Raw genomic sequence first — 285,296 nt, forward strand, 5'->3', positions numbered from 1 at the left:
GAAAACAGTGACCAAGCGAAGTGCCTTTGAATTCTGTGTTGATTTGACCATGTTAGGAAGATACGAAGGTCTCACTGTGCATGCTCAGACGTATAGTTATGATTTAACAGCATTTAATCCATGTTCTAAGCAAAAGAATATTGCAGTGTGCAAGCGCAGCTATCTTAGCAATATAGGGAACATGCACACCAAAGAAGGCAATGCTCCTATGCAAAAACCCTAACTCTTACCTTGATTATCTAGTGTGTGCAAGAGTCATGGCTCATTCAGTGCACATTGACTGGAACAATAGAGTCAGAGTTTAAGGTCAAAAATGAGATCATGTAGTTTGACCTTTATAATTTCATCCCATTATTATATTAAGCCTAATAACTTGCTTGACTAAAGCAAAAGTTGAAATTTATATGCACAGAATATATAGTTTACAAGGTTGTAAAAACTTGCAATAGGACAGGATGGCCATGTAAAGGAAAACCAGGCGGAGGTTGGATTCTTAAATACCCAAGTCAAGAAATGCCAGTATATTAAATCTTCACTCCACTCCCCCTGTGGTTCTGAACATGCTTTTTCGAAGAAATACTCTAGTTATTTTTCTACCACCTTTATGGTGCTCAGTAAGGCAGAGCTCTAAAGGAACTATTTTTTCATTCACATCTTTTGTTTCATGGATCTGGTTGACATACAAGCAGATGGCATACACAGAGTTGCAGAAAATGGAGAGGTGTCACTGATGAAGTAAGCGGATAGGCATTAAGATTGTGTGAAAAACCTTGGCAATTCTTGACTCGAATGCTTGAGAAAAATCAAGGTTGCACAGCTAAGTGTTTTTTAAACAGAATTTATTAATTTTAACCTTTTTGGAGGTGCATAGATCTTATCTTCAATGGCAGAGACACTCGCTGGCGTTTGAGTGAAACGTCAGTGTTCCTCCATTCGGTCGACCAGGCTACGGTCTTGTCATATGCTTTCACCACTACTTGTCCGAAGGTTCCCTTGTTTGATACAATACATGGGAAAGGCGTTGGAAGGCAATGGTTCTATTTTTGATTTTGTTACATCAACTATTGGCCGACTTAACAACTAAGTTTGCCAAAGTTTGCCTTACACTATACTGATTCCTGCTCGCTAATAGAAAGATTTTAGTCCTTGTATACATCAAGTTGAGATGGTGGTTTCCCCTTTGGTTAGTTTAACACATGACCCTTTTATTTAATAATTTACTCTAACCAGATACAGTTATTAGATTAGCTTGCATTATACTAATGGAGGTTTTTAGATCAGTATTTCCTCTCTCAAAGACTAACAAGAGGGCAGTCAGTATAGTTCAAAGATAAATTGGTACATAGTGGGGTTTATCATGAAGATAACAAGGCAATGCTGTTCAGATAATTGAGGAGTTTCAACTGCTAACAGCAGAAGGTATATAAAGTTTGTAAAAACCAGGATATATTTCCACTTTTCGTATGTTTCTAAAAGTGGAGTAACTAAGCTGCAATATATCTTAGAACACATCGAATTTTAGCAAACTTTTTCTTTACTAAAGTCTCTTGTTATAAATTACACAAATAACTTTATAAACAAATCCCCCCAGCTTGCATTTTGTTTAAAGTAATAACTTTATATCATACAAATAAAGAAATTTCAAGTATGAAAAGTGCATTATTGCAATAATACCTCTTTGCAAGTCCAAAAATCTTGGTATAGAATAAAACTGTAAAGTGTAAAAAGGAGTAAAACAATCAGTGCCATCTATTCATTCAAGAAGTCCACACAATTAAATGTTGCTGTGGTGTGTTGCAGAGGCAGATTTACATCTGGAAGCAACATGTATTTGAAAAGAAGCTCTGGGTGTGTTCATCGTTTGTGTTAATTTATCTTTTCTAGTTTTCTTCACTTCCATGTGCAGGTTTTCACAATCTCTAGGAATAGTGGTGCCCTACGTCACCCATTCTGTGCTGCTGCCACTTGCATATTTCCAAATTCTTCCTCATCTTCATGTGTTCGCTTCAAACTTCCTAAAAAAAATATATTAGAGAAGTACGCTTTAAGAAGTCAGTTATTATAGCACCTACTATCATTAAGATCACAAGACAGTTGCATTAGAAAACTCAAATCTGCACATACTCAACCTTCCAAAACTTTCACCTTGTGGGTGTGAAGCTTTCCTTCTTGTCTCTGGACTAGTCTTCCTCCATTCGGGTTATAGGAGATTTAACAAAGGCAACACTTTTGCCCACCGTTGAAACGTTCAAGTGCACTTTGTTACGGACATGGCTACTGCAAACAGCTCAAATTCAGTCTTTTTTGAAGTTAAAGAATTAAGCAACTGAAAAATCATATCTGAATACGTGCAGTGGGTGTGGGCTATTAAAGCCTCATTCTTTTGTCATCACGGCATGTGCTCCCTGCCTGGCCTGATCAGAGGCCACTGTTGGGACAATGTGAGGGAGGGAGGCTAAAGGTAACATTTTAAAAGTGCCCAGTTCTCTCAATTGAAACACAGCAATATCCTCCTCCAAGCAAGCTGCCTTAGCTTTAGGCATGGAATATGCTCCGATTATTGGCTTCCCCCCCATCTGGATCTCCACATAGCTCAGGGCTTACAGCAGGTTCTGGGGATGCATGCCACAAAGGTACCCTTTCTCCAGTATATCAGGGAAGTGGAGCATTTTCAGTACTCCATCCTAAACACAAGATTGCAAGTAACTCCTATATACCAGTTGAAGTCATTTTTCACCCAGAGAAACAGATGCACTGCACAAGTAAGCCTGACCATTGCTGCCAATGGAAATCACTTCACAAAACCAAGCCACATAACTGTCCTTAGGAGAGAAGAGAGTAGTTACAAAGAACAGAAGAGACTTCTTACCTGTAGTACCAGGTGGAACAGAGAGTGATCTCTCCAGCTGCAGTGGTGACATCATCTGGATAGTTAATTTTGCTAGATAGATGGCTTCATATTCCTAAAAAAATAAGGACATATTGCTACGAGGTATGCATGGACCTTTGTAAAATAAGGAGACACTGAACTGTAAGTTAGAGAGAAAGCTGCTTAGGACAAAGGTTAGAGGAGGGCTTATGGGAATGAAAACATTTAGTAAATGAGTTATGCTTACTGGAACACATCCATCTTGTTAGCCCCATTTTTCTTTCTTGTGGCAATTAGTGTTCAAACTGAGAGAGTCGGTGCAGGAAAGAGATGGCATCCACCTAACAGTAGCTGCACGAAGTGGGTATTCACCCATGAAAGCTCATGCTCCAATATGTCTGTTAGTCTATAAGGAGTCACAGGACTCTTTGCCACTTTTACAGATCCAGACTAACAAGGCTACCCCTCTGATGCTTGCACTCAAGGAGGAGAAAAAGGTTGCATGAACACAGGTTCTCAAGGAAGGATGTTTAAGGAAAAGGAGGCAGTGTTGCTCCAGGAAGGGGACTGGACTATAAAGCAACTGAACTGTCAATATAGGACAATTGCTGCGATTTTAGACAGGGACACAATTGCATAGGGCTGTGAAGATGAAGACAAGGTCTTATTTTACTGCAAACAAATGCCACAGATTTAGAAATAAGATGACTGCACAAGGAGAGGCTTCCTACAAATAAGATACTGTAAAAATAAAACTAAATAAATTGTCTCACCACCAGGCAGCCACGTGGATGACTGACAACTATTACAAGCCCATTTCAGCAGATCACCCCAGGCTTCCCAGCCATTTACGCAAAAGACCTATTTAAATCTGGCGGTAAATCTATTTAAGCCTGGTGGTATAGGGATGTTAAACCTTACTACTGAGCTATTTTCTGTTCTCTGATATGATGCCAATAAATGTAGTGATTGTGGACCACGATATCTGCTTTGAAGTTCTCCCCTGTCTGCCGACTAACCAGTAGCTAAGAAGCCCTAAGATGATGTATGAAATAACAGATTTTTATTTCTTACTGATGTCTGAAGCTGCTTTTTTCAAAGTTTGATTCTGGTAACTGATTAAAGTGACAGCTCTCTTCTCCCCCACCCTCCATAATTCCAGATAAACAAGTGTCAGAGTATGCTAACAAACATTCCAGTTAGATTAATTTTAAACCACTTGAGAAACATTGATTTTTAGTTGCATAAGTATATACATAACTGGCTGAAAAGGAAGCCATGTGATTTAAGTTATAACCAGGAAAAAGTGTTACCTGAAGTTGATGGACAAATCCAGCATTAGGATTAATACAGAATCTTCTTTCTTGAACGTAAGTAAATGCATCCCTTAATGAGAAAAAAGATCTCTGCACTCATCTCTTGACTGACAAAATAAATACAGCTAGACCAGTCTATTGCTACTGGCTCTAACTTCTTGGGGGGAAACACTTTTCTTTAAAAGACCATTATAACTAGCCCTTCTGTACCTGGACTAGCTTGGGGGTGTAGGAGAAGGTGGCTTTAGGCTCCCCCTTGCCTAGGGGCCACAAGGTTGGTCTCAAGGCACAGTGTTAGGACATCTCTAAACTGCACTGTGTGGCAGAGGCCCCAAGGGACTATTACAGCTGGCAAGAACATGGGCATTGCCATACTGGATCAGACTAGTGATCCATCTAGTCCAGTATCCTGTCTCCACCCGCTTCAGAAAAAGCTGAAAGCAACCCTGCAGCAGGCAATCAGGGGATAATCTGCCGAAAGGGAAAAGACTCCTCTCAACCCCCAAGAGTTAAAGGCTGGCTTCAGCCCTAAAGCCACAGAGTGTACATCTCTTTGAAAATTCTTTATAATACTACTAAGTTAAATCATTACTTTACATTTACAATTAAGTACTTGGTTGGGAAGGCAGCAGTTATCTTAAACAGCAAATGGACCAATGTCCCATAAGTATTTTTTAAATTAAACTTATTTTAATTTCTACAGATAACTTAGGACAACTAAATTCCAAATCAGTTTAAATGTACTTTTCTTACCTGTACTTCACCCCAAATGTTTCCATAATGTATGCAATAACTAAGGCAGCACTGAAAAGAAACAAACTATTTAGAAAAAAAAACATACTGCATATTAAAAAAAAAGAAAGGGAAAGATTCCTACCTTCTAGAAATCCCTGCATTTCCATGGACAAGAACTTTTCCTGAGAGGAGAGAGAATTACTTGTATAGATGGGTAAAAATTATTCTCTCCCAAGTTTACCAGCTTTTCACCTTAAACACATCCATGCAACCGCAAGTATTTTCTAAAGAATAATAGGTTAGTGTCTTACAAATTTTGTTTTACTTCACTCTAGATCACTAATCAGGATCCTGTTAGCGCAGATCCTAGTATAGGAGCAAGGCCCTACATTTAAAAACAAAAACCCAAGCACATGAATTTATATTAATTTCCAGAACACAATCAAATCTGCAGTGTACAGACTGCTCTAGGAATAGATTGGTTATCCAAGTTTGGGTGGAAGGGAAGGAGAATAGTTTGTATTGGGCCTATATTAAAATGCAGTGTTAAGACTAATTCCACTACCAGGTTCATGAGCACGCAAAATGACAAGTGCCAGTCAGTCAAAAAACCCAAACATTTGGGAAATCTGCACTTCGGTACTTGACAGTTACAAGAATTTATGCCCAGATACACACAACTAAACAAGTGGATTTTTAAAGCTTTGTAACAAACTATTAGGATATTAGGTAAATCAAAGAAAAAGTGAATCTAAGCTTACCTCCAGTTTGTAAACTTCCATCAATAAATTCTTTAGTCTATAGGGAAGAGTGAGTTGGTTATATGAAGACATGCAGTTCCAACTAGAGCTGTAAATACTAACACCATTTTTACCTTTAAAAACTGAAGAGTTTTCACACCAAACATCATTAGTCAATATGTAAAAATTCAAGATTTTACATGGTAAATATGTCACTTAACTGTTCTACATACAAATTAGGGGTTTTTTTTTTTAAAGAGAATTTTGAAATACAAAGAAAACTTTTAGTGGACAGTTATTTGAGAGCTACCTGAAGAGATTTAATTAATTATCAGAAATTAAACACATTTTAGTTAAGCATTACCATGAACAAAGTTTGTTATTTATAATCCCACCATGATCCCAAGATACTTCATGACAATTCAATGCAAACAGCCTATGCTATCTGGAAGTGAACAGATGAAAGGCAAAATACCCAACAGAAATATAATCTGGGTCACAATAAAGTACTTACGAAGAATTACATTGATGTTGGTATATCTACTGTAAAAAAGCCACCTTTTTTAAATCTCTTGTGTAGGTTTCTATTCATCAACCTACAACATGGGATTTGTGGTCTAGAGAGCTCTCTAGACCAACACCAATATGAGATGGTCAAATAGTGCTGGCTCTTCCCTGTTTCCAGCTGCTGCTCAAGCCCCCAGTCTCTTCACTGCATAGAAGAGCCAAGTAACCTTCAAAAGCAGCTGGAAATGAGATCTCTTTTTTGGGTCATAGCTATATAGGAGAGCAAACAAGAGCCATCCTGAATGTCTACAGCCATATCCAGGGTAAAACAGTTACAAGGAACAGGGCAGAAAAGAGGACCAGGCAGCAGGGCAGCACGTGCAGGGGAATGGGGAGAAGGCAAGTAGCTGCAAAGTAGTACACTGGATTAATGATTAGGAAGGGGGTGGCTACTATGTGGTCCACACTATGAAAACACTGGGACTACTGTAAGTTGCAAGGCCAGATGTGATTTCCCTCCCCCACAATTTAATTGGGGGGGACTTTCCATACAATGCTTCAATTCTCTCAAAAACAAACAATCCAAAATGTACAAATTGAGGTTCAGCATTTCTTTAACCACTTTTTCTGTTTAATGTTCCAGAGTGTAACTAGGTATTTAAATGAATTTTTTTTATTATGAATATTGCCTTTTAAGTCCTTTCAAGTAGATTAAGATATGCTTCCAGAAAATGAATTTACATTTTGCACCATTCAGTTTCCTTTCATTTTTTAAAAACTGACCTGTACTAAAATTTGCTGTAAGGAAAAAATTATAGGGTTGATTCTTAGAAACCAAGGTTTTCCAAAATATCTAGTAATTCTGGGTACACATCTTGGGATACTTTAAATGGGCCTGCTTTTCTGAAACAGATGAGCACCCACTGAAAATCAAGCGCTAAAAATAAAATAATAATAATACCACCACCACCTATCTCTTATATAGTACTATTCATCAGCAGATCTTAAAGGTCAGTATCATTGTCCCAGTTCCGCAGATGGGGAAACTGAGGCACGGAGAGGTGAACTGACCTGATCATGGTCAATAAGCAGGACAGTGGCAGAGCCAGGAACAGAATCCATTATAAGATGTTTCAAGTTAAGCACTGAAAAACTGCAACACCCAAAATTACTAGTCACTTTGGAAAATCTGACTATGAACTGCTCCATCCACACTCCACTCAAACTGACAGACCAAGATACTTACCGTAGGGAAAAATCGTATTATATTTTCAACTGGATTATCTGCAATATCCAAGACTAAATACCTGAAATTAAAACAGTTACTGTGAGCATACAAGTGTCTTACATATTGCCTTTTCTTTAATGGGTACAGTAAATCTGGAAGATAGCTTTGCTGCAATGTCATTCAGAAAACTGCATAAGATGTTGTACAATGCCATATAAAAGACCTAGCGTCATTTTCCCATCTCAATTCCAGGACTACGGGGAATGTAGCACCCTTGTAGGCTGTTAAAAGGTTCTGACTGAATCTGAAGGATACTATCCAGTTCTCAGCTGGAAGGATGAGATCCAAAATGCAGTGCAAAACTGCTAAGGAATCAAAGATGCAGAGGACCACGCTGGGTATGAATTTATATATAATGTAGCTGAACCACTATTCCATATTTCCAATATTATCAAGATGTTAAATTGTACTGAACTCTCTTCTCCGGGCCTGTGTGCCACAAGAAGGCTGCATATATTGTCTTTGAATCAGTTATTGCAACAGTGTTTCAACTTACTAAAACAAACTATAACCAGAACGGACAGATCAGTAATTGGAAGACAGTTGGAGACTATTTGTGTATTTGTTTGGCATACCACAAAGTATTTTGTGGCATGGTGAGATAAATACACATTCTAGAGATTATCTGACACACCCTTGTATATTTTAGTGTGACATTTTTCAAACAATTAATATAAACATAACACGATTACTTGAGAGGACAATGCTAGCAATAAGGAAAACACCTTTAAAAATCCCATTAAATATAATTAAAGCATAGCTTTTCAAAATAAGATCTTCAATATTGTTGGGTTTTTTTTGTTTATGCTGTTATGTTAATTTCTTACCTAAATAATTGTTGGAAGTTTGGTTTAATAAAATTTGCTTCAATATTTTGCCGTATGCATATCACATGGGTTATTCCATGTTTTTGAAGTATAGGTAGCTGCAAAAGATAAGAATTTAGGTAAACTTTTTAAAGAAGATGTATGTTTTTTATTGTAGCATATTAAGAGTTATAATGAAAAATGACATGCTATCCTTAAAATATGATCTATGTGAAATGTTAGATTGGGGTTATCAGGCAAGCATATAAAAAGTTACTACATTTAAGACTAGACCTCCAATAGTCAGATAAAGAGAAGAACTGTTTTATCAAATGTAGGGTTATATGGAGAATGCTCCTGGCTGCAGGGATAAAAAAGCATCAAGCAGAGAGGGGACTTAAAAAATGGTTTCCCCACCACCAACACACCCTTCAACTTCCCTGAAATCTCTCTCAAGTTCATGTGCCATGTGGTAATGTTATTGCTAACACTGAATCTTGATGGAACCATTCCATAACAGGTGAGAAATTATATTTCTAAACTATATGATGTAATTTTGCAAACTTTTTTCCTGCCTCTGGGACATGTTAAAACTGAACCGCTTAGTTCACACTACATAAATATTAAATTGACTGATCTGATTTATGGTTTAACACTAACAGAGAAATAACTGTCAATGGCCCAATATCCATTGTCTGAACAAAGTACAGTGGAGCATTCACAGAGATATTTGCTTGCCACAATCTATGTAAAGTTCTTTTAAAAGAAATCAATCTATAAACTCAGATTTTGTTAATTATGGTGAAATCACTAATAAATAAATGACCTTCAGGGGAAGTCACCGAAAAATTGTTTATACAATCTAGTATTACAGATTCTTTTGTCTGGAGTGAGTAGCATAGTCGTATACGGCAGAGGCAAGAGAATAAATCACTGTAGCCGAGTTCAGGGTCTGACTTCAGGAGTTAACATGCAGGCATGTGATTACATGAGACTCAGCTTTCATTTGTTTAAAAATAAGTTTTGTGCTCTCCTGATTGTCAAGGAAAGCTCAAAAATATTAATTGGATGCAACAGATACAAAGGTGTCTACCTGAGTGTGCAGACAGCTTGAAATAACAGCTGAGAGGTGTGAACTGAGCTGCCCCACGTCTCAGAATGGGGTGCCCATTCCAAGACTCACTGCTCTGGGAGGAGTGGGGCCACGGCACAGGGGCACAGGCCAAGGAACCTCATGTCATAATGTGCCTATAACCCCAGATTACCTTCATCCTGCCCGAGTTAACACATTTTTTGAGTTTGCAAATCTGACAAACCATAGCAGGTAATATAAGAAACTCCTTGCCTGAGGAGGTTGTGAAGGCTAAGACTATAACAGGGTTTAAAAAAAGAACTGGATAAATTCATGGAGGTTAAGTCCATTAATGGCTATTAGCAGGATGGGTAAGCAATGGTGACCCTAGCCTCTGTTTGTCAGGAGAGAGATCACTAGGTCATTACCAGTTAGGTTCGCTCCTTCTGGAGCACCTGGCATTGGCCACTGTTGGTAGACAGAATACTGGACTGGATGGACCTTTGGTCTGACCCAGTATGGCCTTTCTTATGTTCTTATGACAATATGTTATTCATGCTGAGTTGTTGTAGTTGTGTTGGTCCCAGGGTATTAGAAAGACAAGGTGGGTGAAGTAATATCTTATTGGACAAACTTCTCTTGGTGAGAGAGACAAGCTTTCAAACTACACAGGCTCTTCCTTGGGTCTGGGAAAGGTACTCAGTGTCAGCTAAATACAAGGTGGAACAGACAGTTTATTGTAAGTAGTTAGCACATATTCTAAAAGGGATGGTTAACGGTCCACTCCACCTTGAATGGTCCCTTGGAATATATGCTAACTTCTTATGCTACACTATGTGTTTGACCGTGTATTTAGCTGTGAGACAGGGTATACCTACACAGCAAAGAAACACCTGCAGCTGGCCCGTGAGGGGCTGTTTCATTGCTGTGTAGACTTCTGGGCTCAGGCTGGATTGTGTGGTGAGAGGGTTCCAGAGCTCAAGCTTCAGCCTGAGCCCAGAAGTCTACACAGCAGTGAAGCAGCCAGAGCCCCGCAAGCCTGAGTCAGATGGCATGGGCTAGCCGCAGCTTTTTCTTTGCTGCATAGGAGTATCCCCTGAGTACTTTCACCAGACCTGAGGAAGAGCTCTGTGTAGCTCGAAAGTAGAAGATGGTCAAATAAAAGATAAATTACCTCATTTACCTTGTCTAATTCACAATGAGCTCATATATGAAAGACTTGAGAGTTGTGTAAACATTAACTGTGAAAAAGTAAATTGCATACAATAACTATGTTAAAGTGCAAAGAGTAATTTTGCTAGAACTTTACTTAGAGGAGAATATTCTGAAAAACGTACCTTGCTTTTCATAGCTGAAGAATATGGGCCTAAAAATAAACCAGGTAAAATTTCCTACGGGGGGGGGGGAAAAAAAACCATTAAACATCAACTCAAAAAACTTAGTTAAAAATGCATTGGGCTCTCAACTCCAACTGTGGCCATGGAAACAAGTAATTTATCATGTTGTGAGGGACATGTTATCAAGTGTCATTTATAACAGGACTAGGAAAAAAAGTTTTGTAAAGTAAAAGAAATGTGATAAGAAGAGACTCTTATTTTTGAAAGAGAAATCAAATCCTTTATATAGACAAAGTTCAAGTTAGATTGCCACACTTTATCTAGCCCTAGTTTAATTAGTGGGTTTCAGTGGAATTGTGAGCTGGCATGAAGGCAAGTCATTTTAGGTATCCTAAAAGCTCACTTATGTTCAGTTTACATACGCAATAAATTATTTCACTTTGTATGATAGTTAGGAACAAATGATTAATTTGTATCCAGTTATCCTCCCTCCATTCAATCTCACTTTCAGGCACGTCCGAAGATCTTTATTTTATGCAAGGATTTGGCTGAAAGGTCATGGTACTAACACTTAAGTTCCCCAAATGCTGCTATTTGAGAACACCTGCTTCTGAATTAATTTAAGCCAGAAGCAAAGTTCTAGTCTATTTGTAGTTCCCGTGCTCTAACATACATGAAGGCAGAAAACTGTATATTTCAGGCGTTGGGAGAGAGGACAAGATTCCCAATTAATAGTGTTTTTTAACTTTATGTTTGCAATACTGATCCCAGTTACCCTTCATTCTAGACTGTCCACTCTTCTCTCCTCATTCCTCTTCCCCCATTAAAAAAAATCCCTAGCTTCATACTTAAACCTCCAATAGAACACAGCACATGTCCAGCAAGAGATTGCTAGCATCCTCCTGCTATATACTGTAACTACTCTATGCTAGCCACTAGGGGTGGGGAATTCAAGAACAATGTAGCATGCACCCTCCCCCAGGAGGCATATCTGCTGCAATACTGCCAGCCTGCTATCTAAGAGCCTGAGGTTAGTTTTGAACTCAAGTCTTTCATTTGGCAACTCCACGTACTTACTGAATGAGCCACTGGGCTTTGGCTCAAATGAACAAATTAGAGTGTCATACCTGCATCTCTCTTCTCATGGGATAGGTCCAATCCTTTAAAAAATAAAATAAATATATATATACATACACACACACACACAATAGGGAATGTGCAAAAAAAGCTAGCAACCAAAACAAACAAGCACATTGTGAAATAGTCTGATTGCTGGAAAATGGATTTTCTAAATTAAGCCAGTTGCCTGCCATTTCATAATCTGCTACTAAATGCATCTTGGGTCAAAATGAACTGCCTGAGCAAAGAAAGTTGGACTAACTAGCAGAATTCCAACCAAAAGGAACGGTGAAATTAAAACTTTTCATGATGAGTGGATCAAGCCTAACCTGTGTCTAAACAGTTTTCTGCATTAGCCCTGGGTGATACAAAATTCTGGTAAAGGCGATGTTTCTATGGCTATAACATAGGCAAAGGTACACATCAACAGGAATCTTGCAGGTAACACCATATACTCATCACTTGATATTAGCTTTGCCAATTCCAGAAACTTATTCTATATTAACACAGTTTACCAATTCCACTGCAGAGTAAGTCACAAAAAAGTCATTTCCATTTTTCTTTATCCTAGACAATTGTATGGGTTTATATGCACACCTCCGTGCATCAAGCCAGAAGGACCTGAATATTCCTATTAGTTAGCGTATCAGATTCCTGCACCATCACAACCCCTCCAAGTTTTGTTGTGGGGATGCATCTCTGCCAGTGCAAGGTCACTACAGCCTGCCTTGGCTCCTTTTGTACCATCTCCTCAATCCACCAGCATTCCAATTTCCTCCTCCCTCCCGCATTTTTTTTTGTGCCTTACAGAACAAGTGCCAGAGCTGAGTTTTAAAACCTATCAACACAGTCTGTCCAACTCCTATTCTTTTCCTTCCTGACAATCCACTATCGCTTCCTGCTGTTCACTCATTCATTCCCTATCCCATGTGAATTATCTCCAATATTTTAGGGGTTAATCAGGATCAGCGCGTGCCCCCCCCCCACGGTAGGTATTCTACCAACACAAAGAATTTACAATCTAAAAAGGCAATGGGGGGGAGGGCAAAGGAATATAACATATATGCAAAGAACAAGGTGACAAGCACACCTGTTTAGTTTGCCACAGTGTGTGTATATTTACATAAGCCTTCCTTGGAGGCTTTAATAGTTCCTTTGTTCAAATTTATATAAACTGTTCCCATTTGCCCTTCCAGGGCTCTGCTAATATCCCTTTTTTCCTTTCCCACCACCCCTTTGGAAAATTAATAGGTTATATAAAAAACAAAAAGAAAAGGAGTACTTGTGGCACCTTAGAGACTAACAAATTTATTAGAGCATAAGCTTTCGTGAGCTACAGCTCACTTCATCGGATGCATTTGGTGGAAAAAAACAGACCGATGAAGTGAGCTGTAGCTCACGAAAGCTTATGCTCTAATAAATTTGTTAGTCTCTAAGGTGCCACAAGTACTCCTTTTCTTTTTGCAAATACAGACTAACACGGCTGCTACTCTGAAACCTGTCATAAAAAACATACTTATTGGACAATTGCTGACCATGACTTTAACATGTCAGGGTTACAGTAGCAGTTTATACTGCAAGAAAAGAATTACGGAATGTAACCCCTAGATTTCAGAAGTGGGAGCAGTAGCTTCAGGTCCCAAAATCGCAGTATGGCCAATTCTAGGAATTTGGGGGAGCCATAAATACTGTTAACAACGTAATATATCGCTTCCCTCATTTAGATACATGTCTTAAAACAAAAATAGGTACTCAGTGAGGCTTTACAGACTAAATGATATTTAGTAAGATTATATGGGATTTGGGTATCAGAGTAAAAATTTTTCCCTAAGACCCTGGATTGCAGAATTGAATCTGGGACAGCATTTGAGGAAAGTTCAATTCAAATTAAAATATGGAACCACATTTTAAGAAAAATTCTCCCTACTACTGTGTGAAAAGACTACACAAACAAGGAAAATGGATTGCAGTGAAACTGATTACACAGAAAACACTGCCAAATGCACAAGTAAATACATTAGTCAACTTTTAAAAAGTTATCTTCCATTTACACTTATGTGTTACTTGTAATAGAAGGTAAATTCTATGAGATAAATGATTTTTAGTTGATTGTGTCCTTTGTTTTGAATGTCTGATGATCAGCTTAAGGATTTCTTTTTATTTACACAAAAAGGTGGGTTTTGTCCATAGGAAAAGAAAGTAAGTCCTACTGCTTTGCAAGTCTGCCTGAATATAACTAATTGTACTAGTCTTATAATTGTTTGGAAATAAAATTTGAAGAGAGTTTATTATAGTACTTTGGATAGTTAAAAGCGTGTGACAAAGTGTGGATATATTGATAGCCAGTATCTTTCCTTTGATACCTAGGCAGATTGAAAAGAACCTCCCTTTTTAAAATTTGTCTACACACAAATTGGCACTAGTTTTATTAAACCAGTGAAAGCCCTGTGTGTACTCTTATCTCAGTTTAATTTAAACGTGGTTGTAATCAATTTAAACTAATCTGAAATAAACCTGATTGAAACCAAAATGAGAACATCTACAAAGGCTTTCACTTTGATCTAATTATCCATATAGACAAGGCCTATGATTTATGTATGCTTTTGGTGTTCTGTACCTGTTGTACAAACGCACTTGTGTGTTTTGATAAACACTGTTTGTTTAGTTGCTTTGTATTGTTAAGTTTAGAAGACACAGTCTTAATCTAAAATATGGTGAAAATGCACACTGAGAGTGCATAATCTTGTTAGAAGTTGGTTTGAAGGCTTACAGCATTAAATATACGGTCAATTATATTCAGGCAAGACTGAGTCCTACTGCTTTCTAATTTTCTTTTCCTAGGGACAAAACACACCTTTTTGTGTAAATATTTAAACAGAGCATAAACAAGAAAGCTGGCACAAATCATAATAGGGGCCAAATCCTGCAGCAGAAAATGTAGTTGTGCAAGAAAAGCAGGCAGCAATTAGCAATACACAGTCCAGGGAAAGAAAATTAGGGATGACCTGAAGGTATTCCGAATGAAGAAAAATGTCACAGTGTGCTCTCCAGACATCAGTCTCCAATGTCTCTGGGAAGTCTTAAGGGTACAAAAGCCATTCGCCACTAGGATCTCTTTTGGACAGTAGGTATCAGAAAGATGGTCTCTCAGATTAAGTACTTCCTTTACCCGAAAGCACATGATTAGTTACTAAAAGATTCTAAGTGCAAGAATTATTCTGGTGGTTTCATGATAGCTCTCCAGCGCTTTTGCACTCAACAACACAAGATTATTCAGTTACTGTACAGAAAGTATATGAAAAAAATCTTTGTCTGTAGATTAAGCCCCGGCAGATGTCTCACACCAAGGAATTCATCCCATCATCACTATTTTCTCCAGAGTGACAATGCTCTGTGCATACTGCCTGAGATACCCAGCAGACAAACAATAGTAAGCAACTCCTTTCAGATCAGACAGAATGTGGGAATTTTGTTATGAAAACAAACTCTACTAAAAGAAAAGGAGTACTTGTGGCACCTTAGAGACTAACAAATTTATTAGAGCATAAGCTTTCGTGAGCTACAGCTCACTTCACGAAAGCTTATGCTCTAATAAATTTGTTAGTCTCTAAGGTGCCACAAGTACTCCTTTTCTTTTTGCGAATACAGACTAACACGGCTGCTACTCTGAAACTCTAAGACATGCCAACTGGATACAGTAATACGGCTAAACTTCGTTAACCATTTGGTAGATTATACCCAAGCCATGAATGTAACTCAGCAGCAGATGAAACATTTCCTATGGTTTGTAAACTACCAAGCTGAAGAGTGCCATGTAAAAAGTGATCAAGAAAAGCCTTACAAAGTGGTATTGTTCATCTATAACCAGCTATCCCAAACTGGATTGTGGCTCAGAGGCACAGCTGTTCAGAGAGAATGTAGGGGGACTGCAGGAGTTGTGAAAGAACTAAAATGAATACACAGCATAAATCCTGCATGTTTGTCCCCAAGAACCCCAGCTAATGGCTCAGTGTAGAGTGCAGAATGTGAGGGAGTTTTAAACAGTGTATGGGTTTGCCTGCATTTACCTTCTATCAAACAGCACATACTCCATTAAAAAACATCACGTATGACAAAGTGCAAATACTCACATGCGCGCATGCACCATGACAATACGTCACTGAAATGGTACATGTTTGCTTTGATAGCCAAGGCCTATGAGTGCATACAACCACAGTGCAAGTGATTCAGTCTTTACAGGAGCTCGGCTCTGGCTGAAGAGCAAGCAATCCATGAAGATTAATCTTTTCTAGTCCTGTTGCAGTCAAAAAATTGTGCCTGCTCATGATTATGGTCAGTAGCATTGGTGGCCTATGAAACACTTTGTATTCTGGATGAGAGGCACAAGCTCCAAAAAGTGGTGGAAAACCTGGTGTTTCATGTAATAAGCCAACCTTATATTTAAGCATTAACTAGGAGAGAGAATGTGTGTTCTGAAGCAAGGGATGGCTATTAACAAACAAGCTGGGACACTGACTTCTGTATTTAATATTAATAACCGGAGAACTGTTGGACAAACTCTCTTTGCCTGTGTGAGGAAGAAGTTTGGCCAAGTTGTAGAATTATGAATTCTAGTTTAATACAATTTATGACCTTGTGGATATGTGTAAATGTATCAAATTATCAAGCGTTAGCAGAAAATGTCATTTTGTATCTCTCTTTTCTGAAGAAAAACACCCATTAGATTCCCCCTTTGAACTTCAATTGTTGCCTCAAGCCCCTACCTTTCCCCCTTGTATCTCTGCCATCAATCACTCCCACCTGCAATGGCGCTTTCCCTGCCACACAGAATTGAGAAGCCTTTACTGCTCTGGGTAATGGTTATTTTACAACAACTAAGTGAAGTCTCCTTGACCCCTTCTAGACTTTCAAGCCTACCATACTAAGATAGGTCTTCTCCAGGTGGTTAATGACACCCCTCACCTCTCAACACAGATCCGTCTACTTATCCTACTGGGATCTCAGTGTGGCTTCCTTAATATTGATTGCTCCCCAAGCACCTAAAACAAGAATCCATCTTCAGCATCCTCTTATCTAAACCTTTTTCATTTCTTGTAAGAAGTCCAGAAGTACTCCAAGGCTTTTCTCTTACCCTTGTTCATCTTTCTCCTTCAGCTGTGTCATTGTTAGCTTAAGTCTCACTTTTATGCAGAAAGTACACCATCATACATTCTGCTGAATTTACTTTGATCCTTCTATCCCCTGGCTATACAGCAGAGGTGGGCAAACTACGGCCTACGTGACCCTCCTGCCTGGTCCCATAGCTCCTGGCCTGGGAGGCTAGCCCCGGCCCCTCCCCTGCAGCCTAAGCTCACTGCGTCACCAGCACAATGCTCTGGGCAGCAGTGCAGCTGCAGAGCTGCGGCCTGACCCGGTGCTCTGTGCTACGCAGGTGGCACGGCTGGCTCCATCGGCTGCCTGTCCTGGTGCTCTGGGCAGTGTGGCTGTAGCGCCGCCAGCCACCGGTGCTCCAGGCAGCATGGTGAGGGGGCAGTGGGGGGTTGGATAGAGGGCAGGGGAGTTCCAGGTGGTGGTCAGGGAGCGGGTGTGTGGATAGGGGTTGGGGCGGTCAGAGGGCAGGGTTCCCGGAGGGCAGTCAGGAAGGAGAGGGGGGGTAGTCAGGGGCAAGGGTTCAGGGGGCTGTCAGGGGACAGGGAGAAGGGGTGGTTGGATGGGGCAAGGGTTCCAGGGGGGCAGTCAGGAATGAGAGGAAGGGTTGGATGGGGCGAGGGGCAGTCAGGGACAGGGAACGGGTGGATAGGGAAGGAGTCCCGGGAAGGGGCCATCAGGGGGCAAGAAGCAGGGGGGGATCGGATAGGGGTCAGGCCACACCTGGCTGTTTGGGGAGGCACAGCCTCCCCTAACAGGCCCTCCATACCATTTCAGAAACCCGATGTGACCCTCAGGCCAAAAAGTTTGCCCACCCCTGCTATACAGTAACCTCCTACTACTGAATCAATGGAAACTAAATAAGTGTCCTGAGGTCCATCTAGCACTATAACTACAACCAAGTCAGAAAATCTGGTTATATTACAGTTGTCCCCCTGACTAGGGTACAGTTTGCAGTGTGGATGGGTCTGTTACTCACAACCAGATGGGAGCCTTGGGCATGTCCAAGGCTTTAGTCCAATTATAGTAGAGAGTTAAGTCGTAGCCTGTCCACATTCAAAAATGTAACCAAGTCTTATTTTGACTATATTTATTGTGTATATGGGCTATTAAGGGAAAGTCCCCCTGCTCCACAACAATCTGACTCCATTGCTACTATCTCAATTTATCCTTGATATCATGGTCTAGGGATCCACAAAGGTACACAAGTCATTGCAATGCTCCCTATACAACACATGGGGAAAACAGATGCCTAAGAAAGGGATCCACACAAGCCAGGATGCTAGGCAGTTGCCTACCTAAGCTAGCCAATAAGAGATGCCAATGAGACAGGGATATGTCCTAAGCCTCACTTCTCTCTCAGACTTAGGTGCCAGAGTAGCAGCCGTGTTAGTCTGTATTCGCAAGCAAGGCACCTCTCTCTTCTTGCAATTCACAGCGAGGAAACCGCTCCTGCAGTCAGGTGCCTGCACCATTTCTTTCCAGAGCCGCTGCGACACAACCCTAACTCCACACAAAATGGTTGGGGGAAGGAGGTGGCAGGCTCCCTTTTAACCTTTAGCTCACTGATTAGGGTACTCACCCAATATATGGGAGATGCCAGTTCCTCTCTCTACCTGATGAGTGGGGTTTGAACTTTCAGGGACATGCCCTACCTACTGGACTGTGGAGTCATTTTCACTCTCTCTCTTTGGCCCTATAAACAATTATTTAATATAAAATGGACAGCTTCAAGAAGAGAGATAGAGAGCCACATCAGAATATCCCACAATCCAGTGGTTAGGGAACAGTTCTCAATTTCCTATCTCCCTCCAAATTCAATGAATTTGAATGGCAGGAGGGAAACGTGATTTACTTTGCCCTAATTCCCTCATTTCATTTTCTACTATTCGTCTGTTCTGACAGTTTTAGCATCTTGTCCTCACACCACAACTCTCCATGGTTGTGGATTTGTTCTTTCACTTGCATCCTAATTCTTTCCCCCTGTACTTATCTTGAAATCTTCCTTCTCTCATTAGCTAATCACTTTTTCCATAAAACATTGTGATATCGTGCATTAAGGGCCATATATAAAACTTAAATTGGTTGTACTGATGGCACTTCAATAGGAGTGCAAAATACAACTACCAAAAGGCCATAAAACGCATTAATAAAGTGATGATTGAATATCCAATTATATGAATTTCATCTAGTCTGATTTTTAGTTTTGCCATTAATCAGATATACACAGTTAGGCTGCTGAAAATGTATTCAAGAGAAAGGTCTGAATATTACTGACAACCACCTTTTCTGTCACTGTAAAACATGCTACTTTAATCTCCATTTCCTACCAGGGATTTAGAGTAGCAGCCGTGTTAGTCTGTATTCGCAAAAAGAAAAGGAGTACTTGTGGCACCTTAGAGACTAACAAATTTATTAGAGCATAAGCTTTCGTGAGCTACAGCTCACTTCATCGGATGCATTTGGTGGAAAAAACAGAGGAGAGATTTATATATACACACACATATATAAATCTCTCCTCTGTTTTTTCCACCAAATGCATCCGATGAAGTGAGCTGTAGCTCACGAAAGCTTATGCTCTAATAAATTTGTTAGTCTCTAAGGTGCCACAAGTACTCCTTTTCTTTCTACCAGGGATTGAAATTCTTAGTAGCCACAAAAAGGAGCTGCCTTAGGCTAGTACCAAGCAGGTACAAATAGGCTGTCTATCAGGAATGGAGCTGGGCAAGAGAAGGTGTCGAACAACTCCCACACAGATCTTTCTAAGGAGTGGTTAAACAGGATTTGACACTATTGCATCCATGCGGTGCTCAGAGGCACATCCACAGAAGCTGCATTTGATAATAAGCTTCTAACAGTTTGTTTTCTGTAGATATATCAACTATTTTTGCAGAGTACTTCTCCAGTGCAGCATATAAACTGCCATATAAATATTTTAACCTTTGAAAATATAGAGTGAATGCCAAAGCAGAGGTGGGAAGCAAGTTAATAGACTATGAAGACAATGGGGAATGGATAGGAAAACAAGGCTAAACAACAGGGAAATTCATGGTGCAGGAAGCAGACAGAACAGAAACAGGTGAAGATAACTGAAGAGAAAGAGGGAACACACACAGGAAAGAGAGTGTGCTAGAGGGCTAGCATGTTCTTTCAAGAAACTAAGAAAATTAAGACAAGGGAAACTAGAAAGAAAATGGAGAAATGTACATAAGGGAAGGAGAGATGGCAAGAACAAAATATTTTGTTTTGTGTGCTATTTTCTCCACCTTGTTGTATTAGTCTGGAAGAAATCCCATAACAATTTACAAACACTAACTTGGAACCACTAGATTACATCAATGCAATATTCTATTAACAGATGGAGGGTGAAGGCAGAGTGCTGCCTCTCACTGTTAGGCACAATTGGAGTAGAATTTGTTTTTTTCAACAGGATGAAAATAGGGATCTTGCCTACTCTATTGTCTGGATGACTCTGAGAACCCATGAACATCTAATAGGATAACACCACAAATATTAAGGAAGTGAACACATTTGCAAGTGGCACTGGGGAAGGGATTTTTTACTAAGATTGCTTAAAACTGTTTTTATTTACATCTAATTAGGAAAAAGGTTGAGTTTTTGCTGGACTGTAGTTAGAAAATGCACCTCTTGTAAACGGAGCATATTGATTCGGACAGTGATGAGACAATAAACATGGAGCCTCACAATGTCATTTTCAGATTAGGCCATGCTCCTGGAAGCTGCTGCATGCAAGTAAACCTCTGTGGCTGTTGGGATTCCCACTGACTTCAATAGAGCTCCACAGAGGTGCAGGGTCTAAACCAGTGGTCACCAATTGGTCGATCGCAATCTCTGGTTGCGCAGTGTGGCTGCCACTAAGGCAGGCTCACTGCCTATCCCAGCTCCACGCCGTTCCCGGAAGTGGCCAGCATGGCCCCGCGGGCAGGGGTCTCCCTTCGTGCTCTGCTCCTGCCTGCAAGCACTGCCCCCACAGCTTCTATTGGCTGGGGGAGCTGCAGGGGCGGTGCTTGCAGAGAGGGGCAGTGCACAGAGCCACATGCCCCCCCGGCCTTTCCCCCAGGGGCGGCAGCAGCAAACTGGCCCCTTCCAGGACCGGTGTGGGGCCGGTGTAGGCAGGGAGCCTGCCTTAGTCTTGCTGCGCCAGCTGCCGACTGGGAGCTGCTGGAGGTCAGTGCTACCCAGCAGGAGGCCGCACCCCAAACCCCACCCTGAGCCCCCTCCCAGAGCCAACACCCCAAACCCCACCTGCACCCCAACCCCAGCCCTGAGCCCCCTCCTGAAGCCAGCATCCCATACCTCCTCCTGCACCCCATCTCTGACCCCCTGTCCCAGAGCCACTCTGCCCCAGCCCTGACCCCCCTCCCAGAGCCAGCACCCCAACCCTGACCTCCCCTCCCAGAGCCAGCACCCTGTACCCCAACACTTCCCCAGCCCAGAGCCCCCTCCTGCACCCAAACTCCTTCCTAGAGCTTGCAACCCTCACTATCTCCTGCACCCCAAACCCCTGCCCCAGGCTCAGCCCAGAGCCCCCTCCCACACTGCGAACTGCTCGGCCCCGGCCCCAACCCCCTACCCCAGCCTGGTGAAAGTGAGTGAGGGTGGGGGAGAGCAAGTGATGGGGGGGGAGATGAGTGAGCAGGGTGGGGCTTTGGAGCAGGGTAGATCCTGGGTTGCCTGAGATTAAAAAAGTATGAGAGGATTATCAGCTTCTGCAGCTGTGAAATGCTCCCCCTTTGACATATGTATTTTGGCAAAATTAGGCTCAAGATTTGTTTTCTTTTTAATTTGAATCATTTGCTAGCATCGTGTAGCATTTCTTTTAAGCCTTTGCTCTGTCTGATTTTTATTTGGGTATGCTGATCATACATTTTAACAGAAAAAAACCTTTTTAAGTGCCCACAGACCAGGAGGTATTAAAAGTTTGTATTGAGAGGTTTTGTTGGGTTTCATTTACAGTAATCTACAGCTCATGTAAAAGTGAAAGTTTAAGAAAATGTTCCCAGTTTTTCTTATATTTTTAAATGTTTACACAGAATAGTTGGAATCCATCTGGGCAAAACAGACTGATTACAAAGTTTTAAACCACAGACAACTAACACAAAATTAGTGTTGCTATGAATATTTACCACTGTCAAATACTTGTTTGCCAAACAAAATGAGTCCTCCCAATTATTTTTATATGGAATAATATAATAGACGAAAGCAATAACTAGTATGCAAAATACACCAAGACAGTGGTTCTCACCCAGGGTACATGGGGGTATGCACAGGTTTTCCATGGGGTACATCAACTCATCTAGATATTTGCCTAGTTTTACAACAGGCTATATAAAAAGCACTAACAAAGTCAGTACAAACTAAAATTTCATACAGACAATGACTTGTTTATATTGCTCTATAGACTACACACTGAAATGTAAGTACAATATTTATATTCCAATTGATTTATTTTATAATTATACGGTAAAAATGAGAAAGTAAGCAATTTTTCAGTACTAGTGTGCTGTGACACTTTTGTATTTTTATGTCTGATTTTGTAAGCAAGTAGCTTTTAAGTCAGGTGAAACTTGGGGATACACAAGACAAATCAGACTCCTGAAATGGGTATAGTAGTCTGGAAAGGTTGAGAGCCACTGCACCAAGAGACTGAACTCCACATTAAGAATGTTTACTTTAGGCACCTGCATCCAAATACTGAACTATAATCCAAATTTTAAAAATTACGACTACAAAATGGAAATTTTAAATCCTTAGCTCTTTTTTCTTCAAACTAAAATATTTTAGCAGTGATTACCACTGCAAGTATGTTTAAGGGTCTGCATTGTTTCAATTACATAAATCCTTTTTTCTACATTTCTGGCAAACACCAATTATCTTTGTCCCTCGAAAGTACGATTTTTCTTTATTCCTTCCTTTATTCACCAACATCAGTTATTACACCAGGATTCTAGGGAACAGTGTATTAACTACTGCTGTAGAACCAGCAGAGGAAACACGAGTACAAAACATAGCTCCTAAATGGGTGTTTTTTATTTGAATTTCTCAGCATTTGAGCAGAGGGTTTTCTCCAAAAAGTTTTAAAAATTTAAAGCAGTAATAATCAAATTGTTAAAGCAGGCTGAACTTTGGATCAAGGGTACTTGACAATGTGCCTTTAAGGTACAGGAATGTAGAAACAGTTATACCAATTTTTCCCCTTGTGTAGCTTCTGCAGTTTTTCATGGAATTTGGCAAGCAATAATTAGAAGATGTAGGCTAATTACTTGAGGTTTTGGGGGGTGGGGTTTGAAAGGGCATGAGAATTTAAGGTTTAAAATTATTTTGGAGCATGTAAAATCATTATTCAGAAGGCTTTGACATGTTCAGTATTACTGATCCATAATAAAACAAATGCTTACAATTGTTACCACAGATTCACAGCATCTACCAGATGCGCTTTGCCAGAACTGTGATATATTTCAAGTATGTATCAAGACGCACAAAATAGAGATAAAGACATTCTCCATAGGAATCTCGATGGCACCGTGAGCTGGAAATATGGGTTCAATTTCTAATCAGATTACAAATGGAAAACAGTAAAGAAGTGGTCTCATACAGACCTTATTGGCTCATGTCACAAAATTGCACAATTTAGCATTATTGCAGTCTGTGCATCAGCATGGAACAGTGGAGATAATGCAAGTCAGGACTGATGTATGCTGGCAGAGGTGTGTGGCAGAAGCTTGATGACAGCACCTGCCTGCCTACATTATGTCTACCTGGAGACGTGATTGAGCTCCTCCTTTGCATGAGCACTAAATTCATTCAATTAAAGTAAATACAAAGAAAAATTAGAAAACGTGAGCCACCCCAGTAATGGCTCTGTGTGTTCATATGGGAGAGCCAATAATGATTTCCAGTCCCTGAGAAGGTAGCAGACTACAAATGCTGCTGAGGCATGATGAACTTAACCTCACCCCAGCAGGTATGGGTAAATGCTGCCTTGGGTTTCTTAATGCAAGCCTTCAAGCTCAGTGGTTCTCAACCAAGGGTCCAGAGCTCCTGGGGGAGCAGCGAGCAGATTTCAGGGAGTCCGCCAAGCAGGGCGAGCATTAGACTCACTGGGCCCAGGGCAGAAAGCCGAAGCCCCATCACATGGGACCGAAACCCCTGGGGCTGCAGCTGAAGCCTGAGCAAATCTTTACGGGGCCCCCTTGGCATGGGGCCCCAGGCAATTGCCCTGCTAGCTACACCTGAACGCTGGCCCTGGCTTTTATATGCAGAAAACCAGTTCTTGGGCACACTTGGGCTATGGAGTTTTTATAGCATGTTGGGGGGAGGCCTCAGAAAGAAAAAGGTTGAGAACCCCTGTTCTAGCTGATTGAAGGGTGGCACTAATGAGCTCTGAAAGGCATCTTTATCCAAGACTAGTGGCTGCAATATGCAGCCTGAAAAGGTCATCCCAAATAAATTGTTTACCAGAAAACTGGCCTGTTGATTTTTACTCTTGGATATTATGCAGAGAGAAATGAACTTGAATAGGAAATTTTACATTACAGAAAGTAGTACCCACTGTGACTCAGGGTGAAGATACTGATGCTCCTATCAGATGACATTCCCAACATTCTTGATCATTTTTAAACTGTGATGTTTTACGGTTACTTAATCTACCACACTAGTCTTAGGTATTACAGGAGTCTCAACAGTTATGTATTGTTATAGTACTTGTACTAATCTACCTTCTTGTGGCAGTATATAAGAGATGAAGTTTCAGCTTTCACTGATTTTATTTTTGTGGATTGGACAATTTTAATTTACTTCATTTGCTTTTCCAAAGCACATTTTAAGCACTGGACTTTATAGCATCATAAGTGATTTTAGGTTTCTCCTTGTTAGTTTGCTTTAGCTTTATAAAAATATTTTCTAACGTCAGTGGTATTATAGTCTTTAGCCTCCCCACAAATAGGGATTGAAGGGATGCAAGTTAGACACAACTTACATTTTGTAAAAACTTTTACAAGACCTGTGATCAATAGAAGTGTTTTCACAGTTTAAAAAAATATTTCCAACTTTTTTCCTGTCAAATTTACAGCCCTAACATTATGGCATTATGTTAATGTATGAGAACTATGAGGGATTATTCTGTTTTCATTATCTATACTGAAAAATGCAAACAGTGAGAAGTAAAATAGATTTATAATTTCAGTTTTAATGAACTAAAATCATTGTAACATTAACAACGATATTTATTTTCAAAACAGGTTTACCCAGTGTCCTTTCAAACTATGCTAGCTAAAATTGAAGTTTAAAATGTCATCAAACACAATTCTGGTTAACTACTTCTGGACACAGCTGTAGGTAGCATGCATGAGTGCTCCAAAGTGGGCAGATATTTTGTTTAAACAAACAGATATACTACTGACTACCCTGCAGGGTTGTGAACACAACTTTTATCTTGAGTTCAGATGCAAACCATATTATAATTGTGTTTGAGAATGTGTCTAAAATTTTAGAGAGTTACCAGACGTAGTAGGGAAAGGACATTAAAGAAAACAAGTACCAAAACAAGAAAACAGATATAGTAAATCAGGTACTGCAAATAGCTCACCATAATACAAAACAAGCAAGCAACAATAATTCCCATCAATAGGGATGTAATAATTGCGAGCATCTGTGAAGTATGCAGCAATTTATAAAACTGTCTAGATTTCAGACACTATCAACATCCAACCATAAATGTAGTGGCATTTTATGTTCCCCATATGTCGGGCCCTAAAAATTTCATGGCATGAAAAATGCATCACGACAGTGAAATCTGGTCTTTTGTGTGCTTTTACCCTGTACTATACAGATTTCACAGGGGAGACCAGTGTTTCTCAAACTGGGGGTCCTGATCCAAGAGAGGGTTGTGGGGGGAGGGGTCGCAAGGTTATTGTAGGGGGGGTGTGGTATTGCCACCCTTACTTCTGCTCTGCCTTCAGAGCTGGATGGCCAGAGAGTGGTAGCTGCTAACCTGGCGACCATGCAGCACCCTGCCATCCTGACTTTCATGCTGCGACTGGTGGTGATGGTGCTGCCTTCAGTGCTAGGCTCCTGGCCAGCAGGCGCCACTCTCCTGTTACCCAGATTTGAAATCAACTTCACCACCAGCAGCAGCACAGAAGTAATAGTGACAATATCACATCAACCCCCTTTTGGGTCAGGACTCCTACAGTTGCAACACCAGAACATTTCAGATTTAAATATCTGAAATCATGAAATTTATGATTTTTAAAATCCCATGACTGTAAAAATGGCCAAAATGGACTGTGAATTTGGTAGGGCCCTACCCATATGACATTATCAAAAGGGGCACACTTGTGCCTGTTTGCAACATATGAAAACACATTACCTGTACCCAAGACTGGCACTACAGATTTAAGCCAAGTTCAGAAATCAAACACCAAACTGACCTCGCTCTTTTGACACCACACTGGGAGTAGTTTTGTCTTAGCCGATATTGCCACCTGTCTTAAATTGCAGGGCAGACACAGCTCTTGAACGCTAAAAGTATTTCCGCAACAAAGGAGCGCCCAGTGCTCCAAATGGTTTCTACTGTAGCTCAGTTAGTCACCACCACATATCTGGAGAGGGAATTTCCCAGTGACCCGGCCCCCTCCAATTTCTTAGAAGTGAGGTGGCCCTCAATTGTCCTGCAGAGCGCTACCAAATGAGGGGCAACCTCACAGGCAGGTGGAGATGGCAGCAGGTGGGAAGTCCCTCGTGATCCCACACAGGAGGGAGGGTGTTAGAGGCCGTGGCGGGCTGGGGTGCCAGGCGGGTGCCTGGGGGGGATGGGGTGCCAGGTTCACCTGTGGGCAGGACTAGTCAGGAGCAAGCAGCAGAGGGCTCAGCAGTTACCCTCACAGAAGTTACTCATGAGGGGGGACCTGGGGGCTGCCCCACCCGCTGGCTTGAAGGGGGCTCAATGGTCCAGCGCCCCCGTACGGGGAAGGGGGGCCTCAGCAGAGATCCCGGGGGAGGCAGAGGGTGGGGGGGACGGGGCCCCCCGGGGAGGGAGGGAGGCAGGAGGCCCCCGTGAGGAAGCGGGGGGGGGGAGGCGGTAGGGCCGCACGGGACCCTGGCGGGGGCACACAAGGCCTATACCGGGGGGCGCCGATCCGGCGGCGCTCGGGCCCCTCAGGGGGCGCGGGAGGGGGAGGGGACGCCCCGTCCCCCCAGGCCCGAGCGCGCGCGGCCGGGCCGCTCACCTCGGAGTCCTCCTTGGCCTGCGGCAGCGCCGGGAAGGCCGGCCGGGCGAGCTCCATGGCCGGGCGCACGGCGGGCGGGCGGGCGGGCGGCGCGGCTACTCGGGCAGCGGGCCCGCGGGCCCCGCCACGGCAGGAGGGGAAGGCGGCGGCGGCGGCGCGCTCAGCGGCTCGCACCCGGCCGCCATGCTGCTTCCCTCCCGCGGCCGCCGCTCCCCGCCCGCCCCCCCGGGCGCCGCTCCAGCGGCGCCTTCGCCCCGCCCCCGCGCGAGCCTGAGGGGCGGGGTCCCGGCTCGTCAGAGCCTGGGGGCGGGGCCCAGCCTGGTCAGAACCCGGGGGCGGGGGCTCGCTAGGTAAAGGCTAGGGGGCGGGGCCTTGGCCGGAGAGGGCGGGGCCGCACTTGGTCAGAACTCGGGGGCGGGGCCTCTCTCGCAAGAAGAGGTTGGGGGCGGGGCCTTGGCCGGAGCCTGGGGGCGGGCCCAGCGAAGCCTGGTTCCGCGGCGCGCGCCGCGCTCTCCCCTGGGTCGGTCCAGCCCCTTGCGCTTCGCAGGGCTCAGGCGGGCGCCGGCCGCGCCCCGGGAAGAGGCTGGGCTGGGCGGGGCGGTCCCTGGTTGTGCCCAGCGCCCGGGGATGGGAGAGAAGCGCTTACGCCGGGACCAGGCTGGGCTTGGCCTCTCCTCCCGCCCCTGGGCGCTGCAGCCTCCTGGGGCACCGGGACCGGGCTCTGTCGCTCCACCCTGCAGCCCCTGCGAGGACCAGCTCCGGTCCAGCCTTGCTTGCTGAGAGCTAGGGTGCTGCACAGATGCAGCTGATCCTCCTTCCGCCCCGACGCCCGCCCCTACACTCCCCCCTCGGGCCAGCTTTCACCTCCGCTCCTGTCCTGCAGCTCTCTGCTTCTCCCGGCTGCAGAAGCGGCTCAGCTGCTCTAACCTGCCTCTTGCTGCAATGACTTTCTCTCTTGATCTCCCTCCTGCCCCCTCATCCCCTCCCTTATCCCACGCTCTCCCAATACAAATGTGCGTTAGGCTCTTCCAGCTTAAAGAGCCCACTTGCCTCTCCAAGTCCTGTCCCTCCTGCCTTTCATCTTTAACCTCATTGAACAAACTGTCTATGTGGCTGGCTGGCCTTTCTCCACTCCAAGCTGGCTTCCACCCCCAGCAGTCCATTGAAACTTGAATGACTTCTTTCCCAGGCTAAAGCTCAGAGCCAGCCCTCTATCATTATTTATGTTTCAGTAGCACCTAGGAGCCCGAGTCATGGACCATAACACCATAGGGCCAGGTGCTGTAGAAGCAGAACAAAAAGTTAGATTGTAAACTTTTTGGAGCAGGGACCAAATACAAGACAAAAGATGGATACAAGCAGGTGGGGAGGGGGGGATTCAAGGAAACCAGGCAGTATCTGCCCCCATCCTTATCCTGCCAGCTGCCTTCAATGCTCTTGACCAGTAGTTCTCAACCTGTGCGACACTGGGGGTCAGGGTCCAGAGTCAGGGCTTGCCCCCTGGCCCCACCCAGCAAGGTATGGGTCAGGGCTGCTGCACAGCTGGATGTAGGGTCAAGGCTGCCACATGTCCGGGTCTAGGCTGATGGCCAGCCCTGCACAACAGGATCTGGGGTTAGGGCTGCCCCATGGTAGGGTCTGGGCTGCCTCATGGCCCCACACAGCAGGGTCCAGGGTCAAGGCTGCCCTGGCACCTGGCCCCACTCTGTGGAGCTGTCTCTGGTCAGGGGGTGCTAGGTATAAAGATCTGCAGGGGTTGGGCACTATGGTTCCCAACCTGCGGCCTAGGTAACACATTAAGGACTGGGTATGCAGTCCACATGATTAATAGGTTGAGAACTACTGCACTTGACTATGCTCTTCTAGATATCTCAACCTACCTTGGCTTCAGTGACTTCTCTCACTCTGATCACTCCTTCAACAGATCTTCCTCATCCCCCTCCAACTTTCTGATGGTTCCCCAGGGCTCCTGTCTCTTCTCCCTCCACACCGTGTCTTTGGATAATCTCACTTCAACTATCACATCTGGGGAAGATAACTCACAGATTATCCACACCTCTACTCCAACCTGTCTCCTTCTGCCCATATTAAAATCTGACATCTCTGATCTCTAGCCATCATCTTCAACTCAACATGCCAAAAACAGAACTCCTAATGTTCCCCTGCCAGCCTACCTCAATCACTGTGGACAATACCATCATCCTATCCCTCAGGCCTGTAAACTGGATGTCATCTTTGACTTGGTCCTCTCTCTAATTCCTCACATCCAGGCTGTCTAAATCTCACCAGTTCCTTCTGCATAGTGTCTCTAAGACACAGCCTTACCTATCCATCCACACAGCTAAAACTCACATTCAGGCTCCCAATATCTCATATCTTGATTACTGTCCTCTGACCTTGCCAAATGTAATCGTGCCTCACAAATCTGTTCAAAATGTTGCTGAAAAGACCTAGCTGATTGCTTTTTACCATTACCCCTCTCTGGGTACTACCACTGGCTCTCCTTTCTCCAATGTATCATTCATACACCTATTTGTCTTCACTTTCACAGCTTATCACTACCTACCTGTCATTTCATATGCTATAAAGATATCAACTCCTGCTCTAATCAGCCAATGATACCTGCCTGAATAACCCATTTGTTAATTTTTCCCCTTTGTGCTTTCCGCAGTGCTGCCTCATCTGTGAGAGGAGCTCCCTTTAAATATCCACAAAGCTATCTCTTTGTCCTCCTTCAAACTTCTACTAGTATGCCTACAAATAAGTAAATAGGCAAATGGTGGGCTGTGATCCCTGCCTATCATGCTGACCAACATGGGTTCAATGTTTTCTTGTCCATCCCAGCTGTCCGTGTCAACCTATTTTCTCATCTTTTACTTAGATTGCAAGCTCTTTGGGACAGGAATTGTTTCTTTATTCACTGCATGTACAGCACTAGCCCAGGAGCGTCCTGGTCCCTGACTAGACTTCTTGGGGTATGTCTACATTGCAACTAACTTGACTCAGGCTGGTGGGGCTCAGACTGCAGGGCTGTGAAACTGCCATGTAGGCATTTGGGCATGAGTGGGGAGGTTCCCAGAGCCTGGGCTCCAGCTCCAGCCCCAGCCCAACCATCTACATAGCAGTTTTACAGCTCTGCAGTCTGAGCCCCACAAGCCACAGTCAGCTGACACAGGTCAGCAGCGAGTGTTTAGTTGCAGCAAAGACACACCCTTTGGCATTACCCCTCAAAAGAAAATAACTACAGCAGAACCCATTTATCCAATCTAATTGGGACCCGGGCCAGATCAGAATAAAAAAATCCAGATAAACCAGAGAATGGGAAAGTGCAATGCTGCAGTACCCTCTAGCAGCCACAGGAGAGATCACCCACTCTGGCCCTGAAGTCCTGGTTGTTTGGTTAGTGCGGAGAGCTAGAATATGGAGGGTCAGATAAATGGGGTTTTACTGTATTCTGCTCTTGCCCCCTCACTTGAACAAATCTTGCCTATTTTCTCTCCTTCACAGCTAGGAACCAAATATGTCTACTGACCTCAATGCTGAAGAGTGGGTTTGCTCTCAGTGAAGTGACCAAAACAACTTAGATATTAGCAAAGCAGCAGTTAGACATTCAATTGTATGCACCACAGATATATGGATCTTTGTAACACGCTATGTTTTAGCTTGAGCTTAATAAGATGGTTTTAGTTAGATTCTTGTATCACTACAATCTGTTTCTCTACCTATCCTATTTATCCTTTCCAAACTCATGTATCAAATTTGTATATATTATAAGATGGCTGTAGATCTATTCAATTTTTATTAAACTTTTGTCTAATTGTTTCTGAATACATTTAGATTTTCTGTAACAGCAGCATTTAACCATGCAGATGGACATCTAGCCCTATTTGGAGTGGTTTCATGATGGAAATAAACGGACACAGATTTTATACCACTGACACTATAGACAAGGTAACGTTATACAAGCCTGTTTTACTATTACATTGAGATAAACATGCATGCTCTTTCATATGTAATGATAATCATTAGCTTGTTGTATCCACTTATCAAAATACTGTTGCCTGTGCATTGTAGTAGTTTCAGTTCTGTATTTTAAACTAGTTTATTAAAAGCTCTTTCATGGTTTTAACAGTTCATTCTGTACTAGCACATAAGGCAAACTGAAATGGCATGGCTTTAGAAAATTTGTAGAACTAATCTAATAGTTGTTTGAGTTGGATAGGCCCAGAATAATCCAGTTGGGGTTGTCAGAAGTGGCCAAAAAAATGGAGTCTTAATACATACAGAAGCATCACTCTTGGGAGGTTTGTAAAATTTACCTAAAAGTTGAAGTAAAATGCAAGCACTATGGAAAACATTTCCCTACACAGATCAAAAGTGGAATGAAAAAAATCCACATTGATGCAACGTGCTGGACTGCATGAACAAAGCACTCCTTGACTTCTGAGCTAAAGCCATTTTATCATGCTTGAATGATTACTCAAATTAGCAGCTGCAGTAGTCAGTTCCCAGTATATGTGGAGGTATTAGGCAGTAGGCCAAATTCTGGCCCATTACACCTGTACAATCCACAGCAGAACAATACTTAGCTCTCTGTATATTCCCTACATTTCCCTGCCCCTCCCAAAACAGTGTAGTTTAGATGCTACACTTTTACTAGTTTATGGAGGATAGTCTCAGTTGCTATATGACAGAAATGACAGCTAGAAAGGTGGAGTGGGGGGTGAGATGTATTTTAAAAAGTGACTTGGATCACCTAGTGGGAGGAGAGCTGTTTTTACAAACCAAATAAATGAAGCCTCACCTGCTTGACAGTTTCAGTTGTTCTAGATTGAGGCCATGATACGGTTATTCTTTAAACACTAAGTTAAGTGGTTTTTATAAAATCCAAATGCCATTTGACTGTTTAGGTTACCTACAAACATTTAGGAGTGTGGCACTTTCAGAGAAGTATATATGATCCTTTTTGAAAAGAACTGTGCTAACCGAAATCAGGCTGTAACAAATATTATTTAGTTAATGCATTTTGAGCAATGATCATTTAAGTTTTAGTTCCAATTGAATCCCTTCCCAAGGTTTCAACAGTGGAATCTTGAAACAAAAATAGTACCCTATCCTCTTCCACATGGACAGGCAACATGAAATTGTTACACACTATTAAGAGCTCATTAGATTACATTTCTTAATGTGTGTGTTAGGTATATTGTATCTGACACCAGTTTTACCAGTAGAGAATTTTGTATAGATTGTTTATCAAAACACATGCCTAAATAGAACATGATCATTAATATCAGAGATAAGTAGCACTTTAAGTACCTAAAGAACTATAATGAATGCTCTTATCTAAAGAGGTAGAGAGGAGGTACATATGAAAGACTTAAACAGGTTTTATTCAACTGTTTAAAGGAAAATGATATAAAATGCCAGGAAATGCACTGACTTTCTTAAAATTTGCTAAATTCAACCATTTGGGTATGTTTATAAATTCACACAGTAATTGTTATGAGACCATACCTCACTCCTTAACTTGGGCTGCAATGAATGCCACATTTTCAGAACTGTACAGAACACACTTCTGTATCCGACTTGTAACTAGCATCAATTACTTGCTTATGGTGTTATACATACACTTGTAATAAAGATCATAGCCAAGAGGTACATTATTTCTGTTCTTCTATACATTAATTCAATATCTCCTGTGCAGTCGATTAACTATATGGTTAATTTAAACAGGTTTATAATCCAGTTTAGACTCCAGCTTCTTAGAATCAGCTACTTTTCTAACAGCTTTCATGAAGTCTTCTTGAACTACGAAGTCATGATCAGCACGAATTGCAAACATACCTGTGAAGAACAATTTGAGAAACCGCTAGATATTTACAAAATTAGTGATACTAGCAGCAATAATATAGATCTGAGACATTCCATTAAGTCTATCACTTTGTAATTAAAACAACATTGAAAGGATTAAAATTAAAGTTACATACTCCATATGGTGACAGCTTTCAGAGTGGTAGCAGTGTTAGTCTATATCAGCAAAAACAACGAGGGGTCCTTGAGGCACCTTAGAGACTAACAAATTTATTTGGGCATAAGCTTTCATGGGCTAAATCCCACTTCATCTGATGAAGTGGGTTTTAGCCCACAAAAGCTTATTCCCAAATAAATTTATTAGTCTGTAAGGTGCCTCAAGGACCCCTCGTTGTTTATACTCCATATGGAGATTCAGTGAGTAACTTTAATCAGTTTTCTATTTTTCTTTTCATGCACCTCAGACATGTTTGGAAGCAGAGTAATTATTCTGGAATAAAGTCACTTTTATTCAGGCAAGGAGCATCCACACAGGGTTGTTGTATCAGTTTAACTATAGAGGTATAATTATTCCATTACAGCAATACCAGTTATCCTCCCAGTGTAGACAAGCCCTGAGTTGGACAATATTTTCTCAAGTAGAATAAGGCAGGAACATATAAAAAGAGAAATCCCAAAAACTCATTTTCTGTACTACTTATATAATAGTATAAGCCATAAAGAAATTTTAAAAGAAAGCAGATTTTTGTCCAAGTTGGGTAGACATGTTTCACCCAGTTTCAGGGAACTTCATTTTTACTATTTCTCCCCACACTTAAGGTGTACAGGCATATACACAGATCCTTTCTGGTGTGCATTTGACCACAATGCCAGTGTTTCAAGTGCTTCATTTTTATAGCGCTTTGAAACTTACCAGTGAAACTCACTATTATGTAAAAAACGTAAATGCTAGCTGACCCTCAAGAATGGGTTCCTCATTCTAGGGTATTTAAAACAATGAAATGTTTATGAGCCTCATGTTCATCTATTATACTCAGAACAGATCAGAGAAACCAGTAGTGAATATTTAATGTTTATAGCAAGATTCAGCTCATCAAAATTTAGAACTGAGCAAACAAATACGAGTGAGTGAGGAGCCTCTTACCTGCTTCAGTACAGACATTTCTCAAATCTGCTCCATTAAAGCCATCTGAAAGCTTCACAATTGCTTCATAATCTATTAACAAAACAAGAATGCCAATTAACTAGAAGTACAAAGTAGTTTGTGTTCCATTGCAGTGCAGCATCAGCTATAAAAAAAACCCCCCTGAACATTCTACTTTCATTCTCAGTGCAAGTGAAAACGTTAGCTACCTTGATGATTGTATTTACCAGCTGTTATTCCCCCATTAACATATAAATCTAGATAAAGAAACCCAGAATAATTATATTTAAAAATTACTAATTTGAACATACATACACCAGAATTAAATAAAAAATTATGTTAAATCAATGTTATAGTTGAGATTTAGATGCATCTGAATAAAAACAATTTCAACATTTATTATTCCCACAATAACCATAACTTGGCCCCCTAGCACAATGGGCTTTAAAAAAAAAAAGTAGTGTTAAAAGCACTATCATTACACATCCACAAAGTGTGTAGCTGGGTTACAGTTTCTAGGGTACAAGTTCACAAGCTCTGTGCATTTCAGATTCAAATTTGACGGCATATTTAATTTTGAGTTGGGGGTATAAAATACTGCGTGTCTGAATTAGCAAATCCACTTTTTCCTTAACTTTTAAATTCAAATATCTTAAACCAAAAATCTGTTTTTTACCAAAAAACTTTTCAAAATAGTTTCCCTTTTCATTATGAACACCACAAGACATTAACTGAAAGGTTATTTTTATTTTATGTTAAGAATTTGAAAACTTGGAACTAATATTGTCACCTGAGCCTTAGCTATCATTACTGTAATTAAGTGGCATTCTAGTCTAACACATCTACAGACATTTGTAAGATCACAAAAATGGAAACAGTTTGCAGATTACTTATCTTCACAAAGAATTTTAAAAGTTACAGCCAAGGCTTGAGAAGTCTGACACTTACTGACCAGACACTGAAACAAAAAACAGGTGTCCCTCACAGAGGGTCCAAGAACTAGACAGTACACTGCTAAAGAGCTTAGTACTGCTCAGGCACCTATCTGGTTTCTTGAAAAGGGTATGCTGGGGTTCCTTTCAGGGTGCTATCTGGATTCAACTTCACAGTTCTCTCTTATATCAGCTTTTGGTAGTATCTGTCAAACTGAGCACCTCTCTCTTCTTCCTGTGAGGGGGAGACTCTTCCTCTTCCCATCTCACATCTCTTGGAAACAACAGGCAGGGAAAACGCCCTCCATCATAGATACTAAGGTCAGAAGGGACCATTCTGATCATCTAGTCTGACCTCCTGCACAGCGCAGGCCACAGAATCTCATCCACCCACTCCTATGAAAAACCTCACCCATGTCTGAGCTATTGAAGTCCTTAAATCATGGTTTAAAGACTTCAAGGAGCAGAGAAGCCTCCCTCAAGTCAACCATGCCCCATGCTACAGAGGAAGGCGAAAAGCCTCCAGGGCCTCTCCAATCTGCCCTGGAGGAAAATTCCTTCCCAACCCCAAATATGGCGATCAGCTAAACCCTGAGCATATGGGCAAGATTCACCAGCCAGATACTACAGAAAATTCTTTCCTGGGTAACTCAGATCCCATCCATCTAATATCCCATCTCAGGGGATTTGGCCTATTTACCCTGAATATTTAAAGATCAATTACTTACCAAAATCCCATTATCCCATCATACCATCTCCTCCATAAACATATCAAGTAGAATCTTAAAACCAGACAGATCTTTTGCCCCCACTGCTTCCCTTGGAAGGCTATTCCAAAACTTCACTCCTCTGATGGTTAAAAACCTTCATCTGATTTCAAGTCTAAACTTCCTGGTGGCCAGTTTATACCCATTTGTTCTTGTGTCCACATTGATGCTGAGCTGAAATAATTCCTCTCCCTCTCCTGTATTTATCCCTCTGATATATTTATAGAGAGCAATCATATCTCCCCTCAACCTTCTTTTAGTTAGGCTAAACAAGCCAAGCTCCTTAAGTCTCCTTTCATAAGACAAGTTTTCCATTCCTCGGATCATCCTAGTAGCCCTTCTCTGTACCTGCTCCAGTTTGAATTCATCCTTTTTAAACATGGGAGACCAGAACTGCACACAGTATTTAGGTGAGGTCTCACCAGTGCCTTGTATAATGGTACTAAAACCTCCTTATCCCTACTGGAAATGCCTCTCCTGATGCATCCCAAAACCGCATTAGCTTTTTTCACAGCCATATCACATTGGCAGCTCATAGTCATCCTATGATCAACCAATACTCCAAGATCCTTCTCCTCTTCTGTTACTTCTAATTGATGCGTCCCCAACTTATAGCTAAAATTCTTGTTATTAATCCCTAAATGCATAATCTTACACTTCTCACTATTAAATTTCATCCTATTACTATTACTCCAGTTTACAAGGTCATCCAGATCCTCCTGTATAATATCCCGATCCTTCTCCGAATTGGCAATACCTCCCAGCTTTGTATCATCTGCAAACTTTATTAGCACACTCCCACTTTTTGTGCCAAGGTCAGTAATAAAAAGATTAAATAAGATTGGTCCCAAAACTGATCCCTGAGGAACTCCACTGGTAACCTCCCTCCAACCTGACAGTTTGCCTTTCAGTAGGACCCGTTGTAGTCTCCCCTTTAACCAATTCCTTATCCACCTTTTGATGTTCATATTGATCCCCATCTTCTCCAATTTAACTAATAATTCCCCATGTGGCACAGTATCAAATGCCTTATTGAAATCTAGGTAAATTAGATCCACTGCATTTCCTTTATCTAAAAAATCTTACCTTTTCAAAAAAGGAGATTAGGTTGGTTTGGCACGATCTACCTTTTGTAAAACCATGTTGTATTTTGTCCCCTTTACCATTGACTTCAATGTCCTTAACTAATTTCTCCTTCAAAATTTTTTCCAGGACCTTGCATACTACAGATGTCAAACTAACTGGCCTGTAGTTACCCGGATCACTTTTTTTTCCTTTCTTAAAAATAGGAACTATATTAGCAATTCTCCAATCATTCGGTACTACTCCTGAGTTTACAGATTCATTAAAAATTCTTGCTAATGGGCTTGCAATTTCAGGTGCCAATTCCTTTAATATTCTTGGATGAAGATTATCTAGGCCCCCCGATTTAGTCCCATTAAGCTGTTTCAGTTTCGCTTCTACCTCAGATATGGTAATATCTGCCTCTATATCCTCATTCCCATTTGTCATGCTACCATTATCCCTAAGATCCTCTTTAGCCTTATTAAAGACTGAGGCAAAGTATTTGTTTAGATATTGGGCCATGCCTAGATTATCTTTAACCTCCACTCCATCCTCAGTGTTAAGCGGCCCCACTTCTTCTTTCTTAGTTTTCTTCTTATTTATATGGCTATAGAACCTTTTACTATTGGTTTTAATTCCCTTTGCAAGGTCCAACTCTACTCGACTTTTAGCCTGTCTCACTTTATCCCTACATGTTCTGACTTCAATTAGGTAGCTTTCCTTGCTGATCCCTCCCATCTTCCACTCCCTGTATGCTTTCTGCTTCTTAATCACCTCTCTAAGATGCTTGCTCATCCAGGTTGGTCTACAACTCCTTCCTATGAATTTTTTCCCCTTTCTTGGGATACAGGCTTCCGATAGCTTCTGCAGCTTTGATTTAAAGTAATCCCAGGCCTCCTCTACCTTTAGATCCATAAGTTCTTCAGTCCAATCCACTTCCCTAACTAATTTCCTTAATTTTTGAAAGTCAGCCCTTTTGAAATCAAAAACCCTAGTTGCAGATTTATTTTTGTTAATCCTTTCATTTAGTTTGAACTGAATTAGCTCATGATCACTTGAGCCAAGATTGTCCCCTACAACCATTTCGTCTATGAGGTCCTCGCTACTCACCAAAATTAAATCTAAAATGGCATCCCCTCTAGTCGGTTCAGCAACTACTTGATGAAGGAATCCATCAGCTCTCGCATCTAGGAAAATCTGACCCTATTATTATTACTAGCACTGGTCCTCCAGTCTATATCTGGGAAGTTAAAGTCTCCCATGATCACACAGTTTCCATTAGTATTTACTTTATTAAAGACATTAAAAAGGGCTCTATCCATATCCAAATTAGATCCCGGAGGTCTATAGCACACCCCAAGCACTATCGTAGGAGAGGCTTTACTAGTTTTCTTCCCCAATGTAATTTTTGCCCAGATGGACTCTGTCTTATCCATTGCATCGCTTCTTATTTCTTTACATTCTACCTCATCATTGATATACAATGCTACTCCACCACCTTTACCTTTGTTTCTGTCTTTCCTAAACAGCACATACCCTTCAATACCAGCAGTGAAAAGGTGTGCTATTCTCAGTCTCTCTTCTTTCCTGTTTTCATTTCCTCTTCTCTACCTCACCCCCAAGTTCCTGATAACTTCACAGTGTCTCAGCTGCTTCTCACAGATTTCCTCAAGACAATCTCAGGGGGAAGCCAACAAGATTCTGGTCAGCCTGCAGTAACATAACTGACTAGAATCTTGTCAGTTTCACTGTACAGCTGCCTCTCCCACCCATGTCCCAGGTAAAATTTGCCCTGCTCCTTAATGGCAAGTGCATTCTTTTCCAAGCCACAGTTACAGCACAATCTAACAGCAATATTACTGCAATTAAAAAAGAAGATTTCCATGTAAAACCAACTTTTCAGTTGCTCATAACTTTCAGAGTTTTCCTTTTGGACAGAAGTACTCTTGTTTGTTCTCAGACCCATATATGGTTCTAAGATTTAAATTTTTTTGACAAATGGGAATGTTTGCTTACAGCAAAGTGTTCCATTATACAATGGAAAGAGTCCAACCTGATGTAAATCAGACAGTTTCTCTGATTTGTAGCCAAATTTATGAGGGTTACCTATATCCCTAACCCACAGATTTTTACAAAGTAAGGGTCAGCAATAGTTCAATATGGATCAATTTAAAAAATACTGAGGAACATTTTTGGGAAGGTGGGTGTTAGGGTAACCAGTAACCAATTCACCTTCCCCTCACTTTTGCACTTGGGAGAAATATTTAAGCAGCTCACGTACTTACCTATTTCACCATGTTTAGTGATAGGACCTGCATGAATCTTCAATATATCTAATCTGGCTTGTTCATTTGGTAAATCAATATCTAAAAAGAGAGGGTTGGGTTTGTTTGTTTTTTTGATTAAAATGGGTGAACAAGGATAATGTACAGAATTATACACACGCTTAAGAATGAAGATGTCAACTCACGGATTTTTCTATCCAGTCTTCCAGGACGCAGCAATGCAGGATCTAAAGTGTCTGGTCTATTTGTAGCCATGATCATTTTAACTCTGTGCAGAGTGTCAAATCCATCCATTTGATTCAATAACTAGAGGAAATGGACAATTTTTTTAAAACAAGGAATTTTTTTTTAAACTTAACGTGCTCATAAATCTAATAGCTCACACCATATTCCACACAATTCAGTTTCACTAGTGATCATTACAGAAAAAGGATCGGTGGAAACAATAATCCTAAAACAATGCTACCCGATTCTTAACTGTAATGATTCAAGAATACCACAGCTCCCCATATATTCCATAAAGGAAAGTTTAAAAAAAAAAAAAAAGACAAAACGTCAGAACAAAACAGCTCAAAGATGAAAGATTGCAACATTCTAGTCACCTTGCATTCTCTCTTTTTCCCCCCAAATACTAAAAGCCAGTGATTGGCAGTTATACTTTCAATATATTGCACTAAGGATGATTCACACAAACTGTGTTTGCAGAACAGCCCCTAGAATATTCAATCACCCCTGAAGACATTTCATTAGATATATCCAGTTCTGCTATGGGAAAACTCAAAACTTCTATTCTTTGTGATTATTTTATACTAAAAGTGAGGTAGATATCTTTGCTTAATATGCATTCTTTTTAGGCTGGGAAAACTGATAAACCAGACCAGTGGGATCACACACACCCATCAGACCTAGAATTCTTACAGAAAATTGTGTTGCTGATTGAGGTTTTTTTTAAAAAATTCTCTTAACATGATTGATTGTTCCGTTTCCAATTACCTTAGTTCACCATTGTATTTAATATCCCAAATTGATGACAATGTGTTTTTAACTTTAGATATTAGATTTTTTTTTGAACAGAAAGGTTCTGCAGGGAGGTTTTTCCCTTGAAAGAATTGATGCCCTCCAACATCTAAACAAGGTGTGTTAAGTGTCAGTGTAGTCAGTTCTTGTGGACGAAGCACAGAAGCCTGAGCTCAAATCTTGGCAGATAAAGGCTCTCAAATCACTTTTGAAGTTAATTACATACAAATATGTGGCCTATGCATTTTGGATCTCAAACAGTTTTAACTGCATTTTTTTTTTAAAGTGAAGTATCTCAGTTCACTTTTAACACAACCCAAGTGCAGCAACAGTTCTAACAATCTGAATATATGGATTTGCACATCTATTTTTTGCTTTACTATAAAAGATTACATATTAGCCATTTACCTCCATTAGGGTTCTCTGAATTTCTCTATCAGCTGAAGTTCCCTCAGAGAAACGACGGCCACCTGTAATATATATGAAATTTGAAAGTTACCTGTACGTTTTTTTGTTTTTTTTTTTTTTTTTAAGGATCAAAATGGTTTCTGAGCTAAATAAATGTTAAAGTACTAAATATCAAATTAAGTATTAGGTAAAGTTAAATGCATGTTTAGGAGTGTATCTTGATCCAGGCCAAATGCAAACAGATCTCATTTTAAGTTAGCTGTAATGGGCTCCAGAAGCAAGTTGAAAGGAGAGGTATCCTCTACCCTGTTCATTCCACACAAAAAGGTTCCTTGACAATCAACTTTATATTAATCTTTTTAAGAAAAGAGAGACTATTTCTTCAGAGCTGGCTTAAATAATCACAAGAGACTTTAGCCATCTTATAGTCCATTAGCCTTACCAATAGCATCTATTTCATCCATGAAAATGATACATGGCTGATGATCTCTGGCATAGTTGAACATTTCTCTGATCAACCGAGCGCTTTCACCAATGTACTTGTCTACGATAGAACTAGACACGACCTGTTGAAAATGAACAGGTAACATGAGCAAACAGACTGAAGTACAACCAGAGGGACTGTCGCTATTTGAAAAGAATGCTGTTATTTTACCTTTAAGAAATTGCAGTCCAGTTGGCTTGCAACAGCTCTGGCTAGTAGTGTTTTCCCAGTACCTGGACAGACAGAGAATGAAGTTGTTCAAATTGTAGACCAATCGCTAAAGTTACAGACTGAAATATATTTCAAGGGTACAGAAGTATAATAGGATACAGCAACAGGTTTCCAAGGGGGCAGCTCAGCACTAATTATATTGTAAGGCAGAGGCCCCCCAAACTGTGGGACGGAGGAACGTTTGGCGGTGCGCAGCTGGAGCCCAGGCCAGCCCCACAGGGAGGGAGCGCCACCCAGCTCTGTCCTTGTTCCCCAGGTGCTGGCCACACCCCCAGCTGTGGCCACCTTGTCCCTGTCCACATCTCCCACTCTCAGAGCTGCATCCCCGTTCCTGGCCCCGGGGGAGCACGGACGTGGTAAGAGGGGATGCAAGGAAAAAAGTTTTGAGACCACTGTTGTAAGGAGAACTGAAATTCAGATGCCTAGATTATAGGTTTGTGGACACGAAGTCTCATTCTGCCTTAATTATGGACAGAACTCAAAACTGGAAATGAAAGGCATCTACAGACGTGTACTCACCTGGTGGGCCATACAGCAAGCAGCCTTTTGGAGGTATAATTCCCACACGCTGAAATAATTCTGGATTTGTAAGTGGTAACTCTATTACCTGAGAAAAGAGGCAGGTAAGTAGTGTTTTTATTTAAAGAGATCCTTGACTATATTACTCTATGCTTAGATGCTATGGTATACACATTTATGGTACAATATATAGGTATGGATTTCCCCATAACTTCTTCATTCTTTTCACTACTAATCCCAGCAAGCACAATCAGAGGCTCGTTCACCTCTATACCAATGTGATATATGCCATCATGTGCCAGCAATGCCCCTCTGCCATGTACATTGGCCAAACTGGACAGTCTCTACGTAAAAGAATGAATGGACACAAATCAGACGTCAAGAATTATAACATTCAAAAACCAGTTGGAGAACACTTCAATCTCTCTGGTCACTCGATCACAGATCTTAGAGTGGCTATACTTCAACAAAAAAGCTTCAAAAACAGACTCCAAGGAGAGACTGCTGAATTGGAATTAATTTGCAAACTGGATACAATTAACTTAGGCTTGAATAGAGACTGGGAATGGATGAGTCATTACACAAAGTAAAACTATTTCCCCATGGTATTTCTCCCTCCCACCCCACCCCCCACTGTTCCTCTGATATTCTTGTTAACTGCTGGAATTAGCCTACCTTGCTTGTCACCATGAAAGGTTTTCCTCCTTTCCCCCCCCTGCTGCTGGTGATGGCTTATCTTAAGTGATCACTCTCCTTACAGTGTGTATGATAAACCCATTGTTTCATGTTCTCTGTGTGTGTGTATATAAATCTCTCCTCTGTTTTTTCCACCAAATGCATCCGATGAAGTGAGCTGTAGCTCACGAAAGCTTATGCTCTAATAAATTTGTTAGTCTCTAAGGTGCCACCAGTACTCCTTTTCTCTTTATACAGGATCAGAAAGAGTTAGCTATAGAAATGCTGTCAGGGAGATTTTCTTCACCTGTTTTATGGATTAAATCTGAGGATCTGTACAACTCTGCTCTTATTCCAATCTCTCCAACCTCTCGTCTAAACCTTCTTTTAAATTGCTCCTTTGGACAAAGTTCTGCCCCCAGTCATAAACATGAATATCCAGAGTAACACATTTCAATAGTTACTCCAGTGCAAAGACTAGAATTTGGCCCTTTGTCATTCTCTTCCACTGTGCTTTGCACTTTTACTTCATGACACCCCCTCAACTCGGAAGCATCCTTCAAACCCATCTATTTTAGTATAGCCTCCCAACGTTAATCTCATTTGCATCTCCACACCATCTTGTACCTGAATTGTTGACATGCACATTATATTCCTCTGAGCCAGATTACCTGCAACCTGGTATAGGCCCCTGTTCTTTCAGAGGCTATGTTGCGCACTATGTACATTTACGGAGATCAAAAAGTATTTTTAAATTGTGTCCTAAAAGCTCTCCTTCCTACATTAAGTTAATAAGGTGCAAACAATGCTATTCTTTAATACCCGGTCTCATGATTGTTCAAGATAAAAAACATGATATAACAAGGTTATCTACATGCTTATGACACAGAAAGGAAAACCTTCCCCTATCAGTATATAAACCTTTCCTGAACATCTTTAAATAGCATGTATTAGACTTTTTAGACCTTTCAACCCACCCAGCACAACATGAACTACAATTTTTCCTCAGAGTAGATACAGGAATACATACTGAATAGAGGTAATTAAACATTCAGTACCTCTCTTAGCTCCCTGATTTGTTCCGATAACCCTCCAATCTCAGAATAAGAAACATTCCCAGGATCTTCATGAGACATATTGTAAACTAATGGATCCACTTCCCTTGGCAAGTATCTGTAGCATTTGAGTATTAATAAAACATGTTATCTTTTCATTGTGCACACACTGTATACTCAGTCATATAATAAATCTTAGTGCTGGTTGGCAAATGCTTGTTTCCCTTGTGAAAAATTGACAAAAAAAATTTCCCTCAAAATTTTGTAACAAACATTTTTTCATCTTTGCAGTAAAACTTTTCAAAGATGAAACATTTTTGGGGAGGGAGGGATTCACCAAAATGCCCCAAACTCACAAAAAACAGACATATCCCGCAGAAGTTTGTTTTGATTAAAAAGTAATTTCAAACAAAAAACATTTTATCTGCTCTAATAAATCTGTAAGACCACCCTGAAAGTATTTGCCCATATAATGTATATATGTATTTGGAAGAATTTGTAAAGCACTACAAAAGATTTATTATTCATACCCAATATCTGCTACATAGTTAGATCAACTCTATCCTTCACATAAAGGAAAAAAAAAATTTGGTGGCAAAAGCTTACCTCATAATAGTTAGTGTGGTCATGTCCAGAGCAACTCTTGTCCCAGGCTTCAGCTTACTTTTGTCAAGCTAGTTTCACAAGAGATTTTTCTATTAGAAATTGACTCAAACAGCAAAGTGATGGAATTCAATATTTCTACAGTAATTGTTCTTGTTTGGTATGACAGAAAAAGTGTTTAGTCTCAACAAGGATTCAGATGGTGACCTTTCCTTTCTTCCTCAGAAGTGAAGAGAGCTGATCTAGTGATTTCACTACCCCTGCAATTCGGACAGGCAGTTTTGCTGAACCATGTCTTCCTACACCAGAGGTGGGCAAACTTTTTGGCCGAAAGGCCACATCAGGGAATATAAAATTGTATGGTAGGCCATGAATGCTCACAAAATTGGAGTAGGGCTGGGAATGAGGAGTTTGCGGTGTAGGAGGGTGCTCTGGGCTGGGACTGAGGGGTTTGGAGGGCGGGAGGGGGATCATGGCTGGGGCAGGGGGAAGAGGCTCAGGGATGCAGGCTCTGAGCGGTGCTTACCTCAAGCGGCTCCCAGAAGCAGCGGGCATGTCCCTTCTCCGGCTCCTACATGGAGGCGCAGACAGGTAGTTCTGCACGCTGCCCCATCCACAGGCAACGCCTCTGCAGAGGAGCACAGAGGAGCTGGCAGGGCCATGCCGCAGCTTCTGGGAGCTAACGTGGTGGCCCCCGACCCAGTGCCCTGGCCAAAGTGGGAACGAGCTGTGTGGTGCAGCCTGCGACCCAGCACCCTGGCTGGAGTACCGAAGCAGTCCCTGAACCAGCGCTCCGGTCAGAGTGCCGGTATGGGGCCGAGCCGCGTGGTGCGGCCCCGACCCCATGCTCCAGTGGGAGCTTGTGGGCCATAATTTGCCCACCCCGTCCTACACTCTGCTTCCTGTTGCTAGACCATTCCCGACCGATGATGGTCCTTTACCCCTCACACAAGATCAACTTGCAACGTAATTACAAATTTTACAAAAAAAAAAAAAAAAAAAAAGGACAAATTAAAGCATTATATCCTGCCTTAATCAGAACCCTGCCACTCCCCATACCTGGCAGATCCACTTGCACCAAGTGAATTAGCGCTCAGCTGCACCTGTACCTGTATCTTACACAGGAAATTATTTCCCTTAATATTTCACCATTTTAGGAACAGTGATGGATAAATATATGTTGATTGTTTGGCATCATGCTTAGGCTCTGGGCATTTTACAAGAAGTTTTTTATTCAAGAGTTACAGCTTTATTATCCAGACAATAGCTAGCACATCAACCCCTCCATGCCCAAAAATAAGGTATATTTATTGTGATAGGCCCTTAGAAAATGAATTGTTCATCAAGCAGCACCATTTACAAGAAGCGGGCCTGTGCTGTATAGACTGTATAGGGAATGATAGTTAAAAATTATGCAGTTACTTTAGTGTTTGGATCACTGCAATAAAAATAAAAAAAAATAAAATCAAAACAGGCCATTCCCAGATGCATTTTTGTACAAATCTAGCCACAGTGTTTGTCAAGATATATGAAAATCAATCATGAACACTTGTGTCTACCTGCACAGATGATGATAAGTGTACGTGATTGTAGTTTTGAAGTTTTCCAGAACTGAGAAGCCAAAGCATATCTACGCAGCAACATTTACAGAGTTATGGGACTATGTCTATTGCACTGTTGACACTCGTGACACTTATACCACAACCCTGAGTTTTGCCAGGTAGATGGACCCTTAGAGAAATTCCACAAGGATGATAGGCAGACTTTTTGATCTATTCTTTACTCTCTGTAATTAGGTGTTTTCCAACAAATGTTCCAATACCTTTTCATTCCCCAAAAACACCATTAGAAGCCCAGCACTTATATGCATCACATGACAAACAGCGTGAGCATATAGCAGAGATTAAAAAAAATTGGTAAAGCAGCACTTGAATGTCAAGGTCTAGGAGGTCTTTTTAAACAATTCTGTAAGTTTGTAAATCTGTCTAGGTAAAAAGAATTTACATCATCCAAATGGATACTTCAATGTACTTTACCATTTATATATTTGTTAATGTTTTTATTAAACCATAGTCTACAAGACTGTTCATCTTAAACTTTGTACATGACAAGTTGAAGAACCCAGAGAATATATCGGTATTGTAGAATACTTGCAACTTTAAACAGTCTATCAAATAGTTTGTACTTAAAAAAAAAAAGTTAATATCTATAATGAGATTTGGTTTCTTTCCTTTCTAGTGGAGATCAATTCAGATACTAATATTAAAGTCACATTGTTTCCTTTATAGAAAAAGTGTCTTCCTTCTGGTTTAGATTTTTCTAAATATGGGAGAATATGTTCTTAAGATAGAAGTCTCAATAATGGCTGCCTCCTTCCAAGAATATTAAAAACATTAGACAGAATATTTTATATATTCAGAAGTTATTGGCAGACTTGATTTAAAAAGTCCAAAGTGTAATATTTTTTATACCTTCTTGAAAACGTGACTTTTCACCTCTACCAATTTTGTCACTCTATTTAGAAGATACATTTGAAACTAGAAATTTAAGGGTATTTCTCTTCACTTGCTGTTTTCTACATAGTATGTACCATCACCACCGACTAGGGATTAATTTGTGCTCCTTCTGCTCATTCTACAATTGCAGAACATTTTCAATGAACAGGCCCTACATAAAAAATGGCTTAAAAGACATCTTGGAAAGAAGATTTAAAACAAAAAATGCAACATTGGATGGCTATTCCCTGGTAAACATAAAAAATGGACTACATTTTCAATCCATGTGGCTGGGTAGTCGCAGCAACAGCACTGCTGTAAAAAAATCAACCCCCATGAGGATAGTAGCTCCCAGCATTGGTGCACTGTGTACACAGCCACTTTACAGCACTGAAACTTGCAGCGCTCAGGGGTGGTGTTTTTTTCACACCCCGAGTGAGAAAGTTGCAGGGCTGTAAAGTGGCAGTGTAAACAAGACCTTACTGTTTTCTTTCCAATGTCAGCTGCCTAAAATGTTGCATCATTGGTTATGGCAACAGCACCATCCCTCATTCATTTTCATTTCGATAGAAGTAGATGAGGTAGCAGGAAAAAGGTGGAGAATGACACTAAAGACAACCATTTCCTGCAATAACCCTCTGAAATCAGCATCTCACACTTTTATACAAAAATCCCAAGAGTAACTTGAAGTTTATTCCTGCTGGCAAGGCTGGTAGAGGGATTATTTTGTGTGAAATATACTGGGATCTCATGAGCAATGAACCACCTTATAAAATCTAGGCAGACAGACACCAGATCCTTGGACAGAAAGCACAAAGGTTCTGCAAGGTCATTTAGAGAGAAAACTAGTCGTGTCCTGTAGTAGAGTTGTAGCTGATTTTTAACAGTCACAAAAAGTACTCAGTGGGGTAGATTATGAGGATATCAAGGAGAAAAACAGTTTCATGAAGTTAGGCCTAATGCACCAGACTATGAATTCAGTTTTCAACTAGGATGGAGATGGGAAAGTCACAGAGGAAGCCAAAGGGAGGTTGTGCAGACCCTGTGGTTAACAATGGAGTTGAAACCTTTCCAAACACTCCAAGTTTCTAAGACCTTATCTGGAATACTGTGGACAGTTCTGCTCATTCACATTCAAGAAAGATGAATTCAAACTGGAACAAGTACAAAGAAGTCCTACAAGGAGGATAAGGGGATTGGAGAGTCTGTTTTACGGATGGAGACTAAAAGAACTTGGCTAGTAGAATTGGCAAAACAAAGGCGGAGAGGGACAAGGATTGCTCTTTCTAAACACAGCAAGTGGGTAAACACCAGGGAGGGAGAAGAGTTATTTAAGCTCAAGGACAACTTTGGCAGAAGAACAAATGGGGATAAACTGGCCATGAGTAGATTTAAGATAGAAATTAGAAAGTTTCTAAACATTTAAGGAATGAGGTTCTGGAAAAGACTTAATAGCTTATACTTAACTTTACAAAAAAAGGATCAAGCTGAAAAACTAAAATAACCCAAAAAACACGTAACATCTTGGACTGTGGGCACTTTGCTTTATTATTCCCAAGAATCCATTCCAGCATTCCTGGCATATCACCACCTATCACCAGGGGGCAGAGAGCAACATATCTATATGTTGTTAGCCAAGCTCAGCTGAAAAAGTGAAGTATGAACTTGCTAACTTTAAAAGTGAAACAAGAAAAATGACTATAATACTTAATATTAGACAAGCTATTTAAAAATATCCAAGCAAAGCAGAGTTACCTGACGACGACAGCCAACCACATATCTTGGTCCATTTGTAGCTTTCACAATGACTAGAGAGAGAAAAAATGAAAGAGAAAATACGATCACACTCTTTTTAACCCCCCAATTGCTAATGTGAAATAAGTAGCAATTATACAGTATTTTCACAGTGATGTCTAATTAGTAATGCTCTATTTCATTCTTTTTAAAAAATCATAAATTAATTGGCTTATTTAAAAAACAGAGGTTTCAAAAAAGTAAAAAAAAAAAATCACCTAGGGAACTTACATTTCTCTTCTGTTAACTGTTTAAGAACCTCACCAACAATCTATGAAAAAAATGGAAACAAGTATTAGCTACATCTATGAAATTATATTAGTATATAGAATAGTTAACATAAATTCACAGCTCCATCCCTGCTCCTTTTCCTGCTCCATAGGAGAAGCTTACTATTCTATTTCTTTCTCACTGCCCCATACACCAGGAACCGTTAAAAATACACCTACTGTGTGTACCTATCACCTGCAAAGACCACCCCTTGGCACACCTTTGCTCTGATGGTATCATATCCCATTTATATCCTTCAATTTTAAATCCATCTGTGGTAATAACTTGCTACGCACCGCTCATCTACCCCATGGTGCCACACACAGTTGTGACATTATGTATATTGCATACCTGTCCAACACTTTGCAAAGCCTTGAGATCATTTTCAGATTTTTCATACTGCTTGGTAAGCTCTTTCAGTTGTTCCCTTACTAAAAAAAAGAAAAGAAAGGGATTTGCTACGCCTTTAAGCCAACAGAAACCAAGTGCAAGGGCTGGCCAATTTGCAAAGCAGATATAACCGCATTTAACAGTTTCTGAGTAAAGCCAATACAGGAGAATCAGCAATTAACTATCCTTGCTAGTAACAGTAAGTATCCCAGAACAGGTTTCAGAGTAGCAGCCGTGTTAGTCTGTATTCGCAAAAAGAAAAGGAGTACTTGTGGCACCTTAGAGACTAACAAATTTATTTGAGTCATAAGCTTTGCATCCGATGAAGTGAGCTGTAGCTCACGAAAGCTTATGCTCTAATAAATTTGTTAGCCTCTAAGGTGCCACAAGCCCTCTTTTTCTTTTATCCCAGAACAGATACCCAGCCATTAACTCTGGCTTGGAGACCAGGAATCCTGGGCTAAGCCCGGCACAAAATCTAGGAAAATGCTACTGGCAAAAGCAAGGGTCTTTAATCGCTTGTCAATAGGCATATATCCCTGCCCCCGGGTGAATAGTGTTAGCTCAGCTGGGCCTACCCACTCCCTGCCTAATAACCAGTTTGTGTGTGTGTGTGGGGGGGGGAGCGAGAACACTTGGACCCGGGCATTTCCCCCCAGGATGGGGGGGGAGGGGAAATCAACCCTCCCCTGACTGGATCAGGGCCAGAGCCCCCAGCCTCTCCGGACACCCAGGGGCAGCAACACAGGAGCCCCCTCCCCACCCCCACGGGGAAAGAGCTTCCCCCTCCAGTGGGCGCGGGCTGCTCCCCTCCCTTTCCCCTCGCCCGCTCCGCTTCCCTCCCACAGGGGGGCCCCGGGCCCGGGCCGCTCCCCTTCCCTCGCGTCCCCCCCGCCCCAGGCCGCTCGGCCCACGACCCAGCGCCGGGGCCGGGGCCGGGCAGCGGCTCCCGGCTCCCGGCTCCGCCCTCCGGCGGCGCGCGGCGCTCACACTCCTTGAGGCGCCCGTCGATCTCCTTGTGCTCCAGCAGCTTCTTGCGGTAATCCTGCAGCGCCTTGTCTCTCGGGTCCGCCATGATGAGCAGGCGCCGCTCATAGGGAATGCCGGGAAGGGCCATGGCCGCCGGGGGCAGGCCCGCGCGCCGCCACCTCCCCCCGCCCCGCGCCCGGGCGGGCAGCGCCCCCTGCCGCCGCGGAGGGCAACGGCGTCTCCAGCGCGGCGCCGCGCGGACCCCCCTCCCGCCCTCCGGGTCCTAGCGCCCTCTCCGCCAAGGCAGGAAAAGGAGGCAAAGTGCAGGGCTTCTGCCGGGAGGAGCGCAGGGCATGGGGGCCGGGGGCGTGAGTGTGTGACCAGATGTCCTGATTTTATAGAGACAGTCCCGGTATTTGGGGCTTTGTCTGATATAGGCTCCTATTACCCCCCACCCTCTGTCCTGATTTTTCACACTTGTTGTCTAGTCACCCGAGTGTGTGTGTGTGTTAGGGTGACCAGATGTCCCAATTTTATAGGGACAGTCCTGATATTTGGGGCTTTTTCTTATATAGGCTCCTATGACGCCCCCCATCCTCTGTCTCAATTTTTCACACTTGTTATCTGGTCGTGGGTGTGGGTGTGTGTGTGGGTGTGTGTGCAAAAAAACATTACCTTGAAACACTGTAAAAATGATTCAAAGTAAAAGTTGTACAAATATATCTAAATTTAAAAGAGCCACACATCAGCAGTACTCACTCCAGTAGCTCCGATCCTGCAACCATCTATGCAAACTGCACATGAGATGCTTGCAGGCATAAAGTTAAGCCTTGATCCTGCGAAGGTTTACACATGTGCCTAATTGTAGAAGGAAAACTCTGCAAAGATCAGGAGTACTTGTGGCACCTTAGAGACTAACAAATTTATTAGAGCATAAGCTTTCGTGAGCTACAGCTCACTTCATCGGATGCAGCCTCCTCTTTGCTTGCTTGCCTGGTGCACCCAGCATCAGTCAGCTTCCTACCGGGAGGGCAGAGGGTGCGTCCTGGCAGGAAGCAGGACATTCTCCCAACATGCCGCAGTTTGTAGTCCACAACTTGTAGTTCCCACTACTACTGCTGAAACACACTGAAGCTTAGGTTATATAAGCAAGCCTATTTTATACTTACGGTAAAAGCACTTACAGAAAAAACATATTAAAAACAAACAAGAACCTACACACAATCTAAGGAGAAATTGTCTCCTCCTCATCGGTGTTAGTCCTTCCAACCCTTCCGTAAGGATTGGGGCCCTCTGTGGAACAGAGGTCCTGTCCGTTTGCTGGATCAGAACAAAAAACCCAGAGCCAGTTTAAAACCAGGCTATTTCTCCAAAACTCCTTTCTGTTTCTGGTCCCAGGAGAATTCTGTCTGAACTAGTATTTGCCATCCTCTCTAGGGGGTGGCTTCAAAGGGCTGAGAACCAGAGGAATTACATCAGCATATCCACTCCTCCGAGAGAAGCTACATACAAACTCACAATAACACATAAACAATTGCATTTTAACACAATGGACCCCAAAGGTATTAAACTCAATTCAGTAAGGTTTGTCCAGGATATTGTTATATCCATCACAGGTGGGAGGGAGGACCCAGCCAGCTATAGGAACTATGGAAGGATAAATGCTGAGAAAGGATCTTTGCAGATTTCAGAGTAGCAGCCGTGTTAGTCTGTATTCGCAAAAAGAAAAGGAGTACTTGTGGCACCTTAGAGACTAACAAATTTATTAGAGAATAAGCTTTTATAGCTGGCTGGGTCCTCCCTCCCACCTGTGATGGATAAAATCACAAGTATAAAAGTATAAAATAGGCTTGCTTATATAACCCAAGCTTCAGTGTGTTTCAGCAGTAGTAGTGGGAACTACAAGTTGTGGACTACAAACTGTGGCATGTTGGGAGAATGTCCTGCTTCCTGCCAGGACGCACCCTCTGCCCTCCCGGTAGGAAGCTGACTGATGCTGGGTGCACCAGGCAAGCAAGCAAAGAGGAGGCTGCATCCGATGAAGTGAGCTGTAGCTCACGAAAGCTTATGCTCTAATAAATTTGTTAGTCTCTAAGGTGCCACAAGTACTCCTGATCTCTGCAGAGTTTTCCTTCTACAATTAGGCACATGTGTAAACCTTCGCAGGATCAAGGCTTAACTTTATGCCTGCAAGCATCTCATGTGCAGTTTGCATAGGTAGGAAGCTGACTGATGCTGGGTGCACCAGGCAAGCAAGCAAAGAGGAGGCTGCTGGATTGTCATCCTGTTCTATGTTTCTTTAAAGACTACAACCTTGTTCCTGGTGGTTTGTCTGAGTGGGTCTGGTCTGAGGTGAATGCACATTGACACACAACGCAGAGCACACAGAGAAGCTGCAGGGCCAGTTTCCCAAAGTGATGTAAAAAGCCCCAAAGCCGACTTACAGACTAACACGGCTGCTACTCTGAAATTTACCCTAGCTTGGACAACCTCATACTGGGCCAGTGAACAGGGGCAGGGTTAGACTTAGAAAGAGTTGTGTGGTAACTTATAACTGTGGGCAGTTACATTATTAGTCTCTGAAGAGCAAGCAAGTCAGCCCACTTCTGCAGATTATCTTTTGCCAGGAATAACACAATGAAGGCAGGGAACTGTTCAGTCTGGAAATACCCCGGGCAGGACGGAGAGAGACATAGTGTCCTTCCAAGAGAGGTGATGACTGAGGGCTGGAAGCCTGAGCGTGGGTGCCTTTGCCAGACCAGTAAGGGTTAAATATAGGTGCAAGTACCCTGAACTGTGACAACATCACCAAACCCTGTGGATCCCCTAGGATCTATAGACATGGGCCATCTGGTTGGAGACTCCTCTCCTGGCCAGTGGCTACAGTCCTTTCCCTGCTTCCTGGCACTGAAGGCCATGATTCCCACTGGCCACAGCTGCTTCAGAAGCCATTAAAATGGCAGAGGGAGCGCTGTGGACATGGTCATAAAGTCACAAGTAACTTCCACTGCATTTGGTGGTAGGGCCATCCAGTTGTCATGCCATCCCACTGTGTTGGTACCAACCTAAAGGAGCACCTTTCCATTGGAGGTGGACTAGGAGGACAATGCAAAATAGGAGGCTGATTTCCATCCCTTTTCCTCGTGGGATGGTGAAATCCAGGCATGGAGGGTCTGATTTGTGCACTGATCTTGCAAGCACAGTCTGGACCACAGACACCAGTTTATGCAAATAATATAACTTTCCAGAGTAGGGCCTGGGATGCCAGGGTCAAACCTCCAGCTAGAATTCCCAGAGACACAGGAAGACAATGAGGAGACTTCAAATACAAGAAATGTGAGCAGCAAAATGGTGAGAAAATGGACCTGTGGATCAAGCACAGGACGGTGAGTCAGAAGACCTGAGTTCTATGGCTACAGATTGTTTGTCTAACCCTTGACAAGTTACACGGGCAAAAATGATCATACATGGGTTCCTAACTTTAGGCATCTAACTCCATATTTAGGCATTTAGACCCAGATCCTCAAAGGTATATGGGCACTTCAGGCACCTGAATACCTCGGAGGATCTGGGCCTTAGGTCCCGATCTTCCACTGCTGTCCATGTGGCCAGACTGCTGCACTCACTACAGAGCCCCAGTGAAGTCACTGGGGTTCTGTATGGGCACAGCAGTCCATCCATCTGCTGTCAGTTACAGGAATGTGGCCTTAAATAGAAGTGGTTTGATTTTCAGATGTGCGGCACTGCACTGGAGGATGTCAATGGGAGCTGTGAGGGATCAGACCACTTTTATCCGGGTATCTAAACATCGAGCTAGGTGACTAACTTTAGGCGCCTACGGTTGAAAATGCTGGCCTTAATCTTCAGTGCCTTAACTTCCCTTTTCGTAATGCAAAGGCTATTTTTATTTCCCAATTTTACTGGGAAGTTGTGAGGTGCTTTGAGTCCTCAGATGGTGGATGTGGTAAGAGTACATAGTATAGTTTTATAATATAACAAACAATTAAATGAATAATCAAATGACTTAGATGTTGTAATTTGCATAGTGAAGAGTCAACTGCAGGTAAACCAACAAAGACATTCTTTAACTACAGTGCAGTCAGGTAGCATCAGAGTTGCACTAAGGTTTCAGTTGCAACAGCTGAGTGACCTTTGCAGAATTACTCATTTTGTACATTATCATATTGTACCTGCGGCTCTCCAGAGAATGATTGATGTCAGGGTTCTGCCTGTTGATGATGCGCACAGGGAGAAATCTAGGTCATCAGAAAGAAAGAATGTATTGCTTTACTTAGTAGTTTATAGATAAACATAAACATTTTTGACTCCTATTGGATCATTCCACACAAAGACATGTAACAATTTTTTAAACTAGTTTCAAACAGTGAGGTGCCCACACTTGGGTTGTATCCATTCTCACCATGTTTACAATATAAACCATTGGTCCAATCCTGCAAATTCTTTATCCATGAGTTCAATAGGATGTGAGTAAACTTACACATATGTGTAAGTATTTGCAGGATCAGGGTCTAGGTTAAGCCATGATCAGAAGCCATAATGTAACCTTGCTGGGTAGAAGTTGTCTTGAGCATGTTTTGTGAAGCATGGTTGTTTTCAACAGCATGGTTGAAGTCTTTCAGTCATGGTTGTAATGTATACAGGGCCCAATCCTCAGAGATGCTGAGTGCCATCAGCTGAAGTCAGTCACATGGTTCTTGTGTGGTACGGTTGTACACTTGCATGGTTTTGCGTGTGACTGGGCTTTGTATAGTTCAGTGCATGGTGCTGCTGTACATTGGCATAATTTGTGTGCGGTTGGTAGTTCAGTGCATAGTACTACTGTAGTCTGGCACAGTTTGGTGCGTGGTGTGGCTGTTCTGTAGCAAAGTTGGATGTGTGGTTGAATCACTGGCACAAGATGATGACAGAAGCGGTCTACATGACATGGTTTGGTGTATGGCTATATGCTGGTACAGTTTGGAGCACTGTTGCATATCAGATTCCTGTGTTATTTGATGGATAGCACAGTAGTTAACCACAGTTTGGTGGATTGACATTGTCTGGTGCATGGCAGATTCTGGTGCCATTTAGTGCATTGGCTTGGCTTGGTGATGGTTTGGTTTTGGATGCCTGCCCATCCTGGCTAATAGCCATTGATGGACCTATCTTCCATGAACTTATCTAGTTCTTTTTTGAACCCTGTTATAGTCTTGACCTTCACAACATCCTCTGGCAAAAAGTTCCACAGGTTGGCTGTGTGTTGTATGAAGAAATACTTCCTTTTGTATGTTTTAAACTTGCTGCCAATTAATTTCATTTGGTTACCCCTAGATCTTGTGTTATGAGGAGTAAATAACACTTCCTTATTTACTTTCTCCACACCAGTCATGATTTTATAGACCTCTTTCATATCCCCCCTTAGTCGTCTCTTTTCCAGTTTTATTAATCTCTCCTCATATGGAAGCTGTTCCATACCCCTAATAATTTTGGTTGTCCTTCTCTGTACCTTTTCTAATTCCAATATATCTTTTTTTAGATGGGCCGACCACATCTGCACGCAGTATTCAAGCTGTGGGTGTACCATGGATTTATATAGAGGCAATATGATATTTTCTATCTTATTATCTATCCCTTTCCTAATGATTCCAAACATTCTGTTCGCTTTTCAGACTGCTGCTGTACATTGAGTGAATGTTTTCTGAGAATTATCCACAATGACTCCAAGAACTCTTTCTTGAGAGGCAACAGCTAATGTAGACTCCACCATTTTATAGTTGGGATTATGTTTTCCAATGTGCATTACTTTGCAATTGTCAACATGGAATTTCATCTGCTACTTTGTTGCCCAGTCCCCCAGTTTTGAGAGATCCTTTTGTAACTCTTTGCAGCCTGCCTGGGACTTAACAATCTTGAGTAGTTTTGTATCATCTGCAAATTTTGCCACCTCACTGTTTACCCCTTTTCCCAGATCATGTCTGAATATGTTGAATAGGACTGGTCCCAGTACAGGCCTCTGGAGCATACCACTATTTACCTCTCTCCACGCTGAGAACCGACCATTTATTCCTACCCTTTGTTTCCTATCTTTTAACCAGTTACTAATCCATGAGCAGAGCTTCCCTCTTCTCCCATAACAGCTTATGGTGTTGCCATGGCCTGGTGCATGGCACACTTTGGTGCACTGGCATGGCTGGGTGTTGCCATGGTTGGGTGCACGGCACACTTTGGCGCACGGGCACGGCTGGGTGTTGCCAGGGCCTGGTGCATGGCACACTTTGGTGCACTGGCATGGCTGGGTGTTGCCATGGTTGGGTGCATGGCACACTTTGGCGCACGGGCACGGCTGGGTGTCATGGTTGGGTGCACAGCACACTTTGGCGCACGGGCATGGCTGGGTCTTGCCAGGGCCTGGTGCATGGCACACTTTGGTGCACGGGCACGGCTGGGTGTTGCCATGGTTGGGTGCATGGCACACTTTGGCGCACGGGCACAGCTGGGTGTTGCCAGGGCCTGGTGCATGGCACACTTTGGCGCACGGGCACAGCTGGGTGTTGCCATGGTTGGGTGCATGGCACACTTTGGCGCACGGGCACAGCTGGGTGTTGCCATGGTTGGGTGCATGGCACACTTTGGCGCACGGGCACGGCTGGGTGTTGCCAGGGCCTGGTGCATGGCACACTTTGGCGCACGGGCACGGCTGGGTGTCGCCAGGGCCTGGTGCATGGCACACTTTGGCGCACGGGCACGGCTGGGTGTTGCCAGGGCCTGGTGCATGGCACACTTTGGCGCACGGGCACAGCTGGGTGTTGCCATGGTTGGGTGCATGGCACACTTAGGCACACGGGCACAGCTGGGTGTTGCCATGGTTGGGTGCATGGCACACTTTGGCGCACGGGCACAGCTGGGTGTTGCCATGGTTGGGTGCACGGCACACTTTGGCGCACGGGCACGGCTGGGTGTCGCCAGGGCCTGGTGCATGGCACACTTTGGCGCACGGGCACGGCTGGGTGTTGCCATGGTTGGGTGCACAGCACACTTTGGCGCACGGGCATTGCTGGGTGTTGCCAGGGCCTGGTGCATGGCACACTTTGGTGCACGGGCACGGCTGGGTGTTGCCATGGTTGGGTGCATGGCACACTTTGGCGCACGGGCACAGCTGGGTGTTGCCAGGGCCTGGTGCATGGCACACTTTGGCGCACGGGCACAGCTGGGTGTTGCCATGGTTGGGTGCATGGCACACTTTGGCGCACGGGCACAGCTGGGTGTTGCCATGGTTGGGTGCATGGCACACTTTGGCGCACGGGCACGGCTGGGTGTCGCCAGGGCCTGGTGCATGGCACACTTTGGCGCACGAGCACGGCTGGGTGTCACCAGGGCCTGGTGCATGGCACACTTTGGCGCACGGGCATGGCTGGGTGTTGCCAGGGCCTGGTGCATGGCACACTTTGGCGCACGGGCACAGCTGGGTGTTGCCATGGTTGGGTGCATGGCATACTTTGGCGCACGGGCACAGCTGGGTTTTGCCATGGTTGGGTGCATGGCACACTTTGGCGCACGGGCACGGCTGGGTGTCGCCAGGGCCTGGTGCATGGCACACTTTGGCGCACGGGCACGGCTGGGTGTCACCATGGTTGGGTGCATGGCACACTTTGGCGCACGGGCACAGCTGGGTGTTGCCATGGTTGGGTGCACGGCACACTTTGGCGCACGGGCACGGCTGGGTGTTGCCAGGGCCTGGTGCATGGCACACTTTGGCGCACTGGCATGGCTGGGTGTTGCCATGGTTGGGTGCACGGCACACTTTGGCGCACGGGCACGGCTGGGTGTTGCCATGATTGGGTGCACAGCACACTTTGGCGCACGGGCATTGCTGGGTGTTGCCAGGGCCTGGTGCATGGCACACTTTGGTGCACGGCACGGCTGGGTGTTGCCATGGTTGGGTGCATGGCACACTTTGGCGCACGGGCACAGCTGGGTGTTGCCAGGGCCTGGTGCATGGCACACTTTGGCGCACGGGCACAGCTGGATGTTGCCATGGTTGGGTGCATGGCACACTTTGGCGCACGGGCACAGCTGGGTGTTGCCATGGTTGGGTGCATGGCACACTTTGGCGCACGGGCACGGCTGGGTGTTGCCAGGGCCTGGTGCATGGCACACTTTGGCGCACGGGCACGGCTGGGTGTCGCCAGGGCCTGGTGCATGGCACACTTTGGCGCACGGGCACAGCTGGGTGTTGCCATGGTTGGGTGCATGGCACACTTTGGCGCACGGGCACAGCTGGGTGTTGCCATGGTTGGGTGCACGGCACACTTTGGCGCACGGGCACAGCTGGGTGTTGCCATGGTTGGGTGCACGGCCCACTTTGGCGCACGGGCACGGCTGGGTGTCGCCATGGTTGGGTGCATGGCACACTTTGGCGCACGGGCACAGCTGGGTGTTGCCATGGTTGGGTGCATGGCACACTTTGGCGCACGGGCACGGCTGGGTGTTGCCATGGTTGGGTGCACGGCACACTTTGGCGCACGGGCACGGCTGGGTGTCGCCAGGGCCTGGTGCATGGCACACTTTGGCGCACGGGCACAGCTGGGTGTTGCCATGGTTGGGTGCATGGCACACTTTGGCGCACGGGCACAGCTGGGTGTTGCCATGGTTGGGTGCACGGCACACTTTGGCGCACGGGCACAGCTGGGTGTCGCCATGGTTGGGTGCACGGCCCACTTTGGCGCACGGGCACGGCTGGGTGTCGCCATGGTTGGGTGCATGGCACACTTTGGCGCACGGGCACAGCTGGGTGTCGCCATGGTTGGGTGCATGGCACACTTTGGCGCACGGGCACGGCTGGGTGTCGCCATGGTTGGGTGCACGGCACACTTTGGCGCACGGGCACAGCTGGGTGTTGCCATGGTTGGGTGCATGGCACACTTTGGCGCACGGGCACGGCTGGGTGTTGCCATGGTTGGGTGCATGGCACACTTTGGCGCACGGGCACGGCTGGGTGTCGCCAGGGCCTGGTGCATGGCACACTTTGGCGCACGGGCACGGCTGGGTGTTGCCATGGTTGGGTGCACGGCACACTTTGGCGCACGGGCACGGCTGGGTGTCGCCAGGGCCTGGTGCATGGCACACTTTGGCGCACGGGCACAGCTGGGTGTTGCCATGGTTGGGTGCATGGCACACTTTGGCGCACGGGCACGGCTGGGTGTTGCCATGGTTGGGTGCACGGCACACTTTGGCGCACGGGCACAGCTGGGTGTCGCCATGGTTGGGTGCACGGCCCACTTTGGTGCACGGGCACGGCTGGGTGTCGCCATGGTTGGGTGCATGGCACACTTTGGCGCACGGGCACAGCTGGGTGTTGCCATGGTTGGGTGCATGGCACACTTTGGCGCACGGGCACGGCTGGGTGTTGCCATGGTTGGGTGCATGGCACACTTTGGCGCACGGGCACGGCTGGGTGTCGCCAGGGCCTGGTGCATTGGCAGATCCGCGTGTCGCCAGGTGCGCTGGCCCGGCTCGGCCCACGGGCTGTTTCCGGGCACGGCTGGGCGCACCGGCAGCATTCGGGGCGTGCCGGGTGCGCAGCCCTGGGGATGCGTCACGCCTGCCCGCGCGCAGCCGGCTCGTCCAATGGGGCAGGGCCAGCACAGCCCGGGGCCCGGGCGCGGGGCGCCTCGCACGTCCGCAGCTCCCCGGCCGGGAAATCCCAAGCCGCGCTGCGCCTCGCGGGGCGGGGCCGCCGGCCAGGTCTAGTCCCGCGCGCGCTCGCCGGCCCCGCACAGACACGCGCCATGAGCCGCTGCCACCTGCGCTGGCTGCTGCTGGGGCTGCTCGGGGCGGCCGCCGGGCAGCCGCTGCCGGGCTCCGCGGAGCAGAGGTGCTTCTGCCAGGTGAGAGCCTCCGGCCCGTGCGCCCCGCGGCGTCCGTCCGTCCGTCCTCTCCCCCCTCCGCCCCTCCCCGCGGCGTCCGTCCGTCCGTCCTCCCCGCCTCCCCCTCTCTACTCCTCCCCACAATGTCTGTCCCTCTGTCCTCTCTCCCCATCTGCGCCTTCCCGCGGTGTGTGTCTGTTTGTCCTCTCCCGTGCTGTCTGCGCCACCCCCAGGTGTCCCTCTGTCCATCCTCTTCCCCCCATCTGGGCCTCCCCTTGGTGTCTGTTCTGTTCCCCATCCCATCTGCATGTTTCTCTATCCTGTGGGCTCCCCACACCTGCCACACCCTCCCCTACCTGTCTCCTCTCTGTGGCACCTTAGAGACTAACAAATGTAGTCTCTAAGGTGCCACAAGTCCTCCTTTTCTTTTTGCGAATACAGACGAACACCGCTGCTACTCTGAAACCTGTCTCCTCTCTGTATCTGGGGTGACCAGATGTCCCAGTTTCATAGGGACTGTCCTGATATTTGGGGCTTTGTTTTATATAGGCACCTGTTACCCCCTACTGATTTTTCACACTTGCTATCTGGTTACTTTACCTGCATCCCCCTGCCCTGCCTCAACACTCACTAATCATCTCCTTAATCCAGGTTTCAGAGTAGCAGCCGTGTTAGTCTGTATTCGCAAAAAGAAAAGGAGTACTTGTGGCACCTTAGAGACTAACAAATTTATTAGAGCATAAGCTTTCGTGAGCTACAGAATGCATCCGATGAAGTGAGCTGTAGCTCACGAAAGCTTATGCTCTAATAAATTTGTTAGTCTCTAAGGTGCCACAAGTACTCCTTTTCTTAATCCAGGTTGTGAAGGGTGGGTCTCCAGACCTGTGTGAGGGTTAGGGCTGGTTTGGCAGTGCTGGAGTTTGAAGGTCTCTGCTAACCGTTCAAACAATTGACCAAGGGTCATGGTGGAGTCTCCATCACAGAGAATTTTTCAGTCAAGGGGGGATTGGGTTTCTAAAAGCTCTGTTCTAGGAATTATTTTGGGGCATTCTCTGGCCTGAACTATGTAGGAGGTCAGACTAGGTCAGGGGTTCTCAAACTTTATTGCACTGCAACCCCTTTCTGACAACAAAAATTACTACAGGACCCCAGAAGCCTGAGCCCACCCAAGGAGGGAGGCCAACCCAAAGCCCCACTTCCCCAGGCTGAGGGGCTGCCCGGGGGCCAAAGCCGAAGCCCAAAGGCTTCAGCCCCAGGCAGGGGGCCTGTAACCTGAGCCCTGCTGCCCAGAGCTGAAGCCCTTGGGCTTGGGCTTTGGCCCCGGGTCCCAGCAAGTCTCAACCAGCCCTGGGGACCCCATTAAAATGGGGTCGTGACCCACTTTGGGGTCCCAACCCACAGTCTGAGAACTGCTGGATTAGGTGATCACAATGGTCCCTTCTAGCCTTGGAATCTATGAAACCATAGGCACAGCACAGACAGCAGCAGTCCATGCTGTCCCATACAGCCCTGCTGCCAGTGCCAGCGTGTCTGCTCCCTGAGCTGGAGGGACCCATCGTCAAGGGGTGAGAGACAGTATACTTTGCAGGCTTATTTATAGTCCTTAGGCCAAGGGGAGTCAATAGGGGGACTGCGGGCCAAATCTTGACCACCAGATGCTTTTGAACAGACCCCAACATCTTTTTATTTACTTCTTATTATTGTTGTTTTTTAACTATTTTCTCTGAAGTCTGGATCTTGACTATACCTTGACCAAGAAATTTGGACCTTCGCAAAAAAATAGACTATCCCTGGTCTAAGGTATTTCAAGGATGTGCATCACTATAGCATCTGAGGGTGAAATCTTCCTATCTGTCCTATTTCTCACTTGTCACATACCCAGGAGTCAGGACTATTCCTTATGCTTCTGACATTCAGGAGAGAGAGGAGAGCAAGAGAGAGATTTTTGACAGGTATTGAGATTTGTCCTGTGTACAAACCTCTCTTGTAGAAGAGATTAAAATATAAAATCCAGTGCTAAGACTGTAATGTATAATAAAGTTTTTGTTGCAATGTTAACTCTGCCATATTGCATATGCTGGGTCTTATTCTCAGCCGGTGTTAAGCAGCACAGCTCCATTAACTTGCACCAGCTGAGGATCTGTCCTGCTATGTTTAAGTGATACATTTAACAGCCTAAACAACAACCATATATGTACAAGGTAAGGACCAGATCTTGCAATTATATGAACGAACCCCATGCAGAATCCCCGACTTCGGGCCTAGATGAGTTAAAATCCCCCAATCTAGGGCCTAGATGAGTTAAAATTGCAATGAAGTATTTAACACTTTCATTTTCTGACCCATGTTTAAACCTTGTAACCTCAATGTGACAATAATAGATTTTGCATTAACTTCCTCTTTCTTTTCCATCTATAAAAAAGGAAGTGGGAAATGGGAACTATGGAGTTGCACAACTGGCTTGGGTTAACGATCATTTTCATGTACATAGCCTCTTCCAGTTGTGGATCTCAATGCCCACAGATTTGATATTCAGATGTCAGACATAAACTGCTGATAAAGAATAAAAAATGTTGTTCAGTTCTTTAAAGGTATTTTGACTATATATAACCATAGAGACTGAATAGAAATTGGGAGAAAGAGGCATTAATTAACACAAGTACAAGTCTAATGAAAAGCAAGTACCACTGTATAAAGCAGTATGGGACAGACATAGAATAGTGCTTTGCATATGCACACTGAAAAGCTTGTTCTTTTTTCTTTTTCCTTTGGGTGGGAATGGTTGGCACTATAACTTGTGCATCTGAGCTCTCTAAAGCCAGATTTTTTTTCTGCTGCCTTTTCTTTTAGAATATAATTTGTTTTATTAATAGCATTTTTCATAATCGAGATATCCCAAACTTTATCACCTTTACAAAATGGGTTTGGGTATGTGCTGACAGTGTAAGGAATGAGAATAGTTTGTATGTCCTCATTAGCTCAGACATGGCATAGGACAACACTGGGAACGTTGGTACAGACTTAAGATAAAACTAGCACTCACAACATTTCAGATGCTGGACCAAATAGGTCCTGATTCTGCAATGAACTCCACATGGGCTGGTTTCACTGAGGCTCCCCATGGGGGAGATTGGGGCCTAAGTTTTTTGACAGCTACGTTACAGTTCCTTTACATTAAGGCCACTACCCAGTTCTGAAACTTTATCAGAAACGGCCCTGTGTAACTAAAAACAACTTAACAATTTCACATAATGTTGCTGCTTTACCATCTGTCTCATTGGCACTAAATATCATTTCAACATCCCCGTTCCAATAACTTTACAAACAGCTCATCCTCCACTCAGATATTCTTGTTTATGATGCATTATATGCTTTAATCAATCATTAATCAAGTCTTCCTGTGGACTCCCCGCAACTTATTGCACATATGTTGTTTACAGACCTGTGTAGTTGCATTGTGGAAACACTGCAGCTGTTTGGTGATGGGCAATCTGGATTTTGGTCAAACATTGTGCAGTTAGGCAAATGAAGGTTATTCAAATAACACAAGGGTGTTTTTGTTTTTTGTTTTTTGGTCAGTTTGGTCAGTTTGGTACCTGGCCATAATAGAAAATGTGAAAAGTTAGACCTCAAAATATCTGATCCTTTGCTCCTTGAACAGATTTTTAACTCATGTTCCTTTTCTTTTTATTATTTATTTGTATTACGATAGTGCCTAGGACCCCTCGTCACTGTCACCCTTCTGACCAACAACTCCGCATGTGTTAGGTGCTGTACAGAGACAGAACAAAAAGATGGACCCCAGAGAGCTTACAATCTAAATATAAAACAAGAGACAACAGATAGATACAGACAGAAAGGGGAAGTCAAGGAAACAGTAAGACAATATTGATCAGTGTGATCGGGCATGGTATCAGCACACTAATGGCTGTCAAATTTTTGGTAGGCAACATGGAAAAGGAGAGGTTTTTTTGGAAGGATTTGAAGGGGAGAATGACAGGGCTTCGCGGATGTCTTTGGGGAGCTCCTCCCAAGCAGTAGGGGCAAGAAATTTTGAAAAGTTTGAAAATTTAATGAGTGGTTGGTGGAGGCTGACATCATGGCCTAACTGAAGGTGTGAACAGATGTTTCGATAGCGAGTAAGAGATGATGGGTAGGGTGGGAATAGGCTGTGAAGGACCTTGCAAGTGAAGGCAAGTAGCTTGTGTTTTAAAGAGACAGAGAAGGGGGAACGAGTGGAGGAAGGCAAAGAAGGGGTGGCATGGTCAAAGCAACAGGCTAGGAGAATGATCTCCTTAAGTTTGTGTTTTCAAGCCCTGCCCTGCCCTGCCCTGACCACTGAGGCAGGAATTCATACCTGCCGACACTCAAAATGTCTCCATAGCACCATCTGGGGAGCAAAACTGGGATGCATCTTCTAATTCAGGGGTTCCCAAACTAGGTTGATGACTTTTTCTGGATAAGCCCCTGGCGGACTGCAAGACGCTTTGTTTAGCTGAGCATCCGCAGGTACGGCCGCTCGCAGCTCCCATTGGCTGGGAACAGCAAACCGCGGCCACTAGGAGCTGTGAGCGGCTGTACCTGCGGACCCTCAGGTAAACAAAGCGTCTCGCGGCCCACCAGGGGCTTACCCCGAATAAGTCGCAAACCAAGTTTGGGAACCCCTCTTCTAACTCTATTGGCAGCTGCAACTCCCTGCTGCAAACACACACTCTGAAATGTCACCTGATGCAATTTCAGTCTCCATAGTGTGAGATGAGGCCAGGGAACTCAATTGGTGAGATGCTGATGAACACACATCTCTGCACCTTGCTCCTGGAGCTACCAGTGAGGCTAACGTGAGAGCCCTGGAAGCCCAGTCTTGGCCCTCATGTCATACAGGAATCACCTGGATGAGGTGCAGGAGGGGAAGGACTAACTGGATCCCAGTGTACAGCCACTGTGGCAGAAACTGGGCTTAGGAGCCTCCTTAACTGAAGATCCCCCTCTGGCCATGAGCTGCCAATTCACAAAAAATTAATGAGTTGATCCCGAATTTGAGTGGAGTACCACAAGCAGGGAGAGCTGGGAACTAGGGTGGCTGCTGATACAGGCTAAAAGATGCTTTTCGTTCCATCCACAGAGATGATCCCACTTCCTGTTCTGACTGCGGGTGGGGATGGCAGGGTAATGTGTCATAATCTTCCGCACTCTCCACACTTGGGCTGGGGACAGGTGGCAGCGGGGGGAGGAAGACGCACACACCATGGTAGTAAAATAAGGGAAGCTTGTGGGAGTCTTTGCACTGACTTAAATGGGAGCTGGACTGGGCAATGAAAAGGAAGGGGGCGACCGAGAGAAAATGAGGGAGGAGGGAGCAAACCAGACATGGGGGAAGAAAGTAGAGGGGATAGAGTGGAGAGGACAACTGCAGAACAGAGTGGAGAACTAGACGAGGGAACGACCCCAAGATATGCTGCAGAGGGGAAGGAGGGAGATGAAGTGAAGGAGGAAGAACCAAAGCAAGGGAAATAGTCAGATTTTTATCTGATGGGGTTTAGTACCAAAATATTGCAGTGATCTAATGGTTGTGTTAGGTACACACGCCATGCTGATACATTAGTATTAGAGAGTTAATTAGACATACATACTGAGTACCAGTTGCATTCCTTCACGAGAAAACCCAAAACTCCCTCAAGAATCTGGGCCACTCATATTCTCTGGGATGTTTGTATCTGCCACCTGCAACTGCATGATAGCTTTAGTGTTGCTATCTTTTGTTTGGGCAAAACCAGCCCTGCCCTCTTGCCTCATGTCATGCTAACACACCCCTTCCATCTCTGGCTCCACCACAGCTTTAGTGTTGCCTCCTTTCGCTTGAGCAAAACCAGCCCTAGCTCCTGGGCTCAGGGAAATCCAACTGTTCAGGTCAGCGCGTCCTATGAACAATGAAGCACATGTTTGTGAGTATATCAGCTTGTGTGTTTCATCTTAAACAGCTGTTCCAGATAAATATTTATTTTTTTAAAGATGTCATGTAGTGTGTGGCATATCATAGAATCATAGACATAGAATCATAGAATATCAGGGTTGGAAGGGACCTCAGGAGATCATCTAGTCCAACCCCCTGCTCAAAGCAGGACCAATCCCCAATTTTTGCCCCAAATGGCCCCCTCAGGGATTGAACTCACAACCCTGGGTTTAGCAAGCTAATGCTCAAACCACCTGCATATGTTGTAAGCATATTTATAATTAAATGTCGCTGCCATGACAGTAGGCGCTGTAGATATCCAAATAAATAACATTTCGGCTTCAGCTAAGGGGCCTAAAGCAGCAGGGAAAGACACTGATACAGTGATGTATGTCCATATAAGAACCTATAAGGAACTCTGGAATTACACTAGACCAGAGGTGGATTCTTGTGTTTCCTGGATGGACTTTGTATTTTGATCTTGGCTATTTCTAGACTTTCTAGGGCAGGTCAGCTTAGCCAGGGCAAAAGTGAAATGGAAGCCTTATTAGTCTTATTGGGACCTTTCTCGTTGCACCAGTAGCATTGCTTCAGTCCTCTAGGAGACTTGGATCACACAAACTGACTTTCAGTGCCTGGTAGCTCTTTTCTATGGGACCTCTGGTGTCTCAGGCTTCAGCATCTTGGAGGCTTCCTGGCTTCACTGGCTCCTGGTCCATCTCCCTTTACATTGTCTCCAGCCTTTGGCTCTTCAGGAAGGGAGGCAGTGGTAGGTAAGCCTGCCAGTGGTGCCTGTTAGACCATGTGTCTGCTTGAGAACTGAACCATTCCTAACTGGTAGGCTAGAACTGGGTGGAGCACAAAGGATGAATTCCTGAGTGTATTAAGTCAGTGGGAATTGTCAATGGGTAGAGGAGTTCCATGTGCCTACACTAGTCATGCTGAATTGTTCTGAACCCTCCGTGTGGCCTGTCTTTTCCCTTTTGCTATTCTAAACCCAGTTGCAAGTCTTGCTGGCTCCCTATACTGTAGCTCCCAGAAGCAGCGGAATCTGGGCTGTTTCAAAAGACAGTCCGTGCCCAGGGGAACTGTCTGCACATGCCATCGATCCATGCTGGTATTATTGGCATCCACGCTGCAGGCCAAAACAGCTCAGGCTGAATCAGTGAAAGCAAATCTAATCCTGGCAGTGTTTGGCCTGGATGCCACTTGAAGCACTTCTGTGTGCAGGTGTTCCATGTTTTTCAAGGGTGCCAGCAGGACCGTGTTCTCAGAATGGAACATTTTTCTAATGTAGATGAATCAATAGCTGCCCAGATTTGCACCACAGTAGCTCTGAACAGCCAGCTGGATTACAGTCAGTGCGTTCCTTGGCTTAACTGAAGAATGCAATATTTCCAGAAAGTAGCAATGAGAATTTTGAAACAGAAATGAGTGTAGACTAGGGATTAGTCAGTTAATTTTTTTTAATTGGGTGGTTTAGCCTGGTGATAAATGTAATTGCTGAGCTCTTAATTTTACAGCCATTGCAATACAAAACCCCTTCAGTTTCCCAGTTACGGAATTGTAGAAATGTAGGGCTGGTAATGTCAATGTTTATACTGAAAACATGAGGTCAGGTGTAGGAAATAGTACTAGGTTTGCTTTGTAAAACAGGATGCTCCAAAACCAAACATAGAACCATAGTTTTGTAATAAAAATATATTGTTTATGGGGAAGTAGGAGTGCTAGCATGGTAATGTAGACTTTCTTTCCATTGGGTTCAGCAAGCCTTGATTGTGGTCCAGGTTGCCCAAATGATTTCTTTAAGGGAGTCGATTCCACAGTACTGACGCACAATACAAGTGATTCAAGTTTGGAGACGGGGCTCCTTATTCCTCAGCCAGCAGACTAGGCCATTGCAAAGGCAGTCATCTGGAGCTTTTTGCGAAGGGTGCTAATTGTTCCATCCATCCATTCTTTCCTCCATGATAGTGGTTAAATAAGGAAAGAAAGTGTTCCATTGCCGTTGCCCCCTGCCCCCTTTGGGGGTGGGGGAAGGGAGCAAGAAGGTGTTTAATTGCCCCAGTGGTGATTAGCACTATTCTGTTCAGATTTGTATATGGCCTTCTCCACTGTAGTTATCAGAGTGCCTTACAGAAGTCTTCAAGTGAGGTGACTAGCATCTCTTGCCTGGTTCATTCTTTCATTCTTCCCTTTCCCAACAATAATTTTTAAATGTATATTTTTAAAAATAATTTAATAGGTGTCCATGCTGCTCTGTGTTTGTCCCAGAGAAGGCAGGTCAAAGAAGTGTGCCTTCCCTGGGAGTGGAATATAGGAAGGTTTGTGGTGGTACTTTGGTCCTGTGGGATTTAATTCTGCAGTCTGGGACCGGTGCCTGAGAAAGCTCGGTCCCCCAAACAGATGAGATTTACCCTACTTTGCACAGTTGTTTTGGGCCTGAGGAGCAGACCTATTTCTGTGGCCCTTATCCCAGATCTTTAGGTATACTGGGCCCAAACTGATGAGTGCCTTAAAAATAAGGACCAAGACTGTGAATTACGTGCAAGTGAGAGAAGAGATTTAACAAGAAGTCCTTGAAAACAACAACAACAACAAAATTCTGCTGTCTATATATCTCCATATTTACTTTGCTCCTTGCTTCTCTTTGAGTATTATTCCTGTCACCCCCTGGCAATCACTAGAACAGCACCATTAGAAGTTTACGCTTAGCTGTCACTGACCATGATGCCTGTAAGGAGCCTCTGTTTTCCATTATCCTCTCTTTCTGCCCCTGTGTGTAGCTTTGTTTCCAGTGCAATGAAGAGGGAGCTGAGATTTGACATGATCAGAAATTTTGGAGACTGAACTAATATTTTGTCTGTGTGTAAATGGTTATGTGCTATAGATTTCTACTATTTTTGATAGGTGTTGAAGGATGGGGTCAAGGAACCTATTATAATAAACTGTAACAAAATTTCTGTGGATGTTCACTTCCTAAACTAATGACAGGTTTCAGAGTAGCAGCCGTGTTAGTCTGTATTCGCAAAAAGAAAAGGAGTACTTGTGGCACCTTAGAGACTAACAAATTGATTTGAGCATAAGCTTTTGTGAGCTACAGCTCACTTCATCGGATGCATTTGGTGGTGGAAAATACAGTGGGGAGATTTATATACGCACACAGAGAACATGATCTCTATATAAATCTCCCCACTGTATTATCCACCGAATGCATCCAATGAAGTGAGCTGTAGCTCACGAAAGCTTATGCTCAAATAAATTTGTTAGTCTCTAAGGTGCCACAAGTACTCCTTTTCTTTTTACTTCCTAAACTAATATATATATTTAAATAAAGTCCTTCTTGATCTTAAGTCCTTGAATTTCTAAAACTGTAATATTACTCGACACTGGATAATGTCACATTGCTGTATGTTGGACTGATGTGTCAAAATCCAGTATAAGTCACCAACATAATGTAAAGGGTTGAGTGCTGAGAATACTTCTGGACCAGGTGTTTGAACACTGAATTGGTCACTTCCTACTCTATCTACTTATTTGACATTGTGCAACTTCCTCTTTGAGCCAGCAATCTCATGCAGTAAGACCACAAATGAATCTGTCTTCTCATGCGGTCTTAAAAAAGCACTGAACAACAACGCAGACCACTGAGTTGCTTTCGAATGATGCAAGAAATATTGGCTTTTTAAACTAGATTTAACATGAATGCTTTCTTGGATCTCTGTAACTGATGGCTGAAAAGATTCCATCATATTTTGTCCAGTTCTGATTAAATCAACTAAATGGTATCAACACAATTGCCTAAAAACAGTTTAATAAAGTGGTTTAATAGGACTTTATTTTGGCGGTTGTGAGTTCTGTTGGTGGTATTGTTATTGCTTAATTGGTCTTGATGCAGGGGACTGACAGTTCTTACAACCCTGAGATGCTACAGGAATTGTTGTCCTATAAGAACCTAGGTAGGCAATTGCCATTGGTATAGTTCTGTTAAATTTCAGGGCATTCAGCTGGATCAGGCCCTAAAATTGTACATATACACTTATGTAGCCAAAGGAGTGTATTTATGGGTGCTTTGTAGACAGGACAAGAGTGTATGTGTAATAATACAACTTAGTCAAATGTTTCAATCAGAATCTAATATTTTTTAAAAAGAGTGAAGTATTCATGAAATATCAGCTCTTCAGCAATATGCCAACTATGAATAAGTTTTGGAGAAAGGACATTCCTCCACAGAGATTTACAGATACCAAGATATATTGCAAAAGGCACAAGACAGTTCTCAAAGCTGTATCCAAAAAACAAACAAACCCCCAACACCCCCCCCCCCAAGCCAGTACAGCAGGATTGAATGCTTGTTAATTCTAATTAACCTCCTTATCTGGTAGCCTCTTAAGAAACGTCTGGGAAGACATTTTGTATTAAATACTCACTGTGCACTGTACTTAAAAATAGATCCTACATTTTGTTCATATTAACTGTCATATTTTATTTTTTATTCAACAGGTCACTGGTTACTTAGATGATTGCACCTGTGATGTTGAAACCATAGATACATTTAACAACAACAAACTTTTTCCTAGATTAAATAAGCTTCTGGAAAGTGACTACTTTAGACATTACAAGGTATTTTCATATTCAAAAATTATATTCATTGCCAAAAATACGTCGGGACTAGATAAGTAGTGTGTTTTTTTTTTTTTTTAAATCTCCATACAAGTTATCAATTATCTTTTAATTCATGTATTCTTGTTTTAGGCGCATGATCATAGCAATTCAGGCTTTCATACTATCCAGAGAATCTTAATTTGAGGCAACATATTCTTCAAATAAATTATATAAAGTTTTTTAAGAATTGCTTCTGAAGCTTTTTTTTTTTTTTTTTTCCCCTTAAAGGTGTTAGTGGTAGAGCAAGGAAGTGGTTTTTATGCCAGGTGAAGTATGGAAAACATTTACTGGAACAAAAACTGTGCAGTGAGAACAGTGTTTTGTTTCCTGTACTGCATTTTGTATGCATGAAGAGGCATTTAACAAGACCAAGCGAATTGATCATAAAAACTGGATAGAAGTTATAATTAAACTGGTCCTTTACAGGCCAAATTCTGCCCGCAGTTACATCCATAATAACGTCTCTGGAGTTGCATGAATATAAGCAGTGTTTAATTTGTGCCAGGGCAGAGCCCCGGCACTTCTAGGCTTGTCAGCTCATAGCCCCAGCACCTCTGGGCTTGCTACATCAGTTATGAATGTAAAAAAATTGCTTGAGCCCTGGCACCTCTTTCATTACAAATTAAGCACTGTATATAAGTGAGTTTAGAATTTGGCCATTTGTGCTTTAAAAAAGCTTTCTATCTGGGGAGTCAAACATGAGGCTGTGTTTGAGTATTTGGCTGTAGTTTTGTCTATTACTGTTTAAAAAAAATCATTACATGTTAGGGTTGTTTAGAAGAGCACTACTTGGATGTTGATATTTTGAGGCAGATAAGGGGGTAATTGAGAATCTGCTCTAGGCCCAGGAGCACCTAAGAAATGCCGTACCAAACGTCTGAAATCTTTAATATCCCCATATTTAATGTCATCTGTAAGGTCACCGCAACTGAAAACACTTTTCGTGTGAGAGAGAAATACAAAAGTTTATCCCGAGTCTTTTCACCAATGGTGAAGTTCACTCTTGTGTAGAAAGCCAGAGCATGAGCCCTGCGTCACTTAAGCCCTTTATAAAAGGGTGGATTGCTGTGTGCTGAGTTACACCCTAAATGAGAATTATTACAAAAGTTATGGCTTAGGTAACAAGTGTTATTACATTAGGCTGTGGTTCATGTAATTTGGCTTGGTTATGTCGATTTGTATAATATGTAATTATTTTTTATGTATAATTCTTTACAGGTAAACCTAAAGAAACCTTGCCCTTTTTGGAATGACAGCAGTCACTGTGGGATAAGAGACTGCGCAGTAAAGCCTTGTGCATCTGTAAGTACACAAATCTATTCAGGTCCAGATTTATAAAAGTGTTTAGGCATCATTGCTGGGCCCAGCACCTCAACACCTAAGTCTCATTTTCAAAAGGGATTCAGGCATTTAGGAGCCAAAAGCCCGTTGATAGTCAATGAAAATGAGATTTAGCTCCTAAATAGGTTAAGTGTTGCAAGGCTGTGCACAGCAATACCTAAATACCTTTACAAATCTGGGCTACAGTAACTTATTTCTTCTCTAGCCAATCTTTATAGAGGATGAGCAGAGGACAGCAATCACGTTTTTGCTTACTGTAGCTAACACAGTTGTAGCTCTCTGATCAGGCTTATATAGATAAAAAATGAGAGGAAACTACTAAAGGAGCTAAAATATTAAATATTTAAGGTATTGTTTGAAAAAATAGTTTGTATTATACCAGATTTGATTAGAGAATCATTTGCTGACAGTACAAAAAAGCTTTGCAGTCATACAATCCTATATTTCCCACAAGTCTTAATTTTTCCCATTTTAAAAGGGACATTATGTCTGAAAATTGTTCATTTACTAGTGTTACAAGAAACACCTAAAATCACTATAAATATAGTGTGTGCGTGCAAAATTTTATATATACGATCATAAACCACATGATCACAGCAGAAGACTCGGAGAATGTTTCCAATTTTAAACCTGTTTTTTTAAATACCATAGCATTTTTTATGTTAATGGTCCATTTCTGTGTGTTGTGCTGATGAAAGCAGTCAAAAGAATATAGTACTCTAAAGGTAGAAGGATGCCTGGTATGAGCTGATCCTATTTAGATTATATTTTCTGGGTCACTATAGTTAATTTTCATGTATCCTTAAAAAGCATGGTGCGCATTTCAGTAATCTTGCCTAGGAAGAGAATTGGCTTTTCTTCCCTGGATAGCCATGTTGTAACATCTCAAATATAGAGGTGGGGAGGCCTGATTAACAGGAAATATACCAGCTGATGTAACACTTTAAAACAGTCTAGTTCAGGAAGAATTACCACTCACTCAAACGTACTGTATATTCTGTTACATTTGACTAGTTTTATCTTCCTTCTTCCCACTCCTCCCAAAAAGTCAACATGAATATGAATTATTTATTGGCTTTTCGGTGGAACTCTCCTCCATAATATCTGAGTGCCTCACAAATGTTAATGAATTAGCCCCCCAGTACCCCATGGGATAAGAAAGCGAGCATTATTATTCCCTTTTGGGGAAATAGGGAAACTGAGGTACAAGGAGACTTAGGGCCTGATTCTGATGTATGCTAAGCCCCCTTACACCACTATGGCAGTATAGAAGAGCCTAAATCTAAATGAGAATAAAGCCCTAAAGGAAATGCCTAAGATTAAAAAGGATGTTGATAAATTGGAGAGGGTCCAGAGAAGAGCCATGAGAATGATTTAAAGGAATCGAAAACATGACTTACAGTGATAGACTCAAAGAGCTCAATATATTTAGCTTAACAAAGAGAAGGTTAAGAGGTGACTTGATTACAGTCTATACCTACCTACATGGGGAACAAATATTTAATAATGAGCACTTCAGTGTAGCAGAAAAACCTATAACACAACCCAAAGGCTGGAAGTTGAAGCTAGATAAATTGAGACTGGAAATCAGATGTATATTTTTAACCTTGAGAGTAATTAACCTTTGGAACAATCGACCCAGGGATCCTCTGTCCCTGACAGTTTTTCAATCAAGATGGGATGTTTTTCTAAGAGCTCTGCTCTAGGAATTATTTAGGGAAGGTTCTATGGCCTCGTCTACAGGCGGTCAGACTGGATGATCACAATGGTCCTTTCTGGCTGTGGAATCTATGAATCACACAGGAAGTCTAGGGAGGGGCAGGAATTGAACCCAGTTCTCCTGAATCCCAGTCCAGTGTCTTAATCCCAAGACCTCATTGCCCCTCTAACTAATTTTATTGAAAGCTTTTTGGTCAATTTCTTAATGTTTCCTGAAATTAGCTTAGAAGACCACATCAGCATGATGGATAAAACGTGTCTGTTTTCTATCTTGCATTTCAGAATGAAGTCCCTGGTGTAACTGAATCTGCAAGCTTTAAGGTATGTGTGTCTGTATGAATGGTTTGACTTGTGACTGTTATATTTCACTACAGCTGTTAAAAACCTCTCTAATCAGATTAACATCAAGTGTACCACAAATAACTTCTGTTCCTCCTGACAATTGCTGTTTAGAATATTGCCTCTTTTTAATGTCATAATGCTCATAAAGCTACTTCGCATTCAAAACAACTAAGCTCTTGGAGTTTCAGAAGTTGCCAGTGGGGACTTCTGAGGTGAAATCCAAAATGATCACCACAATCGCATGGGCCTCTAAACATCTTCATATACCCAGCTCCTTTTGTAGAAATACGTGTTAAGATTAAATATTGACAGACAATTGTGAGCTTTAGGTGCTCATTGCCTTTTGAAAATCAGACCAAATACTTTAATGGATTTGGGGAAGGATTTTACATGCAGTAAATCAGCTATTTCCTCTTTGCCTTCTAGTATTCAGAAGAAGCCAGTAAACATGCTGGAGAATGTGAGGAGGCTAAGAGACTTGGAGCTGTTAATCAATCTTTGAGGTATAATTTCCTTCAATAAATCATTATGTTTGTCATAAAGAAAAATTAATACTGACTCTCAAACTGTCTCTTTATTCTCTGTAGCGAGGAAACCCAACGATCCATGCTTCAGTGGACCCAGCATGAAGATTCTTCAGACAACTTTTGTGAAGCTGACGGTATGAGGCTTTGTCTAGTGTGAATGATTTTGAGACAATATTTAAACAAAGGCTGATTGCACAGTCTGAAATCTTTGTAAAAATTTAAGCTCTGAAATAATATACTAGTAAGTCTGAATTCTTTGTGTTTAATCTTTATTTGTACTTTTTTGAAGAGATGCAAGAACGATCCCTCATAAAATTTGCTGCAGTGGTAAACGTGACTTTCCATATTCCTTAACTATGTAATAGTTCAGACAAAGGTTTCAGAGAAGCAGCCGTGTTACTCTGTATTCGCAAAAAGAAAAGGAGTACTTGTGGCACCTTAGAGACTAACAAATTTATTAGAGCATAAGCTTTCGTGAGCTACAGCTCACTGCATCCGATGAAGTGAGCTGTAGCTCACGAAAGCTTATGCTCTAATAAATTTGTTAGTCTCTAAGGTGCCACAAGTACTCCTTTTCTTAGTTCAGACAAAGGCCACGTTTACACTGTGGGTGTTTCAACGGCACAGCAATGGTACCGTGGCTATGCTGCTGTAGTGCCGTTGTATAGATATTTCCCATAGCCATGGAAGGGTTTTTTTTCCGTTACCGCAGGAACTCAACCTCCATAGGTGACGGTAGCTAGAGTGATAGAAGCATTCTACACCAGTGGTTCTCAAACTAGGGCCGCTGCTTGTTCAGGGAAAGCCACTGGCGGGCCAGGCTGGTTTGTTTACCGGTCGCGTCCACAGGTTCGGCCAATTGCGGCTCCCACTGGCTGCGGTTCGCCGCTCCAGGCCAATGGGGGCTGCGGGAAGTGACGCGGGCTGAGGGATGTGCTGGCAGCCCTTCCTGCAGCTTCCGTTGGCCTGGAGCAGCGAACCACAGCCAGTGGGAACCGCGATCGGCCCAACCTGCGGACACGGCCGATAAACAAACCAGCCTGGCCCGCCCGGGGCTTTCCCTGAACAAGTGGCGACCCTAGTTTGAGAACCACTGTTCTACACTGTCTACACTGGGGGTTAGATTTTCTTAGCTATGGTTCTCAAGGGTGCGGATTTTTCACCCCTCTGAGTCCCATGCTATGTTAGCCTAACTTTTAAGCGTAGACCAGACCAAAGAGAAATACTCTGTCTGGCATTCCAGCTGGCAATACTGAGTGCTGGAAAACTGTCCCCCTGTAACAGGGTGTGTGCATGTACACGTGCTGTGTAATGCAGGCTCCTTTCTGGAAAAAAAACACGTCAGCTGATCTTTGCAGTTTCATTAAAGTGGCAACTAACTATCTTTGGACCAAAAATTGTTTCACATTTCCGAGCAGGCATACAGGTTTTAACTTTCATTTTTCAGGGTTTTCAGTGGATTCAGTGTGGCTCAAACTTGAAACTAGAAGACAGGTAAGGGTGTGTCTATGCTGCAAATGAAGGTGTGATTGTAACACAGGTAGACGCACCTGTGCTAGCCCGTGTCACAATAGTAGTGAAGTTGCAGCAGCACAGGTTAATATTCCCCAGCGGGCTTGGGCCCTGGTTCTGGGCACATGCTCTGGTGGCTAGTGTGTGCTGAAGACCATGCTTGCCTCAGCTATGCTGCTATTGTTACCTGTACTAGCTCGATGAAAACTATCATGGGTGTACCTAACTATTTTACAGTCACAGCTTCCCTTGGGTGTAGATATAGCCTATACACTGGTTGTTAAGGGCCAGATTCTGAAACCCGTACTCATTTAATACTCCTCTTTCGATATATTCCCATTGCTTTCGGTGGGGTTACTAGGGTGACCAGACATCTTGATATTAGGGGCTTTGTCTTATATATGCAACTATACCCCACCTTCCCCGAAAAAAAAAGTGTCCTCATTTTTCACACTTGCTCTCTGGTTACCATAGGGGCTATTCAAAGAAGATGGTATTACTCAGTGTGAGTCAAGGTGGCAGAATCTGGCCCTGAGTGTAGTTTTTCTTCACTTCCTTTTATCCTCAACTAAAGCCTTCCTTTCACAGATGTAGAGTCTCCTGATGCAGAGTATGTGGATTTACTTCTGAATCCGGAATGCTACACGGGTTACAAAGGACCAGAGGCTTGGAAGATCTGGAACAGCATTTATGAGGAGAACTGTTTCAAGTATGTGGTTTGACAGTCTCTCTCTCTATGAGCTTTGGTTACTACTCATTGCGCACAAATACATCTGATCAGATGAAAACTTCCCCCACAAATTCTAAAACAATTGTTTACGTCGGGGGGGGGGTTCTGTGAAGGTTGTTGGAAAATGTCCATAGACAGGCAGTTGTCTTCAGGATTTGTGTATACTATTTTTAGCTTTCTTTTTGCTGGTCACAACAATCAATATTGTTGCTGATTAAAGGCATGGCAGCTGCTACAATGCCATATGGTAGGATCTGAGCATCACCCCTTGGTCCCAGGCTGGCTAAGAACCCTGCACAGACAGGATCTTCAGCTGCAGAAGAACAGGATTTCTTCGATTGCTCTCCACTAATCCTGGTTGACTCACTGGGTGGTACTGATGGGTCTTAAAGGAGCCTTGCCCAAGCTGCATCTGCTGGAAGATGGATTGCTACAGAGTAGGGAATATCTGGGGATCATTGAAACTCTGATAAGATTTGGGGCAATCTTTTCAGTGGTGTTGCATCACTATTAACTACAGCGGTGACTCATCCCCAGAGTAATTAAATCTGTGTTTATTGGACTTGTTCAGTGGGGAGGTAATGACTTTTATTGAAGATTAGTCACCCCTCCCTTCTAGTGGAAGGCTGAGAGAGCCCTGTAGGCATGTCTGAGTCCTCCAGCAAACATTCCTGGTTTTTCAAAGGTGTGTTTGTGTGTGCATGTTTATGTTGCCATCCTGCTTATTGCATGCTGTTCCTGTTAGCTTCCTGTGTTCTGAAGTCAGTATTCCAGTTTTAGTGTGAGTGTGTGCGCACGCACACACATAGCATTGGATATGTGAAGTTACTCAGGGCTTGCTGCTACATACCTTCCATTTGGATTGTTACGTTTTGTTCAGAATGTTGCTCATTTAACTGATCCATGGTTATTACATGTCCTGATTTACCACCTACCTGTGTATCTTGCTTAGATTTCCCTGTGATTTGGGATTGCTGCTCTGTGGTATATAGGAGTGTAACTTTATGGCCACAAGTGCTTCTATTCTGCAGCCCATACTGCCTACACATTCTTCACCTGTTAACTGGTGATACTCTGTTTGGAAGTTTTGGAACTATGTGCAGACCCTGCAACACTCCGATGTGGCTAGATTGCCCGTGCTGCAGAACTGCTTAGTGCCGTGATGGCATTGATATTTATGATGTACTCCTGGAGCCCAAGTCCTTTTTTGATGTGGCTGTGCAGCACCTCAGTGAGTATATTGGGACTGGGGATTCTGTTCTGCTAAAGAGGAAAATGTTTTTTCAAGCTCTTTGCCAGCAGCCCAATGAAACCATACGTGAGTGTGTATGTTGTTTGCAGCAGGTGGCCCGGGATTGTGAATTTGGGGATGTTATGATTGATGTAGCCAATGATCTCCTGGGTGAATGGTTTTTGGCCAAAGATGCTAGAACTCTTAGCTTTTGATGCTACAGTTGCAGTCTCCGACTGCTGCTACCCTTGAGTCTACACTTTCACAGTAACCCTTGAGTCTACACTTAAACTGTCAGCTGTACCTTCTATTTCCGTCGCTCAGAGTCCTACACGCTACCTACTCCCACACCCAGGTCTCGGCCATGAAAGTTTCCGGCTCCTCACTGTTTCTGCTGTGGTAGTGCGGGTCTCTTGGCCAGTTTCCCTGCTTGCTTGGCTAGAACTGCTAAGTGCTGGGCTTGTGGGAAGGAAGGACACTTTCAGTTAGTGTGCCATGGTACACTGGTTCACAATGACGGGAGGCCTGTGGTACATACTGTACATGTGGAGCTGCAGGAGACCGCCTTTACCAGGGATCTTGATGTTTCCTTTGATATAGTCTTCTCCTGTGGCAAGGTGCTGGAGCGGGTATCCCTTATTGTAGACATTAATGGTTCACTGCTGAAGTGCATGGTGAAGATGGTAATGTTTTCTTCTCTCTGGCTTAGTTCATAATCTGGCCATTTGTCGGACTACAGTGGTGATAAAAGCTTGGAATTTGTATGCTTAACAGACAGTGGGTGGAGCTGTGTGTTCTACAAAGGCATAGCCTGTCCTGCAAAGTTTTATATTGATAAAAGCACTGCTGCGAATGCCGTTCCATTGTTGTCCTGTGATCTGTATTTACAGCTTGGTATTCTGCATGAAATTTGCACAGGACACCTTGGTGGTGTTATATTGGCTAGAATAGAAGGGGATACCCAATGTACCATTCAGAGACAACATGATTTATTTAATGGTGGTGATGTTCTCTCAATGGGATATGTGTACTCTCTGCAGCTGGATTCAAATGCCAAGCCCTTTGCATCATTTCCATGTCATGTACCTCCTGCATTTGTGGACAAGATCCAAGCAGAACGGCAGCGCATAGAAGATAACGGTATCATGCGGGAGGTGGAAGGGCCTATGGAAATAGAGCCCCCCCTCCCAAGGTGATCGTATACAAAAAGAATGGTGACATTTGACTGTGCACAGATTTTAGGGCACTTAATAAGTATGTGAAACTTGTTAAAGAAGGAGGAGTGCTAGGCAGAGACGGGCTCCACCTAATGAAGAGTGGGAAGAGCATCTTCGCAAGCAAGCTGGCTAACCTAGTGAGGAGGGCTTTAAACTAGGTTCACCGGGGGAAGGAGGCCAAAGCCCTGAGGGAAGTGGGATATACTGGGAGGAAGCAGGAGCGCGTGAGAGGGCAGAGCTCTTGCCTCATACTGAGAAAGAGGGACGATCAGCAAGTTATCTCAAGTGCCTATACACAAATGCAAGAAGCCTGGGAAACAAGCAGGGAGAACTGGAAGTCCTGGCACAGTCAAGGAATTATGATGTGATTGAAATAACAGAGACTTGGTGGGATAACTCACATGACTGGAGTACTGTCATGGATGGATATAAACTGTTCAGGAAAGACAAGCAGGGCAGAAAAGGTGGGGGAGTTGCATTGTATGTAAGGGAGCAGTATGACTGCTCAGAGCTCAAGTATGAAACTGCAGAAAAACCTGAGAGTCTGGATTAAGTTTAGAAGTGTGAGCAACAAGGGTGATGTCGTGCTGGGAGTCTGCTATAGACCACTGGACCAGGGGGATGAGGTGGACGAGGCTTTCTTCCGGCAACTCACGGAAGTTACTAGATCGCAGGCCCTGGTTCTCATGGGAGACTTCAATCACCCTGATACCTGCTGGAAGAGCAATACAGCAGTGCACAGACAATCCAGGAAGTTTTTGGAAAGTGTAGGGGACAATTTCCTGGTGCAAGTGCTGGAGGAACCAACTAGGGGCAGAGCTCTTCTTGACCTGCTGCTCACAAACTCGGAAGAATTAGTAGGGGGAGCAAAAGTGGATGGGAACCTGGGAGGCAGTGATCATGAGATGGTTGAGTTCAGGATCCTGACACAGGGAAGAAAGGAGAGGAGCAGAATACGGACCCTGGACTTCAGAAAAGCAGACTTTGACTCCCTCAGGGAACTGATGGGCAGGATCCCCTGGGAGAATAACATGAGGGGGAAAGGAGTCCAGGAGAGTTGGCTGTATTTTAAAGAATCCTTATTGCGGTTACAGGGATAAGCCATCCCGATGTGTAGAAAGAATAGTAAATATGGCAGGCGACCAGCTTGGCTTAACAGTGAAATCCTTGCTGATCTTAAACACAAAAAAGAAGCTTACAAGAAGTGGAGGATTGGACAAATGACCAGGGAAGAGTATAAAAATATTGCTGGGGCATGCAGGAGTGAAATCAGGAAGGCCAAATCACACCTGGAGTTGCAGCTAGCACGAGATGTTAAGAGTAACAAGAAGAGTTTCTTCAGGTACGTTAGCAACAAGAAGAAAGTAACGGAAAATGTGGGCCCCTTACTGAATGAGGGAGGCAACCTAGTGACAGAGGATGTGGAAAAAGCTAATGTACTCAATGCTTTTTTTGCCTCTGTCTTCATGAACAAGGTCAGCTCCCAGACTGCTGCACTGGGCAGCACAGCATGGGGAGGAGGTGACCAGCCCTCTGTGGAGAAAGAAGTGGTTCAGGACTATTTAGAAAAGCTGGACGAGCACAAGTCCATGGGGCTGGATGCGCTGCATCCGAGAGTGCTAAAGGAGTTGGCGGATGTGATTGCAGAGCTATTGGCCATTATCTTTGAAAACTCATGGCGATCGGGGGAAGTCCCGGATGACTGGAAAAAGGCTAATGTCATGCCCATCTTTTTAAAAAAAAAAAAAAAAAAAAAGGGAAGGAGGAGGATCCTGGGACCTACAGGCCAGTCAGCCTCACTTCAGTCCCTGGAAAAATCATGGAGCAGGTCCTCAAGGAATCAATTCTGAAGCACTTAGAGGAGACGAAAGTGATCAGGAACAGTCAGCATGGATTCACCAAGGGCAAGTCATGCCTGACTAATCTGATTGCCTTCTATGATGAGATGACTGGCTCTGTGGATGAGGGGAAAGCAGTGGACGTGTTGTTCCTTGACTTTCGCAAAGCTTTTTGACACGGTCTCCCACAGTATTCTTGCCAGCAAGTTAAAGAAGTATGGGCTGGATGAATGGACTATAAGGTGGATAGAAAGTTGGCTAGATTGTCGGGCTCAACGGGTAGTGATTAATGTCTCCATGTCTAGTTGGCAGCCAGTATCAAGTGGAGTGCCCCAAGGGTCGGTCCTGGGGCCGGTTTTGTTCAATATCTTCATAAATGATCTGGAGGATGGTGTGGATTGCACCCTCAGCAAGTTTGCAGATGACCACTAAACTGGGAGGAGAGGTAGATACGCTGGAGGATAGGGATAGATTACAGAGGGCCCTAGACAAATTAGAGGATTGGGCCAAAAGAAATCTGATGAGGTTCAACAACGACAAGTGCAGAGTCCTGCACTTAGGACGGAAGAATCCCATGCACCGCTACAGACTAGGAACCGAATGGCTCGGCAGCAGTTCTGCAGAAAAGGACCTAGGGATTACAGTGGACGAGAAGCTGGATATGAGTCAACAGTGTGCTGTTGTTGCCAAGAAGGCCAATGGCATTTTGGGATGTATAAGTAGGGGCATTGCCAGCAGATCAAGGGACGTGATCGTTCCCCTCTATTCAACATTGGTGAGGCCTCATCTGGAGTAGTGTGTCCCGTTTTGGGCCCCACACTACAAGAAGGATTTGGAAAAATTGGAAAGAGTCCAGCGGAGGGCAACAAAAATGATTAGGGGACTGGAACACATGACTTTTATGAGGAGTGGCTGAGGGAACTGGGATTGTTTAGTCTGTGGAAGAGAAGAATGAGGGGGGATTTGATAGCTGCTTTCAACTACCTGAAAGGGGGTTCCAAAGAGGATGGATCTAGACTGTTCTCAGTGGTAGGAGATGACAGAACAAGGAGTAATGGTCTCAAGTTGCGGTGGGGGAGGTTTAGGTTGGATATTAGGAAAAACTTTTTCACTAGGAGGGTGGTGAAGCACTGGAATGTGTTACCTAGGGAGGTGGTGGAATCTCCTTCCTTACAAGTTTTTAAAGTCAGGCTTGACAAAGCCCTGGCTGGGATGATTTAGTTGGGGATTGGTCCTGCTCTGAGCAGGGGGTTGGACTAGATGACCTCCTGAGCTCCCTTCCAACCCTGATATTCTATGATTCTAAGAAACATGAGCAGTTTCAATTGCCAACCTTCAAAGAGGTGACCTACTGAGTAAATCCTGGATTTTCTCTGTGTTGGATAACTGATCTGGTTATTAGCAAATACCTGTGGCTGAAAGTTTGCAGTTGCTACTAACTTTCAGCATGTCATTTGGGAGGTACAGCTATCAACAACTCCCTTTTGGGTAAGTCTCTGCTCCTGAGGTATTTCAGAGACTGGTCTCTCACCTCCTTGCTAATATCTAGATTGCCATCCAAATATCAACATGCATTCTCATAGTTGCTAAGAGTCCTCCTGAGTGTAATGCTGTTCTGGACCAGGGCTGAAGCAACTCCAACAAGTTGGCATAAAGTTGAATGCGGCCAAGTGCAGTTTTGCAAAAGATGGTGTAGATTTTCTAGGGCGATCGCTGTTGGCCAATGGTGTGAAACTGGCACCTGAATGGCTACAAGCTGTTGCTTTGCTACCATTACTCACAGATGGTAGCAGTTTAAGTTTGATCCTTGGCCTATCTTGAAACATAGGTGGTCATGTTCTGTCCCGTTTTTAGTACCTTTGTCAAGACACTGTGGGGTTTAACCCAGATCCAGTTGGTTTGGACTGAAGAGGCATAACAGGCTTTTGAAACTCTGAGTCAAGCCCTCTGTCACATCCAATCATATGCATGTTTTGATCCAAAGAAGTCGGTAGTGATTCAGTCTGATGCATGCAATTGGGGACTGGGCCTAGTTCTGCTCCACGAGGGATGGCTGGTTATATTTGCCTCCCATATCCTCATCCCAATGGAAACAAAATATTCCTAGATGGGAGCGAGAATTCTTGGCATGGTTTTTGCTATTGTACACTTCAAAGTCCACTTAGTAGGGAGACAGTTTACATTAGAAACTGATCATTTGCCTCTTTGGGCCTCTATCATAAAGTCATTGACCTGCTGCAGCTTCACATTCAGCAATGGTTTCTTCAGTTGCAGCAGTATGGCTTGAATTTGGTGCATATCAAAGGAAGACGTCATTTGCTTGCTGATGCTTATTTGAGAAATTCTGCTGTGATGGTGCCCTTGTGTGCAGAAACAGCAAAGTACACCAGATGCTTTTTATTGAAAGATCTACCCATTGACTTAGGGCAGACTGATGCTAAACTGTGCAAGATGGTACATGTTGTACAGGCGGATTGGATGGACCGGGTCCTTAAAAGAACTTTGTCTGCATTCTACAAAATTTGTTCCGAGCTCATGGTGAATACATGCTACTCAACATATCTTATGCAGAGAAGCCCGGGTGATTGTCCTAGCAGCGTTGCGACAAATAATCCTAGATGTGGCCTCTGAAGGACATTTGGGAGTTACAAATGAAGGAACAAATGCATATTGATGCTGGGGGGTCAGGGCTGCACTCTTACATAGAGCATCAGATGAAGGCAGGCTCAGCATGCACAATGCATAGAATGGCTGCTCCTCCAGCCCCTCTGAAACAAACAGTCATAGACAGACCATGGCAGAGAATTGCAGTGGATATTATTGGCCCCTCAGTTGCACTGTGAGGCTACACGGTGTTGACGGTTATGGAATATTACTGACATTATCCCTTTGCATTCATAAATTCATAAGGCACCTCAAAGGAGCTCATTTCTTGCCTACGCACTTAATTTGCAATGTTTGGCTTATCAGGGAGCCTTGTTTCAGATCATGGGACACTGTCTCGAGAGTTTGAAGGCTTTCTGGCGAGGATTGGTACAGTACATTATAAATTTGCTGTCTACCATCCCCAAGGAAATGGGATAGTGGAGAGACTGCATTGGACTCTGAAGAAGCGTGTAGCTCGCATACTTTTGAGTCATGGTTTATAGGATATTTGGAGTATACCTCATGCATGTACTGTACAAACCCCTTTCTATCATCTCTTCAGCTGACTTATGAGGACCAACTTGTCTATGCTGACAGAAAAGGTTCATCCCACCTCTTTGCCATCCTCGAAGCCGATGTGACTAGGAAATATGTGAGTTTCAGAAAGTGTATCTATGCACTAATCCATGCATTCTATCCTGGACACGTGGTGTATGTTAGGCAAGGGTCTGGAAGCGTTTTTGATACTCGTGGCATGATCTTGTGGGTTGCAGGGTACGGACTGTGGCGAGTGCATTTATCACATGGAGAATGTGTCGTTAACCAGCGAGATACATCCTGCCTACTGACAGGGGAACAGAGAGGGAGGAGGACACTCCTTTCTGTTTGTGACGATGTCATGTGGCCAGTTGGGGAAGTTGAGCTGAAGCTGAGGTATAACCTACAGAATCACCTGGTGCTTCTGGCAAGGTACTGCTGACCTTCTGGGGAGAAGAGAAAGAAACTGTGTGGGGGAGGGAGGGATTTTGCCTTCCTGCTTATTGCTTCCTGAATTCAGTGTTCTAGTTCCTGCTCCTGGATGTGAGTAGCGTTGGGTGTGTGTGGGGTTACTCAAAGCCTGCTGCTACATACCTTGTTCTTTGGACTGTTTTTTTGTTTTGTTCAGACTGTTGCTGACTTAACCGGTTCATGGTTATTATATGTGCCGATTGACAGCTGGCCTGTGTGTCTTGCTTTGATTTCTTTGTGTTCTGGGATTGCTGGTGTGGGGCACATCAGAATGTAACAAAAGGACTTTTTTTTTTTTGGTAATGCATAAAGAAAATCCAAATGGGGCACAATTTTGTGTGTGTGTGCGCGTGTGTGTAGCCACCACCTTTGAAATCTGTACGGGCAGAGGAAACAGTTCAACGCCAGTCTGTGTTGTTTGACTTTCATGAACTTGTAAAACGTTTTTGCAGAGCCAAGTGACTGTTCCATACATAGTGATATTACATATTTAAATTATTTTGTCTTTTAGGCCTCGGACCATAAAAAGACCTTTAACTCCCTTGGCTTCTGGCAAAGGTGAGTCATTTATTCATCCCACTAAGCTATTTGGCAGCCCATGAGTTTTGGTGGTCTTAATGATAAAAGCTATTTATGCTGGATCTCTGAATTAAAAAGAAAAATGGTTTAGATCAAGCCTAGAACTGCGTATGTACCGTAAAGGAAATTGCGGAGGGATGATGTTTTGTTGTGTAACAGCCCAGGAAAAACAGTCTGAGTCAGCACCATTGAAATCAACGTGAGCTTTAACGTTGACTGGGAACAGGATTGGTGTATGGGCACTCACTTTTTATACTTGAAGATGCTAAGGGCATTTAAGAATGTCCCTATGAAAGTAGGCCTCCGTTGTATTAGCCTCTTTACAAACATCTAGTAAGAGATGGACCCTGCCCTAGGGGTTATGATCTAAATAGTCAAGATGGACAAGGGTGGTAAGGAGAAGAGAGTCCGAGAGAGGTGAAGTGACCCAGGAGACACAGCCACTCAGTTGCAGAGTTGGGAATAGAACCAGGGTTCTGACACCCAGTCTAATACCCTATTCACTAGACCACGCTGCCTCTCTCCTCTTCATTTGAAATCTAACGCCGTTGTTCATGCTAGCTCTTATGTATGAAAGCCTGAAAAAACATTTGTCCAATTGCAGCAGTCCAGGCATCTGTGTTGACAGCTAATTTTAACCATAGGAGTTAGCAAAAGAAAAGTCTGTGGACTGGGTTTTCCACTTGTCACTTGATTTAAAAGAATCTGAATTCTGTCCGCGAAGGCTCCTGCAATTCATTCTTTGATTAACACATGAAGAAAATGAGAGTATGCTCAAAGAGCAATGTAGCTGGACAAAATAGACAAAGGAAAATAAAATAAGAGTGCTGCCTTCTGATGATCTCATTGTACAGTATGTAACTTGAGCTTTGTCTTGTCCACGTGAGAAAGTAAGTGGGAAAAATCCCCATTTTGCAGTGAGGTACACAAAGATTGACCCGTTAAGGTCAATGTGAGTTTTCCCTTAGCCGTGAATGAGCTTTGGATAGGTCCCTAAATAATTTACCCAAGTCATGTGGGAAGTCTGTGGCAGAGTTGGAAAGAGGAAAGCAGATCACCTACCTTCCAGTCCTGTGTTTACTAATCCCTTGATGATTTTTCTTTCCCCAAAGCCCTGGGGAGTGATCTTAATACCTTGTAGCAGTTACTTCCATGCTAGTCAGAGTCTTTCAAAGCACTCTGCTCATCTCGTACCTTTACTGCACCAGCTTGAGATAATCTAACGTGTACGTATACAATGCTTTTAAAAACACTGCGAACACTATTTATTCTCTTGTCTGAGCCGATTTAACAACCATATCCGGATAGTCTTTGCACTTTGGAATTAATTCTAGTGATGTAATTTTTGTGTTTTTGTTTTTTTCCCCCCAGGAGATGATGATGGTGAGTGACTTGTGTTGATTTCTGTTGTGGTCAGGAAAAAAAAAAAATAGATACAGAACTTTTGCCTCTGCCTCTTCCACAATCTGAAGAGTTAGCATAGTCAGCAAGGCAAGCAAAAGTGGGAATAGTTTTGAAATCTTCCTATGTTCAGCTTCTCTTGCGTGGATCTATTTAGCTTTACAGCTACAATCTGCTTAGGTTAACAAAGAGAAAGTTAAGGGGTGACTGGACCACTCTAAGTTCCTACATGGGGAACAAAGCTATAATAACAGGCTCTTCAACCTAGCAGAAAAAAGGTATAACACAATCCAATGGAAGTTGAAGCTACACAAAATCAGACTGGAAATAAGGTGTAAACTTTTAACTCTGAGAATAATTAACCATGGGAACAACTAATTTAAGAGTCCTGGTGGATTCTGCACTACTGACCATTTTTAAATTAAGATTGGATTTTTTTCTAAAAGATTTGCTGTAGGAATTATTGGCGGCGGGGGGAGTTCTCTGACTTGTGGTTATACAGGAGATCAGACTAGATGTTTTCAATGGTCCTTTCTGGCCTTGGAATCTAGGAATCTCTGCGACTCCTAAAGAGAACATGCCCCATACTTGAGGCTAACAGCCTTTGGGTGGGGTTTTCAAAAGAGCCAAAGGGTTTTAGGTGCACAGGTTTCTGGATCAGCTGAGGGCTTGCACTGTGGGGCTAAAAATAGCAGGTTAGCTGCTCGGGCTGGAGCCCAGACTCTGGGACTCTTCCCCCTTGCCGGATTTCAGAGCCTGGGCTCCAGCGAGAGCCTGGACGTAGGCATAGGTATTCTTCACTCCGCAGCCTGAGCCCGAGGGAGTTGACCCAGGCTCAGAGACTTGCTGCCTTGGGTCTGGTTTGTTTGTTTTTTGGCTGTGTAGACAAGCCCCCCGGTGCTTTTCAAAACCCCATCCCATAAGACCTGGACGGGGCTTGTTTGTTTTGGTGTGGCGGTGGTGTGTTTTGTAACTCTGTTAATGCTAGTTCATTTGTGGCAGAGGGAGCTGTGTTTACGTGAAGCAATGCCATAAGACTGGGGCTTTTTACAGGAACCTAAACACCCAGCATCACTGAAAGTCAAAAGCAGCTGGCACCTATCTCACGCTGTCAAGGGCTCACTCCTGTGAGATGCCAAAATGTCCTCTATTCTTATTACCTTCAAAGCTGAGGGCGCTGTATACATCGTAGGAGTATTTAGTGCCTTTCAGGACTGAGCCCTGTGCACGTGCTCTGCCTGTTCTCCGTCCTTTGTTCCCTGTGGCTTGTTTCTCTCTGCTTGGGTTCTTTCTCTGCATTTTCTTCCATCACGCAGCAGTGAGCAAATACAAAGTCCCGGTTTATGAGATGGCTGTAGATCACACTGACCTTTGTATTGGTTTTTATTTCTGTTATAATGTTGTGTCTTCTATCAACAATAAAAACCGTTTGTTCCCTCTTCCCCTCCCAAAAAGGGATGCAAGCTGTTGTCCACCACTTCCCCTGGGGTTGCATATTCTGCAGTGCAGTGCTCCCAGCTCCTGCTGATATGGGTGGAAAAGACTCTAGACTTTGCTTTGCTACAGTGTCAGTATTCTGTCTTTAGCTGTTAGCAAATGTCGAGTCTGACATTGGTGCCAGTCAGCTGGGAGGCTCTTTCAGTGGGGTTTTCTGTGTTCTCTCTTGGAAAAACCTGCAAAACACAGCTAGGCCCCAATCCTGCAATCAAATTGGTGTGGGCAAATTTTTCTGCCTGTGCAATCTCAAAGTCTTTGCAGCTCTGCATGGATTGGTTCAGAAGTCTGGCTGTGATGTTCTGATTGGCAGATCATCATCTTAACCTGTACACCAATCCTACTGTGACACCAAAACCGACTGATGTTATGACAAGAATTACCTAATAGGAATGGAGATACAGGCTAAGAGAATCCATGTAACTTTTTCCTAATTGTTTTGTGTGCTCTGAGAACAGCATTGAACAAATTTGTACTGTGTTTTAGGCGATTTATTTTGGTGAATATGCAAAATTTTCCTTGTCAAAGCTCTCATGACTGTTTGTTTCTTCATTTCCAGGGAATTCCTTTTACACTTGGCTGGAAGGTAATGGTTTGTTTTGTTTTTTGTGAGTAATACAAAATGGACTTTCTGTGGTGGTGGGGGGAGCAGGGCATTAATTGCCAAAGCAAACTGTGGTTAAATTAAATCTCTGGTAACACCAAGGGAAGGAAATTCAAACATCCACTTTATTATTTTACATTTTGACTCGTTTTCCTTTCAGGCCTCTGTGTAGAGAAGAGAGCTTTCTACAAACTCATTTCTGGCCTACATGCAAGCATCAACATCCATTTGAGCGCCAGGTACCTCTTGCAAGGTGAGTGTGACTTTCTGCCTTATTTCGCTAAGAGCCATGCTGCTTCTGCAGTCTGCTCAGATGGGAATTGACTTCCACTGCTTAGTAAAATGCTAGCTGGTAGCCCATTTTAGCAGGGTTTGGGTCCAGCTTTGCTCTCCTTCTCTTCTCCCTTCGTTCTTCTCATTCTTCTCTTATACCCGGATGACAGCTGGGTGTGGAAGAAAGATGCACGAGGTTGGCTATACAATTATCCAAATGCCTTTAGAAGTCTTAATTTTTTAAAAATTTAATTGGAAACCAAAGCCAAAAATTCCAACCATAAATTTAGGCTCCTGAATCCAAATTTGGGCACCTGAATCAAAACCGGCACATGCTCAGAAGTGCTGAGCATCCACATATCTCATTGCTACTGAATGGAGCTGCCAGCATTCCTCACCTTGTACTGAACTGCTGGAATGTGGCTCACTTTAGGCACTCTGGTTTGAAAATGGCTGGCCTTTGCCCCTTGTGCTCCTCCAGATTCTTCTCACAGCTCATTTTGGAGTAACTTTCCACCTCTGATCCAGCATTACCCGGCAATCTGGTTAACCCTTTGTGCTTTGCTCAATTACAGTAAGTTTAGCAGCAATTTCTCAGACATTCTGATCTCTTCAGTTAAGCTTTTCCAAGACTCTAACTTTTCCCAGGACATGTACACTGTTTCTCTTGAGGTACCTAAATAGAGACTAGATTCCTGAATCTAGACACCCAACTTTGAAAATTTTGGTCCAGTAGCATGATTCAAATGACCTCTCACTCCTCAGAATTGGCCAAGAATTGTAACACACTGCTTGTACAGACAGACAACTGCACACATTACCGGAATCTTTAAGACTTCTTAGTACAGCAGTTCTTGTTTAACAGACTCTCTGGTTAAGTCTCTGTAACTTGCACCAACAGTGTGTCTTTATCCCACACTGTGCGTCAGTTAGCCACCAGATAGTGGTTACATCTCTTAAGTGTGTATGTAGTTTCTCTCTTGTTTACAAACTTTGTTTTTTTAGGAGCTTGAACACTAAAAATATTTTCACTAATCCTCATTTGGACAAATCACTTTTTATTTGCTGCACGTCTAGTTAAAAAGGCAGCACAACACCACTCAGTGCACTGACACTACTTATTTCATCCGGGGGTGCCTGCAGCTAGGTCCAGCATTAATTCTTGAAGCTGTTTTCCCCGTCTGTCTTCCTGCACAGGAAATCATCCTGTAACAAAGATGCCTCTCTGAATTTTGCAATGAATTAATGGTTTTTGAGGGTAGGAATGAAGAGACAAAGGAAATTGGGGCATCAATCAATGTATGCTGAACTAAGATCAGTGGATTGAATACTGCTAAGGGCTCATGTTCATGCAAGTTACACCAGCCTTAACTAAAGTTTGTTTTTAAAACAGATTTAATTACCAAGGGGGTTGCATTGGTTTAGACGTGCATAGATCAGTTTAAAACTGGTTAACTTAGATTTAGGTTGTACCTGTAAATTTACCAATATAAGCCAGTAAGATGATTTAAGAATGTCCACACAGGGTTTTATAGCAAGTTAGGTTTTAAATCCGTATAGAAAGCTAGTGCAACTTTGTGTGTGGACCAGGCCTGAGTGTTGTAAACATTAAATTCTAAACATTAACTTTAACCACATGCATGGCATAGTGGGAAAGAAGTTTACTGCCCAATTTTTAAAGCTGCCCTTTCCATTTTTCTCCTTTCTCAGATAAGTGGTTGGGGACAACATGGGGACACAACATTACTGAGTTTCAGCACAGATTTGATGAAGTCCTTACTCAAGGAGAAGGTTCCAAGAGGCTCAAGAACATGTATTTCCTCTACCTAATTGAATTACGGGCAGTGTCGAAAGTTCTGCCATTCTTTGAGCGCCCAGGATTACAGTTGTTCACGGGGAATAAAAACAGAGACACAGAAACTAAAAACCAACTGCTGGAAATCCTTCACCTAACCAAGTAAATAATGGTGGAAAGGGAATAGTGCACAGCTATCAATCTTATATTCTCCTTCTTAAAACGTTTTAGAAAATAAGATTTTTTCTGTAGTGGGATGGTATGAATCAGCTAATTATCTTAATTATTATTATTATTCCAGTGTACTCTGAGTAGTGATAATACATAGCTCTCACATAGAGCTTTTCATCAGATCTCAAAGCGCTTCACATTCTTGTAATGTATTTAACTTCACAACACCCTGGTGGGACAGGCAGTGTGTTATCCCCATTGTACATGGAGAACTGGGGCACAGAGAGGCTAAGTGGCTTTCCCCCAGTATCTGAATTCAAACGGTCAAACCAGGTACTAACCCTACTGTTTAATTGTTTAGGTTGTCTTTAAGCTCTCGCAGAACTGAGTTTAATAATGACAGGTTTCAGAGCAGCAGCTGTGTTAGTCTGTATCCGCAAAAAGAACAGGAATACTTGTGGCACTTGAGACTAAAAAATTTATTAGAGCATAAGCTTTCATGGGCTACAGCCCACTTCGTCAGATGCATAGAATGGAACACACACACACACACACACACACACACACACACACACACACGAATAAGTTGGAATATGAACATCTTCATCATCTGGACCCATGGAAAAGAAGCCCTTGAGGAATTCCACCATGATTTCAACAATTTCCATCCCACCATCAACCTCAGCCTGGACCAATCCACACAAGTGGTCCATTTCCTGGACACTACTGTGCTAATAAGTGATGGCCACATAAACACCACCCTATACTGGAAACCTGTTGACTGCTATGCTTACCTACATGCCTCCAGCTTTCATCCAGACTACACCACACAATCCATTGTCTACAGCCAGGCTCTGAGATACAGCTGCGTTTGCTCCAGTCCCTCAGACAGAGACAGAGACCCCTCAGGTGTCCATCAAAGATTCTTAAAACTACACTACCCACCTGCTGAAGTGAAAAAACAGATTGGTAGAGCCCAAGGAGTACCCAGAGGTCACCTACTGCAGGACAGGCCCAACAAAGAAAATAACAGAACGCCACTAGCCATCACCTTCAGCCCACAACTAAAACCTCTCCAACGCATCATCAGAGATTTACAACCTATCCTGAAAAATGGTCCCTCACTCTCACAGATCTTGGGAGACAGACCGGTCCTCGCTTACAGACAGCCCCACAGCCTGAAGCAAAAACTCACCAGCAACTACACAACAAAAACGCTGGCCCAGGAACCTATCCTTGCAACAGGGCCCAATGCCAACTCTGTCCACATATTTATTCAGATGGCACTATCGTGGGACCTAGTCGCATTGGTCACACAGTCAGGGGCTCGTTCACCTGCACATCGACCAATGTGATATATATCATGTGCCAGCAATGCTCCTCTGCCATGTACATTGGCCAAACCGGACAGTCTCTACGCAAAAGAGTGGACACAGGTCTGACATTGGGAATCATAACATTCGAGGACCGGTGGGAGGGCACTTCAGCTTCTCTGGCCACTCAGCAAAAGATTTGTGGGTGGCAATTTTGCAGCAGAGGAGCTTTAAACACAGACTCCAGCGAGAAACTGCTGAGCTTGAATTGGTGTGCAGGCTGGATGCCATTGACTTGGGTTTGGGTGGAGACTGGGGGTGGCTGGGTCATTGCACATATTGAATCTATTTCCTTAAGTATCCCCACACCACCTTGTCAACTGTCTAAATGGGCCATCTTGATTATCACTACAAAAGTTTTTTTCTCCTGTTGATATTAGCCTCTGAGTTTCTGTGGTAACTTCCAACTTTTGTGTGTGTGTGAGAGAGAGAGATGTATATCTATGGATAGATATATCTATCTCTTACTATATGTTCCATTCTGTGCATCCAATGAAGTGGGCTGTAGCCCACAAAAGCTTATGCTCTAATAAATTTGTTAGTCTCTAAGGTGCCACAGGTACTCCTGTTCTTTTTGAGTTTAATAACTGTTTGTTTAGTTGTCACTTCTAAAACTTACTTTCTATCTGACTGATCTGCGGAACTCTAGTACTAGCTTTACACTGCAGTCCAAAATAACTTTAAACATCTAAAAAGCGATGGTCTTGGATATAGGGCAAGACTCTAACTTTGGATGTATGGGGCATGTCAGTTAACTAAAATTAGAATCTGGCCCTCGGCCTCAGAGGGAGATGCTATAGTTCGTCAGTTTCCCATGCCCGGTCACCTATTGTTTGTGACTGAGACATGGATAACTCATTTTTTATTATAAAAATTAGAGAATTTTTATGTGCATGCAATAGATTTAAATGATACTGTAAAGTAGAGATTCGGAGCCCAAATGACTTTTGAAAATGGAATTTGGGCTCCTAAGTGACTTAGCTGTCTAATTGCCTTTGACTTTCAATGAGACTTAGGAGCCAAAGTGCCTAAATCACTTAAACAGGATGTAAGCTCCTGTCACTTAAGGATTTTTGGAAATTTCACTGTTTGTTCTTGCTTCAGGTCTTTCCCTTTGCACTTCGATGAAAACTCATTTTTTGCTGGAAATAAAAAGGAAGCTGCTAAATTAAAGGTAATTGTTCACCTTGTGTCCCCCTTCCTGAAACTACTTGCTGACAGAATAAAGTACTTCTCACATTGGGTTATCAGACTGAATATGATATTGTAAGACATTGATGTGCTTAAGTTATTAGACCAGAAATATCCAATTGGAGTAAACATTCACTAGTTTTCTTAGCATGTCTGATAATGTAGAAAGCTAAGATGCACCATAACACGTGTCTGGTAAATGTAGGGTACAGCCTGCCTGATAGAGCCCCCAATATCTGAAAGCATTTCTTTAGGCACTAACTAAACATGTGATTTTTAAATCTCTTAATAACCATGTAACAATGATGTTCTGTATTTAAAAGTCCTACTTTTTTTTTTTAAAGGAGGAATTTAAACTCCATTTTAGGAATATTTCTAGAATTATGGACTGCGTTGGGTGTTTAAAATGTCGCCTTTGGGGAAAGTTGCAAGTAAGTCCAATAAGCAATTTGTTCCATTTTTAGTGTCTAGCACAGGGGTGGGCAAACTTTTTTTGGCCTGAGAGCCACATTGGGGTGGGGAAATTGCATGCAGGCCCATGAATGTAGGGCTTGGGGTGTGGGAGGGGGGTGCAGTGTGGGAGGAGGCTCAGGGCAGGGGGTTGGGGTGCAGGCTCTGGCCTGGTGCTGCTTACCTTGAGTGGCTCTGGGGTGGCAGCGGCACACAGTGGGGCTAAGGCGGGCTCCCTGCCTGCCCTGGCCAGTCCCGGAAGCGGCCGACACCATGTTCCTGCAGCCCCTAGGGGAGGGTGAGATGGCCAGAGGACTCTGCATGCTTCCCTCGCCACCTTCCCTTCCCTTCCCTCTGAAGTTCCTGTTGGCTGTAGTTCCCCGTTCCTGGCCAATGAGAGCTATGGGGGGGGGTGCCTGCAGGTGAGGGCAGCGTGCAGAGCCCTCCACCCCTTCCCCCGGGGCGACAGGGACGTGGTGCCAGCTGCTTCTGGGAGTGACATGGGGCTGCAGAGAGCCTGCCTTAGTCCCTGTGTCACAGGGTTGGTAATCCCACAGACCGGATCCAAAGCCCTGACGGGCCGAATCAAGCCCATAGTTTTGCCTACCTCTGGCCTAGCGCAAAGGGTCCTGGTCCATGACTGGGGCTCCTAGGTACTACTGCAGTATACATACCTAATAAATGAACCCACTCAATCATGGCTCAGAAATGACTTTGTTGTTTGTATTAATCTGTGCAAATAAAGTGATGGGAAATGAAGTTAATTTGCTAATCAAATGGCACACTTACTGTTTTATTTATACTACACAGATTGAGGGCTTGGGTACAGCTTTGAAGATCCTCTTTTCACAAAAATTGATAGAAAACATGCCAGAAAGTGGCCCCTCTTATGGATTCCAGCTAACGAGACAAGAAGTAGTCTCCTTCTTTAATGCCTTTGGAAGGTTAGTTTAAAATTCTGTGTTTTTGCTTTTTTCCAATCTAAATAAAATGTAAGGTGGTGCATACAAATAAAGTATACTGTGATTAGTAACTGCAGCGTTAACTCTTTAAAATATGAGCAGACTTCCTGATAATGACAGTTCTAAATTTCAGTTGATTGTTTTTATATAATTTAAAGTAGGAATAAGCAATGTTTTGTTTCATTTTCTGTGATTTAAAAGTTAATGCTTAAGGCTCTCATATGAAGAATTCAGAAGTCTGTAAGAAATTGCATGCATCTGTTTTAGGAACACATTGTCCAACAAAAGTGCCCATTTTTAGGCCTGTTTAGTGTGGAGGTTGACCTTTAAAGCTTCGAAGTTGTATCAGTTTACTTCTAAAACATCTATTTGCAAGAGTTCTATTTAACAGGCATCCATCAATCAGGCTCTTTGGGAGCTGGGGAGGTTTGTTTGGCAGTAACTGTGGGGAAAAAAAAAACCTTTCAAAGAAAGAAGTTATCGAAAGCCGTTTTGGTTACATGCTGTACCTTTGTTCTGTTAACAGGTCTGGAGTTCTTAGTTGGCTCACAAGGGTTTTCTGTGAGATTCTTTGCACCAAGTTGCTGGCTTTTAAAGTTTTGTAGTCCTGGTTTATAGCTAAATTAATTTCAGACCAAGCCTCTGAGTTTTATCCTCTGTAACGGCAGTTGGTAGCACATGGCAGCGGGAAAACTCCAGGGTAGATAAGTTGGTCTGGAAAACATTAAGCACTTTCTTTAGCAGGTTGACATTTTTCAGCTTGTGCAGAGAGGCAAAAAATAAACCAATGAGTGCTGCCACCATCCTTTTTATAAAAAAAAAAAAAAAAAAAAAAAAAAAAAAAAATTCTGGCTACTGTGATTTAATGTGCTGATTTAGTGGTACTTTAGAAAACAGCTTGTATAAAATTGGGAGCATGCCACAGGTGAATATTTCCAAAGGAAGCTGATTAGTGACACAGATTTCCCCCCCCAAGTCCTTTTATGTGCTAAAATACCGTGCAGGAGTCAACTCCAATCTGAAGCTCTATCCAGCAATCGGGGCTTTCATTCCACTTTATCCTCCCATCTATATGGGCTGGAAGTGCTTTGTAAAACAAACATTTAACTACATAAAGACAAACTGAAATGTTGTTTTCTCCATCATATGTTTGTAAATGACTTTCAAATCAGCTAGTCAGTATCCTCTATTAAGGAAAAAAGAGAATACAATGAAGGAGCATAATTGCTGTAAAAATATGGGAAGTTAAGCAAGGGACTTGCCCTGGTGGTTCTCTCACTGATGCCAAACTTCCCATAGCAAAGTGCATTTTGCAATAAAATTACTTGGGGTGTGCAATTCAGAAACTTTTAAAAAACAAACCAGTTTATCTGTAAGTTGTTTAGACAGCCCTTCTGAATGGCTGTTTTAATTTTATAGTTGGCTTCAACTGTATTTGACCACACCTTCGCTAACGTTCTATTTATGAAGGGTCTACTTCTGTTACCATGATTATGTATAATTTACATATGGCTTTAAAATAGTCAGCAAAACTTGTTTGTTCCATAATTCCTTTTAAACATGCAAAAATCCTTAGCTGCAAGAACAGCTTTCTAATGTTGTTTGCGTTTATATAAAAACATTTAAAATAAGTCCTTTTGTGTATTAGATTTCTTACTTTTTTCCTCCTTTCTCTTGCATACAGGATTGCAACTAGTGTTAAAGAGCTGGAAAACTTCAGGAACTTGTTACGAAATATGTAGTGAATGTCTCAGAAAAAGACTTAAATTATTGTTTATTCTGTTTTCTATAAAACAGAGGAAAATCGGGTTTCCTTCACACTTCAGGCTACCAAAAGGGAAAAGACACTGGAAGAACTCTTCACTTTACAGAATGATTGCATCAATAACCTGCTGAGACCAAATCTTTTGTACAAAGCAGCTGCTTTTTGTAAAAGGGTGGGGGAAGAATTTGATTGTGTAAAGTAAAATCAGTTTTTATTTTTTGAAGATAATTTTGAATGATTAGTGATCAAATATATGTGCTGCACTCCTTCCTTTGATAAAACTTCTGTTTTTGTTTACCTTCAGAAATTGACAGTGTTGGTGAAAATGTGACCCTGGACAAATGCAGAAATACAAAATACAAGTACAGTAACTCACTATGGGTTGTCTGTGTTCAATAGTTTCTTCCAGACACCACCATTTAAGTTGTTTTAAAGGCAACATTTTGAGAGAGTGTAAAATAGAAAAAAAAAATTCACTTGGTACAGTCCTGGGGCATACTACAGTGTAGCTTGGAGGAGCCACCTAAACTTCATGGTTGATGCTATAAAGGACAACTGCTCTCTGTTCCTCTAAGTTTGTCTACAGGAGAAAGCTGCACCAATTGCACTAAAGGTGTGATTCTGAACCAGTGCAAATCCCTGTATGGATGCACTTTATTTCTGTTTTAAACCAGGCTTGTTTCAGTTTAGCTTAAGTCAGTCAGGAATCAGTTTGAGCTATACTGCTATAAGTGATCACACAAAGGTTTGCATCAATTTAAATCCATTTAAAAAACCCAGTTAAGTGAAACTGGTGAAACCTTAGGTTTCAGAGTAGCAGCCGTGTTAGTCTGTATTCGCAAAAAGAAAAGGAGTACTTGTGGCACCTTAGAGACTAACAAATTTATTAGAGCATAAGCTTTCGTGAGCTACAGCTCACTTCATCGGATGCATTTGGTGGAAAAAACAGAGGAGAGATTTATATACACACACACACAGAGAACATGAAACAATGGGTTTATCATACACACTGTAAGGAGAGTGATCACTTAAGATAAGCCATCACCAACAGCAGGGGGGGGAAGGAGGAAAACCTTTCATGGTGACAAGCAGGTAGGCTAATTCCAGCAGTTAACAAGAATATCAGAGGAACAGTGGGGGGTGGGGTGGGAGGGAGAAATACCATGGGGAAATAGTTTTACTTTGTGTAATGACTCATCCATTCCCAGTCTCTATTCAAGCCTAAGTTAATTGTATCCAGTTTGCAAATTAATTCCAATTCAGCAGTCTCTCGTTGGAGTCTGTTTTTGAAGCTTTTTTGTTGAAGTATAGCCACTCTTAGGTCTGTGATCGAGTGACCAGAGAGATTGAAGTGTTCTCCAACTGGTTTTTGGATGTTATAATTCTGGACGTCTGATTTGTGTCCATTCATTCTTTTACGTAGAGACTGTCCAGTTTGGCCAATGTACATGGCAGAGGGGCATTGCTGGCACATGATGGCATATATCACATTGGTAGATGCACAGGTGAACGAGCCTCTGATGGTGTGGCTGATGTGATTAGGCCCTATGATGGTATCCCCTGAATAGATATGTGGACAGAGTTGGCAACGGGCTTTGTTGCAAGGATAGGTTCCTGGGTTAGTGGTTCTGTTGTGTGGTGTGTGGTTGCTGGTGAGTATTTGCTTCAGATTGGGGGGCTGTCTGTAAGCAAGGACTGGTCTGTCTCCCAAGATCTGAGAGAGCGATGGCTCGTCCTTCAGGATAGGTTGTAGATCCTTGATGATGCGTTGGAGGGGTTTTAGTTGGGGGCTGAAGGTGATGGCTAGTGGCGTTCTGTTGTTTTCTTTGTTGGGCCTGTCCTGTAGTAGGTGACTTCTGGGTACTCTTCTGGCTCTGTCAATCTGTTTCTTCACTTCAGCAGGTGGGTACTGTAGTTGTAGGAATGCATGATAGAGATCTTGTAGGTGTTTGTCTCTGTCTGAGGGGTTGGAGCAAATGCAGTTATATCGTAGCGCTTGGCTGTAGACAATGGATCGAGTGGTATGATCTGGATGAAAGCTAGAGGCATGTAGGTAGGAATAGCGGTCAGTAGGTTTCCGATATAGGGTGGTGTTTATGTGACCATCGCTTATTAGCACCGTAGTGTCCAGGAAGTGGATCTCTTGTGTGGACTGGTCCAGGCTGAGGTTGATGGTGGGATGGAAATTGTTGAAATCATGGTGGAATTCCTCAAGAGCTTCTTTTCCATGGGTCCAGATGATGAAGATGTCATCAATGTAGCGCAAGTAGAGTAGGGGCATTAGGGAACGAGAGCTGAGGAAGCGTTGTTCTAAGTCAGCCATAAAAATGTTGGCATACTGTGGGGCCATGCGGGTACCCATCGCAGTGCCGCTGATTTGAAGGTATACATTGTCACCAAATGTGAAATAGTTATGGGTCAGGACAAAGTCACAAAGTTCTGCCACCAGGTTAGCCGTGACAGTATCGGGGATACTGTTCCTGACGGCTTGTAGTCCATCTTTGTGTGGAATGTTGGTGTAGAGGGCTTCTACATCCATAGTGGCTAGGATGGTGTTTTTAGGAAGATCACCAATGGACTGTAGTTTCCTCAGGAAATCGGTGGTGTCTCGAAGATAGCTGGGAGTGCTGGTAACGAAGGGCCTGAGGAGGGAGTCTACATAGCCAGACAATCCTGCTGTCAGGGTGCCAATGCCTGAGATGATGGGGCGTCCAGGATTTCCAGGTTAAGATCCATAAACCTGGAAATCCTGGACGCCCCATCATCTCAGGCATTGGCACCCTGACAGCAGGATTGTCTGGCTATGTAGACTCCCTCCTCAGGCCCTTCGTTACCAGCACTCCCAGCTATCTTCGAGACACCACCGATTTCCTGAGGAAACTACAGTCCATTGGTGATCTTCCTAAAAACACCATCCTAGCCACTATGGATGTAGAAGCCCTCTACACCAACATTCCACACAAAGATGGACTACAAGCCGTCAGGAACAGTATCCCCGATACTGTCACGGCTAACCTGGTGGCAGAACTTTGTGACTTTGTCCTGACCCATAACTATTTCACATTTGGTGACAATGTATACCTTCAAATCAGCGGCACTGCGATGGGTACCCGCATGGCCCCACAGTATGCCAACATTTTTATGGCTGACTTAGAACAACGCTTCCTCAGCTCTCGTTCCCTAATGCCCCTACTCTACTTGCGCTACATTGATGACATCTTCATCATCTGGACCCATGGAAAAGAAGCTCTTGAGGAATTCCACCATGATTTCAACAATTTCCATCCCACCATCAACCTCAGCCTGGACCAGTCCACACAAGAGATCCACTTCCTGGACACTACGGTGCTAATAAGCGATGGTCACATAAACACCACCCTATATCGGAAACCTACTGACCGCTATTCCTACCTACATGCCTATAGCTTTCATCCAGATCATACCACTCGATCCATTGTCTACAGCCAAGCGCTACGATATAACCGCATTTGCTCCAACCCCTCAGACAGAGACAAACACCTACAAGATCTCTATCATGCATTCCTACAACTACAGTACCCACCTGCTGAAGTGAAGAAACAGATTGACAGAGCCAGAAGAGTACCCAGAAGTCACCTACTACAGGACAGGCCCAACAAAGAAAACAACAGAACGCCACTAGCCATCACCTTCAGCCCCCAACTAAAACCCCTCCAACGCATCATCAAGGATCTACAACCTATCCTGAAGGACGAGCCATCGCTCTCTCAGATCTTGGGAGACAGACCAGTCCTTGCTTACAGACAGCCCCCCAATCTGAAGCAAATACTCACCAGCAACCACACACCACACAACAGAACCACTAACCCAGGAACCTATCCTTGCAACAAAGCCCGTTGCCAACTCTGTCCACATATCTATTCAGGGGATACCATCATAGGGCCTAATCACATCAGCCACACCATCAGAGGCTCGTTCACCTGTGCATCTACCAATGTGATATATGCCATCATGTGCCAGCAATGCCCCTCTGCCATGTACATTGGCCAAACTGGACAGTCTCTACGTAAAAGAATGAATGGACACAAATCAGACGTCAAGAATTATAACATTCAAAAACCAGTTGGAGAACACTTCAATCTCTCCGGTCACTCGATCACAGATCTTAGAGTGGCTATACTTCAACAAAAAAGCTTCAAAAACAGACTCCAACGAGAGACTGCTGAATTGGAATTAATTTGCAAACTGGATACAATTAACTTAGGCTTGAATAGAGACTGGGAATGGATGAGTCATTACACAAAGTAAAACTATTTCCCCATGGTATTTCTCCCTCCCACCCCACCCCCCACTGTTCCTCTGATATTCTTGTTAACTGCTGGAATTAGCCTACCTGCTTGTCACCATGAAAGGTTTTCCTCCTTCCCCCCCCCCTGCTGTTGGTGATGGCTTATCTTAAGTGATCACTCTCCTTACAGTGTGTATGATAAACCCATTGTTTCATGTTCTCTGTGTGTGTGTATATAAATCTCTCCTCTGTTTTTTCCACCAAATGCATCCGATGAAGTGAGCTGTAGCTCACGAAAGCTTATGCTCTAATAAATTTGTTAGTCTCTAAGGTGCCACAAGTACTCCTTTTCTTTTGGTGAAACCTTGTGTAGACAAAGCCTAAAACAGTATATTGCTCTGACTACACTTTTCCTTTAACCCTATTTTAGAAGAAAGGTGGTTAGAGTACAATATACCAAGTTGGATACTTCTAGTCAAATCAAGAATGGTTCTATACAAATGAATCTCAGTGCATCAGCAATCACAGCAGGTCTTAAAGGTTGCCAGATGCTTCTTCCCCAGAGGCCGAGATGAGACTGGCACATCTCCCTCAGCAGGTGAGAAACTTCTGTAATTCCTGGGGAATTACAGACCAGTCAGCCTAACTTCTGCACCTGAAAAGATAATCAAGTAAATAAGTAATCAGTTTGCAAATATCTAGAAGATAAGGTGATAAGTAACAGTTAGTATGGATTTGTCAAGAACAAAGTCAAACCAGCCTTTGACAGGGTAACAAGCCTTGTGGATAGGGGGGAAAGCAGTAGATTGATACATCTTGACTTTGGTAAAGCTTTTGATATTGTCTCACATGACCTTCTCAAACAAACTAGGGAAATGCAACCTAAATGGAGCTACTATAAGGTTGGTGCAGAACTGGTTGGAAAACTGTTCCCAGAGAGTAGTTCTCAGTGGTTGTCATGCTGGAAGGGTATAACATGTGGAATCCCACAGGGATCAGTTCTGGGGCTGGTTCTGTTCAATATATTCATCAGTGATTTAGATAATGCCAGAGGACTTATGTTTATGGACGATACCAAGTTGGGAGGGGTTGCAAGTGCTTTGGAGGATAGGATTATAATTCAAAATGATCTGGACAAACTGGAGAAATGGTCTGAAGTAAATATTGAATTTCATCCTAAGGACAAATACAAAGTACTCCACTTAGAAAGGAACAATCAGTTGCATACATACAAAATGGGAAATGACTGCTGAGGAAGGAGTACTGTGGAAAGGGATCTGGGGGGTATAGGGGACCATAAGCTAAATGAGTCAGTGTAAGACTGTTGCAAGCAAAAAAAAAAACAAAAACACCCACACACAAGACAAAAAAACAACAAAACAAACACCTCTCACAAATTCTGGTATGTAGTGGCAGGAGTATTGTAAGTAAGACTAATAATTATTCTGTTCTACTCCATGCTGATTAGGCCTCAACTGGAGTATTGTGTCCAGTTCTGAGTGCCACATTTCAGGAAAGATGTGGACAAATTAGAGAAAGTCCAGAGAACCAAAAAAGATCTAGAAAACAGAACCTATAAGGGAAGATTGAAAAAACTGGGTTTGTTTAGTCTGGAAAAGAGATGACAGAGGGACATAGTTTAAGTACATAAAAGGTTGCAAAGAGGAGGAAGAAAAGTTGTTCTTAATCTGAGTATAGGACAAGAATCAAGGGTCTTAAATTGCAGCAAGGGAGGTTTAAGTTAGCCATTAGGAAAAACTTCCTGTCAGGGTGGTTAAACACAGGAATAAATTGGTTAGGGAGGTTGTGGAATCTATCATTGGGGATTTTTAAGAGCAGGTTAGACAAACACCTGTCAGGAATGATCTAGATAATACTTAGTCCTGCCATGAGTGCAGGGGACTGGACCTCTTGAGGTCCCTTCCAATCCCATGATTCTACACATGTACAAGGTGCTGGGAAAATGAATGCCAGGGTCCCCCCCCAAAGAGTGCTATTTCTGGGCCCTGGTCCTGGGTTTCATTCTCAATATACCTTACCTTGGCTAGTATGGATTTCCCACCAGTTGCTCTCAGGATGGGGGGGGGAACACATTCTTCCCTGCTCCACCACCCTGGCATGTACAGGGAAGAAGTGTGTATGAGCACATGCCTCTTCTCTTCCTCATAGCCTGAACAACAGCTTTGTGTCATTCAAGATCCTTTTGTATTAGTTCCTAGCTCTCCAATAACTATCCCAGCTGCAACAAGTCAGGCACTGTTTCACTCTGGCAAAGTGTGCAACAAATGTAGGGACTCAGTCCTCCATCATTGTTAGTTGGAAAGAGCAATTCCTTCCCCCAAGCAGCAGCACACAGAGAAGATCTTGGCCAAGCACAGAGCCCCTGCTCTTGGCCACACTTTTTCTGAGCAGCAGCAGCAAAATTGGGGAGAACCTGTTGGTTCCCCTCCTCTGCTGCCAGCCCTCAGTTTCCTGCTCATGCCAGCCACATGTATTATTTCCCTGCCCCAAGCCCTGGCTTTCAACTAACCTCCATCACATCTGGCAACATCCACCCTGGGGTTTCATTGTCCCATGCAACCCCACCCTGGTTAAACAGTTTCTGGAAGAAAATCATCTCAGTCTTTTGCTGTTTGATAAAAACTGATGGCAGCAGTGGCTAGGGTCATGTGCTCCCTTAGGAAAACAGGTGGATTTTTTAAGTTGACAGCAGAAAACTTGATGGTAAGCTAGTGGTAGAGCAGAACTTGTATGCTCAGTCACTGAGTGGGTGTGTGTTGTGAGTAGGGGAGGCTGCTTCTATGCAACAGCCACAAACCATTTTGTTTTCTGTCACTGGGCACTGCAGAAGAGGATGGACATAGAATGCCCTTTGAGCCAAGAGCTAGGCCCAGCCTGCATTATATTGACCATGTTTAGCAGGGTAGTGCCATGGTGGCAGGTGCTGTACAGGCACAAAGTAGTGACAGGCCCTGCTCTGAAGAGCATAGGATCTAAATAGGACAATGGGTGGGGTAGGGAAAGGGTGGCCACTGGCAAGGCCTGGTCCATTACTCCACCTCCCTCAGCACTATGCCATGCAAAGGTGGGGGGGCAGGCAGTAAACAGGCCTAGCACTGGCAGGGGTTGAGGTTTCCTGGTACAGAGGAGATGGGCAAGCCAGGGTACTGGGGAAGTGGAGGAAATAATGGCCCATGTGATCATGCCCTCTACCTTGGCCAGCAGCTCCTGGGGAAGAACCAGGAAGCGTCACAGCTGCAGGCCTGGAACCAGGTGAAGTCAGGCCCAGAGGGAAGTGATGTGATGTGGGGGGCTAGGCCCACAGCCTCTCATCACTGTAATAGCCTTCTCTCCCCACACCACCTCACACACACACACACACACACACACAGTAGACAAGGCACCCTAGGTGTTACTGGCTGGGTAGGTGCTGCCCCCATAGCCTTTACTGGCTGTGTGTGTGTGTGCGCACGCATGTGCCTAGTGTGTTGTTTGCCCCCCATTCCCCCCCTCCAAGAAAGTTTAAGTACATCCTCCTCCAGGACCCAGAGCCTCAACCCACTCAGCTGCCTTGTTACAGCAGAGGGTGGGGCATGTGGCAAGCTCAGAGCCCTGGGGGCACTTGGTTAGAATCAAGGCTGGGTGCACAGGCCAGAAGTAGATCCCCCCCATAAGGGACACTGTTCAAGCATGGCAGCTGCTCCAATGCCACAGCTTGTGTTTACAAAATTAGAGAGAGGAGTGCCAGAACCCTTTCCTTCTACATTCCCAGGAAGAGAGATGGAGGGTTGCAGGACAGAATGAAGAGGTGTGGGCAGGAGGGGTGAGAGGCTATGCCAAGGGTAACTTGTGCCTCCTTGAGAAAGGCTAGGCCCTCACTCCTGCATCTTCATTCTGCTTTGAGCTGTAGACACCCCCTCCCCCCCTGCTCATTACACATATGGAGTCACCAAGATGCCCAAGTCACCTCATGGATTGGAAAGTTGTAGACTGGGCTATGCAGAGCTCTTATGCTTGTGGTTTTCCTGCATCCAAAAAAAAAAAAAAAAAGGCACTGGACCTTTCCAGCTGATCCACATTTGGACAGTTATCCTACAAGATGTGGGGGGGGGGGTGCCATGGGGAATGCTTGTTGAGGGGGAAGAGACCCAGACAGTAGTATCACTTTCCCCAATTTGTTCAAGACAGATGATTCCTCTTAGACTTACACACTCAGTCTCTTTAGATATGTCCCTTTAGCAAGTGAGTGGAAGCTGGATCTCTGTGCAGGAATGCAGCAATTGTGGGGGAGTGGAAGGAGAAGAGAAACAACATGGCTTTAAATATTTTAAACTTGGGTAGAGTCCACTGACCAGTGGACAAGTAATGCAGAGACCCTAGCTGCCTAACTGAAGGCAGCACCAGGAACAGAACTCAGCCCAGATGCCCATAAATAGCACAGAAGAATTTATTCAACATAGTAGTGCTTAGTTACAGTTTAGTGAACAACAACAACAGATAGGTACATTCATTGGCCACAGCTTCTTGTTGCAACCAGCTCTCAACTGGTTGTGAAGCTGAGAAAAACCATTACAAAAAAATATGGAATGAAAGGCAACTATGCATATAAAAGTCATTGTACATGTCAGCTATAAATTACTTCAGTAAAACACAAGACCGGCCCCAATCTGAGCTGTCAGTTCTGAAATTGATGACCATCCATACAAAGTAATAAAAACCAAAACGTTTGCTAGTCACTCACTAGTACACACTTAAGCAACAAGACTCACTGCCCTGATCTGTGATCCTAATGAGAGGAAGATCATATTGTCATTCTGTGCATCAGTGCAATATGAACAATGAGTCTGTAGCCCTTTTTTTTGCGCAACACTCCCTTCCCTCCAAAGGAAACTTAAAGTGCTCCTAGTGCTTTGGACTGTTTTTAAGCAAAAACAGGGGCCAGTGGCTGAACTTCATGTCTTTGGTGACTTATGGGAGGGAGGGGAAGAGAAGGGCTGCAGCTGGAGTTCAGGGTCTCTAACTAGTTTCACCATAAGTCAAGCGGCAATCGAGACAGAGCAACCGGTTTCTGAATCCCAACCTAGGAAATGAGACGTTTACAATGGTAGCTAAAATAAAAGTAGCTGGGAGAACGGTTCTCTTAAGTCCTTTCTGGCTCAAGTATTTGAGTGAGAAGGATCCAGTGATCTGCCAAAAATAGTCTCCGAGCCTTTAGAGGAAGGAGTACAGGTTGCCTTTGTTTTGGACCAGTGAGCAAAAGAGTGAGGACATTAGAGTACCCCTATACCTCAAGCCAGCTGCTCAGTTTCTGGGTGGGGGTTATACAGAGAAAGGGGGTCCCTGGTCTGCCAGCTAACCGGTTCAGAACTAGCTCAGTAACAGCAAGGATTTAGATCTGCTCACTGTACTCACTCAAATGTTCTTTCCCACACAGATCCTAGGCCTGTCCCCAAGTCTCCACCATCTTCGAGAGCCAAGAGTTTACTCTTGAAAACCTGTGCATCACACCCACCATATAGCTGCAAGTCAGGGAATCAGCATTTTAAGGCTAGACAGTCACTTCAGTCATGTTCCATGTGCCAGCGGTATCCCCGCTTGTCCAGTTGGGCCATTTCCCCACTGTCCTACAGACTATGTGGTCCTGTTCAGTCCCTCAGTAAAGTTCTACTTAACATCAAGTCTTAATTCAAGTTTAAAAACTAAGCATGCCCTTGGAAAGTGCATGCAGTTGATTGGCAGGACCAGCCCCTGCCATCAGCAACATATGCTAACTGTTTAAGCTTCTAAAGGAATGCAAGGTGGAGAGATCCTAAGGGAAGTCTACTACAGGCTGGAGAGAGCAGCTGCCCTACACAGGCCATAGCAGCTTTGCCACAGAAGCATGCTTTTCCTTGTAGGAGCTACTAATCTGTGTAGACCAACAGTGTATTTAACAGTCTCTTTAGAGCCTAATCTAAACCCCTGTGCATCCTGATAGCCATGTCTTGCTTTCTTATTTTAAATAGGGTGCTTCTGAACACAGTTAAAAAAGTGATTTAAAGACCAACTTCCCGCCAGAATATAATCCTGGACGTTAAAAACCTACACATTCCATTAAACGCTACTCACTCATTAGACCCACCCACCCTCCAGTGCACATGCTGCAACAAGATGCCAAAATTTATTCAATACTTCAATGGGGGGGGTCCCCCTTGTTCAGGTCATGTTGCACTACTTTTACATTACATTAAGTGGAATGTCACGGGACACTTATTCCTCAGACACAGTATGAAGAGACAGGAGAACTAGAAGTTGAGGCAGTCCCAAATAGTGGCATGCGGGTACCACACTGTAGGCTTCCTGATTTCTGTCAGAGAAAGCTGCCATGAAAGTGAAGAGAAGTTTTCATGTTCTAAGAAGGACCTCTAGTTTACATTCAGCCAGGTTAAATATAAAATTGCTATTATCACCAAGGCAGATTAAGCACGGATTCCACTTGGGAATGCAGTGAACAGATCCTAGTATGAAAGAAGCCATGTTATTAATTGGTTTCGGCCAAAATAAAATGCTCACACCACTTATCCAGACTCACTGCTAGCTTTGCTTGAAGCAGCCACCTGGCAAGGAGCATGCCTCACTGCCACATGCTCTCTCCACATGCTTAACAGTAACTACTCATTCTGCTTGCTCTAGGTGGCATTTTTCTATTTAAAAGAGCAGAGATGGTTACTGTTCAGTGACCTTTGTGCTAGAAACAGCCATTGAGCTCAGGCTTTTAAAGACCTTCACATCCCCATGCTTTAAGGTTTGCTTTAACTCACAGTCCAGCTAAGAGTATTTTAGTAGTCTGCTGACGTGAGGACCGAGTTATAGTAAGACCACATCCCCAGCAAAGACTAAATTTGTATTGCGAATATGGCACATTATACATAGGTAACTTTCTTCATTAGTGTAAATCCCACAGTCTCTCTGAAGAGAGAGTTTGTCCTTGGAGCAGCAGGACACAGAGCCCAGCATGGTCTACATATATCGACATGCCTGTCTTCATGGGACGACTGCACCTCTCCCAGATCTGGATGTGCAATTAAAAGTAACACAGAACAGATGCAGGCTGTTCCAAAGGGAAGTCGGAGGGTGACGTGTTCCTTCAGAACATGCAGATTAAAAAAAAGTGCAAATATGCATTTGATGTTGGTCTAGTGAGTCAGCTCTGGGGCTTCTAGCTGCCAACGAGCATCTTGAGATGACTTGACCCCCCCCTCCCAAAAAGCTCCCAGAGACTTTTCACTTTCCCTTTGCTACACGGTACCACGAGTAACAGTTTTACATACCACACACAGCCTAAGTCTCCAGGTCCTGGTTTACAGCTGCAAGAGAGAATGAAATGTTTGTGCAGATGGAGTTAGATGTTTGGAAAATGATCGGACTCCCACGAAAGCTGCCCCAAGAGAAGCGAATCTTGGTGGGGTTCTTCAGTTCTGTGGTGTGGAGTATAAGCTGTGGTGATTGTTAGTTTCCAAATCACTACACGTGAACAGCAGTGGGGCGGTGTCTGGCTTAGGTCCACTCGGTTCGGGAATAACCGCACAGCTATCACTCCCAGTCAGAGTGCCATACCAGCTGGAGCACTGAGGGGTAGCCAAGCTTTGGAGAGAAGAAATGGGAAATATTGGTTAGAGATGGGAGTCTAGAGTTATTCCAGGATTGTGCTGTCTAGTGCTGGAGTTTTAATGCAAACAGAAGTTGAAAGTGGCTTCAGGTAGGAATCTTTGTCCAATGCTTCAACTTTAGAGGTGACCAGTGATTTTGGGTGCTTAAACTTGACATCCTTAGGTTTTCAGAGAGTGGGTGTCCAGCACCTAAAAGAGGCCAGGCCCTTTCTGATGGGCATCCTAAGCTGAGCATCCAAATAAATAAAATAAAAGTACAGCTGTCAAGCAATTTAAAAAAAAAAAAAAAGTCACATGACTAATCACGCTGTTAAAGAGAATACCATTTTAAAATATTTTTGGATGTTTGTAATTTCAATTACACAGAATACAAAGTGTACAGTGCTCACTTATATTAATTTTGATTACAAATATTTGCACGGTAAAAAATTATGTTTCAACTCACCTCATACAAGTACTGTAGTGCAATCTCTATCATGAAAGTTGATCTTACAAGTGTAGAATTACGTAAAAAACTTTAAGAGCCTACCAGTCCACTCAGTCCTACTTCTTGGCCAGCCAATCACTCAAGGCTGGTTACAATTTTCAGGCGATAATGCTGCCTGCTTCTTGTTTATGTCACCTGAAAGAGACAACTGGTGTTTGTATAGCACTGTTGTAGCTGGCATTGCAAGGTACTTACATGCCAGATGGGGCATATGAATGTTTAGCATATCTGGCATGTAAATGCATCTCCTGTCAATGTAAACAAACCTATTGGTCTTAGTGATTGGCAGAAGGAGGACCGAATGGACTTGTAGGCTCTAAAGTTTTAGACCATTTTGTTGAGTGCAGTTATATAACCAAAATGCAGATTTTCACTTTCATGATAAAAAGAGATTGAACTTCAGTATTTGTAGGAGGTGAACTAAAAAAATACTCAAGAAATTTGAGTATAAACTTGTGAGCTACAGCTCACGAAAGCTTATGCTCAAATAAATTGGTTAGTCTAAGGTGCCACAAGTCCTCCTTTTCTTTTTGCAGATACAGAGTAGCAGCTGTGTTAGTCTGAAACCTATTTTTACAGTACATATATTTGTAATCAAAAAGAGTGATCACTGCACTTTGTATTCTGTGTTGTAATTAAAATATTGAAAGTGTAGAAATTAAATATTTTTGGATTTTTTCAATTGGTATTCTAGAGTTATAAGTGTGATTAATTTTTGAGTTAACCCCGTGAGTTAGCTGCAATCAGCGCTTAAAGACAAAAATATACACAAGTTCACTCATCACTTCTAGGAGCTGGTATTTCTAGAGCACCCGTCACACCAAGATGCACTCAGAAAAGCCTGGATCTCAGTCCCAGGAGAACATTACAGCTCCGCTAAGTTTTCATACATCTTTTGGCTCAAGATCGTTATACAGCAATAATTGTTACTCCAGAACAAAAAAACCCAACACACACATACACCCCCCATACTTTACCCAGGACTTTCTGCAGCTTGCAGGTCTTCACCAGGAATTCAGCAGTTTTTAGTTTAGAGGTACACCTGCCTGTAAACCTCTATGCATTTTAACAAAAAAGACTCTCTCCGACTTTAAGCACCCAAGAGTGGCCCGATTTTCAACAGTGGTTAGCACCTGTGGCCAAAGTCCATAATGTAACTGAAATATGCTTCATGCAAAAGGTCTCTTGTAAGGTATTACAAAGTTTATAATCCGAGTGTGATCATCCTATTTGTATAAAATGTATCACTTGTATCTGTAACTAGAAATATAAAATATAACTGAGGGCCTATTGTAATTATGCAAAATGGGGGCCATTAATGGTGGTTTGGAATCTTGATGGCTCCCATTAACCAGGACAATTGTCTGTAGATGGCTCTGTTTCACTTGTTAGTCTTCCTGTATAGGTGTGTGCTGGCAAGTGGGTAATGAAGTCTTACAGTGACATGCGATCATGTCATCTGAACTGGAATCCATCTTTAACCTGGTGCTTTTCCATTGAGAAGGAGGGATGGGAACCCAGAGCAGGACAAAGGTTTTCAGCCTTATGCAAAAAAGGCATAAGTGGGTGGAACAGAACAAAGGGAGGCAGTCATCCTGAGAAAGCCCCTAGCTATCACCTGAGCTGTAACGAGGGCTGTACAAGGGGAAAGGATTGTGCCCAGACTAGGGAGGTGTCCAGTCTGAAAAACCCCTAAGGGTGAGATTTTATCTATATCAGTTATTACTGTACTAGACTTAGACTTGCATGTTTTATTCTATTTTGCTTGGTAATTCACCTTGTTCTGTCTTACTACTTGGAGCCACTTAAATCCTACTTTCTATATTTAATAAAATCATTTTACTTATTAACCAAATACATACATATGGGGGGGAACAGCTGTGCATCTCTCTATCAGCATTAGAGAGGGCGAACAGCTTTATAAAGGGTAAAATGGATTTATTTAGGGTTTGGATCCCATTGGGAGTTGGGCATTTGAGTGTCAAGGACAGGAACACTTCTTAAGTTGCTTACAAACAAGCCTGCAGCTTTGGGGCACGTGGTTCAGACCCTGGCTCAGTGTTGGAGCAGAGTGGTGTCTGGCTCAGTAAGACAGGGTGCTGGAGTCCCAAGCTGGCAGGGAAATCAGGGCCAGAAGTAGTCTTGGTACATCAGGTGGCAGCTCCCAGGGGGTTTCTGTGATCCAACCTGTCACACTCAGGTCCTTAGTGTAAGCCAAAGCTTATGTTATGAACTGCCTCCTCATTTATTTGGTTTACTGGTTCAAGGCCCCTTTGCTAGGAAAGATTCTTTGGCTTAAAAGAAGAGCAGGAGTTGGCTGCTCTGTAGACACTGTTTGCTGCTCACAGGCGAGAGTCAAATGGCGATTCTGAATATCTGAACAGCTCTCCACCTACCTGCCTCCTTCTCTCGCACCAAGTCTTGGCAAGTCATCGTCACTGTCATATCGCCTTGGATTGTCAAAGAAGTACGCTCTGGAGCTATAACTGTGACTGTTGATCATGCCAGCTGGTGTCTGTTGATAAAGGTAAAAAAAGCACCCAATTGCTTCTAGAGATTACATAGTGAAAAAGAGCTATTTAGCTTGAGTAAGTCAGAGAAGTTTCATGTGCAACTAGCAACATGAAAGATCTTAATCCCAGAGCATTAGTTCATAGCCTACCAAGTTCTGAGTGAGCCTCTGAGCCCGGAAGAACAGCACCACAAAACTGGTTGGCACAAGCTCCCAGAGGAAGAGGACCACTCCAAACACCACATATTCTTCACCACCGACTTCCTCCGCATGCATCTGGAAACAGAGAGGTTATGGTTAAGCCTGGAGGGTTGGGTCTTTAAAAGAGCACTCAGGGGGGAGGGGGGACATGACGACATGCATGCACACAGAGATTTTCCCCAAAGTAATGGGATTCCAAGAAACAGATTAGGATGCAGTGCACAGAAGCTCTTCTGGATTTCAAATCTGGAAAGAGTTTGAATTAGCATTGCACACTGCAATTGCCAGACTGGCTCAGATCAGTGGTCCCGCTAGGGCAGTATCCTGTCACTAAGTGGCCAGCATCAGCTGCGACAGATTTCAGCTGAGAGCTTCCACATCAAACCTACTCAGTTTTCTGGGGAGGGGAGGGTGGGTTGGGCTAGTTCCTTAGTGTAGAAAGTGGACCCCTCACCAATAAGAGCAAGTGTTTCATGTCAACTCAGACATCTTATAGAATGTTTCTAGATTATAGGGTGGTACATTGGAGGCTTGCACACCCTTATATACACAGTGATGTGGCAGCTAGTATCCCATTACCACCACCTCTAGGGCAAAGGGAAGACAGACAGATGTGATCTCTACATCTCCACCATGGTTTCAGACAATCCTGGCTGGTTACAGATGCTCAGGACCTAGACTGACCTACCGAACGGTCTATATTGCAGCACAGTATATAGTGCCATTACACCAGCTCTACAGGTGTGCACTTGCCATTAAGAGGGTGCAATTTGGTGTCCAATTAAGTTCTTGATGTTTAATCTTGTGCACCTGGTGAGTATTTAGATACTTGGCAAGCAAATCCCATTCACTGCATCTTACTGTTATGGCTAGTAACAGGTTAGTGGCAGTGACCTGGAGTAGAAAGGTATGGTAGTTGTCACCTCAGAGATCTAACATTTGGAAGTACTTGTGACAAGTAACCCCATAAATTAAAAGAGGCGCCTAAGAAAGTAGCGGTCGGGTGACAGTCATATTTCCCCTTAGACTCAAATAGCTTGGAAGGCAGCTCTTTTAATGGATTAGCATCAGGTGCTAGTTGCCTGGCCTGCTCTTGGAATCTTCAGGGTCAAGCTTCTCTAGAGACATGTCTACTTGTAGACAGCAGATTCTCATTAAGCATTACATTCCTATTAGGACCGACCGTTTACAAGGAGTCTCAGGAACTGGAATTCGAGAGCTTTTTAAGAACACTACTACAGCATCCTTAGTGAGAGCCCATGCACCCAGAACATTGATTTTTTTTTTTCCCTCCTCATTAGCCATTTTTCTGGCTTAGAGTCACCCCCCATACCACCCTCCAACACCCACTTGTTAATATTACTAGTTACCTTATCCGAAAAGTTGTCCCAGCCATAATTAAATGGACTAGGAATGTTCTCTGGAGATATGGTCACTGCTACCAGATTATAGCAAGCCCTTGAAGAGTATAGAAGAACAACTACTGAACCAACGAGGATAGCCTGGCAGACGGATGTGCCCTAAGAACCAGGGGAGGAAGCAAAATACATTAAAAGTCTAATAGGTTGTTACACAAATCCTCCCATAAAATTGTAATTTTATGCACAGCAAGTCATGCATGCATGATTGGACCCAGAACATCACACTAGCTTTAAATATTTTAGTGACAGCATTGTTAAGAACCTTCTTCTGAGCTAGCGGTAAGTTGACTGCAATTGTCCAGTTCCACATGACTGTTTCTTACCGACCTTTAGGAAGAGAAGTGGAACCTTGCAAACCAAATGGAACCACTGGGAGGATTATTCTAGTATTAGGTCCCAGTTGCATAGTGGTTATTTTTGCAAGCAAAAAGTTACAGACTACCTGGCTAGACAGCTATAACTTAGTTATACCAAAATGCAGGTTGGGTTTGGTCTTCATTTATGGTGCTACATTGCCACTAACTTGAGGTGGCAAGCCCAGTGATTAGTCAACAGCAATCAGTGTGAAAGTCCCATTACATTGGTTGGTGAGTACAGCACACATTGCAGAGAGGGCTGGAGCATTGATGTAGCAACAGCCTTTTATGAAGTTTGTCAAATAAGAGAAGCCTTGGTGTATTACTGATTAGGAACAATCCCCACAGCACGGCTGCTGCTGGGGAGAGGAGGCAAGAGGAGAGAATATGAAGGTCAGTGGAGGACACTGAAATTCTACTTCCAGAAGCAGTGACTTCTCAGATTTCAGAACATGCTCACAGATCTTGTCTCAGGGCAAAGGAAACCAGTTCTGAGCAGAGGAAGTCAGTACCTCTCTGAAGGCTATTTAAATTCGAGTTCATGCAACTGTGACTCCTGCCTGATCATGTTGCAGAGCCACAACCAGCAGCACAGAGCCCTTATGGTCAGATGTTGCAACTTGCTGAAGCCCCTCTGTGTCCGTTTCCCTCACATACAAAAGTGACTTGCCAAATGGGTCATTGAGACCCAGAACGTTCAACCAGAAGAGAGTTTAGTTCCACTTTTTCCTTGTTTTTCAGCACAAGGCCATGTTTGTGAACTGGAGCAACTGCTGGCAGTTTAACTGACCCCAAATAAACTTGGGCTCTTTAGCTCCTGCCTCCTTGACAGTTCATTCATCTCAAGAAAATACACAAGGGAAGTTTTTGGGGAGCAGATGTAGTTCCTGATGGCTTCCCAAGATAAACTATGCCTGGCTAGACCACCCAGTTTATGTAGTGCCTTCAGTACACACTAATGAGTCCATCAGACAAATATGGGGCAAGGTCCTCTGAATCATTGACTCTGCAGGTGGGAGGGCTAGGGGGTGGGGAAGAAGGAATCTTACTTGCTGACCCCCTTCTCCTATGCAAGTTCAGATCAGGCAGCAGAAACGCCCAAGGCAGAGGAGACAGGCTGGCATTTCATAGGGGTAGTAGTTTAAAGCCTGTTAGCTCACTGGCTGCCACACCAGGCTGCTACACAGCAGACCATGTGCAAGAAAGAGCTTAAGTGGTCGCTGTCCATAGTTCCAAGGAGGGGGGAAGCGTCGCCTACCAGCAGACGATGTAGGCATGGGTCTAGCGAAGCGACTCAGACATAAGAGTCATTGCCTTGGGCAAAGTAGCCTTGTTGAGCTACAGGAGCCCAGGCTCCCAATTTGGCCACACAGGAGCTGCCAATTCCTGACCACCAGTATTCAGGCCCAGCAACAACTTCATCCCTTTGATGAGGAGGTGAATGCTGCCCAGCCTTGTTTGAGTCAGTCTCCACTGATAGGGGCTTTGCAGACCCTGGACAGAGCATGGTCACCATGGGAGAAAGTCATCTAGCCCCATCTCCAGCAGAGGCAATGCTGCCTTTCATCAGGCCATCAGCCCGGGTTTAGAATTCTGGCTCCAAGAGTCCAGGGCTCCTGCAATGGAGAGAGACCATGTGATGGTGCACCCCATAAAGGTCTATGGAAATATGCACGCGTGTGTGTACGCACATGACATAACTGGAATATGTTTTATGCTACATATGCCATATAACATCTCTCTGTAAAGGTTATGATCTACTGAATCTATTCCTCCTATTTGTATGCCTGTATCATTTTTGTAGTTGAAGTTATGAATATTGGCCACGTACTGGCTTGATTTCTAGATAACCTTAGTAGAGCATTTGGTCAGTTTCTGGAGAAAGGAATTCGCAAAGTTAAGTGCCCAATTAAGAAGCACTTAAGGAACAATGTATCTTGGAAAGCTCCAATCCACATAAGAAGTCTTCCTGGAGACATTCAAGATACCACGTGGAGCTGGACTTTGAATAGGAGAGAGGAAGGGGTCTCCACCCACAAGAGAAAGTCTATTTAAGCCTGTGGGAGACCCCTCCATTTTGTCTTCAGCTGGCTAAGAAGATGTATCCTTGGGGGTGGAGAGGTGCTCTCTCATTAGCCAGCTGAAGACAAAATGGAGGGGTCTCCTATGGGCTTAAACAGACTCTCTCCTATGCAAAGTCCAGCTCCAAGATGGAGTTCTAGAGTCACATGGGCAAGTCACATGTCCATGTGTGACTCCCAGTTTTTACAGGCAGAAGCCATTTCCCACATGGTACCTTGAATGTCTCCAGGAAGACTTGTGTGGATTGGTGCTCAGTGCTCCCAGCTGATGGCTTGTGGGTGTGTCTATACATCCTTTGGTCAAGTCTGGAAACCTGGGGAGAGAGGGGAAGGCATAGAGAGGGGGAACCCCAAACCAGGTGCAGTTAGCCCATAAGGAGATGCTAGATGTAATGGAGTGGGATACTGCTTCTGACAACTGATGTAAGCTGGCTCTCTCCTACAAGCCACCAGAGTTATTACTAGACTGGGTTGCTAGTGGATCTGGTTTATGGGTGTCACATTAGCAGAGGATTGCAGTCATCAAATGCCTCGACATTAAGCATCAGATAGCAACACACTATCAGTGCCAGATCTGGGCTCTGTACTGAAACAAGTGATTTAAGAATCTCAAGAAAAAAAAAAAGTCCAGTATTGTGAGTTATAATGATCTTCTGTTGCACCAATAGATCTCCTGCAAGCACAAAACATAAATTGAAGAACCCAAACTGAAAAGAGTTTGACTAGTTCCAGCCCGGAACTATCTTTTTGGTTCTGTGTTTGCAGAGTATCTAGCATGATGGGGTCATGGTCTTGGACTTGCACCCCTATGGGTTGAAGTAAATAATTCAGTACAGTTTAGACAGCATTTACTTACCTTTGACTCGAGGTAGACGTTTGCCGATGACATCTTCGCAAGTTTGCACATACAACAAGCTAATGAAATAGCACAAAGAATGAAGAGACTGTCATTGACTAGTGCCCGAACAAATACTGTCCATCTCAGCCGACTCTCTGGGACATCTTCATGGATAAGCATTGCACAGGTTAAATTCACAACGAGAAAGAGAAGGCTGGTAAATATGGAGCCCAGATACAACAGGACCCTGGAAAAGGAAAGAAACTGATTGAGCAAAAAACAGTCTGAAGAAGTCTCTACTGCCACATCATCTCCCTTGCTCTCTATTAGATCATTTTACTCCCAGCATTGTTCTTCATCTGCTATAACTCAGCAAGCTAGCAAGTGTGAAAGGTCAGTTATGTAGACAAGGAATTAAGGAAGCCATTTAGAAGTCAGTTTAAATTGTTTAGTCGGCATAGTGTGCAGAGCACTGGCATTTAAAAATCACTCAGTTGGTAGAAGCTTGCAAGGAATCAGGAGTTACAAGATTCCTGTCTTTCTATCTTAAGATTAGAAGATAAGAACTTAACTACCGGTTTAACTTCCATTCATGAAAGTTGAGAGGCTCCGAGAGTCAGCCCAACCACCACCAGCCTTGGTGAAAATAAGTGGCTGCAAACACACTTTCCATTGACACAGGTCCATTAGACCCATAGGCCAAGAACTAATGGACACAATCTGAAGTCCTGCCTTCCATACAGAAGGATGTCCTACTAGAATGACTTAACACAGGCTTGAGCCACAGGAGTGGCTGGTGTGTTGTGAAGCCACAGCATGGGTTCATAAGCTAGGGATCACAAAGGTCCACAGAAGTAAGACTCCCTCACTGGCTTATGGCTAGATAGGATGGGGTGAATCCCAGAAGTGTTCTACCACAGTTTCAGCCTTTTCATGTGTGACCCTAACATGCTAGCGCACCAATACCTTCCCATGAATTACAGAAACATGTGCTGTCTAATGCAATGCTCATTCTAGAGCCTTAGGCTATGTCTACACAGTAGCTAAGACACCTGCTGCTGGCCCATGCCAGCTGACTCTGGCTTGTGGGGCTGTTTCACTGCTGGAGCCCAGGCTCTAGGATTCTGTGAGGTGGGAGGGTCTCAGCTTTGGCTCCAGCCTGAGCCTGGAAGCCCACACAGCAATGAAGCAGGGTTCAGGTTGTGGGGCTGAGCTGGCTGGCACTGGCCAGACATGGTTTTTTTCATTGCTGGGTAGATGTACCCTTAGAGTTGCAGGGAGGTGGTCATTGGTGCTGTGTATTAGTAAAGAGGGGCAAACCAGGAACTATAGCACCTTGCTTTTGGGTACAATTGAGTCCTTCACTCCCAGACCCACGTAGGCACCAAATCTGATGGTCAGGCTGCCCAGTGACTAGCCCACAACTTCTTCAGGGCTTTGCTTTCTGCCCTGTGCTCTGAGGTAACTGAATTAATCTTTGTTAAACATCTGGGTAAGAGACAAAACAAAGCTATTGCTATGAAGTTTGAATGTAGCGTTTGGTAGATTTCAGATGCTATCTTTCAGATACGCTGTACTGTTAATACACCCAACGAGAACATATTTGGGGTAGGCAAGAAGAGGAGTCACTTACTTGTACTTATTGAATTCTGCTGCACATTTGACTTTGAATATAACCTACAAAGGAAGAGTGTGGAAAGTTATTCTAACATGCCCATAGTATGTTACATGCCCATAGTGTTACAGTTCATGTTTAGTTACATAAGGGATTCTGCTCAGCAAAAGGGCAGAACAGGGTGGGGTTTCTAGTTCTCCACACTTTTAATACTGTTTATAGCCTGCAACCATTTGCCACATAGAAAATTAACCTGTTCTGCTAGATAGCCTGAGTAGGTCAAAAGAGTTTAGTCTAAACAACTGTTTTAGTAGCTAAGCAAGTAAATTTATGAATCCCGTTATTTGTTGGGCAATAACTGAATCTTGTCTTGCTCCTAAGGGACTTTACAAGGAGAGTGGGATTTGGTCTTCAGTAGCTGAATGCGAGCTACATTGTTCAGCAAAATAAAGTTGTGACAAGCTTTTCGTATTGAATTTTGTAAGATCTCAGTCATGTTTAATTTCTTTATTAAAGAAAGGGCTTTAGCTGCTCTTCTTAAATTAGACATTAGGGGCTATTTCTGGTTAGCCTTTTATATTTGATTACGTTAGAACTCATGGAGAACTATATTGCAATAGAGTACGTGCACATTCGCTTCTGGGTTACTTCACCCTGGCAGAAGCTCAGCTGGCTATATTTGCTTAATGATTCACCATATATTTGAAGAAATTCTTCAGAGGGCTGAAGTCCCAGATGTGCTGAATTCTACAGAGTAGGATAGATTTACAATTTCATACAACATGTGAAAAGTTAGCAGCTCATGTGATGTGTCAATCTTTAGAGCAGCTCTTCAGTTGGGAAGGGATCAGTATGGGCAAGTTGAGGCTATAAGCACCTCTCCTTCTTAAAAAGGGAGTTGGGTACATGTGACATAAAAGGGTACAATCCAGACTAATGAGCAGGTGTCACCCCTGCCCTGTAACCTTAGTACCTTACAATGTCTTGCTGAAGTAGCTCCCATCTGGATTGCTCACAAGTGGCCTTCCAGCATGCAAGCCACACCCTGACTGTCTATAGCTGCAACCTGCCAGTTACATCCTGCAGGAGGACCCCAGCATACCCCACATTCATGCATGTCCTGTATTGCCCAGCCCCCTTTGACAGTACAAAATGTTTCAAGTTTGTTATTCCTTTGAGTAACTAGGCACATGTCTGGGTAACCCTGTTTGGGTAACAAGTTACTTCAACTTAAACACTCTGGATTAGATAAAACAGTAACACAAGATTAGCTACAAACATTGAGTAAAAGTAATGATGCACAAAACAAAAAGTCAGGTATTTGTATTTCTTGTAACTGTTTCTAACGAACTAGATCAGAGTCAAGCAAAGTTTCTTACCACATGCTTTCAGAAGTCTTACTGAAGAACCCGTATCAGAGTGTGGGGGAGTCAGGGCCCTGCATGCCCCCCCTGTGATTCACCAGGACTCTCAGCCAGACAGTAAAACAGAAGGTTTATTAGAAAACAGGAATAGTCCAAAACAGAGCTTGAAGGTACAGAAAACAGGACCCTTCAGTGAGATCCATCTTGGGGCTGACCCCAATGCTGGGCCTCCCTCCGTTTTCCCAAGCCAGCTTCAAACTGAAACCCCCTCTCCAGCAGTCTCACCCAGCCACACCCCCTGCTTCTCATAGATACTAAGGTCAGAAGGGACCATTCTGATCATCTAGTCCGACCTCCTGCACAGTGCAGGCCACAGAATCTCGCCCACCCACTCCTACGAAAAACCTCACCTATGTTTGAGCTATTGAAGTCCTCAAATCATGGTTTAAAGACTTCAAGGAGCAGAGAAGCCTCCCTCAAGTCACCCATACCCCATGCTACAGAGGAAGGCAAAAAACCTCTAGGGCCTCTCCAATCTGCCCTGGAGGAAAATTCCTTCCCGACCCCAAATATGGCAATCAGCTAAATCCTGAGCATATGGGCAAGATTCACCAGCCAGATACTACAGAAAATGCTTTCCTGGGTAACTCTGATCCCATCCATCTAATATCCCATCTCAGGGGATTTGGCCTATTTACCCTGAATATTTAAAGATCAATTACTTACCAAAATCCCATTATCCCATCATACCATCTCCTCCATAAACTTATTGAGTAGAATCTTAAAACCAGATAGATCTTTTGCCCCCACTGCTTCCCTTGGAAGGCTATTCCAAAACTTCACTCCTCTGATGGTTAGAAACCTTCGTCTAATTTCAAGTCTGAACTTCCTGGTGGCCAGTTTATACCCATTTGTTCTCGTGTACACATTGGTGCTGAGCTGAAATAATTCCTCTCCCTCTCCTGTATTTATCCCTCTGATATATTTATAGAGAGCAATCATAGCTCCCCTCAACCTTCTTTTAGTTAGGCTAAACAAGCCAAGCTCCTTAAGTCTCCTTTCATAAGACAAGTTTTCCATTCCTTGGATCATCCTAATAGCCTCTCTCTTTACCTGCTCCAGTTTGAATTCATCCTTTTTAAACGTGGGAGACCAGAACTGCACACAGTATTCTAGGTGAGGTCTCACCAGTGCCTTGTATAATGGTACTAAAACCTCCTTAACCCTACTGGAAATGCCTCTCCTGATGCATCCCAAAACCACATTAGCTTTTTTCACAGCCATATCACATTGGCAGCTCAGTCATCCTATGATCAACCAATACTCCAAGGTCCTTCTCTTCCGTTACTTCTAATTGATGCGTCCCCAACTTATAACTAAAATTCTTGTTATTAATGCCTAAATGCATAACCTTACAGCCTCCTCCAGCCTTTGTCCAGTTTTCTGGGCGGAAGGTGTCACCTAGCCCCAACCCCCTCCTGGGCTCAGGTTTGTGCTCATGTATCATCCCTCTAGTGAAGTCCCACCCTAATATCCCACCACCATTCCGCATCAATGCGGACTACCAGTAAATACTCCCCACTCTGTCACACCCTGTCAGAGTTCAAGGCTTGCTTTGTCTGTCACTTCAGGTGCACCGAATGTGATGGGCAGGGAGAAGAGAGATGGTGCCTTGAGGTGTTTCCAATCCCTCTCTAGAAAATAAAAACAAACGTTTCCAGCTGGGAAGTACGAGACAAAAGTCTATGTGGAAGGATGTTCCCTACTGGATTTCTTGCTCCTGTTTAAGCTTTCTTTGTTTCCCTCCAGGTTTGAGTATTCCGTTTACTGCTTAAAATGCAAATTAAGCAGAGTACACATTGCTTTGTTTAGGACAAAGCAATTTCCCAACCTCAGTTTCGGCAGGGTTGTGGGATTTGGAACATGTGTCAATATCGTACATGCATAATTTTATAATTTCACATACAATGTTGCCATATTTTATCAGGATGATCCTGACCAGCAGGTGAGTTTTCAGAGGATACCTTACAAGACATACTATTGTAGTACCTTTTGGACAAGATGTGTAGGATGACCATCTGTCCTAATTGGGTGGGACAATCCTGAAATGCAGTGTTCAAGTCCCAGTCAGAATCACTCCAGGACAGCATTTGACCTGGATTCCCTGCGGCACTGCTTCATACCTGTCTGAGGTTCAGGGGTGGCACCAGCTTCTTCCCAAGGGGTGAGGTGGGCGGTGAGAAAAAGGGGTAAGGTGGGCCTCCACCCCCTGGCCAGGCTGGAAGCTGAGCCATGGTAAAAACCTTCACAGGCAGCCTGCTGTGGGGAGCCCTGGACCCTCCTCCTGCCCTGGGCAGAGGGCCAGTGTGCCCAAGAGCAGCCCCTGACAATGTTCTAAAACAGGCTAACGAGGCTCTCATATTTTGAGACCAATCAGAGCAATAAGACTTTGTCCTTTAGAACATGCCTGCACACCTCTGGAGAAGGCAGATTCCTAACCTCTTTGCTGAGCAAGTGGTAGCAAGGGAGGAGGGAATCACTCCATCTAGATCAAGTGTCTATTGTGCTTTGAACTGCAGTGAGTAATTATATGGTGCTGACTAATGCTTCCAGTGTCTATTGAGGACTTAGGCAGGGTTTGAACTTCCGTGAAGCTGGCACCTAGACCCTGTAGGCTCCTTTGAAAGATTCTAAGGGTACAGAAACCAGACAGACAAGTCTCTGGCTACTGAGACGCACGAGACAAGAATATTGTGACCTTCCTATCTCCTAATCCTTAATTCAGTAAAGAGCCCTATTTCTGAATGGAAGTTAGCTGGTAACAGCCTCAACACAGCTAGCAAGTAGAATGGCTGCTACTTGCATTCAGGCTGTGAGGGTTTGTAACACAACATCACTATTTCAGTGTATGAAATATGAAAGTACTTACACAGGAGAAGGAGGAGAAGAAGAAACAGAATTTTAACCTTTGGAGAGCATTGGCTGTTGCTTACAAGGATAGGCGTATTTACTGGGCTAGTCTGGCAAGAAAGTTTTGAAAGAGCGAGTCACACTCATATGATCAAGATTTCTGGTGGCATGGTGGCAAGTTTGATGGGGTAGCACAGCTTTGAAGAAAGCTTGGCATGGTTTTGCTGAAGGATTGGGAGCAAGAGACTACACCAGTTCTAGCAGACACTTGCCCTTGGATCTCAAAGCAGTTGTACGGTCATTGCTCAAGAGCACCCACTGCTGCAGGAAGCTATACTGAATGGCTAAGCTCCTACAGCTTCCACATCATGGGTGTTTCGTGGCTGATGAACTGCAGTTTGCTGCTGACTAACTGGGCAACATTCTGACCTGACATCTCCCTCTGCCTTCACGTCTGAGCCATCAAAGCTGCCAATTCACATTATGAGAGGCTTCAGAATACAAAGTTTCACTATTCAGCTATTTCAAAGCTGCCAATTCACATTATGAGAGGCTTCAGAATACAAAGTTTCAGCAACTATAGATGGCAAAAGGCTTCTAGGAAACCTTTGCCACAATGAAATGGCCACTAGCACTCATGACTGAACATGTCTGTGTGTTTGCGTCAGGGAAGCCTGGCTGTTTAAAAATAGCCGGAGCTTCGCGAACCAGCTGAGCGGCAGCGGAGCAGCGGGGACAGCAGAGCAGCTCACAGCAGGAGTTTGCCTGGGACTGGTAAGTATCCGAGTGTGTGTGTTTGCTTGCTGAGGAAGTATCCGAGCGTGTGTTTGCTGGGAGGGAGCCTGAGTGAGTGTCTGATTGGCTGCTAGCCTGCAGGGGGCGGGCATTAGGGTGTCTGTGTGTTTGCGTCAGGGAAGCCTGGCTGTTTAAAAATAGCCGGAGCCTCGCGAACCAGCTGAGCGGCAGCGGAGCAGCGGGGACAGCAGAGCAGCTCACAGCAGGAGTTTGCCTGGGAGTTCGCCTGGAGTGAGCCCAGTGAGGCTTACATCTTGCCAACGTCTCTGAGGAAGCTCATAGTAGGTAGGTGATATGGAAGGGGGGGGTTCAGCTATTGTGACCTGCACTGGATGTGCCATGTTTGTCTTTCTTCCACAGGACAGAAGCGACTTTGTCTGTACAAAGTGCAAGCTGGTCTCCATATTGGAAGAGAAGATTGAAGGTCTGGAGCAACAGGTAACGACCCTGCGTTGTATACGAGAGACTGAGGATTTTCTGGACCAAACTCAGGATAGCCTTCTAGGGGCACAAAGCTCTAAAGATGTAGAGCAGGTTACACAGAGGAGCCAAGAGGCCAGTGAAGAAGCTTGGCAACATGTGACCTCCAGAAGAGGTAAGCGGAATGTCCGGGTTCCAGTAACAGACACAGGTAACTAACCGCTTTCATGTTCTCTCCACAGGTACCAATGCGGAGAGTGGACCAGATGATATGTCTGGGGGGAGAAAGCAGAAGGAGACTCCGCTGGTTGGGAGGCATGAGATGCGATGTCCTGAGGTTGGAGGTTCCACGACCACCACTCCCAAGAGGAGAAGGCGGGTGGTGGTGGTCGGGGACTCTCTCCTCCGGGGGACTGAGTCATCTATCTGCCGCCCTGACCGGGAAAACCGAGAAGTCTGCTGCTTGCCAGGGGCTAAGATTCGTGATGTGACGGAGAGACTGCCGAGACTCATCAAGCCCTCGGATCGCTACCCCTTCCTGCTTCTCCACGTGGGCACCAATGATACTGCCAAGAATGACCTTGAGCGGATCACTGCGGACTATGTGGCTCTGGGAAGAAGGATAAAGGAGTTGGAGGCGCAAGTGGTGTTCTCGTCCATCCTCCCCGTGGAAGGAAAAGGCCTGGGTAGGGACCGTCGAATCGTGGAGGTCAACGAATGGCTACGCAGGTGGTGTCGGAGAGAAGGCTTTGGATTCTTTGACCATGGGATGGTGTTCCATGAAGGAGGAGTGCTGGGCAGAGACGGGCTCCATCTTACGAAGAGAGGGAAGAACATCTTTGCCAGCAGGCTGGCTAACCTAGTGAGGAGGGCTTTAAACTAGGTTCACCGGGGGAAGGAGACCAAAGCCCTGAGGTAAGTGGGAAAGCGGGATACCGGGAGGAAGCACAGGCAGGAAGGTCTGTGAGGGGAGGGCTCCTGCCTCATACTGGGAATGAGGGGCGATCAACAGGTTATCTCAAGTGCTTATATACAAATGCACAAAGCCTTGGAAACAAGCAGGGAGAACTGGAGGTCCTGGTGATGTCAAGGAATTATGACGTGATTGGAATAACAGAGACTTGGTGGGATAACTCACATGACTGGAGTACAGTCATGGATGGTTATAAACTGTTCAGGAAGGACAGGCAGGGCAGAAAAGGTGGGGGAGTAGCACTGTATGTAAGGGAGCAGTATGACTGCTCAGAGCTCCGGTACGAAACTGTGGAAAAACCTGAGTGTCTCTGGATTAAGTTTAGAAGTGTGTGCAACAAGAGTGATGTCATGGTGGGAGTCTGCTATAGACCACCGGACCAGGGGGATGAGGTGGATGAGGCTTTCTTCCGGCAACTCACGGAAGCTACTAGATCGCATGCCCTGATTCTCATGGGTGACTTTAATTTTCCTGATATCTGCTGGGAGAGCAATACAGCGGTGCATAGACAATCCAGGAAGTTTTTGGAAAGCGTAGGGGACAATTTCCTGGTGCAAGTGCTAGGGGAGCCAACTAGGGGGAGCGCTTTTCTTGACCTGCTGCTCACAAACCGGGTAGAATTAGTGGGGGAAGCAAAAGTGGATGGGAATCTGGGAGGCAGTGACCATGAGTTGGTTGAGTTCAGGATCCTGACGCAGGGAAGAAAGGTAAGCAGCAGGATACGGACCCTGGACTTCAGGAAAGCAGACTTTGACTCCCTCAGGGAACAGATGGCCAGGATCCCCTGGGGGACTAACATGAAAGGGAAGGGAGTCCAGGAGAGCTGGCTGTATTTCAAGGAATCCCTGTTGAGGTTACAGGGACAAACCATCCCGATGAGTCGAAAGAATAGTAAATATGGCAGGCGACCAGCTTGGCTTAATGGTGAAATCCTAGCGGATCTTAAACATAAAAAAGAAGCTTACAAGAAGTGGAAGGTTGGACATATGACCAGGGAAGAGTATAAAAATATTGCTCGGGCATGTAGGAAAGATATCAGGAGGGCCAAATCGCACCTGGAGCTGCAGCTAGCAAGAGATGTCAAGAGTAACAAGAAGGGTTTCTTCAGGTATGTTGGCAACAAGAAGAAAGCCAAGGAAAGTGTGGGCCCCTTACTGAATGAGGGAGGCAAGCTAGTGACAGAGGATGTGGAAAAAGCTAATGTACTCAATGCTTTTTTTGCCTCTGTTTTCACTAACAAGGTCAGCTCCCAGACTGCTGTGCTGGGCAACACAAAATGGGGAAGAGATGGCCAGCCCTCTGTAGAGATAGAGGTGGTTAGGGACTATTTAGAAAAGCTGGACGTGCACAAGTCCATGGGGCCGGACGAATTGCATCCGAGAGTGCTGAAGGAATTGGCGGCTGTGATTGCAGAGCCCTTGGCCATTATCTTTGAAAACTCGTGGCGAACGGGGGAAGTCCCGGATGACTGGAAAAAGGCTAATGTAGTGCCCATCTTTAAAAAAGGGAAGAAGGAGGATCCTGGGAACTACAGGCCGGTCAGCCTCACCTCAGTCCCTGGAAAAATCATGGAGCAGGTCCTCAAAGAATCAATCCTGAAGCACTTAGAGGAGAGGAAAGTGATCAGGAACAGTCAGCATGGATTCACCAAGGGAAGGTCATGCCTGACTAATCTAATCGCCTTTTATGATGAGATTACTGGTTCTGTGGATGAAGGGAAAGCAGTGGATGTATTGTTTCTTGACTTTAGCAAAGCTTTTGACACGGTCTCCCACAGCATTCTTGTCAGCAAGTTAAGGAAGTATGGGCTGGATGAATGCACTATAAGGTGGGTAGAAAGCTGGCTAGATTGTCGGGCTCAACGGGTAGTGATCAATGGCTCCATGTCTAGTTGGCAGCCGGTGTCAAGTGGAGTGCCCCAGGGGTCGGTCCTGGGGCCCGTTTTGTTCAATATCTTCATAAATGATCTGGAGGATGGTGTGGATTGCACTCTCAGCAAATTTGCGGATGATACCAAACTGGGAGGAGTGGTAGATACGCTGGAGGGGAGGGATAGGATACAGAAGGACCTAGACAAATTGGAGGATTGGGCCAAAAGAAATCTAATGAGGTTCAATAAGGATAAATGCAGGGTCCTGCACTTAGGATGGAAGAATCCAATGCACCGCTACAGACTAGGGACCGAATGGCTCGGCAGCAGTTCTGCGGAAAAGGACCTAGGGGTGACAGTGGACGAGAAGCTGGATATGAGTCAGCAGTGTGCCCTTGTTGCCAAGAAGGCCAATGGCATTTTGGGTTGTATAAGTAGGGGCATAGCGAGCAGATCGAGGGACGTGATCGTTCCCCTCTATTCGACACTGGTGAGGCCTCATCTGGAGTACTGTGTCCAGTTTTGGGCCCCACACTACAGGAAGGATGTGGATAAATTGGAAAGAGTACAACGAAGGGCAACGAAAATGATTAGGGGTCTAGAGCACATGACTTATGAGGAGAGGCTGAGGGAGCTGGGATTGTTTAGTCTGCAGAAGAGAAGAATGAGGGGGGATTTGATAGCTGCTTTCAACTACCTGAAAGGGGGTTTCAAAGAGGATGGCTCTAGACTGTTCTCAATGGTAGCAGATGACAGAACGAGGAGTAATGGTCTCAAGTTGCAATGGGGGAGGTTTAGATTGGATATTAGGAAAAACTTTTTCACTAAGAGGGTGGTGAAACACTGGAATGCGTTACCTAGGGAGGTGGTAGAATCTCCTTCCTTAGAGGTTTTTAAGGTCAGGCTTGACAAAGCCCTAGCTGGGATGATTTAACTGGGACTTGGTCCTGCTTTGAGCAGGGGGTTGGACTAGATGACCTTCTGGGGTCCCTTCCAACCCTGATATTCTATGATTCTATGATTCTATGTCCAATCCAATATATGGCAATTCCCGAGATCTGTCTAGTACAGTATCCCATCTGACAGTGGCCAATACCAGACTCTTCAGAGGTGAAGAATGCCACATAGTAGGCAGATGTAGGATAATCTGACTCCAAGCCTGTTAAGTCAGTCTCTAGCTACTCGACCTAAGACCACCACCAAACAAAAAAAACCCAAACTTATTTTTGAGACTAGATATTTTGCCTCCCAATCCATCCTGAAGAGCTATTTCTCCACCATGGTACTGACAGTGCAAAGGCTTTTTCCATATTCCTCCAAGCTTTGACTATTGCTGGCAGATCAGCAGGACATGGGCTGGCTTTAAGAATGAGGCCAACTATGCTGGGGATTTTCTGGTTTTGAAACCAGTAAGAGGGACATCAAGAGGAGTCAACTGGAGAAGTCCGTGGTTAGTGAGTGTTTGTGTATCCTGGACATCTGTGTGTCAACTAAGATGTTTGTATCATCCTGAAAGGCACAAGTTAGAGCTCAGACCTGGCTTTTAAGAGATTAAAGTAGAACAGAGTGTTTCGCTTGTGCTTTCTTCCCCCAGCACTTGCTACACTAAAATTCCCTGCACTCCCAGTGGGACTGAGCCATTGATGGGAGGTCAAAGAGAAAGTCTTGTTTATCTTGATCTAAAGAGTCTATTTCTTAGTACTTAATTGGCTGTACTAACAGCAGGTTCCCTGTCCATGACAGACACTGATGCAAGCATTGAAGCTGTCTTGTAAAGAGTTTCCAGGGCATCCCATAGCTCTGGGATCCTTGTTCAGCTGCTGCCATGAAAAGTTGAGGATGAGCATGCAGGACCAGTATTTCAAATTTTGGTCACCCTAAAATATTTGTAATGATCAATAAGCTTTGGCAGGAGATAAGACTTTAATAAAAGCCATCATGTCTCACCTCCTCGATGCCAATTTTAACAGTTTAGGCAGACCATAGCTGACTGCTACTAAAGGCTTTATACTATTTGCAAACCCATGACAAGTTATCCAATAGGTTGCCATCTAGAAGAGGGTCTTATTTGTTAAGAGGGCTCATAGGGATTAGGATGGGCAGAAGAAAGAATAGTTGTAGCTCCCAGAATTATGAGCTTTACCCCTCAAGATTAAAGGGTGGAATTCCAGACCTCTCAACACTGGCCTAACTACTGCCCTTGTAAAAATTCCATCAATTTGGATGGGAGCAAAGTCAGGCCAGTGTCAAGAGCTTTTGGGGGTGCAGGGGGAGAACAAACTCTAGCAGGCCAAGACAGAATGATCAGCCTCTTGAGATGAATGGGGAATCCCACCTCATGGTGCAAATTCACTGCACAGCAAGTCAGGGACTGAGGAATTCATGGGTTCCTTGATGCTGCTATGCAATAGTGATAGATCTGGTGGATCTGCTGCTAATTTGATTCACTGGTCAGATGCCCAATGTTTCTACCCCATCCAGTGGCACAAGCAATGCAGCAGCTACTCATTGTATTTGGAGCAGCAGACCTATGGGAGAGGAACAGGAACATTTTTACAACCTCCCCTAAGTGCTAGCAGAATCCTTCAGAGCAGATAGGCTGTGAACCAGTTGTGCTTTAGGGGCTGGGGAAGGAACACATGAGATTTGGGCCTTAGACAGTTCACACCTGTCCTTCGAGACTGCAGGCTCAGGAAGAAAGCCACACATTTGGAAGGGTCTTGGGGTTGCAGAGGACTCCAGTTATATAATGAAAGCAGCCAAAAACTGACAGGTGAACTTCCCAAGGGAAAGTGGGGAAACGTTCTCTGGCAAATTGGAAGTGGATTTGTCAAGCCTTCGACAGGTGGATGCTTGTAGACTTTAGATGATCACGATGGTCCCTTCTGACCTCCTGTATATTGCAGGCCATAGAACCTCACCCATCTAGTCCTGTAATAGTGCCCTAAACCCAGGCTGAGTTACTGAAGTCCTCAAATCATGGTTTAAAGACTTTGAGTTACAGAGAATCCATTTACACTACATTAAACTTGTAAGTGGCCCATGCCCCAGGCTGCAGAGGCAGGTTAAAAAAAAACCCCAGGGTCTCTGCCAATCTAACCCAGAGGAAGAGTCCTTCTCAACCTCAAACATGGTGATCAGTTAGACCCTGAGCCTGTGGGCAAGACCGACCATCCAGACACCTGGGAATGAGTTACTATGGAGAATTCTATGTCCTGTCTCCAGCAGTTGGGGTTTTTGCTACTGGCAGTCACCAGCGGGCGACAGCCAATCATAGGCAGTCCTATCATACCATCCCCTCCATAAATCCATCAAGCTCAGTCTTGAAGCCAGTTAGATTTTCTGCCCCGTTGCTCCCCTTGAGAGGCTGTTCCAGAACTTCAGTCCTCTGATGGTTAAAACCGTCGCCTAATTTTGAGTCTAAACTTGTTTACCAGTTTATATCCATTTGTTCTGAGATCCACATTGGTGTATAACTTAAATAACTCCTCTCTCCCTGTTTTTTATCTCCGACGTATTTATAGGGAGAGGTCATCTCCCCTCACCCTTCTCTTGGTTAGGCCAAACAAGCCAAGCTCTTCTGAGTCTCCTCTCATAAGGTAGGTTTTCTGTTTCTCAGATCATGTGAGTAGCCCTTCTCTGCACCAGTTCCAGTTTGAATTCATCTTTCTTAAAGATGAGACCAGAACTTCACACACTACTCCAGATGAGGTCTCACCAGCACCTTGTATAATGGTACTAACACTTCCTTGTCTCTACTGGAAATACCTCACCTGATCCATCCTAGGACCACATTAGTCTTTCACGACTGCATCACATTGACAGCTCAGTCATCCTGTGATCAACCACTACACCCAGGTCTATTCCTCTGTCACTTCCAACTGAAAAGTCTCCAGTGTATAGGAAAAATTCTTGTTAGTTCCTAAATGCATGGCCTGGCACTTTGCATTATTAAATTTCATTTTATTTCTATTGCTCCCAGTTCTTGTATGATATTCTGATCCTTCTCCATAGTGGCAAACACTCAACTTTGGGTAATCTGCAAATTTTATTAGCACACACCCACTTTTGTGCCAAGATCAGTAATAAAAATAAGTTAAATAAGACTGGTCCCAAGACTAATCCCTGAGGAACTCCACTAGTAGCCTCCCTCTAGCCCGAGTTCACTTTTCAGTATGACCTGTTGTAGCCTCCCCTTTAACCAGTTCAGTATCCACCTTTCAATTCCCACATGAAGCCTCATCTTCAATTTAACTAATAATTTCTCATGTGGAACTGTCTCAAATGCCTTACTGACATTCAGGTTGACTAGACCTACTACGTTTCCCTTTAAAACGAACACAATTTTCCTCACAGAAGATGATCAGGTTGGTCTGACACAATCTACCTTTTATAAAAGCATGTTGTATTTAATCCCAATTACCATTCACCTCTATGCCTGTAACTATTTCCCTTTCAAAATTTGTTTTAAGGCCTTCCATACAATTGAGGTCAAACAGGCCTGTAGCTTCTTAAAAATAGGAACTAGATTAGCAATTGCAGTCAGTCAGTGTACAACCCCCCTAAGTTCACAGATTCATTAAAAATCCTTGCAATTGGGTTTGCGATTCCATGTGCCAGTTCTTTTAATGTTCTTGGATGGAGATTATCCAGGCCCCCCAATTTAGTCCCATTAAACTGTTGGAGTTTGACTCCAACTTTGGATCGGGTAATTTCTACCTCCATATCCTCATTGCCATTAGCCACCGTGCCACTATCCCTAAAATCTTCATTGCCTCAGTTTTTAAATGAGGCATAAAGTATTTGTTGAGGTGTTGGAGTGGAGATTAAAGATTTAATCATGGCCCATCCTCTGTGCTTAGCAGTCCTACATCTTTTCCAATTTTTTTTTCCCCCCTTATTTATAGGACTACAGAACCTTTTACTATTAGTGTTCATTCCCTTTGCAAAGTCCAACTCTGCTAGGCTTTGGGCAATTCTCACTTCATCCTCACACTTTGACCTCCAAGCAGTTGCTTTCCTTGCTGATCCATCCCATCTTCCATTTCTTATATGCTTTCTCTTAATCTCTTGTTTGAGATGCTTGCTCATCCAGCTTGGTCTGCAACCTTTCCTTATGAATTTTTTCCCCTCTTGCTCAGGATGCAGGCTTCAGATTGCTTCTGCAACGTTGACAAAGTAATTCCAAGCCTCCTCCACATTCAGATCCTTGAGTTCTTTGGTCCAGTCCACTTCCCTAACTAAATTCCCTAAATTTTTTTAAACTTGCTCTTTTGAAATCAAGGACCCTCATTGCAGACCTATTTTTGTTTATCCTCCCATTTAGTTTAATTGGAATTGGGTCATGATTACTAGAACCAAGGTTGTCCTCTACATCCAGTTCTACTAGTCCTCACTACTACCAAATCTAAAATGGCATCACTTCTTGTTGGTTCACCACCAACTGTTTGGTGAAGAAATTGGTCAGCTATCACATACAGGAGAATCTGGGCCCTTCTATTAGTAGTAGAACTTGTCCTTCAATCTATATCTGGGAAGTTAAAGTCTCCCATAATCACACAATTCCCAGTAGTATTGATTTCTTTAAAACCATTAAAGAAGTCTCTATCCATATCCAAATTGGATCCCAGTGATTTGTAGCACACCCCAAACACTATCAGGGAACATCTAGTAGCTTTCTTCCCCAACGTGATTTTGGCCTAAAACAGACTTTATCCATTCCATCACTTATAATTTCTTTAGAGTCTACCTCATCATTAATATACAATGCTACTCCACCACCCAAGCAGTTAGTATGTATAAGAGCATGGATTTCTAGCTACAAAGTTTTAATATGGCCACATGTCCTGGAATCAAGTTGGAAACTAACAGGAAGGGACAAGAAAGCCTTGAGACTGATTGTGATCTCAGCCAGCCAGGGTTGGGGTGGGGAGGGGGGCAGAGAGGGGAGAAGGAAAAAATAAAAAAATGTTTTAAGCCTCACGTTCTGTAGATACAAAACCATTTGTTCCCAGCCCTAGCAGGCTGAGCCATATTGGCCTGGTGGACCTATACAGGTCCCTTGGTCAAGTAGAGCTTCTTTGTGCAAGCCTGACATACAGAGGGACTGTTCAGTGCTGTACTAGTACCGCCATCCAGTCTTTGAGTTGTAAATGAGAAGTCTCTCTAGGAAGGAAGGAAGGAATGAGCTAAGAGCTGCAAGTACTCCACATAAACGCTCACAGGCAGTTACCTGCAAAGTCCCCCGTTCAAACAGTCAGAACACAGGGATGTACCTCTAGCCACTTTTCAGTTGGCCGGAAGGGATTCTATATTACTCCTTAGAACTATCTTGGTTCACCTGAAGTTCTTGGAAGTCCCTCTCTCCAAGCATAAAGATAAGAAACAGAACATGGTTGCCTAATTTAATGAGAGATTATGGAGACATCTGGGTATGTCACCACCATGAAGCAGTCACATTTGGATATGCTCATGTCATTAAGAGCCATCTACACTCAAAAGTTAGGTCGACATTGTCACACCCTGACAAAACTCAGAACTGTAGATGCAGCAATGTCATGGAAGAACGCTTTTATTTATGTAGCTACTATTGCTTGAGGTGGTGGTATTCCTACAGGAATGGGAAGGCTGCTTCTGCTGACACAAGCTGCCTCTACACTACAGAATTATGCTAGCTATAGCTATGCTGCTATATGGTCTCTGTATAAGGTACATCTTTGCTACAATCACATACAGTTCAAGCCCCTGCAGTGTAATAGTACAGGCTCTTCTAGGACCATGTCCCAGAAGCACCCAAAAACAAAAACAAGAAATCTCTCAGTCTAACAGAGGAAACCAAGAACAGATACTGTGGAAGGTTAGGAATACTTGTGGCACCTTAGAGACTAACAAATTTGTTGAGCATAAGCTTTCGTGAACTACAGCTCACTTCATCGGATGCATTTGGTGAAAAATACAGAGGGCAGATTGGTATATACATACACAGAGAACATGAAACAATGGGTTTATCATACACATTGTAAGGACAGTGATCACTTAAGGTAAGCCATCACCAGCAGCGGGGGGGGGGGGGGAGAAGGAGGAAAACCTTTCATGGTGACAAGCAAGGTAGGCTATTTCCAGCAGTTAACAAGAATATCTGAGGAACAGTGGGGGGAGAAACATGGGGAAATAGTTTTACTTTGTGTAATGACTCATCCATTCCCAGTCTCTATTCAAGCCTAAGTTAATTGTATCCAGTTTGCAAATTAATTCCAATTCAGCAGTCTCTCGTTGGAGTCTGTTTTTGAAGCTTTTTTGTTGAAGTATAGCCACTCTTAGGTCTGTGATCGAGTGACCAGAGAGATTGAAGTGTTCTCCAACTGGTTTTTGGATGTTATAATTCTGGACGTCTGATTTGTGTCCATTCATTCTTTTACGTAGAGACTGTCCAGTTTGGCCAATGTACATGGCAGAGGGGCATTGCTGGCACATGATGGCATATATCACATTGGTAGATGCACAGGTGAACGAGCCTCTGATAGCGTGGCTGATGCGATTAGGCCCTATGATGGTGTCCCCTGAATAGATATGTGGACAGAGTTGGCAACGGGCTTTGTTGCAAGGATAGGTTCCTGGGTTAGTGGTTCTGTTGTGTGGTGTGTGGTTGCTGGTGAGTATTTGCTTCAGATTGGGGGGCTGTCTGTAAGCAAGGACTGGCCTGTCTCCCAAGATCTGTGAGAGTGATGGGTCGTCCTTCAGGATAGGTTGTAGATCCTTGATGATGCGTTGGAGAGGTTTTAGTTGGGGGCTGAAGGTGATGGCTAGTGGCGTTCTGTTCTTTTCTTTGTTGGGCCTGTCCTGTAGTAGGTGACTTCTGGGTACTCTTCTGGCTCTGTCAATCTGTTTCTTCACTTCAGCAGGTGGGTATTGTAGTTGTAGGAATGCATGATAGACAGAGACAAACACCTACAAGATCTCTGAGGGGTTGGAGCAAATGCGGTTATATCGTAGAGCTTGGCTGTAGACAATGGATCGTGTGATATGATCTGGATGAAAGCTAGAGGCATGTAGGTAGGAAGAGCGGTCAGTAGGTTTCCGATATAGGGTGGTGTTTATGTGACCATCGCTTATTAGCGCCGTAGTGTCCAGGAAGTGGATCTCTTGTGTGGACTGGTCCAGGCTGAGGTTGATGGTGGGATGGAAATTGTTGAAATCATGGTGGAATTCCTCAAGGGCTTCTTTTCCATGGGTCCAGATGATGAAGATGTCATCAATGTAGCACAAGTAGAGTAGGGGCATTAGGAGACAAGAGCTGAGGAAGCGTTGTTCTAAGTCAGCCATAAAAGTGTTGGCATACTGTGGGGCCATGCGGGTACCCATCGCAGTGCTGCTGATTTGAAGGTATGCATTATTTCACATGTGGGAACAGTTATCGGTGAGGACAAAGTCACAAAGTTCAGCCACCAGGTTAGCCGTGACATTATCGGGGATACTGTTCCTGACGGCTTGTAGTCCATCTTTGTGTGGAATGTTGGTGTAGAGGCTTCACATCTATAGTGGCTAGGATGGTGTTTTTAGGAAGATCACCAATGGACTGTAGTTTCCTCAGGAAATCAGTGGTGTCTCAAAGATAGCTGGGAGTGCTGGTAATGTAGGGCCTGAGGAGGGAGTCTACATAGCCAGACAATCCTGCTGTCAGGGTGCCAATGCCTGAGATGATGGGGCGTCCAGGATTTCCAGGTTTATGGATCTTGGGTAGCAGATAGAATACCCCAGGTCAGGGTTCTAGGGGTGTGTCTGTGCGGATTTGTTCTTGTGCTTGTGCTTTTTCAGGGAGTTTCTTGAGCAAATGCTGTAGTTTCTTTTCGTAACTCTCAGTGGGATCAGAGGGTAATGGCTTGTAGAAAGTGGCGTTGGAGAGCTGCCTAGTAGCCTCTTGTTCATACTCCGACCTAGTGTGTATGATAAACCCATTGTTTCATGTGTGTGTGTGTGTGTGTGTGTACACACACACACAATCTCCCCTCTGTGTTTTCCACCAAATGCATCTGAAGAAGTGAGCTGTAGCTCACGAAAGCTTATGCTCTAATAAATTTGTTAGTCTCTAAGGTGCCATGAGTACTCCTTTTCTTTTTGTGAATACAGACCAACATGGCTGCTATTCTGAAACCTGTGGAAGGTTAGTTTCTTCCCTCCCAGAATGTTAGTGCCCTGATCATAAGGTCACTGACAAATCACAAGGGCTTGCAGGGATGCACCCTGCATTTCACAGCACAGAAAGATGGTAACATGTCTACTATGTCACATAGTGGTGGGCACTTCCAATTTCTGGAGACTCCTTAGCTGGTGAACCAGGCAGTTTTAACACTGTCCAAGATTCCCACTACCCAGTGAACCCATCCTGAGAGTCATACTGTTGAAGAAATATAGGAGAACCATATAAAGCTAATGAGGAAAGGTTTAAGGGTACAAGAATGAATGTGGAGCACCTCAGGAGCTCACCGATTAGTGACAGAACCATTCAGTTTCATTACCTAGCTTGGATATTTTGGGGATACAAGTACTCCCAGGCTGGGTATGATTTAATTACACTGGAGCAGATGTGCATGTAAAGAAGGGGAAGCGGTCGAGTCAGTTGCAGAATTACAAAGAGAAACCCAGACAGGTTGGAGGTCATGGATAAGCCAACCTTAGGGATGCAGCCTGCCAGAAGACCTCTTCATCTCCTTCAAGGCAGAGCCCCGAGTCATATTGCTATACGTGATAGGGAGAGATGAGGAGGCAACACATTCAAGCAGGCTTTTTTAGAAGGGGAAGCAAGTGGTTGCTGTGGCTGAAGTTACTTATAAGGGGCCTCTCCAGATGATCAAGGCAGGGGGTGACTGGCAGTAGAGGGAGAAGACTTCTTTCAGAACTAGCCTACTAGGAAGATGCCAAGATAACTTCTTCTCCACCCCCCACCCCACTGCCAGTGGCTATTTTAGGTTTCATCTGGAGTATCATTGACAGTTCAGTCTCCAAGCTAACTCTTAGATTTATAATTTGGAGATGCACCTCTTTGGAAGTATGATGGGGGAAAAAGTGCCCCATTTGAGACAAATTGCTGACTTGGACATATCCAAGGAAGCTAGAGCTCAGAATAAGCCTGATGAAGTGAAGATGAAAGCAAAACCTCTTTTAATGAGTTGAGATGGAGTAAGGAGAGATGTGGGTTATGTATCAAATTGCTTTTTCATTAGCAGCATTATAGTACATAACTAGCTAGCAATAGAAGGAAAACCACAACTGCTACTGCAAAAAGCAGCAGGTCTCTGGCGACCAAGAATAAGACTCAAAATGAGCGTTGACAAGTTGAACAAGAAAATTACATAGTGGGGCTGGAAGCCCAGAGAGAATCTTAGTCTGTTTTTATTCTGCACTTTGGGGGGAGAGAAGAGAAAGGGGCACAGAACTGTGTTTTTCAAAACAGGCAATACATACAGAAATAATGTGATTTGTCACTAGGGGTTTCTGAATTAGAAGCCTAATGCAGTTTACCCTCACACCCCAGCACCACTTTCATCTTTTAGCTCACAAAAGAATTCAAGCACGAATTTGATACACCCAGGCCAGCTGGGAGCCACAGTGACATGAGATATAAAAGCATTGAGAAGGGAGAGAAAAAAAAAAGAGACACTTTTCTACATGGTCCTAAAGGCCTTGATTATTCAGTCTTCTCCAAGAAAGCCAATGGGTAGCCAGCCTAATCTTCTGCTTTAAAAGAGGTGCTTACCACCAGCTTGCAAATCAGGTATTTGAATCATGGTGTACTACATCTACAGCTCCAAAGATGTTACTAGGTGGACAAGGAGTACTTGTGGCACCTTATAGATTAACACATTTATTTGGGCATAAGCTTTCGTGGGCTAAAACCCACTTCACTGGATTCATGAGTGTAAGATACAGTAGTAAGATATATAGTTCCATACCACTCATTCACAGATCATCATCAAGAACTGGAGGACAGTGTCACCTAGTTTGTTTTAAGTGTCACCATTTAGCAAGTTGCAATTCTATACTAAAGGCCTTGTCAATGCAAGAGTTGCACCCACTTCCTAATTCCATTTAGGAACAGTTTTTAGATTGGAGTGGCCCCCTTGTGGCGGCACCTCTTGTTTCAGATTAAGAGTGCCCTGTATGTATTTAGCTGCGTCATCAGGAGCTAAATCAAGGCAGTTTCTTACTGATTAGTTAACAATCTAGGACAATCTTAGAGCCGAAGTGTAAGCACAAGGGGGTTGTTCCAGTCTAACCTTGCCAGTTTGATCTGTAGAGCTCTTGGGTCTCAGCTCAGTTCTTCTGGAGGGCAGCTGAACAAAATGGTTTAGACCAGGGGTTCCCAAATATGGGGTAGGAGCGTCAAAAGGTATGACCAGGGTCACAAGCTGTCAGCCTCCACCCCAAACCCCATTTCACCTCCAGCATTTAGAATAGTGTTTATATACAGGTTTCAGAGTAGCAGCCCCGTTAGTCTGTATTCACAAAAAGAAAAGGAGGACTTGTGGCACCGTAGAGACTAACAAATTTATTTGAGCATAAGCTTTCATGAGCTACAGCTCACTTCATCGGATGCATTTGGTGGAAAATACAGTGGGGAGATTTATATACACACACAGAGAACATGAAACAATGGGCTTATCATACACACTGGAAGGAGAGTGATCACTTAAGATGAGCTATCACCAGCAGCAGGGGGGAGGGAGGAAAACCTTTCATGGTGACAAGCAAGGTAGGCTATTTCCAGTTTATACAAGTGTTTTTAATTGATAAGAGGGGTCCACACTCAGAGGCTTGCTGCGTGAAACGGATCACCACCACCAAAATTTGAGCACCACTGGTTTAGACATTGCAGGCACTTTCTACCCCTGCCTTCTTAGAAATACCCTTGGCCCAGGTGTCCACCACCTTGCACGAGTGCAGTTGTTCACACTTGTGCAAGCAAATGCTGCTATTCTGACCCACAAGGATTTTACACTCACTTTGAACTACTTTCGGCCTGTGGTCCATGGACCAATGGGGATCTGCAGACGAGGCCTAAAATTTCCAAAGGGATCCACACCTCCACATGAATTTTTTTTAAAAAGGGTCCACAAATGAATGGAGGGAAAAAAAAAAAAAAAAAGGTTGCAAACCAGTGCTCTAGTGTACGTGACTCCAGAAGCTAGTTGAGGCTCTAGTCCCCCAACCAAGTGTGTGAACATAATTTTTAGCAAAGAGATAAGCTATTCTAGATTCCCCCTCCCCAATTCAAATTACATAGCTATTGACATTTAGATTAATATTTGTCTTGATGCTAGAACTAGGCAAGGAAAAAAATAAACACCCCTCCCCAAACCCATTTCCCCCTCCCCATCAGTTCTCCTTGCAAAATAAAGTTTGTCCTTCCGTTTACCTCACCCATTTGAATTTAGTTTTCAATTTCATAAACAGAATTAGCTTTGAAGAAAGCCCGATGCACATAAACATACTGCAGCATTTAAGTAATTTACACGTGTAACAAAATCTAGGCACATTGTTACCAATACAAGCCCAATTATCCCCTCTTCCCTTTGCCTTTTGGGGACATATTGAATATCTATTTGTAGGCAAATCCGAATTTGGCAGAGAAGACAGCTGTCCAACAACAAATGTTGCATAACCACCTATTGTGTTTATAGCTTTGACAGTTTTTAAAAAATTGACAGCTTCACCAGTGTTCAGGTGGTTTTTTTGGGGGGGGGGGGGAGAGAAAAGGGAAGAAATGTAGAAGCAATTGTACTGCTCATCTTGTGTGTTATCATGTGAATGCCAATGTCCTAGGCAAAATGAAATCAATCCCCCTGTGACTGAAGAATTTCAGTGGGTTGGAGAGTCCTTTGTGAGGGTGTTAAACAGCTGAGAGCTGCAGAGTAAGGCAATCTCAACAATAATAATACAGCTAGCCGGAAAGTATTGCCAGATTAGTTTGTGACTTGCTTCATCAGAGTCCATGCAAAGGGGGAGCCGTTCACCAGAGGCCCGGGCTAAGGATAAATATCGGGGGGGGGGGGATGGATTAGACACACACAAATAAGCTCTGGAGGGAGAGATACGAAAGCCAAGTGACAAACAACAACAAAAGCCACCCGAATGGCCTCGCAGATGTCCCAGTAAATAGTGGCCCATTGTGTTAGGGGCTGAGCAGTGACTCTAGCCCTGAGCCCCGGGTTTGAGGGGTGAGCGAGGGATCCCTGGAACCTCAGCACAACAACAACAAAAAGGGGGTGTCGGGGGGGGAAGAAGACGCAGCAACAATAGCAGAAAAGGCTCTAGCGGGTGACGTAATGGTTGGCAGCCGTCCAGCGCCTGCTATCACCACTTTATCTAGTCCCCCCTTAAAACCTCCCCCCCCCACCCACCGCAACACACCACACACCAGCAACACAGCCCAGATGAGCAACACAGAGGTTATTTATCTTCCTAAGTGACACTATGGGGGGGGGCGCGTGTGGGGGGGAAGCAAGGAAATCGAGGCAAACCCCCGGAGCCTCTCCCCTCCCCAGCCCCAAGTTTGCAGAATGTGGTAAACACACACACACACACACACACACGCGCCACCACCCCCACCCCCAGGGGAGCAACGCGGTGATTATTGGTCTTCCCAAGTGACACCGGGTGCGTGTCTCTCTCTCTCTGTGGGCAAGGAAATCAAGGCACATCCCCGCAGCCTCTCCCCAAATTTGCAGAATTTGGGGTCTCTCTCCCCCCCCCCCTCCTCCCACAGCGCCGCAAGCGGGCCACACACCCACGCCTACCTCCGCGAAGTAGAGGTTGAGGAGGCATTGGCTGGCGAAGAGCAGGCAGCCCGGCGAGCAGTGGAGCAGCCAGCGGGCGAAGGGCTGGCGCGGCAGCGGGGCGGCCCGCAGGGCGTTGGGCAGGTAGCAGGCGAAGAGCACGGTGCGGAGCGCTGCCCACAGCAGGCAGAGGAAGAGGCAGAGCGTGCGGTAGCTCAGCCGCTTCGCCCCGGAGCAGAGGAGCAGCCAGAGCTGCAGGTAGGCGAAGAGGAAGAGGGAGGCGCACAGGGCGGTGTGCAGCACCGTCAGCCCCAGCTCCACCGGGTAGGGGATGGCGGGCATCGCCCCGGCTGGGGGGGCAGAGACGGTCCCACTCATGGGGTGCGGGGGGGGGGGGTGCGGGAGCTGCAATGGGATAAAAACGGGGGGGTAAAAACCGGGGGGGCGGGGAAAATCCCCCCACCCCACTCACAACCACGGCTAAAAACCCATGCAACAAAAGAGAGCCCGCACCCGCCCGCCCGGCTGCAGCGCTCCCTCGCTTCGAAAACAACTCTCGGCTGGGGCCGATCAGCTGAGCCAGATTATTTGAGGCGCTCGCTCCGGACGGCAGACTTTTCTCATTGGCTCCCGCCGGGCCCGCCCGCGCCGCTCCCTTCTGCCCTTGCCGGTGGCGGCTGGGCCTGTCACTCAGAGCCGGCCCGCCCTCCGCGGGCTCTCCGGGCTCGGTTTTGTTCTTGGGCTGCCGCCGCCGCCCGACTCGGTTTCCGCCCTCCCTCACTTTGTTCGCCTCCCGCCGCCTGTGTTGTTCTCCCAGCTCAGCGAGCCGCCGCGGTGCGGTGCGCCCTCCCGAGCCGCAGCCCAGCGCTGCCTGGGACTGGGATCAGCTGCGCGGAGAGAGGCCTGTGCGGGCGGGCGGGTCTGTCTGTGGGGGACAGGAGCGGCGCAGATCAGTGGGGAGGCAGCGCAGAGATCCCCGGCGCTGTAGGGTTAGCGCAGAGATCCCCATTGCGATGGCGGACCCCACAGATCCCCATTATTATAGAGCGTTGGCTGGTGAGATCTCTATAGGGGTAGCTCAGAGATCCCCACTGCTATAGGGGTAGCTCAGAGATCCCCACAGCTATAGGGGAGGTCAGTGATCCCCACAGCTATACGGGTAGCTCAGAGATCCCCATTGCTATAGGGAAACTCAGAGATCCCCACTGCTATAGGGGTAGCTCAGAGATCCCCATTACTATAGGGAAACTCAGAGATCCCCACTGCTGTAGGGGTAGCTCAGAGATCCCCACAGCTATAGGGGAGCTTAGAGATCCCCACAGCTATAGGGGAGGTCAGTGATCCCCACAGCTATAGGGAAACTCAGAGATCCCCACAGCTATAGGGGTAGCTCAGTGATCCCCACAGCTATAGGGGAGGTCAGTGATCCCCACTGCTATAGGGGTAGCTCAGAGATCCCCACTGCTATAGGGGTGGCTCAGAGATCCCCATTGTTATAGGTAATACCTAGATCTCCAGCACGGTAAGGTTTAGCTTGGCCTGGGTCTTTCAGCGCTAACTGTGGAGCAGCACCTGTGTCCTCCTGCTATCAAGGGTGAGCCCTGTTACCTGCCCACTGGAGGCATCCAGTGCCACCACTCTTGGCAAGAAAGGCCTAGAGACACACAGGAGAGGAGGTAACGCGGGGCTGATGTGATCCCATCCCACCAGTGCCAGAGGAGGGGCCGATGGAGAACTTCATGCCACTGTCCCAGGGGCAAAAAATGGTGTCTGAAACACGCGGTAGCGCCTGCCAGGTGAGTGAGGACCCAAAGCCATCCTGGGGTGTGCTCCATTTGATCTATTCACAGTGCAGGGCTTTCCACAGACTCCAGTGGGAGGGTCTCTAAGACCAGGCCAGACAAGCAGACAGAGGGCAGGAGGCAATGTGTAGACAAGCCAGCTTCAGTCCCTGACCAGGAGCAGAAATTGTTTCCGTCCAAAAACATGCATCAGTGAACAGGGGCTTTGCACTTGACTGTAACCAGATGGGACAACATTGGCTCCTGCAGCCTTTGCAACCCAAACCATGCTGCAGGGAGTTGACTTGAGAAGTGAGAACCTGAAAGTGAAAGTGAAACCTAAGTGAAAGTGTCCTGAGGGCTATTTCCTTTGTCCCAGCTGCCAGGGAGATGCAAACAGCACTGGGGGTGAGAAGTAAATTAGATTTTAAACAATTCTAGTCATTTAAAGTGGAGTTGGTAACAGAGGAGAGGGGAGAGGATACCCCCTAGAGATTCCCCTACGCAAAGGGACAAGTTCAGGTGGCTTTAGGGCTTATGTGCACCCTGGAAATGATCAAAGCTGCTGGAGCGCCTTTATATCTTCTAATTCCCTGTGTGTGTATTTTTGCTTTTCCATTGATTTAAAACCAGTAAGAGGTTAAACAGGAGATCGCATGGGACACACATTCCTGGAAAGAGTTGATGTAGAACGCTAGTGTAAATGTCTAACAGTAATAATATTGTGTAGCCCTTATAGAGTGCTTTATGGGCCTGATTCTCCAGCTCCTTAGGTGTAAAGCACATCCATGCAAAGTGTCAGCCTTCTGATGGGGTAGCATTTCACACCCATTCCTACTGAGCTGTATATTCAAAGGGCTGTATAGGCATAATCTCACAACACTCCCGTGAAGGAGACAAATGAGTATTTTACAAATAGGGAAACTGAGGCAGTGAAATGAAGGGACATGCGTAAGGCTGTGCAGGGGGTCAGTGACAGATCCAAGATTAAAACTTGGAGCTTCCTCACTCTCACTCAATGCGCTTTCCACTAAATCCTGCAATGTTAGGACACAACCAGTTAACTGAGTGATGCAAACAATAAACTGACAAGGACTTTGATATATTTGTATTTATATTCAACAAAGAAAAACAATTCTGCACCAGCTCTTGAGTAACTGCATAAATCTCAATAAAGTGGCTGATGTCTTTCCTCCTTTAACTCCTCCTCCCTGTTGATGAATCCCTCCCCCATCCTCTAAGAATGGGCAGCTCTTTGGGGCTTGGTTTTTGGATCTGAACTGGGAGGTGCCTAGCTCAGTGGTGGGAGCTCAGTCATAGTGAATGCGTGTACCCTGTCTACCTTTCTGTTACCAGACTTAATTTACTGTGAGAACATTGTCTTATTACTCCCGCTCCTTGAATGGGCAGCATGCAAGTTCAGTTGCTGGCCAAAGCATCAATGATTTATTCCTTCAGATATAGTTTAGGTAAGACTACACTACCTTCAGCTCTGTTTTCAGCATGGACTGTAAAGGGACTGCTCGCCCTGAGCAGGAGTTGAATATCTGTAAAGGTTGAATAGAATAATTACAGATGCCACAATGAAACTACACGGCCAATCCACTTACCAGAGTGCTTGCATTCCCTGTTTCAAAGTGGATGAAACATTAATAAACGCTATGTACAAATAGTCTTCTTTAGCCAGAGCATTTAAAGAAATAAACATTGTAACCAAAAACCAGCCAGTGAAGAGCTCGGACGGCAGTGTGTTCTAATGGATAGAGCATTGGACTATACATTAGAGACCTGGGTTCTAATCCTGACCATAGAGAAATTATTTCAACTTTGTGCGCTACTTTTCCCACCCTTTGTTTTGGGAGCTCTGTGGAGGTGGGGGCAGGGGCTGTTTTACTATGTACAGCACCTTGTGCAGTGGGGCCCTCATCTTAGTTGGAGCATGGGGGATCTACTGTAATACAAATAATAAAGTAACAAATCAGCAGGTTGCAGACAGCATACGTAGGCCCCATTTTCCAGTATGGCTAGTGATCACTGGTTTTGGGTGTCCAACTGGAGACACCTTCGGGGCCTGATTTTCAGGGGGTAGGTGTCTTAAGCCGAGCATAGAAAAAAAATCAACCCGTCCCAAACCACTAATCGCTTTTGGAAATCAATCAATCACAGCCAAAGCTGGAGCTGGGACTGGAACCCGCTTGGAAAACATGGTCGTTCCAGTCTGAGCAAAAGGAAAATTGTAAATTGCATTTCTAGTGGAGGCACAACCCATTGGCTCTTGTTTATCTTTGGAATAAATACTATGGGCCAGATTCCACCCTTAGCTGTACACGCACAAGCCCCACTGAAATCAGCAATGTACAAGTGTTGGTACCAGAACATAACAATGGCCAGACTGGGTGTAACCATGCTGGTTCTGGTGGCACCCAACTGAGCATGCCAGTTCAGAACAAATTGCTTCAAGCAGGGCAGTTACAGCTCCAGGCTGGGGTTTTTCCACCTCTAAGGTGGAGTTACCATATCTGAACATTCAAAAAAGAGGACACTCCACGAGGGGGGGTTTGCTCATGCCCCCCACCCCAACTCTATCCCTTCCCTGCCCCCATTCCAACCCCTTCCCCGAAGTCTCCTCCCCAATTCTGCCCCCTCCCTGCCCCATTGGACCCCTTTCCCAAATCCCCGCCATGGCCCTGCCTCCTCCCCATAGCGCGCCGTGTTCCCCCTCCTTCCCCCTCCCCCCCAGCCGTGCAAAACAGCTGTTTCGCGTCGCAAGCGCTGGGAGCTAGGGGGAAAAAGCAGGCACTCTCTCTAATGGTCAACATTCACTCTCTTGAATGATCAGCTCTTCTTTGGGGAAAAATAATAATGGCAAAATCCCGGATGTTTTTAGATATTTAAAAATTCCTCCCGGATGGCGATTTAAGAACCAAAAAGCCGGACATGTCCGGGAAAATACAGACGTATGGTAACCCTATTCTAAGGCAAATCAAACCAGCCAGACAGAGAGGATTTTGGTTTTACCCCCCTGGCTAACCACAAGTCACACAAGCAATTCCCTTAGATACTTCAGTTTCCCAGTATCACCATCAGTGCCACTCGTTATGGGGATGAGTGGTTATGAAAACCAATACCCCAATAAAAGAAAAAAAGGTTCTCTTGATCCCAAAGGGTCCAAGCCCCAGACTCAGGTCAGTATATAAATCAGATCTTACCCACAAATCACGCTGTTGCCGATCCTTTAGAATCTAAAATGTAAAGGTTTATCATGAAAGGAAAAAGATACAAATGAGAGCTAGAATGGGTTAAATGGAATCAATTACATACAGTAATGGCACAGTTCTTGGTTCAGGCTTGTAGCAATGATGGAATAAACTGCTGGTTCAAATCAAGTCTCTGGAGAACATCCACAGCTGGGATGGGTCATCAGTCCTTTGTTCAGAGCTTCAGCATAGCAAAGTTCCTCCAGAGGTATGAAGCAGGATTGAAGACAAAATGGAGATGAGGCATCAGCCTTTTATAGGCTTTTCTAAGTGTAAGAACCCCTCTTTGTTCTTACTGTGGAAAATTACAGCAAAATGGGGTTTGGAGTCACATGGGCAAGTCCCTGCATACTTTGCTGAGTCACAAGGCCTATCTGCCTTCTCTCAAGGGTCAGTTGTATAGCTGATGGTTCTTAATGGGCCATCAAGCAGGCTAGGCAGAGCTGACACCGACTTGTCTGGGGTGTCACGCAGAAACATAGTATACATTTGAAATACAGACAGTATAGAGCCAATATTCATAACTTTAACTACAAAAATTATACACACACAGACAGCTTAATCATAACCAACAAACCATAACCTTGTCCTAGACACCTTATTTGACTCCCTTTATAAAAGATTTGGTGCCACTACAGGACCTTGGTTGAAACAATGATCTATACAGTCCCAGATTATGTCAATTATGTCACACTGGGTCAAACCAAAGGTCCGCCTAGCCCAGTATCCTGTCTCCGACAGTGGCCAATGCCAGGTGCCCCAGAGGGAATGAACAGAACAGGTAATCAAGTGATCCATCCCATCGCCCATTCTCAGCTTCTAGCAAACAGAGGCTAGGGACACCATTCCTGCCCATCCTGGCTAATAGTCATTGATGGACCTATCCTCCATGAATTTATCTAGTTCTTTTTTGAATCCTGTTATAGTCTTGGCCTTCACAACATCCCCGGGCAAGGAGTTCCACAGGTTGACTGTGCATAGTGTGAAAAAAATACTTCCTTTTATCTGTTTTAAATCTGCTGCCTATTAATTTCATTTGGTGACCCCTAGTTCTTGTGTTATGAGAAGGAGTAAATAACACATCCTTATTTACTTTCTCCACACCAGTCATGATTTTATAGACCTCTGTCATATCCCCCCTTAGTCGTCTCTTTTTCAAGCTGAAAAGTCCCAGTCTTACTATCTCTCCTTATATGGAAGCTGTTCCATACCCTAATCATTTTTGTTGCCCTTTTCTGAATCTTTTCCAATTCCTATATATCTTTTTTTGAGATGGGGCAACCACATCTGCACGTAGCCCCAAGGTCAAAACACAATATATAGTATCTGGACCGGTTCTGCAGGACAGGTGATGGAGAGGAACAGATTCATACTCGTAACTGTGCCCTCCAAATATATAATTAATTACCCCTTTGGACTCAAGTGAATAATCAATATTCTGGGTCTTGTGGGTTATTTCTGTTAGGAGGAGAAATTGATGTAGTCAGGTATGTCCATGATGCAATCCTGTTTATTTACAAGAATGTACAAAGTCCTATTTTCCTGAACACACTGGGAATCAAACAGCTGGAGACAGTTTCTTTGCGTATAGTCCCAAGCCTCTTTCCAGCCAGTACTGTGCCCACAAAGCTCTCTTGCTCTTTGCTTTTTCCCAGGTTCACACTACAAAGTGCATCTCTGAGGCTTCCTTTCTGTCATCTGTGTGCATCTGTGGTGTTTCTGCTCCTTCTCTCACACACAGATCTCCCTCCAAGAATACCTCGCCCCCTGCATTTGCATTCAAACTCCTCCCTCACATAGCTCAGATTCCTGACCAGCTTTGCGCGTGGCCTGTCTTTTGAGTGGCGGCTTTTATTGCTTCAGCTATCTATTGTAGAAAGAAGCTTGATTGTTTTTACACTTATCCTCAATGAAGAGGCAGCTCTTCTACCTTCAATGAGGTTTCACTCAGCCCCCAAAAAAACAACAAACATTACTCTCTCTCTCACACACACACAATATTAAAGGAATATTATTAAGGTTGCAAGTACTCAAAAGTTAGGAAATGCCAGAACTAAGGCTGCCTGAGCAATCTCAATTTGACCTGCTTGTGCATATGCATTATGATACAGTCTTTAGTTACAGGATCACATTCTGTTTTTTCCACAGGACCTCTGCCTCATTCAGTGCACAGGATGGATGGTGCTCAGTTAATCAGTAGCTATTCAGTACTTTGTTTTCTTCTTGCTGCTCAATGTGTGGCTCTTAGTCTTTAACTGACCACAGTTCAATCCCTGCTTTTTGAAGGCAGAATTATATATTTCGTCATGGGATTTTCTACAATATCACTACTCTACGAGCATTTCACAAACTTTAATTAATCTATTTTCACAAAACCCTGTGAGGTGCGGGGGTATTAAACCCATTTTACAAGTGGAGAACAGAGATATTAAGGTCAAAAGTGTTTGCTAATTTTGGGTGCTCAGTTTGAGACTTCTAGGACCTGATTTTTCAGAGTTCTTAGCATTACAGAGCTAATGTTCTAATTAGGGCTGTCAAGCAATTAAAATCAATCACACGATTAAAAAAATTAATTGCGATTAATAGCACTGTTAAGCAATAGAATACCATGTATTTACATATTTTTGGATGTTTTCTACATTTTCAAATATATTGATTTCAATTACAAAACAAAATAAAAATTGTGCAGTGTTCCTTTTATATTTATTTTTGATTACAAGTATTTGCATTGTAAAAAACAAAATAAATAGTATTTTTCAGTTCACCTAATACAAGTACTGTAGTGAAATCTCTTTATCCTGAAAGTTGAATTTAAATGTAGGTTTACGTACAAAAAAACTGCATTCAAAAATAAAACAGTGTAAAATTTTAGAGCCTGCAAGTCCACTCAGTCCTACTTCTTGTTCAGCCAATCAAGTTTTACATTTGCAGGAAATAATGTTGCCCCCTTCTTGTTTACAATATCCCCTGAAAGTGAGAACAGGTGTTCGCATGGCACTGTTGTAGCCAGCATCGCAAGATATTTATGTGCCAGATGTGCTAAAGATTCATATATCCCTTCATGCTTCAACCACCATTCCAGAGGACGTGCGTCCAAACTGATGACGGGTTCTGCTTGATAACAATCCAAAGCAGTGCAGACTGATGCATGTTCATTTTCATCATCTGAGTCAGATGCCACCAGCAGAAGGTTGATTTTCTTTTTTTGGTGGTTCGGGTTCTGTAATTTCCGCATCAGTGTTGCTCTTTTAAGACCTGAAAGCACGTTTCACACCTCATCCCTCTCAGATTTTGGAAGGCACTTCAGATTCTTAAACCTTTGGTCGAGTGCTGTAGCTATCTTTAGAAATCTCACATTGGTACCCTCTTTGCATTTTGTCAAATCTGTAGTGAAAGTGTTCTTAAAATGAACGTGTGCTGGGTCATCATCCAAGACTGCTAGAACATGAAGTATATGGCAGAATGTGGGTAAAACAGAGCAGGGGACATGCAATTATCCCCCAAGGGGTTCAGTCACAAATTCAATTAACGCATTATTTTTTTAACAACCATCATCGGCATGGAAGCATGTCCTGTGGAATGGTGGTAAAGCATGAAGGAGCATACGAATATTTAGCATATCTTGAATGTAAATACCTTGCAATGCCAGCTACAAAAGTGCCAGGCAAATGTCTGTTCTCACTTTCTAGTAACAAAGAAGTAGGCAGCATTAGCTCCTGCAAATGTAAACAAACTTGTTTGACTGAGCGACTGGCTGAACAAGAACTAGGACTGAATGGACTTGTGGGATCTAAAGTTTTACATTGTTTTGTTTCTGAGTGTAGTTGTGTAACAAAAAAAAAAAATCCACATTTGTAAGTTCAACTTTCATGACAAAGATTGCACGACAGTACTTGTATGAGGTGAATTGAAAAATACAATTTCTTCTGTCTATCATTTTTACAGTGCAAATATTTGTAATAAAAAAATACACACTTTATATTGTGTTGTAATTGAAATCAATATATATGAAAATGTAGAAAAACATCCAAAATATTTAATAAATTTCATTTGGTATTCTGTTTAACAGTGCGATTAAAACTGCAATTAATCACAATTAATTTTTTGGAGTTAATTGCGTGAGTTAACTGCGATTAATCAACAGCCCTAATTCAAAGCACATCTTCCATTGACTTGAGTTCTAGCTGGGTGCTCAGCACTTCTGCAAATCATACCCCAGGGCCTCAAGTCAAGCACTCAGAAAATGAGGAACACAGTGAGGGAGGGTCCTTCAGACAACAGCCTCCTTCACTGCAGAGCCTGATTCATCCCCAGAGCAGGTCCAGCCTGTGCACTGAGTGAGGCGAGGGTCCTGTGGAAACAAATAGTATGTGGTCATGTCATTAAAGATTGTATCAAAATGCATGGGAGGAGGAGATTAAGGTTGCCCTGGCAACCTAAATTCTGGCATATTCTTACTTTTGCACGCACAACTCTGCAACCGTACTAATGTTTTTAACAAGTTTTGTGTGTGTCATCTCAGGTTTTTCTAAAAAACTAAAAATCCCAGAAATTCCATCATGTATCATCACATTGAAATGTGCATGGTCGGAATCTTCAGCTCTACCGTACAGATCCATGCCACTTGAGCTAAAGTAGGTTTCAGAGTAGCAGCCGTGTTAGTCTGTATTCGCAAAAAGAAAAGGAGTACTTGTGGCACCTTAGAGACTAACAAATTTATTTGAGCATAAGCTTTCGTGAGCTACAGCTCACTTCATCGGATGCATTCATCAGATGCATCGGATGAAGTGAGCTGTAGCTCACGAAAGCTTATGCTCAAATAAATTTGTTAGTCTCTAAGGTGCCACAAGTACTCCTTTTCTTTTTTTGAGCTAAAGTAGTAAGTGACAGCAGTAGTAGGTTGTCATCCTCTGTGTGGACCAGCCCTCGCTGGGAGTGGAACACTTTGCCAGTGAGGTTCACAGATATTTGCTGTCAGCAGAGGAATGGCGAGACTCAGGAATTTTCCATTCCAGGCTCTGGAAAGGTGTGTTCTTTAGTGGGCACGGACTCTTCTGCCCATTCCCCTCAAGCTTGGCCCCTTCTGCCTGGTCCCGGTCCTAGAGTCACCCTTCTGGACTCCCCATCCCATTCTCAGTCCCCCTCTGCCTTCCACTCTTACTTCCACTCCTTGCCCAACTAGCCCCAGTTCCACTCTTCCCCCACTCACAACATTGTGCAGCCCAAAGGCTCCCTCAGTCGCCTTTCCCGGGCTCCTCATCCAATCTCAGTACCTCCCCCCTCCCCTTCCAGCTCCTTGTCCTAATCTCCTCCTCCCCCTCACCTCCTTCCCTTGTCCTACTGGTTCCCAGACCCACTCTCCATGTTCAGCTAGGTCCAGTCTCCTTCCCAGCTTCTTGTCTGGTCTCAGTCTCCACACACCCACTGGCTCCCAGTTCCCACTCTTTTCCTCCTTGGCTCCCAGTTCCAGTCTCTCCCTTGCTCCCATTCCCGGTCTCCTTACCCAGCCATTCCCAGTCTTCCTGCCCTCTTGTCCCTGCTCTCCTTCCCCAACCAGTCCCAGTTCAACCCCCTGATTTGTCTCTGTCCCCATCCTAGCGCCCAGTTGTCCTCCTGTGACAGTGTGCGACTCACCACTGCAGCACCTCCTACTGGCTTGTCCTGGAGATTAGCTCTGCTAGCCAGTGTGCCTTCTTCTGGTGAGGTCTCACCGCCACCACTTCTGCTCCTGGACCCGTGTCGTTCCAAGGACCACGATGCCCTCTCCAGGGCACAGCCCTTCAGCTGTGCCACACTCAGTGCTCCCCTCTTCCAGGGGAACTGCAGTCCACTGTCCAGCCACTTCCCCAAGTGGCAACTGCAGCCCAATGTTTGGCCACTTCCTCAGTGGCACCCCAGTACTCCAGGCCCCAGCCTACTGATCCTGTAGATAGCCATCACTTGCTGCATCCCCTCTAACTCCTCAGTAGATTTCCCTGGGCCACTTCCCCATGGCCCCAGCACCCTCTTTGCCCCAGCCTCAGGGCCTCAGCCTGCAGATCCCTGCAGCCTGCCAGGAGCTGCCTTTAGCTCCCCGAGTCTCTGCCTGCAGCACTGGTCGGTCCAGGGTGCTTTCTGCCTTCAGCCTGCAAGGCAGCCAGTTCTCCCTCCTCAAGTTCCAGGGAGTGACTGAAGCTGCTCGTTCATCTGCAGCCCTTCTTATATGGGCCAGCCCAGCCCTGATAGGCTGCTCCTCACAGCCCCTCTCTGATTGGCCGCCTCCTGCGCAACCTCCCTAGGTCTCTATTAAACCCTTATGGGCCAGTGTGGGGCAGATGCCCCATCACACCTCCCTACACACATTTTACACCCCCCTGGCTCCCAGTCCCGCCTTTCTCTCTGGACTCATCCAATCTCAGTGCCCCCCTCACTTTTATGTCCCAGTCCCTTTGCCTGCCAGTCCCAATTCTCCTCCCACATCCCAGCTCCTCCTCAGACCTGTCTCCCTTCTCCCTCCTTCCCACGGGTTCCAGTCTCCCCCCAGCTCCTCATCGTATCTCAGTCTCCCTGCCCACCCACGGCTCCCAGCCATCACCCTCCATTTCCCTCCCTGGTTCCCAGTCCTGGTCTTCTTGCCCAGCTTGTCTCTGGCTCCCATTTGGCTCCCAGTCCCATCCTTAGCCAGGCCCAGTCTCCCCCCCGACTCAACTCCCAGTATCAGTTTCTCCCTCCCTCCCCTTGCCGCCTTTGGAGCGCCGCTGGCGGAAGCTCCTGAGAAGTGGGGGGGCCACCGGCTCCTGGACCGTGGCCCCGCCCATGCTCTGCGCTGAGGCCCTGCTCCCCTCGGCTTCTTCCCCCGGGGTTCTGGCCATGCTGCACCTCGTCTGGCCCCCGCTCCGCCGCTTTCCCTGAGGCCCCCCTGCCTGCCGCTCCTTTCCACCTCAGGGGAGAGACACAAGCGGCAGCTGGGGGGGGCTTGGGGGAGGGAATGAAGAGGTGCAGGCAACAGGCAGGGGGCCTCTGGGGAGGGGGTGGCAAGGAGCGAGTGGCAGGGGGCCATGGGGAAAGAGGCCAAATGGGGCCTTGGGGCACAGTGGGGTTGGGGTGCCGGGGGGGGGCCTTGTGGGGAGGAGGCTGAGCTGGGACTGACATGGCGATATAAGAACTTGAGCCCTTTCTATACCAGCTCTTCCACTCTTGCTGCACCATGTTCTCCCCCTGATGCAAGTCCCAAATTAGCCTTCAGGTAAAATCTCCCATCCAAAGCCCATCCCCTGCCAGGGCAATATCCAAGTGCTGTCATACGCAGGGGCTTCCCATGTTTGCTCTTATCTCGCCTTGCTGTGGGTGACTGCTCTCTGCTCACATTTACAGGAAACCATTGCTGCCACATCTCAGGGCCTGTTCTGTCTTTGTCACTTCGGATTTGCACCCATGTAAATGGGGGGAGAACTGATTCCAGCAACTTTACAGAAGTAACCCGGCTCCCTCTCTACATCTTCTGTACAAAGTCCTGTTCTTATTTACCTAACTACAGTGTTAGATCTGCCTCACATCTAAGCATTTCTCCACTCTCCATTTGTATCTGGCTGTCCAGTTTATCTACCTGCATTTCGAAAGTGCCTGTCACTGAAGGCTCTGGCTCCATTTGGGAATAGCTCTGATTCATCTATCTGTGCAGCCAAACTGGTGCTGACCCCTCAGGCTGGACAAAGGCAAACTATAGAGACAAGGTGGGCGAAGTAATATCTTTTCTTGGACCAACTTTTGTTTTAGAACACTGGATTTATGGCTTGTTACAGTCATCTGTAACCCACTAACCCCCTTTTGTCCTATGACTGAAGAGGTGTTAATGGGCCACTCTACGCTGAATGGTCCCTGACAATATGTGCTAACTACTTACCCTAAACAATCTGTTCCACTTTGCGTTCTGCTGTGAGGCTGGGAATTCCTTTCCCAGACCTGACAAAGAGCTCTGTGTGGCTGGAAAGCTTGTCTCTCTCTCACCAGCTGAAGCTGGTCCAATAAAAGATATTACCTCATCCACCTCGTCTCTAATATCCTGCCACCAACAGGGCTACAACTACACTGCATAAAGGCAAACTGTGTTAATTAAAAGCAGCAAAGAGTCCTGTGGCACCTTATAGACTAACAGACATATTGGAGCATAAGCTTTCATGGGTGAATACCCACTTGTGCCACTACCTTGATTGCCAGGCACTAATGGCTGAGTTGGGGCTCTTGCTGAATGTGGACAAGGCTTGGAATCCAGCTAGCTCTTGCTTTGGCCATGTGGGTTGATTCTCCAGTGCCTTGCCCCCGATTGATGATTAATACTACGGCTGAGGGGATGTGAAATGCTATCCGATTACAAAGGAACACGATATAATTGTTTGTTCCTAGCACAATGGCGTTCAGGTCCGTGAATGGGGCTCCTGGGAGCTGCAGGAATTAAATAATAATAATACACTCATCTTGCACAGGTGTAAATGATGACGCAAGGTGCAAGACTGTGGAGAATAAGGCCTGGTGTCCATTTCCCTATTCATTCCCACTCTTATTTACTTCTAGGCCTCCTTTCAGGATACTTCATTACGAAGCAGCAGGAACTGACCCACAGGTAAAGTTGAACTTAGATTTCCGCCCTGTAAATCTGACTTTTTAAAATATTCCCCTCCACGCCCCAGCTTTCTCAAAAAAGACACAGAGCCCCCCAAAATTCCACCTGCCACATCTCATCCCTGGGATGGGAATTTTTGGGAAGTTTGGTGAAATTCAGAGAGAGATTTGAAAGTTACGGTGTCTCTGTCACTGGAAAATGCCCTAGTTCTTTCTTTTTTGACAGGGGATGGGGGGAGGCAAACTCATCCTTTCTCCAGAAGGGTTTGGTGTCCAGCCTCCCTGTTTGTTTTATTGGCCTTGCTGGGGGAGAGGTGCCTTTGAGTTGATTTTGGGGTGGGGCAGTATTTGGGGAATTCCTAAGTTATAAAGAGGTGGTTTGATGTGCACAGAGAGCACTATTTACAGTAGAAATAACGTAAACATTTATAATTTAAACTGACCTTCTGCTGACTCCAGCCTTTGCTGCAGTCACTGTTGGAGTGAGCCAGTGATGGGGGTCATGGACAGGGGGAAGGTAAGCAGGGGCGGATCCAGGGGGCAGGAGTTCAGAAGGAGGGCATGGGGGGAGAGGGAGGGGATTGGAAGGGCGGTGGACTTGGGGTAAGGGGCACATCGACATTAGCATGGAGTTGCGCTCTCTGATCTTGGACTGTGGGGCTCTGCAGAAGGGGAAAGTGGAGGGGGACGCAGGACACTGGTGGGCCATGGAGGGCGTCGCAGGAGACCCTGTAGGCATAGGGTTGCCAGGTGCCCGGTTTTCGACTGGAAAGTCTGGTCGAAAAGAGAACCTGGAAGTGTCCAGTCAGATCTACTGACCGGACCCCAAAAGTCCGGTTCGCCGGGTTATTAACCAACACCAGCCCCTGCTCAGCCGGGGCTATCTCCTCCCTGCAAGTAGGCTCCTTGTCAGGCTGCAGTAGCTCCTGTCCCAGCCTCAAAGCAGAGGGAGCCCAGTTGGGGGGTGGAGGTGGGAGAGGGAGGTGGAGATGATCCAGAGAGCGACAGGGATGGGGCGGAGAGGAGTGAGTGATGGGAGCGGGGCCTTGGGGGAAGAGACGGAGCGGGGGCAGGGTCTCGGGGTCCGGTTACCAACAAATTGAAAGGGGGTAGGGAGTGTGAAATGTGGGCAAATGAGAGTGGGCATGGGGGACATGTAATGGGATGAAGGGGTCTGGGGAGCCATAGAGGGAATGTGTGTGTGTGTGTGTGTGTGTGTGTGTGTGTAGGGACTAGAAGAGATGTGGGTGGGATCAAGCAGACGGCTAGAGGAGCAGATAGAGAGGAGGGAAGAATAATGGGGGGAGATGGAGGGATGCTTGGAAGAAGGCCAAGGGCCTGAACGAGATGGCAGCTACTGGGGAACATGAGGAGAGGCAGAGAACAGGTGATAGGGAGATCATGCCGGGCCACAGGAAAGCCTGGAAAGGCTGGTCATTGCTGAGGGCAGGTAGGGTCCCAGTGTGGGGTGTGCAGGATCACAGTAGACGTGGCCAAGCAGTGTGTGGGACGATGGGACTGGACATAACAGGGAAGGAGCACTGGGGGGTTGAGAGAGGGTGGGGTCTTGTAAACATCTTTAAAACATCAAACACTTAAAATCTTCTAGGTATAAAACTTTAAGCATGTAATGTCTCCCCTCGGCGGCTCCCATAGTGCCCTGGCTGGTGGAGCCCCTGATCTGTCACACTCTGCTTCCTCCAAAGCATGGAGAGAAGGACACTGCTCTCTTTTCCCCCCAGCCAAACAATGATGCTGCTTTGCAAATGCTCTTCCTGATCAACAAGCCATCCCTGATGCAGGGGAACAAACGAGACAGTAGAGCAAAGTTAACTCCAATTACTTTACAAACAGGGAGGAGATCATCAGAGTCTCTCAAATGAGAATGAAATTCCTCTGCTCTGTCTAAGGGGTTTCCAGAGCCGTCGTCTCTGAACTTTGTTAGGGCCTGATTCAAAGCCCATGGAGGCCAGTAGAAATCCTTCTGTTAATTGCACTGAGTTTTGGGTCAGATTCTGTGTGCTTCCTAGCTGCTTCTCTAGGCACCACAGTGACAGAAATAATAATAAAGTAGTATACTAATTTGAAAAAAATGTTGGAACGTGTTTAAAACTGCAGCCTGTGTTTTTCAGGCAGTATTAAAAACAATGTCTGTTTTTAGGAGACAAGTTTAAGTAGCTGGTGGAGAGTGCATTCTTTTTTACTCTTATGGGAATTGTGCACCACTGCGCAATGCGCAAATTCTGCAGAATTTGTGCAGAAATTAATGTTGTGCGTGCAGAATTTCCTTTTCCGCCCTTCAGAAATGGGCTGCAGAGCTGCTGACTGCTACTAGGGGCCGCTGGACCCAGCACAGTCCAGCTCGCAAATAGAAGACGCTGCCGGGGGCGGGAGAGGGAAGGAGCTGGAGGGTTCCCAGCAGCAGCAGTTCCCTGGGGGCGGGAGAGGGAAGACGCTGGAGGGTTCCTGGCAGCAGCAGTTCCCTGCAGGCCGGGAAGGAAGGAAGGGGTGTACAGGGAACTCCCCACAAGCCCAGGAGCCAGCATCAGGTTGTTTCTCCCTCTGGATCCTTGGGCTCTTGGGAGTCCATGGCAGGTTTCTGGGGCAGAGGGGTGAGAAACAGTAACTGGTTGTCATAGTGGTTTTTTAACTCTCTACTCCTGGAGGAATTTTTTTGTCTGTACCGTTACAGACATACTTACTGACAGGTATTTTGAAATAAATTACCAAAATAATTGAAACTGGCATGATTATATAGTGTTATTTTGACAAAAAATATGCAGAATTTTAAAATATTATGCACAGAATTTCACATTTTTTGGCACAGAATTTGAATTTTTTTGGTGCAGAATTCTCCCAGGAGTACTTCTCCTGCCCCTGGATGTTAAGCATCACTCAACAAGGAGCGGACAGACACAATGGCATGTGCTGATGGTGTTGCTTATTATTCAGCTTGGTTGAATTAGATTTTTATAATTTTGATGGATAATATCAACATATTTTTAAGCATTTTTTCTCTTTGTATCAGTTTACATTTTCACAGTTGCATGAAATGCTGGGGAGGGGTCAGACAATTATTTAGACATTGAGATTCAAACAGTTAAGGCTTTATAAACCATGTACATAAATTGTCAATATCAGATATCGAACTATACAAAGGAAATAACCTTAATTCAACAAATCATACCTGTTTTTACTGTTCATTTGCTAGTTTCTTTGTAACAAGCCTAATTCAAAAGTCTAAATCACTCAGTTTTGACTCTTAAGTTCTCAAACAGCATTTTGCTTACTTCCCCTACCTGTACATATAGATTATTATAGAAGGAAATATATTTTCATGGGTTAGTGTGTGAACGGTGCAATCAATGTTTATTGACGTTTACCAATAAAATTCTAATCCTTCCAAGCCTACTTACTATAAAGTGGAATTTGTGTGTACTTGTATTTTAAAGTGTCCTGTTTTCCATGCAGAGATCAGGAAAGGCAGAGCACTTGAACACAGAGCGAGAACCTGAAGATTAGCTGGCTCTGTCTCTTTGCTAACTATCTGGCCCCACAGTATGCCAACATTTTTATGGCTGACTTAGAACAACACTTCCTCAGCTCTCGTCTCCTAATGCCCCTACTCTACTTGCGCTACATTGATGACATCTTCATCATCTGGACCCATGGAAAAGAAGCCCTTAAGGAATTCCACCATGATTTCAACAATTTCCATCCCACCATCAACCTCAGCCTGGACCAGTCCACACAAGAGATCCACTTCCTGGACACTACGGTGCTAATAAGCGATGGTCACATAAACACCACCCTATATCGGAAACCTACTGACCGCTATTCCTACCTACATGCCTATAGCTTTTATCCAGATCATACCACACGATCCATTGTCTACAGCCAAGCTCTACGATATAACTGCATTTGCTCCAACCCCTCAGACAGAGACAAACACCTACAAGATCTCTCTCATGCATTCCTGCAACTACAATACCCACCTGCTGAAGTGAAGAAACAGATTGACAGAGCTAGAAGAGTACCCAGAAGTCACCTACTACAGGACAGGCCCAACAAAGAAAATAACAGAACGCCAGTAGCCATCACCTTCAGCCCCCAACTAAAACCTCTCCAACGCATCATCAAGGATCTACAACCTATCCTGAAAGACGACCCATCACTCTCACAGATCTTGGGAGACAGGCCAGTCCTTGCTTACAGACAGCCCCCCAATCTGAAGCAAATACTCACCAGCAACCACACACCAGACAACAGAACCACTAACCCAGGAACCTAGCCTTGCAACAAAGCCCATTGCCAATTCTGTCCACATATCTATTCACGGGACACCATCATAGGGCCTAATCACATCAGCCACACTATCAGAGGCTCGTTCACCTGCGCATCTACCAATGTGATATATGCCATCATGTGCCAGCAATGCCCCTCTGCCATGTACACTGGTCAAACTGGACAGTCTCTACGTAAAAGAATGAATGGACACAAATCAGACGTCAAGAATTATAACATTCAAAAACCAGTTGGAGAACACTTCAATCTCTCTGGTCACTCGATTACAGACCTAAGAGTGGCTGTCCTTCAACAAAAAAGCTTCAAAAACAGACTCCAACGAGAGACTGCTGAATTGGAATTAATTTGCAAACTGGATACAATTAACTTAGGCTTGAATAGAGACTGGGAATGGATGAGTCATTATACAAAGTAAAACTATTTCCCCATGTTATTTCTCCCCCCCCCACCCCCCACTGTTCAGATATTCTTGTTAACTGCTGGAAATAGCCTACCTTGCTTGTCACCATGAAAGGTTTTCTCCTTTCCCCCCCTGCTGCTGGTGATGGCTTATCTTAAGTGATCACTCTCCTTACAGTGTGTATGATAAACCCATTGTTTCATGTCCTCTGTGTGTGTATATCAATCTCCCCTCTGTATTTTCCACCAAATGCATCCGATGAAGTGAGTTGTAGCTCACGGAAGCTTATGCTCAAATAAATTTGTTAGTCTCTAAGGTGCCACAAGTACTCCTTTTCTTTTTGCTGTTGGAGGGTGGCTAGATTTTTTTTTGTTTTTGAGCACTCCTGCTATAACAGCCTCAGTTTGTTGAGGTTGCCAACCTTCCAGGATTATTCTCGAGTCTCCGGGATTCAAAGATTAATCTTTAATTAAAGATTATGTCACGTGATGAAACCTCCAGGAATGCGTCCAACCAAAATTGGCAGCCCTAATACCTGGGAGCACAAGATGTCACAATATACGGTCTCATGGTCTGTCTTAAACAGGAGGTGTTGAGTAAAGAAATCATCTGTAGCTATAGTGCAAAACAAAGGGGCTTCTATGCAGCTTGAATCCCAGCTTTGTCTCCCTTGTTTGCCAGGGGACCACAGCTTGCTTGGAACTCTATACAGCGAGCAGTGACATCTAGTGGCTGAGTCATATATTGCAAACAAACATTACAAACCCTAGGACAAAATACAACATGGTTTTACAAAAGGTAGATCATGCCAAACCAACCTGATCTCCTTCTTTGAGAAAGTAACAGATTTTTTAGACAAAAGAAACGCAGTGGATCTAATTTACCTAGATTTCACTAAGGCGTTTGATACGGTGCCACATGGGGAATTGTTAGTTAAATTGGAAAAGATGGGGATCAATATGAAAATTGAAAGGTGGATAAGGAATTGGTTAAAAGAGAGACTACAGGGGGTCATACTGAAAGGTGAACTGTCAGACTGGAGGGAGGTTACCAGTGGAGTTCCTCAGGGATCGGTTTTGGGACCAATCTTATTTAATCTTTTTATTACTGACCTCGGCACAAAAAGTGGGAGTGTGCTAATAAAGTTTGCGGATGATACAAAGCTCGGAGGTATTGCCAATTTAGAGAAGGACTGGGATATCATACAGGAGGATCTGGATGACTTTGTAAACTGGAGTAATAGTAATAGGATGAAATTTAATAGTGAGAAGTGCAAGGTCATGCATTTATGGATTAATAACAAGAATTTTAGTTGTAAGCTTGGGACGCATCAATTAGAAGTAAAGGAGGAGGAGAAGGACCTTGAAGTATTGGTTGATCACAGGATGACTATGAGCCGCCAATGTGATATGGCCGTGAAAAAAGCTAATGTGGTCTTGGGATGCATTAGGTGAAGTATTTCCAGTAGAGATAAGGAGGTGTTAGTACCGTTATACAAGGCACTGGTGAGACCTCACCTGGAATACTGTGTGCAGTTCTGGTTTCCCATGTTTAAGAAGGATGAATTCAAACTGGAACAGGTATGGAGAAGGGCTACTAGAATGATCCAAGGAATGGAAAACCTGTTCTTTGAAAGGAGACTTAAGGAGCTTGGCTTGTTTAGCCGAACTAAAAGAAGGTTGAGGGGAGATATGATTGCTCTCTATAAATATATCAGAGGGATAAATACAGAAGAGGGAGAGGAATTATTTAAGCTCAGTACCAATGTGGACACAAGAACAAATGGATATAAACTGGCCATTGGGAAGTTTAGACTTGAAATTGGACGAAGGTTTCTAACCATCAGAGGAGTGAAGTTCTGAAATAGCCTTCCAAGGGAAGCAGTGGGGGCAAAAGACCTATCTGGCTTCAAGATTAAACTCGATAAGTTTATGGAGGAGATGGTATGATGGGATAACATGATTTTGGCAATTAATTGATCTTTAATTATTCATGGTAAATAGGCCCAATGGCCTGTGATGGGATGTTAGATGGGGTGAGATCTGAGTTACTACAGAGAATTCTTTCCTGGATATCTGGCTGGTGAGTCTTGCCCATATGCTCAGGGTTTAGCTGATTGCCATATTTGGGGTCGGGAAGGAATTTTCCTCCAGGGCAGATTGGAAGAGGCCCTAGGGTTTTTTCGCCTTCCTCTGTAGCATAGGGCACGGGTCACTTGCTGGAGGATTCTCTGCACCTTGACGTCTTTAAATCATGATTTGAAGACTTCAATAGCTCAGACATAGGTGAGAGGTTTATTGCAGGAGTGGATGGGTGAGATTCTGTGGCTTGCATTGTGCAGGAGATCAGACTAAATGATCATAATGGTCCCTTCTGTCCTTAATATCTATGAATCTATTACACAGGAGAATCAAATATGGGTGACGTTTTCTAATCCTGCAATGTTCTTGCAAAGGTTCCTTATTATTTGTGTTGGTTTTGGATAGAAGAACAGCATTCCTTAGCTTTGGGAGGTTTAATGAACTGGATGCATGATTTTTGCTGGGTTGAGCTCACCCAAAGGCTAAGGGTCTGAGGAAGGCTCCCCAACAGAGCCAAGTTGCAGTGTTGCTAGTGTGGGGGGGTTGGGCAGCCATGGAGAGAGCACCCATTAGGATTCAGGGGCTTCTGTGCCAGCGTCCTCACCAAGCAGTATGGAGGGGCGGAGAGGGAGAGCTGCTATTGGTTACACAGATCCTGCTGCAGGAGCTCTGGCCCCTGTGCCAGTCCAGGGATGGCAATTGCAACTGCAGGGCTGCCCTACATCCTTTGCAAAAAAGTTGGAGGCTAGATCCAACTCCGAAAGTTTCATAGAGGTCCCCACTCCAGCTTTGCCTCAAGGAGAAGAGGGTGTGAATTTCACCTTCTGTACATGGATGGGGGAAATGCAATAAACATCTCATGTGTCTGTTCTCTTCTTAAATAATTTGTGCACAGTAAAAAGGCTTGGCTGGCCCTTGTGTTGCCCTGATCTCACTCTAATGGAACTGGTGTAAAACTGGAGTAAAGAAGTGGCTAATCAGGCCTTTTGGGAAGCTTTTTGTTCATGCAAGTCATGATCAGTAGAGTGTGTGAAGCTAGTTTGATCCTAATCAGTTACTAACAAGAACCTGGGGAGGGAGGGAGTTGTGCATTAAAATATCTATGTGTAGGTGGGCACTGTTTTCATTGCTGGACACTTGACTTTCTCTAACCGTCTCAAAAAAAACAAAACCAAACCAAACAAACAAAAATCCCCAGCCCCAAACCACAACCACAGAGGGTTTTGCAGTTGCAAATGTAATTAATAAGAAACAGGAATGGCCTGCAATTGTAATCAACATTAGTTTTGCTGTAACTGAATTCATCTGCTATTTTTACAGTTAGATAAACTCGCATTTTAATCATTGGTGTTTATTGGCCTCATCACATTTGTAAATTACAGTCACAGATCTGGAAATCTATGTAAACAGCAGACTTTTTTTTTTTTTCAGACGTGGCTTCTGCAGTGACTTTAACTGATGAAATCATGCTCCCCCAAATGAATGGATGGCTTTCTTGCTTCTCTTTCCTCCTATTATGTACTTATTACATGTCTGCGGCAAGAAATGCAAATACACTGCTAGAGCTGAGCCCCCAGGAGTATTTCAGTAGCTTGCAGCCGGGAAGAGCATCCCTTGTTTATTTTAGTCGAGACGGTATGTATTTTAAATGTGTGGGGTTTTCATTCTCCTGGCTTCGCAGGAGAAATAAGCAATTCAAGGGGAATGTCTCACGTGCTTGTGAGAGGGAATAACGTAGCTGTGGAAAAGGTCTCTTTGGTAATGGTGAAAATCAGATGATCACAGTTCTTGGAAAACTTGAAACCCTAAATAGTTTGACAGAACATCTCTTAGAGCAGGAATTTACCAAACCCCCTGCATATTCTCGATGACCACAGAAATGTGAGGAGGTGAAGCACTTTCCTATCGTTGTTCCTGTTGGAGGCACCCAACCTGTAAGTTGAGCTGCCTGGGCAGATCCCTGTGTCTTGTCAGACCCCTGTTGCCTTCATCGGAGCTCTGTGTGTGCATAAGGAACTCCTCTTGTGGACTAGCTTGCTGAAAGGGGGTTGTATTTCTTTCCAAAAGTGCCTCCTTAGGGGGAGAGGAAGTAACACTGCCCCTCTCTGTAAAATGGGAAGCTGAGGCAAATAAGGCCAGCTTGTCATATCTGTATCTGTGTTGACTGTAGCTTATGCCACGAGTAGCCCTGCTGAAATCAGTGGGGAGACTTGTGGAGCAAGCTACTACTCAGTGCGAGTAAGGGTAACTCAGTCTGGTCCAGAGAGATTAGGTGACATTAGGTTTTGTTCTAGCTACTCTACCTGATAATCAAGAGGACCAGAGATATAGAGAAACCAGCTCTTATTGCCTTGCATAATGACAGGTTTCAGAGTAGCAGCTGTGTTAGTCTGTATCCATAAAAAGAAAAGGAGGACTTGTGGCACCTTAGAGACTAACAAATTTATTTGAGCATAAGCTTTTGTGAGCTACAGTTCACTTCATCGGATGCATACAGTGGAAAAAGAGACTGCTGAATTGGAATTAATTTGCAAACTGGATACAATTAACTTGGGCTGGAATAAAGACTGGGAGTGGATGTGTCATTACACAAAGTAAAACTATTTCCCCTTGTTTATTTCCCCTCCTACTGTTCTTGTAAAGTGCTGGAAATGGCTCACCTTGATTATCACTACAAAAGGTCTCCCCCCTACCCCCACTCTCCTGCTGGTAATAGCTCACCTTTCCTGGTCACTCTTGTTACAGTGTGTATGGTAACACCCATTGTTTCAGGTTCTCTGTGTATATAAAATCTCCCCACTATATTTTCCACTGTATGAATCCAATGAAGTGAGCTGTAGCTCACGAAAGCTTGTGCTCTAATAAATTTGTTAGTCTCTAAGGTGCCACAAGTACTCCTTTTCTTTTTACAGCTCTTATTGGTGTTTCAGTTTCTCCAGGTGCCCGTCTGTTTCTGGAACAGCTAGAGAACTCAGTTGGAGCTCTTCAGGACTATGGGATTTCAGTGGTGAAGGTAAATAAACATGTAATTTATTTTCCTAGCTGAGAAATGTAGACGTCTGTTATCTGGTGGGGCCGTAATTCTGATCACATGGGCACATGGGACAGTTCTCCATACAGGTTGTTATGCTGTCACTGTCTGCGTAATAGATGTATTAATGTGTTCACAGCAGATAATTCTCTCTAAACTGCAGCACTAGCAATGCTAGGCTGCTAGCTGGGAAGGTGCTGCTGTCATCTGTCCGATCCTGCAGTTGGCTCTCTGCTGGCAAACCCCCGGCTTGCATGGAACTCCATTAAACTCAGTTGGGTTCCAAGTGAGTGCAGGAGTCTCCCTGCATGGATCATGGCCAGGGACTCCCATGATACATCCCCTCCCATCTCCAGTAGGGGAGGTCATGGTGCATCATGGGCGATGTAGTCCGAGCCCTGCCTACAGAGGACAATGGAAGGCACTATGGCAGCATTTCTAAATGGTTATATTTTCAATATTCAAATTTTGGCTGAAAAAAAATCTAAATTTACTGGGGGGGGGGGTGGCATTTTTCAACGAGCTGAACTTTTAATCCTTATTCTGAGGCAGGTTCAGAGATGACCTTTTGGCTGAAACTTCACATGCTTGCTTTCAGTTTGAGGAGAAGTGTAAAGAAATTTTCTTCAGCCTTTTCTATTAAAACATAAATGTTATCCTACGCAAATTAATACATTGCTATCCAAACATAGTTTGGGCTTCCTCTAGGAGTAACTGGGTGAAACTGAATGAAGGCAGCTAAATTATGTTTGTTTGAGAACCATGACTTGGAATTTCCTGACTTCTGTGCTTGTAAAATCTTATCTGTAATACTGGATCCCATTCACATTATCACTTAATTACATTTTTGCATATACAGTAGATTTTAAAAGTTCTCTTTCATACAGTTGGACCATAAAATGCTTCCAACTTTATATATTTGTAGGTATCTGTGTGTCGAGATTTATAATGACTTGTTTTACGTACCAGGTTAATTGTCTCAAAGAAGATATACCAAGATATTGTGGGAAAGAAAATGCCTTAATGAAAGCATACCTGTTCAGGTGAATGGAGTTTTATTGCATGCTAGTGACTAAATAAAATACGGTGGATTGTTTTTTGAAAGCTTCTCTGTTGGAAGATTTTAAGGAAACCACGTCAGCAAGCTAACATGTCAGGCACTGGAAGGATGTAGCAATGAAGGAGATTCTTTCTACCATGATCTTTTGAAACTAGTGGAAAGACCTCCATTTTTAGATCAGGCCCGTAAGTAGTAGACAAGCTGTCTGCCAGTCCTAGAAGCCTCTCAGATTATCCAGGAAGTACAGGGAGGAACCTTTATCTTTCAGTGATGAATCAGCATGGAAGATTCAATTTAAACTCATGACTTAGGTGAATAGATGGAATGGATACAACAAGTCGCTCTTATAGAGTCCTGGAAATGTTGGGCTGGAAGGGACCTTAAGAGGTCATCTTGTCCGCCTCCCCGCCTCCCCCCATGCCCAGGTAGGATTAGGTATCCCTAAATAGATCATTGCCCTGTAATAGTACTGGATGGGAATGGGAGGAATTGGTTAGATCTTACAAGAGGTGCCTGGGTGAATTTAGTGTGATTTTCTTGACTTTGTTGGAGATAAGTTGCTTGGTGTTATTTTAGAGGAAACAAATATTTATACAAGGCAACTGCAGTCATTTTACACCAAGAACTGGTGTATAAGCGAACACTTTTTTGGTTTCTTTTTAACAAACCAGGAGGCTGAAGTTACAAGGAACAGAGACGAGAGTCTGCTAGACTGCAGGATTTCATTTTGGGGAAAAAAACTGGACTGCATCTCCCATGGTTATATGACTCCTTTGATGCACTGTAGAGGTTCAGCCAGAGTGCAGACCATGATGTATCATGGGAAATGTAGTCCAGGCAGGAAGCCTGGCCCATGGAGGAGAATGGGGGCATGAGGCACCCAAATTACAACTCGCACGAGGCACTGCATGGCTCAGGAGCTATTGACCTGATCAAAAATGAAATATTTCATTTAGATTTTCCTGGTGGAAAACTGAAAATATTTGGCAAAAATATTTTGTGAAAATTGGATTTTCAGTTGAAAAACACTTTGATGAAAAATTCCCAGTCAGCTGTACCCTGTGTGGCCCAGGCACCATTAGAGGGGGACAGAGCACCTCTTGGAGTAAGCATGGGTTACATTTGCTCACCACTGATCAGACTCCATACCTGACAAAGGATCTGATCCAAAGCGCACTGAAGTTAATGCAAAGTGGGCTAATACACGATTCGTTCTGGATCTCTTGCAGGCTTGTTATATTGAAGACACCACCAAAAGCACCTAAGTGAGTTAGGTGCCCAACTCCCATTGACGTTCACATCCCTTGTACAAACGCTTTCCTTTTAACTGACCTGCCCCATTTAAGAGGATTCTCTTGTCTCCTCTCAGATGAGCATTTTGGGTGATGTCTGTCTAAAAGATAAATGCACTAGTTCAGCCAAAGGCATTGAGCTCAGTGCAGGAATTATATGGCCTGTTACGTTAGAGGTCAGACTGCATGATCAGAATGGTCCCTTCTGGGCTTAGAATCTGCAAAAAGAATCAGGAAATCATCTACAAGGACAAATAGCCTCTATCTTGATTTATGACCTCGTGGTTTGTTCTCTTTCCCAGAGGTAACGTGTTGCTCAGAGAATTCCCCACAGATGCCCTGTTTGACGTGAATGCCATTGTAGCCAATATCCTGTTGTAAGTAGAAAGAACATTCATCTGTGTGAAATCATTTGCTTTGTCTTTTCACTTGTTGCCTGAAGCTTTGCGTAAACATGAACTCAGTACATCCTGGGGGACTATTTTCAACTGAGCTGAAGCTGGCCTCTTTGTTGGTGTAATTTAGCCCTGCAAAATGAATTACGGGGCAAATCAGAGTAGTTGCATCTGCTGCTTCCTGAGGCAGGTAGCCAGAGGTGCACCTGTTCTGGTTTTTGCCTGCAGTTGTGGGTGAAAATTCTCTTGTTTCTTTAGAAGAATGCTGTAAATGAAATTTTTATGTCTTCTCAGTGCCCTCCTCTTTAACGAAGTTAAATATATTACAACGTTGGTGGAGCTTCAGGATCTAGAAGATTCTCTGAAGCGAAGATCAAATGTCGTCTTTGCCTATGTGCCAGCAATTGGAACACCAGGTACTAAAATCAACCTTCCATCTTAATATCCCTTCAAGAGCTTTTTCTGTTTTTTGATAAGATAGTGCAGAACTGAGTTTCTGACCTAATCTCCAAACATCTTGGTTTCTTTTAAAAAAAGATCCATTTCACCATGCAGACTCTACTGAAATGCATGCAAATTAGTCAGGCATATATTTTTCTTGATGCCGATTCCTAAAATCTGGCCCATAATATTTAGCATGGGGGAGGGAGTGGACTAAAAATGTATTAACTGGAGCACTTTTTTTTTTTTTTTTTTTTAGAGCACAGAGCAGTAATGGAAGCTGCTTTTGTATATGGTACTGCTCACCAGTTTGTTTTAACCACAGAAGTGGCATTGTTGAAGAACACTGTGTGAGTATAACTGTCTGAAAAAGGGACTCATCTGAACTGCTTATGCTGTTGGTTTGGTTTGGTCACAGCCCCCCAGTGGGAAGAAGTGCAGACCCAGCTTTTGAGCACTCCATAAGTAGCCCCGTTGAAACGAATGAGACTACTAGCGGAGGAGAGAACTCTTTGCTGTAAATGTAGCAGAATCTGGTTGTTTGTGGTTGGAGGAGCAGACGCGGGTGAACCAGGTTAGTTTCAGTAGAGCTAGCACAAGCTTTTGCCCTTTTGTTGAAACGAAAATGCAGCTGTGCTCCAAAGACTGAAAAAACCATCTGGGATGGCACATTGGCAGCTTCTCACTGATTTCCCTAGCAAATGAAGTTACTTTACCAGTGAAGAGCTGGTTTTTCTGACTGCCAGTCCTGCAGCTATCCCGGTGTCTGAGAGCCAAGCTTTGTTCTTCAGGACTTATGTCTTTTCCTCCTCAACTGGCTGTGGTGCCCATCTCTCAACCTGGATGTTTTAAACCCCCAAATTTACAACATTAAACAACCCCTGAAAGTCAGACCTGGGAGAGCTGGTGGCTCTGTCAGTCACACACGGAACCAGAGGACAGGATTCTGGGGCGGAGGCGGGAGGGACAGATCTCTAATGTGAGGAAGCTGATGTTTTTGGGTGGAAGATCAGACCAATCTGTGCACCCGATTCTGTGAAGCATTGAGTCTCCTCGGCTTCTGCTGAGGTCAGTGGGATCAGAACCTATTTTCCCAGCACTCGATAGACTGGCATACTTTCTGTCTATGTGCTGACATGTCTCCTATTACTGGAGAGTTGGAGCGCTTCATGTACATCCATGAATTCAGCCTCACCATGAGGTGGGGAAGTACTGTCCCGAGAGATGATGTGACTGGCCCAAGGTTATACAGGCAGTCTGAGTTCCAGGCCAGAGCCTTAGACACAAGACCATCTTTTACTCAGCAGCCCCAGGGAGAGCTGAGATGGTTTAACACGGAAAGTTGGCAACTGGGGCTGCCCTGCACCACTGAAGCTCGGTGTCCCTCTGACACGTGGACTGTAGTGAGCTTTCCAGCTGTAAAAACCATGGGGCAAGATCCTGAAGTCAGTGGGAGTTTTCCATTGATTTTGGTGGGGCCCAGGTGTCACCTCTGGTCCTTTGTCAATGTTTTGTAGTGATATGCTATAGACATCACTGCTCCATGGGACTCTCTCAAAGCAGGGCTAATGCCACCCCATTCCTTTGCGTCACATGGAAACTTGCAAAGGTTTCCAGAAGTGACTTGTGCCGTCGATCCTGGATCAGCAATGAAATACACGGGCCCCCTGACAAAACGGAGTCTGGAATGATGCCTGTCTTCCTCCCCGTCGGGCCCTGGAGCCTGAGGAGCTGCTGTCAATCTCAGCTGGTGCAATGTCAGTGGGTTTCCCTTAGTTTTGCTTCTTCCAAAGGGAATCCAGCTAGAGCTTGGCTGGACTGTGTGATGCAAACATTCTGCAGTCAAGGCTAGTTTGGGGAGTTGGGAGATATTCTCCTCCAGGCCAGGTCCCCGCTCAGTGACCCCCCCCCCCACCCTCCTGCTTATTGTTTGAAACATTCAAGCTGCAAATGGAGAGAGATTAATTTTCAGGACAATTCACAAGACTTTTCAGTCACACACTGATGGGAGCTCCTGGTTTTGGCTGCAAGTTCATGCAGTTACAAGAACGGCACTCAACCAATCGTCCCCCTCTGCTTTTGAGAGCACAGACTTGCAGATCTAGTGGGGAAAGGAGGGAGGGACAGCCCTGGGGCACCTCCCCCCAGGAGGGCTCGGACAAAGAGTGCTGTTGTCACCTTTTGGAGTAAAGCTGCACTGTTAGTCCACCAGCTACAGCATAAAGAGACAGAGTGTAGGTGCTCATGACACCAACAGCTCTTTGGGAGCACTCCCGGCTCAGCAGGGCCCTCAGCAATCGCAGAGGGATGTACGGAGCTCAGTCCTCTGCTGGTGTGAATTAGTGCAGCTCTCTTGATTTTGCCAGAGCTGAACCAGTTTACACCCACTGAGGATCTGGCTCAAAGTTTTACGACAGTATAGTACGTCTGTGGGTGCTGGAAAACACAGAGAATCAGTGCCTGGCTCACTCTGGAAAAACCTCACCCAGGTTAGACTGGATGGGAATATCACACAGGTTGGTTTATGTTTTTTAGGCATTTCTGTTACCTTGGGGGTCATAGGGTCTGAGCACCTCACAACAACGCTAGGTTTTGTGTAGAGTAGCAGCCATGTTAGTCTGTATTCGCAAAAAGAAAAGGAGTACTTGTGGCACCTTAGAGACTAACAAATTTATTTGAGCATAAGCTTTCGTGAGCTACAGCTCACTTCATCGGATGCATTTGGTGGAAAATACAGTGGGGAGATTTATATACACACACACAGAGAAAATGAAACAATGGGTTTATCATACACACTGTAAGGAGAGTGATCACTTAAGATGAGCCATCACCAGCAGCGGGGGGGGGGGGGGGAGGAAAACCTTTCATGGTGACAAGCAAGGTAGGCTATTTCCAGCAGTTAACAAGAACATCTGAGGAACAGTGGGGGGTGGGGTGGGGGGGAAAAATAACATGGGGAAATAGTTTTACTTTGTGTAATGACTCATCCATTCCCAGTTTCTATTCAAGCCTAAGTTAATTGTATCCAGTTTGCAAATTAATTCCAATTCAGCAGTCTCTCCTTGGAGTCTGTTTTTGAAGTTTTTTTGTTGAAGTATAGCCACCCTCAGGTCTGTAATCGAGTGACCGGAGAGATTGAAGTGTTCTCCAACTGATTTTTGAATGTTATAATTCTTGACGTCTGATTTGTGTCCATTTATTCTTTTACGTAGAGACTGTCCAGTTTGGCCAATGTACATGGCAGAGGGGCATTGCTGGCACACGATGGCATATATCACATTGGTAGATGCGCAGGTGAACGAGCCTCTGATAGTGTGGCTGATGTGATTAGGCCCTATGATGATGTCCCCTGAATAAATATGTGGACACAGTCGTCAATAGGCTTTGTTGCAAGGATAGGTTCCTAGGTTAGTGTTTTTGTTGTGTGGTGTGTGGTTGCTGGTGAGTATTTTTGCTTCAGGTTGGGGGGCTGTCTGTAAGCAAGGAATCTAGTTAGCTAACAAAGAGAAAGTTAAGAGGTGACTTTATTACAGTCTATAAGTTCCTACATGAGGAAGAAATGTTCAATAATGGGCTCTTTAGTCTAGCAGACAAAGGTTTAACACGATCCAATGGCTGGAAATTGAAGCTAGACAAATTCAGACTAGAAATAAGGTGTATATTAATGGTGAGAGTAATTAACTACTGGAACAATTTACCAAGGGTCGTAGTAGATTTTTCCATCAGTGACAATTTTTAAATCAAGATTAGATGTTTTTTCTAAAAGTTCCGTTCTAGGAATTAGTTTGGGAAGTTCTCTGGCCTGTGTGGTACAGAAGATCAGACCACATGGTCACAATGGTCCCAGTCTGGCCTTGGAATCTATGAATCTATGAGCCTTTATCAGACATGTCTGCCAAAGGACCTTTATGTTTACCCTTTCACCAACTAATATCTCACAAAGAAAATCATTCTCGTCAGATCCTACAGTGAGAATTGACTTTGCTAAATAGGGTAACTTTTGTTTTCCACATTGCAATAGTGTAAACCAGGAGTTCTCAAACTGGGGGTCGGGACCCTTCAGGGAGTCACGAGGTTTTTACATGGGGGGTCATGAGCTGTCAGCCTCCACCTAAACCCCGCTTTGCCTCCAGCATTTATAATGGTGTTAAATATATAAAAAGGTGTTTTTAATCTATAAGGGGGGGTCACACTCAGAGGTTTGCTATGTGAAAGGGGTCACCAGTACAGAAGTTTGAGAACCACTGAAAAACATGACATGGTAATGAGGAAACTTGATCAAAGATAAAGTTATCTGGCTGTCCACTAAGTGGCGTGGTTGCAGTTTTTTTAGAACATTGATGGAGGCTTGAAGTAGTTAAAGAAGAACATCTATTATCAGAACAGGATCCGCAGCTGGTGTAAACCAGAGTAGCCCCATTGATCTCAGAGGCACTTCACCAATTATTACCAAGTAAACATCCAGCCCACTGAGTCCATCCTGCTGCAAGAGCAGGAACTATCATGTATTAATAGAATAATACTTATTTAGCTGTCCTATAGCACTTGTCATCAGTAGATCTCAAAGTGCTTTGCAAAGGAGATCAATGTCATTAGCCCAATTTTACAGATGGGGAAACTGAGGAACAGAGTAGGGAAGTGACTTGCCCAAAGTCACCCAGCAGGCCAGTGGCAGAGACAGGAAAGAACCCAGGTCTCCTGAGTCCTAGTCTAATGCTCTATCTGCTAGGCAATGCTACCTTTCTTAAACTGAAGCTACTCTTGATTTTAGTTTAAAGGCCAAGAAATTGTTCATACAGGGTTGCAAATGTAAATAATGAATCCCAAGTTGTCAGATATAAACACATGAGCCCAGCCCTATAAACCCTTACTCCTGTGAGTAATCTTTTCTCACATGAGGATTCCCACTGTAGCCAATAACAGAGTAGATCCCATGGCATTTTTCATTATGAGAAAGATTGAAATAGCCTTGAAGTCTGACTTCCACCACCATTGAAATCAATGGGGCCAGCTACCCAGCTCAGGCTTCAATAGAGCAAGGCCATTTGGCTCTGGTAGAGGGTAATTTGGTAATATGCATATGTTTTTAAGACTATTTTGGCACAAAACTGCATCTTAATGCTAGGATTGGTTGAACAGACCCTAGAGTCTTGAACACCCACCCGGGTTAGCTTTGGATTTGAGGGTTGTCTGTTCTTGCTAACTTTAAAATCTTGGTGCAGATTTTGGTTCTCCTTTCTCTGTTGCATCAAACACAAGCTTGTCTTCACTTTCAGGGCCCTTAATGGTCTCCGCCCACCCCAGCCCTCATCTCTCATTCTCTATCAAGCTGTTGATGCTCATCTCTGCTCAGCCCGTCATGCCAGCCTCACTCTCCACTTGTCAAATTTTCAAACAACCTCTTTTGTGTTTTCTGCCACGCTGCCCCACACGCTTGGGAGAAGCTCCCCGTCATAATCCACAAAGCCATCTTCTTAGCCTCCAGATCCCTTCTCAGAACTCTCCTTTGCCATGACGCCTACAAAAACCCTGACCACCGTTAGGTTCTTGGTCTGTGTGTTGACCGGTATTTCTCATCATTGTTTCCCGGTACTCCTGTATCCATCAGTTGTCTCTTGTCTTACACTTAATGTCCTTGGGAAGGGACTGTGTTTGTTCTGTGTATGTACAGCGTCTAGCCCAATGGGGTCCTGGTCCATGACGGGGACTTGTAGGCACTACAGTAATTCCCACAATAATAATAATTTTGGGATGTCTTAAATACAGTAATGAACTCTGTGACAGACAGACAATGTCCTACCATATCCTGGACAGACCTCATGGAATTAAGATAAACTTTAATGAGTTACGGCAAACCTTATTGAATTAGGGTTAATATCTTTGGACGCCAGTGTATTAACAACGCCACTGTGTGTGTGTTATGGTGGAGTTGTATGTACCTTTTCTAGTATAAGGTGGAGGCTAATGTAATTCCTCCGGTTATCAGCCCTGTGAAGCCACCCCCTGAAGAGGTGTGCCTATACTAGTTCAAAGTGGATTCTCCAGGGATTAATAGACAAAGAGGATTTCTGAATAAATATTCTGGTTTTAAACTGGCTCAGGGCCTTCTTCCTGGTCTGGCAAAGGAACAGAATGCTGGTCCCCGGAGGGCCCCAATCCTTAGGGAAGGGAAGGATTAGGCCTGTAAACCTGGGTGCTTGTTCTGAGCAGAAGCTGCGATGAACTTGAAACCACAAGGAATTGCCCTGGGGTCGGGAGCTGACGGACTGCTCCTGACGGAGCCCAGGTTAGGCTTGGGGTGAGCCCCGATAAGCTTATTAGCAGGCATGTAGACTCTTTTATTGATTTTAACGTGGTTTCTCTAGAACGCTTTGTACCTTGCGAATACAGCAAGCTTGGATTGGCAGTGCTGTGTGGGACCTTGTCACCGTAGCAATGACACCTCTTACCTGTCTCTGAAGGGAAAGCCAGCATGTGTGCTTGGGCATCCCGTCTCTGCTGGGAAATACACAGGGAAGGCAGGGGACTGTGCAGCCTGGACATACCCTGGTCAGAAGGGAGAGGACCACTTGTCTCCACCCAGAAAGGCTGTGGTTGGGGAGCCGGAAGCCAAGAGTGGCTGCCCTGGCTGGATCACTGAGCGGAGCCTTAGGGGCATGTACCCGTGACTAACACAGTCTCCGTGGGTTGTTTTTCTCCTCTAGCTGTGAAGATTCTGATGCACTGTCTGCTCGACTCTTCTTCTGCCATTGTCAGCGGGTCCTGGATCTGACCCAGCCGTGTAGGAGGACTCCCATGGTGCAATCACTGACCACGCTGAACATCCACACATATCTCAAACTGATGGCAGCACCCATTGTGGTATGGGTTGAAATGATACTCGCCAGAACTTGCACTGCATTAAAGCACTCGAGGCTTGCCTGTAGCCCAGAGCAACTCCATGCGCAAGACCTGGGGTGAAATCTTGACCCCACTGAAGTCAATGGCAAAACTCCCATTGATTTCAGTGTGGCCTGGGTCGGATCCCTGGGTGTTAGTATGTTGGTTGGGAGCACTGCAGAGGGTATTGTACCCTCCAGAGGGACAGGGGAGAGAGAGAACTCCAGAGCCTGCCTCAGAGCTCTGCAGATTGTGTTTGTGTCCCTGCAGACATTTCAGGGTGGATGCTCTGGCTGTGTAAATTGACTTCCATGAGTTCACACCAGCAGAGACTGCCTCCAACCTCTGTGGCTGCAAGGTGCCTGGGGCAGTATCCCCTCCGCTGAGCTAGACGTGGAGAAATGGGTCAGAACGAGACCCCCAGGGTGCATGGGACACCCTTCATTGGGGCGTACTGTGCCCTGGCACAGTCATGTAGAAGATCAGTCATGCCTGGGTCTGTCATGCAGAAGATCAGTGGTCATGTGTTAGCTGCAGCAGCTTGATGAAAAGGGGGAGGGAAAAAGAATCCAGGTCGTACTGCTCATTCCTGGTGGGATTTCTAAGCCATCATAGGGATTAGGGTGCTGGGGGTCAATGGTCACAGATAATAAGGTGCAGATTTTTAATAGTGAAGGTAATTAACCATTGAAGCAACTGACCTTGGGGTGTGGTGGCAATTTTAAAATCCGGATTGGATGTTTTCCCCCAAAAGATCTGCTCCAGTTTAACCACACCATTTGGACTTGAAGCAGGAAGCAACTGAGGGAAGACCCATGGCCTGGGTTATGCAGGAGGTCGGACTAGATGATCCCAATGGTCTCTTCTGATCTTAAAATCTATGAACATTTCAGCCTAAATTGTCAGCATTTCACTGCACAAGATGCTTCTCCATTTAAATGTCAACCCTAATGGGCGTATTCAGATGACAATGATCCAGATTTTGGTTTTGGGGGTGATTGGATCCTATTTATTTAGGATAAACTAAGATATTATCTCATTACCTACTTTGGCATAATTATCTAAATCTAAGCTTGTTGATCACCTATGTGTGATCACTAGCATAGACTGTGAAGATATTTAACCATTTAATTGTATCTCTTCTCAGACTGAAGTTGCTGAAGATCCAGAAAAGGTTTCAACTGTCCATCTACAGCTCGGCCTGCCACTGGTATTTATTCTCAGTCAGAAGGAGACCTATGAAGTTGATAAGAGAACTGCTGAGTTTGTTGCATGGCAGCTGCTGGGGAAAGCAGGAGTTGCCCTCTTATCAAGGTATTTAAGCTCAGTAATATTAACATCTCGTATAAGCAATCCTTCTTTTGAAGGTGACTTATATCTTTGTGTTGTATTCAGGCCAACTAACAAGTGCTACACGTTCTGTTCTGTTACACCGATATACATTCAAAATAACTTCAGTGAAATCAGTGGAATTACACTGGACTTATACAAGAGTAAATCAGAACAGAACAGGGCCCTTGACAAGTTGTCAAGTTATTGGTCCCTGCATGCAGAACTGTTTTGCTGACTCATCTTGGCAGTCAGACTAGGCTGGCCTCATTAGCTTCAGTCCAGGAGTGTAAAAGAGTTTATGCCTCTCTCCGAGTCAGAGGGGCAGTGTGGTAACACAGGAAAGAGAAATGGCCAATTTGTGAAGAAGCTCAGACAAAGGATTGTGTTTTGCTCTTAAATTATGAGTAAAGGAAAACCCAGGAAGGGACAGGAGTTGTGGATGCTAACCCAGAGTGTGTGCTGGACTGAACTGGGCTCTCCGCATGACAGAACTCCAAGTAGGGTCTGATTGCTGTACGTGATACTATTATCAGTGAGCAGGCCACTTGGAAGACCCTGTCCTTTTGCTGCCTGGTAACTGACCTCTAAGGCATCTCATGGCAATGTGCTTGCACTCTGTGAGGAGGGGGAACAGGGTGATGGCCGCACACTTTGCAAAAGCCGTGTCTGCTGACCTCTCAGAAGTTGCACTGTGGCAGCTTGAGCAGAGCCTTTCCATCTGGGTTGGCTTTGGTCATCCATCAGATTCCTCTCTGATGCCTGCTGGAACTACCTCCGGGACTCCTGGCAGCCTCAGTAGTCACTAGTCTAACTGCTCTCCCTGCAGCCAGTGGTAAAACTCCTTCTGACTTCAGTGGGAGCAGAGTCAGGCCAATGCCACTTAAGAAACCCATGCCCTTCAAAACTGCACCGCAACAATTCACATGCTTCTCTGCTTTCCTTTGAAAGAAATATACAAGACACACTGACCTAGATCCAAGGCTATGGCTGAGCAGCTCGCAGCACAACTGAGGAGGGGGTGGGCAAAGGTAGCCTGGTATCTCCCCCTGATTAGGGGGTCAGATGCTGACAGCATCCCTGTGCTTCTAGAGAAGCACCAGTGCCCATGAGTTAGGCAGTGGCCAGGGCAGACTGTTACTTTATCCATGACACGGTTTAACATCTGATTTGTATTTTGAAAGGGACTCAGTAGATCTGAATGTTCTTCTCCGGTCTAACGTGGCCCTCAAGACAGCAGAAGAGGTTAGTATTTATTCATGTATTGTATTTATTCATGACATGATTGGTTCACGTTTAATCTGATTGCTTGAACATAGTACAGTTCCCGGTAGAAGTTCGAGGTGTTATTTTTCACAATTGTTTTCCTCGCTATTCTTTAACAAATCCCCTTGGATGTGTAAAACTGACATTTCTTCTCTTATCGATGCGTAACAGCACGGGTTCGTTAGCGTAGGGCTGCTCATGGCTGCTGACACTGAGCTACTGGCCAGGTCTACACTATAAATGTACATCGGTATAAGTATGTCACTCAGGGTTGTGAAAAATCCACCACCCTGAGCGACACGGTTCTATCGACCTAACACCCCTGTGCAGACAGCACTATGTCGATGGGAGAGCGCCTCCTGCCCACATAGCTACCGCCTCTTGCAGAGGTGGATTCATTATGCCGAAGGGAGATGCTGTCCCGTCACTGTAGGAGCGTCTTCACGAAAGTGCTGCAGCATTGTAAGCATAGACTTGCCCTCTGTGAGTTAAGAGAAAGCAAGTGTTATAACAAGGCTGTAACAAGGTGGCTCACCCCTTAAGGGCCAACCTTAGTCACAGACCAAGTCACACCTGGGCAAGACCAGGCCTTATAAGGAGGATGCAGTGAAGGGGGTGAGAGGAGCTCAGGAGAGGGTGAAGACTCTGAGACACCGAGAGAGCTGCAACAGAGGAACCCAGGGGAGCAGGAGGATCGTATGGGGAAACCCCAATGGAATTTGGGCCTAGAAGTTTGGGGTGAGAAGTTTGAGCTCCAGCAAGGGACAGCTTGAAGGATGGGCTGGGAGAGGAGCCTGGAGCAGAAGCAGAGCTCTGGCTGTGAGAGGAAACCCTAGAGCTAAGTGTGGCCTGCTGGGTGGTGATGGACTTTCTTCTGGCGCCCTGAGGATTGCGAAGAAGGGCTTTCGTTATTAAAGCAGCCCCAGGCAGGGGGCGTTACCCACTTGAGAGCCTGCATGTGTATGGGGCTAAACAGGACAGGGTTCCTGCAGAGCGACCCCTGGCCATGAGGGGGTGCTCAATAAACAGCCTCCCCACTACAGAGTCCCTGGCTTTAAGATGGAGCTTGATAAATGCATGAACAGGATGGTATGCCGAGGTCACCTGTGATAGCTGGGACTGGAAGTCGATAATTCAGCTGGGCCCTTCCATTCCTATGTTCATGTGTGTTTTGGGGGCAAAACAAATACGGTGAAATTCACCCTGTGCAGAAAGCCAGTATGAGGCCTATGAACCATTTAAGACTCCTGAAGCCTCCAAGGATTTGGACTTTACAAAGGCCTTTGACAATGTGCCTCCCAAAAGCCTAGTAAGGAAACTATGTTGGGGTGGCGTGAGAGGTAAAGTACCTTCAGAGGGACCTGCCCATGCTAGGGAACGGGGGCAGGTGGGATGCTGGATGAAGTTCAGTGTTGATAAATGCCAGGTAATGCACGTTGGAATGAATACACTGAACTTCTCACATGTGTGTGCGAAGCACTCAGGATGGGACCTGAATCTAACTTCATCTTTGGGTTTTCCACTTGTCAGGTGAGCGACACACACATTCCAGCTCTGCTGTCTGAGACAATAGGACGAGCCCCTAGCTTGTTCACTATATTTCTGCTGTAATGAATTTCCTTTTAAATCCATTTTGTTGAAATTACACCGGATAAGCCTTTGCCTGTACTGGTAGGTCTTTTACATACAGAAGGTCAAAGCAGCCATCTAGCCTTATGAGCCAGTAGCCACAGAAACAAGGGAATGGAAAGGTAACAAGGACAGAATGAGAATACATGTCAATTCAGTTTGTTCTTCTGGTTTCATGTAAACACAATCCAGTTACACCCAGGATTCTGTTCTTCATCAAGGACCTGTTTTCCTCAGAACGATAATTTGTGAGAGGTTCCCAGACAGAGATGAAATGGTCAGGTTTGAGTGACAGAGCACACAGGAACCAAGGGTACGGCTGTACTGCAATAAAAGACCTGTCTCTGGCTTGGGTCAGCTGACTCGGCCTTGCAGGGCTTGGCTTACGGGGCTATAAAATTGCAGTGTAGACGTGCAGGCTCAGGCTGGAGCCCGAACTCTGAGACCCTGCGAGGCGGGAGGGTCTCAGAGTCCGGGCTCCACCAATGGCTAAATGTCTACACTGCAATTTTTAGCCCCACAGCCCGAGCCCTGTGAGCCGGCATCGACTGACCAGGCTCTCAGACTAGGTGCTGCAGGTGTTTAATCACAGTGTAGACAGATCCTTAATCTGCCCTTTGCCTCAGTCTCCCATCTGTACAATGGGGAGGATGTTTCCCTATCTCTCAGGGCTGTTGTGAGGATAAAATCCTTAATGATCCTGAGCTGCTCAGATGCTCTGGGCATCAAGGCCAGATAAGTACCTAGTTAGACAGCTGGGAAATAGTGGCAGACCATGTAGAATCCAGTCCAGTAAGAGACATTTTCTGATAACAAATAGTGGTATGGAGTGAAATCTTTTGGTATAAAAGTAAAACCCATCAATGGGAGCTCATCCCAAAAGCCAACAGCAGCTTCTTGCTCAGAAAGGGCCTGATCCTCCAGTCGGACCCCTTGCCAGCGTGGGAACCCTGCTGGAACTGAAGGGGCAGGAGCAGGGCCTAGATTTGTTCAAAAGTTTATCACCGAAGAAGGATCATCCAGTGGTGAGGGCACTAATCTGGAGCTCTGGGTCCAAGTCCCTGCCCTGCCACAGATTTCCTCTCTGACCATGGGCAAGTCACGTAGCCGCTCGGCGCCTGAGTTCCCCACCTGTAAAATGCGGGTAATAGCACTGCCCTGCCTCACAGGGGTGTTTTGAAGAAAAAGTAGGTTACAAGATTGTGAGGTGCCCAGGTGGTCTCTAGGTGGGGACTGTTTGATTGCCTTAGGTATGTAAAACAGAAAGCTGTCAAGATTGTAGTCGTGGTTCCAATTCCTCTCAAATAGATTTCAGTCTTACTTTGATTGCAAGTTGCGACTGCAGGGGCTGTCTATTGTTTGTCTTGTACAGCACAAACTCATCAATAAAAATGAATAAGGGTATTTCGTGATGCTGCACAAAATAACCTCTTGGCGGCAGCGTAGATGTTCATAAAGCAAAGGCCTGCTTTGTGTAACATGGTTTGTAACAGAGGAAGAAGGTGGAATCCAGGCACGAATCTAAGTTTCGGAAAGGAAAGGTTCTGTGCTAGAATCCTTCTCTGTGTCAGGATTGTGGTTACTCCACTGCAAACGTTAGTTAGAATTCTTATTTTCTGGGAAGACCAATAATGCATCAGCATTTCATTAACGTTCTTGATCGTCTCAGGGGACCCGCTCGTGGCCCCAGTAGCTTGTCTGAAATGGACGGGCGACGGTATCCACTTGAAGAGCAGAGTTTTGAGTGAACGTGTTGCCTAATTTGTAGACATCTGCAAAAGCAGGTGTTAGCCGCTAGACAGCTTTTGGCGGCTCACGTGACGCTAATGTAGCCTCCTGATTGAGGCCGGCAGCCAAGCGCACACAGTTCCATCACTGGAGGGAAACCAGACGCTCTTTCCTGAGAGGTACGGCAACAATCAGGCATGTTTTGAGTAAGTTCCACATGAAAAAGACGCTTGCTCCTGTTCTCCTTTTTCACCAGTGCCGGTGGCTGGACCACATTAATGGCAAAACACAGGGCTGGGAACCCGCTAGATTAGTATAAATATGGGGTTTTAAAGCTACAGTCCAGAGACAGTAGGAACTGCCTGGTCCCAATACAGAACCCTGCAGGGTAACTCCCACTGGGGAAAGGGTGTTGGCAGGGTAGTTCTTCTGGCAGCATTATCTCCCCAGTTTGTTGCTGCTGCTCCCAGTTCTTGCCAGCTGCTCTGTGCTGACTGTAAGTTTGCCAGGGAATAGGAGAGGGGAAGAGAGGAGAGTCACCCAGCAGACACCACAGCGACCCTCTGGGCAGGAGAAGGAACTACAAAGTCGTCTCGACTTGGATGCCTGATGTTCCAGCTGCCGAATGTGAGAGTATGGAGCCATAGAAGCCCTAGAAGTCTATTGACATGTCCAAAACCAAACAAAAAGTGGCCACATGGTGCCATTGAGTGCCCTCTTGACTCCATTTTATATTGCAGCGACTCCAGCCATTGCAGGGCACAGGTGCACATAAATGCCCTCGTGTCCCAGCTGGTGTTTTTCTCTTCCCCAGGGTGTGCCGATCAAATACCTGGTTTTGGAAGATACTGATGAAATAATAGCCCTGGTGGAAGACAAGATAAAGGCCGAACAGATCCAGGAAGATGAGGATGAAAGTGACAATAATGATCAGGGTAACGCTGGTGTTTGGTATTCTCCTTTTCACGCTTAGTCACGTGCTAGTTAATTACTAAGGAGAGTTACTCATACAAGTAGGGCCTCCTTGCTGGAGACATTCTGAAATATATAGAAGTACTGTAGTCGCACTGGCCTATGTGATCCAAAATGGCTTGGGTGCCTTAATTTTTAAGGGTCCAACTTGAGACACCTGGTTTTCAGAGGGAGAGTGTTCGTCACTGTCAGAAAACTAGGCCCTTTTGAGGTATTTCAGGTCAGGCCCACAAAATCCAGAGCCACTTTTGAAAATCTAGGCTGCCCTCTTTTGAGTGCCCATGTGTGCTGTGCTCAAATTACATTTGTGTTAGAGAGCACGTGCCCGTGTAAGTCTTCCTTTAAAATACATTCCTAGAAAGTTGTTCATGTTTTCCAGTAATTTCACAGAAGATCTGAAGGAAACTGCCAAAATGAAGAAAGAAACAGCCAGTCTGAGTCTGAGGAAAACAAAAATGTGAATGGGATTCCTAGCTAAAAGTGTTCTGTACTCCAGGGGTCACATCCTCAGCTGGCATAACTCTGCATCGTTCAGTCACTTCAGTGAAGCTCAGAGTTCCTAGCAGAACCGTGCTAAAGAGTATATCAGTAGCAAGCCCTGACTGCTGCTTATTACACTGATCAGAACAGTCTCTCTCTTGTTCCCCATCTGCCTGTCCTATCCACTTCTTGTCTCTCATCTCGTAGTTAGACTGTTAACTCTTTGAACTATGGACTGTCTTTGTTGTATGTATGTACAGCATCTAGTGGAATGGTGCCCTGATCTTGACTGATGCCTCCAGGTGCTACTGGAATATATATCTGCATCCTAATAAATTGCTTGGTTTCTTCGGTCTTTTCAAACCCTCGCAAATGCTGAGTTCCTGCTGCATCTGTGTACTCATGTTTATGTGTACGTTGATTTGCTGTAGAAATTCAAGATGACCAGGTGATGGAAGCGGTTTACAGAGACAGGAAGCGAGAACTCCCTTTGGAACTCATCCGTACCCTGACAGAAGAAACTTTTAATGCTGCTCTGATGGAGACCGCCCACATGGTGGTGCTATTCTACGCCAGTTGTGAGTACAATACACATATCCATAGCACCAAGGGTGCACATTTCTTGTATAGTTTAGTATATTGTTACAGTCCCTGTATTTGTTTAGTTATTTCTATTTAAATAATAGCTGAAAAGATGCCAGTGTGAGGCTCCAGGTGTCCTCACGCACCCTGAACAATATAATTAAATTGACTTCTGTAATAGATTAATACTGAACATAGACAAGCTTTTTATTTTTGAAGGTCTCTATATCAAATACTTAGGTATTTCTTTTGTAGTGACATATAAATTCAGTGTAATTTTACCTTCCGCATAGCAGGCCTAATGCCAGAACAATTCACCGTGTTAAATTGGAAAGCTACCATCGCTGTCCATAGTGATGGCAAAGCTTGAGACTCTGAAGACACATGATATATAGAGAGTAACCCATTCTGTTGACCATGAGTGACCCCTCTGCCGACAGACAGGCCGTGTGTGATGTACCGCTATTGACAGTGTCTCTTGTATGTTGCAGGGGAAGCGGTGTCCCTGGTGATGTTGCAATCATATGTAGAGGTGGCCATTGCATTAAAAGGTACAGTGCCAAAGCTCCATTGCATGGTTAAAAAGCAGGCGGTGTTCATACCCTGTACCATGTCCTCCTTTTACAAGAGAGGAAGTTTAACTGATGTGTGTATATATATATATAGGCACCGATTCCGTGGGTGCTCCAGGGCTGGAGCACCCATGGGGAAAAAAAAAGGGTGGGTGCTGAGCACCCACCAGCAGCCCCCCATATCAGCTCCTCCCCCTCCCCACAGCACCTCCCACCTGCTAGTGGGCCCCGCCGATCAGCACCTCCCCCTCCATCCCAGCGCGTCCCACCCACTGCAATCAGCAGTTCTGCAGCGTGCAGGATGCGCTGGGAGGGAGGAGGAGGAGCGAGAATGGGGCGTGCTCAGGGGAGGGGGTGGAATGGGGTGGGAAGTGGTGGGAAGAGGCAGGGTGGGGGTGGGGCCTTGGGGGAAGGGGTGGAGTGGGGGCAGGGCCTGGGGCAGAATGGGGGTCGAGCACTCCCTGGAACATTAGAATGTTGGCACCTCTGTGTATATATACAGTGGGTGAATCCTGGCCAAACTTGCATTGAGTGCTATGGGGAGAGGATTTCATCCAATATATATACACGCACATACAGACAACCGAGGGCTGCTCTAATTTCTGCAGGCTTGTAATAGCCCCTTAGAGTACATCTACACTGCAATAAAAGACCTGGCCCGGGTCAGCTGACTCAGGCTTGCAGGTCTCAGGCTATGGTGGTATAAAATTGCAGTGTAGACATTTAGGCTTGGTCTGGAGCCTGGGCTCAGAGACTCCGTGACGGGGGAGGATCTCAGAGCCTGGGCTCTCCCCTGAACCTGAACGTGTCTACACTGCAATTTTATAGTCCCACGTGCCTAATTCAGCGGACCCGGGCTCTGAGACTCGGTGCCGTAGGTTTTTTATTGCCGTGTGGATAAAAATCCATAGGGGCCATTCTATTGCGAGGATTACTGGAGCTCAGTATTATCCAGCCCTGACCCCAGAATGCCCCCTCCTGTTCCTGACACGCCCTCCCTGTACTGGGAGAGCATCCCCGGAGGGACTAGCATAGAGCCACTCTGGAGGGAATCCCCTGCTGCTGACCCAGGGAGGTGTTAAGTCCTTTTGTGCCACTCTGACCACGTATTAAAAGGGACCTTCACAGGACTGAGGATCTGGCCCATAGAGTCAAATTCTGTTTTTCGTTACATTGGGTGTAAATCCATTGACTGCACTGGGGTTATTCCGGACCAATGTAAATGAGATCAGAAATGGGTTGCAAGTGGGCATGAATGTGGACAAGTCCAATCTGAAATATAAATAGCAGCAGGTGTCAAAATACGGTCTTAAGAGCAAGGAACGTGCTAACATCAGGGACAACTCTTATTTGGTATTTGCATTATAGACGCTCCTCTGAGCCCCACCCAGGGATCAGGGCTAAGTGTGGTACAGACGTAAAACAAAATGACAGTTCCTGGGCCAGGGAGCACGAGGCTTGTGTGTGAGTTGCTTGTAGTGTGAGGGGTAAACGAATAACACCTTGGAAACAAGAACGAGAGCCGTTTACCTACTCCACTACATGGGGAAAGTCACCCTTAGGCACTAACAGTCGGTAGCTACAGTAAAGGAGCAGTTACAGCAAACATGAGGACAGTGGCAGAAGGTGAAATAACTCTTGGACACAAAGAGGCAAGAATCTGCCATAGCAGGATGCCCGTGTGACACTCCCAGGGGTACCCAGGGTTGGGAGTTATCTCACCACTACCTGCCCTTAGTTTGAAGCAATCTTGTCTTCACTTGCTGTGGGTCAGCTCCTTGAAAACACCAGCCTCTGGCACAAGCACTGCCTTCCAGGCCTCTGCAAGTTTCACTCTCCCTGGACAGGAAGCAATAGGTACATCCCTACAGCCGAGTCTTCAGAGCCTCCCCTGCAGTGTCCAGCCCCTTCTCCATGGGACACTCACAGAATCACCAGGCCTGCTGTTGCCAAAGGAACAGTACACACCAGCTTGTCAGATTCACCTCTTGCCCAGCACTTTGTTCAACACCACAGCACTGAGATATATTTCCAGTGAAAACAAGAACGGGTTTCCTGTCAAAGATTAGAGATTAAAATAATAGTGGGTCTGAATATTGGAAACCAGTGGTTACATACAAAACAAAATCATAACACGCTTTCTAGAGACTAAACTTAACGAACAAGTCACTCTCTTGTCTAAAGAAGTTTCTCGCATCCAAAGTTCTCCCCAGTGGTTTCATCCAAGCCTGAACTTGTGATGTACAGCTCCAGATAGGGTACACTCCCCTTAATTCTTCCTGTTAGATTTTGTTTTCCCTCTTATGTCCTCACAGTCCTTCATTTGCTTTCAGCTCAGACTCGTGATAGGTGACCCGTGAAGAAGAGAGTGCTCAATTGACATGTAAACAATAGATGATACAGACTTTAAGGTCTTATTTTCAGTGTCTAGACACATAACTCCATACGCATTATCTGTACATACATTTCATGATACTAATGACCAGCGTGACACTGGCTCTTGTTTGAGAACTCATGCAACATTCTTTGGCGAACCCAAATGTACATACCAGAATCAGGAGATTCCTGTAAGCCCCTTGACAGTTGGCAGTAAGAGATTCTTGGGTCATAGTCCCCAAATCAAGGAATGTAAAGTGATGGTACTCTTGGGGGATGGACACTGTCCTAATTACCTATAAAGCCTCATAGAATCATAGCAATGTAGAGCTGGAAGGGACCTCAAGAAGTCATCAGGTCCAGCCTCCTGCACTGTGGCAGGGCGAAGTAAACCGAGACCATGCCTGACAACTGTTTGTCCAACTTGTTTTTAAAATCTGCCAATGATGGGGATTCCATGACCTCCCTTGGAAGCCTATTCCAGAGTTTAGCAACCCTGACAGAAATTTTTTCCTAATATCTAACCTAGATCTCCTTTGCTGCAGATTAAGCCCATGATTTCTTGTCCTACCTTCAGTGGACAAGAAGAACAGTTGATCACCTCTTATAACAGCCTTTAACATATTGGAAGATTGTTATCAGGTTCCCCCTCAGTCGTCTTTTCTTAAAAAACAGGGCCTGTTTAGTCTTAGCCTTTCATAGATTCATAGATTCATAGATACTAAGGTCAGAAGGGACCATTCTGATCATCTAGTCCGACCTCCTGCACAGCGCAGGCCACAGAATCTCACCCACCCACTCCTATGAAAAACCTCACCCATGTCTGAGCTATTGAAGTCCTTAAATCATGGTTCAAAGACTTCAAGGAGCAGAGAAGCCTCCCTCAAGTCAACCATGCCCCATGCTACAGAGGAAGGCGAAAAACCTCCAGGGCCTCTCCAATCTGCCCTGGAGGAAAATTCCTTCCCGACCCCAAATATGGCAATCAGCTAAACCCTGAGCATATGGGCAAGATTCACCAGCCAGATACCCAGGAAAGAATTTTCTATAGTAACTCAGATCCCATCCATCTAATATCCCATCTCAGGGGATTTGGCCTATTTACCCTGAATATTTAAAGATCAATTACTTACCAAAATCCCATTATCCCATCATACCATCTCCTCCATAAACTTATCGAGTAGAATCTTAAAGCCAGATAGATCTTTTGCCCCCACTGCTTCCCTTGGAAGGCTATTCCAAAACTTCACTCCTCTGATGGTTAAAAACCTCGTCTGATTTCAAGTCTAAACTTCCTGGTGGCCAGTTTATACCCATTTGTTCTTGTGTCCACATTGGTGCTGAGCTGAAATAATTCCTCTCCCTCTCCTTTTTTCAGAGTAGCAGCCGTGTTAGTCTGTATTCGCAAAAGAAAAGGAGTACTTGTGGCACCTTAGAGACTAACAAATTTATTAGAGCATAAGCTTTCGTGAGCTACAGCTCACTTCATCGGATGCATTTGGTGGAAAAAACAGAGGAGAGATTTATATACACACACACAGAGAACATGAAACAATGGGTTTATCATACACACTGTAAGGAGAGTGATCACTTAAGATAAGCCATCACCAACAGCAGGGGGGGGAAGGAGGAAAACCTTTCATGGTGACAAGCAGGTAGGCTAATTCCAGCAGTTAACAAGAATATCAGAGGAACAGTGGGGGGTGGGGTGGGAGGGAGAAATACCATGGGGAAATAGTTTTACTTTGTGTAATGACTCATCCATTCCCAGTCTCTATTCAAGCCTAAGTTAATTGTATCCAGTTTGCAAATTAATTCCAATTCAGCAGTCTCTCGTTGGAGTCTGTTTTTGAAGCTTTTTTGTTGAAGTATAGCCACTCTTAGGTCTGTGATCGAGTGACCAGAGAGATTGAAGTGTTCTCCAACTGGTTTTTGAATGTTATAATTCTTGACGTCTGATTTGTGTCCATTCATTCTTTTACGTAGAGACTCCTGTATTTATCCCTCTGGTATATTTATAGAGAGCAATCATATCTCCCCTCAACCTTCTTTTAGTTAGGCTAAACAAGCCAAGCTCCTTAAGTCTCCTTTCATAAGACAAGTTTTCCATTCCTCGGATCATCCTAGTAGCCCTTCTCTGTACCTGCTCCAGTTTGAATTCATCCTTTTTAAACATGGGAGACCAGAACTGCACACAGTATTCTAGGTGAGGTCTCACCAGTGCCTTGTATAACGGTACTAAAACCTCCTTATCCCTACTGGAAATGCCTCTCCTGATGCATCCCAATCCGCATTAGCTTTTTTCACAGCCATATCACATTGGCAGCTCATAGTCATCCTATGATCAACCAATACTCCAAGGTCCTTCTCCTCTTCCGTTACTTCTAATTGATGCGTCCCCAACTTATAGCTAAAATTCTTGTTATTAATCCCTAAATGCATAATCTTACACTTCTCACTATTAAATTTCATCCTATTACTATTACTCCAGTTTACAAGGTCATCCAGATCCTCCTGTATAATATCCCGATCCTTCTCCGAATTGGCAATACCTCCCAGCTTTGTATCATCTGCAAACTTTATTAGCACACTCCCACTTTTTGTGCCAAGGTCAGTAATAAAAAGATTAAATAAGATTGGTCCCAAAACCGATCCCTGAGGAACTCCACTGGTAACCTCCCTCCAACCGGACAGTTCGCCTTTCAGTAGGACCCGTTGCAGTCTCCCCTTTAACCAATTCCTTATCCACCTGTTGATGTTCATATTGATCCCCATCTTCTCCAATTTAACTAATAATTCCCCATGTGGCACGGTATCAAATGCCTTACTGAAATCTAGGTAAATTAGATCCACTGCATTTCCTTTGTCTAAAAAATCTGTTACTTTTTCAAAAAAGGAGATTAGGTTGGTTTGGCACGATCTACCTTTTGTAAAACCATGTTGTATTTTGTCCCATTTACCATTGACTTCAATGTCCTTAACTAATTTCTCCTTCAAAATTTTTTCCAGGACCTTGCATACTGCAGATGTCAAACTAACTGGCCTGTAGTTACCCGGATCACTTTTTTTCCTTTCTTAAAAATAGGAACTATATTAGCAATTCTCCAATCATTCGGTACTATTCCTGAGTTTACAGATTCATTAAAAATTCTTGCTAATGGGCTTGCAATTTCAGGTGCCAATTCCTTTAATATTCTTGGATGAAGATTATCTGGGCCCCCCCGATTTAGTCCCATTAAGCTGTTTCAGTTTCGCTTCTACCTCTGATATGGTAATATCTACCTCCATATCCTAATTCCCATTTGTCATGCTCCCATTATCCCTAAGATCCTCTTTAGCCTTATTAAAGACTGAGGCAAAGTATTTAGATATTGGGCCATGCCTAGATTATCTTTAACCTCCACTCCATCCTCCGTGTTAAGCGGCCCCACTTCTTCCTTCTTAGTTTTCTTCTTATTTATATGGCTATAGAACCTTTTACTATTGGTTTTAATTCCCTTTGCAAGGTCCAACTCTACTCGACTTTTAGCCTGTCTCACTTGATCCCTACATGTTCTGACCTCAATTAGGTATCTTTCCTTGCTGATCCCTCCCATCTTCCACTCCCTGTATGCTTTCTGCTTCTTCTTAATCACCTCTCTAAGATGCTTGCTCATCCAGCTTGGTCTACAACTCCTTCCTATGAATTTTTTCCCCTTTCTTGGGATACAGGCTTCCGATAGCTTCTGCAGTTTTGATTTAAAGTAATCCCAGGCCTCCTCTACCTTTAGATCCATAAGTTCTTCAGTCCAATCCACTTCCCTAACTAATTTCCTTAATTTTTGAAAGTCAGCCCTTTTGAAATCAAAAACCCTAGTTGCAGATTTATTTTTGTTAATCCTTCCATTTAGTTTGAACTGAATTAGCTCATGATCACTTGAGCCAAGATTGTCCCCTACAACCATTTCTTCTATGAGGTCCTCGCTACTCACCAAAATTAAATCTAAAATGGCATCCCCTCTAGTCGGTTCAGCAACTACTTGATGAAGGAATCCATCAGCTATCGCATCTAGGAAAATTTGAGCCCTATTATTATTACTAGCACTGGTCCTCCAGTCTATATCTGGGAAGTTAAAGTCTCCCATGATCACGCAGTTTCCATTAGTATTTACTTTATTAAAGACATTAAAAAGGGCTCTATCCATATCCAAATTAGATCCTGGAGGTCTATAGCACACCCCAAGCACTATCGTAGGAGAGGCTTTACTAGTTTTCTTCCCCAATGTAATTTTTGCCCAGACAGACTCTGTCTTATCCATTGCATCGCTTCTTATTTCTTTACATTCTACCTCATCATTGATATACAATGCTACTCCACCCCCTTTACCTTTGTTTCTGTCTTTCCTAAACAGCACATACCCTTCAATACCTGTAGTCCAGTCATGACTACTATTCCACCATGTTTCTGTTATCCCTATGATATCTGGTTTCACTTCCTGCACCAGTAGCTCTAGTTCCTCCATTTTGTTACCTAGACTCCTCGCATTGGTGTACAAACAACTTAATTTTTGCTGTTTGGCCTCGCTCACATTTTGTACCCTATTAGGCACAGTCATTCTACATCCAGTATAACCTATTAGACTAGTATCCACACCGCCCTCACTCCTTATATACATTCTCCTACCCACGGCTGTATCCATTCTTACTTCATCTTCTTCCCTCTCAATGCTAAAATCTGGCGTGGAGATTTTCTGGACATCTCTGGATCTTCTGGACAGTTGTGCCAGCCTCGATCCTAGAAGTCTATTTCCTTCCCTACTGAGATGAAGTCCATCCCGAGAGAACTGACCTCTGTCCGTGAATGCCTCCCAGTGGTCATACATCCCAAAGCCCTCCTTATAGCACCACTGCCTAAGCCATCTGTTGACAGTCATAATCTTGTCAGACCTTTGTTGCCCTTCTCTAGGAACAGGAAGGATCCCGCTAAAGATCACCTGAGCCTCAATTTCCTTAAGCGTCTTCCCCAGCCTAGCATAGTCTCCCTTAATACTTTCCAGCGAGAATCTAGCCGTATCATTTGTTCCCACATGAAGGATAATTAGGGGATTCTTTCCCGCTCCCTTTAGGATCCTTTTCAACCTCAGGTCTACATCCCGTATCTTAGCACCCGGAAGACAGCACACCCTTCTATTCTCTGGATCAGCTCTAGTTACAGGCCTATCTATTCTTCTCAATAAAGAGTCCCCGATCACATAGACCTGCCTTTTCCTGGTGACAGTGCTATTCTCCAGTGTCTCCCCTGTTCTCTCTGGCTGCAAGTTCTTTCCATTCCTATTTTCCCTTACAATCTTCTTCAACCCATCCTGTATCCTCCTGGGGCTCATATTTGGTATAGTCTCCCTTGACTCTTCCCCTTTTTCTATAGGGCTAGCCTCTCTTCTCTTCTTCCTTACCCTTCCACCTTCAACAAGTACCTGCTGAGCCCCTTCTTCATTTTCCAACTCTGCAAACCTGTTCCTAAACTCTATTTCTCCTTCACTAGCCCGTCTTTTTCTCTGCCTGGTTCTTTGAGTCACATGTTTCCACTGACCACTTTCTTCATCCAGTCTCTCCTCAAAATTCCCCAGCCCTGGTTCCATCTGTGAGTCTGAGCTTTTCCCTTCAGATACCTCATATCTTTGCTCCATCATCTGCTCAAACCCCTTCCTAAACTCAACCAGACTTTCCACCTGCATCTCCAAACCTCGGATCTTTTCCTCCATCAGCTCTATCAGACGGCATTTCATGCAGAAAAAACTCTTACCGGTTCCCCCCTCCAGGATCATGTACATACCACAGCTTCCACATCCAGTCATCCTCAATGTGTCTTTCACTGCAGGAGTCACTCCCACAGCTGCCTCTGTATCTGTCATCTCCTTCCCACCTAAATCCTGTTAATCTGGGAAACACAAGCCACACCAAAAAGACCACCCCCCCCCAGCAAAAGCAAACCCCAAACAAGCACCACAATCCAAACTCCCTTTTCAAACTCCCACTCAAACTCCCCTGTTTAGAGCTCTGTTTGCTAGCTCCTGTGCCGCTGCAGCTGTCTTGACAGGTCTTTTGACCATTTTTGTTGCTCTCCTCTGGGCTCTTTCCAATTATTCAACATCTCTCCTAAATTGTGGTAACCAAAACTGGACACAGTCCTCCAGCTGAGCCCTCACCAATTCTGAGTAGAATGGGCAATTACCTCCTGTGTCTTACAAACAATAATCCTGTTATTACACCCCCAGAATCATATTAGCCTTTTTTGTAGCTGCATCCTGCATATTCAGTTTGTGATCCACTGTAATCCCCAGATCCTTTTCAGCAGTACTTCTGCCTAGCCAGTTATTTCCCATTTTGTAGCTGTGCATTTGATTTTTCCTTCCTAAGTGAAGTACTTTGCACTTGTCGTTATTGAATTTCATCTTGTTGAATTTAGGCCAATTCTCCAATTGTCAAGGTCATTTTGAATTTTAAATCTGTCCTCCAAAGTGCTTGCAACCCCTCCCAGCTTGGTGTCATCTGCAGATTTCATAAGCAGATTCTCTACTCCATTATCCAAGTCATTAATGAAAATATTGAATAATACCAGACCCAGGACAGACCTGTGGAAGGGCTTATCTAATGGGGTCCTGTAATTTGACAGCAAGCCATTGATAACTACTCTTTGAGTATGGTCTTTCCACCGCTTGTGCACCCACCGTATAAAAATTTCATTTAGACCACATTTCCCTAGTTTGCTTATGAGAATGTCATGCAGAACTGTGTCAAAAGCCTTACTAAAATCAAGGTCTATCACATCTACTGCTTCCCCCCTTTCCACTAGGTCAGTAATCCTATCAAAGAAGGAAATAAGGCTGGTTTGGCATGATTTGTTCTTGATAAACTCATGCTGTCTATTCCGTATAACCCTATTATCCTCCAGGTGCTTACAAATTGATTGTTTAATAATTACTATCTTTCCAGGTATTGAAATTAGGCTCACTGGTCTATAATTTCCCAGGTCCTTCTTGTTCCCCTTTTTAAAGATAGGTACTATGTTTGCCCTTTTCCAGTCTTCAGGGCTTTCTCCCATCTTCAGGAGTTCTCAAAGATAATTGCTAATGGTTCTGAGATAGTTCCCCAAGTATCCTAGGATGAATTTCATCAAGCCCTGCTGACTTGTATACATCTAACTTATCTAAATATTCTTTAACCTGTTCTTCCCTGTTTTGGCTTGCATGCCTTCCCCAGTTGTTAATATTAATTGTGTTGAGTATCTGGTCATAAATCTTTTTAGTGAAGACTGAAGCAAAATCGACATTAAGTACCTCAGCTTTCTTGATGTCCTCAGTTGTTATCTCTTCTTCCCTGCTAAGTAGAGGACTTACACTTTCCTTTGTCTTTCTCTTGCTCCTAATGTATGTCAATCACCTCTTCTTACTGCTTTTTATGTCTCTTGCCAGTTGTAACTCATGTACATCTATGGCACTGCATAAATTATACACAGCAATAACAATGATGAAGGTTATCTTAAAAGACAATACACGCATATCATCAGGTGATCTGTGAGTAAAGAAGGATGGGTGGAATTGATCCTTAGAGGAAGTCTGCACTACTTTCTGAGTCACATGGGCTCAGTGTCCCTCATTCCCCTTTGGAAAATAACCTGCCACTGCTGTTGCTGGTGATTATCCTGGCTCACACCTGCTACTGGCAGCAGTGCTCTGACATGACTGGGGTTTCTTGCTTTGGTCACCTTCTGCCCAGAGTGTCCAACGTACAGTAAGCAGATGTCCTAGCAAACTTGAACCACAGTAGTTCTGTGCAGAGCCTTGACAAGGAACAGAGTGTGGGGCTTGTGAACAAGAACCCAGGAGAGAGAGCTCTGGAGATATAATTTGTGATTTGCTTTGGTTTGATACTGTTCAACATTTCTGGCCTTTTAAACCCCATGAAGGGAATCTGGCCGGAAGCTTTTCTAACTGCTGTTGTTTGGTTAAATAAAGTCCTGAAAATAAACAGGAAATCTCAGAGAGGGCTGCTGCTGTTGTTATTATAACAGTATTTTTTTACTTAACCAGTGAACTTCCCTCCAGCTGTTCAGACCCTGCTGCTGTCATGCTTATTACATGGGTTTGCAACAGCAATCCTTGCTCCGGGGGAAAGTGGGTGAAGTCCTGGCCCCTCTAAAGTCAATGGCAAAACTCCCATTGACTTCAGTGGGGCCGAGATTTCATCACATGTGTGGTAACACATCTCCACTGGGAGTCATTACATCTTCTGCCTCCTCACCAGTGGCACCATATTGAGCGAGGAAGGAAACTGTCCATGCCATAGCATGATCTGGTCTGGTCTGAGAGGGCAACTCCATTATCCTGCAGCTAGTGTGGGCATGTCAGAAAGAGCCTGCGAGATCCTTAGGTAGAAATAAAAAAAAGGAAGGGAAAGCAGCAGGCGTCTGTGAGTGTGGCTGTTATGAAACGAGGCTCCAACCAAGCATCTGCCTAATCCTCTTAATGGGAGCCAACAGAGTCCCTGATGGGAAACCTAATTAAAATGAAAATGAGAGCTGAGCTCGAGCGTTCAGGTATGTCACGAGTGTCAGATCAAGGCTGTCCTTTGCTCCCCCTTTACTCCCCTGTCCCCATGCCTCAGGCCTGTCCAAATACACGTCTGTTCCATTGGAACCTTGCTGACCAGAGTGAAGGAAGGTTGCGGCTGTGCTGAGAAAGGAAGATAATGAGTAGAGCTGCTCGGACATTTTTCGTTGAAAAGGTTTTTTGATGAAAAATGCCCTTTTTACGCAAATCGAACACTTAACTCTTTCTTCTGCCCCTGCCCCCTTGAAACAAAGTGTTTCAATAGTGCTGAAACTTCCTTTTTTGACACTTTCAGAACAGGACATTTTGATTTTTTTTTCCCTTTTGAAATGAAATTCATTGTTTTTCAGTACATTAAAAAAGTTTTAAAAGTTCAAAATTGGAATGAAATCCTTCAGTTTTATCAAAATGTTTATCAACCCCAAAACCACTTTTTCCCTTGGAATTTCATTTCCTGGAAAATTTTGACACTTTTTGGTTATGTCCCATTTCGGAACAGAAAACATTTCAAGATCATGGAATTTCCCCATGAAACACAAAAACCAGTTCCCGTAGAGATCTGATAATTAGCAACACGAAACGGAGCTGTCTGTGAATGATCTTGTAACCACTAGGTGGCACCAGACAATTGAAGATCAATAACAGCATCTCATGCCATTAAACCAGTGGGAAATGGACGAAACAGGATGCCACAGGTGGATTTCTCTTCCTGGGGTGGGAGTTTGCCTGATAAGTTACCTAGAATCACAACACTGGGAGGGTAAAGTGTGGCTTAAATCTGCCATCTCTGGGTATTGGGTCTAGCTGAGGCAATGCCCCCATGCAGGGAGATAGTGGGACAAAAGGGAGCAGGGTGCTCTGGCTTTCCAAAAGAGAACTGGTGTGTGTCACGTCTCTGGGCAAAGCAGCCACAGGGGCAGGTTGTGTCAGGTGTGGTGTGAGATCCTTCCTCTTCCCTGAAGGATCGGTGATCTTGAGCTAAGGAGGAGACTGGAGGCCAGTGTCTTCAGGCTGGGATTTTCTGATGAGCCAATATGTTATCCAGGAAAAGTATGCAGGGCACTGAAATGATGTGTGCATGCTCCCCGGCAGGTGACCTTACAATGAGCAGTACAGCAATCCAAAAGGCTGGCATTGCCCTGTGCGTGAAGGACCCTATGGCAACCTCAGACCAGGCAAGAGAGCAAGGAAAAGTGTGAGATAAGTTCTTCCCCCTCCAAACAGTGGTGGCGGATCCTTCCTAAAAGTTGGCGCCTTCCTTTGCCCCCCTTATGGCCCCACCCCACCCCTTCCACCTGTGGCCTCTTCCACCTGAGGCCCCACCATGGCCAAGCCAGAGTGAGCAGGGAGCCGTGGACCCTTCACCTGGCCTGGGGGGTGAGGGAGGGAAGGACAAGAGCAGTCCCCACTCCTTGTCCCTGCCCCACAATCTCTCCGCCCAGGGCAGGTGGAGGGTTTGTGGCTCCCTACAGCTGCCCACGTGGCTCTCCCTGACCCAGCTCTGACCAAGGGATGGGGCCTCAGAGCTGTGTAGCCCGGCCATGGTAAGAGCCGCGTGGCCGGGCAGCAGTGGGGATCCGCGAACCCTCCAGCTGCCCTGGGTGGGGAGGGGGCCTGGGGGGCGGGGACATGGGCTGGGAGTTGCTCTTGCCCCCCACCCCAGGCAGGTGGAGGGTCTGCGGCATGGTGCCCCACGCTGCCTGGCCTTCCCTGCTGGGCTCCAGCTGCTGGCCTGTCCTGGGGGGGGCAGGGCCTCGGGAGGAAGAGGAGGAGCGGGGCGGGGAGACCCGTGGCAGAAAGTGGGAGGGCCATGTCCCCCTGACTCTCCCAGTTCCGGCACCCTTGCCTCCAAAGCTGGCCATGTTCTCTGCTCTGGCTCCTTCCTCTCTACGGCCTGTTACAAAAACCAGATGATACTATTGCGTGGTTTATCCCGGGCAGGGAGTGACACTGACTGTCTCCAGTGTGGTCTAGGGCTTGGAGAGGGATTCTCCCTGAGTTGCTGGCTAAGGATATGTGAATCAGGTTACTCCTCTGTGGATGGCGGCTCTGCCAGCCACGGCTGGCTTTGAAGGTTGTCAGTTTGGATCCGGTCCCAAGTCTTGAGGCTGTGCCCTGGGCCGTATTCTCTGTGGAGTTTTCACACAGGGAAATTCTTCCTTCCTCTCTGGAGACCTCGGCCATTATGGTTTTATGGACGCGAGCTCTCCCCTTAACAATCTGACCTTGTTCCTAACTACCTGGAGTGGGGGGAGGGGAGGTCATATTCTAATCACTCCTCACCTCTGGCCCTGGTCTCTTTCACCCTTTGTCTGTTTGGTTCAGGGGTTTTGTGGCCATTTGGATAATTAGCTGTCTGTCGGCTCAGTAGGTTGTTTTTTCCACCTCCATTTTGGAGCATTACAAAATTAGGTTTGAGGATGATGGGGATTCAAGCCCATTGCTGCTTAATTATCGCGTGACTTCATCTTTTGATGCCAAAATCCAGATAACTGCATTCAAAGGTCTTTTTAACGTTCCTTTTGTTCTGCATCCAGGAAGAGCAGCCATCCATCCCATTGCTAAAATTCTCTCTGGGTGAAAACTGCCTGAGAATTAATGGAAACAGTGATATAGGATCGCAGCTGGCTTTGCCAGAGGCTTGAATGTCCATTTGAGAAGACATCAGCCAAAGGCCACACACGGGTTGCACAGAGGAGCTAAGAAAAATGGCAGTTCGGACTAAGTGGAGGATCTCAATAACCAACTTAAGCAAGAATTGAATTGAGTTCTTGAGATTCCCCAAAAAGAATGGTTTCAGAGTAGCAGCCGTGTTAGTCTGTATTCGCAAAAAGAAAAGGAGTACTTGTGGCACCTTAGAGACTAACAAATTTATTAGAGCATAAGCTTTCGTGAGCTACAGCTCACTTCATCGGATGCATCCGATGAAGTGAGCTGTAGCTCACGAAAGCTTATGCTCTAATAAATTTGTTAGTCTCTAAGGTGCCACAAGTACTCCTTTTCTTTTTCCCAAAAAGAATGGAGTCTGGTGACTGGGGGAATGTCTTTGGCTGCGAGAATAGGAGAGGTTTTAGGAATGACAGCGGTATCAGGGCCTCAGTTCCCCGATCCAGCTGAGTTTCGATTGGCATGATGTCTACCCTCTGTGAAACAAGATGGAGTTCTGCTGTGAGAATACACACGGGTGGACGCAATGGGCTATACAAACCTTACACGGGCCAGGAAAGGGTTAATGAGTAGCGTTGGGCTCAGCCAGCCCCGCTCTGCTACCCCTGCAGTAGGTGTCAGGCATGGAGGGGAGAGCTGAGCTCAGTTGGGGGCTGACTGGAAAGGACAGCAGGCTTCCAGCTCTCACTTTGTGAGGGAGAGGCCAGGCTAGGGCCAGGAACTGACTGGAGCCTGCAGCCTGCCAGAGCCTCCCTGAAAGAAGGTAGCTCTGATGCGGGAATACCGCTGTGATGTGCTACCAGTAACTGGCTGAGTGAGACTGCTGGAGGCAGTGCTTCACCTGGATGGGGGGACAGCCAAATAAACTTTCATGCACCCAGCCAGGGAGCCAGCAGTGCTTTGTCAAGAGCCCGGGAGTAACCCGGCCACGCAGGAATTCAGGTGATACACAGCATTATCTGCTTCCCCTTACAGGGCATCACCTGCCCTTTTGCAAAGGAGGAGAAAAATTGGTGTGGCTAAAATAAGAAGCGTACTCTGCTGGCAACTTACACAGCTTTCCCCCTGGGCAGGGAGGCTGGTCACAGAGGTGGGTCCAAATTTTCAAACACCAGAGTCTAATGAGGCTCCGAAACATGGGATTTCAAAAAAACCTAAATGACTTAGGAGCACAAGTCCTTTGGCTCAGCTCCTCAAAGGTATTGAGATGCCTAACTCCTACTGAAATCCAGTGAGATTTAGGAGCCTAAATGCCATGGAGGATCTGGGCCATTGTGCATTTATGCGAGTTAGAAGCCAAAAATTAGGCTCCTGTTTTTGAAAACTTTGGCCGTGGGGAATTTAATCTTTGGAAAGACGGAACACGATGAGAGTGGAGAGTGAATTCCTGGGATCCAGAGCTTTGAGGGAGATGGGTATCTCTGATAGTTGGCAGTTGGACACCAGGGGAAGGGTCCGTAATAGTTTGGAATTGGTGTATTGTGTGTGTGACTGCTGTGGGTTGCCAATGAGGAATCTAAAATTCCCGGCAGCTTGACTAACCCAGGTGTCCCTGCACTGGCTCTGTGACATAGCACATGTGCAGCTGAACCCTGGATATTGTTTGACTCAAAAGCTTTGTTTATTTTATTTTTTTTATATAAGAGTTCAGCCAGAAGTTCTGCCAGTGGATATGATAGTACGTCAGAGCGGTTGAATGCTTATTACTTGTTTGTGCTCTGGGCCCAATCCTGGAGGGAGCTGAGCACCTGCTGAGAAGTGCTGAATCTGAATATGACGACTGTATTATTAAAGGTTGCCAGGAGCTGCCTTACAGCAGCGGCTCTCAACCTTTCCAGATGACAGTACCCCTTTCAGGAGTCTGATTTGTCTTTTGTGTACCCCCTAGTTTCACCTCGCTTAAAAATCTACCCGCTTACAAAATCAGACATAAAAATACAAACGTGTCCCAGCACACTAGTACTGAACAATGGCTGACTTCCTCATTTTTTACCACATAATTCTTAAATAATTCAGCTGGAATAGAAATAATGTACTTACATAGAGCAGTATAAACAAGTCATTGTCTATATGAAATTTTAGTTTGTACTGACTTTGCTAGTGCTTTTTATGTAGCCTGTTGTAAAAGCAGGCAAATCTCTAGATGAGTTGATGTACCCCCTGGAAGACCTCTGCGTACCCCTACTGCCACTGCCTTGAAGAACATGCTGGCAGCTGGTAAATAAACATGGACTGTAATATCTGTAGCTGCTGCATGAATGTTTCTCTTCACGTTACAGATTGCTGAGCAATATGGCCCATTGCAATCCAGGAGTCCAGTTCTAATCTGACGTCACGTCCTCCCTTTTCTTTTAGCACTGAAATGATTTTGGGGTGGGAGAGGAGTACCAGAAGATATCCAAGATTAGAACTATTAAATAAGACAACTGGCCAGTTCTGACATTCAGGGGACGTACTTGCATCTTGCGGCTCCAATAGCTACACAAGCCATTTGTCCTTTGCCGTAATGTTTTGACATCACCTTACTGTCTTAATGGCATTATAACCCCACGGTTCAGAGCTGACTGTCATGTCTTCTGTACGTACAGTCTACACGGTGCAGAAAAAGCCGCAAGTTAACACTCCATTGAACGTGAAACTGCTACCGGCGTTTCACTGAGTGGCACACAGAGGCACACAGAGGAGCCAAAAATGAACCAAACATGCTGTGATAATTAATACATTAGCAGACAGGGAAACAATAGTTAAACTGAATTTTAATAAGTTCCATAGCAATTAATTTATAATTAGGATGGTGGGTGGGGTTCATTTAGGGCCAGATTCTGATACACTTGCTCACACAGACTGGTATCTTACTATGCGAGGAGTCCCACTGATTTCAATGGCAGTACTCCAGGACTAAGGCACTGCTCTACATGAGGAAGTATATCAGAATCTAGTCCTCAACACTGCAGTTATGGTAGGTCCAAAGCCAAAGGGATTTCTAACAGTTAAATACTGACAAATGTGGTAATATCCAAGGGCTCATTTGGAAAGCGCTCTGCCTAAATAATTCATCTTTGACTTCTTGAACTTTATTGTAAATATTTTTGTTTTCTGCTACAGGAATCCAAGGAATTTCGCTTGCCAAAGTAAATTGCTGGGACTGGCCTGATGTCTGCATGAAGCAGAATGTCACCCAATTTCCCATTACCAAGATGTATGAGAAGGGAGCAAGACCACTGACTTATACTGGCATGCTCGGAACAGCAGAGCTGCTCAGATTCCTCAGGCTGTGAGTGTCCTGTTGATGCCAGTGTCATTAGTATTTCAGCTTGACATTTCTGAAGGCTCTTTACTGTTGCAGAACTGTAATCCATTTACATAATAATAGTTTGGAACCTAATTTTAGTTTCAACACCAGGCTTAGAGTTTAGCTGGTAGGTCTGGAATGAGCTTAACAACCTTCCACACCTTTTCAGTATCAGGAAACAACTTTTCTTAAAGGTTACGTCCATCCACTGGTTTGACTCTCCCTGTCACAATAGAGACACACCTTATGTTTGTTTATTGTTTGGAGAGTCATGACCTATGGGCCTCCAAACCCAGGTCCACAGGAGCAGTCATGCTCCAACCCTCCACTTGGCAACCTGCTGACAGCTCCTTACCCAGGACCCGTGAAGCCTATGTCCAGTTTGAGGCTCCGACCCTGAGGTCCTATTGGCAGAGTTCCAGAGCAGCTGATTGGTCTGCTGGCCCTACTTAAGCCAACAGCAGTAACAGGAAGCTGTCCAAACAACTGGGATCCATCCCGCTCCCCCAGTTTGACTTCCTGGCATCTGACTTGTGGTTCTGATATCCATTTTGTCTTGTGCCTCTGACCCCATGGTATCCTGATCCAGCCTGATCTGACTTGTGGTTCTGATCTAAAGTTTGTTTCCTGCTTCTGATCTACTGGTGTCCTTGACTCTTGTCTCATGACTGTGGACTCCTGGTCTGACCACTAGGTCTGGCTGTCCACAACCCAGCCATGACCACTTGTTCAGACCACAGTAACTTCAGGGCCAAGCCCAGTCCCCACGACTCAGCCGCACTGCCAAAGCCACCGGAAGCATAGGACTCCCCTGAATGGGACCTCCTCTTCCAGGTGGATAATCAAGCACTGCATGTGCAAGTTCCTCAGATGATCAGGGACAACCAGAAGCTGGAGGAGCAATTAAGGCAGCTCAGCACTGCCAGTGCCACCTGCCATACCCTGGCATGAATGGTTCAACGGGAACCACATGCAGTTCCAGGGTTTCATGAACCGATGCCGCCTTCTGTTTCTGATGTGTCCCAGAATCTATTCCTTTGACCAGGCCAAGGTGGCCCTGCTAATCAGCCAGCTGATATGAGATGTGTTAGACTGGGCCTCCCCCGTGCTTGAAGATCATAGGCTGGTGCTGTCGAACTGGGATGCCTTTCTCCAGCTAATATCAATCATCTTCAATGACCCACTGTGAGCTCAAATGGCCGAGGCCACCCTGAGGAGACTTCGGCAGGGGCACAAAGCACAGCAGCCTCCTATGTGGCACACGTCTGGATACAGAGTGCAACTAAACAGCGAAGCTGTACCAGTTCCAGTGGGGGCTTGCAGGGAAGAAATCAAAGAAAAACTGGCCTGGGTAGAGATGCCTGCGGGCCTAAACACCCTTGTGGACCTTGCCATCTGCATAGATGAGCAGCTGTGAGAATGAAGAAAGAAGAAAAGATGTTCCCTGCAGTTCCTCTACAGGCCTACTGGGACGTCACCTTCTGTATCGCCCACCAAACCTATGCAAGCCAACCTGCCTCATCAGCGCCTCACTCCTGAAGAAAAAGAATAGCGCCGTCAGTACCACCTGTGCTTTGACTGCAGCGAACCTGGCCATGTCATCTTGACCTGCCCGGTATGAATGCCAAGCAGCTTGGGGAAACAAGTCAGTCCAGACACAGTAAGGATAACTGGCCTGGTCCTTGAGGGAAGAGAATTTCCCTGTACCCTAGTCCTCACTGAGACCCACCCTGAGCCCCATCCAGGGACTTCCAGTTTGTAGGTACCTATCCAGCTGCGCATCCTGGGAGATCTCCAGCAGATCCCCCTTCAAGAGACCCTCATCGATTCGAGAGCAGCAGACAATTTTGTGGATCCAGCTACAGCTCAGGCTCTAGAGATTCCCCTGTGACACGAGGCCACTCCGGAGATGATTGGAACTATTGATGGCTCTCCACTGTCTTTGGGTCTTGATGTGGAGGAGACTGTCCCCCTGGTGGCCATTATTCAGGGACACAGAGATAATTCGATCTGGAATGATCCATTCTGCACATTTTCCCCTGATCGTTGGTGTCTCCTGGCTAACCCTTCATGACCCCTTCATTCAATGGTGAGAACAGAAGGTCACTTTCCCATCAGAATTCTGCTGACAGTGCGGCCAGGGACCAGGAAGGGTTGCATCCAGGCCCAAGAAGATTCAAATAGGTATAGTTGCCCATATCGAAACACCTACTGGGGGAACTATGGAATTCCACTGCCCCCCAGTACTGCAGCTATGCTGATGTCTTTAAAAATAGAATGCAGAAAGCCTCCCCCCACATTGGGACTATGATTGTCCCATAGAACTCCAGCCAGTAGTGAAAATATCGTTTGGGCGGATCTACGTAATGTCAGAGCCTGGACTGGCAGTGTTACGAGGACACCTCCAAGAGAACCTGGCCTGGGGGTTCATCTGCAAGTCAACCTCACCAGCCAGTCGTTTAATAAAAAAGGACTGCAGCCTCCGCCTCTGTGTTGATTACCGAGCCCTAAATCAAATAACAGTCCAGAACCACTAAGCACTATCCTTTATCTCTGAGTTGTTGGACCACGTGGAAGCTGCCCACATATATACTAAACTGGATCTCCAATGAGCTTACAGTCTCATCCATATCCAAGAAGGGGACTGTCTTTCAGACCTGCTATGGACAGTTTGAATATTTGGTCATGCCATTTGGATTGACTAATGCCCCAGCAACATTCCAGCACTTCATTAATGGTGTGCAACAAGACCTCCTGGGCCAGTTTGTAGTTGTATACTCAGATGATATATTGGTCTTCTCAGATGAACTGGACCAACACAGCATTCACATCTGTACAGTCTTGGAGAGAATCTGATAACACCGTCTCTATGGTAAACTCGTAAAGTGCTCATTTGATCAGACCTCAACCAAGTTCCTAGGTTTCATCCTGTCCCCAGAAGGAATCAAGATGGATCCACTGAAGGTCCAGGCTTTCTGCTACTCGGCAGCCCCCCCACAACATGTACAGCCTATAATGTTTTCTAGGCTTTGCAAACTTTTACTGGAGGTTCATCTCAAATTTTTCTAAACAAGCCAAGCCCCTCACTCCCCTGCTCTGGAAGAATGCCCAGTTTCACTGGTTGCCTGAGTGCCAGCACACATTCAAATAGCTAAAGCTTGCATTCACCACTGCTCCAGTATTGGCCCACTCAGACATGGCGCAAGTTTTCATTGTGGAAGCCTGTCTCTAGCACACCGATTGGGGCAATCCTCTCCCAGAGGCACAGACCCAAACAAATATGGCACCCTATTGCCTACTACTAGACAAAGCTTACCCCATGCTGGGCAAAACTATGAGATCTTGGACAAAGAGTTCGTGGCAACTAAGGCTGCCTTTGAAGAGTGACACTACTTGGAAGGGGCCCGTTGTCTAGTTCAAGTATTTACTGATCACAGGAACCTGGAGCACCTGTGCAGGGCTAATGCCCTAAACCATTAACAGCTCTGGTGGGCCCTATTCTTCCCCTGGTTCAACTTTACCTTGATCTACCATCCAGGAAGTAGAAATGGCAAGGCTGAAGCTTTGTCCCAAAGGTATGGCTCTGACCCATGATGCTCCTGTCCACAGCCAGCCAATGTTCTCAGTCCCATAATGTCCTTAATGCAACCCACTGCCAGGACTTGCTGATTCTCAACCACCCTGCCTCTGTCTCTGGAATTCCACCTGATGATGTGGCCATTATTGACCAAGAACCACACGACACCCAGGAGGGGATCATGTTCATAAGGGGCTGCATCTATTTTTCCCTTCCTCTCCCCTCCCTCCAGACTGGCGAGAGTGGCAGTTCTTCAACTGTGCCCACAACTCCACCCTGCCAGAATACTTGGGGTGATATAAAACCCAACGATTAACATCCTAGTACTTCTGGTAGCCCCTTATGGGCTCCACAATAGAGACTTTTGTTGCTTCCTGCCAGGTTTGTACCTGCACCAAAGTACCACATCAGAAACCCTATGGTCACCTCCAACCTCTGAACACCCCATTTCAGCCCTGGGAGACAATTTCCTTGAACTTTGTGGTAGAACTACCAGAATCCAGTGGTTTCACAACCATTCTCACAGGAGTGGATCAGTTTTCAAAAATGGCCCACATCATTCCCTTCACGGGTTAAGCCTCTGCAGGGGAAAACGCCTGGCTCTGGATAAACAATGTAGTCATCTTCACGGCCTCCTGGATCACATCACCTCCGACTGGGGGCCCCAGTTCACAGCCTGCTTCTGGTACAAGGCCCTACATCTATTAGGGGTCTACGTGCACCTGTCCTCTGCCTACCATCCTCAGTCGAATGGCCAGATGGAAAGAATCAACCATATCCTAGAGCAATACCTATGATGCTACACTAATCACCACCAGAATGACTGGTTTACACTATCCCATATGCCAGATTATCATATAATAATACAGAATATGCATGCATAGGCCACAGCCCTTTCCTTGTCAACTATGGGTACCACCCCTGATTTCACCCACAACTATCAACATCCTGCCCCAATCTCTCGGCCTTTGACCTATTTCAGAGTAGCAGCTGTGTTAGTCTGTATTCGCAAAAAGAAAAGGAGTACTTGTGGCACCTTAGAGATTAACAAATTTATTTGAGCATAAGCTTCCGTGAGCTACAGCTCACTTCATCGGATGCATTTGGTGGAAAATACAGTGGGGAGATTTATATACACACACAGAGAACATGAAACAATGGGTTTTATCATACACACTGTAAGGAGAGTGATCACTTAAGATGAGCCATCACCAGCTCCTAGTACAACATGTCCATTACATCCAAGAAGAGGTGAAGGGACACCTTGAGAAGGCAAAGGAGGACTACAAAAAGTATGTAGATAAGCGTAGGCAACAAGGACCCACCTACTCTGTAGGACAAAAGGTATGGCTTTCTACAGAACATACAGGTTTCAGAGTAGCAGCCGTGTTAGTCTGTATTCGCAAAAAGAAAAGGAGTACTTGTGGCACCTTAGAGACTAACAAATTTATTTGAGCATAAGCTTCGTTGAGCTGTAGCTCACGAAAGCTTATGCTCAAATAAATTTGTTAATCTCTAAGATGCCACAAATACTCCTTTTCTTTTTACAGAACGTACAGACCCTCTCGGAAGCTATATCACCAGTTTCTTGGCCTGTACCAGATTCAACAACAAATCAACCCATCACCTGTGAGTTCCAGCTCCCTAAGTCCCTTAAAGACCACCCCATATTCCATGTCTCACCTCTAAAACCCTACACTGAGAACACATTTCCCCCACAGATCCCAATCACTGCCTCTATCAGTGCAAGTACAAGGTCAGGAGGAATACATGGTCCATGAAGTCTTTAATTTCAAGGTCAAGTGGAGTAAGTTATGGTACCTGACTGACTGGGAAGGTTGCGGGCCCAGAGAAATGCATTTGGAAGCCAGCTGAGAATGTTAATGCTCCCAGCCTGGTTTGAGCCTTCCATAGGAGTCAGCCTGAGAAACCTGAACCCATGTTGCCTAGAGAGCGCCCCTAGGGGTGGGGGCAATGTCATGACCCACTGGCCTCAAATCCAGGTCTGTAGGAGCAGCCATACTCCAACCCGTCACTTGGCAGCCTGCTGACAGCTCCTTACCCAGGACCGACAAAGCCCAGCCCCAGTGTGAGACTCCACCCCTGAGGTCCTATTGGCGCAGTCCCAGAACAGTGGATTGGCCTGCTGTCCCTACTTAACCCAGCAGCAGGAACGAAGCTATCTGACGAACTGGGATCCACCCTGCTGTGAACTGTGTGCCTTGTGCTCCTGCTCCTCCTTCCCTGGCTTGGCTTCCTGGCATCCCATCCTGGCTTGACTCCTGGCGTCTGACTTGTAGTTCTGATCTCCATTTTCTCTCCTGCCTCTGACCCCCTGGTATCCCGACCCAGCTGACTCTTGACTTCAGTCTCGTGACTGTGGACTCTGGGTCTGACCACTACTGGATGTGACAACAAACCACACTCTTCTGCTGTTAGTTACCTGGGCCATGATCCAGGAGGGCACTTTGAGTGAAATCCTGTCTCCACTGATGTCAGTGGCAAACTCCCATTGATTTCCATGGAGCCTGTAGGTCACCCAGTGTTTACAAACACAAACATGCACATGCCTGTGGGCTGTTCTAAATTTTGCAGGCTCAGGGTCCACTGTGCTGTAAGGATCACTGGTGTGCAGCATTATCCAGCCCTGCCCCCAGAATACCCCTCCTGCTCCTAGAGCAGACTCAGAGGACAGGCATAGAGCCATGCTGCAGGAATCCCATTGTCTTCACTGGGGCCAGGTTTTCACCTGTTACTTTAACCAGGGAGCAGCTCCATGGACTTCAGTGGGCACTGGATGAAGTCCCTGGTGCAGAGTGGAAGCTTCCAGGATCCTGACTCTCAGAACAGACGATGCAGTGTGAATCTGACCCAGGCCCTTCCTGGCTTGTGGAACAGAGTCATGAACAACTGGTGCCACTCCTGAAATAGCTGACACCTCATTCAGAGCAGAAATTTATCCTTCCTCCTCCAAACACAAGAGTCCGCCCAGCACTAGAGAATCCCAACCTGGATATTTCAATCCTAGCCAGCTACCGCCCAGGATCAAATCTGGTGGGCAGAGGAAATGATTTTGGGGCGTTTTCAGCCATGGTGCTGTCTGCTTTGATTTGAAGGTTCACACCCACAATTGGTCGATCAGTCCGTAGTCTAGGAATACTCTTGGATTCCTCGCTGACACTGAGCTCTGACATCATGATGGCCGTGATTAACCCTTTCTACCATCTCCGGTTGGCTTGGAGACTCCATCCCATCCTGGTGGATGAAGACCTGGCCTCCCTTATTCATGCCTTCATCACCTCTTGGCTGGACTACAGCAATGTGCTGTACCTGGGCATGAAACCTTCAGCTCTTAGGAAACTCCAGTTAGTACAAAACACTGCAGCGCATCTTCTGAGCAACACAGGCTGCCGTGAGCCCATCAGACCTGTTCTCTGCTCTCTATGCTAGCTTCTTGCAGAATTTCAAATCCAGTTCATGGTTTCAGTCCTTATCTTTAAAGCGCTTCATGGCCTGGGCCCAGGTTACCTAAAAGACTGTTTAAAGCTCTGGGATGAAGAGCAGAGTTGCCAACCACGGTCTTATGGCCCAGTGGTGCTCTCAGCAATCAAAGTCAAGCTCATCTGTGCAAGAGACAGAACTTTCTCTGGGGCAGGTCTGAGCCTGTGGAATGAACTCCCATGAGAACTAAGGACCATCACAAGCCTCCCCACTTTCTGCTCCAAGTGCAAGGTGCATTTCTTGACCTTGCCATCTCTAATATAAACACAGAGCAACAGGTATGTTTAACAAACAAAAACCCACCCTAATGAAACAAGATGCTCCACTCCACATGCTTCTCCCTCTGGGGAGAGGATGAGAGAGCAAATCCATGACATAAGTAGTCATGATACAGATCAACTGTCCCTTCCCAGAAGCCAGTTGGGATTTTCCCTGGTGTCTCTGTCTTCCATTGCGCTCTCTCTGTTGTGGTATTTGCTTCTTTAACAAAGCTGCATGTTTTGGTTTTTTTAAATCATGTTGAACAAAGCATCCCCCCATGGCTTTCATTCATTTCTCTAGAAGCAGCATTTCCTGCCCTGTGAAGCTGACCACGATCGAAGAAGTGGACGAATATTTAAGTGGGGAAGTTTATGCTGACTCATCATCATACCACAGCACATCAGTTCTGGGAATATTTCACCCTAGCATGAAAGAAGGTAAACATGGCACTTTGCGAGAGAGAATACAAGGTTAGCAGGATTAGGAGCTCCTATCTGGTACCTAAAGATGAGGATTTCTGCCATTTGAGAGGAACTCATTGGTTCCTTGTTTGCTAAATGATGTAACTGGGCATATGTGTTCACATTGATTATTTGCAGTACGGTAGTGTCTAAATGAGAGCACAGACCCATTGTACTATTGCCTGTACAACTAGTGGGAGACAGTCCCTGTCCTGGAGAGCTTACAGTCTAAATAGACAAGATGCACAAAGGGTGAGAGAACAAACAGAGGTGAAAGTGACTCATCCAAGAAGCTGAGAACAGACCCCAGATATCCCGAGTCCTAGTTTAGTGCTTTGTCTACTGGACCAGTTTAGCTCTCTGTTGGTGTGCTCCTTCAGTTGATCTCCAGTCCCAACAAAGGCTGTTCCAGAGAATGATGTCCTGCACCCCAGTTCTGCAAGCAGGTACATGTCGGATGACTCTTGTGCCCTGGCATTGACTTCAGTGGCTCTCCACACTGGGACACAGGTCCATTCACGTGGCTCCCCTCGGCAGGATCGGGGCCCTCCCTTTAGAAATTTTGTAGTGATCTTTTTCCTGTAAGTTCTGGAGCGAACCTGTTAATGATGGTCTGTTGATTGTCCTCCAAAGGAAGCAATTTCCACACGCAAGCAATGACTCATTTCCTCTCTCAGAGCAAAGATGTTGAACTAAATTACGGCCCTTCAGAGAGAGAGAGAGCATGGCTGCAGAGGTGGAAGATGTGCATGCAATGGACCACATGTATTCCTCACGTAGCAGCACTCTGTGAGAAAGGATATCCAGCCAGAAAGGAGTAGCCAAAGTAGCACCGCAGTGGGGGCATTGTAGGTAAAATGGAGATGGCACTTTCCTTATCAGCCCTGTGTCCCACAGCTCTTAATATCCCCAAGACATGCACCTTCTGGGATTGAATATTCTCTTGCTTAATGTTTTTTTTCAGCCTGCTTCAGAATAAAGGCTGTATGTGCTGAATAGGGTTAAACCACACTTGTTTCTTGGGGGTTGGCTTGATTGAAAGTCATTCACTATAATCCCCCCTGTATTCCAGCCCATGCCTCCTCTCCTAGCTTGGCTATCCCTAGGGCTTCTTTAACTTGGTACCTGGCACACTCTTTCAGGCTTTCACACTCTCTTTAGCACTGTGTAGGCTAGTGGCTAGAGCACGGGCCTGGGACTCAAAAGATCTGGGTTCAATTCCTAGCTTAGCCACTGCCCTAATGGGTGAGTCTGGGTAAGTCACTTCCCCTCTCTGTATCTACATTTACCCATCTATCTAATGATGCAGTCCTCCTTTGTGAAGTGCTTTTAGTTCTACTGATGAGAAGCGCGATGTAAGAGCTAGGTGTTTTATTATTATTATTACCTGGAGGGCCTCTCTTTGTATGCAGGGTGGCGTTACATGGGATTGGAAGGGATGTCCTGGCTCATTGGGTCCAGGCCCCAGCTGTCACAGGCAGCCCCAGCAAATAATAAATAAGTTCCGCCTTGAAACCTGTTAGATTGTTTGTTTGCTCCCACTACTCCTGTTGGGAGGCTGTTCCAGAACCTCCCTCCTCTGTCGGTTTGAACCCTTCTGATTTCCAGCCTAAATTTACTCACAGACAGTCTATACCTCTTTGTTCTTGTGACCCCTTATGCATTAGCTTAACTAGCTCCTCTCCCTCCCTGGGTTTCCTCCTGCTGATGTATTTATAGAGAGCAATCAGATCCCCTTGCAGCCTTCGTTTTACCAAGGTAAACAAGCCCAGCTCTTTTGTTAACCAGCTACATTAAGTCTGCAGGGTTCCAACCCATGCCAGCCGGGGATGGAGCAACAGAAGAACCCAAGTGCCCAGTCACACAAAGGGTTTGTCTGTGTCGTGGGGGGGGGTCTCCAGATAATCTCTTGGTGGGTCGGAGTTACCCGAGGGTGAGAGAGATGTTTGCACTGTTAACACAGTGTTGTTTGGATTCTTGTTCTTATTTGCATGTGGATAACTCAAGATCAGCCTTAGGGGTTTGTGGTTTTTTTAACTCTGCCCTTTGTCTGTCCACTGTCCTGAGAGGAGAATGCATGATTTCCTTGTGAACTCAAGTATCGGTGGTTTAAAAATAACAGAGTGCTCAGTTACTATGGCCACAAGTAACCACCTAAGTTATTTTCCTTCCCTTCCAAACATCATACTGAGCTATGATACACCCACTGGGTACGCGAGAGAAGGAAGTTGGGTTTGATTGGGTGATAAGTAAGAAGGAGCCTTGGAGATCAAACACAACTGTAGATGTGAGGATTGTGCGTGTCAAGTTTTGGTGTGAACTCTGCATCATGCTCAGCTTTACAAACAACCATCCTCCTTATCTTTCCAAGCCCTGCAGCAAGCGGTAGATCGTTAATGCTCATGGCAGAACAATCTCTCAGTATGCGGCTGCAGTTGGGTACGTGCCTTGTGGAATGAATAAGCTATGAGAGATGCAGTAACCTGCAGCTGTAGGGCTAGCAGAAAGAAGTGAGCATATGAGTGCATATCAGGCCCATCTTCCTGTCCTGCCACCGGCTCCCGATCAGCTTTTGGTGCCAGTTTAAAGCCTTGTCCTAATCTTCAGGTCAATTAATGGGTAAAGCCCCAGCTAGATTGAAGAGTTCCTCTGGGACAATGCAGATCACGAATATCATGACAATGTGCGTGAGAGCCAAGGACAAAGCATTCTCCGTTGAGGGGATCTAGCTATGGAACAAACTTCCAGGGACAATCGAGGTCTGGCCAATCCAAAGACTGATGATCTCAAGGAAACGCTACACACCCTTCCTCTCCAAAAAGGCCTTCCAACTGTGAGAATGCCATTCCCCGCTTCTGCCCAGCAAATCTCAACCAACCCACAATCCACCCTACTCCTGGAACAAATGAATCCAACAGTACATTAATAAATTTTTAAAAAATCAAAACCAAAACCTACCCCAATCAGAGCTTCTACCCCATAAAGGGAGAAGTGCCAGTGGCTCTGTGAAATCCATAGGGACTTCACTGTTGCTATTAACTTTACATGGAAGGTGTCCAGACACTGTAATTATGGACAGTGGTATTAAACCTTAAGCTAAATAGATAGGACAACTGAAAATTCTTGGTGGTCATCTTATTTTACAAGCTAAGCAGGCTTGGAAGTGGTTAATGCTTGGACCCACTGAAAATCTTTGGTGAGGTGTCAGTGGTTACTCTTAATAATTGTATATGCTGAGGGCTCAGGGTCAAGAGGAGGGGTAGTGAATTCGATTGCTATGACTGCACACGCAAATGAGTTGGATCCACTGGCTAGTTAGGCATCTTACAAGCCATTGGCACCCCAGTCCCCCGATTTGTATGTGCAGGCGGTGGATGCACAATTGTATGTGCATTCTTTTGCATCGACCTCCAGCATCTGCCTTAAAACATGTGATCCTCTCTCCCGACTGATGGGAAATAATACTCTGTGCTGACATTTCCACAGGTTGAGTTCTGCTTCCGTTTTCTCACTTGGTTCCCATGAACCCCTTCCCTTCCTCCATAACCTGATCTCTGCAGAGGAGTTTCCAGGAAGTCTGAAGGAAGGATGGGTCTGCTGGCACAAGTGGTACCCTCCTCCCACACCTTCCCAAGCCTCGCGGCAGGATCCATTGGGTTTCCATCCTCTCTGTCTGCTGATGGAGAGGAGGCAATCTGGTCCATGGTGTTTCTAAATGGAACCAGCCCTGACTTTAATGTCAGAGAGTAAAATGACTATAAATCAACCCAGAGAGGGGAAATGGGCAGGCATAGTTCCCCCCAAAAACAGCTCAAGAAGTAGCCGGGCTCACCATGCCCTAGTCAAAGCCAAGCTGAACATCAGTGGCCTTTTGACCCCATGTCCTGTCAGTTACCTTCACCCAGCTTGGAAACCTGCGAGCCTCTGCCCATGCTTGGAAAGCAGAAAGAGGGAAGCTTTGCGGCTGGGAAGGGAATCCGCCTGCCGGAGGCCGAGTGGTTACATCTTGCTCCATAGCACTAGTTTCTGTACTGCACCTCTGGCTGGCTTCAGTTACACACCCACACAAGCCACGCTCTGACAGAAGGGGGAGAAAATGTGTCGAGGGCACAACGTGAGTGTAACAGAATTAAAGGGATAGGACTGATCAGCAATAGTTAAGGCACATTACAATCCTCAAACAGTAGGGTAAATAATAATCATATTTAGCACCTCTATGGAGCCTGATCCAAAGCCCATTAAAGTTAATGGAAAGGCACCTATTGACTCCCAGGGGTTCTGGATCATTTTCATCAGTAGAACCTAAAGCGTTTTTTATAATGGTGGTGGGCACTGCCATCTCCATGTTAGAAACGGAGCACAAGGCCCAACTTTCCAAAAGCAGCTTTGAGGGCATCAGGGGTGGGGCCCACAAATCGAGGCCTTCAAAATGAATGGCTGCCTCCCAAAAATGTGGGATGGGCCCGACATTGTGGAGAAAGTCAGAAATAGAGCAGGGGACAGATCCCAGGTCTCCTGACTCTTGGGGAAAGCTCGTCTCTTTGCTTACCAGAAGGAGGATGTCTCTGGATGTTTTTCTCATGACACTTTTACTCCAGAACAGCGTATGATGTCATATGCTTGGCTTTTCCAGGACCCGAAGTTAGACTAACAGGATGTCCAGCTATAAACAAAAGAACAATCATTGCACTTTCAATGAAATTGTATTATTAGATTACCATTCAAGCGACCAATATGTGTTTTCCTAAGGGCTTGTCTACGGGGGGAAATGTACCAAAATAGTTATAGTTATTTTGCTCTAAATTCCTGTGTGAATGGTCTTATTCCAGAATAATTATTCCAGTTTAACTATTTTGGCAAATTTCCCCATGCAGACAAGCCCATCGGGACATCTTTAAAGAACAGGGACAGAGAAGTTTCCTGGAAAAATTGGGGGTGATCACATAGAAGATTTGATTTAGGACCAAATTTCCCCATGCAGACAAGCCCATCGGGACATCTTTAAAGAACAGGGACAGAGAAGTTTCCTGGAAAAATTGGGGGTGATCACATAGAAGATTTGATTTAGGACCAAAAGTTGGTTGATTCTTTAAAGATACTGGAAATAAAATGCTTTCTTAAATACTGGCTTAATTGTGTAATTAGGAAGCACCTATAAGACTCCTAGCAGTGTTTGACAAAGTTCCTGGCTCACTGACTGCTAGTTAAAACACTGCCTGACTGCAGAGTTTCCAATGGGTCTATGGGAAGGGGATGAAGGGCTTATTGGCCTGCATGCAGCATTGAATCTGAGGCAAGTTAATGGGAGTCTTTCCATTGACTTCATTGGGCTTAGGATCAGGCCACTTGTGAGGACTGAAGTCTGAAGGGAGCTAGAATAGAGGCTGAGAATGCACCTCAACACATGTGCTTACGGGTTGGGTCTACACTGCACTACACTACACTACACTAAAACACTGTGGCTGGCTCGTGTCAGCTGACTGAGGCTCACGGGGCTCAGACTACGGGGCTATAACATTACAGTGTAGACGTTCAGGCTAGGGCTGGAGCCGGAGCTCTGGAACCTCCCGCCTTGCAGGGTGTCAGAGCTCAGGCTCCAGTCTAAATCTGGATGTCTACACTGCAATTTTAGAGCGCTGGAGCCCGAGTCCCATAAGCCTGAGTCATCTGACACAAGTCAGTCGCGGGTGTTTTATTGCAGTGTAGACATACCGAAAGGGGTCTGTGGACACTGGAGTCCTGGCTCGCACAAATGCCATCGCTGGAGTCCAGCATAGTGTTGTCAGGCCCAGAAGTTCAAAAAGCATCAGTCAGGTCCCCAAAATCACAAGGTTGGCTTAAAAAAAATCAAGAGCTTTTTAAAAAACCCAATACATGTTGAGTTCTGTTGATTTCTGTCTGGTGTTTGAGCTTGGAGGGGCGGGGGTGTCACCTTTTCAGCTTTTCTCTGTACCCCGGCGGACTAGGGTTTTTATTAAAAAGTCAGTGCTTTGCTGAATTAAATGATACTTCTCTTGTCGCAGCCTTGGTCTGTCTTGTCTGTTTAGCGACTGTAGGCTCTTTGGAGCAGGAGCTCTCTTGCTATGTCTTTGCACAGCATGGAGCCCCAATCTCCGTAATTCTACTACCACTGTTGTTATTATTTATGGGTATTGTGGGAGAGCCCAGGAGCCCCAGACATAGGCCACAACCTCATTGCACTAGGGCACAGACCAAATGCAGAACACAATGATGGTTCCTGCCCCATTGATTCTGGGCTGCAGCCATAGGCATAGAGGGGATTTCTGGGTGAGGTCCTATGAATTTTAGTTGCAATCCTGCAGCCCTGATCTTGGTTGGAACCTCTAGGTGTTACTGTAATACAAATAATGTGGAGTTATCTGTTGCTTTGGATATCACCTGTCACCTTGGAAATGACTGCTGCGTCTGATGCCGTGTTTTAATCGCATTGCGTGATCACAGAGTAGGCGTTGGTTGGGCAGTGATAAAATGTTTGTTTAAGCTGAAACCTCGTGAATCGCAAAACCAGTAAGGAGAGTTACAAACAAAATCTGAGGGTTGCACAGATTTGAAAGAGGAGCCTGGCACGTGTCCTGATTGGCGCAGAGCCATGAAGGGAGGTATAGAACAAAACACTTGTTACAGCTACAACTCGTCTTTGTTTCTCAGGATAATGTTTTAAACTAGGTTTGATATTTAAGCCAACAGCAAATAACAAACACCTATCTGCAATGGGGCATAATTTGTGCCACGGCAGTTTATTATGCCATGTCTCTCTTACAATACGTTCACCTCCCGTTTATGATCTTTCAGGAGACTTAAAAATATAGCACCCGTAAAACCTACAGGAGTTGGTCGTGGAACTTTTCCATTGCTGTAGTGAAGAGTCATGACAGTATTTTGAATTTACAAACAGCTGACTGATGTCTAGAGGTCACTGTAACCCTCATCGAGAAGCTAGACATACTGCGTTCTGAGTTACTGCTGGATAGAGTATGATTTCATAAGACACGGCTGATATTTGGGAACTTTCACTACTGGATCATGCTCAAGGTTTCTTTTTCCAGTGAAACTGTGTAGGACACAGAGCTCTCTCTCTTGGCAGTTGCCGGTACTCTCCCTGTTGTTCCAATGTACTTTTATTCTAGGCAAGCATCAAAGCATTATTGAGGGCCATAGGTGTGAAGAGTTGATCAGATTCTGGGGGAATTAAAGTAAAACCCAGTTTAACGTTTGCTGAAACTAGACAACAATTTTTTGGGTAGGGTTCATTATCTCATGAGGAGCCACGTTAATTTCAAGGCTTCAGGTTCCTACAGAAAACTCAACGGTTGCCACAGTGATCACTTCAAAAACAGCCCCCAAAAGGCTGAGGGTCAACAGAGGCACACGAAAGAGGGGGACGATCCAGGCCACAAGCAACCTGAGGAATTCATTGAAATCTGGTTCAGCTGAGCACAGTCCCAATTCAAGAAAGCATCCTCATTGTCCCTGTCGATATAGGACAGCACTTAAGCACATGCTCAAGTCCCAAGCACCTGCTTAAATGCTGTCCTGAATAGGGTTAGATTTAAGCACCTGCCTAGGTACTTTCCTGAATTGGACTATATGTTGTGACAAAGTTCCTCCTCTACCTTGGTGGGTCTGGCACTTATTGGTGGATTTGCTCGCCTCAGAGATTCACGGTAGCCCTCAGTTTGGCTGTTTTCGTGAACCCACAGTTCAGGTCAACTTCTCCTGTGTCTGACCAGAAGTTGGGAGGTTTGGGGGGAACCCGGGCCTGCCCTCTACTCCAGGTTCCAGAGTGCCTCCTGGAACAGCTGTGTGACAGCTACAACTCCCTGGGCTACTTCCCCATGGCCTCCTCACAGCACCTTCTTTATCCTCACCTTAGGATCTTCTTCCTGATGTCTGATAATGCTTGTACTCCTCGGTCCTCAACAGTCCATGTTCTCACTCTCAGCTCCTAGCACCTCTTGCTCCCAGCTCCTTACACGCACACCACAAACTGAAGTGAGCTCCTTTTTAAACCCAGGTGCCCTGATTAGCCTGCCTTAGCTGATTCTAGCAGTTTCTTGATTGGCTGCAGGTGTTCTAATCAGCCTGTCTTAATTGTTTCCAGAAGGTTCCTGATCTGGAACCTTCCCTGTTACCTTACCCAGGGAAAAGAGACCTACTTAACCTGGGGCTAATATATCTGCCTTCTATCACTCTCCTGTAGCCATCTGGCCCAACCCTGTTACAATGTCTTATGTCCGCCTGGACACTTCCTAGAAAATCTTCCTTACACATCCATCCCACTAACATGTCTCTGTTGGTTTATGCACTGTTGTGGTAGCTATGCTTGTCCCAGGATATTAGAGAGACAAGGTGGATGAAGGATATCACCTCACCCACCTAGTCCCTGTATTTCATTTATATTATTTGACACACACACAAAAAAGGGAGGGGGCAGTTCAGCTCCGTTTGCTGCTGATCTTTTTTGTCCTCCTCTTTTTAAGCAGCTCTTTCTTTGGGGCTTATTTTGATTTTGCCCCACCACCAGTGTTTTGGTAAAGTTGTTCGATCAAGCTGCCAAAGATGAGGAAATTCCAAAAATCGAAGGTAGCACCTATCACTTTCATTCATCCATGTTGTGCATGCTATCTATTTTACAGCACAACCAGATCTCACAATTTTATCATGAGGCTTGTGATATCTGGTGGCTTTTTACTTTAAGCCCCAACTCCTGGAGTTATGTGATTTATGTGAGCATCTCCGCTTTCCTTTAAAGAAAAATAAGAGCATTTCTAGCTCTTGTGATTAAAGAGAAGAGCATGACAATGTGACTTGAGTGTTCCCTAAAAGCTCATAAACAGAAGGCAAAGAAAGAGAACCCCACATGTATTCTTTTTGACCCAATCCCATGGTTTATCAGGGCCTGACTCACGGTTTTTGAGTGCTTAGATGTGGCTATGCTGCTTTTGTGGTATACATTCAAACCGAAAACGAATATTTTGAGTCTTAACATTTAACAAGGATTATAAAAAGCTACATATGTATGACTTGGCTGGGTTGAAGTTGCAGCCTTAAGTTTGGGAAATTCCTGGCTTCTCCTGAGTGTTGGAATTCTCTACTTTAATCAAGAAAGAATGCTGGATTTTTGCATTTAGCTGTCATGCTTGGAGGGTTTTTTAAGCGTGTGGGTGGGGGAGATAGAAAAATGGGAGCTACTCAGTCTGCAGAGATTCCAGACTGTGCTGGGTTGAGCAATAGAGCCTTAAGGACTTTGATCTGTTGCTGCTAGACCAGAAGTTTAAGAGATTCGCCTCCAAGGGTAACTTGCATGTTCTAATTAGATAAGCAGCCACCCTGAACGGAGGCCTCCTGAGTTCTGTGTTAATGGCCTAGAACATCTTTGCAGCAGCTATGGTTTAGGGCAATGTCAAGATAGAAATTGCAACACCGTCCCTCTTTTGATTAGATGGTGACCTGTGCCTGAGATTGTAAATGTTTTGGGGCAGGGACCATCTTTCTGATCAGTGTTTGTACAGTGCCTAACACAGTGCGGACTTGGTCCAGGACTGGGGCTCTTTGGTGTTATGGAAGTCCACATAAATAATCATAATTAATAATTAATTTGGAAGGGTCTCGCCAAGATTTAAAAGTCAAGCCAAGTTTGAAGGAATTAGTTTGCTGGATTTAAAGGTGTATAAGCGTAAAATCAGTAAGACAGTTTGCTTGTATTGGCCTTCCATCAGGATGTAGATACTATATATTATCGGTCATTGTTTGTATCATCGTAGTGCCTAGGAGTCACAGTCAGAGAGCAGGTTTCAGAGTAGCAGCCATGTTAGTCTGTATTCGCAAAAAAGAAAAGGAGGACTTGTGGCACCTTAGAGACTAACAAATTTATTTGAGCATAAGCTTTCGTGAACTACAGCTCACTTCATCAGAGAGCAGGACCTCACGGTGCTAGGCGCTGTACAAACACAGAACAAAAAAACAGCCCCTGCCCCAGGCTTTGCTATTGCTGCCAACAGTGTCTGATCGTAGAAATGCAGGGCTGGAAGGGAACTCAAGAGGTCAGAGACAACACCAAGTAAACCTAGACCATCCCTGGCAGGTGTTTGTCCAACCTGTTCTTAACAACCACCAAAGACAGGGATTCCACCACCTCCCTTGGAAACCTGTTCCAGCACTCAGCTGCTCTCTCGGATTTGAAAAGGGAAAAAATGCACTTTTCTTTGGAATGTTTATTTACTTATTTATGTATTTTTACAGCAAGGGAAGCTTTTGTCGAAGCAGGAAAAATGCTCCGGGGATATGTAATAACAGGACTGTATGCTGAAGATGATGCATTGGTTCTGTAAGTGTTTGGTTTTTTTCCTTTTTGGTAAGAATATGAACTGATCTGCACCTGAGTGAATTCCATTGTATTTTAAGGACCAGCACTGCTCTGTAAACAGAGATGAGTGACAGGGCATGGATCACTTGATTACCTGTTCTGTTCATTCTCTCTGGTGCACCTGGCACTGGCCACTGTCGGAAGACAGGATACTGGGCTAGATGGACCTTTGGTCTGACCCAGTATGGCTGTTCTTATGTTCTCATGATAGCTAACTATGAGAGGACCCTGGGCAGGAATGCAGGAGAACTGGATTCTTTCCTGGCTCTAAGAAAAGGAGTACTTGTGGCACCTTACAGACTAACAAATTTATTTGAGCATAAGCTTTCGTGAGCTACAGCTCACTTCTGCCACTGACCTCCTGGATAAGCTTGGATAAGTCACTTTATGTCTCTGTTGAAGGAATCTTTTCCCCAGTCTCAGTTGCTAAGTTTTCGCTTTCTTGTCATCTCACAACCTTGCTAGTTCTCTACCTACAGAATTGTCCAGGGCAGGCAAGATCAAACTTATAATGTAAAAAAAAAAAGAAAAAGGCAGAACCTCCCCTTTTTCAGAGTAGTGTGGGGGTGTGGAGAAAATGTTCATCCCTCCTTCATCCATCAGGAAGAAGAAAAAGAAAAAGTCTCTCTCTCCCTTTTTTTCCCCTTTGTAGGTTACTTTTAGCTGCTTATTTCTCCCCGGCTTCCTGTGAAGAGTGGGGCCTGATTCAAATCCCATTGAAGTCCGTGGCTGTCTCTCCAGACCCCATTCCTTCAGCCTTCAAAAGGGCATCAATCTCAGTTTATACCCTGGGCCCCAAGAGTTTCTTTTGTACCCGTGCTATAAAGCCATGTGGTTCGGAATCAATAGAAGGGAAGCCCTTTTCTAGAGTTTTAAAGCCAATGTAAATCTTTGCCCAGATCCTTGTTGACTCTGCTATATTGCAGCGAGCGGCTGCTGGCCATTTCAACGTTCAGACACACGGCGCTAGGTGCTTCCTCTGTGCTGAGCATCTACAGTTTTCCCATTGGGGCCGGTGAACATAGACCCCCATTTAGGCCGTGATTCAGCTGACCACCTCATCACGTGCTCAACATTAAAGCAAATCAGGGCCTTCGAGCTCGCTCCTGTGAGGGGCCGAGCAACCGGGGCCAGATTTTTAAGGGTGTTCGGTTGTCTGAAGAAGCAGATCGACACCTAGTAGGATTCTCAAATCACCGAGGCACCAGACTCCCGTTGACATTGGTATTTACAGCTTAGGGACCTATCTGCATCTTTTGGTGCCTAAGTACCTCTACAAATCAGGTTTTCCATGCTCAATCCAGCAGAGCACGTAAGCACATGCCTGACTTGAAGCATGTAAGGAACCCCACTGAAGTCAGGGCCAGACTGGAGAATCACAGTGGTCCCTTCTGACCTTAAAAGTCTGAGTCAAGCACAGAGTTCAAACGCTTTGCTGGATCCTAGAGTGCTCAGGACCTTACAGGATTGAGACCCTGATGACTTCAAGTCTCTCTCCCTCCCCTGCCTTTCCCCACAGTGTACTTACTCCAGCCCCTAAGGACATAAACAATGTGTTGTGCGTAAGATGTTGCATTCAATTGTTGTAATAAACCATTTTCCTGTAGGGCCCGTAAATATGCTGTTCCTCTTCCAGCACTGCTTCTAGCTAGGCGTGAAGCTCACAGAATAGATAGCGTCCTGCTATCAAAACAGAGTGCACCGGACATAGTTCAGACAATCAGGTCCCAATTATTGGAAACATTTGTAAGTATAATTGCTGCGTACGGTAAAAATAAATGCACTTTCTCAGTTACACGGGGAGTTCATGAGATATTGCATGACCATCTGCGATGTGTTCATCGATGTGTTTAAACAATTGCTGAGAGGGTGGGGTTATATCTAAGTGGTGCCTAGGCTTTGCACCATTCCACTGGAGGGGGGTGAGTTTCACACCCACATGCGTTGTTAAGCCTGCTGGATTCATATGTCTACGTTCCAGCGTTTTAAACATGTCCATAATCTGAGCAGCTTCCACCCAACGTATAAATGGCACCACTCCATAAAATGAGCCCCTGCATTCTTCTGGTCTTGATCCTTTCACCCTAAAACCCATCTCACTTTGTTCTCTTGCAGCCAGAAATCACAGTGGAAAATCTCCCCGACTACTTGAGCCTGGAAAAACCCTTACTGATTTTGTTCAGCGATGGAGGCCTAAATCGAAGAGTGAGAATGGAAATGTTGAGTTTGGCAAATGGAAAAGGCCATGAGGCATTTCTTGCTTGCTGGATGAACCTGTAAGCATGAAAAAACATGTTTGCTTCTTTCCAGGACCCTAGCTCACAGCATTCTGAGGGATGCTAAAGCTGGTTCTGTAGTTACTGAAAACACCATCTAGCTGGTTTTTTAACCGGTTATTCAGTGTGAACTCACTGGGAATCATGGCAAGGTTGCCTGGAGAAGAAGGAGGTCCATGCCAGTCCTATGTCTATATTCCTATGCTGATGCTGAGTTATTTAGCAGTGATTAAAGTCTTTAATAATGTAGGCATGTACAACAACAAAACAGTGACCCAAAGAATCAAGTGCAGTCAGAGTTGAATGATGACTATCCGTGTTCAAGGAAAACTACTAAACTATCGACTACTAAACTATCAATAGCCTTGTTCTTGTAACTGATGCTGCCCTGGCATTTATTTTTCATCCATAGGAGAACAGGGTCAATTAATTCTTGCTGAAGGAGTTCATTTGATTGATTTTACTTTCTGAGTAACTAACGTGAAAATACTCATGAACAATGCAATGAAGGGCTGGGTGTGGGAGAGAAATATTTCAAAAGAAGGGCGAAAGAATTAGAGCCAGAGAAGGGACCGGCCCCGCCCATCCCCAAACAACCAACTTGCACAACAGAGCAAAGCTGACAGCCAAGAAAGATGCGGGGAGGGAAGATTTTTATCCCATCCCCCACATGTATTTTTAATTATTCCATCTTTTAATTTTTTTCTCTTCCCCGAGGCACCTCAATAAATTAATTAGAAAGTGCTCTGTATACTGAGAACTGTATTGCAGGGTGGGGAGTAATTTAGCTGATGGGGAAGGAGCAAACAACCTGGTTGCCAGTAATGTGCGGTATATAAGCGCCCCATGAACTTTTGGCCTTCTCAAATTCTCCCTCCCCACCTCAGTCCTCCACTGTTCTTTATTTAAAAAGACAAATCACCTTTTTGGAAGGAAGAAGTATCATTTCAAAGAGGAATAGGTTGTGTCGTTTAAATGGCTAGACTGGGAAGGAGATGCCTGTTTGCTTTATAGCTAGTAAAATGCACCTCCTCTTCTAGGGGGACATTCACTGCGGTACAGAAAACCAGCCCCACGCCTCGGCAACACTCATCGTAGGACTTCAGTGGTTCATAAGACTGATGCTGATCATCTTCACAGGAGTGAAGTCACCCCCCCCCCGTGCCCCTACACAGTGGGCCACACTTCCTCCCTATTAAATGGTCACATTCACACAGATACATTAGGTCTGATCCAGCGGAAGCACATTTACTGTGAAGCACCATGAGTAGTCTTATTGACCTCAGTGCAACTGGCCACATGCTTGAAGTTAAGCACGGGCTTCAGTGCTTTGCTGGATCAGGGCAGAGCGCTCAGCACCTCGCAGGATGTAGCCTTTGCTAGGGTGACTAGATAGAAAGTGTGAAAAATCAGGACGGGGGTGGGGGGTAATAGGCACCTATATAAGAAAAAGCCTCCAATATCAGGATTGTTCCTATGGAATCGGGACATCCTGTTCCTGTCTCATTGCTAAAGTGTTCGTGAACAAGTTCAATCTGATCTGTTCTACAGGAAAACCACTCCTGTAGGCAGAGGAGCCCTGAAGGCATATTTCAGCATACCACCTCCTCTGCCACTTCTTGCCTGGGTGAACTTTCATTCCAGTGGTGAAGTGTTTGCATTTCCTTCGGACCAATCTGTCACCGAAACGAACATTTTGTCTTGGCTCGAGAAATTAATAGCCGGGCTCGAGATTCCCAGCGGTAAGTATGCATGTTTGTGTGATGTTTCTAAGCACTGTGCTCAATTGTCTGTCATGGTTATTTAAGGATGGGAAAGTACAGTTATTCTGTGCTTGAGCCAAAGCACAAATAGTCCAGCCAGAAAAGACCACTTGGATTATGCAGTCTGAGGTGCGGCGCTTTGCAGGACTGCTTATTTTCCAGAGCCGGGTAGGAATTGTTCTGAACTGCCATCAGTTTTCTGCAATAATCCACAAACCTGTATTTGACCCCCGTTACTGAGAACTGGGCTTTCTCAATGCTGACTGCTAATGAAAAGCCTCCTGAGTCTGCCCCAATTCTCATACTAAGAACTTTCAGTGCTAGGCATGCAGCCTTCCCGTGCATTTACTGGCAAAGTGCTGTATCGGTGGAAGGGGATCTGGTGCTTCGCACCGTAAATTTTTTGAAGATGGAGTATTGTCATTATTAGTAACTGTGCAGTGGCTTGTGTGACTCGGGAATTGAGGTGGAAAAAGCCAAAAAGCTTTTCATAATTCGTCCCTACAACATTTTCAGACTCACAATCACTAAACTAACACTCAACTTTGGAGCAAAGTGAAATATAAACCTGGTGTATTGTTAATGACACTGGGGCAAGACCAGGTGTTTTCTGAGGAGATAACCTAGGGCCTGATCCAGACCCCATTAAAGTCAATGGAAAGACTCCAGTGGGTTTAGGGTTAGCTTCGTAGTGGCCAATAACAAGATTGTGGACATCCCTTTTTAACATAGTATCTACCAGCTGTTATCCCCAAATCTCTTTTCCTCCACAGCTAAAGACATCTCTACATGCACATGTACTTTGGGTAGTTTCTTATAAGTGGCGTCTTTTTATCCACTGGAATAATTCCTCAAAGATCCTAATTTCCAAACCATTTCCAGTCAATGCCTACAGAACCAATGGCTATATTCTTTAGAGTACTGTTGAGCTCAGGATAGCACCTAGATCCTATGGCGACAGGTGTAGTGGTAGGGCTGATCGATAGCGGGGATGGCACAGGCGAACAGGAGATGGAGCCTGAGTGCTAACATCTAGCACCGTTCCTGAACGACTCTTTCCAAACTAAAATTTGGATAAGCTGGTTCGACTGGATTCTAGAATGCTTGTTTAAAGCCGACTTATCCAAACACAGCAGATGTTGGCAATGTCAGCGCGACTCACATACAGCAGCTTGGACAAGGGGACACGCTTTTTGCCAATGGTCTCGTTGAAATGCGCGTCCCTTTCTTCCGTTGAAAATTTTCAGAATTTGAGACGTTTTGAGAAGCACTAAACCCCTGGAGACGGTTTGGTGATTTGTCCCCCTCTAGTGGCAGACTCATATTAGGTTTATGAGTCTGCTACTGCTTCCTAATAATAGACTGGTTGTTGGTGGAGATAGAACTCAGGACCTAGTGACCTAAAAACATGGCTTCTACTTCCTGAGCTAAGAATCGGTGTGTGCACCGTGAGGCAGCAGCTCACTCATAAACCTGTTACGTGGTCTGGCAACTAGAGGGAGACAAAGCTCCACACTGTGGTAATATGTGGCACTTTTATGGTAATAAAAGGCCATCAACAACTGTATCGAATTTTTAGTTTGGAAAGAGTTGCAAGACTAATTTATCTCATGCTTTAATGCCCACAAATTGTAGAATTACCAGTCAAAATATACGTAAGAACCTTTCTTATCTAATGGAAACAGATCTACCTCCCTTCCTTTCAGTAGTTTTCTTGAACAAGATAACGATCTCCTACCTCCTGTTGTCAGCAGAGTAATGCTCAGTTTCTCACCTTTCTGTCCAGTCTCCCAATCTTGTTAGGCCCTAAATGACACCAACATTGTTCAATCTCTTGTTTTTCCCCAGAGTCTGTGCAAACGATCTGAATCTGCTCACCTTATATTGAAGGAATCATTTTCTCTGTCGTGTGGGCTTTTCATTTGTGCTCACGTCCAGTTCATGGCAGGACTGGGGCCTTTGTGTAGAATTCACGCATGGGCAGAGTCAGGACAGTGCCCCAGTGATGTCCCACATAAGCCCTTTTCAGCCTTTAAGTTCCAATTTCAGCTTTTGTGCATATGTTTATGTCTTGCATACTATATTTCTCTTAGGGCATTTTTCTTTTGTAGAAACCTAATTCAGCAGTACACTGAATTGTTTCTTAATTCAGGCTCCAGTTCAACAGAGCATTTAAGCACATGCTTAAATCCCCACTGAAATCTTTTTTTTAAATATTATTGTCAGAGTTGTCCAACTACTTCATATGGCAGATGTGATCTCCACCTTCTCCCTGTTCAGCTGTGACATATTAATGCATTGGAAGGAGATTGCCTTTGTACTTAGAACAAAGGATTTGTCTTAATACTAGTCCTCTCTTCTAAAGTCAGAACAATAGACAAGACATCCACTGTCCACCTTTTTCAACATACTTATGCTGAAGGTATAGTTTCATGGTGGGTGGGTCCAGTTTGGTTCTAGTCAAATAAGGTCAGCGTGGTTCCCTTGTGCAGCAATTCCAGACGAGCGAAAATAACTTTTAAACAAAGAGCTTTATTTGCACACATAAGAACATAATGCACAATACATAATAAACATCAAACATAATACACATAACACACGATAACCAAAGCCTGTTGGTTTGCATTAAATCTTTCTGGGGACAAAGTGGTTTGAAGGAAGAGGATAAATGTGATGCAAAGCTTGAAATTTTTTTTAAAAAACCCACAACTTTTGGGGGAAATGGAGATGTTTTGAAAAAACACCAGTTTCTCATGTGCAAAACAAGAATATGGTATTTCGAGTCCTGTCCCTTTAAAACTCCTCTAGCCCTTTGGGAACTTTTTACAGGCGCTCACAGTCTTATGCACAGGACTTCACCTTGGAGGGCAAGAGATCTCCTCTACTACAGGAAGAATTTTAAAGGGTCAAGACTGCATATTGTATTTATTAAATTTACTGTAATATTGTCCTCAAATTGAAGGGCCTGTTTAAAGAAGAAATCCATTTTCAAAAATACAAATTCTTTCCAGCCATGAGAAAAACAAATGTCCAGGGTAGCTCACGGAAACTGCAGTTAAATTGTGATTTCCATAGCTGACTGAAACTGCTCTGGCCAAAGAGAAATGTTAGACCCTGGCCTGCACTGAGAATCGCACAAGTGAGGGATCTACAGGACTGAGCAGTTCTCAATGCAGGATCTGGGCCCACCTGCCATCCATTGTGTCCCAACCCTCGATCATTAACTTCTGATTGTATCCTCTTCTCAGCTACTTTGTCTGATGAAGCCTGGAAGCCTCCTCTTCCTGCTTACAATTTCTTACACACAATGGAGGCCACCCTACCCGAATTCACAGTGCACGCAGTTGATAGTCGTGGTGGCGCCGATGAGCTGCAGCAGGCAGAGAAGGTCTCTGAAGAGACGTTGACTGTCCGAGAGGAGCAGGTGGAAGAATTGGGGCTGGAAGCAGAGAAAGGCCAGTCTCCAGGGAGAGATTTGCGAGGCACGGCCCCAAGGCTGGCAGGAAGAGAGAAGTCGCCCAAGCGACACACGGAGCTGTGATGGCCAATGATCAGCCTGTGGGTGCTAACGAAGGCCGTTAGAAGGGTGACCAGGATGTTCCTCCCATGCCAATCCAATGTTTAAAATGGTCATAGCAATTCTTTAAACCCAAAAGGGATGAGGTTGTGTGAGAAACTGGCCATGGAGTGAAGGCCACAGCAGGATTACTGTTTAAAGCCCCATTTCCAAGCTGATCAAGCGCAGGTCATTCTGTCTAGCTGAGAATTGTTACCCCTGCCGGTCTCTGAGAATGTTCCTGCGGGTGCATCCCAACGGCCAGATGGTCAGGTCACCGCATAAATCTCACCTGTTGTATTGCGTTTCATGGCAAATCAGGAAGGGAAATAGCCTGCCATTCTGCTTTTTGCAAGCTGATCAGGATGTGAACGAGCTGATTCCTATGACTGAGGGCTCTGTCCACACACCGAACTCGCCCAGTCTAGTTAAAGCCATACTGTATGCGCAGTTATACTGTTTAAATGTGATTACGCAAGCATAAGGCACCTTTATACCAGTATAACTGCGTCCACACTAGAAGCTGTACTGGTATAACTATGTCAGTAGAAAAATCGCACCCGTCACGGAAATAGTGACATCGGTACAAAAGCCACATGTGGCGCTGGCCTTAGAAAAGGGGAGCAGAGTGGGGAAGACAAACACACTGGACTTTCCAGGTCTTGTCTTTCCCCTGACTGCTTGGGTAGGCCTAGCTCTGCTCAGCTGAGTCCATCAGCCTGCTGTTTCAGAGCAGGGATGGGCCTGGACATACAGGCTGATTGCAGGCCACCGTCACCAATCACCTCACTGTTCCTCCCGTGATGACTAGTGAGGGGGCTGGGACCTGAGCAGACTAGAAAGGGAGAGCGCGGAAGGACAGCCGTTCAGAGCTGTGCAGAAGGCATCAGTGTTCAAAGGGAAGAGTCTGCAGTGACCCGGGCTGGAGAGCCAAGACTGCTGGGAGATCTGTTTCACATCCTCTTCCAGATTGGGAGACTTACCGCCCAGGAAAAAGGCAGCATCCCTTCGGCGCTTGCTTCCCTTTTACAATCAAGGGTGGTGGTAATCCACATTCCCTCTAAGGTGCACGGCAATGAAGGAGGCTGCACAGTTAATTAGCAAAGCCGCGCACTGCACTCGGGCATGGCCACGGGTGGGCCTGGAAGATGGCAGTGGGGTGAGGTGGGGGCTGGTGATGGGATGGGGTGTGTGGGGCTGCGGCGAGGAGAGACGCCTCTCCTTCCCAGCCCCGGGGCTGCGGTGTTGGGGTGAGAGGCCTCTCCCTCCCAGCTGTGGGGCTGCAGGGGGGGAGCGAAGCACCTCTCTCTCCCAGCCCTGGGGCTGCTGCTGTGGGGAGAGATGCCTCTCCCTTCCAGCCCTGGGGCTGCAGTGGGGGGGAGAGATGCCTCTTCCTTCCAGCCCTGGGGCTGCAGTGGGGGGGAGAGATGCTCTCCCCCAGCCCAAGTGCTGCTGAGGGGAGAGAGGGCTCCAGGGAGTCCTCTCTCCACGCCCGAGCCCCGGGGCAGCCTACACCCAAACCCCTCATCCTCCGGCCCCACCCCAAAGACCGCATCTCCAGCTGGAGCCCTCCCCCCTGCACCCCAACCCTCTGCCCCAATTCTGAGCCTCCTCCCAAACTCCGAACCCCTCAGCCCCACCTCCACCACACATCACCTCCATACTGGTGCACATAACAAAAATTCATTCTGCACAGGGGTGGGAAAAACTAGCGGGAACATTGATGGTAACGGATCATTTGTGGGGCCTAATCCACGGGGGCTACTCACGTGGGCCTGGGTTGCAGGATCATGCACCTGCTAGGTTTGGGAAGGAGTTTAAGGCCTGGTCAAGACCTGTTGAAGGGCGTGGGAATGTTTGTGCACAGGATCAGCTGGCATCAGCTCATTTCAACAAACTGCCCTTGGAACGAGCCCTTCACACCACTGGGCTCAATTGCCCAGACTCCTTTATAGTGTTAACACACACACAAAAATGCTAATCAATTGCTCAGAGCATTGTAAATTTTTTCCAGACTTGCATGCTGCCTAGGTACCCCAGTGATGGGAGTTATTTGAAATGCCTGGGTGGATAGAAATAGACCTAGAGCTGTTTGGTTTTCCCGAGGTCCCTGACTGAAACAGACCATTTCTTGACCTAGTTTTGAAGGCAGACTTCAAAGCAGACGTTTCTTTTTTTTCTTCAAGGTTGTATTATGAATCTAATACAGGCCTATCGGTTAATCACAGTTAACTCTTGAGATTAACTCCAAAAAATGAATCGCGATTAATCACAGTTTTAATCACACTGTTAAGCAATAGAATACCAGTTGAAATGTATTAAATATTTTTTCATTAAATATGTTTTTCTACATTTTCAAATATATTGATTTCTATTACAACACAGAGTAAAAAGTGTACAGTGCTCACTTTATAGTATTATTTTTATTACAAATATTTGCACTGTAAAAATGATAAACAAAAGAAATAGTATTTTTCAATTCACCTCATACAAGTACTGTAGTGCAACGTCTTTATCATGAAAGTGCAACTTACAAATGTAGATTCTTTTTTTGTTACATAACTGCACTCAAAAACAAAACAATGTAAAACTTTAGAGCCTGCAAGTCCACTCAGTCCTACTTCTTATTCAGCAAATCACTAAGACAAACAAGTTTGTTTACATTTACGGGAAATACTGCTGCCAGCTTCTTATTTACAGTGTCACCTGAAAGTGAGAACAGGCATTTGCATGGCACTTTTGTAGCCGGCGTTGCAAGGTATTTACATGCCAGATATAAAAATTTTATTAAAACTAATGTAAAAATTGTATAATGCCCAGGTTGAGAAAAGTGTGTCTGTACATCTGAATATAGCATTTAGATTATCCACAGATACAAAATTTGTTTAAAAACTCATAAAATACATCTAGTACATAATCTGCAATAACCCAAATTCAGATGAATAAATTTAATGATACAGTTTAGATATTTGAATCCGAATACTCAGGTACCTCACTCAAGAAGAGTTATACAGAGAGTTAATTGTAGAAGCTATAGGAAGGAGTGTAGATTGTCCCTCAGTAATTGAGCATTTAGGATGGGTTGTCCCTTAATAGGTATAATCAATCAGAGAAGTTTTTCAGTTACTTTCCGGTTTCGCTTCTCATTGGCACTCCAGCTCATCTCTCCTGGTATTGCCGATGTCCAGTTTTAGATAGATGTCCCTTGAAAATGTCGAAAACATCCAAAAATATTTAAACAAATTGTATTGTATTATTGTTTAACAGTGAGATTATTTTTTTTTATTTTAATTAATGGGTTTGACAGCCCATACCTAATATAAAAAGAGCAAGAGTCTGTAGTGCTGTGAACTATTCCCAAGGGAAATAATGGGAACAAAGTGAACTGGATCCTCAGCTGGTGTTGATCCGTTCTAGTCTACAGACGTTCTGATGCCACGCTCTTCACTAGTACCCGAGCTCCTAGTAGTGACTGAAGCAAGGTGACTAACATCTGTGACATGCTGTTTGCTCTCTCATACTATCCCCAGGAGGAGAAGCGTGAGCAGGGGTGTGCTTTCTTTTGGAATTTTTTATAACCTATACCCAGGATCTGCGTAGCGTCATTGGCTTTGGTGCAGCTGTGATGACTGACAATCAAGGATCTGGCCCGGTGTGTTTCATTAGTAGGGCCCTACCAAATTCACCATCCATTTTAGTCAATTTCATGGCCATGGTATTTTAAAAATCATAAATTTCATGATTTCAGATATCTAAATCTGAAATTTCATGGTGTTGTAATTGTAGGGGGTCCTGACCCAAAAAGGAATTGTGGGCAGGTTGCAAGGTTATTATAGGGGGATTTGGGGTACTTACTTCTGCCCTGCTGCTGGTGGCAGCGCTGCCTTTAGAGCTGGGCACCTGGCCAACAGCTGCTGCTCTGCAGCCGCCCAGCTCTGAAGGTAGCGCAGAAGTAAGGGTGGCAATATCGCGACCCCCCTAAAATAACCTTGTGACCCCCCTGCAATGCTCTTTTGGTCAGGACCCCCAATTTGAGAAATGCTGTCTGCCCCATGAAATATGTATAGTATTGGATAAAAGCACACAAAAGACCAGATTTTGTGGGAGGAGACCAGATTTCACAGTCCGTGACACGTTTTGCATGGCCTCGAATTTGATAGGGCCCTATTCATTAGTGTAAGTTTGCTGACTGGAAGGTGTGATCTCTCGGCCCACTGAATGCTTACTGTCAGAGGACCTGCTGATCTGAAATGGAGTTTGTGCCAAGGGAAAGGTATTCAGATATCCCTGCTCTTCCTGACGATTCCCTCTAATCTGGCTGCGTGGCAGGGATGCTGTTACTAGGTAGGAGTGCTAGAGCCTCACCTTTGTTCCTGGCAGTACAGGCCACCCTCGTGTGGAAGGCAGGTGGGGAGGGATAGTTTTTAAAATGTGAACGGCCCTGTGAGAATTGAACCCACAAACTAGACCTTTGTTCTCGCTGCAGCCTGCTGCTCTCACCTGCAATGTCCCCCTTGGAACAAGCGCACAGGGAGGGAGGCTTTGAAAGGCAGATGATTGTGCTAACAGCTGTATCGCTGGTCGTGAACACATGTGGAGTTCTCTGCTAGCAGCAGGGAGAGCTTGCTGGCATTAGCCACTCTACACAGAGTTACACTACAATAATTGTTGCGTTGGGCCTGATCCTGTTGAAATCTAAGTGAGTTTTACTGTTGACAGTGGGAACAGGAGTGGACCCTTCACCACCCCCCGAACAAGGCCCTGTACGCTGCTCAAGACCCCCAGGCTGATGGAGGCTTTAAGTGATGCCCTGTTTAGGCTCTCTTTGCTGTCGTGAACTTCACTTTTGGTTCATAGGCACAACCGCTAAGGGAAATTCCATCCACTGTTCACAGCTCTTGGAGAAAAAGAAGCAAGGGATTATTAAGGTGTCTATGCCCGAAATCTTTAAATGGAGCCAAGGGGAATGAAGACTATTAATATCCCCCTCTTTGTCTAATGCACGTTTAATAACAATGCAGCCTTTGTGTGTGAGCAGGGAAAAGTTGACATGACAGCAAATGCCCCAGTACAGGTATGTTACTGTCTTTTATCTACACCAAATCAAAACTAAATACTAAGGCCTTAGGCTGGCACTATTCATTTTGAGCCAGATCCAGGAAATGTCCATGTGCTAAGTGTTAAATAGAGATTGGATGGCTTGTTCTGAAGTTACTGGCTTGGTTCAGGAATCACTGTGTGGAATGCAATGGCCTGCGTTATGCAGGGGATCAGTCTGAATGAAAGCCCTAAAATCTATGAATAACTTTGCTCGGGTGAGTAGCCATGCAGTGGGACTACTCACCCAAGTAAAGCTAACCATGTGCAGAAGGGTTTGCAGGATCAGAGCCCTGAGTAGTCCCACTGAAGGCAGTAGCAGTTTTGCCTGAGTGAGGAGCACAGTATTGGGTCCTAAAACATGTTGGATTATTCAGGTTTAGTCTGGGATTTTTAGCTGAGAAGCTTTACTGAATTTTCCAACACCGGCAGAAAACGTAAGACCAGACCGATCCGTGCATACAGAAGAGAACTCATCAGATGTCTGAGGTATACGGCTGCAGTGTTTGGTTATCATCAGAGTGCCCACAGTTCTCTTCATCAGCTGAGAAAAGGGCTCTGGGTTACATTGATGTATTTGCTTTGGGTCCGAAGCAATCCCGGGGAAGGATAATGGACGGGCACAGCAACAAGAGGGAAAAAATCATCGACAAACCCAATCCATCCAGGTGGTTTTGAGTGGGAAAAACAACACTGTGTTTGTAGGAAGAGATCTTGAATCCTTAGGGTACGTTTACACTGCAGTGTAAGCCCAGGGTTCAGACTCAGGCTCAAGGCTAACGCCCCTTCTGTCTAAACACAAATCAAGCTAGTCCAAGGCTTGGACCCAGAGTCCCAGGACTCCACAGGGATGCAGGGTCTGAACCTGAGTCAAGCCAGGACCCAGGGTTCAAGCCGTATTACTTTGCAACATAGATGCTGCCCCACTGGACGCGTGCTCTGGGAGTCTGCCAAAAGTATCCCACAAGCCAACTTTCTTTGTTCTCTAGACAGTCGTGTTTGGTGGTCAATCCAGTTTTCCCGCACTGCACCCTGAACAAAGGGGTAGAACGGCCCCACATTTGGGGAGGATGCTAGGAATTCTGGGATATGGGTGGTTGGACTTGGGCACACATAATACAGTGAAGATGCAGGAGCCCAAGGTTGAGACCCAGGGAATTGAGACCCTCAAGAATTCCTAACTGGGGTTACAAATGAGTGGAGATGCTCAAGTTTTTAACAAACCCAGCGTTGGCTAGCTCAAGTTCTGCTATTCCTGGGCTTACATTGCAGTGGAATAGCATTAAGATACAGAATGAATCCATGTCATGCTTCAAAACAGAAGTCCTTTTTAGTGCACTGTAAGTGCCAAGGGAATGGAATGAGGCCTATGATCTTTGTTTCAGAGTAGCAGCCGTGTTAGTCTGTATTCGCAAAAAGAAAAGGAGTACTTGTGGCACCTTAGAGACTAACAAATTTATTAGAGCATAAGCTTTCGTGAGCTACAGCTCACTTCATCGGATAAGTGAGCTGTAGCTCACGAAAGCTTATGCTCTAATAAATTTGTTAGTCTCTAAGGTGCCACAAGTACTCCTTTTCTTTCTATGATCTTTGTGTGACTGTATGTATTGATGCATTTAAGTTAAATGAAGCACAACTACAGTGAGCATCAATTATATCCATTTCCTTCTTGGACATTGAGTATTAAAGTGTACTTTCATCTGTTTAAGCCGCAGATCTGTATTTCCCAGGATGTTGTGTTTGAGAATTGCATGTGTAGGGCATTGTGATTTGCTGTTATGTGCACCTGAGACACGTGGTATTGACCTTTCAGGTCTTTTCACTGAACACTTTTTTCTTTTTTTGACTGTGTGCAGTTTACTGGGACATAATAAAGCTGGTAACTTTCATCCAACTTTCACACATTCCTTTGTGTATTTGAATTGAGATGAAGTTGAGAGTCGGAGGATACAATACATAATGTGCAAAAGGAACGATGTGATCCTCATAAAATGAAAATCAATTTACTTGGCAAAACTATCTAACAAAGTCTCCCCAGCAGCTGATTGGTCTGTTTGAGTCTCTGGGATCAAACACCATGTTGAGCCCATTTGTTAGGCGTTTGAAAAGACCTCCACTTGCTTGTACAATTCGGTGGGTATTTCTTTTCCAGAGACAGGCAGGGGAAAGCAGTTGCACAGGCACTTGTTCCAGGAAGGAGTGATCATATTTAGCACTTGTATTGGGCTCTCCATGTTTAAAGAGCTTTCCAGGAGAAATGGGTTGGGTAGGCATGGAAAGCATCAACAGCCCCAGGCTTCCTTTACTCTGGCATACGGTGGCTGGTTTGGCCTTGTGGAAAGAGACAGGGAAGCTTGGAGTGCTATTGATCCCCTATTCATGTGCATTTTCATCTTTTCTCTCGTAAACGGGCTGGACATTACCGATGAGTTGGACCTGCTGGTTCAGCCTCAGTGGAGGAAATGTAAGCTATTTTTTGTCCTCCTTCGAGTTCAGACTCCCCCTGCTGGTTTACTTTAAAACTGCACTCTGATCCCAGTTCGCTCTTGGAGACCACCTTCCATCACAACAAATCATGTCAAACCAACCTGATAGCTTTCTTTGACAGGGTAGGAAGACGTGTGGATAGGGGGGAAGTGGTAGATGTGGTATATCTTGACTCTAGAAAGGCTTTTGATACTGTCTCGCATGACCGTCTTATAAACAAACTAGGGAAATACAACCTGGATGGAATTACTACAAGGTGGGTGCAGAACTGGTTGGAAAACCATTCCCAGGGAGTAGTTATGAGTGGTTCACAATCAAGCTGGAAGGGCATAACAAGTGGAGTCCCGCAGGGATCAGTTCTGGGTCCGGTTCTGTTTCATATCTTCATCAGTGATTTAGATAATGGCATAGAGCGTACACTTATAAAGTTTGCGGACAAGCTGGGAGGGGTTGCAAGTGCTTTGGAGAATAGGATTAAAATTCAAAATGATCTGGAAAAACTGGAGAAAGAGTCTGAAGTAAATAGGGTGAAATTCAATAAGTACAAATGCAAAGTACTCCACTTAGGAAGGAACAACCAGTTGCACACATACAAAATGGGAAATTACTGCCTAAGAAGGAATACTGCAGAAAAGGATCTGGGAGTCACAGAGGATCAAAAGTTAAATATGAGTCAACAATCTTGCAAAAAAAGCAAACATCATTCTGGGATGTATTAGCAGGAGTGTTGTAAGCAAGACATGGGAAGTAATTCTTCCGCTCTACTCTGCGCTGATTAGGCCTCAACTGGAGTAGTGTGTCCAGTTCAGGGTGCCTCATTTCAGGAAAGATGTGGACAAATAGCAGAAAGTCCAGAGAAGAGCAACAAAAATGATTAAAGGTCTAGAAAACATGACCTATGAGGGAAGACTGAAAAAAATTGATTTGTTTAGTCTGGAGAAGAGAAGACTGAAAGGGGACATGATAACAGTTTTCAAGTACATGAAAGGTTGTTACAAGTAGGAGGGAAAAAATTGTTCTCCTTAACCTCTGAGGATAGGACAAGAAGCAATGGGCTTAAATTGCAGCAAGGGAGGTTTAGGTTGGACGTTAGGAAAAACTTCCTAACTGTCAGGGTGGTTAAGCACTGGAATAAATTGCCTAGGGAGGTTGTGGAATTTCCATCACTGGAGGTTTTTAAAGAGCAGGTTAAACAAACACTTGTCAGGGATGGTCTAGCTCAGTGCTACTCAAAATGGTGATCCGCGGACTGGAGCCAGTCTGCCAGTCTGCGCGCACATTGAAAAAAAAAATGCCGATCCCCCACATCAGATAGTTTGAGAAGCAGTGTGCTAGATAATACTTAGTCCTGCCAGGAGTGCAGGGGACAGAACTAGATGACCTCTCGAGATCCTGTCCAGTCCTGCGATTCTGTGATTCTATGATCACTGCTTTCCAGAACAGAGAGCCTGGGAGTGGGACCTTGAAATGAACTGGAGTTTCAGTACCTGGAACCTGTTGACTTTCCCCTTTAAATTGGCCCGAGGACTCCATGTGCTGAGTCTGTATTACATTCTATTCTCTAGCCCAGCCCAGCCCTGTCACCAGGCCTGCCTATAGTGAGCTCAGCACATCCAAGTTACTGCACAAAGGATACCGTAGCTTTGCTTTGAACGCATTGGCCTTCTGCTGAGATCCCAACTCCTGCATTGGATAAAATGACTTTAAAACAATGGGGACCGTTTTACACAAGTGAGATTTCCGTTTCACCCAATGAGCTGGAGACTTCTCCCCATTGCTGGCCTGGCTGACTCAGCAGCACTTTGCATTTCTGTCTCGCTTCACTGACTGTCAGGTACCGTTGCTTGGAGGCTTTAGAGATCTCATGCCAATGGGAGATGGAGAGGGAGTCAAATCTGCCTCCCTCCCCGCCCAGCTCTTCTGAACCACAGGGGAATAGCAGTGTAACTATGTGGAGCAGAGCTCCTTGCTTGGAAGGGAAACATTACTCCAGATCAGTCTACTCCCTGTCCCCATCCTGGAGGCCTCTGTGATCCCAGATCCTTTACACCCCTGCTTTTGATTAAAATATCTCCCAGTTGTCTTCTACCTCATTCTGTACCACTGCTGCTAGTGTTTCCATCTCTGCTCACAAGCAGGCTGTGCTATTGGCACCATCATGAACTTTGCGATGCCAGGGAAACTATAAAACATAAGAGTACTCCTTGTTGTTTTTGCTGATACAGACTAACACGGCTACCACGCTGAAACCTGTAAAACATAAGAATGGCCAGACTGGGTCAGACCAATGGGTCATCTAGCCCAGTATCCAGTCTTCCAACAGTGGCCAACACCAGGTGCTTCAGAGAGAATGAAGAGAACAGGGCAATCATCACGTGATCCATCCCCTGTCGTCCAGTCCCAGCTTCTGGCAGTCAGAGGCTTAGGGACACCCAGAGCAAGGGGTTGTATCCCTGATCATCTTGGCTATTGATGGACCTATCCTCCATAAACTTATCTAGTTCTTTTTTTGAACCCCGTTATAATTTGACCTTCACACCTTCACCCCTGGCAATGAGTTCTACGGATTGGCTGTGTGTGGTGTGAAAAAATATTTCCTTTTGTTTGTTGAAACCTGCTGCCAATATTTTCAATTGGGAAACCCCTGGTTCTTATGTTATGAGAAGGAGTAAATAACACGTCCTTATTTACTTTCTCCTCACCAGTCATGATTTTATAGACCTCTATCATATCCTCCTTTAGTCGTCTCTTTTCCAAGCTGAAAAGTCCCACTCTTATTAATCTCTCCTCATATGGGAGCTGTTCCAGACCCTTAATCCTTTTTGTTGCCCTTTTCTGAACCTTTTCCAATTCCAATCTATCTTTTTTGAGATGGGGCGAGCACAGCTGCACGCAGTGTTTAAGGCATGTGCGTACCATGGATTTATATAGTGGCATTATGATATTTTCTGTCTTATTATCGATCCCTTTCATAATGATTCCTACCATTCTGTTCACTTTCTTGACTGCCGCTGCACATGGAGTGGATATGTTCAGAGACCTATCCACAATGACTCCAAAAGCTCTTTCTGGCGTGGTAACAGCTTATTTAGACTCCACCATTTTAGATGTATAGCTGGGACGATGGTTTCCGATGTGCATTAATTTGCATTTATCAACATTGAATTTCATCTGCCATTTTACTATGCACCATTGAACGTGGTATACATCATCCTGTCTCAGTGCAGGGGGTTGGACGAGGTGACCTTTTGAGATCTTGTTCAGTCCTACATTTCTATGAGTCTATGGGATAGATTTCACCTGTGTGAGCTGAATGCCTGGCATTCCCTGCGGAGGAGGAAGAACAACAAACAGTCCTAAGATGCCACCTCTCTGAGTCTGATCTCATCCCTCCTGGGAGCCTGAGAGACCTGATCAGTATTTCAGGTTTAGGCAGACCCCACCTGTCTTCTCTTTCCTCTGCCCGGTTTTCTGGCAGGTGGTGGTGGGTACCTCGCCCTTCATAGAGAGCATATCCCCCCTTAAATATAGTCTCTGATCCCATGGGCCATGTGTGCAGGGTGAGAACTTCTCCCACCCAGGAGAATTGTTTGTTCTTGTGGATGGGCCAGTAGGGAAGAGATAATCCATGTTGATGGCCCTTGATGGGTCTCCTCACTCCCTCTGAGCAGGAATAGATTGGCCTTGTCAGGCCAGGCTGCTTTGACAATGCAGAGTGTCAGTGAACACACCAAATGGCCAACACAAAGCAACATGGAGTTCACCAAACACACTGGTTCGACAGAGACCTCCCCCCTCTGTCACATCACCCATTAAAGAGCCTGATTTATTTCTATTAGCTTAGCACAAGGTGAGTAGAGAGCAAGTGTGAAAAATTGGGACACTTTTTTTTGGGGGGGGAGCATAGTTGCCCATGTAAGACAAAGCCCCCTAATAGCAGGATGGTCCCGATAATATAGGGACCTCTGGTCACCCTAGTTTAGCATATCTGAATACTAGAGATTTTATCAGATAACTAGGGACATATCGGCGTCAGCCTCCCCCATATTCCTGTTTTTCTTGATCTTCAGCAAGCAGACATCACCGTTCGCTCAGTACCTTGTTAAACGAACAGTGACTTGCATATCATTTACAGAATGCTTTCCTAGTAGACCTACCGCTATAGCCAAATCGTTGTGTTATAACTGATTGCAAGGATGGGGGGAAGACCACATGGGCGGCAGGTGGTGTCCCCCTTAGGGGAGGCCAGCCTTGGCTCCACCCCTTCCATCTGCCCCCTGCAGCCAGAGCCCTGAGACCCCCTGTCCGCTCCTGCGGCTGGAGCCCTGAGACACCTCCCTGTCCGGAGCAGCCCATCCTCAGCCAGAGGAGCCCTTGGCTGGCCGAAGCCCCGAGCCCCGCCCCATCTTCCCGGAGGAGCCCTGGGCCAGCCACAGTCACACTTCCCCACCCCAGACCCGCAAGCCGCTGCAGGGAAAAGACTCTCACTCTTGTCCAAAGAAGCTTTTCATATGCCCCATGCAGGTTCCAGGGCAGCTGAGGAAATGGTATCTGCTACTCAGCTTCCTGGGTTCATCAGCCATCTCCCTGGAGTCCCTGGAACCTGCAAGGGGCATAATAAATCAAAAACTCCCCACAAATGGGGGTCCGGCATCAGCAGCCGCGCCAGGAGAGGTGAGCCTCCCCAGGCCTATTATTATGCCCGCCGCCCTTGGAAGTCCATTTCTTTATACTGGGATAGTTGCCCAAGAACTTCAGTATGTTGAAAGGCCGTTTCTGTTCACAGGGCCGGGTCCTGGTCACACAGTTAGAAACATGATCACTGGCGCTGAGTAGTCAGAGCCACCTGCAATTCTGTACTGTGTTGTCCTTCTTCGTTATGTTTGTACATCAGCATGATTAGTGATATCAAGCACACCTTGGGAGAAGGGGTGGTCTCCTTGTTGTTTGCCCAGCACCTAGCACAATGGGAGCCTGGTGCATAACTGGGGCTTCCTAGTTGCTTTGGTACTTGTGATGGGGGGTCTACCCCACACAAGGCCTGAAGGGGTTAAGGTGGCTAGGTTGGCCAATTCACTAAGTAGGCTGCACCTGGAGGAGGAGCTGGTGCAAACAGGAGAATTAGAAATGAGGCTCAGTTGGACAGAAGAGAAGAGTGAAGGGGGATTTGATAGCAGCCTTCAACTACCTGAAGGGGGGTTCCAAAGAGGATGGAGCTCGGCTGTTCTGAGTGGTGGCAGATGACAGATCAAGGAGCAATGGTCTCAAGTTGCAGTGCGGGAGGTCTAGGTTGGATATTAGGAAACACTGTTTCACTAGGAGGGTGGTGAAGCACTGGAAAGGGTTACCTAGGGAGGTGGTGGAATCTCCATCCTTAGAGGTTTTTAAGGCCCGGCTTGACAAAGCCCTGGCTGGGAAGATTTAGCCGGGGTTGGTCCTGCTTTGAGCAGGGGGTTGGACTAGATGACCTCCCGAGGTCTCTTCCAACCCTAATCTTCTATGATTCTATGACAGGAACAGGACAGGCTAGTATAAAGCCCAGGAGCTGAGTGCAGAAAAGGGGCTGCAGAGAGAGCGGCTGCAGTCACTCTCAGGAGAGCGAAGGCAAGGCGGGAAGTAGCCGAGGGATACAGCAGTGAGGTATAGGACTGTTCAGACCTTGACTGCATCTTGTAAGGTCCCTGGAACCCAGTGTAGAGGGCGAGCCTGGGTTCCTCTATCAGCTGTTAGACAAGGGGTACTGTTAAGGGGGCAGTGAATGGGAAGACTGCCTGGGACAATGGGGTCCTGAGAAACTGATCCATGCACTCCTCCGGGAGCGGAAAACTACAGTGACCTGGCCGGAGAGCCAAGCCATGAAGCAGGAGCAGTTGAGGCCTGAGTGAGCAAGACACAAGAGAATGATGGAGTACAACCGCGTCAACCTGGCAGAGCTAAACCTCAGACACGGCCAGAAAGAGGCGCTGCTGCGGTGAGTACAGCACCCCGTGACAGGAACACAGGTAACAAACACAATCTCTGGCAATATTGTTCCCACGCCATCAATTGCTATCACCAAACCGGCAAAGCAAGCACAAGGTTGGAAATCAATGTTCTTGGGAAGGGACTATTGACACAGTAGATTTGAAAATCAACTTGTAGTGACAGAGGACTTGTGAGGGGGTGGGGGGCATTTGGGAGGGAAGGGAGGGTTAATATCCACAGAACCACACAGGTCCGTCAGGGGAAAGAAACTGGTTTTTATTTCTGTCCTCGCCATGACTGCACTGCAGTGGCCAGAGGTGAGAAGCTCTAGCCCATTGACTGGTATGAGCTGGTCTTTCTTTCATTTGCCGGCCTAGGTTAATAATGTAGGCCCTCCCATCCAAGCATCTCAAAGTGCCTTGTACAGAAACAGGAAAATGCATCTGCTCTGTTTTCCTTTGGTGATTTTTGTTTGTTGCCTAACCCTTTTTAAGGTTGCTAACGTTTAGCTTAATGGCCAATTGATCTTACTGTGATAAGGTTCTTCCCCTAAAATCAGGCTACCCAGAATTCACACTATGGAGTTTAATATCTTGCAGGGAGTCTTGGGGTAGATGACAGGAACACTCACACTGAGGGCAAAGTAAAACCTTAGATACCTTTAGTACAATAATGGATAAAGCTAGAATAGACCCAACCCACATAACAAGATAGAGATAATACAGGATCAGAGGATATGAGTCAACAGTGGATATGAGTCAACGGGGTTCCCTTGTTGCCAAGAAGACTAATGGCATTTTGGGCTGTATAAGTAGGAGCATTGCCAGCAGATCGAGGGACGTGATCATTCCCCTCTATTCTGCATAGGTGAGGCTTCATCTGGAGTACTGTGTCCAGTTTTGGGCCCCACACTACAAGAAGGATGTGATAAAATTGGAAACAGTCCAGCGGAGGGCAACAAAAATGATTAGGGGGCTGAAGCACATGACTTTTGAGGAGAGGCTGAGGGATCTGGGCTTATTTAGTCTGCAGAAGAGAAGAATAAGGGGAATTTGATAGCTGCTTTCAACTACCTGAAAGGGGGTTCCAAAGAGGATGGATCTAGACTGTTCTCAGTGGTAGCAGATGACAGAACAAGGAGTAATGGTCTCAAGTTACAGTGGGGGAAGTTTAGCTTGGATATTAGGAAAAACTTTTTCACTAGGAGGGTGGTGAAGCACTGGAATGTGTTATCTAGGGAGGTGGTGGAATCTCCTTCCTTTGAGGTTTTTAAGGTTAGACTTGACAAAGCCCTGGCTGGGATGATTTAGTTGGGGATTAGGTCCTGCTTTGAACAGGGGGTTGGACTAGATGACCTCCTGAAGTCCCTTCCATATTGTATGATTCTATGATTCTATGATAGGGTAATCTGTGGTAGCATTCTATGCACAAGCTCTTAGAATTGCACACTCACATCCTTACTTGAAGACCTTATGATAGGAGACAAAGGGATCAGCCCTGTCTCTGGCATGCCACAGTGTCCAATGGTCCAAGTTCCCCAATGAGTTTGAAGGGCCAAGGAGTAGAGAAACACCAATAGAAGAAGCCCAGGAAAGAACAGACCCAGACCACATGGTGACTGCCCTGTTATAGGGCCAGAGCATCATCTCCTTGTGCTCAGTCCTCTATGTCCATAGTTAGCCTTTTCACCAATGTAATACTGAGGTGTACTTATTCTATAGGTGAACATATTGATACGTGTGACTGCTACTTCAGCACATGATACTACCCGTCACCCCTTGCTTAAGCGGATTTTTGGTTATTACTTCCATGTCCCTTGTGGTCACACTGACTGGAACATTCTAACTCCTACCATCGAGCAAGCTCTCCTTAGTTCCCAAAATCTAAAGGTGACCATTGATCTATGTCAAGGGTTATGGCCTCCTTAACCCACTTATGCTAACCTATACTCCAGCTAATATCTTACAGGATACAGGCCTGTAGGGTTCTTGCGTTACAACCAATATAACAGAAGCAACTAAATATCATAAAGGCAAGCCAGTAAATATAATGGACCCAGTGGATATAATGGGCAAGCTTACCCTATGGGCTACATGTTTTTAACCTTGGGGATTATTGTTCAGTTTCCCGGTTACGAAGCTGGCAAAGATGAATGCCAAAGTCAGTTTTATTTTGTTTCATCCACAACTTACTCATGCTCATTGGATGGTTGCTGTATAAGTTTCCTCCAACTGCCCTGAGAGTGACCTAACAGCTGAGCTGCAGTGATGATGGCTGTTTTTAGGGACAAGAGACAGCTGAGTGTCCAGCCCTGCTTGGTCCAGGAGCTTTGGAACCTGGTTGCTCTGTGTTGTTCTGCCACGTAGTGGCACCTGTGTAGAGCAGGCAAGCTGCAGAGCCTGTATTTGATGGGGGCTGGATGGGCTGTTAATAAACTTGTTCTGGTCATATTCAGTAGTCTGGCCCCTGCACTTGTTTAGGAGGCCCTGACTGGTGCTTAAGTGGTGGTGGGAAGGAGTCCCCCTTGTCTCCCCAGCATTAAGAGAGATGCAAGTTGTAGTCCAGGGAGGGCTGAGGAAAGCATTGTTTAGCTTAGGTCTGGCCCAGACCCCGTTGAGGCCTGCGTTAACGTGGTAAAATACTGTTTACATGGGGAGAGCAAAAGATCTTCTGATCTCTGTGTCAATAGGGTAAAAGAACAAGATGCACCACATTGTTGGCTCATATTCAATTTGTGATCCACTATACCCCCCCAGATCCTTTTCAGCAGTACCTCCGCAACCTGTTATTCCCCGTGTTGTAACCGTGCCTTTGATTTTTTTTCCCCCTTTCTAAGTGAAGTATTTTGCTCTTGTCTTTATTGAATTTCGTCTCGTTGATTGCAGACCAATTCTCCAATTTGTCAAAGTCATTTTGAATTTTCAGCCTGTCCTCCAAAGTGCTTGTGACTCCTCCCAGTTTGATGTCATCCCGAAATTTCAAAAGCACATTCCCCAAATCATTAATAAAACCGTTGAGTAGTACTGAATCTGGGACAGACCCATGTGGGACCCCATTAAATACACCCTCCCAGTGGGACGGCGAACCATTGAGAATTACTCTTTGAGTACAGGTTTCAGAGTAGCAGCCGTGTTAGTCTGTATTCGCAAAAAGAAAAGGAGTACTTGTGGCACCTTAGAGACTAACAAATTTATTAGAGCATAAGCTTTCGTGAGCTACAGCTTATTATTTAACTAATAAATTTGTTAGTCTCTAAGGTGCCACAAGTACTCCTTTTCTTTTTGCGAATACAGACTAACACGGCTGCTACTCTGAAAACTGTAAGGAGAGTGATCACTTAAGATAAGCCATCACCAGCAGCAGGGGGGGAAAGGAGAAAAACCTTTCATGGCGACAAGCAAGGTAGGCTATTTCCAGCAGTTAACAAGAATATCTGAGGAACAGTGGGGGGTGGGGTGGGGGGGAGAAATAACATGGGGAAATGGTTTTACTTTGTGTAATGACTCATCCATTCCCAGTCTCTATTCAAGCCTAAGTTAATTGTATCCAGTTTGCAAATTAATTCCAATTCAGCAGTCTCTCGTTGGAGTCTGTTTTTGAAGCTTTGTTGTTGAAGGATAGCCACTGTTAGGTCTGTAATCGAGTGACCAGAGAGATTGAAGTGTTCTCCAACACCTAGAGTACCCAGAAGTCACCTACTACAGGACAGGCCCAACAAAGAAAAGAACAGAACGCCACTAGCCATCACCTTCAGCCCCCAACTAAAATCTCTCCAACACATCATCAAGGATCTACAACCTATCCTGAAGGACGACCCATCACTCTCACAGATCTTGGGAGACAGACCAGTCCTTGCTTACAGACAGCTCCCCAATCTGAAGCAAATACTCACCAGCAACCACACACCACACAACAGAACCACTAACCCAGGAACCTATCCTTGCAACAAAGCCCGTTGCCAACTCTGTCCACATATCTATTCAGGGGACATCATCATAGGGCCTAATCACATCAGCCACACTATCAGAGGCTCGTTCACCTGCGCATCTACCAATGTGATATATGCCATCATGTGCCAGCAATGCCCCTCTGCCATGTACATTGGTCAAACTGGACAATCTCTACGTAAAAGAATGAATGGACACAAATCAGACGTCAAGAGTTATAACATTCAAAAACCAGTTGGAGAACACTTCAATCTCTCTGGTCACTCGATCACAGACCTAAGAGTGGCTATCCTTCAACAACAAAGCTTCAAAAACAGACTCCAATGAGAGACTGCTGAATTGGAATTAATTTGCAAACTGGATACAATTAACTTAGGCTTGAATAGAGACTGGGAATGGATGAGTCATTACACAAAGTAAAACTATTTCCCCATGTTATTTCTCCCTCCCACCCCACCCCCCACGGTTCCTCAGATATTCTTAAAAAGAAAAGGAGTACTTGTGGCACCTTAGAGACTAACAAATTTATTAGAGCATAAGCTTTCGTGAGCTACAGCTCACTTCATCACCATGAAAGGTTTTCCTCCTTTCCCGCCCCTGCTGCTGGTGATGGCTTATCTTAAGTGATCACACTCCTTACAGTGTGTATGATAAACCCATTGTTTCGTGTTCTCTGTGTCTGTATATCAATCTGCCCTCTGTTTTTTCCACCAAATGCATCCGATGAAATGAGCTGTAGCTCACGAAAGCTTATGCTCTAATAAATTTGTTAGTCTCTAAGGTGCCACAAGTACTCCTTTTCTTTCTTTGAGTACAGTTTTTCAGCCAGGGGTGCATGCGCTTTATAGTAATTTCATCTAGACCACATTTCCCTAGTTTGCTTATGAGAAAACCATGTGGCATTGTATCAAATCCTTGCTAAAATCAAGGAGGGAGACAACACCCTCCTGCCCACAAACCTCCCCCCACAAAAAAACACAATCCCTTCCTGACTCTGGCTAAAGCCCTGAAGCATGAGATTTTAGGGACATAAGACAGGCTTTTGGGGAGTTACTTACATATCCCTGATTCTCTGCCCTGTCCTGTCCTTGGCTGAGTTTGCAACTTACAAGGTTCTCAAACCTATGTCATGTGGCAACACTCCCCAGGGGACAGCTCGCTGGGTATACCACACCATAGCAGCATGCTGTGACCAGGCCACCTCACTGTCTCTCTACACTCCGTGTGGGAGGGTGCCAAGGGGGCCTGGCACAGGTTACACATGGCTGCATATTTTGGGTTCAACGTCACTGCTTAGGGTCGCTGTGAGGACATTTGGTGGTTTTATGGATGTGGCAGCCAGAGGTAAATTGTACCAGTTCTGGAGACTGGAGATGGGCCTGATGAAGCTCAAAGTTCTGACCCAGAAGTAGATCCGAAGTTTGGAGATGCTAGGATCCCAGGTTTTGGTTCAGGCCTATCTTTCGGGGGAAGCAGATGCTCTTTCAGCTGATGTGTAGTGAATCAAGGTCTGTAGTTAAGTGATGATGACTCATTATGCCTTGATAATACATCCCACTTGTAACAGGGAAGCCACTTACATGACTTCTCGGTTGAGCTTTCAGGGACAGCTTGGAAAGGCAGCCAGCTGGGTCACCCATCCTGCCCTCAGAGACCCTCAGTCTTCCTGAGAAACAGAAACAGCTCATAGCTGAGGTTAGTCAACTACCATGTGGCTTTCACTCTACTTCCTCTGGTCAGCATTGGAGCTGCCCTGGTTTGGTGAGTCCTCTGGCTCAGGCTGACGTGAGGAAGTGACCATAGCTGGGAGTTATTTTCTAGGTGATATGCCCTTGTTCACAAAACTGTTTGATGGTGAACCATGGTCCCCTGGTGGTATCTATCTCTGTTCGGCGGCTAGCTTGTGAATGCCAGGTGTGGTGTGGTGCTATGGACCAGCGCCTCATGGACTTGGTGGAGCCAGGTCCATTGCCACTTTTTAACCTACCTCCTCTCCTCTCAACCACTGCAGCGTGCACCAGGCGGCCAGCTGGCTGGGCTCCCTGCTGCGTCCTCTCACCCGCACCCTTCTCTCAGCCCCACCTCCTCTTCAGCTTTCCCCTGCCTCTCCCTCCCTTGTTGTTCTTTGCTTCCCCCTGCGTCTCACCCCTGACATTCCAGCTCTCCCACCCTTGACCATGCTCCCCAATCCCACGAGCCCCCCACTGCCCTTAATCCTTCATAAGAACGGCCATGCTGGGTCAGATCAAAGGTCCATCAAGCACGTATCTGTCTTCCGACAGTGGCCAATGGCAGGTGCCCCAAAGGAAATGAACAGACAGGTTATCTTCAGTGATCCATGCCCTGTCACCCAATCCCAGCTTCTGGCAAACAAAGCTAGGGACACCATTCCTGCCCATCCTGGCTAAAAGCCACTGATGGACCTATCTTCCATGAATTTATCTAGCTTCCTTTTGAGCGCCGTTATAGTATTGGCCTTCACAACACCCTCTGGCAAGGAGTTCCAGAGGTTGACAGTGCATTGCATGAAAAAATACTTTCTTGTGTTTGTTTTAAACCTGCTACCTATTAATTTCATTTGGTGGCCCCTTGTTCTTGTATTATGAGAAGGAGTAAATAACACTTCCTTATTTACTTTCTCTACACCAGTCATGATTTTATAGACCTCAATCATATCCCCCCTCAGTCACCTCTTTTCCAAGCTGAAAAGTCCCAGTCTTATCAATCTCTCCTCATACAGAAGCTGTTCCGTACCCCTCATCATTTTTGTTGCCCTTTTCTGAACCTTTTCCAAATTCAATATATCTTTTTTGAGATGGGGTGACCACATCTGAATGCAGTATTCAAGGTGTGGGCATACCAGGGATTTATATAGCAGCAATATGATATTTTCTGTCTTATTATCGATCCCTTTCTTGATGATTCCCAACATTCCGTTCACTTTTTTTGACAGCCGCTGCACGTTGAGTGGATGATTTCAGAGAACTATCCATAATGACTCCAAGATCTCCTTCTTGAGTGGTAACAGCTAATTTAGACCCCATCATTGTATATGTATAGTTGGGATTATGTTTTCCAATGTGCATTACTTTGCATTTATCAACACTGAATTTCATCTGACATTTTGTTGCCCAGTCCCCCAGTTTTGTGTGATCCTTTTGTAGCTCTTCACAATCTTCCTGGGACTTAACTGTCTTGAGTAGTTTTGTACCATCTGCAAATTTTGCCATCTCACTGTTTACCCCTTTTCCCAGATCATTTATGAATATGTTAAATAGGACTGGGCCCAGTACAGATCCCTGGGGGGCCCAGTACGGATCCAGGCACCCTGCTCCCTCCCCGTTTACCTGCCTCTCTCAAGGTAGGCCCCCACTACTGCTATGGGACCCCCATTGAACCGAGCCACCTGTGACCCTAGGCCCCCCTGCATTCACACCCTGCATGTTACTGCAATGCTGTCTGTACAGAATAAGCCTTGTGAGGTATCCTAGGAAAACTAACACCCTGATCAATGACACCATTGTAATAAATATGTAACACTCTTATGTGTAAAGTTAGGAATTCTCTCTGTGTGGTGCTACTAGAACACATTTAAGACCAGATGGCCTGGCCTCAGTACAGGTAACAAATCAGTTTGTCCTAGACAAAGGCAGATGGGTTTACTTCAGTTTACATATTGGCAGTAAACAAAGCCATCAAGTTAAACCATTGGGGGTTATCCTGAGACCAAACTCGTGAGACAGAGAATTAACAAGGCTCATGCACCCCAAAGAGACGCAGGAGACTGAATCTCCAGGAGGCCTTCCTGACTTTTAGGACAAAGACAATCCCTTTGGGGATATAAGGGACAGAGAGAGAGAGAGAGAGAGAGAGAGAGAGAGAGAGAGAGAGACTCCATCTTCATCCTAGCCCTGAGGAGACAAAGAAACCAAGCACTTTGTGGTCCGGGAATTGACTCCTGGCCAGGGAGTCTGGTCAGCCATGTTGGACATAGAATAAATGAGAAAACTACCTTGAGCAAAGACTATAGCTTGTTAGGTCTTAGCCATTAGAAAGCCTATTTTAACGTTTGTTTGTGTAACCTGTTCTACCGTCAATCCCTTCTATTTGCTATCACTTAAACTTAACGGACCCAGTGCTGTATTTGAATCGAAGTGATTGTGAACTCCAAAGTGATAAGCGGTGCTTGTGTCTCTTTAAAGGAGCAACGAACCTTATCCACTTCTCGGAGTGTTCCAGGAGAGGGCTGGATACTTCAGGGTAGGTGGTTTGGGAGAAATTCAGGACTGGGGCTGTGTTGGGGTCACCCTGCGAGTAATAACCTAGGGCTATTGTAGACAGACTGCTGGGGTGTGAGTGCAGAACTAGGGCTGCCTAGCACCCAGCCCCTCGGGGTACTGCATGCTTGTCCGCTGGCACATAGTGGGTGGGCTGTGAGTCTGAACAGCAGAGCATTTAAGGTCCCTAATATTACAGGACAGGCAGTGACTCAACCTCTCACTGGTCTAAACTGCACCTGAAACGTTACCCCATCCCTATCCACTTTTCTTCTCCACCTTCCTCCTAGCTGCAAGTCCCTCGGAATCTGAACCCATCAGGAGCACGGAAGGTGTGGAGTCTTTCTCCTAGAGGAAGCAATCCATTGCCTGCTCACGCCATATGCATGTGAAGAGTGCTACCGGACATATCACTAGCCTTAGTAATCGGAGTCCAGGGATCTCGTTAATCAAGGAGTGAGTACGGTATCTTTTTGTGGATGGTTGGAAACTAACATCGGAATCATGTCATCTGCAATGGGCTTGGGCAATTGACAGTTGATGGGGAGGGTCAAATCAGAACCAGGCCTGTGAATTATTTCAGCCTATCCTGGTAAAATATGCATACTCTGAACCATAAAGCAGCAGGAGCAGGTATATTTCACCAATGAGCATTGTTCTTACTAACCTGAGGGCCAGATTCAAGCTATACCCATTTACACCAGCCGAGGAGGATCTGAATATCTGTGAGAGCTTTCTCTTTCATATATATATATATATATATATATATATATATATATATATATATATATATATATTTGTAAATGACCTGATTTTTCAAGTCAGAGCAGTTCTTTCCATGCAAAACTTTAAGCTGGGCACTGGGTGATAAACACGTCTTGAAATTTGGGGCCAGATTCTCAGCTAGCATAAGCTGGCGAGACTGGTGTAAACCAGCTAAGAATCTCCCCCTTGCTCCTCAGCCTTCAAGCAGAACTTTTTTGGTTTTGCTGTTCTTCCCTCTTGCTTAAAAATATAAATCATACCTTCCTCCCCTGCCAAAAAATAAAAAAATTCAAGTCTTTCTCCAGGGGGAAAATTGTGGAAAAACCCAAACATCAAAAAAGGAAAACTATTTTGAAACCTAGGTCATGATGTGTTTTAATGAGACGAGACGATTGCACTAACAAGCTCCAATGTGGGGGAGAATAACATGCCCTGTTCATGGACAGAGTGCAGAACAATCACTACGGTCAATGGACAGATTTATTGCTCTGACTAGCCCCAAATCAGATTCATCCTTGCAGCTCTGGCTTAGTTTTTTTCGGTCTCAGAGACATACACTTTTATCCTTTGGGGCAGGCAGCCATATTTGAATTTTGCACAGGGAATGAGGAACCCTTACAGTTTCCTGGCAGGCAGAGGTGACAGATCTGTGGTTTCTTAAGTGCTAAAATCCACCTCTTTCTCCAAGGGACTTTTCTCTTCAATGCACACTCTGGGACAGTGAGTAATGACGTCACAGCAGTGGTGATCTTCATAAACAAACAGGAGGCTAGAGGGGCATTTTAGTCAGTGTTCATCTCGGCAGGTTGCCCCCCGCCCTGTGGTAAATGATGTACTGGAAAAAATTAACTTTATGATCTACTAATGTGTCTGGCATTTGTTGGCTGTAAGAATATGTTCAGTTCACCAGAAGGTGTGGCATTAGAGGAAGGAAAATGTCACCGAAAATCCCAGTCATTTGCATTCCACAGGTTTTAGAAAGGAACCAGCTTCTGTTCATTCCAAATTTTTTGTGAAAATTACTGACAATTTCTGTAATTTTCCCTTTTCTTATTAGGATACTGGCCTAGGACATGGGAGACCTGGGTTCAGTTCCCTGCTTTGCCACAGGGAATAACCTTGGGCGAGTCACTGAGCTGCTCTCTTCCTCAGTTTCCCCATCTGTACAATGGGGTAATAACACTGCCCACTTCAGAGGAGGGGTTTGAGGATAAATGTACTAAAGAGTGTGACCTGAAGGAGAGCTCTGTGGAAGCTCAAAAGCTTGTCTCTTTCTCCCCTACAGAAGTTGGTCCAATAAAAGTTTGCCTCACCCACCTTATGTCTCTAGGGCTTGTGAAGTGCTTTGAGATCTACTGCTGAAAAGTGCTATGTAAGAGCTAGATGTTGTTATTATTATTGTCCATTTTGCCACTGAAGGAAGGGGGGGGGGGAGGACAAAAAAAAAACCTAAAATTTTCCAGATTTGTCAGCAAAAAATGAGAAATTAATTTTTTTTCCACAAATAATTCTGAGTTTGAAAATAGGCCCCTTTGCACTGAGAAAACATTGCATTTGAAATATTTTCCTCAGATATGCTCACTCTTAAGAGCTTCAAGGATGCAATCGCAGCTAAATGTGACATGGGCTGGGGAGTTTCATTTCTAGGGTCCCCACAGCTCCCCTGCAGACTCTTCAGCTGGCCAGCTGGAAGGAAGAGACCGAGCTGCCAAGTTTGCATCCAGAATTGAACTCCCCAAGACTCAGGGCTGCTTGGGATCCATCCCGCTACAGAGATAAGCACCAGCTGCAATGTTTAGACATGAACTTCTCCACCCTTAAATTCAGAGCCTTGCAGCAGGGATTCTGTTGCTGGCTCATCTCGAATAGAGCAAGACAGGGACAGTGAGCCTGATTCTGATCTCGTATATGCTGGTGTCACCCTGGGATGGTACAGCAACTGGAGGAATTACACCAGTCTAAGTGAGATCAGAACTTGTCAGGCAAGGACCAAGGAAGCTGCAATTAGAAACTGCAGCAGGGACTTGGCAAGGATCAGAAAAGTATAGGGCTAATGTTAATGAGGGAAAATTAGGGCTAAGACAGTGACTAATCAAGGGGATACAGTGGCTCCCAGACTTCAACATGAAGAATAAATGGGCCAGATCCTTAGCTGGTGTGAATCAGTGTCGCTCCACAGACTTCAATGGAGCTACACCAAATTACACAAGCTGAGGATCCGGCCCATCTATTAACACAATTTCATTTAAAAGCCTCTTTTGCCCTAACCCAGCACTAGCCTCCAGCACTGTCAGATAACTGGTTCTGCTACCTGTTTGGAATCTCAGCTTTTAGCTTGCAATGCACGATTTCCACTGCAATCAATATTCACTGGTAGAAGCCTAATGACAGTGACTGCTCTTAGTTGAACTCATTCACTCAATGCTTCTTGTGTCTGATGGGATGTGTATGCTGCTGGCACCGGGTGTGATTGCAGCTTGAGTAGACAGACCCAAGCTCAGGTACCAGAGGAATGAAACCATGGCACCAAGTGCTTCAGCCCAAGCTGCCATGCCTTCACTGCTCCAGTACCTGAGGTAGCTAGATCAAAGCGAACGAGGGTATGTCAGCGCCTGGAGATGGCAGTGGAGGCCTACCCTGGGGCTGACAGCTGCCATCTAGACTCAATTGAAAGTTGGAGGAATTAAATGGTAATGATGAACCTTGTCCTGCAGTTGTCTACCAAAAAGGCCAACATAGTGTAGAGCTCTTTCAGCAAAGGAATGTTTTAGTTTTAAAACAAGAAGCTGCATCGGTCCAATATATATAGTTTGCAGTAAAAAAAATAAAAAATTTAAAAGCTGTATCTCATCTTTCCAAAAATAAAACCCTGAGGCCAGACCCTCAATTGGTATAGCTTTACTAAAATCAATGCCAACTTATTTGAGATGTGGATATGGCTCTTACGTTTTTTCCATTAGCAATTTACAAAGAAAATCATAAACTACAAATTTCATAGTAGCAGCCATGTTAGTCTGTATTCGCAAAAAGAAAAGGAGTACTTGTGGCACCTTAGAGACTAACAAATTTATTAGAGCATAAGCTTTCGTGAGCTACAGCTCACTTCTACAAAGAAAATCTATTTCCCAAGACCAGATTTGTGACACTCCTCTGCCAAACAAATATTTTCTTAAGATAAGTCTTTGGATGTGTCAGCTACTTGAAATGTTGGTGGTTTCAAATGATTGTATTGGGTCTGATAGTTAAAAGTTCACTTGGTGGTTCTGGCCAGCTTACGACAAATTTAGTTCTTGGAATCATCCCATGAGAACTATGCAATCCATCCAACATTAGCTTGGCATCTGTTCATCAGCAGAAATGGAAAGTCTTTAATTATTTCGACTGCCATCGAGTTGTACCCTATCATGTTTGATGTAGCTTCTGCAAGAATATAGTTTGTGAATAGGCTTCCTGCTTGTTTTAGTCCAACACTTAATATCTGGAGAATACAATGTGCAAAGATTTCCCCTAGATTGTTTACACTGAATTCTTCCAAGGCCCAATGCAATGTCCATTAAAATCAATAGAGAGCTCCCCACTGATTCTTAGGGCATTGGATCAGGCAGTTACGAGGGCACAGATTGTCAAAGATATTTCAGCACCTGACTCCACCTGATTTCGTTGAAACGGGCGTCTCTCCACTGAAATCAATGGGAGTTAAGCGCTGAAGTACCCTTGGGGATCTGACCCTTGGGGCCTGATTTTCAGACGTGCTGAGCACACGCGACTGCAACTGAAGTCAATGGAAGCTCTGGGTGCTCAGCCCTGCTGAGAATCGGGCCCTATCGTGTCAGGAAGCATTGGCAGTCCTTTATCCTATCCTGATGGTGCCTCATCTGAGCAGGATGGGCGATTGGAACGAGTAGGTCCATGATTGATGCAGGGGTGGGTGTGATTCAAAACCTTTAGCCAGATTGAATTTCGGGGCATGGGTGAGGCCCAACCAGCTGAGCCTTAATGCCGGCAGGATTGGGATGAGATTGAGTGTGGTGGGGAATCAGCTGGGAGAGCTGGCAGAATTTGTGGTGGCACCCGCCCTTCCCCCACAGGCACTGAGAAGAGAGTGCAGCTGCCCTTTGTAGTACGGCAGTGCAGCATGGGCATGCTAGAGCCTGGCTGCGCAGGAGCAGCTGTGACCATGAGGGCTTCATTGCATATGTGCCTGAGAGATCTGTCCTCTCTCATACAGGGCTGGCCCCAGTCATCTGTGCCCTTGTTGCCTGGAGGTTAGATTTCTGTCATGGGCTCCACTCACTAAACAGCAGGTTGCTTCGGGATCCCATTACGCTAGCGCTCTGCAGTCTGCACTGGCTCCCAGTAAGCTCCTGGGTGGAATTCAAGGCATTGGGGTTAGGCTGGGACCTGGTTACCTGACTGACCGCTTCTCTCCCTGGGCCATAGTGCCTCAGCAGAGAACTGGCGCTGCAGGTCTCTCCTCGGAGCAGCCCGACTCAGGCATGGAAGTCGTTTGGCCTGGGCCCACCAGAACCCAGAGTTGTTCAAAGTCCAGGCAGAAAAGCCCATCTTGTCCCCAGACTGTTAGGGAAGGGATAAGGATGAGGGATGTCTGTGGGTGTCTAGATCTATAGAAAGGCAAGGTGGGCAAGGTAATACCTGTTGCTGGATCAGCTGCTGTTGGTGAGAGAGACAAGCTTTCGAGTCACACACAGCTCTTCTTCAGGTCTGGGAAAGGCACACAGGGCAGGTCTACATTACAGGGCAGATGCACCATAGCAGCGCTTCTGGTGAAGATGCTCTAAGCAGATGGGCTTAGAGACCTCTCCTGTCGGGTTAATAACTCTGCGAGAGGCAGTAGCTATGTCAGCGGGAGCAGCTTCCCTGCCGCCACAGTGCTGTCTACACTGGGGGTGAAGCTCGCTATAACTACGTCACTCAGGAGTGTGGATTTTTCACATCTCTGAGTGAGGTAGTTATACTGAAGTAGTGTAGAGCAGTGGTTCTCAAAGCCGGTCTGCCGCTTGTTCAGGGAAAGCCCCGGCGCGCTGGACTGGTTTATTTACCTGCCGTGTCCGCAGGTTCGGCCGGTCCTGTGGACGCGGCAGGTAAACAAACCGGGTGGGCGCGCCAGGGGCTTTGCCTGAACAAGTGGCAGACCAGCTTTGAGAGCCACTGGTGTAGAGGAGGTGTCACAGCTAAACACAAGATGGAACAGGTTCTTTTGCAAAAGCAGTTAACACGTATTGTGAGAGACAATTCAAGGTAGCAAAAAGAAAAGGAGTACTTGTGGCACCTTAGAGACTAACAAATTTATTAGAGCATAAGCTTTCGTGAGCTACAGCTCACTTCATCGGATGCATTTGGTGGAAAAAACAGAGGAGAGATTTATATACACACACACAGAGAACATGAAACAATGGGTTTATCATACACACTGTAAGGAGAGTGATCACTTAAGATAAGCCATCACCAACAGCAGGGGGGGAAAGGAGGAAACCTTTCATGGTGACAAGCAGGTAGGCTAATTCCAGCAGTTAACAAGAATATCAGAGGAACAGTGGGGGGTGGGGTGGGAGGGAGAAATACCATGGGGAAATAGTTTTACTTTGTGTAATGACTCATCCATTCCCAGTCTCTATTCAAGCCTAAGTTAATTGTATCCAGTTTGCAAATTAATTCCAATTCAGCAGTCTCTCGTTGGAGTCTGTTTTTGAAGCTTTTTTGTTGAAGTATAGCCACGTGGCTATACTTCAACAAAAAAGCTTCAAAAACAGACTCCAACGAGAGACTGCTGAATTGGAATTAATTTGCAAACTGGATACAATTAACTTAGGCTTGAATAGAGACTGGGAATGGATGAGTCATTACACAAAGTAAAACTATTTCCCCATGGTATTTCTCCCTCCCACCCCACCCCCCACTGTTCCTCTGATATTCTTGTTAACTGCTGGAATTAGCCTACCTGCTTGTCACCATGAAAGGTTTTCCTCCTTTCCCCCCCCTGCTGTTGGTGATGGCTTATCTTAAGTGATCACTCTCCTTACAGTGTGTATGATAAACCCATTGTTTCATGTTCTCTGTGTGTGTGTATATAAATCTCTCCTCTGTTTTTTCCACCAAATGCATCCGATGAAGTGAGCTGTAGCTCACGAAAGCTTATGCTCTAATAAATTTGTTAGTCTCTAAGGTGCCACAAGTACTCCTTTTCTTTTTGCGAATACAGACTAACACGGCTGCTACTCTGAAACCTAAAATTCAAGGTAGAGTGGCCTGTTAACCCCCCTGCAGTCATAGGGCAAGAAGGTGGAGGTTAGTGCATTGCAGTGTGTTGTAATAAGCCATAAATCCAGTGTCTTTATTCACTCCAAGATTTTTAGTGTCAAGCAAAGTTACGAATTTAAGCTCCCAGGCTCGTCTTTTGAAGGTGCTTTGCAGGAGTCCTTTGAGGATGAGGACTGAGAGCTCAAATTTGGCGTGATGGCTTTGTGACAATTGTTTGCCCACATGTGATAAGGTTGTTTTGTCTTTTATCACTTTTCTTAGTGAGCTCATCTGAGAGCACAGTGGTTTCACCCACATAGTTATTGAGGCATTTAGCCCACTGGATGTGTGCACCACATGTTGTGACGGGCATATGTAGGAGCCAAGGGTCCTGAAAGGGGCATTGGGAAAGTACTGATCATCCCATCAGTGGAGATATGGCTGCAGGTTTTGCGTCTGTTCTGGCAGGGTCTAGTGCTGCTTTGAGTTGGTGGCTCCTAGTCTGTGGGGGGCTTAATAAAAATAATAGATTATTATCTCACCCATCTTGTCACTTTAATATCCTGGGACCAACATGGCTACAACACCAATGCAAACCACAGGATCTATATCGATATCTACAAGAAGTAATTCTTCTGCTCTACTCTGCGCTGATTAGGTCTCAACTGGAGTATTGTGTCCAGTTCCAGGCACCACATTTCAGGAAAGATGTGGACAAATTGGAGAAAGTCCAGAGGAGAGCAACAAAAATGATTCTTCTTAGCGTATGCACAACGTGCCTCAGGTGGCATGTGACCAGGATTCATCACTGAATTTGGTCCGCTGATTGGATCATTAGGTTCCCCGGCCCAGGAAGTGTGACATGAATGCTGATCCATCACCCCCCAGAAATGATTAAAGGTCTAGAAAACATGACCTAATGAGGAAAGATTGAAAAAATTGGGTTTGTTTAGGCTGGAGAAGAGTAGGCCAAGAGGGGACATGATAATAGTTTTCAAGTACATAAAAGGTTGTTACAAGGAGGAGGGAGAAAAATTGTTCTCCTTAACCTCTGAGGATAGGACAAGAAGCAATGGGCTTAAATTGCAGCAAGGGCGGTTTAGGTTGGACATTAGGAAAAACTTCCTACCTGTCAGGGTGGTTAAGCACTGGAATAAATTGCCTAGGGAGGTTGTGGGATCTCCATCGTTTGAGGTTTTTAAGAGTAGTCAAACACCGGTCAATGATGGCCTAGATAATTTAATCCTGCCACGAGTGCAAGGGACTGGACAAGATGACCTCTCGAGGTCCCTTCCACTCTTACGATTCTATGATGGCCTCAAAGGGAATGAGCTGTCCTAGCTATTGTATTTTGCATAGTGTATTGGAAGTTCTGAGCAGAATGCAGGGCAGGCACCTACAGAATTGAATATAGATCAAAACCTTGGCTTGGATTCTTGGCAAGCATATAGCCCACCAGCTGGCTCGAATATTTGTTTCATCTTCTCCCTGCACTGATGCATCACTGGAGCAGATGCCCAGTAGAGGGGGATAGTGCTTTGCAGCAGGGATCACTGGAGGCCCCAAGCCACTATCTGGCTTAAAATGAACTTTCCTCTGTCTTGCATCTCAGGAGAAAGACTCCTGGGAAGAAAGCCTCCCAAGGGGCTTTTCAGCCTATCCCCGTCTCTAACATGCGGGATGTGAGCAGATGGTTGCTATCTCACTCCCAATGGAGGGATGCATATTGTTATAAACAGGGCCGGATTAACCTTTTGTGGGCCCAACGCCAAACTTATTTGTGGGGCCCCCATAGGGGCAATGGAGCTGGCGCAGAGGCGGGGGGGTTGGTCCCCAGAGTGAGGGGCCAGCCAGGGGCAATATGGCACGGCAGGGGTGGGCCCGCTCTGCCCAGCCCGGTCGGGAATAGCGAGGGAACTATTTACAAACTGGCAGTTGCCAGATGCACGATGGCCCACCTGGCCCTGTGCTGCCAGCCTGCCCCTTCCCCTCGGGGATGGGCCCATTCTGCGCCACACAGCCCCCCTGCCCAACACTGGAAACCCTTCCCCTCACCGATTCCCTATGGCCAAAGCCCCCCGCCCCCCGGACCCGCTATGCCCAGCGCCCCTCCCCAGCTCCTGCCACAACTGCCCAGTGCCCCGCACAGAACCCCCACGCCCTAGTGCCCCAACACACAGATCTTCCCCGCCCCCTCACAGCCCAGCACCCACCCCAGACCCACTCCCCAGCGCCCTGCCTCCTGGCCCCACTCACCGGCCCTGCTGGGAGGCAACTGCGTCTGCCGGGCTGAGCCGCCGGCGCAGCCAGGGCTGGTCCCAGGGTGGGAAATCGCTCCGGCCTCTCACGAGTGGTGTGATCGGCCAGGCCAGGGCCTGCCCCGCCCGGGCTCTGTCAGGACCCACTTACCTGGAGGGGCCCAGCCAAGCTCCCCCCCCCCACTGCCCTCCCTAACGGGCCGAGACTGGCCAGGCTTCTGCACCAGTCCCAGACGGCTCAGCTCCGGGGAGACAGGTGGGGAGAAGCAGAGACTGCCGGAGCCGGAGGTGCCCTGGGGTCCGGCCAGGGGGCAGGGAGGAGCCCTTGGCCGGCCGGCGGGCAGGCCGAGAGGAGCAAGTGGTGGGCGGGGCGCCCGTGGGCTGGCGGGGTCTCGGGGCAAGGAGAGCAGGTCGGGGCCCCTTCTGAGCACGGGCCCAGCTCCACGGCGCCGTTGGAAACCCGGCACTGGTTACAAACAGCAGAATCCGGAGCAGCGGCTTCGGGCTCGGGCCGTGCCGGTCTGCATTCACCTCTGAGCAGTGGTGAGCCGGAGCCGCTTCGCTGGAACCGGTTGCTACATTTAGAAGCCCTTTTAGAATCGGTTGTTCCACGAGGGAGAACCGGTTCTAAAAGGGCTTCTAAATTTCACCGGCCAAAAGTGGCGCCTTAGGCGCCGACTCCATGGGTGCTCCAGCCCTGGAGCACCCAAGGGGAAAATTTGGTGGGTGCAGAGCACCCACCGGCAGCTCCCTGCCCCACCCCTGGCCCCAGCTCACCTCTGCCTCTGCTCCGCCTCCTCCCCTGAACGCGCCCCCCCCCCCCCCGCTTCTCCGGCCCTCCCCCCCCCGGCTTCCCACGAATCAGCTGTTCGCGCGGGAAGCGGGAGCAGGCTGAGAAGCCCCCCCCTCCCCCCGGCCGGCTTCCCGCTCAGGCCCAGGGAGGCGGAGGAGAGCTGGGGCGGGGGGGGGGGGCCCGAGGAGGGCCACCGGCATTGCAGCAGGTAACCCCAGGGCACAGGGGAACCGCTCCCCACCCCAGCTCAGCTCAGCTCTGCCACCCTCGGCCTGAGTGCGAGGGACCTGCCGGATGCTTCCTGGGAGTTGCCCCAGGTAAGCACCTCCGGGACGCCCCACCTCGCCCTCCGGCAGGTGCCTCTGCTCTTAGGGGTGGGGTGGGCACCCACTACGGTGGCTCACGAGACCCTCCTGCCCAGTTCTGGGGGCAGTCAGGAGACAGGGAGGGGGGTGGATGGGGCAGGGGTCCTGAGGGGGGCATCAAGGAACGTGGGGGGGTTGGATGGGGCAAGAGTCCCGGGGGGCAGGGGTGGCCAACGACCCCCTCTTGGGGTGAGGAGGGAACCCGTTGTTAAGATTTTGGCACCTCATCACTGCCTCTGAGCCCTCTTGCCAAGAATCCAGGCCTGGGGGCCAGCTGGTAATAAAGTCAATACCACACCACCTGCCTCCTTCCCCAGCCACCAGCAGAACTGGGGCTCCTGACTGCCCTATACACTTATAAAATGGTGTGTGAGATGGGGAGCCTCTGGCTGCAATAGCAATTGGGATGTGTGGCGAAACAAGGGATAGCACCACGGGTACATCGGAGCAGTCAGTTCCCAGGCCATTTGGTGTTTTCCATTCAGGCACCAGCTCCTGGAGTCCTGTGATTTACACCAGACTCTTGGCTTTCATTTGAAAAAAGAAAAGGAAATTTCTAGCCTTGTGATTGCAGAGAAAAGCTGGAAAACGTCACCCTCCCCTACAGGCTAAAACCCCCAGAGGCAAATCAAAAGACCTCCCCCAACTTTACATATTTATTTATTTTTAAATCTCATGATTTGGCAGCGGGGCGACTCATGCTCTGTGAATGTCTGTGGCTGGTGATACCAGCTGCTGCTTCTCTTTTAACAGGACTTCCCGGGTGCCCCCGGAGGGCTTCCAGCTGTTAGCGCTGACAGGCAGTAGGACATCCTGGGGGCTGCTACCAAGTGTGTCTGAACAGTTGTGGCCAATTTTTCCATTTGCAGTATCTCCAGCCTTTCATACTGTAACTGGGGCTCTCGTCCCCCACCCACAAGTACCCCTCTCTCGGGTGGGGGGAAACAGATGGTGCTTGAAACCTCACCCCCCAAAAATCCCTGCTGATCTATGGACTAGGCTGAGAGGACACTACTCCCTAGCTGCCCAAAGAGGTATCTGGTCCTTGCCTCTCCCCTCAGCTACCTCCTGCTGCTGCCGTGATGGGGGCCTAAGTCCTTCCTCAGACATCAGTTACAGAAGGCAGAACTGATCCCCATAAGAGGTAGGAGCCTGTCATTCCCAGGCTCCCGATTCCAGTCTTGCCCCTACCGCCTTACAGCCAATCAGAAGTCACTCCACCCTTACAGACGCCCCCGAATTCGCTCCTGCATGCGGACAGAGCAGCAAACCAATGAATTGACTTAGGTGTGTGTGACGGGGTGCTAGGATGGCACCTCCTCCTGGCCGCTCTGGGGAATAGCTCGCCAGGTCAGTACCCCTTCCCCCGGTTGCATGCCATCTCTCTGCCTGTCCCTCTGGTGCTGCAGCCCCTCTCTGACTCCACAAGCTGCGGCTGCCTCCCTGTGACTCAGCCCTCTGGCCGGCTCGCTATTTTCCTCTTCCGGGGTACCAAAGTATCCATCAGCAACCCTGGGCAGTCTTCCCATTCACTGCCACGTCGTGCCACTCCCTCAGAACCCAGGCCTGCCCCCGGCCGATGCCAACTCTGCGGCTGTCTAGTCAGCCGCCAAGGTCCGTTCCCTCTTAGACCTTACTGCCTCTCCCTGAGCCCCCTCCTTACCATCTGGCTCCCCTTTCTCTGGGTTTGCCAGCCTCCCTCCTCCCAGGGAGTAACCGGGGGCTACCTATCCCTGAGCCTCCAAACACTCCCCCCTTCTCCCAGGGAGTGACCGCAGACTGTCCTAGGAGCCCTTTTCCCCTGCCACTTTCCTGCCTTTATAGTCCCAGCCCAGCTTGTTCCCCCTCAACTGGGCTTCCCCATTCAGGCAGGGGATTGCTTAGCCACCTGATTCCCCTCAGCTGGGGCCTGTTGGGTTAATTCGGCCCCTTCTCGCTCCGCCTCAACCACAGGCGCAGCCTTTCAAATGTGCTTGGAGAGTGGGGGGCTGCTTGACCCCCAGCTCTGCCCCACGCCCTGCCCCCACTCCACTCCTCCCCACCTCTTCCTGCCCCTGCCCCACTTCTTCCCACCCTGTTCCATCCTCTGCCCCCTGTACACCACGCCCTCGCTCCTCCCCCTCCCTCCCTCCCTCCCAAAGCCTCCTGCACGCCGCAAAACAGCTGATCGCAGCAGCGGGAGGTGCGTGGAGGGAGGGGGAGGTTCTGATCCACGATGCCTGCCGGCGGGTGGCAAACCCTGAGGGGCAGGGGGGAACTGATATGGGGGCCAGCCGCTGGGTGCTCAGCGCCCATCATTTTTTCCCCGTGGGTGCTCCAGCCCCAAAGTACCTATGGAATCAGCACTTATTGCCTAACCCTTTCAGGGCAAGGGTGGGGTGAACACCCCATCACAGAGTGGCTGAAAACCAAACCAAAAGTTGGCTGGGATGGGGGGAAAGGCATTGATGCCTGTTAACTGCCAGAGAGCTGGAAAGATGAGTGGGCAAGAGAGAGAGCCTGGAAGAGTGACTGTCATGGAGTCCCTGGGCCATGCTCTGGAACTGCTCCCTACGAAGCCAGTCAGGACTCTGGGGAAGTCTCCTTTCTGGGAGAAGCCTGTCTGCAGGACACACAGCTCACACAGCTTCCACCTTCCTGGGTCTGACCTCGGAGCATTCAGCATCCTCTGCCCCTCCGTGTGCTTCCCACAGCGACTCCGCCCAGGCGGGGTCCTGGGGAAGCCAGAGGTCCTGCCCCCCAACTCCACAGTCAGACGTGACTCTCAGCCAGCCAGTAAAACAGAAGGTTTATTAGACGACAGGAACATGGAATAAACCAGAGCTTGGAGGTGCAGAGAACAGGACCCCTCAGCTGGATCCATTTTGGGGGGCAGTGAGCCAGACAACCCTGTCTGCACTTCACTCCATGTCCCCAGCCAGCCCCAAACTGAAACTTTCTCCAGCCCTCCCTCCTCTGGGCTTTGTCCCTTTCCCGGGCCAGGAGGTCACCGGATTCCTTTGTTCTCCAACCCTTTAGCTCTCACCTTGCAGGGGGGAAGGCCCAGGCCATCAGCTGCCAGGAAACAGGGTGTCGGCCATTCTCTGTGTCCAGACTCCTGAACACATCTGCCCTCTAGGGCTCTGCAACAATCAGACACCCTTATCCCACCACCTAGATACTTAAGAACTGCATAGGGGAAACTGAGGCACCTCCACACTATTCAGAGGAAACATTAAGAACAGTCCTGCTTCGTCACAGTGATGTCATCACAGCTTTCACAGGGCAGACAAACATTTCGCTGAACATCCAATGAGAACCTCCACTCAGAGTACTTGTGGCATCTTAGAGACTAACAAATTTATTTGAGCATAAGCTTTCGTGAGCTACAGTTCACTTCATCAGTTGCATCCGATGAAGTGAGTTGTAGCTCACAAAAGCTTATGCTCAAATAAATTTGTTAGTCTTTAAGGTACCACAAGCACTCCTTTTCTTTTTGCGAATACAGACTGACATGGCTGCTACTCTGAATCCACTCAGAGTGCAATTAAGAGGCAATCTGCCCAGGCAGAAATAGCTAACGGGATTGTTTGCTGACTCTCAAAAGATGCTTAGTAGAAACAGAGCTGGGAGGTTACTGAAGAAAAATCCCCTACAGGTAGCCAGGCTGAGAGTGTAAAGTAAGGGGAGACTGGCAGATAGCCGATATGAAAATCAGGGGAAGATCTGGGTCAGAGAAGCTCAGCTAAAATCTGCTTTTCAAAATGAATCTTACTCCTTTCTTTATGTTAACTTCAGGGAATGCTCTAGTGAATCAATATTTGCCTTGGCAATACAAGGCTGAAATGTTTATTCAGTAAGGAAACGGGGACAATAATTTTCAGAGTAGCAGCCGTGTTAGTCTATATTCGCAAAAAGAAAAGGAGTACTTGTGGCACCTTAGAGACTAACAAATGCATCCGATGAAGTGAGCTGTAGCTCACAAAAGCCTATGGGGACAATAGTATGTGACATCTTCCCCTTTCCCCCCCCCCCCCGTCCCCTGGTGTCCAATGAAAGCTAACCACTGCTTGAATTTTGGATATTGTGTATTCATGATACAATGCTCGTGATAAAGCTGCAAGCCAAGAACCAGTTGCCAAAATTATCTGAGCCTTTGCGGGGAAAATCACAAGCTGCTCACAGACATTTTGCAAACAGAAAAATAGGCAAAACTCTCTTAATGGGCAAAAAACCAGGAAGAAATTACTTGCTGCAAATGGGCTGCTCATTTCTAACTGGAAGGATGCAAACAAATGACAGTGGTGACCATTACACATCAATCAAACCATAATAAAGAGGAGAAATCTAATCTACTTTCACAGACGCCAGGAAGGTAAAACAGGGTGGAGCTCTTCAAATTGCCCTGTTCTATACCTTTTGGGCTGCTGACCAGTCCTAGTGCTTCCTGCAGCTGCAAGAGGTACCTGGAGGTGGATCTGATCTCCCTCCAAGTGTGGCTATGCCAAGGAAGAGCAAGTCCTGTCCCTCCTCAGCCCGGCCAGGACTGGCAGCTAGGAGCCCCTGGCTGGGGCACTCCCAGCAGCATAGGGGAGATCAGACCCACCTCCAGCAACTTCCTGCAGCTGGGTAGGTTCCAAGAGGTGGGTCCCCAGAGCAGCTGTGCAGGGGAAAAATATGTCCCATCCCTCCCCAGCCAGGGGGTGAGCACCTGGAGTAGGAGCCCCCACCTGGCATGTCCCCAGCTCTGTCCCTCCTCTACAATAGCTAGATTTTGTGGAAAGGTCAGATTTCATGGTCCATGACATGTTTTTCACAGCCATAAATTTGGCAGGGCCCTAGCAGTGTGACTAGGTAGGAAAAGAGTGAGATGTCATCTGCTCAGGAGTTTAACAAGCTGTGAAATTCCTCTCTTTCCCAACCAGCCAAGAAAAGGTCACAGCAGCCAGCACTCTGAAAATAGAAAAGGAGTACTTGTGGCACCTCTAAGGTGCCACAAGTCCTCCTTTTCTTTTTGCGAATACAGACTAACACGGCTGCTACTCTGAAACCTGAAACCTGTCACTCTGAAAATGCATCCAATGAAGTGAACTGTAGCTCACGAAAGCTTATGCTCAAATAAATTTGTTAGTCTCTAAAGTGCCACAAGTACTCCTTTTCTTTTTTGCGAATACAGACTAACACGGCTGCTACTCTGAACTCTGAAACCTGTCACTCTGAAAATACTCTCCCTTTGATGCAACAGGGCAGAGCTGACCAAAAATAATACAAAGGTTGGGGGGAAGGGAACCACTATGGCTCTTGTGAAACAGTGGTTTGTTGCCACAGCTAGATCCTCCGGGCATAGCACTGCCTTGAGGGGAACCTGGCACTAGTCATTGGCAAACTGGGTTATTTCAGTCCACACAGCAGAGTAAGCCAGAGTCACAAAGAGGTGTGTGGTGGTGGGGAGGTGGGTGTGGGATGACTGAGATGCTGTTATAACAGAGCCTGCTGATTTCTATAATTGCACATCATGATCTTCACAATAGCCGGAGGTGGTTGTTTGGCTTTGAACTATGCTGTTGGCATGGCCAGTATATCCCCAAAATACACCGCTACCTTCCCTGTACTGTTTATTTTAGCCCCTTCTTCAGCTGCTTGTATTTGATCTGCTGGCACTTAAGCAAAAACGCCTCTCTTGTCTTTATAGACTTCCTGATTAGTGAAGGTTAATGTCCTGAACATGTATCTCCTGCTGCCAGTGCTGTTTATCTCCTTAGCTCTCTGCCCCATCTGGCTCTGGCTTCACCCCTGCATCCTGTCTTACAGCTCCCACTTGCTGGGATGCGATGGGGGCGGGGGATGACTCACCCACCGTCCCAGTGACATAGGCATGAGGCACCCAGCCACAAAACAAACATTTATTCTGAGGTTGGTTGTGTCATATGTGACAACACCACCACCACCGGAGTGGAATGCACTGAGTGAGGCCTTGCGTGTGTCCTGCAAATGGGTCCTTTACCCACATGTATGGCCCTCTTATGCTTTATTAGGGATGCAGCTGCTGGAATTTGCAGCTGTTTCATTGTCTAATTCATTTGGCTTTCCCACACAGGATGCTTCTGCTTGCCATTACATTTGCCAGATGCCTGGGGTGAAATCCCAGCTTCATTGATATCATTGGCAAAACTCCCACTGATTTCAGGAGGGCCCAGGATTTCATGCCTAGCAGCCAGAGAGCTGAACTATAGGCTAATATCACCCAGGGCTCTGTAGGCAGAGTGGTCTGAGTCAGGCCAGAAAGTAAGACTGCCTAAGCAGGCCCGCTTTGTCTTCTCCTCAGAGGCTATAAACAGCGTAATTACCCACAACGGTGTTACCCCTGAGCTCTTTCTAAGCAAGCACATTTATTCTTAAAGTGAAAGCATTACAGAGAAAACATTCAAACAATAAAAAACACTACCTGCATGCTAATAAACTTACCAGAGATCACCCCCAACTCCAGCAACGGCTCTGGTACGAGTCAGTTCTTCCAACCCCACACGGGGTTTTTTCTGGGGTCACAAGATCATAACAGCTCAGTACAAGTACCCCCATGGATCTGTGAGTCACTCCTTTACAGAAGAGGCAACCTGCAGACAATGGGTTTCTCCTCAGGGCGTAGCTTCAAAAAGTCAGGCCCAGAGGTGAGAAGTTGCCTGTCCCTCCCCTCAAGTCTTTCCTAGGAAACCCATTCAACTAAAAGTTCATTCTTATCTGGCACATTGTTAAAAAGAGTCCTTTGAAGCTCGTGACACTTCCCAGGGCTTACGTTAGCCATGTCTGCCTCCTAGAGACATTCCATACAATCCCACAATAATACACAAACATTTGCATTTTTAATACAACAAACTGCTAAAATACTTCAACTGAATTCACTAAGGTTTGTCCAGGGTATTGCAGGAAATTGCCATGTTGCTCACACCCGTTGTGGTGCTGTACCCACGTGCTCCTTGTGGAGGGCAAAGGATGGAGGGATAGCTCAGTGGGGAGGGATAGCTCAGTGGTTTGAGCATTGGCCTTGCTAAACCCAGGGTTGTGAGTTCAATCCTTGAAGGGGCCATTTAGGGATCTGGGGCAAAAATTGGGGATTGGTCCTGCTTTGAGCAGGGGGTTGGACTAGATGACCTCCTGAGTTCCCTTCCAACCCTAACCTTCTATGATTCTATGATGGGCACATGAGTCCCGTCAGTGACCGTGGCATGGAAAGCCAGTGCTCTCGAAGCCAGCAATTATTTGAGGAGCTTTTGCATCCATCAGCGTCCTGATGAATCACTCCACCATAACAAACCCCACAGCTGACTTGCCAACTCCAAACTGGTTAGCAACAGACCTGTAGCAGTTTGGGGTAGCCAGTTTCCAGATGGCTACAGCAACCCGCTTCTGGACCCTCATGTGGGTGTCATGGTGCTCACAGGTCAGGGCAAGCTGATCACAAACCTGCAGGAATGTCTGCTTCTTCTTGCAAAAGCTCTGGAGCAGAAGCAGTGCATGACCCTTGCATTAGGGGAGGTTGGGCACGACTGCCAGAAGCTCACTAGATGTATATGGGGAGGCCACTGGTGCTGAGAGTGTGACCCTGCCCCCTGCTCCAAGGCCCCGCCTCTGCTCAGCTTCTTCCCTTGGAGGCCCCACCCACGCTCCACCCCCAGGCCCCATTCCTGCTCGGCCTCTTCACCGAGGCCACTCCCCCACCCCGCCTCTTCCCGTGCCCACTCTGCCTCTCCCGCTGAAGCCCACCCGCTCACTCGCCCATTGTTCGATCCTTTCTCCCTCTCCTGCTTTAAGGACGAGCGACAAGGGGGAGGGGGCAGAAAGGAGCTAGCGATGAGTGGGGGGTGGGCCTTGGGGGAAGAGGTGGAGCAGAGGCAGGAAGAGATGGCGCAAGGGTGGGGCCATGGGGGAAGAGGTGCAGCACGGGCAGGGCCACGGGGGAAGAGGCCGAGTGGGGGCAGGGCTTTGGGGTGGAGCATGGGTGGGCTCCCCTTCTCGGGAGCATCCGGCAGTGGGGTTCTGAAGGTGGTAGGCCGGCAGGCCTCCAAAGGGAGGTGCGCCACATTCGGCATTTCTTGTCCCGTTTGGGGAGGCTTATCCTCCCCAAACCTCTTATACCCACCACCCATGCTGGGGAGCAACTGCTGATCATCCCAGGTCTGCAGGACGATGTACTCCCCCCAGCCTATGCTTGTGGCCTGCATTGAGGCATTGGTCTACCTATGGGGAAAGTGCAGCTATGGCCGCATGCAGGAGCCGTATCAGGGGGTCCTGGCTGGCATGCCAATGCCCCCCTCTGAGAGGGACCTTTAGCAGATCAGATACCTCTGTCCACCAGCATCTCAGAGATGCTCAGCCCGACCCCCAAAATTGGACTGACAATGTGGGCTGAAGAAGTTCTTCCACCAAGTTGGGATCCATGTTGCTGTCTCCAGCCGCTGGGAGCATGTGATCCAGAAATGGCTTGGCTGGATATGCTGGCAGGCTCACACCATGGGCTTGGAAACATTGAGTCTGCAGGTGTGAGTCCCACAGCCCTAGGCTTACTATGCAGTGTAGACATGGCTTAAATTAAATGTCCTGGTTTAGAGGGAAGTTTCTTCCTATATACAGGTTGTTCAATAATGGTTCATTACAGGCAGGGCCGGCTGTGAGATTTTTGCCAAGCCAAGCAAAAAAATTTTTTGGCTGCCCCCGCTTTTTTCCATGCCCCGCCGTCCCCAGCTCCACCCCCAACTCACCCCTTCCCAACCCCTTCCCCAAATCCCTGGCCCCGCTTCCTCCCCCAGGCATGCCGTATTCCCCCCATTGCCTCCTGTGGCTCCCCCTGCCCGCCCCAGGCTTGCCAAACAACTGTTTGGTGCGCGGCAAGCCTGGGAGGGAGGGAGGAGAAGCGGAGTGGCAGCGGCGCGCTCAGGGGAGCAGGTGGAGGCGAGCTGCGGTGGCGGGGGCACATTTCTAGGGGTGGGATGGCCGGTGCTGGAATGCCGCCCCTAAAAATGTGCTGCCCCAAGCACCTGCGTGTTTTGCTGGTGCCCAGAGCCAGCCCTGACTACAGGGTTCCTTGTGCCTTACTCAGAAACAGCTGGCACTGGCTGCTGTTGCAGGCAGGATACTGGGCTAAATGGAGCATAGAGAATGGATCTGACCAGGCAATTTTCTCCGGCATAACTTCCCCTTAAAGAAAACCAGAGATCTGTGTATAATGCTGTCTAGTTTCTCAATAGTGGCCACAACACGCTGAGGTTTGAACCTGATAGAGCTGATAACACAGAAGTGAGCTATAATGAAAACTGAGTTGAAAAAATCTTGTATTGTTTGTTTTCAGTAATTGCTCTTTGGCAAGGTCTTTGCTTTCACTGTTCTTTCTCTTCCCCTGATACCACACTCTCCGAATCAGACCATTCATCGTCTGCTGGTCTGCAGCCACAGATTTCACTCCAGGGCAAATCTTTCTTAAGTGCTAAAGTGAATGAAATAGCTTGTTATAATGTATCTGCAACACTTAGCAAGCTGCTTAGGTTATCTTTCTTATAGCATCAATTAAAAATCACTTAGGGCTGTTTAGCCAATTCAGCTAGCCTTATTACACACCTGTGGTAGGACCTCTAAAGGGTTTATTCTGAAACTGCAAAGCAGCAAACCTTTCAGAAGGATGTTGATAAATTCAAGAGGGTCAAGAGAATGATTAAAGGATAGAAAAACGTGCCGTGTAGTGATGGACTGAAAGAGCTCAATCTATTCTGTTTAACAAAGAGAGGTTAAAGGGTGTGTTGATTACAGTCTATAAATATCTACATGGGGAAGAAATATTTAATAATGGGCTCTTCAAGCTAGTAAAGAAAAGTCTAACACCATCCAATGGCTGGAAGGTGAAGCTAGACAAATTCAGACTGGAAATAAGGCATACATTTTTAATGGTGAGAATAATTAACCATTGGGACAATTTACCAAGGGTTGTGGTGGCTTCTCGATCTCTGACAATTTTTAAATTGGGATTGGATGTTTTTCTAAAAGCTCTTCTCTAGGAATTATTTGGGGTAGTTCTCTGGCCTGAGTGATACAGGAGGTCAGATTAGAATAGGGGTTCTCAAACTGGGGGCCATGACCTCTCAGAGGGTCGCGAGGTTATTACGTGGGGGATCATGATCTGTTAGCCTCTGTCCCCGAACCCTGCTTTGCTTCCAGCATTTATAATAGTGTTAAACATTAAAAAATGTGGTTTTAATTCATAAGGAGGGGTCGCACTGAGAGGCTTGCTGTCTGAAAGGGGACACCAGTACAAAAGTTTGAGAACCACTGGACTAGAATGATTGCAGTGGTCCCTTCTGGCATTGGAATCTATGAATCATTTATCTTTCAGGCTGAAATTTTCTATGCTTTGTAGGGTGACCAGACAGCAAGTGTGAAAAATCAAGACAGGGGGTGGGGAGTAATAGGAGCCTATATAAGCCAAAGCCCCAAATATTGGGACTGTCCCTATAAAATTGGGACATTTGGTCACCCTAATGCTTGGTGTCTTCTGGAGAGTGGATTTTTCTACTAAGGATGAGCAAAATTCCTTCTGAGATTTTTGGGTTTGGAGAGGGTAGACTCTTTTCTCTCTTCCCCAAACACTTTTTCTTTAAATTTTGCCCTCCTTCCTTCCCCCCCCCCCCCCGGCTATTTAGACAGGGTTATAGCAAAAAGCAACAGGCATGTGTCTATAAGCAGGCGTGGACTGCTCCCTCTATGAGGACTAGTGTGTTTGCCTGTTTTGTTTTGAAAGTTCACTTTAACAAAACGATGTCTGTCAGTTACTTAGGGCGAGCGTGCATGGGAAGACAGGTGAGTGCTTAAAGTGACACTGTCAACTGGACATTGAGTCCACTTCAAAACATGACTGAGGGGGGCGGTTTTCAGAAACCTGTTGTGACTGATGGTTGTGCCCGGTTCCTTGGGTGTGTCTGAAAATCTCTGCTCATAGTCCCAGGAAACACAACTGTCCTGAATGGCCCTAACAATTCTTGTACTGCTACTGCTGTTCTTGATCATTTTAAGAGTCCAGTTCACTGGAACACGAGCAGGCCCTTTATCCCAGCTCTGCTGGCACAGAGGCCAGAAAGGTCCAGTCACTGGGGACTCCCCTCCTGCACCCCCCATGACACCCCTTCAAAGCAGGAGCTGAATAGAGGAGAGGGCTGGGGAAAAATCTAGCAGCCTTTTTGACAGTGAAGGTGTCTGAGCTCCCTTGGTCTGGCTCTCATCCTGGCAAGAGATGTTGGAGCTGTCTGGCTTTTGTCTGCAATGCTAGCTGCTTTCTATGCTGATGGGAAAGGGAATTGTAGCCTGCCTCAGATACCTACTACTGACAACATGGGTTTTCTCCCTCCACCCGTAGAATACCATTGAAAGTCAACTATTTCCCTGATGCAGCAACAGCGCATGACCTTTTCTGGTTATGTGATCCAAAAACAGCCGATGGGATCTCTGTAAAAAAAAAAAAATCCCTAAGGTTAGTGTGGTCAGATATTTATTAATAGTTTATAAAACACTGTGGGAAGAAGGGTGCTCTGATGCAATGTGATTTAGTAACTCAGAACCCTCTGGGTTCAGATCATTTTATGGCAGATTCCAAACGTCTTGCTTCATTCTAGTCATGCCTAAAAAGGCAGACTGCTTGATGGCATGGCAGAAGTTATGCCATACCTGTCTGGAGCAAGTACCTCTCTGGCCTCCATCAGTGGAGGGTTGGAGCACCTCACAGTCTTTAACATTTGGTCCCACAGCACCCCGTGAGGTAGGGCAGTGCTATTATCCCCATTGTACAGATGGGGAAACTGAGGCACAAAGAGACCGAGGGCATGGCTACATTTGCAGATGTAGAGCGCTTTGAGTTAAACCAGCCTTCAGAGAGCATAGTAGGGAAAGTGCTGCAATCTGTCCACACTGACAGCTACAAGCACACTGGTGTGGCCACATTAGCAGCTCTTGCAATGGCCACAGAGATCAGTGCATTGTGGAAGCTATCCCAGCATGCAAGTGGCTGCAAAGTTCTTTTCAAATGGGGGTGAGGTGGGGTGGAGTGTGACAGGGATTGTGTTGTATGTATGTGGGGGGAGAGAGAATGGGTTTTTGGGGGGATGAAAGCATGTCAGCATGCTGTCTTATAAGTTCAGACAGCAGCAGACCCCCCCACCCCCTCGCCTCTCTTTCTCCCACACAGCATTCCACACTAATGGTTGCTTTGTCTCGGAGCAGATAAGCAGTCAGCTGTCAGAAACGGAGCTTTCAAAGGGCATATCCGCATTCCTGCAGCGATTCCAAAACAATGACAAGAGTGGCCACTTGACTTAAGGGGATTATGGGACATTTCCGGAGGCTGATCACAGCGCAGTAATGCAACACCTTGTTCACACTGACGCCCGGGCATTTCAGCCAAGGCGCAACAAGCGTTAATCCTCTCGCCGAGATGGAGCACGAGGAGCGCTCTAGCTGGGAAGTCAGAGCGCTCTACGTGCCTTGCTAGTGTGGACAGGGAGTGAGCTAGGGCTTCTGGGGCTGCTTTAATGTGCTCTAACTCGCAAGTGTAGCCAAGCCCTAAATGACTTACTCAAGATCATACAGGCAGCATGGAGCAGAGCAGGGAACTGAACCCAGGTCTCTTACAGCCCAGTGTAGCCCGCTAACCACTGGACCATCCTTCCTAGCTTGTGCAACTGGTACACTTACCACATTATGAAGACACATCTCATACATGCTGGGATGAAATCTATAAAGACTGGGGCCATTCCAGGATCCTCCTCCTCTGGTAAAAAAACAAGTAGGCTGCATCAATATCAAACAGGGCTTAACTGGAAAGAGTACAAGGATCCTTTGTTTCTAACTTGTGAGGGGGACAGTAAGCAGCAGAGACCTGCGCTACTGGGTTTTTAAGAGAGGACATCTCTGTGCATCACAACCCAACAGCACTAGTCTGACACGAGAGCATCTGCCTCTCTAATCCTCTCCATCATATGGTCAAAGCAGGTGTTACATAAGAACAAAAATCTGAGCATGAAGCCTCCCGAGACCTGCAGCTGGAAGATGTCTTGGCCAAGCCAATCCAGCCTGAATAGCAAGAGACTTGGAAACTGGGAAAGCTGGAATGAGGACAGAGAACTTGTTTACTTGAATCTTGGGAGTGATTCCTTGGCTGCTGTTTGGGAGCAAGCAGGCTGCGTGCTGCTGCTTTGGCTATTAAATACTCATCCCTGCTCAGGGCCATGCTAACAGGAATAAACAGAGGCAGGCAAAGATCGTGAACTAATCCTGCCTGGGGGCCCACACATCTGGTGGCCCCTAGTTCTCTTCCGCCCGCAGCCCCATCTCCTGGCCTGCCCTGCCCCAGGCCCCGCTGGTGGTGTGCGTCCCTCCTCTCCTTCCCCCCTTGCCACCACTTGCCATGTGTGTTCCTCCTCTCCTTCCCCCTCCCCGCTTGGCCCCCCTGCCGCCGCTCACCATGTCTGTCCCTCCTCTCCTTCCACTGCCTCTCTGCTCATGTGGCAGTGATGGGGGCTGAGCGGGGAGGGGGAGAGGAGGGATGTGGTGAGTGGTGGCGGAGATGTAAGGAGTTTTACGTTTTGTGTTGTAAAAAAGCGGGAAGACCACTGCGTCTAAGGTCACGTGTTATGGCTGAGGGAGAGAATAGACAAGGGGAGAACACGCCTGAAGTGGGGCTGTCCTTCTGAGCGGCAGCCCGCGAGATGCGCACGTCGAGAGGCAACGTCCCAGCAAACGAGCTTACCTGCTCTCCATCCAGGTGCTCCGTAGCCGTGGTTCATCCAAATTCCGTTTTCCTCTTGCCGACCGTCATCTAGGCAGGCCGGGATCCGACGTTGCAGTCACGGAGGTCCCATGTCTTTGTCCCATGTCCGGAGGTCCATCTCCAAGTATAGTGACACCACTGTTAGTCACCCATCTTTGTAAGGGGTAATTGGGCCCAGGCTCAATGCCCACAGTTCCAAGTTCAACCACTGAGTTATGTGTTGTACTATCGTTTGTTTAATAAATCTTTCTTCAGTTTCATTTCCCCAGAGATCAGGCATCCTTCCAGTGATTCGGAGGAGGGAGGGTCTATTATCCTCCAGGTGTTTACACATTGATTGTTTAATAATTTGTTCCAGTATCTTGGTTGCACTCTTTGTAGAAATCAAACAGGTTGAGAAACATTGACTTTTCTTCTGATCAAAGTCCATGAATAAAGAGTGATTCATCACAATGACTACAAAGAACAGAATCACCTGATCATAAATTCTGTGCTGTCCATCATGCCCTCAGAGCAGAGCAGATGAATACCCTAGTGTCTGGGGAGAGGAAGCTGTATGGTATCTTTCTAAAGCAGATAATTTGGCACTATCTACACCTGAAAGTTGCTAATAGCAAGTCCTAGAAGCAGCGCTCTGATGTAGGGCTTGATCGTAGGCACCTGAAATCAATGAGAAGTGGGTCGGATCCATAGGCCAGAATTTCTACAAGAACTGAGTATGGGCAACCAGAGCAGGATTTTTCCAGAGGTCAGCCAGACTTTCCCAAGTACTCAGCATCCCCCTTTAGGAGCAATGGGAGATGTTGGGTGTTGAGCTATTTTGAAAATCAGGCCACCTATGTGTAAGACTGGGGTTCTCCAACCTTTCCATGACACAGACAACATCTTAATAAAAAATATCTGATAGACACTCCCATTCCCGATCACACAGACCCCACCTCTCTCCCATCTGGGATGGTGACAACTGCAGCAATTGTTCGCATGGAAAAATATTATTAGGAAAGTATTGGAGGTACCGTTTAATTTCTTTAAATGTGGTTTAGCTGCTGGAAACAAGTATGAGGAGCCTGCATAATCAGCAGCTTTCCACATTCCACCACCAATGTCTGAGTGGATCACTGGTGGGCCACATCCTGGGAATAATGGCTGTAAAAAGCAGGACTTTAATCTCAAGCCTTGCACAAATGTTCCTGCTCCCACAGAATAGGTGTAATAATAATAATAAAAAGGTTAACATTGACTCCAGCCGATTTTGTTTATTTGCTCTATGACCCAATATCCTCACAGTTACTGCTCTTCACAGGAACAGCTGCAGCAATAATGAGCAACTGATTTATATCAGATTTTTCTCGACTGGGACTGATTTAATAAAGTGTTACTAAAGCAGCTGGAAGGAGCCATTGTTGCCATAGGAACCTGGCAGGAGGCAACATGTAGGGTGCTGGTTTTCTTTGCAAACTCTTCTATGGATGATCTGAATTGTCCAGACTTCTCTCTAAGAGAGGTTCGCCCCAAAGAGCCTGATTTCCTCCCTGTGACATGCTGCTGCACTGTGGGGCTTTCCATAGAAGGAAAAGTCTGCCTAACCAGCCTGCCCTAAAATCCTGGGATGGTGGCAGCCATCTTGAATCTCCTCAATTGCTAGCCTAGGCCTCGATCCTGCATTCTTTGTGCACTTAAAAGTCCCTCTTGACTTCAGAACCTCTCAATGATTGGTTAGGGGTGCATTGGACCTATACACCATCAACTATAACTGCAAGCAGCCTGGCTTCATCTTTCAAACTGTGGTGTCATGTATTGGCCTGAACCTATCGACTTCAGTGGAATTGATCTTAATTCATTCTGGTGTAAAGGAGAGCAGAATCAGGGCCTGCAGATCTAGAATGCCAGTATGGGCTAGCAGAACCACTGGGCTGGAACCCCAGCTGGTATAAACCATCACAGCCCCATTGACCTCATCCACTGTCTTTAGTGGAGCTGTGCTGCCATCCGAGGATCTGCTCCCAGGAGTCAGCCGGGCTTTGGTGAGTTCTATAATTAGCAGCACTTTCTTCCACTCCAGTTAGTAGAAAATTCTTTATTTTCTTTTGGCTTCGTCATTTTAAGTGCAGAATTATTTATTTTCAAGGAAGCAATTAATGTACATTTGCAAGAGTCTCAAGCCTGTAGCTTGGATTCCTTCTGAATTCATTCCCAGGCAGTCGGTGAGGGCAAAGTAATGAATAGCCAGATGCCGGATTTGGAGCCTGTGATGATACATCTCATCTGATGGCTGAACTTCAAGCATTCCCCCAGAATTAAATGAAAACCATTTCGTGCAATAACAAAGGAGCATGGACAGATGTTTTCATTTGTTGGCTTTTTCCTGGCTGTCCTTGGGTGGGGTATGGAGTGCTACTGAGAAACGAATGATGTTTTATAAATGCCTTCAAAAAGAAAAAAATCATGCATCAGGGCTCATTCCACTGTTCATATTCCCTTCCCACAATGAATCCCCGTCTTCTGAACTCCTGGAATGTCTTGGCAGATGAACTAAGTTCTGTGTGGTTTTCTACACATATGCTGTAATCAGCTCTTCTGTAGGCAAGATCATGGAAATGTTATAAAGGTGTCACTTCCCACATGCTGTTGGCATAATGAAGGAAGAGTTCAATTAACCTCTCTTTGGTCTATAATTACCTACATTGCCTGTCACTCTCTATCTCTGATTTGATTTGGGTGGCCACTCTGAGAAGTCATTCTGGTAAGTAGGTCGTCTTTTTTGATGTAAGAGAAAGCTCTGGGCCAGATCCTCAGCTGGTGTAAATTGGTGTGGCTCCATTGAAGTCCATGAAGTGATGCCGGTTTACACCAGCATAGCTCCATGGACTGCAGATTTACACAGCTGAGGATCTGACCCAGCCAGAGATTAAAATACAAATCACATGTGTACTACTCAAAGGAGAAGTCTTACTCCCACATTCCTCCAGGCAGCAGACTGCCTGAGCAGTGACACATTTATGACATTAACAGTGGGCAGGGAATGGCCAGTATCAGAGACAAGGAATCAATCTCTGCCCTGCTTCTGTACTGGTTTAACAATTGAACGGAGAAAAATTCAATCTCAATCTCTCTCTATCTCTCTCTAACACTTCGTCAGCAATGGTCATTCAACATGCAGTTTACTTATCCCTTTTCCTCTTTTACGCCTAGAGAATGCACTGATTCTTCTACAGTCTTCCTGCTTCTTATGTATTTAAAGAAGGGTGTGTACTATTTGTCTTTGTATCTTTGCATCCTTAGATCAGCTATCACTCTTTACATTCCCTCTCTGTCTTGCTAATTGTCACTCCCCATTTTATCCTCCCATGCTAATTTTTCATGCCATTAGCACTGGAGCACATGGCCTGGATGGTTATAAAAATATTGAATACAGCCACTTAACCACACTGTCATGTTTCCTCTGCTGTTTCCTTTTTGTTGTTGTTGTGTGTCAGGTCATGCCTTCTTTGCCTTCAGTATGCTTTTATTAAGCAACGTCCTTCCTGATTTCCATGGAATTTAACTCCAAATAGAACTGATGGGATTTTTAAATTAATGTCTTTTCATTGGAAAATGCCAATTTGGCAAAACTGAAAGTGTTCCTGGAAAAACATCTATTTCAACATAACTTTTGCTGGAAAGGTTTCTCAGGTTCAGGATGGAATTTCTGGCGAGGGAGAGTGAACCTAAAACGTGGGTGACCCATGTTTAATTCCTTGCTCCAAATCAGGTAGCACAAGGACTCAGACATGGGTCTTCTGTATCCCAGATGAATACCACTAGGCTATTGGCTGGGGGGAAATCATTCTCTCACACTTTTTTTGTGAAAATTTGCTAAAGATCTTGTGTTCATTCTGATGTGGAACAAAAGCTAATGTTGAAATTTAGAAATTTTTCACCAAACAGAATATGTGTTTTCTGGCCAGCCCTAATTCCCACTAGAGATAGGATCCAACGGCAATACTTGGATGAGTGTTTTGAAAGATGCTGTGGTCCAGGACTGGGGGATTGGTTTGGACTATTACAAAGAGCAACTTGGATCTGACTCTGTTTGGATTTTCAACACCCACAAAGCCAAAGGTGTTTGGAGTTGAGATTTGGTGTGGACCCATCTTAGAGTTCTACCTCTTCTCTTCAGGCTGATTATAATTAACTTCCTCTTATTTTTAGAATCCCTCATCTTGAAGTTGTGTCTCCTTCTCAATATGATCCCTCCTTGCCCGCAAGAGTGTCAAACCAAGTAATACCACCGGGGTTGTTTTTTAGTTTCAGGAGTGAGGTACTTTTCTTTTCAGTACTGATAGATAGCTACTCTTTCCCCCTATTTATGGCACACCATGAACGTTGGAAATGTTAGGAACCATTAGGAAAGGGATGGATAGATAAGACAGAAAATATCATATTGCCTTTATATAAATCCATGGTATGCTCACATCTTGAATGCTGCATGCAGATCTGCTCTCCCCATCTAAATAAATAAATAGATAAATAAATTGGAAAAGGTACAGAGAAGGGCAACAAAAATGATTAGGTGTATGGAGCAACTTCTGTATGAGGAGAAATTAAAAAGATGGGACTTTTCAGCTTGCAAAAGAGTTGACTAAGGGAGGATATGATGGAGGTCTATAAAATCATGACTGGTGTGAAGAAAGTGAATAAGGAAATGTTATTTACTCCTTCACATAATACAAGAACTAGGGATCAACCAATGAAATGAAAAGGCAGCAGGTTTAAAACAAACATAAGGCAGTACTTCATCACACAATGCACAGTCAACTCAGGAACTCTGTTCCAAGAGATGTTATGAAGGCCAAAACCATAACAGGATTCAAGAAAGAACTAGATAAGTTCATGGAGGATAGGTCCATCAATGGCTATTAGCCAGGATGGGCAGGAAGACACCTCCATGCTCTGGATGTCCCTAGTCTCTGTTTGCCAGAAGCTGAGAATGGGCGATGGGATGGATCACTTGATGATTCCCTGTTCTGTTCATTCCCTCTGAAACACCTGGGATTGACCTCTGTCGGAAGACAGGATACTGGGCTAGATGGACCATTGGTCTGACCCAGTATGGCCGTTCTTATGTTCTTATTTAATTCCACTTGGTGAAGAACTCTACTGCAATTTACCAGACCTATTTCTCATTGACAGGACCCCATCACAGAAGCGACACTGACAGCACAGTCTAACTCATAGGGGGGTTACTTAGACATAAGTGGAGAGACTATGACCCCAGGGGCAGCAACTTTGCTGGCCCAAGAAAGATTGAAAAGAACATGTTAAACCGTTTAGGGATTTGATTACCTTCATGTGTATGACTTTGTTGTGGCAGTTAGCTGACTACAATCATGGTAAGATCTTAAAAAAAAATAATAATAATATGAGAATTGTCACTATGCTTTCCAGTTAGGGCTTGATTCTGCTGTCATTCACATGGTGAAAATCAGGAGTGACTCCCCTGAGGCCCATTGAGTTACTCCATTGCAAGGGCAGAATGGGGCCGTAGACTCTTTGGAGAGCCAACCTGAGCTGAGCTTTTGAAAGGAAACTATTCAAATGCTATTATTAACATTTGCCTCTAACATGCCCCAGCTGTTGTTTTGCAGAGCCTTCCTGAATTGCTGTATGGGAAGGGTCTTGCCAACAAATGTTCCTGGCTTCTGAGTGTAAATAAACTCTCTCCTCAGCTGGGTTTCTGGGCCCCAGTAGATAGGGAGAGTGGGGATAGGTTATGAAGGGCCTTGGAAGTGAAGACAAGCACTTTATGTTTAAAGGGGGAGCCACTGGGATGATGCAGAGTTGGGTAACGTGATCAGTGATGGATTAGGAAAATGATCTTTGCAACAACATTCTGAATGGATGTGAGCCAGGCAAGACTGCATTTGTCAAGGCCAGAGACATAATACACCTATGTCTCTCTCCTCCTTTCTTGATTCATGCTGAAGAGCCCCAGTTTATATTCTTGTTATTAGTCTGTAAGTACATGAACTTTGTACTATTAAAGTTCATCCCATTTCTATTACTCCAAGTCTCAAGGTCATCCAGTTCTTCCTGTATAATATTCCGAACCTCCTCAGTATTGACAATCCCTCTAAACTTTGTCATCAACAAATTTCACTCCTATTTTTAGTGCCAAGGTCATTAATGAACAGATTAAATAAGATCAGTCCCAGTCTGATCCTTGAGGAACTCCACTAGTAACCTCCCTCCAAATAAGTTTCAGCACAATCTGTTGTCATCTCCCCTTTAGCAAGTTCCACACCCATCTTATAATTGCCCATCTTCCCCAATTTAACTAACAATTTTCCTGGTGATACTGTACCCAGTGCTCAACTGAAGTTTAGATTAGACCTGCCACATTTCCCTTGTCTACAAAATATCAATTATCTTGTCAAAGGTACCAGGTTAGTCTGGAGCCATCTACCTTTGGCAAACCCAGACTGCATTTTATCCAATTTGCCATTTACCCTACCTCCTTAATTATTCTTTCCTTCAAAATTTGTCCTAAATCTATGCAGTGAAGGAACTGAAACTCTACCATGAAACTAGAGGAACCGAACAAAACAAATAATGAATAGTTGAAGGTACTGTTAAACCAAATAGTTTGCAAGCCACTGTAAGCTGAAATATGTTCAATCCTTTTGGAATAATGGAAAGCCAGCTGTATAAAGAGATGTAGCAGAATTCAATTTTTTTAAAATTATTTCAATTGATAAAAATCAATATTTATTTTTAAGCTTTTTTATTTTTATCAATTTAAATTTTAACAGCTATGGGACATGATGGGGAAGGGTCCAACAATAATTAGTTACTGATGTTGACAGTCAACAAAATTAAAGCTTTATAGAGGTTAAAACACAAACTGTCAACACCACATGTCAAAATATACAAAGTAAAGATCTTTAAATCAACCTCTAAGAAGTGCTGAAGCAGGATTTTTTTTGCTTTGCCTATCTGTAAATTTAGATTATTATCAATGGAAATATTTTTCTGCCAGTTTGTGTGTGTATAGTGAAATCGCAGTTTACCAACATTTACTGATAAAACTCTAATGCTACCATGCCTATGTATAAACCAATTCTGTCTGTGACCAATTCTCAAATAGGAAAAGAAAAAACTAGTTTGCCAACCACCTATAGGCTGAAATCTGTTCAAGCCCTTTGGAATAATAGCAAGCCATGTGGATAAACTAATTCACTTTGTGAATAAATCACAAACAGAAAAGGGGAGTCAATTTGTTGACTAGATTATTTGCTAGAAAAAAATTCACTGCGCTCTGATGATGACCTCAAAATACTCTAATAATTCACATTTGTAGAAGAAAGGCTGTTGTTTTTTTAAAAAGCATTTACCGTAAAAGAAATGTTTTAAGTGGCTTGGCACTTAATTGTTTAAAATTTTCAAATCCTTTTTATGAAATGTTGTTCAGATATACACTTAGGCCCAGATGAACTTAGGTGCCTAAATCCCATTGACAGCAGTGGGAATTAGGTGCCTCCTGCATACCTTTGGGCATCTGGACCTTGATGTTTGCACACCATCACTCTGCTTGTATGTTATTATTATGATTTATTATTTGTATTGCAGCTGCACTGAGGAGCCCTGGTCACGGACCAACATCCCATTGTGCGGATGCTGGACAAACACAGAACACAAAGAGGGTTCCTGCCCCAAGAGCTGTTCCATCCTTTTCTTCCAGCCTGTCTTAGAACACCTAGTAGAATGATGAGTGGCTTGTGGGTGGAGTCTCTAGGCTCTGTTGCAATACAGATAACTAAGATTAATATAATAACAAGCCAAAAATCAGCAGATCTGCAGTTGCGGCCCAGTGATTTCAAAGGGAGTGAGGTGCCCAAATACCTCTGAGGATCTGGGCCAATGTGCCTGAGACATAAAGGTACCTGGTATTATTGCAATCGTCTCTTGTTTTATTGCTTACCTCCACAATCCACCAAAGAAGCATTTTTTTAAAAAAACGAGGTCATCCATATCTAGGGCATGTTTTTGTAAAACCTGATGTGTTTAATGTAGCTCTTGCTTTACAGGAAACGCATACCGGAAGAAAACATGCCCTGGGGGAAGTTATTGCCGCTGTCAGTCTCCAAGCTTACGCAAATGAGTGTGGTCAGGGATTTTAGTTAATTCCGAGGAAGAAAATATGCAGGGGAAAGTTAAGTATTGTGCCCAAGCTAACGTAAATTCTCATGGGTGGAGGTGTCCTGGAACCTGAGCCCTCACTGTGGGGAGCCAGGAATGAACATGGATCCGTTTATATCCTCAAGAAATTGACTGTTAACATAAAAAAGATCACAATGTTGTCGTCCAACTACAGCTTGACTTACCGTGAAGGTCAAACACTACAGATCTCTTCAGGAGACCAGAAAACCTCCAGATATGTGAAAACAAATCTCTCGCTACTAGATCTTGCTCTACTGTTACCCAGCCGTCATTATTCACTTGTTTCATGAACTGTTTCAGTGTGGACTCTTAGGATTATAATTATTATTGTAGCACGTTAGATATGGAAGAAAGGTAGGGTTTCTTTGTGTATAACCCCCAAGAACATCAGCACATATCATAGAATCATAGAATATCAAGGTTGGAAGGGACCTCAGGAGGTCATCTAGTTCAACCCCCTTGCTTAAAGCAGGACCAATCCCCAATTTTTTCCCCAGATCCCTAAATGGCCCTCTCAAGGATTGAACTCACAACCCTGGGTTTAGCAGGCCAATGCTCAAACCACTGAGCTATAGCAGAAGAAAACCAGCTTGCATATAATAATGAGAACTGGAAGAATGAGTGAAAGAGACAAAATGGGTGAGGTGATATCTTTTATTGGATCAACTTTTGTTGGTGACAGAGACAAGCTTTCAGGCTATGCAGAGCTCTTCTTCTTCTTCAAGTCCACTCAGTCCTACTTCTTGTTCAGCCAATCACTCAGACCAACAAGTTTGTTTACATTTGCAGGAGATAATGCTGCCTGCTTCTTGTTTACAATGTCACCTGAAAGTGAGAACAGGTGTTTGCATGGCACTGTTGTAGCAGGTGTCGCAAGATATTTATGTGCCAGATGCACTAAAGATTCATATGTCCCTTCAACCACCATTCCAGAGGATATGTGTCCATGCCAATGATGAGTTCTGCTCAGTAATGATCCTAAGCAGTATGGAGCAGCGCATGTTCATTTTCATAATCTGAGTCAGATGCCACCAGCAGAAGGTTGATTTTCTTTTTTAGTGGTTCAGTGCTGAAGTTTCTGCATGGGAATGTTGCTCTTTTAAGACTTCTGAAAGCATGCTCCACACCTCGTCCCTGTCAGATTTTGGAAGGCACTTCAGATTCTTAAACCTTTGGTCCGGTGCTGTAGCGATCTTTAGAAATTTCATACTGGTATCTTCTTAGTGTTTAGAAAATCTTCAGTGAAAGTGTTCTTAAAATGAGCAACATGTGCTGGGTCATCATCCAAGATTGCTATAACATGAAATATATGGCAGAATGCAGGTAAAACGGAGCAGGAGACATACAATTCTCCCCCAAGGAGTTCAGTCACAAATTTAATTAACTCCATTATTTTTTAAATGAGAATCATCAGCATGGAAGGATGTCTTCTGGAACGGTGGCCAACGCATGAAGGGGCATCTGAATGTTTAGCGTATCTGGCACCTAAATACTTTGCAATGCTGGCTACAGAAGGGCCATGAAAATGCCTGTTCTCACTTTCAGGTGACATTGTAAATAAGAAGTGGGCAGCATTATGTCCCGTAAATGTAAACAAACTTGTTTGTCTTAGCGATTGGCTGAACAAGAAGTAGTACTGAGTGGACTTTTAGGCTCTAAAGCAGAGGTGGGCAAACTACAGCCTGCAGGCCACATCCAGCCTGCGGGACTGTCCTGCCCGGCCCTTGAGCTCCCGGCCAGGGAGGCTCGCCCCCGGCCCCTCCCACGCAGTCTCAGCTTGCCTTGCCATCAGCGCTCTGGGCGGCGGGGCTGTGAGAGCTGCTGGGTATAGTGTATTAAGTTGCTCCCCATAGGAATGTGCTACTTATGGAGCACCAGGACTGGCAACCGTAAGTAGTACATTCCTATGGGGAGCAATTTAATACACTATGTCCGTGTAGGGAAGGCTGTGCCTCCCCAAACAGCCTGGCCTCCACCCCCTCCCACTTCCCACTCCCTGACTGCCCCTCTCAGAGCCACCCAACCCCCCCCCCGCTCCTTGTGTCCTGACTGCCTCTTCTCAGGACCCCCCCACCCCTAACCGCCCCCCCGGTTCCCCACCCTCTATCCAACCTCCCCTGTCCCCTGACTGCCCCTCACCACACCCTCACCCCCTGACAGGCTCCTGGGGACTCCCATGCCTATCCAACTGCCCCCTGCTCCCTGTCCCCTGACTGCCCCCCAGGACTCCCTGCCCCTTATCCAACCCCCCCTTACCATTCCGCTCAAAGCACCAGGACTGGCGGCCGTAAGTAGTACACCATAAGTAGCACATTCCTATGGGGAGCAATTTAATACATGACACCAGCCCTCCATACAGTTTTGGAACCCCAATGTGGCCCTCAGGCCAAAAAGTTTGCCCAGCCCTGCTCTAAAGTTTTACTTTGTTTTGTTTTTTGAGTGTAGTTATGTAACAAAAAACCCTACATTTGTAAGTTACACTTTCACGATAAAGAGATTACGCTATAGGACTTGTATGAGGTGAATTGAAAAATACTGTTTCTTTTGTTTATCCTTTTTACAGTGCAAATATTTGTAATAAAAATAATAATATAAAGTGAGCACTGTACCCTTTGTATTCTGTCAATATATTTGAAAATGTAGAAAAACATCCAAAAAATTTAATCATTTCCAATTGATATTCTATTGTTTAACAGTGCGATTAAAAGTGCGATTAATTTTTTTGAGTTAATTGTGCGATTAATCGACAGCCCTACTTCTAAGTTGATTTTGTTGCTGAGGTTTGGAGCTGAAAAAAATAAATGACTTCAGTAACGTTATTGACAAAATATTGTTTTACTGGAGTGCATTCTGTTCGTTCGGTGTCAGAATAAACAGCCAATGAAAACTCTGTTCAATAGTCAGAATGGAACAATAATAATGAAAACCTCGCTCTCATAGCATGCTTTGCGTCAGTAGATCTCAAGGTGCTTCATAAGGCAGGTAAGTATCATTATCAGAATGAGGCCAGAATTTAAGGGTGGGTCTAGACTTAAACCGGTGCATTGGCTCAGCTGCACTGATGCCACCTAGCACATAAGTGAAGACAGGAGAGTTTCTGCCATTGGGATAGTTAAGGTAGCAATGTGGATGGAGAAGCTCTCCCGTCAACATAGTGCTGTCTACACCGGGAGTTATGTTGGTATAACTACATTGCTCACACCCCCGAGCCTGTATTAATAGAATATCAGGGTTGGAAGGGACCTCAGGAAGTCATCCCATCCAACCCCCTGCTCAAAGCAGGGCCAGTCCCCAATTTTTGCCCCAGATCCCTAAATGGTCCCCTCAACAATGAAACTCACAACCCTGGGTTTAGCAGGCCAATGCTCAAACCACTGAGCTACCCTTCCCCCCAAGACAGCAGTAATGACAACACACTAGTGTGGTAGACCCGGCCTGTGATATTGGCGGAATACTAATACACTCATGTCAGGCCCCATCCTGCTCCCACTGAAGTCAGAGGGCCTGATTTTCCAGTAATCCCGCTGTTCCTCCATTAGTTTTCATGAAGATTGGGTGAGATCAAGATGGTTTAATAAGGTGGTTAACGAAGCCGGGAACGTTTGGCCACTGATTCAGTACGAGCAGGATTGGACTCACCATGATTTGCAACAGCTGCTTTCACAAGCAGTGGCAGGGAAACACGTTGGCTTTCTGCCATTTGTGCATTTTCACCTCTTAAATCTGACTTGTTGCTGCTTCCCTGTCATTGCTTACAGGCCAGAGGAGTGCCGTGTATGTGGCAGCTCTGGTTTTTGGCACACAGGAATCAGTGTCCTTAGAGCCATCAAGTCACTGACCCGGCCTTGTTAAGCCCAGCAAGAATCCCTGCAATGCCCCGAACGCTTATTCACTTTCTCCAAAAGTTTTGAAAACATCACAAGTATGGGCTAAGCTCTCTGAATTTAACAGGCTGCAGGAAGCTATAGGCTTGTGCGTATTGTGAAGCTGGTAAACCAAGTGCCAGTTCTGGCAAAGGCCATAGGCAGTACCTAAGAACTGACAAACTCATAATGGAAACCAAACAAGCTCACCTGTAGGTTACTTTTGTTCAAAACAGGTATTAGTCGTATAAGAAGATGTAACGATGCTGGTTCTGGTGGGACCCAACTGAGTGCCAATTCAGGACAAATTGCTTCAAGCAGGGCAGTTACCTCCCAAGGCTGGGGTTCTTCCGCCTCTAAGGCAAACCAAACCAGCCAGACAGAGAGGACTTTGGTCTCATGCCACTGGCTAACCACAAATCACACAAGCAATTCCCTCAGACACTCCAGTTTCCCAGTATCACCACCAGTGCCACTCGTTATGGGGACAAATGGTTATGAAAACCAATACCCCAGTAAAAGATAAAAGGTTCTCTCGATCCCAAAGGACCAAGCCCCAGACCCAGGTCAATATACAAATCAGATCTTACCCGCAATCACGCTGTTGCCAATCTTTTAGAATCTAAAATCTAAAGGTTTACTCATAAAAGGAAAAAGATATAGATGAGAGCTAGAATTGGTTAAATGGCAGTAATGGCAAAGTTCTTGGTTCAGGCTTGTAGCAGTGATGGCATAAACTGCAGGTTCAAATCAAGTCTCTGGAGTACATCCCCAGCTGGGATGAGTCATTCAGTCCTTTGTGTAGAGCTTCCGTTTGTAGCAAAGTCCCTCCAGAGGTAAGAAGCAGGAATGAAGACAAGATGGAGGAGCTGCAGCAGCTTTTTATATTCTCTTGCCAGGTGGTCTCTGCTTTTTGTCCCAAAGACAAGCTGTCCATCACATGCCCTGGAAAAACCTCAGAGTTCTGTCCACAGGAAGGTCCCTGCATCCCTTGCTGAGTCACAAGCTGTATCTGCCTTCTCTCAATAGGTGAGTTGTATAGCTGATGATCCTTAATGGACCATCAAGCAGGCTAGGCAGAGCTGACATCAGCTTGTCTGGGATGTCGCCCAGAAGTATAGCATAAGTTTGAAATACGGACAATATAGCGCCAATACTTATAACTTTAAATACAAAAATGATACATGCATACAGATATCATATTCATAACCAGCCAACCATAACCTTGTCTTAGACACCTTATTTGACCCCCTTTATACAAGATTTGGGCCACTACAGGACCTTGGTTGCAACAATGATCTATACGGTCCCAGATTATGTCAATAATGTCACAGAAGGTATTCAGTGTTTAGACTTTAGGAAACGCCTTGTAAGTTGCTGCATTCATTAATTTCTGTAATTTCTGTAATGTCTGTATCCCATGCTATCAAGAAATATGTCCATTTTGCTTTGTAACTTTGAAAATGTTTGCTCTGAACTTGTGAACCAGGCATGGGAATCATCCTCCTTCCTCCCACGTCCACCCACTCAGGACTATCAAAAATATTAAGTGAGCCATTATAAGACAAAAGCCTTCTTAACTGCCCCATCCACCCACAGAGAAATATGTGCAGCAGGCCTCCTCCCGTCAGTGTGAATGCTGGTGTTGGATCATATTGAAGAAGTTCTGTATTAAAATCACAAATGAGTTTGATTTCCCATAGTTTAAATGCCAGGGTATTACTAATTAAGAGGTCTCTTGGGTTTTGGTACTGTTTCGCTCCCTCTCTGTAAAATGCATCCGATGAAGTGAGCTGTAGCTCACGAAAGCTTATGCTCTAATAAATTTGTTAGTCTCTAAGGTGCCACAAGTACTCCTTTTCTTTTTCCCTCTCTGTGTGAAACTTGCAAGCTACTAATTGTGTTAGTACATTCTAAGACCGAGTCTGTACTCAAAGCAATTCTTTGTAATAACAACTACTCACACAGAGAGAGACTCAAAGCAATACTCTGTAACAACAGAAACAGCACCCAGAGACTCCCCGCCCTTTTATTGTATTCATCTCGCTTTGTTAATAATTGTGATTAAAATAGAGATAGAGGATGTATGTGGCTGGATGCTTGGTGTGGATAATAACTGAATGATCAGGGAGGTGCCAGCCTAAGACTCCAGTGTTCATCGGCTGAAGAAGGCGTCAA

General features: G+C 45.3%; 6 protein-coding genes and 2 long non-coding RNA genes across 23 annotated transcripts; 3 read left to right on the forward strand and 5 right to left on the reverse strand.

Moving 5' to 3' along the window:
- Positions 1-1,516: 1,516 nt before the first annotated feature.
- Positions 1,517-27,402, reverse strand: STYX (serine/threonine/tyrosine interacting protein). Of its 2 annotated transcripts, none has more exons than XM_038405585.2 (11): positions 27,188-27,402; positions 11,798-11,830; positions 10,671-10,724; positions 8,283-8,380; positions 7,414-7,474; positions 5,682-5,718; positions 5,063-5,102; positions 4,939-4,989; positions 4,183-4,255; positions 2,870-2,963; positions 1,517-2,015 (listed from the first exon to the last, which is right to left on the reverse strand). In XM_038405585.2, exons 1-11 carry the CDS (start codon positions 27,242-27,244, stop codon positions 1,942-1,944), a joined length of 672 nt encoding a protein of 223 aa, XP_038261513.1. In that variant the 5' UTR covers positions 27,245-27,402; the 3' UTR covers positions 1,517-1,941. The 2 variants fall into 2 exon arrangements, with proteins under 2 accessions (XP_038261513.1, XP_043372208.1); XM_043516273.1 differs by lacking the exon at positions 27,188-27,402 and adding an exon at positions 14,795-14,989.
- A 3,737-nt stretch (positions 27,403-31,139) lies between these two features.
- PSMC6 (proteasome 26S subunit, ATPase 6) lies at positions 31,140-50,288 on the reverse strand. Its single transcript, XM_038406714.1, has 14 exons — positions 50,123-50,288; positions 49,094-49,173; positions 48,704-48,743; positions 48,434-48,486; positions 44,187-44,254; positions 43,584-43,698; positions 41,851-41,938; positions 41,272-41,333; positions 41,059-41,182; positions 40,617-40,678; positions 39,377-39,497; positions 39,192-39,272; positions 34,143-34,214; positions 31,140-33,031 (listed from the first exon to the last, which is right to left on the reverse strand). Exons 1-14 carry the CDS (start codon positions 50,247-50,249, stop codon positions 32,913-32,915), a joined length of 1,212 nt encoding a protein of 403 aa, XP_038262642.1. The 5' UTR covers positions 50,250-50,288; the 3' UTR covers positions 31,140-32,912.
- Positions 50,289-56,239: 5,951 nt separating this feature from the next.
- On the reverse strand, positions 56,240-59,661 carry LOC122460706 (proline-rich protein 36-like). The gene is made up of 2 exons (XM_043516842.1): positions 59,544-59,661; positions 56,240-59,430 (listed from the first exon to the last, which is right to left on the reverse strand). Exons 1-2 carry the CDS (start codon positions 59,659-59,661, stop codon positions 56,240-56,242), a joined length of 3,309 nt encoding a protein of 1,102 aa, XP_043372777.1.
- Positions 59,662-59,666: 5 nt separating this feature from the next.
- ERO1A (endoplasmic reticulum oxidoreductase 1 alpha) lies at positions 59,667-103,094 on the forward strand. 6 transcript variants are annotated; one of them, XM_043516286.1, is made up of 17 exons: positions 59,667-59,988; positions 70,421-70,540; positions 71,801-71,884; positions 73,925-73,963; positions 74,411-74,487; positions 74,572-74,645; positions 76,612-76,732; positions 85,205-85,251; positions 86,644-86,655; positions 88,727-88,753; positions 88,932-89,024; positions 90,755-91,001; positions 93,488-93,557; positions 93,919-94,005; positions 94,835-94,968; positions 96,671-96,733; positions 103,084-103,094. In XM_043516286.1, the coding sequence occupies exons 1-16, from the start codon at positions 59,692-59,694 to the stop codon at positions 96,726-96,728; spliced, it is 1,587 nt and encodes a 528-aa protein (XP_043372221.1). In that variant the 5' UTR covers positions 59,667-59,691; the 3' UTR covers positions 96,729-96,733; positions 103,084-103,094. The 6 variants fall into 6 exon arrangements, with proteins under 6 accessions (XP_043372221.1, XP_038263313.1, XP_043372223.1 ...); XM_038407385.2 differs by lacking the exon at positions 103,084-103,094 and having other exon boundaries at positions 96,671-97,032; XM_043516290.1 differs by lacking the exons at positions 59,667-59,988; positions 103,084-103,094 and adding an exon at positions 63,759-63,909 and having other exon boundaries at positions 96,671-97,032.
- Positions 103,095-105,449: 2,355 nt separating this feature from the next.
- Positions 105,450-140,980, reverse strand: GPR137C (G protein-coupled receptor 137C). 2 transcript variants are annotated; one of them, XM_038405216.2, is made up of 8 exons: positions 140,304-140,876; positions 118,197-118,240; positions 116,582-116,810; positions 115,941-116,039; positions 113,238-113,387; positions 111,817-111,942; positions 111,551-111,669; positions 105,450-108,641 (listed from the first exon to the last, which is right to left on the reverse strand). In XM_038405216.2, exons 1-8 carry the CDS (start codon positions 140,658-140,660, stop codon positions 108,470-108,472), a joined length of 1,296 nt encoding a protein of 431 aa, XP_038261144.1. In that variant the 5' UTR covers positions 140,661-140,876; the 3' UTR covers positions 105,450-108,469. The 2 variants fall into 2 exon arrangements, with proteins under 2 accessions (XP_038261144.1, XP_038261145.1); XM_038405217.2 differs by lacking the exon at positions 115,941-116,039 and having other exon boundaries at positions 140,304-140,980.
- On the forward strand, positions 140,435-227,385 carry TXNDC16 (thioredoxin domain containing 16). Of its 9 annotated transcripts, none has more exons than XM_043516282.1 (21): positions 141,006-142,078; positions 153,871-153,919; positions 162,136-162,339; positions 163,617-163,717; positions 164,705-164,778; positions 166,390-166,464; positions 166,777-166,898; positions 167,183-167,273; positions 173,628-173,784; positions 174,950-175,116; positions 176,316-176,376; positions 180,569-180,689; positions 181,638-181,784; positions 182,280-182,339; positions 199,097-199,265; positions 206,923-207,059; positions 217,347-217,431; positions 219,078-219,216; positions 219,586-219,746; positions 221,298-221,488; positions 222,283-222,344. In XM_043516282.1, the coding sequence occupies exons 3-21, from the start codon at positions 162,171-162,173 to the stop codon at positions 222,327-222,329; spliced, it is 2,274 nt and encodes a 757-aa protein (XP_043372217.1). In that variant the 5' UTR covers positions 141,006-142,078; positions 153,871-153,919; positions 162,136-162,170; the 3' UTR covers positions 222,330-222,344. The 9 variants fall into 9 exon arrangements, with proteins under 9 accessions (XP_038261140.1, XP_043372219.1, XP_043372220.1 ...); XM_043516276.1 differs by lacking the exon at positions 222,283-222,344 and adding an exon at positions 224,758-227,385 and having other exon boundaries at positions 141,012-142,078; XM_043516281.1 differs by lacking the exon at positions 222,283-222,344 and adding an exon at positions 224,758-227,385 and having other exon boundaries at positions 141,012-142,078; positions 163,644-163,717.
- LOC122460570 lies at positions 227,031-239,474 on the reverse strand. The gene is made up of 3 exons (XR_006281966.1): positions 238,917-239,474; positions 237,208-237,215; positions 227,031-227,042 (listed from the first exon to the last, which is right to left on the reverse strand). It is a non-coding gene; the product is annotated as an uncharacterized LOC122460570 (long non-coding RNA).
- Positions 239,475-246,126: 6,652 nt separating this feature from the next.
- Positions 246,127-248,933, forward strand: LOC122460688. Its single transcript, XR_006282149.1, has 3 exons — positions 246,127-246,820; positions 247,128-247,293; positions 248,660-248,933. It is a non-coding gene; the product is annotated as an uncharacterized LOC122460688 (long non-coding RNA).
- The last annotated feature ends 36,363 nt before the right edge of the window (positions 248,934-285,296 follow it).

Source organism: Dermochelys coriacea, chromosome 6 (genome assembly GCF_009764565.3).
Source record: "Dermochelys coriacea isolate rDerCor1 chromosome 6, rDerCor1.pri.v4, whole genome shotgun sequence".
NCBI lineage: Eukaryota > Metazoa > Chordata > Testudines > Dermochelyidae > Dermochelys > Dermochelys coriacea.

Excerpts from the sequence above, each read along its gene's own strand:
- STYX (XM_038405585.2), bottom strand. The coding sequence starts at position 27,244 with ATGGAGCTCGCCCGGCCGGCCTTCCCGGCGCTGCCGCAGGCCAAGGAG. Across the intron at positions 5,719-7,413 it reads TAATACGATTTTTCCCTACG|ACTAAAGAATTTATTGATGG; the intron begins GTAAGTATCTTG and ends TCTTCCCTATAG. Across the intron at positions 4,256-4,938 it reads ACATTTGGGGTGAAGTACAG|GGATGCATTTACTTACGTTC; the intron begins GTAAGAAAAGTA and ends TTTCTCATTAAG.
- PSMC6 (XM_038406714.1), bottom strand. The coding sequence starts at position 50,249 with ATGGCCCTTCCCGGCATTCCCTATGAGCGGCGCCTGCTCATCATGGCG. Across the intron at positions 41,183-41,271 it reads TGGACTGCAATTTCTTAAAG|GTCGTGTCTAGTTCTATCGT; the intron begins GTAAAATAACAG and ends CATTTTCAACAG. Across the intron at positions 39,498-40,616 it reads TTCAGAGAACCCTAATGGAG|TTATTGAATCAAATGGATGG; the intron begins GTAAATGGCTAA and ends CATTTCCTCTAG.
- LOC122460706 (XM_043516842.1), bottom strand. The coding sequence starts at position 59,661 with ATGCTGCCGGTGCGCCCAGCCGTGCCCGGAAACAGCCCGTGGGCCGAG. Across the intron at positions 59,431-59,543 it reads GGCGACACCCAGCCGTGCCC|TGTGCCATGCACCCAACCAT; the intron begins GTGCGCCAAAGT and ends CGTGCGCCAAAG.
- ERO1A (XM_043516286.1), top strand. The coding sequence starts at position 59,692 with ATGCGTCACGCCTGCCCGCGCGCAGCCGGCTCGTCCAATGGGGCAGGG. Across the intron at positions 71,885-73,924 it reads CAGTAAAGCCTTGTGCATCT|AATGAAGTCCCTGGTGTAAC; the intron begins GTAAGTACACAA and ends CTTGCATTTCAG. Across the intron at positions 74,646-76,611 it reads CAACTTTTGTGAAGCTGACG|ATGTAGAGTCTCCTGATGCA; the intron begins GTATGAGGCTTT and ends TTCCTTTCACAG.
- GPR137C (XM_038405216.2), bottom strand. The coding sequence starts at position 140,660 with ATGAGTGGGACCGTCTCTGCCCCCCCAGCCGGGGCGATGCCCGCCATC. Across the intron at positions 111,670-111,816 it reads AGAGGCTCACTCAGAACTTG|ACACCAGCTGGCATGATCAA; the intron begins GTAGGCTATGAA and ends CTTTATCAACAG. Across the intron at positions 108,642-111,550 it reads GGTGCGAGAGAAGGAGGCAG|CTTGGCTACCCCTCAGTGCT; the intron begins GTAGGTGGAGAG and ends TTCTCTCCAAAG.
- TXNDC16 (XM_038405212.2), top strand. The coding sequence starts at position 162,171 with ATGCTCCCCCAAATGAATGGATGGCTTTCTTGCTTCTCTTTCCTCCTA. Across the intron at positions 164,779-166,389 it reads ATGAAAGCATACCTGTTCAG|AGGTAACGTGTTGCTCAGAG; the intron begins GTGAATGGAGTT and ends TCTCTTTCCCAG. Across the intron at positions 219,217-219,585 it reads CCCAATTATTGGAAACATTT|CCAGAAATCACAGTGGAAAA; the intron begins GTAAGTATAATT and ends GTTCTCTTGCAG.